At 34.4% G+C, this 288,358-nt stretch overlaps 2 protein-coding genes across 2 annotated transcripts; one reads left to right on the top strand and one right to left on the bottom strand.

The window, feature by feature from the left end:
- Positions 1 to 108,874: 108,874 nt before the first annotated feature.
- On the top strand, positions 108,875 to 190,726 carry ANXA10 (annexin A10). The gene is made up of 12 exons (XM_074231563.1): positions 108,875 to 108,994; positions 112,613 to 112,769; positions 117,950 to 118,044; positions 146,700 to 146,813; positions 150,063 to 150,153; positions 151,579 to 151,658; positions 175,844 to 175,897; positions 176,010 to 176,103; positions 179,265 to 179,360; positions 183,766 to 183,824; positions 188,785 to 188,907; positions 190,658 to 190,726. Exons 1-12 carry the CDS (start codon positions 108,875 to 108,877, stop codon positions 190,724 to 190,726), a joined length of 1,152 nt encoding a protein of 383 aa, XP_074087664.1.
- Positions 190,727 to 197,683: 6,957 nt separating this feature from the next.
- LOC141519164 (putative ATP-dependent RNA helicase DDX60) lies at positions 197,684 to 283,504 on the bottom strand. The gene is given in 45 exon segments (XM_074231562.1): positions 197,684 to 197,801; positions 197,914 to 197,976; positions 198,770 to 198,923; positions 202,263 to 202,403; positions 204,164 to 204,311; positions 205,727 to 205,848; positions 207,568 to 207,712; positions 207,885 to 207,989; positions 209,017 to 209,069; positions 209,072 to 209,216; positions 210,735 to 210,839; positions 210,936 to 210,939; positions 214,791 to 214,834; positions 214,836 to 214,940; positions 217,849 to 217,987; positions 219,069 to 219,227; positions 224,116 to 224,149; positions 224,152 to 224,245; positions 224,392 to 224,502; positions 225,336 to 225,440; positions 225,554 to 225,663; positions 228,325 to 228,464; positions 230,270 to 230,385; positions 234,017 to 234,112; positions 234,991 to 235,110; positions 243,403 to 243,552; positions 245,710 to 245,862; positions 247,386 to 247,549; positions 248,213 to 248,367; positions 248,369 to 248,454; positions 251,612 to 251,732; positions 251,734 to 251,776; positions 254,203 to 254,237; positions 254,239 to 254,307; positions 255,985 to 256,087; positions 256,747 to 256,902; positions 259,952 to 260,090; positions 262,963 to 263,121; positions 264,550 to 264,720; positions 265,351 to 265,470; positions 268,186 to 268,412; positions 268,415 to 268,526; positions 268,924 to 269,113; positions 269,984 to 270,053; positions 283,264 to 283,504. Coding segments are annotated over 45 exon segments (5,340 nt in total).
- Positions 283,505 to 288,358: the final 4,854 nt, after the last annotated feature.

Raw genomic sequence — 288,358 nt, 5'->3', positions numbered from 1 at the left:
ACAAAGTTAATGACATAATTTAGAAGTGGCTAAATAAGTTGTGGAATATGTGTGTATATATATATATATATATATATATATATATATATATATATATATATATATACATATATATATAATGCAATATATTGTAAGAATCCTGCCAGAAATAATGAATGTGACAAATAAAGAGAAGCATGGGGAGATTTATAGATTTATATGAACTGATGTAAGATGAGTATGCAGAACCTGGAAAAAGTATAATGACAATAGCCATAAAAATAGAATAAAACAAGAAAATTATAATTACAATCTGAATTTTTTTAGTTTTTTTTTTTTTTTTGCAGGGCAAAGGGGTTAAGTGGCTTACCCAAGGCCACACACAGCTAGGTAATTATTAAGTGTCTGAGGTCAAATTTGAACTCAGGTAGTCCTGACTCCAAGGCTGGTGCTCTATCCACTGTGCCACCTAGCTGCCCTGTGCTCTGAACTTTTAATCACAAAGTTTGACCCTCAGAAAAGATATGGAAATGCACCTCCCTTTCTCCTTTGCAAAGGTAAAGAGTTATGGCTGAGGAAAACTACACATAATTTCAAACTCTTCTGAATGCTGGATGTTTTTGTTGAACTCTTTTTTTTCAAATCTTTTGTTATAATTGATCACTCTCTGGTAGAGGGGAGGAAAGGGACATGTTTGAAAAATGTAGGTGAAATAAAAACAAAATAAATTTCTTTTTTAATTCATTATTAGCATTATTATAAAAAAATAAGCAACAAACTGTAACAGACCTGGTCATCTTATTCCCTACCTAAGACATCTCGGTGTCTCACCCACTGACTTTGTATGAAATACAAACTCCTCTGCCATTTCAAACCCTTCACAATCTGGCTCCAGCCTGTTTTTGCAGACTAATTACACATTATTTTCCCTAATGTGTTCTGTGATCCAGACAATCTGACTCACTATTTCTTTTATAAAACTTCATCTCCCAATTCCTTGACTTTGCAAAAGTTATTCCTATGCCTGGCACAGTCTCCCTTTCCAAATCTTCCTCTTGAGATCCTAGCTTTCAAGTCATTACAAGGCTCAGCTCAAGTGCTATCTCCAACAAGTAACCTTTTTATATTTCCCAAGTTGTTCTAGCACCACCAAAGTACCAAAGCACTTTTATATTCTCTCATAAGGAACATGTTGTACATGAATGTAGGAGGCATGCTTCTGTCTGCTTTTCAGCATCAGTCTCTGATGCACCCCCAATACAGCTAATAATCCTCTCACTAATCAATTATATTTATGCCACTGCACACACTTATATGATTCTTCTCTTTCACCAAACTGCTTCTTTCTTGTATCCAGATAAACTGTTTCCCATTTATATTGTATTTTTTAGCCTCCCCCAAGTCTAATATCACTTAGACTTATATTACCTAATAATTTCATGTATATTTAATGATTCACTCTCTTGAACAAAAATTATCCAATGATCCTTGTTAAGCAGCAGTCTAATAAATGTTTAGCCACTTCCCTTTTAGCACAATTTTATTAAACTCCTTTGTCCTTTCTAAATGATAAAACTAGATTTTTTTTAGTTCAAAGACTTCCCTTCTTTGGAGACTATTTACTGAGTATTTGTTGAAACTCACCTCTCCTCAACTTCCAGATCACTTGCCAAGTTTCTTGTATATGTACATATTTTTCCTCTCTGACTTTGATTCTTGTTATCATTTACCTGGATTATTATAGCAAAGTGTTAATTGATCTTTCTTCCTCTGTAACATTGCAAAAATCAAGGGGGAATAAAATGAATATTGTTAAGATTAGATTTTAAATTAATGTTCATAGACAGTTGGTGCAGCGGATAGAGCACAGGCCCTAGAGCCAGGAGGCCTGGAGTTCAAATCTAGCCTTAGATACTTAATATTTACTTAGCTGTGTGATCTTCGGCAAGTCACTTAACCCCATTGCCTTGCTAACTAAAAACAAAACAAACAATAAATAAATTAATGTTCATTCAGCATTCAAACCTATTGTAATATAAAATTCACTGTTTATACTCAAGTGTGATAATATATGTAAAACCCTCAAATTTCAGACTTAGATGACTCTATGATACCAAGAATAAAGATCCTTCCCATAGCATTACAGATCTCAATTCACTTTTGCTTTTTCTGTGTCACTGTTAAGCATAAATGTCCCATGAATCTGCTGCTCTCCAGGGAGCATGCAGAGCAATCAATTAGTTCGCACTTTTCTTACATGACCAATTATTCCCAACCTTTTTCTGGTGATTGATTTATTTAATGTTATCTTTTGCTCACTTCCTTTTGTGGAATGAGCTATAGTTTCCCTTTATGAACCTTCCCATTGCCTTTTAGTTACCTGCAGCTTCATTTTTCTTCCCAAAGGGAAAAGATTAGAATCATCAAAAGTTTCCCAAAGGAAATCCAGTCTTGTGTTCAATTCTTGGTTCTGCTAATTGACTATCTTTTTTTGTTTTTGGTTTGTTTGTTTTTTCCTTCATTTTTGAAGAACATCACAATCTCAGGGTGGTTTTATGACAAGTATATGAATTGGATTTGAGTGAGGGGGCTATGCTATGTCACCAACCTCACTTTCTCCTCCAGAGTCAACTGGGTCCAATGGCCAGATGTGAATCAGGATGACTGGAGAGGGCCCTGAATGTGAGACAGAGTTAAGTAACTTATCCAAGGTCACACAGCTAGTACAGATCAAGGGGCTGGGACAACTTTTGAACTCCAAACTCCAAAGTTAGTGCTCTATCCACTGTGTCACCTAATTGTCTGTCCTTAATTTTTATCCAAAACAAAGATACTGGAAAAACCATCTCCTGGGTTGTCCATCCAACTGCATATCATAGTCTAAACAATATGTGTGTTTTATCACCTAGTTTTTCCCATGAGTTAGTATGAATTCTTGGCTCTGTATGGTCATAGTACTTCATAAAGTCAGCAAAATGTCACCTGAAAACTCAAGAATTTGAACTCTTCCTAAATTAAGGAAATTCCTCTTACACTTGGACTTTGCAGGAAATATCTCTATGACAATAACAGATATCTTTGGCTATCATGTCTCTTCATTTTATGTCTTGTATGATATTGCTCCTTCCATAAACACAATGTTTCAGCAAAATTTGACAAGTTGTTCCTCTGACTCAAAAATATTCCAATTTCAAGCATTCCTACCAGCCAAATCCCATTTCTGTAATGTACCCATCTCTACCTATAAGAATTTGTCTTCCTTCAAAACCCATCTTAATCAATACCTCTTCCAATAAGCCTTCTCGGAATTCACCACCACCACCACCACTACTCATGTACCCAACTACTTAGCACTTCCTATCTTCTCAATTTCCCTTGTTTTAAACATATCTGTAAACAAGTTTCGTATTCCTAGTATTATACAAGTTCCTTAAAGAGGGTTTGTCTGTTTCATTTTTGGCTCTGTACCACCAATGATTAACACAAAGTCTTGAAGATAGTTGGTGTTTAATAAATGTTTATTGAATGGAATGAGATGATCTTAATTTTCCTTTCACTTCTAATTATCTGGCTATATGATATTGCCAGAAGAGGATAGGATCTGACTGATAAAGAACCATGAAGGATGCCATAATCCCATGACCCAACCATACCTTCCACATTTTGAATTCCATCAAGCCCTAGGACTTGACTTTATAGTCCCTTTTACACATCTCTAGTTTATTCTATTTCCCATGCCTTGATTAAATTTACTATTCCTAGTAATTCTTATGCTTTTTATCTAAGGAGCTCTTTACACTCCTAAAAATCATTGAGGACCTCTCAAAGAACTTTTTTAAACTTGGGTCATAGGTATCAATATTAAGTATGCTAGAAAAAAATTAAACTTTATATTATTTTGAAATTGGTTTTGATCTTAAAGTGTTTGAGGGAGGGGCAAGTGGTTGCTCAAAGGACCCTAAGCTATGCTTTGTGAACAAATATCTTAACTCTTTTCTTATTCCTATTTTCTAAAAAGAGAATGTACCATCCAATTTTGTAAGGACTATAAAGAAATAGGGTAGAAAATAAAAAGAGAATTAAATCAACGTGACAATGTTACATATATTCTTTGATTTTATTTTGTTTTCAACAGTCAATCCAAGGCTTCGCTTTTCACTTATTTATATAAAACATAGCTTCAGGTTTCTTCATTCTTGAGGCTAACACAATTACAAACTTGGAACCTAATCCAAACATGTCATGTTCTCTTTGAATTATCACACCATCTAGAATTTATTTTGAGAAAAATGTGAATGTGAATAAATGGACCCTAAGATCCAAACTCAATGTAATACATGAATATAGGAAGAAAAGACTTTATTTCAATCTTCATTTTGATAGGTCTGAAGAGCACATAGAAACCCATAAACAGATTGGAAAACACATAAAACATACACACAGTAGCCTGTTTCCCCATGAAAAGGAGTGGAACTTGAGTATGTCAATGGGACAACCCTGGAATTTTGAAGAAACTAGAAACTCTTGTGTCCCACAAAGTACTTTTGGACTGCTGAATATGCTAGACCCTGCATCATCCAAAGTACTTGCACCAACATATATAACATATCAAATTTTTTTGCCACTTTAGGAAGGAATAAAAGGCTGGAATTCAATTAAAAAGAATTTAAATTTAAATTTAAAGAAAATTTAAAAGAAATAATAAGTGTTAAAATTATCTTTATGTGTAATTGGAAAAATTAAAATACTATTAAAACAAAATGCAGTAATCTAGTTTCTGAAGTTTAACTTAATGAGGTTTGATTGAGTTTTTCTCAAAATAATTTTGAATATCAGTGAGCCTGTATTTGAATAATATTTAAAGAATATCTCTGTAGAAATTGTGGATATACTCCCTGGAACATTGCTAAGAGGACAAGAAAAGACAACCTCTGATTGGGTTGCAATGCCCTGAAGATGAATTGGACCTAGGGTTAAATCAGTTGTCACTAAAGGAATCTCCCACTTTTGAGGGATGATAGAGGTCAGTATCAAACAAAGAAACAGTTCTTCTGTTCCCCTCTATAGTGACTTTAATTCTCTTATTGTACAAGAATCTATGAATGTCACAGAGATGAGCCTTATCTATCCCTAAAAAATTATCTTTTAAAGGTTTTTAATCAGTGAGGTCTTAAATATGAAGTTGTCAAAACAGTCCCCAATCTTTAAGTTGCCCAAGAAATTTATCTTTTCTTCTAACAGTCTATATTCTTACTTATATCATATTGCCTAGAAACCCCCTTCCTTCTCTAAATAGCATTCAAAATTTTTGTCCATGAATTGTTTCAATCTGTATGGGTGAAAATCTGTAGCTCCTATGTGTGCTACTCTGAGACACTCACCAGTGCATGATTGCTGCCATCTGCAAGTTTAAAAAAGTCTAATCCCAGACCATGCAATGAGCACAAGGAGTTCCCATGTTCTTCCTTCCCAATGCAGTCATTAGCAGCTTAGGCTGGGGGGGTGGGAGAGACCTAGTATATATATCTACACATTTATATTTAATTCCATATATAGAATCTAATCTTCTTGAATACAGGATTTGTTTCATTTTAATGTGTGGTTCTTAATGGATATCAAACAAGTGCTTGTTAATCAATTGTTTGATATATAGGTTTCTTACTCCAAGCACCATTCTCTCTCAGAATTAACCTTGAAAATAGAGCCAAAAGGATTCTCAAAATGAGCTAAACATGACTATTGCATGACCTCAATCATCCCTCAAAAGTGGGAGATTCCTTTAGTGACAACTGATTTATCCCTAAGTCCAATTCATCTCCAGGGCATTGCAATCCAATCAGAGGTTGTCTTTTGTTGTCCTCTGAGCAATGTTCCAGGGAGTATATCCACAATTTCTACAGAGATATTGTTTAAATATTATTCAAATAAAGGCTCACTGATATTCAAAATTATTTTGAGAAAAACTCAATCAACCCTCATTAAGTTAAACTTCAGAAACTAGAGTTGTCATTTTCTTAATACTTCCTTCCTTCCCTTCCCTTCATTCTTCTTTATATCCTCTCTCCTTTCCTCCCTTCCTTCCTCCCTCCTTTTTCTTTTTCTTTTTCTGTTCTTCTTACTTTCCTTCTTCCCTTTCTTTTTCTTTCCTCCCTCCTTTCTTTCTTTCTATTGCTTCCTTTTTCTTTCCTTCCTTCCTTCCTTCTCTTTCTTTCTTTCTTTTTTCTTTCTTTCTTTCCTTCCTTCCTTAATTCCCTCTTTCTTTCTTACCTTCTTTCTCTCTCTTTCTTTCATTTTTTGGAGCAGAATTAGTTCCAAGGGAATGTAAATAGCAATTGTTTCTGCTTTGGCCCCAAACCCTGAGTGTCTTTCCCCTCCCATATCGATTTTGTTTTGGCCTAGATAAAAGATATCTTTCTTTGCCTCATATCTTTCTTACCTAACCTTAATCATTGAATGGGCATTACCTTGATCACACTGGTCATTCAGTGTCATCTTTAGTAATATTATCTTTATCTGGCCACTGGACCCAGATGGTTACATAAGAGAAAGTGAGGCTGGTGACTTTGCACAGCACCCCTCACTTAAATTCAATTCACTTGCATGTCACGACATCACCTCCCTGATGTTACGGTCTTCTTTGAAAGCAAAAGACAAATAACAATCCCCAATAATCAAGGCTAGGTTATTTCACCACACTTTCTGGAAAAGTCTAATGAAAGTTTCTGGTCCAGATGCATCCTGGAGTCAGAAACATAAGCTGTAAATAACAGAATTCAAGGATGGTATTCTTTAAATTGCTCATTTGAATGACTACCCATCCCATTCCCCTACTCATTCATCTGTTTTATGGCCCTCTGAAAATAAACAATTTGAGAGGAAGACAGCTGAATTGCAAATGCACATAAATGGTAAAATAAAATAAAAATATCAAGGATGATAAACAAGAAGTGGAAATTTTGCCATATCCCTAATCTTCAAGGAAAGTTAAGTGCCACATGTTCACTTGATGAATGTGCATTGTAGTTAAAGTAATCAAAATAATTCAGTGACATCATCAGCCATCTGCACATCCAGTGCCAAGAGATCGGAGCTACCCACAATTACACATTTTAAACTGTAACTTCTGTAAACAAAATATCTTCTGTTTAAAAGAAATTGAGTTCACTTTACAAATTAAATCATTGTTAATACCAATTATCAGTTGCCATAGTAACAGCTGAGCCCTAAGAGGCTATGTTTGTCTTTCTTGGCATGTGCAATCTGCTTCCCAGATGGGGGTATAGTGGATAAAGTTTAGAGTCTAATGCAAAAATATAACTGAATCCAGATATCTTTTCTAGTGGCATTTACATATTTCCATTAAAGTTATATCAAAACACCATTAATTATGCATAAATTGCTTTTTTGTTTTAAATAATTATAATTTTTTGTTTAGTGTTTTATCAGAAAAAAATTCTCAATGTTTGTACTATGGTAATGTTCTTTATAATATGTATTTTTCCTTATCCCTTAAGTAACTATAGAAAGTCAAATGATTTTATTATATATTTAATTTTTAAACTTAGTAGTTGCAGAATTAAAATTAATATCTGCATTTCCATTATACTATTAAAAACATAATTTGAATATTTTTATTTGGGGAATATTCAAGTTTCAGTTAGTACTTATAACAAATTTTCAACTTTCTACTGATTTAATTACCTTGATTCTAAAATGGTCATTTCTTCTTTATAGTAAAATTGTGATTATACAATTTCAAACTCTTCATAAACACTTAAGCACCAAATATAAATAACACACAGAATTATGCAATTCTCTTGAAGTATTTTTCTACAGTTTTAATAACTTCTTATAAATCAATTTAAATGTCTAAAAGCAGATAAAGAAAAAAACATTAGAGGATAAAAATTCTAACTTGTGCAGAAGAAGCAAACATTCAGGTTCTATACCTGGTTACTTGAAGTGTAAAAGAGGGTCAAAAATATTAACATCAAAACAAATATCAAAATATCAAACAAAGAAACAAATGGAAACAATGCTAGGTTACAAACAAAAAAGATCAAGATATGGGGAAACTAAATCAAGAATACAAGGTATCGGAATTGAATGGCCAAGTCAAGTTCAGGGACACATAAGATCTAAGGTAAGGAGCTGCAGACTGTTCTTATTGGGGGATGGGTTTCTGGACAGTATGATTCATGGCTTAAGAGTTCCTGAATGACTTCTGAACCAATAAAGCTGAGGACTCAGGGGACTTTTAAAAGGAAAAGGAAGTTTCCATTTTTCTCCATCCCTCATTAGAATCACATCTCATCTAATACCTGTAAGGACTGCTTCTGAAAGAGAGCCAGCCTTCTCACCAAACAGCTAATCAGAGGAATGCATGTTCAGAAGTCGTGCCCCTGCCCCCCTGCCCCCTTCCCCTCCCCCCCACAGAGCTCATTCAGGGCCCACTGGTTGAGCTTCCCTAGAGGCTTGAACTTAACTTTTCTGAGTCTCAATTTTCTCATTTAGAAAATTAAAAAAAAAAAAAAATATATATATATATATATATATATATATATATATACATGTAGCATTTAGGATCAAATACAGTAATATATAGAAAACATTTGAAAACAATTAAGTGTTAATGAGTATTATTATTATTAGCATTATTATTTCTAGTTTCTCATTTGTTTAGGAATTTCATTTTCCCTTTAACTACATTTTTCTATTGTTCTCAATCTGAATGATATCCTACTTAATAGATTAAACAACAAAATAATAGTTATTTCATCTTCTTCCATCCTTTAACACAATCTGATTCATATCAAACATTGGAATTGTTCCTTCCCTGTTCTCTTTGCCCTCAATATAATTTTTTAAAGATCCCTTTTACTTCCTTTAGGTTTTTTCCTTTTGAAAATTCCAATTCATTATGGACTTTAGTTTTCCTGATGATATTTTTTAACAAATCAGTATGATACTTTTACATCTGTGATCAGTTACTTGACCTTGCTTCCATCCTTTATACATGTCTTTTTAAAAAATCTGAGCTCATCAGAGATAGCTCACTCTGTAGTCATCTGAGTGTCCCTCAGTCCTCCTTGGGAAATGCTGCACCTCAGTTGTCCCTTCCCTCTGACTGGCTTCTTTTGAACAGTATCTTCCTATTGTTATATATTAGTCAGGCATTACATTTCACAAGGTATTGTTAATACTGATGAGATGATTTTCACATGATACCAGAACAAATTTGCTATTCCCTCAGTTTATATGCTATATTCTGAAACTTAGTGCAAATACTCTAAGGCCAGGAGAGTATTTACCAAACTTTCTTTCCAGTGAATTTCTCCTATTCATTTCTAGACACTTTCTCTGTCTTGTTTAATTTGTATGTTACCTGTTATTCTCTACAGTGGTGAATTTAGCAGTTATAACTGAGTGCTTCTCTTCTCTTGTCTACTGGATTTTCAGTTTAAAATTCTCTTTCTCAGATCATCAAGTCTGTAAATATTTGGGGTTTTTTTCAGTTTTTATTTATCACAACCAAACTTGACAATATTACCTTCTTTTATAGCAAACCATAGTGCAACCTTACTAATAAGGTTAGTGCTTTTATATTGTTCTGAATCTGAATGACATCCTGTTTAACAGATTAAACAACAAAATAATAGCTATTTCATCTTCTTCCATTCTTTAACACAATCTGATTCATAACTTTCTCTCTCTCTCTCTCTCTCTCTCTCTCTCTCTCTCTCTCTCTCTCTCTCTCTCCTCTCCTCTCCCTTCCTCTCCCTCTCTCTTTTTTCCTTTATTTCTCTTTCTCCCTCCCTATGTCCCTTCCTTACACTTAGTTGAAACAAATTTGAGCCATCTTTCTTTAACTGAGTGTGTTGCCATTAAATTGTAACATAAAATAATCTTGCCATATATGTAGCATATTGTAGATTTTTTCAAGCACATACAGTTAGAAATTATTAAAGTGATGCTTATGGCCTCCTTTATACAACATAACTAGACAGAATATGAGTCCACATTCTCCAGACTCGAGATCCAATGCCATATTGACTTTGTTGTGCTTTCTTATTGAGGTCACAGACTTATGGACACCTGAGAAAGACCTTAATTTAGAAATGACATGGTAACTTACTGCATCCTGAGCCATTTCCAGTTATCCTGACATTTATCTTGCCATTGGCCATTAATGCCACTAGAGGAAACACTGAGGCTGATGACTGTGTGAAATTCTGCCCCACTCATTTTCTTTTATAGATTGTATTTATTTTGAATTTTACATTTTTCCCCATAATCTTACTTCCCTCCCCTCCACACCCCCCACAGAAGGCAATTTCCCAGTTTTACATTGTTTCCATGGTATACATTGATCCAAATTGAATGTGATGAGAGAGAAATCATATCCTTAAGGAAGAAGCATAAAGTATAAGCGATAGCAAGATCAGACAATAAGATACCAGCCTTTTTTTCCTAAATTAAAGGTAATAGTCCTTGAAATTTGTTCAAACTCCACAATTCTTTCACTGGATACAGATGGCATTCTCCCTTGCAGACAGCCTAAAATTGTCCCTGATTGCTACACTGATGGAATCAACGAGTCCATCAAGGTTGATCATCGCCCCCATATTGCTGTTAGGGAGTACAATGTTTTTCTGGTTCTGATCATCTCACTCAGCATCAGTTCATGCAAATCCCTCCAGGCTTCCCTGAATTCCCATCCCTCCTGGTTTCTAATAGACAAATAATGTTCCAAGACATAAATATGCCACAGTTTTCTAAGCCATTCCCCAGTTGAAGGACATTTAATTGATTTCCAATTCTTTGCCAACACAAACAGGGCTGCTATGAATATTTTTGTACAAGTAATGTTTTTACCCTTTTTCATCATCTCTTCAGGGTATAGAACCAGTAATGGTATTGCTGGATCAAAAGGTATGCAAATGTTTGCTGCCCATTGGGCGTAATTCCAAATTACTCTCCAGAAAGGTTGAATGAGTTCACAGCTCCACCAACAAAAATTGGTGTCCCAGATTTATCTCATCCCTGCCGACATTGATCATTGATCATATTTGGTCAGTCTAAGAGGTGTGAGGTGGTATCTCAGAGAAGTTTTATTTGCATTTCTCTAATAAGAAATGATTTAGAGCAATTTTTTCATATGTCTATGGATGGCTTTGATCTTCTCATCTGTAAATTGCCTTTACATATCCTTTGACCATTTGTCAAGTGGAGAATGGTGTTTTTTTTTAAATTTAACTCAGTTCTCTGTATATCTTAGAAATAAGTCCTTTGTCAGAAATATTAGTTATAAAGATTGTACCCTAGTTTACTACATTTCTTTTGATCTTGGTTACAGTGGTTTTGTCTGTGCAAAAGTTTTTTAATTTAATGTAATCAAAATCATCTACTCTGTTTATACTGATGTTCTCCATCTCTTCCTTAGTCATAAACTGCTTCCTTTTCCATAGATCTGACAGCTAAACTACTCTTTGACCTTCCTGTATCCATTTTGATCTTATCTTGGGTTAGGGTGTGAGGGGTTGATCTAATCCAAGTCTCTTCCATACTAACTTCCAATTTTTCCAACAGTTTTTATCGAAGAGAGATTGTTTTATCCCAATAGTTGGACTCTTTGGGTTTATCAAACAGCAGATTAATATAATTGTCTCCTGCTTTTGCACCTAGTCTATTCCACTGGTCCATCACTCTATTTCTTAGCCAAACCAGACAGTTTTGATGACTGATGCTTTATAATATAATGTCAGATTAGGTAGGGTTAAGCCACCATCTTTTCCACATTTTTTCATTGAATCCCTGGAAATTCTTGACTTTTTATTTGTCCATATGAATTTAATTACAACTTTTTCTAACTCATTAAGGTAACTTTATGGAATGTTGATTGGTAGGGCACTAAACAGGTGGTTTAGTTTTGGTTATATTAGCTTGACCAATCCATGAGCAGTTCATGCTTGCCCAGTTATTTAAATCTGATTTTATTTGTGTGAGATTTGGTTTGTAATTGTTTTCAAAAAATTTCTGAGTCTGCCCTGGCAAATAGACTATCAGTTATTTTATATTGCCTGAGGTTAGATTGAATGGAATTTCTCTTTCTAGCTCTTCCTGCTGTATCTTGCTAGTCATATATAGAAAAGCTGAGAATTTATGAGGGTTTATTTTATATCCTGCAACACTGCTAAAGTTGCTTATTGTTTCCAGTAGTTTTTTGGACGATATCTTGGGATTCTCTAGGTATACCATCATGTCATCTTCAAAGAGTGAGAATTTTGTCTCTTCCTTCCCAATTCTAAATAGTAGTGGTGATAATGGGCATACTTGTTTCACCCCTGATCTTATTAGGAATGCTTCTAGCATCTCCCTATTGGATATAATGCTTCTTAATAGTTTCAGATAGATACTGCTTATTATCCTAAGGAACAGTCCATGTATTCCTACACTCTCTAGTGTTTTTAGTAGGAATGGGTGCTGTATTTTCTCAAAAGTTTTTTCAGCATCTGTTGATATAATCAAATAATTTCTGGTAGGTTTGTTGTTGATATAATTAATTATACTAACAGTTTCCTAATACTGAACTAACCCTGTATTCCTGGGATAAATCTTACTTGGTCAAAATTTATTATCCTTGTGATAACTTCTGTAATCATTTTACTAAGATTTTAATTTTGCACCTATATTCATCAGGGAGATAGGTCTATAATTTTCTTTCTCTGTTTTAACTCTTACTGGTTTAGGTATCAGCATCATATTGATGTTATAGAAAGAGTTAGGCAGAGTTACATCTTCCCCTATTTTTCCAAAGAGTTTTTATAGAATTGGACCCAATTGTAACTTAAATGTTTGGTGAATTAACAATGTTTGGTGAATAAAGTCTCCCTTAAAATGTAAGCGAAGGGGTGGGGCGGAGCCAAGATGGCCACATGAAGGCATTGAGTCTTAGGAACTATCTGATAAAACTCATAAACTAAGGACTCTAACTAAACTTTCCAGAGACAGAACCCACAAAGGGACCCAGTGAGGCAGTTCTCCTACTCAAGGTAACCTAGAAAAGAGCAGAAAGGCTCTGCTCCCTGGGGCCGGAGGGGTGGCCTGCCAGAGCCAAAGAACTTCAGCCTCCCGGAGGCAGCCCCAGGGTGCTGGGAGCCTCAGCTCACAGCAGCGGGGAAGTCACCTGAGCTGCACTCCGGGGAGCACCAGCACAAAGTGGGGGAACAGCAGGGGACCTCTGCCAGAGTAAACACATAGAGCCCAGCCCTCAGGGCACACAGCCAGCAGCCTGGTCTTTTGGCAGCCTAGACCTGGAAACAGAAGCAGGTGGAGCCAGTAAGCAGGAGCCCCCAGGGCATGAGTCCATTGAGCTGAGGGAGGGGAGTGAAGAGAGACTGCAGAGCTCTGTCCTCTGCCCCTGTTACAGGACTCTGGAGCTCTGACCACATTCAGATCCTGATCACAGTCTAGACCCTTCCCAATAGAACAGCAGGGCCCCTGCCACCTCAGCCCCATGGCAGAGGGGGGCGCTTATGGTCATTCACAGACCAGGAGGGAGGACAGAGCCTCACATACTGAGACCCTTGTTGGAGTGTCCCAAAAGCTCAGGAAGCACCCCTAGGCCCAGGCTGGGAAAATGAGCAAGCAGAGAAACAAGAGGAAGACCATTGAGAAATATTTTGCAAATGAGCCCAAGAAGGATCAAAATACTCAGGCTGAAGATGAGGAAGCACAAGGTCCTGCATCTAAAGACTCCAAGAAAAACAGAAATTGGGCTCAGGCTATGATAGAGCTCAAAAAAGACTTTGAAAATCAAATGAGGGAGTTGGAAGAAAAACTGGGAAAAGAAAGGAGAGAGATACAGGAAAAACATGAAAATAAAGTCAGCAGCTTAGTCAAGGAAATCCAAAAAAATGCTGAAGAAAATAGCATGCTAAAAAACAGCTTAGGTCAAATGGATAAAACAGTTCAAAAACTTATTGAGGAGAAGAATGCTTTAAAAAGCAAAATTGGCCAGATGGAAATAGACATAAGAAAACTCTCTGAGGAGAACAAATCCTTCAGACAGAATAGAATTCAGGGAGATTGATGAATTTACCAGAAATCAGGAATCAATACTTCAAAACCAAAAAAAATGAAAAATTAGAAGAAAATGTGAAATATTTCATTGAAAAAACAACTGATATGGAAAACAGACTTAGGAAAGATAATTTGAAAATTATTGGAATACCTGAAAGTCATGATCAGGAAAAGAGCCTTGACATCATTTTCAAAGAATTACTACAGGAAAATTGTCCTGATATTCTAGAAGCAGAGGGCAAAATAGAAATGGAGAGAATCCACCAATCCCCCAGAGAAAGAGATCCTAAAAAACCAACCCCCAGGAATATTATAGCCAAGTTCCAGAACTCCCAAGTCAAAGAGAAAATATTACAAGCAGCCAGAAGGACACAGTTCAAATATCGTGGAGCTGCAGTCAGGATCACACAGGACTTAGCAGTAGCTACATTGGAAGCTCGTAGGGCTTGGAATACAATATACCGGAAGGCAAAAGAGCTTAGAATGCAGCCAAGAATGAACTACCCAGCAAGGTTGAATGTCCTCTTCCAGGGAAAAAGATGGACTTTCAATGAACCAGGGGAATTTCAATGGTTCCTTTTGGAATGGCCAGAGCTGAACAGAAGGTTTGATCTTCAGATGCAGGACTCAGGTGACGCATGGAGATTGGAGGAGAGGGGGGAACTATTAGGGACTTAATGAGGATAAACTGCATGTATAGAAAAATGATACTGATAATATTCATATGAACTATGTCAGTTAATAGAACAGGTAGAGGGAGCTTTTATAGTTGAAGCACAGGAGAAAGCTGAAGTCAAAGATAAAATATGGTGTAAAAATGGAGTCAATAAGAAAAAAAGGGAAATGGAATGGGAGAAAGAAAAAGGAGAGGGGGAATAGTCCAAGCTATTTCACGTAATAAATTTTTTTTTTATTACAATGAGCTATTGCAATGATATGGAAGGGGGGAGGCAAGGGGCAATGAGGGAATCTTTGCTCTCATCAGAGATGGCTAGGAGAGGAAACAGCAAATATACTCAATGGGGTATAGACAACTGGAGTAAGAAGGAGGGGGTAGCAGGGGGAAGGGGTGGGGATGTGAATAAAGGAGGAGAGGATGGACCATGGGGGGACAGTGGTCAGATATAACACATTTTCTTTTTTTACTTCTTCCAAGGGGCTGGGATTGGATGACCTGCTCAGGACCATGGGGCCAGGTGGATGCTGGGCCTCAGGAGTGGTATGGGGGCTCAGAGCTTCTTGGCACCAGGACCAGGGATCTGTCTGCTGCGCCACTCAGTGACCCTACAGCAGAGTCAGAGTGAAAGGAGAGAGAAAATATAGTACATGGTAGTGGAGAAATAAGAAAGGAGGGAGTTGCAATCAGCAATGGCAACGTTGGAAAAATATGGAAGTAACTTTTGTGATGGACTTATTATAAAGCATGTGATCTACTCACAACAGAGTTGATGGTGTTGGAACATAGATTGTCAAATTTATTGGCACAGAGTTGGGCAAAATGGAAGAATTCCAAAAATTTCTGATGAAAAGGCCAGAGCTAAATAGAAAATTTGGACATCAAACAAGAAGTTCAAGAGACATATGAAAAGGTTTTAAAAAAAGAAGGGGTAAAGAAAAAAAACTGCTATCCAATAAGTTGAAACTGGCTATATCCCAGCATGGAGAAAAGAGTCTCATAACTCTTAGAATTGTGACTCTATCAGAGAGAATATACTTAGTTAGAAATGATGGACACTCATGACTTATCCATGAGAATGCTAACCAATGGGATGAAACTGGCTATATCCCTACTTGTGATAAAAACTCTAATAACTTTCAAGATTTGTAACTCATTAGAGAGAATATACTTAACTAGAAGTGACGGATACTCAGAATTTTCTATGACTCAGATAGAGTGATTTGAAAACACTTCCTCCTTAAAAAGGGGTACAGGAAAGAGATGGGAGGAGGGAGGGGACTGAATGGGGTAAATCCCATTACATTAAGAGATACAAAACACCCATGGTAATAGAAGGGAAGAAGGGAGATAAGATGAGAAACACCTGAATCTTCCTCTCATCAGACTTGGCTTAAAGTTAACCTATACACACACACACACACACACACACACACACACACACACACACACACACACACTTAGTTTACTTAAAAAAATCTTACCTTTCATAACTTTCAAGTATTAAAAGGAGAAAAGGGGAGGGGAGATGGAGCTAGGGAGGGGGAGAAAAAGGGAAAACTAAGAGAAGAAAGGGAAGGTAAAAGGGAAAAATGGAAAGGGGAACGAAAGGGGAGGGGAAGATTTAGGAGGGCAAACACACTGAAGGGGGTGGTACTCAGAAACAAAATATTGGGGAATACAGATAAAGGGAGAAAAGCAGAAAAATACAAACAGAGGGAAGATACCAAGAAGGGCAAGAAAAAGTTAGCAATTATAACATTGAATGTGAATGGGAGGAACTCTCCCTTAAAATGTAAGTGAATAGCAGACTGGATTAAAAACTAGAATCCTACAATATGCTGCTTAAAAGAAACTCATTTGAAACAGAGAGATACATATAGAGTAAAGGTAAAAGGTTAGAGCAAAATATATTTTGCTTCAGCTGAAGTGGAAAAAGCAGGCATAGCAATCCTTATCTCAGACAAAGCAGACAAAGCAGCTGCAAAAATAGATAGACTTAAAGGAGATAAGAAAGAAAACTCTATCCTCCTAAAAGGTACCATAGACAATAAAGTGATTTCAATACTGAATATATATATACATATATATACACCCAATGGGATAGCATTCAAATTCTTAGAGGAGAAGCTGAAAGAACTAAAGGAAGACATAAACTGCAAAACTCTACTAGTGTGATACCTCAACTTCCTGCTCTCAGATTTAGATAAATTGAATCATAAAATAAATAAGAAAGAAGTTAAGGAAGTAAATAGATTTTTAGAAAACCTAGATATGATAGACTTATGGAGGAAATTGAATGGGAATAGAAAGAATTATACTTTTTCTCTGCAGTACATGGCACTTATACAAAAACTGACCATGTACTAGGGCATAAAATACTAATAATAAATTGTAGACAGGAAGAAATAGTGAATACATCTTTCTCGGATCATAATGCAATAAAAATGATATGTAATACTGGGTCAGGGAGTATAGACCTAGAATTAATCATAACCTCATTTTTAAAGAATGTGTGGATCAAACAACAAATTTTAGAATAATTAATTATTTTATTCCTAGATAATGACAATAATAAAACAACATACCAGAACATATGGGATTCACTTAAAGTAGCTGTCAGGGGATATATTATATCTTTAAATGCTTGCATGAACAAATTAGAGAAAGAGGAAACCAATGAACTAAATATGAAATTAAAACATTAGAGAAAAAAAACAAATTAAAACCCCCAATTAATTACCAAATTAGAAATTCTAAAAATTAAGGGGGGAAATTAATAAAATCAAAATAAAAAACCTATTGAATTAATATTTAAAACCAAGAGTTGGGTTAATGAAGAAACCCAACAAAATTGGTAGACCTCTGGTCAATTTGATTACAAAAAAGAAAGAAGAAAACCAAATTGCTAGTATCATAAATGAAAAAGGTGAACTCACCACCAATGAGAAGGAAATTAAAGTAATAATTTGGGATTATTTTGCCCAACTCTGTGCCAATAAATTTGACAATCTATGTGAAATGGACAAATATTTACAAAATTATAAGTTGCCGAGTTTAAATGAAGATGAGATTAAATACCCAAATAACCCTATCTCAGAAAAAGAAATTCAACAAGCCATTATTGAACTCCCTAAGAAAAAATCTCCAGGGCCTGATGGATTCACAAATATATTTTGCTCCAATGATTTACCTTTACTCTATATGTATCTCTCTGCAGCAAATGAGTTTCTTGTAAACAGCATATTGTAGGATTCTGGCTTTTAATCCAATCTTTTGTTTGTCCATCTTTTCTTTTGAAAGAGAAGGTTCAGCTTTGCCAGATAGTGAACTCTTGGCTGCATTCCAAGCTCCCTTGCTCTTCATTATATATCATTCCAGTCCCTTAGATCCCTTAATGTTGATGCAGCCAGGTCCTGCATAATTCTTACTGTGGATCCTTGGTATATAAATTGGTTCTTGCTGCTTGCAGGATTTTCTCTTTTATCTGATAGTTCTGGAATTTTGCTACAATATTCCTTGGTGTTTTCATTTTAGGAACCTTTTCCAGAGGGGAGCAATGTATTCTTTTAATAACTATTTTGCTCACTGGTTCCATGATATCAGGGCATTTTTCCATCACTAAATCCTGTAATGTTAAATCTAGATTTTTTTTTCTCTTCAATGTTTTTCAGGAAGACCTATAATTCACAAGCTGGTCCTCCTCTATCTATTCTCAAGGTCAGTTGTTTTGCTTATGAGGTATTTTACATTTACTTCTATTTTTTCTGTTTTTTGGTTTTGTTTAACAGGCTCTCGCTGTCTCATGAAGTCATTAATTTCCACAGACTCCATTTTTTTAAAGCAGAGTTTTTTTTTTCATTTACCATTTGCAACTCCTTTTCCAAATTGGTCAATTCTATTCTTGAAAGAACTTTCCATTTGACCAATTGAGGTTTTGAGAGAATTATTTTCTGTTTGCATTTGCCCAATTGAGGAACTGAGAGAATTATTCTCATTTTGTATTTGTCCAATTAAGGATCTGAGAGAATTATTCTCATTTTGAATTGGTCTAATTGTATTTTCTTGATTTGTTTTGTTGTTGCAAGGTGTTAATCTTCTCTTGGGTTTCTTTTCCCAAATTTTCCAATTGATTTTAAACTCCTTCCTTATTTCTTCAAGGAAGTCTTTCTGTTCTGGAGACCAGATCATATTCTCCTCAGAGGTTCTGGGTCTCTGAATTAGAGTCTTTTACTTCCAAGAATTTTTCTATGGACCCTCCTTTCCACTGACCTTTCTTCATCTAAATAAGACCTTAAGTTGGGGAGGAGCTGGTTCACAGAGATTTGATGTTTGGATCCCTGGAGGCTTTATTCACTGAGTATAATATCTGCAGGGGATTTGCTCACTGCGTGTAATATCTCCAGATGTCCAGTAGGGGGTGTTGGTTACTTTTTGTTGAGTGTCTGTGACCTTGATTGAGGCCCTCTCCTTTGCCCTGGAGGGAGTGATACTTTTAATCAATAGTGGGTTATACCCTGAGGTGAGGTGATAACTCTCCTTATTGTTAGCTGAGGTGGTTCTGCTGCTCACAAACCTGCACCTGAGGCAGAGGTAGTCTGTCCTTGTTCTGGGAAGAGGCTTCAGCTGAAATAGGGGCTGTGGACTCTGAGTTCCTCCTGACGAGAGGAGCCCAGGGATGATGCCTGTAGCTCTCCCGCACCAGAACTCTCCTTCTAGCTCTGTGCCCAAGCTCCTGAGGGTCAGTGCCAACACCAATGCCTCTGCTCCCTAGTAGATCCAAGCCCCTGGGGTTGATCATCCCCAAGTCCCATAAAGCAGGTTCAGTTCTGGGTCCTCGGGCTCCCAGGCTCCAGCCCCACTTAATCATGCTAATCCAACACTAATCTAGGCTCCCAGGCTCTCCCTGGTCAGTGCTCCCTGGAGAGTCCTCTGTGCCAGACTCACCCATGATTGTGGAAGACAAATCCTGAGGGAGATGTTCTTTCTCCTGGCTTTTCTTTCTGGGTTTTTTTTTAAGATTTTTGCAAGGCAGACAGGGTTAAGTGGCTTGCCCAAAGCCACACAGTTAGGTAATTATTAAATGTCTGAGGCTGGACTTGAACTCAGTTACTCCTGACTCCAGGGCCAGTGTTCTATCCACTGTGTCACCTAGCTGCCCTCTGGGTTTTGTTGATTAGATTTCTGTTAAGAGGTTTGTTTCATATCATATATAGGGAAAAATCAGGGGATTTTAGAACTGTGCTTGTCTTCTCACTGCCATCTTGGCTGGAAGTAGCCCCACTCATTTTCAATTCATGTTCAAGTCAAGCCATGACCCTCACTGGTATTCTTTGGAAATGAAGGTCAAACAACAACAACAACAACAACAACAACTGAACTAGTAGAACTTATAAAAAAATCACTTTTAAATTGATATCTCCTTATCTTATTTTCTAACATTGTCTTGGCTATTTATTCTTTTCTTGTCCCAAGTCTCTCCTTTCATTTGGAAATAATGATGAAAAAAATACCCCTTAAAATCCTTGTTTTTAGTGCTTAGCTCTTCCCAACATCCCAACCCTTGGTGATTTTTTTTCTAACTTTCTTCTGGTGCTTTATTTTTAAACCCTATGAATGAATTATTCACAGTAGTCAATGGTAAACAGGTGTGAAAACCAGCATGATATAGTGAATAGAGAACTGACCTCACAGTCAGGAAGGTCTGGGTTCAAGTGATTATCAGTCATCCTTCTATTATGATGTACTACCATCCATTAGCTCACTCTTGATCTTACCTAAGTTATATTTTATTCTCCTTGAATTGGGAAAATTAGATATTCTTGATGAAATTTAGATAAATCTTAGTTTCATCACCAATGCATTTTCTTTCATTAGGTGATTTGGTTTGCCTAGGTACTCTTCAACATTGTTGAGGGGAAAGCATTCTAAAATTAGAGTCAGTTAAAATAAAGATCAAGCTCTGTCAGATTTCTTCTAGCTGTATGACCCTGGGCAAAACCTCTTTAGACCTCAGTTTGCTCAAAGCATTGTGCTGAAGCTCTAATGAGGGTATGTAAAGTGCTTTGTAAACCTTGACGATCTATACAAATATCTTAATGAAACCTCTCCTAATTCTTTCCAAAAGAGACATATTAAGACTATATGAAAATTCAGATCTCAAAGGTAGCTTCAAAGGATATTATTGAACTAGTCAATTAAAGATTCAAACTATAAAGTTGGGAAGGGAAGCCAAAGTAGAGGTTGTGAACTAGAAGAACTGGTGGTAGAGGATCACTTTCCATTTCTGACTCCCGCATGCAAACTGTCTCCTTGAATAGTATCTTTAATACCCTGAAGTTTTAGATATTGTTCCCTGAAGTTTGTCTAGGTTAGTTGTGAGAACCAGTATTCTCTAATCCTTTTCACAAACATTTAAACCTGTAATATCATAAATTAAGCTTAAAAGAAATTGTTAAAATGTCAATGTAAAAAAAAAGTATGAAAGTGATGAAAGCAAGGTGTGACTAATAGGTATTTTTTTCTGCAAACCCTTCTGATACCGCACTATAGATCGCATTTCTAACTGCTTCCCTCTAGATCAGAAATGTAAAACAATTGCACACCAGCTCTATTTGGCTCAGTGTAATATTCCCAAGAATGACATAACCAAATTAAAATATAGTAGGAAAATACTTTATAAAATAAATAAAAACACAGTAAAATAGACTACACACACACACACACACACACACACACACACACACACACACACACACATATATATATATATATATATACATATATATGATTTTCTAATTCAACATGTACAGTTAGCTAGGAAGTACAGTGGATGGAGCATTGGGTCTACAGTCAGGAAGACCTAAATTCAAAACCAGACTTATACACTTAGAAGCTATATCACCCAGGACAAACCATTTAGTCCTGTTTGCTTCCATATCCTCCTCTATAAAATAAACTGGAGAAGGAAAAGACAAATGCCTCTAATTCCTTTGCCAAGAAAGTCTCAAATAAAGTGATGTAAAAATCACACATTACTGAAAGAACCAAACAATAACAAAAGTCAATATTCAACCATCAGTAAATATAATTTTCATTAAGCAGGGCCCCATTTCTATCTGACACCATTGCTCTACATTATGGTAAATTTCTATTGAATATTTTGTAATATCTTAACTGAAAGAATTGTACACTTATGATAGAGTTATATTCCCATGTATAAATACTTCCAAGCATCACTAGCAGCATCTAGTCTCTTTGAACAAGACATCCAAAGCTTTAATTCTTTTTTATTTAGTTTTTGCAAGGCAAATGGAGTTAAGTGGCTTGCCCAAGGCCACACAGCTAGGTACCTATTAAGTGATTGAGGCTGGATTTGATCTCACCTTCTCCTGACTCCAGGGCCGGTGCTCTATCCACACCCCCTAGCTGACTCAATATTTTAATTCTTAAGCAATGAGATGAACCATTACTAGCCAAGGGCAGCTAAATGGATAAGTGGATAGTATGCCATTTTCTTGAATTTCAATCTGGTCTCAGACACTTACAAGTGGACAAGTCATTTATCCCTGTTTGCTTCAATTTCCTCATCTATAAAATTATATGGAGGAGGAGATAGCAAACTACTCCAGTATCTTTGCCAAGAACTCCAAATGGGGTCACAAAAAGTCAGACATGAATGAAAAAAAACAATTCAAGTTCACGATTTAAAATTGCAAGTTGCATTTAGATGAGTTTGTCATTTTTGTTTTAAACTTTGATGATTACTAAATACTCTTTGAAAAAAGCAAGGAAAAAAATTGAGAATTAGAAAATTCTTTGTGAATGTTCCTTTTGACAATTTTGTCATTTCTGTTGGATGACAGAAATATACTCTTTAAAGATATAAGAATGTTCTAATCTTGATATGAAAATATGGATAAGGTTGCCAAAAAAAGATTCAAAACAAGTTAAAGGAACAGCATGGGATCCATAAAGTGTCATCTGAATTCCCCCCTTTATATTTCCCAGACCATAAAGTTTTGTTTCATCCATTAACTTTTTCTTCAGTTTTGCATTTTTTTATCTTATTTATTATTTATTTTATCTTATTTATCTTATTTATTATTTGACTCACAAGCAGAGATTTCTCGTGGCTGAAAAAAGATGCTTTGAAGGATAGTCTACAGCCAAAGTCCTAAATTGCAAACACAATTGTAAACCATGCTTTGCTTATTTTCTAAACTGGTTCATGCATAAATGAAATATTTTGTAATATAAATAGGGCTGACCCAAGAATTCAGCAACCTGCATCTGACTTTGCCACTAACTCACTATGTCAACTTGAGCAAATCATTTACTTTCCTAGGTTCTCAATTTCCTCTTCTATAAAAGGAAGGGGAAAAACAAGCATTCATTAGGTATTTATTTATTATATAAGCTTGCAATATGTTAAGCGTTTTATAAATGTTATCTAGTTTGATCCACACAACCACACAAAGAGAAAGGTGGTCTTATTTTCTCTATTTTTACAGTTGAGAAAACTGAAACAAACAAAAGAACTTTTCCAAGTAAATGTCCAAGGCAGGATTTAAACTCAGATCTTTCTGACTGCAAGACCACAATATTTTACTCTGTACCTCCTAGGTGCCTCAATATTTTCTGGAACTAGTAGTCTAAATCAGTGAGAAACTTCTGACAAAATAAGGGTCTCATAGGAAGCCTTAAGCAAGGACATTAGCAGATAAGAGAAGTATGTCAAGGAAAAAGCTAAGCCTAGAAGTTATTTTAAAGTGTTAGCTAGAGGCAGATTTGTCATAGGACTATAAAATGAATGCCCCTAATGCTTCTTGCTTCTCTTGACATCCTGTTGCTATATGCTCTTTTTCCAGGACCAAAAGAAAAGTTTGGTGATAACAAGAAAGGATCCAATAGATTTATATGGACAAATTTGGTGAACTAACTATGATTTCAATTTTGCAAATATATACATATATGTACATGTATATATATATATATATATATATATGTGTGTGTGTGTGTGTGTGTGTGTGTATGTTTGTGTATGTGTAGATGTTTAATTTTATATATTTATATACATACACATATTTATATTTATATTTATATTTATATTTATATACATACATATATGGTTGTTGTCCTTCATTCTCAAAGAGGATCAAAATGACATTATTATGTTGGGGTCAAGTAACAAGGCTCTACCACAGGTTGGGCACATGGAGATGGTCTCTAAATTTGTGCATCTTATGTTTCTTTTGAGCTACTTCAATTATGCTTTGCTCATAAAGTAAATGATATGGATACATCTTGCTGAGAAGTCTTGTACCAGTGTCTCCCATGTCTCACAATCAATTCCAAAGTTCTTCAAAGAGTTCTTGACAGTGTTCTTGCAAAAGTTTTCTTCTGTGAGTGTGAGCACTTCTCTTCTTTCAGTCTCTGTAAAATGGTCTTTTAGACAAATATAGAATTGCTATTTGAATAACATGGTCAGTTGATCAGAATTGTGCTGACTTCAGCAGATTATCATTGCCCAGCTGTTAAAAAGGAGAAAGGACCTCAGTGTCTGGTATCTTAGGTTGCCAGGTGATCTGCAGAATCTCCTTAAGACAATTCAAATGTAAGTGATTCACTTTCCTGGCATGACACTAGTACATCCTGATTTCACAAGTATATCACAAAGAGCTCAATATGGTAGTTCTATAGACCTTGAGTTTGGTAGACAATCTAATACCTCTTTTCTTTCACACTCTCCTTCAGTTTTCCAAACACTGATCTTGCTCTGGCAATGTGTGCATCAACTTCATTATCTATGTGTGCATCCCTAAAACGTATACTGCAAAGGTAAATAAGTTTATCCACAGCATTCAAAATTTCTCCATTTGTTATAACCAATAGTTACATATATAAATGATATTGTGCTGACTGTTGGAAAACTCCTATTTTCTTGGAGTTAATTGTCAAGCCAAAATTAGCAGAAGCACTAGAGAATCAATCTATATAATATATAATATATATTATATAAATATATATTATATTTAATATTATGTATAATATATATTTATTCATAATTTATAAATATATTCATCAGAGGATGAATTTGAATGCACAACCATCTGTAAAAATTGTCATATACTAATGCCTCCTCCACTTTAAGCTGGTCTTTGTAACTTTTATTTTAGCAATTAGAACACATTTTAATAACTATTTAGAGATATTGAAGTTGTTGGTATGGAAAGTTAGGAATTTCAAGAATCATTTAATTCCACAGTGAAACTGGATCAGTCATATTGGTCCAGGAGAGGGAAATAGGATACTCCTTTTTCTGCACTGTCACTTTCAGATTCCCTTTATTTTCTTCAACCTAGCATTGTTTCTTCCTTTTTTTAAAATTTTTTTTAAATTTATTTTTTATTCTCATTTTGTACAAATGTTTTTTTACATTAATAAAATATTCTTGTTTACAAGTAAACAAAATACCCCTCCCCCCATGAATATAGATGGACTTGCTTGGGTGAAAAAAGTAAAGGGGAGAGAAAAAAAATTAAAATTAAAAAAAATAATAGTAATAATTGTAGGTATGGCCAGGTGGCGCAATGGACAAAGCACCAGCCCTGGAGCCACAACCACCTGAATGCATATCCAGCCTCCTAACCCAACAATCACTCAGCCATGTGACATGCAAGCCATCTGATCCCCACTGCCCTGCAAAAACCAAAAAGAAGAAAAAAAAAGACCCAAAATAAAATAAAATAGTAATAATAGTAGGGGTGGCTGGGTGGCAGACAGAGCATTGGCCCTTGAGCCAGGAGCACCTGGGTCTGAATCTGGCCCCAGACACCCAAAGATCACCCTGCTATGTGGCCCCAGGCAGGCCACCCAGCCCCACTTGCCCTGCACCCTCCCCCAAATAATAATAACAAAAAATGTGCTTCAGTCTTTGTTCCAACACCAACAACTCTGATGTGGGTGGATCACATTCTTTATGATAAGGCCATCACAAAAGTTACTTCCATATTTTTCCAACTTTGCGATTGCTGATCACAACTCCCTCCTTTCTTATTTCTCCACTACCATGTACTATATTTTCTCTTGCTCCTTTCAATCTGACTCTGCTGTAGGATCACTGAGTGGTGCAGCAGACAGATCCCTGGTCCTGGGGCCAAGAAGCCTTGAGCCCCCATACCACCCCTTAGGCCCAGAATCCACCTGGCCCTATGGTCCTGGGCAGGCCTTCCAATCCCAGCCCCTTGCAAGAAGTAAAAAAGAAAATGTGTTATATCTGAACACTCTCCCCCATGGTCCATCCTCTCCTCCTTTATTCACATCCCCACCCCTTCGCCCCTGCTCCCCCCTCCTTCTTACTCCAGATGTTTATACCCCATTGAGTATATTTGCTGTTTCCTCTCCTAGCCATCTCTGATGAGAGCAAAGGTTCCCTCATTCCCCCCCTGCCTTCCCCCTTCCATATCATTGCAATAGATCATTGTATTAAAAAAAATCTTATTATATGAAATATCTTAGCCTATTTCCCCTCTCCTTTTTCTTTCTCCCATTCCATTTCCCTTTTTTTTCTATTGACTCCATTTTTATACCATATTTTATCTTCAAATTCAGCTTTCTCCTGTGCTTCAACTATAAAAGCTCCCTCTACCTGCTCTATTCACTGAGAAGGTTCATATGAATATTATCAGTATCATTTTTCTATACATGCATCCTCATTAAATCCCTCATATTTCCCTCCTCTCCTCCAATCTCCATGCTTCACCTGAGTCCTGTATCTGAAGATCAAACTTTCTGTTCAGCTCTGGCCATTCCAAAAGGAACATTTGAAATTCCCTTGGTTCATTGAAAGTCCATCTTTTTCCCTGGAAGAGGACATTCAGCCTTGCTGGGTATTTCATTCTTGGCTGCATTCTAAGCACTTTTGCCTTCCGGTATATTGTATTCCAAGCCCTACGAGCTTGCAATGTAGCTGCTGCTAAGTCCTGTGTGATCCTGACTGCAGCTCCAAGATATTTGAACTGCGTCCTTCTGGCTGCTTGTAATATCTTCTCTTTGACTTGGGAGTTCTGGAACTTGGCTATAATATTTGTAGGGGTTGGTGTTTTGGGATCTCTTTTTCGGGGGGGTCGGTGGATTCTCTCCATTTCTGTTTTGCCCTCTGCTTCTAGAATATCAGGGCAATTTTCCTGTAGTAATTCTTTGAAAATGATGTCAAGGCTCTTTTCCTGATCATCACTTTCAGGTATTCCAATAATTGTTAAATTATCTTTCCTAAGTCTGTTTTCCATATCAGTTGTTTTTTCAATGAGATATTTCACATTTTCTTCTAATTTTTCATTTTTTTGGTTTTGAAGTATTGATTCCTGATTTCTGGTAAATTCATCAATCTCCCTGAATTCTATTCTTTGTCTGAAGGATTTGTTCTCCTCAGAGAGTTTTCTTATCTCTTTTTCCATCTGGCCAATTTTGCTTTTTAAAGCATTCTTCTCATCAATAACTTTTTGAACTGTTTTAACCATTTGACCTAAGCTGGTTTTTAGCATGCTATTTTCTTCAGCATTTTTTTGGATTTCCTTGACTAAGCTGCTGACTTCATTTTCATGTTTTTCCTGCATCTCTCTCCTTTCTTTTCCCAGTTTTTCTTCCAACTCCCTCATTTGATTTTCAAAGTCTTTTTTGAGCTCTGTCATAGCCTGAGCCCAATTTCTGTTTTTCTTGGAGTCTTTAGATGCAGGAGCTTGTGCTTCCTCATCTTCAGCCTGAGTATTTTGATCCTTCTTGTGCTCATTTGCAAAATATTTCTCGATAGTCTTCCTCTTATTTCTCTGATTGCTCATTTTCCTAGCCCGGGCCTGGTTTTGGGGTGCTTCCTGAGCTTTTGTGACACTCCCACAAGGGTCTCAGTGTGTGAGGCTCTGTCCTCCCTCCTGACCTGTGAATGACCATAAGCGCCCCCCTCTGCCAGGAGCCAAGCTGGGGGGGGGGGCCCTGTTGTTCTATGGGGGGGCCTAGACTGGGATCAGGATCTGAATGTGGTCAGAGCCCCAGAGTCCTTTTCCCCAGGCAGAGGACCCAGCTCACAGTCTCTCTTCACTCCCCTCCCTCAGCTCAATGGACTCATGCCCTGGAAGATCCTTTTTAGGGCTCCGCCTGCTTCTATTTCTGGGTCTGGGCTGCCAAAAGACCAAGCTGCTCACTATGTGCCCTGAGGGCTGGGCTCCAAGTGCTCGCTCTGGCAGAGATCCCCCGCTGTTCCCCCACTTTGTGCCTGGTGCTCCCCAAGGTACAGTTCAGGAGACTCCCCCGCTGCTGTGAGCCACGGCTCCCAGTGCCCTGGGGCTGCCTCCAGGAGGCTGATGTTCTTTCACTCTGGCAGGCCACCCCTCTGGAGGGCCGCCCCTCCGACCCGGGGAGCAGAGCCTTTCCGCTCTTTTCCAGGTTACCTTGAGTAGGAGAATTGCCTCTCTGTGTCCCTTTGTGGGTTCTGTCTCTGGAAAGTCTAGTCAGAGTCCTTAGCTTATGAGTTTTATCAGAGAAATCCTAAGAGCTGATCCCATCTTGTCGCCATCTTGGCTCTGCCACCTTTTTGTAACTTTTTTTTTAAGTTAAATGAATTCTTTCCAAGGATTCTCTTATATGTCTGATAATCTGTACATCTTTGGCAAAATCACCTAGAATTACAAGTTTCTTCTCTTTTTACACATTGAGTGCCAACGACTCTGGATGCAATGGGATGACGTTGCCATCTTCATTTTCTTTTTTTTTAGGTTTTTTACAAGGCAATGAGGTTACGTGACTTGTTGAAGGTCACACAGTAGGTAATTATTAAGTGTCTGAATCCAGATTTAAGCTCAGGTCCTCCTGACTCCAGGGCCAATGCTCTCTTCACTGTGCCACTTAGCTGCCACATCTTCAGTTTCTAACCTAACTTTAAGAACTGCACAATGCTTAAGTTATTTTCATTTATTCATTCTATGATGGGAAGTTTCCACATGTTTAGTTTAGACCCCTCCTTACTCACCAACAGGTTTAAAGTCTTACTTTACCATTAATCTGGTTTGGTCCATCTGCTGAAATGGTTTACTAGGATGTGGCCACTGCACATGCTACAGTTTCTTAGAGCCACAGGTAAAAGTTGGGTGATCATTTGGACACCAATATAGAAAATAGTTCTGAAAAGAACTTGACAAAATTCATATTTATAAACAAACACATAATTGTGTATTGTGGTTGAAATTTATACATACACACACACACACACACACACACACACATATACACATATATATATATATATATATATATACACACACATACAAAATAAATGCATAAATATGCATGCATACATAAATTATTTATGGGAAAATACACGAAGTAGTAACAAATTTAAATGGCTTATAAAAATAGAAGTTGTACATTCTGTATATTTTCTATAGTCAGAATGTATCTAACTTTCACTGGTGCTTTTGTTGACTGATTCTTTTGTTTTCAAATTAATGATAATTATTTTTTGTCCTTTTGCCTGTGATTTACTATACCACATAACAGAAAATTGCTGCATTTTCCATATGGATTTATTCCATTCAAATATCAGAAATATTACTCTCCAGAAATAGAATATTCCCACTCCTGGGTAAGTTTGTCTGCAAAAATCTACACAGTCAGTGTCCAGAAATCGGAGAGGCCATTGAAAATAAACAGAATATATATTCTGTTTTTTATTTTAGGTTTTTGCAAGTCAAACAGGGTTAAGTGGCTTGCCCAAGGCCACACAGCTAGGTATTTATTAAGTGACTGAGACTGGATTTGAACCCAGGTACTCCTGACTCCAAGGCCAGTGCTTTATCCACTACGCCACCTAGCCACCCCTACATACATATTCTTTTAAGCACATATCAACTCAAAGGGAAAATTGTTCTGCTCCCTTTTTTCATATTTTGTCTGCAAATCAAGATTTCAAAGCTTAAATCCTGTAAGTTGTACAAGTATTAGTGGTTTATCTGATTTATAAAAATTTAGGAAACTTCTGGCCAAGATGGTGGAGAGAAGACAGCCACTGTGCTAAGGTCTCCTGATCTTCCCTCATATATTACCTCTTAATGGAAATTCAATTCACAAAACCCAGAAAAAGAAGCTAGGAGAAGAACATCTAACTCAAGGTCAGTCTTAGGGGATTGTGGTAGAGCTGGGGACAGAAAACAGAGAGTCAGCCAGGGGTGATAGACTGAGATTGGGGCTAATTTAGGATCAGTCATGGAGGCTTTGACTGTAGGACAGACAGTCTGGGGTGCTCTGGCAGGATGGGAGGGTAAGTAGTTCCAGCGTGGAGAGTTGCAGATCTGCTGACCTCCTCTGGTCTAGAGAAACTCCATACTTTCACTTCACCAGAGTCAGCAGAGTCCTCTTCCCAGAACAAATAGAGTAACAGCACCGACCCCCCCCCCCCCAGGCTCAGGCATGGGTAGAACTCCCTCAGCTGAATAGGGAGAGTAATTACCTTGCCCCAGGGCACAGACCACATTGTTCATGTATAAATATATCCAGCAGCACCACCCAAACCCCTCCAGGTCAAGGGAAATGGCATCAAATCAAGTTAAGAGACACTCCAGAGAAAGCAATCACCAAGCCTTACTGGCTGGCCTCCTTGGAGTTATTAAACTCAGTGAGTAAAGCATCTTGGGATTTCAATACCAAACTTGTGTGAACCAGACCCTCCCCCAGCAAAAGATCTCAGGAAAAGGAAGAAAGGCCAGTAGAAAGGGGTGTCCATAGGAAAATACCTTGAAGGTAAAGACCCTAATTCAGAGAGATCTAGAAACTCTGAGGAGAATATAATTAGGTCTTGAGCCCAGAAAGACTTCCTTGAAGAAATCTGGAAGTTTAAAAATCAACTGAGATTGACTTCCTGTCAGGATGGTGTAGAGAAAACAGTGCAGTTCTAAAGTCTTCTGATCTTTGCCCATCTACCATATGGAACAAACCTCTTAAAAAAAATCTGACCCACAAAACCCAGAAATAAAAGCCAGGAGAAAAAACATCTACCTCAGGATTTGTCTACTGCAGCTTTGGGTGAGTTCGGCTGGGTGAGTCCCAGTGCAGAGGGCAGATAAGCCCCTGATAAGCCAGATTAGTGGCTGAATTGGAGCCAGGGAGTCTGAGGGCCTGAGAGATGCAACTACTGGATCAGCAATGGGGCTAGACCACAGGGGCTTGAGTCAACTAGGGAGCAGAGGCACTGGTGTTGGTGCTGACCCTCTGGAGTTTGCCGACAGGGCTGTAGGGAGAGTTCTAGTACAGGAGAGCTGCAGACACCATAACCGGGCTCCTCAGTTCTGAGGAACTCTGAGTCCCCACATCCATTGCAGCTATGGCCCCTTCCCAGAACAAACAATTGCAGGTTACTTCTGCCTCAGGCACAGGTGTGTGAGCACAAGAACCAGCCCAGCTGACAATAGAGAGAGGAATGACCTCACCCCAGGGTAAAGCCTACTATTGATTGAAGGCAAAAGGATTCAATAGCTTCAACTTCTCCCTTCAAGCTAAGGGAGAAGGCCTCAATCAACATCACAGACATGACAGAGAAAGCAACCAGCACCTCCGACTGGCCAGCCAGAGAAATTGCACTGAGTGAGTAAAGCCTCTAGCAATCCCAACACCAAACCCCTGTGAACCAGTCCCTCCCCAACTCAAGGACTTAGCAAAATGAAGAAGGGTCAACAGAAAGGTGGATCCATAGAAAAATTCTTGGAAGGAAAATATCCTAACTCAGAGAGACCTAGAAGCCCTGAGGAGAATTTGATTTGGTCTCCAGCACAAAAAGATTTCCTTAAAGAAATAAGGAAGGAGGTTAAAAATCAACTGGAAAATTTAGAAGAGACTATTAATACCTTGCAACAAGAAAACAAATCTTTAGAGCAGCTAGGTGGCTCAGTGGATAAAGCACCAGCCCTGGAGTCAGGAGTACCTGAGTTAAAATCTGGTCTCAGACACTTAGTAATTACCTAGCTGTGTGGCCTTGGGCAAGCCACTTAACCCGATTGGCCTCGCAAAAAAAAAAAAACCCTAAAAAAAAGAAAACAAATCTTTGAAAATACAATTGGATAAATATAAAATGATAATAAATCTCTCCAATCCTCAATTGGGCAAATGCAAAAAGAAAATAATTCTCTCAAAACCTCAATTGCCCAAATGGAAAGCTCTTTCAAAAGTAGAACTGACCAACTGGAAAAGGAGATGCAAAAGGTTAAAGAAGAAAAATTCCTCCTTAAAAAATGAATGGAGTCTGCAGAAACTAATGACTTCATGAGACAGCAAGAGACTGTCAAACATAATTAAAAATTAGAAAAAAAATAGAAGAAGATGGGCAGAGCCAAGATGGTGACATGAAGTGTTCGAGTCTTAGGAGCTCTATGATAAAAACTCATAAACTAAGGACTCTAACTAAACTTTCGAGAGACAGAACCCACAAAGGGAACCAGTGAGGCAGTTCTCCTACTCAAGGTAACCTGGAAAAGATCAGAAAGGCTCTGCTCCCCGGGGTCGGGGTCGGAGGGGCAGCTGGCAGGAGGGGTGGCTTGCCAGAGTGAAAGAACTTCAGCCTCCCTGAGGCAGCCCCAGGGTGCTGGAAGACGCAGCTCACAGCAGTGGGGGAGTCCCCTGAGCTGCACCCTGGGGAGCACCTGGCACAAAGTGGGGGAATAGCGAGGGACCTCTGCCAGAGTGAGCACATGGAGCCCAGCCCTCAGGTCTCACAGTGAGGAGCTTGGTCTTTCCCCAGACCTGATCCAGGAAACAGAAGCAGGCCAAGCCTGTAAGCAGGAGCCTCCAGAGCATGAGCCCATTGAGCTGAGAGAGGGGAGTGAAGAGAGACTGCAGAGTTCTTCTGTCCTCTGCCTCTGGAACAGAACTCTGGGGCTCTGACTACATTCAGATCCTGATCCCAGTCTAGGCCCCTCCCATAGAACAGCAGCGCCGCCCCCCCCACCTCAGCCCCTTAGCAGATGGGGGGGGTACATATGGTCATTCACAGACCGGGTGGGAGGGCAGAGCCTCACACACTGAGACCCTTGTTGGAGGGCCCCATAAGCTCAGGAAGCACCCCAAAACCAGGTCCAGGCTGGGAAAATGAGCAAGCAGAGAAATAAGAGGAAGACTATTGAGAAATATTTTGCAAATGAGCCCAAAAAGGATCAAAATACTCAGGCTGAAGATGAGGAAGCACAAGCTCCTGCATCTCAAGACACCAAGAAAAACAGAAATTGGGCTCAGGCTATGACAGAGCTCAAAAATGACTTTGAAAATCAAATGAGGGAGTTGGAAGAAAAACTGGGAAAAGAAAGGAGAGAGATGCAGGAAAAACATGAAAATGAAGTCAGCAGCTTAGTCAAGGAAATCCAAAAAACTGATGAAGAAAATAGCATGTTAAAAACCAGCTTAGGTCAAATGGTTAAAACAGTTCAAAAAGTTATTGAGGAGAAGAATGCTTTAAAAAGCAAAATTGGCCAGATGGAAAAAGAGATAAGAAAACTCTCTGAGGAGAACAAATCCTTCAGACAAAGAATAGAATTCAGGGAGATTGATGAATTTACCAGAAATCAGGAATCAATACTTCAAAACCAAAAAAATGAAAAATTAGAAGAAAATGTGAAATATCTCATTGAAAAAACAACTGATATGGAAAACAGACTTAGGAAAGATAATTTAACAATTATTGGAATACCTGAAAGTGATGATCAGGAAAAGAGCCTTGACATCATTTTCAAAGAATTACTACAGGAAAATTGCCCTGTGATATTCTAGAAGCAGAGGGCAAAACAGAAATGGAGAGAATCCACCGATCCCCCTGAAAAAGAGATCCCAAAACACCAACCCCTACAAATATTATAGCCAAGTTCCAGAACTCCCAAGTCAAAGAGAAGATATTACAAGCAGCCAGAAGGACGCAGTTCAAATATCATTGAGCTGCAGTCAGGATCACACAGGACTTAGCAGCAACTTCATTGGAAGCTCGTAGGGCTTGGAATACAATATACCGGAAGGCAAAAGAGCTTAGAATGCAGCCAAGAATGAACTACCCAGCAAGGCTGAATGTCCTCTTCCAGGGAAAAAGATGGACTTTCAATGAACCAAGGGAATTTCAAATGTTCCTTTTGGAATGGCCAGAGCTGAACAGAAGGTTTGATCTTCAGATACAGGACTCAGGTGAAGCATGGAGATTGGAGGAGAGGGGGGAAATATGAGGGACTTAATGAGGAAGAACTGCATGTATAGACAAATGACACTGATAATATTCATATGAACCTTCTCAGTTAATAGAGCAGGTAGAGGGAGCTTTTATAGTTGAAGTACAGGAGAAAGCTGAATTTGAAGATAAAATTTGGTATAAAAATGGAGTCAATAGAAAAAAAGGGAAATGGAATGGGAGAAAGAAAAAGGAGAGGGGGAATAGGCCAAGATATTTCATATAATAAAATTTTTTTTAATACAATGATCTATTGCAATGATATGGAAGGGGGAAGGCAGGGGGGAATGAGGGAACCTTTGCTCTCATCAGAGATGGCTAGGAGAGGAAACAGCGAATATACTCAATGGGGTATAGACATCTGGAGTAAGAAGGAGGGGGGGAGCAGGGGGGAAGGGATGGGGATGTGAATAAAGGAGGAGAGGATGGACCATGGTGGGAGAGTGGTCAGATATAACACATTCTCTTTTTTACTTCTTGCAAGGGGCTGGGATTGGAAGGCCTGCCCAGGACCATAGGGCCAGGTGGATTCTGGGCCTAAGGGGTGGTATGGGGGCTCAGGGCCTCTTGGCCCCAGGACCAGGGATTTGTCTGCTGCACCACTCAGCAACCCTACAGCAGAGTCAGAGTGAAAGGAGAGAGAGAAAATATAGTACATGGTAGTGGAGAAATAAGAAAGAAGGGAGTTGCGATCCGCAATGGCAACATTGGAAAAATATGGAAGTAACTTTTGTGATGGACTTAATCATAAAGAATTTGATCCACCCATGACAGAGTTGTTGGTGTTGGAACAAAGACTGAAGAACATTTTTTGTTATTTTTATTTGCGGGAGGGTACAGGGCAAGTGGGGCTGGGTGGCCTGCCTGTGGTAACAAAGCAGGGTGATCTTTGGGTGTCTGGGGCTGGATTTGGACCCAGGTGCTCCTGGCTCAAGGGCCAATGCTCTGTCTGCCACCCAGCCACCCCTACTATTATTACTATTTTATTTTATTTTGGGTCTTTTTTTTTCTTCTTTTAAGATTTTGCAGGGTGGTAGGGATCGGGTGGCTTGCCTGTCACATGGCTGGGTGATTGTTGGGTCTACAGGGCTGGATGTGGGCTCGGGTGCTCGTGGCTCCAGGGCTGGTGCTTCGTCCATTGTGCCACCTGGCCATACCTACAATTTTTACTATTATTTTTTATTTTAATTTTTTTCTCTCCCCTTTCCTTTTTTTTGCCCAAGGAAGTCTATCTATATTCATGGGGGAGGGGTAATTTGTTTACTTGTAAACAAGAATATTTTATTAATTTAAAAAAATTTTTACAAAATGAGAATAAAAAATTAATTTAAAAAAAAGAAGAAAATTTAAAATACCACATCAGCAAACCCACTGAAGTCGAGAATAGGTCGAGGATGGGCAACTTGAGAATTATTAGAATTCCTGAAAACATTGAAGAGAAAAAAAGCCTGGACTTCATATTACAGGATCTAGTGATGGAAAATTGCCCTGATATCATGGCACCAGAGGGCAAAGTAGTTATTGAAAGAATACATCGATCCCCTCCACTAAAAAGATCCTAAAATGAAAACACCAAGGAATGTTGTGGCCAAATTCCAGAACTATCAGATAAAAGAGAAAATCCTGCAAACAGCCAGAAAGAAACAATTTAAGTATCAAGGAGCGACAGTAAGGATTATGCAGGACCTGGCTGCATCAACATTAAGGGATCCAAGGACTTGGAATGAGATATTTCGAAGAGCAAGGGAACATGTAATGCAGCCAAGAATCCACTATCCTGCAAAGCTGAGCCTTCTCTTCCAGGGAAAAAGATGGACATTTAAGGAAATGGAAAAATTCCAAAAATTCCCTGATGAAAAGACCAGAGCTAAATAGAAAATTTGGACATCAAACAGGAAGTTCAAGAAACACAAGAAAAGGTTAAAAAAGGGGGGGGGGGGTGGCAGTAAAAGGAAAAAAAAAGACAACTGCTATCCAATAAGTTGAAGCTGGCTATATCCCAGCCTGGGGGAAAAGATTCTCATAAATCTTGAGAATTGTAACTCTAAAAGAGAGAATATAGCTAGCCAGAAGTGATGCACATTCATGACCTATCCATGAGACTGCTATCCAATGCAATGTAACTGGCTTCAACCCCACTTGGGAGAAAGTCTCTAATAACTTTCAAGAATTTTAACTCTATTAGATAGAATGTATTTATCCAGAAGCAATGGATACTCAGAATTTTCTATGGCTCAGATAGAATGACCTAAAAAAAACTACCTCCTTAAAAAGGGGGACAGGAAGGAGATGGGAGGAGGGAGGGGATTGAATGGGGTAAATCTCATTACACTATGAGATACAAAATATTATGGTAATAGAGGAGAATAAGAGAGGAGAAGAGGAATACCGGAATCTTCTCATCAGACGTGGCTTAAAGTCAACTTATACATACATAGTTAACTTAAAAAACATCTAACCTTTCAAGTATTAAAAGGGGGAAAGGGGAGTAAGGATGGAGAAAGGGAGGGGGAAAGGGGAAAAATAAAACTAACTAAAGGAAGGGAAGGGAAAAGGGGAAAAGGGAAAGAGTAAAGAAGGGGGAGGGGTGATACAGGAGGGCAAACACACTGAAGGGGGGATATTAAACAAAATACTGGGGAATATAAGATAAAGGGAGAAAAGGAGAAAATACAAACCGAGGGAAGATCACATGGAGGGCAATAAAGAATTAGTAAGCATAAATCTGAATGTGAATGGAATGAACTCTAGCTTAAAACATAAGCGAATAGCAGAGTCAATTAAAAAATCAGAATCCTACAATATGCTGCTTACAAGAAACTCATTTGAAGCAGAGAAATACATACAGAGTAAAGGTAAAAGGTTGGGGTAAAATATATGTTGATGCAGATAAAGGGAAAAAAGCAGTGGCAGTAATCCTTATCTCAGACAAAGCAGCTGCAAAAAATAGAAACATTAAAAGAGATAAGGAAGGAAACTATATCCTCCTAAAAGGTACCATAGACAATAAAGTTATTTCAATACTAACTATGTATGCACTCAATGGGATGGCATCTAAATTCTTAGAGGAGAACCTGAAAGAATTACAGGAAGACATTGACAGCAAAACTCTACTAGTGTGAGACCTCAAACTCCCACTCTCAGATCTAGATAAATTGAATCATAAAACAAACAAGAAAGAACTTAAGGAGGTAAATAGATTGTTAGAAAAACTAGATATTAGAGACTTGTGGAGGAAATTGAATGGGGATAGAAAGGAATATACCTTTTTCTCTGCAGTACATGGAACTTATACAAAAATTGAAGATGTACTAGGCCATAAAAACCTAATGATCAACTGCAGAAAGGCAGAAATAGCAAATAAATCTTTCTCAGATCACAATGCAATAAAAGTCATATGCAATATTAGGTCAAGGAGATATAGACCCAGAACCAATTGGAAACTGAATAAGCTTATTTTAAAGAATGAGTGGACCAAAAAAAAAATTATAGAAAGAGTTAACCATTTTATCCTAGAAAAATGAAAACAATGAAACAACATACCAAAACCTATGAGATTCACTCAAAGCAGATTTCAGAGGATATATTATATATTTAAATGCTTAGATGAATAAATTAGAGAAAGAGGAAACCAAAGAACTAAACATGCAGCTAAAAAAATTAGAGAAAGAACAAATTAAAAATCCGCAATTAAATACCAAATTAGAAATTCTAAAAATTAACAGAGAAATTAATAAAACCGAAAGCAAAAAAAAGTAGTGAATTAATAAATAAACCCAAAAGTTGGTTTTATGAAAAAAAACAATAAAATTAATAAACCTCTGGTCAATTTAATTAAAAAAAGAAAGAAGAAAACCAAATTGCTAGTATCATAAATGAAAAAGGCGAACTCACCACCAATGAGGAGAAATTAAAGCAATAATTCGAAAATTATTTTGCCCAACTCTATGCCAATAAATTTGATAATCTAAGTGAAATGGATAAATGTTTAAAAAAATACAAGTTTCCCAGGTTAAAGAAGAGCAGATTAAATACCTAAACAACCCTCATCCATCATTGAACTCCCTAAGAAAAAAATCTCTAGGGCCTGATGGATTCATAAGTGGATTCTACCAAACATTTAAGGAACAATCTGTTCCAATTCTATAAAAACTATTGGGAAAAATAAGGAAAGATGGAACCCTGCCTCTTTCTATGAAATCAATATGGTGATGATATCTAAACCAGGATGAGTTATAACAGAGAAATAAAATTATAGACCTATCTCCCAAATGACTATTGAAGCAAAAATCTTAAATAAAATCTGATGAAAACAATTACAAAAAGTTATCACTGGGATAATACATTATGATCAAGTAGGATTTATCCCAGAAATGCAGGGTTTGTTCAATATTAATAAAACTATTATTATACTCAATTATATCAACAACAAACCTATCAGAAATTATATGATCATATCAAGAGATGCTGAAAAAGCTTTTGACAAAAATACAGCATCCATTCCTACTAAAAAAAAAAAACACTAGAGACTATAGGAATAAATGGTTTTTTCCTCAGAATAACAAGCAGCATCTATATAAAATGAACAACAAACATGATATGCAAAGGGGATAAGCTAGAGGCATTCCCAATAAAATCAGGGTGAAACAATGATGCCCATTATCACTACTAGTATTCAATATTGTATTAGAAATGTTAGCTTCAGCAATAAGAGAAGGAAAAAAAATTGAAGGAATTAGAATTGGGAAGGAAGAGACAAAACTCTCACTCTTTGTAGATGACATGATGTTATAACTAGAGAATCACAATAGGTCATCTAAAAAAATACTAGAAATAATTAGCAACTCTATCAACGTTGCAGGATATAAAATAAACTCTCGTAAATCCTCAACATTTCTGTATATGACTAGCAATATATAGCAGAAAGAATTAGAAAGTAAAATCCCATGGGTAGCTAGGTGGCACAGTGGATAGAGAACCAACCCTGGAGTCAGGAGTACCTGAGTTCAAATCCAACTTCAGACACTTAACAATTACCTAGCTGTGTGACCTTGGGCAAGCCACTTAACCCCATTTGCCTTGCAAAAATCTAAAAAAAAAAAAAAAGAAAGAAAAAAAGAAAGAAAGTAAAATCCCATTCAAAGTAACCTTAGACATATAAAATACCTGGAAGTCCATTTGCCATGTTAGACACAAAAACACTTCTCACAAAAGTAAAATTAGATTTAAATAACTGGGAAAACAACAACTGCTCATGGATAGGTCAAGATAATATAATAAAAATGACAATTCTACCAACACTACTTGTTTAGTATCCTACCAATCAAATCCAAAGATATTTACTTCAATGAGTTAGAAAAAATTGTAAGCAAATTCTTATGGAGAAATAAAAAGTCAAGAATTTCCAGGGCTTTAATTAAAATAAAAAGTTTTTTAAAATGTGTTTTAGCCTTATCAGATATAAAATTATATTTTAAAGCATCAGTCATCAAAACTCTCTGTTACTGGCTAAGAAATTGAGTGGTGGACCAGTGGAATAGACTAGGTGCAATAGCAGGAGACGATTATAGTAATCTGCTGTTTGATAAACCCAAAGATTCCAGCTATTGGGATAAAAACTTGCTCTTCAATTAAAACTGTTGGGAAAATTGGAAATTAGTATGGAAGAAACTTGGATTAGATCAACACCCCACACGCTATACCAAGATAAGATCAAAATGGATACAGGATTTAGACATAAAAAAAACAATATTATAAGCAAAGTAGAAGATCAAGGAGTAGTATACCTGTCAGATCTATGGAAAGGGGAGCACTTTCTGACCAAGAAAGAGATGGAGAACATCATTAAAAACAAACTAGATGATTTTGATTACATTAAATTACAAAGCTTTTGCACAGACAAAACCATTGTAATCAAGATCAAAAGAAATGTAGTAAATTGGGAAACAATCTTTACAACTAATGATTCTGACAAAGGACTCATTTCTAAAATATACAGAGAACTAAGTCATATTTATAAAAAAAAAAAACATTCCCCAATTGACAAATGGTCAAAGGATATGAAAGGCTATTTACAGATGAGTAGATCAAAGCAATCCATAATCATATGAAAAATTGCTCTAAATCATTAATTATTAAAGAAATGCAAATCAAAGCTTCTCTGAGGTACTACCTCACACCTCTCAGGCTGGCCAATATGACCAGAAAGGATAATGATCATTATTGGAAGGGGTGTGGGTAATCTGGAACACCATTTCACTGTTGGTGGAGCTGTGAACTCATCCAATCTTTCTGGAGGGAAATTTGCAACTATGCCCAAAGGGCAACAAAAATGAGCATACCCTTTGATCCAACAATACCACTACTGGGTCTATATCCTGAAGAGATGATGAAAATGATAAAAACATCACTTGTACAAAAATATTCATAGCAGCCCTGTGTGTGGTGGCAAAGATTTGGAAATCAAGTAAATGTCCTTCAATTGGGGAATGGCTTAGCAAACTGTGGTATATGTATGTCATGGAACACTATTGTTCTGTTAGAAACAAGAAGGGATGGGAATTCAGGGAAGCCTGGAGTGATTTGCATGAACTGATGCTGAATGAGATGAGTAGAACCAGAAAAACACTGTACACTCTATCAGCAACATGAGGGTGTTGTTCAACCTTGATGGACATGCTCATTCCATCAGTGCAACAACCAGGGACAATTTTGGGCTGTTTGCAATGGAGAATACCATCTGTATCCAGATAAAGAGCCATGGAGTTTGAACAAATTTCAAGGACTATTCCCTTTAATTTAGAAAAAAAAAACAGACATCTTATTGTCTGATCTTATCTCTTATACTTTTTATTTCTTCCTTTCTCATTCAATTTGGATCAATGTACAACATGGAAACAAAATAAAGACTGACAGATTGCTTTCTGTGGGGTGGGAAGGGAAGTAAGATTGGGAGAAATATTGTAAAAACTCAAAACTCAAATAAAATCTTTTTAAAAATCAATTGAAATATTTTGGAGAGAATATTAACAGCTTGTAACAAGACAATAAGTCTTTGGAAAATACAATTGGACAAATACAAAAAGAATATAATTCCTCTCAAAACCTCAATTGGTCAAATTGAAAACTCGTACAAAAATAGAATTTGCCAATTAGAAAAGGAGTTGCAAAAGGTAAATGAAGAAATTTCTTTTCTTAAAAAAAAGAATGAAATCTGTGGAAGCTAATGACTTCATGAGTCAACAAGAATCTGTTAAACAAAAACAAAAAATAAAAAAATAGAAGAAAATGTAAAATACCTCATTGGAAAAGCCACTGACATCGAGAATACAATGAGGAGAGACAACCTAAGAATCACAGGGCTTCCTGAAAATATTGAAGAGAAACTAAAAGCCTGGACTTAATATTATAGGATTTAGTGATGGAAAATTTCCATGATATCATGGAACCAGAGGGCAAAATAGTTACTGAAAGAATATACCAATCCAGGGCAGCTAGGTGGCGTAGTGGATAAATCACTGGCCTTGGAGTCAGGAGTACCTGAGTTCAAATCCAGTCTCAGACACTTAATAAATACCTAGCTGTGTGGCCTTGTGCAAGCCACTTAACCCCATTTGCCTTGCAAAAAAACTTAAAAAAAAAAGAATACATCAATCCCCTCAGGAGAGGGATGCCAAAATGAAATCACCAAGGAATATTGTGGCAAAATTCTAGAACTTTCAGTTAAAAAGGGAAACCTGTAAGCAGCCAGAAAGAAACAATTTAGATACCAAGGAGTCATGGTAGAGATTACACAGGACCTGGTTGCATCAACATTAAGGGATTGAAGGACCTGTTATGCAATATTCCATAAAGCTAGGGAGCTTGGAATATAGCCATGGACTCACTACCTGCAAAACTGAACCTTCTCTTCCAGGGGAAAAAGATGGACATTTAATAAATTTGAAGACTCCCAACTTTTCCTGATGAAAAGACCTGAGCTTAATAGAAAATATGGACTTCAAACAGGAGACCCAAGAGACTCACGTAAAAAAGTTTTAAAAAAAGAGTAAAGAAAAAAACTACTAACCATTAAGATGAAACTGGCTATATCCCTACCTGGCAGAAAGACTCTAATAATAATCAAGAATTGTAACTCTGTTAGAGAGAACATTCTTAGAAGGGACAGATGCTCATGACTTTTCTGTGACTCAAAATGATTTAAAAAAATACCTACTTAAAAAGGGAGACAGTAAAGAGACAGCAGGATGGAGGAGATTGAATAGGGGTAAATCTCATTACATTAAGATGTACAAAGAACCTATTGCAAGAGGGGAAAGAAGGAAGGAGGCAAGAATTGCCTGAATCTTACTCTCATCAGATTTGGCTTAAAGTTAACATTGATTCACTCAGTTAAGAAGTTCTGCAGAAAGGCAGAAGAAATAGTGAATACATCTTCCTCAGATCATAATGCAATAAGTTTTCTTACCTTTCAAGTATTAAAAAGGAAAAGGTGAGGGGGGAGGAAAAGGAGAACTAACAAAAGTAAGAAAAGGAAGAAGGGGGAAAAGGAAAAGGGAAAGGGGAGGGGATTGGAAATAGGATGGCAAACACTGAAGGTGGTGGTATTCAGAAACAAAATACTGGGGAATATTGACAATGTGTGAAAAAAGGGGGAAAATACAAACAGGGAAGATAGAAAGGAGGGCAATAAAATTATTATAAATTTGAATATGAATGGGATGAACTATCCCTTAAAACATAAGCAAATAGCATAATGGATTAAAAAACAGAATCCTACAATATGCTTACAAGAAACTCATTTGAAACAGAGATTCATGCAGAGTAAAAGTAAAAGGTTGAAGCAGAACATATTCTGCTTCAGAAAAAGGTAAAAAAGCAGGGGTAGTAATCATTATGTCAGACAAAGCAGCTGAAAAAATAGATATCGTTAAAAGAGATAAGGAAGGAAACTATATCCTCCAATAAAGCAATTTCAATACTGAATATGTAAGCACCCAATGGTATAGCATCTAAATTCTTAGAGGAGAAGTTGAAGAAGTTAGAGGAAAACATAGACAGCAAAACTCTACTGGTGGGAGACCTCAATCTCCCACTCTCAGATTTAGATAAATCTAATCAAAAAATAAACAAGAAGGAAGTTAAGGAGGTAAATAGAATATTTGAAAATGTAGATATGATAGAGCTATGAAGGAACCTGAATAGGGATAGAAAGGAATATACTTTTTTTCCTGCAGTATATGGCATTTACACAAAACTGACCATGTACTAGGACATAAGAGCCTAATGATCAATTGCAGAAAGGCAGAAATAGTGAATACATCTTCCTAACATCATAATGCAATAAAAATCATATGTAATGCTGGAACAGGGAGATATAGACACAAAACTTATTGGACACTAAATAACAACTCCTTTTAAAAATGAGTGAATCAAGCAACAAATTATAGAAAGAATTAATTATTTCATCCTAGACAATGACAATAATGAAACAATACACCAAAACTTATGGGATACAGCCAAGGCACAAGTCAGGGGATATATTATATCATTAAATACTTGCCTAAATAAATTAAAGAAAGAGGAAATCAATGAACTAATTATGGAATTAAACAATTAGAGAAAGAAAAAATAACAACCCCCCCAATTAAATACCAAATTAGAAATTCTAAAAATTAAAGGAGAAATTAATAAAATTGAAAGCAAAAAAAAAACTATTGAACTAATAAAGCAAACCAAGAGCTGGTTCAATGAAAAAAAAAAAACAATAAAACTGAAAAATCTCTGGTCAATTTGATTTAAAAAAAGAAAGAAGAAAACTAAATTTCTAGTATCATAAATTAAAAAGGTAAGCTCACCACCAATGAGGAGGAAATTAAAGTAATAATTCAGAATTATTTTGTCCAAATCTATGCCAATAAATTTGACAATCTCAGTGAAATGGAGAAATATTTACAAAAATATAAGTTGCCCAGATTCAATTAATCTCAGGGAAAAAAAATCTCAACAAGCCATTAATGAACTCCCTAAGAAAAAAATCGCTAGGGTCAGTTGGTTTCACAAGAGAATTCTATCAAGCATTTAAGGATCACTTGGTTCCAATTCTATATAAACTCTTTGGAAAAATAGCAGAAAACAGAACTCTGCCTAACTCTTTCTATGACACCAATATAGCTTATACCTAAACCAGGAAGAGTTAAAACAGAGAAAGAAAATTATAGAACTATCTCCCTGATGAATATTGATGCAAAAATCTTAAATGAAATCTTAGCAAAATGAATACAACAAGTTATCACTAAGATAATACATTATGATCAAGTAGGATTTATCCCAGAAATGCAGGGTTGGTTCAATATTAGGAAAACTGTATATCCATAACAAGCATATCAGAAATTATATGATTATATAAATAGAAGCTGAAAAAGCTTTTGACAAAAATACAGCATCCATTCCTTCTAAAAAAAACACTAGAGAGTGTAGGAATAAATGGTTTTTTCCTTATAATAACAAGCAGTATCTATATGAAATTAACAAATATTATATGCAATGGGGATAGGCTAGAGGCATTTCCAATAAGATCAGGGTGAAACAATGATGCCCATTATCACCACTAGCATTCAATATTGTATTAGAAATGTTAACTTCAGCAATAAGAGAAGAAAAAAATTGAAGGAATTAGAATTGCAAAGGAAGAGACAAAACTCTCACTCTTTGTAGATGGCATGATGTTATAACTAGAGAATCACAATAAATCATCTAAAAAACTACTAGAAATAATTAGCAACTTTATCAAAGTTGCAGGATATAAAATAAACTCTCATAAATCCTCAACATTTCTATATATGACTAGCAAGATATAGCAGAAAGAATTAGAAAGTAAAATCCCATTCAAAGTAACCTCAGACAATATAAAATACCTGGAAGTCCATTTGCCATGGCAGACACAAAAACACTTCTCACACAAGTAAAATTAGATTTAAATAACTGGGAAAACAACAACTGCTCATGGATAGGTCAAGCTAATATAATAAAAATGACAATTCCACCAACACTACTTGTTTAGTATCCTACCAATCAAAATTCCAAAGATCTTTACTTTAATGAGTTAGAAAAAATTGTAAGCAAATTCTTATGGAGAAATAAAAAGTCAAGAATTTCCAGGGCTTTAATTAAAATAATTTAAAAATGTGTTTTAGCCTTATCAGATATAAAATTATATTTTAAAGCATCAGTCATCAAAACTCTCTGTTATTGGCTAAGAAATTGAGTGGTGGACCAGTGGAATAGACTAGGTGCAATAGCAGGAGACGATTATTGTAATCTGCTGTTTGATAAACCCAAAGATTCCAGCTATTTGGATAAAAACTGTTTGGAAAATTGGAAGTTAGTATGGAAGAGACTTGGATTAGACCAACACCTCACACCCTATACCAAGATAAGATCAAAATGGATACAGGATTTAAACATTAAAAAAACAATATTATAAGCAAAGTAGAAGATCAAGGAGTAGTATTCCTGTCAGATCTATGGAAAAGGGAGCAGTTTATGGCCAAGAAAGAGATGGAGAACATCATTAAAAACAAACTAAATGATTTTGATTACATTAAATAACAGAGCTTTTGCACAGACAAAACCACTGTAACCAAGATCAAAAGAAATGTAGTAAATTGGGAAACAATCTTTACAACTAATGATTCTGACAAAGGTCTCATTTCTAAAATATACAAAGAACTGAGTCATATTAAAAAAAAAAAAACAATTCTCCAATTGACAAATGGTCAAAGGATATGCAAAGGCAATTTACAGATGAGAAAATTAAAGTGATCCATAATCATAAGAAAAATTTCTCTAAATTACTACTTATTAGAGAAATGCAAATTAAAGCATCTCTGAAGTACCACCTCACACCTCTCAAACTGGCCAATATAACCAAAATGGACAATGATCAATGTTGGAAGGGATATAGGAAATCTGGGACACTAATACATTGTTGATAAAGCTGTGAACTCATCCAGTCTATCTGGAGAGCAATTTGGAATTATGTCCAAAGGGCAACAAAAATGTGCATATCTTTTGATTCAGCAATACCACTCCTAGGTCTATACCCTGAAGAGATCATGAAAAAGGATAAAAACATCACTTGTGCAAAAATACTCATAGCAGCCCTGTTTGTGGTGACAAAGAATTGGAAATTAAGTGAATGTACTTCAATTGAGGAATGGTTTAAAAAACTGTGGTAAATGTATATCAATGTAACACTATTGCTCTATTTGAAACCAGGAGGAATGGAAATTAAGGGAAGCATGGAATGTTTTGCATGAACTGATATGGAGTAAGATGAGCAGAACCAGAAAAATATTGTACACCTTAACAGCCACATGGAGTGATGATCAACTTTGATACACTTGCTCATTCCATCAGTGTAACAATCATGGACAATTTTGAGGTATCTGGAATGAAGAATACTATCTGTATCCATAGAAAGAATTGTGGAATTTGAACAAAGACTACACTCTATCATCTTCAATTTTAAGGAAAAAACCCATTATCTTATTATGTAATCTTACTATCTCTTATTCTTAATGTTTCTTCTTTAAGGATATGATTTCTCTCTCATCACATTCAACTCAGATCAATGTATGCCATGGAAACAATGTAAAACCTAACAGACTACCTTCTGTGGGGGTGGAGGGGAGGGAAGCAAGAATAGGGGAAAAGTTGTAAATCTCAAAATAAATAAAATCTTTCTTTAAAAAAAATAAATCTAGGGCAACCTAACATGGTTGCATTATACATATCTATCTTCCACTTGGTTTCAAATTGACTTAAATAGCTCTAGGTATTTTCCTCCTACACCTAGAAAATCATATATAAAATAACATCTGTACCAACAAAAGTAGCTTTAAGGCTTTGGAAGTAAAAGTTGACAATGAATGTCACGAAATCACACTATCTCAGAGTTGGAAGGGACTTTATAAGTTGTCTAGTTCAACTACTACCTGACTAATAACCCTTTATAGCAGAATAAAATGCCATCTCTGCTTGAATATCTCACCTCAGGGGAGATTTACTCCCTCTTTAGACAGCCCATTCTACCTTGAGTAAATTTTGTTTATGATATGTTTTCCTTTTATATCTTTCCCAAATATACCTTTGAACTTTGGCCCATTGTTTCTTATTCTTCTCCTATATGTAAGAATTTTGAGAACAGGAACTCTTTTATTTTCATTCTTTTATCCTTAGTTCAGTGTCTTAAATGTAACAATCCTTTAATAAATATTAGTTGGTAGCTTGCCTCCTTGATCTCTAACTAAAAAATTAAATCTAAACCCAAACCCTCTGCTACCATGAGGGTCCTTCAAAGATTTGAAGGCAGATGACAAATCCTCATCTTCAATTTCATCGCAACTCTTCAGACTATATATCTTCAGTTCCTTTAAATGTCAATAATTTTTTTCACCAACTTGTCTATTCCTCTTTTGTAGTCTCCAGTTAATCAATATCCTTCTTAAAACTTGGCACCTAGAATTAAACATGATAAGCTAGATTTACTTTGATCAAAGTAGACTGGAAAACATCATCTTCTTTACCATTCTGCATATTATGTCTCTATTTTTGCACCCTATTATTTGAGTGGTAGTGTTCAAATTTATAATTCATGTTGGTTGTATTCCATTAAAGCTACTAGATTTTTCTCACAAAAACTATTATCCCAGAATGTCTACCCAGAGTCATAATCCATTGGGTTGTTTTTGATGATGGAGAGAATTAGCAGCAAAATAGATAAAACAGGAGATAAGATATAGTCCTCAGAATAATGATGCCCTGGACAAAACACTCATTAAATTACCTTTGCTAGATCTCAAACTTTCACCTCAAAAGCAAATTTTAATATTCTCCAGGTCTCACATTGCCTAAAATCACCCTGAGACAAAACTATCATTAGGAAATGTCTACAGGAGTTAAGACACCATGCTTTGAGCAAGATCACTAAATCAAAAAAATCTGATTATCATATATAATAATGTTACATATATCATATACATATGAATCTGATTATTACAAATAATCAGAGGGAAGAAATATATAGTGTTCAATTTTACTCAGTGGTTTCTAGCTTATTTAGTCATTTGATAAGAAACAATTATCTACACAGAAGTTGACATTAAATGAGGTGGCAGAGTAGGAAGTCTTAGGTCATCCTTTGGGATCCAAGAACTTGGCACAAGAATCTGGATAGAGAAAAAAATTAAAACTTTATTTTCACTAAACTCCAACAGGAAATTACCCTCTCTTTCAAGTATGAATAAGGGCAATAAAATTATTTTGAGTAGTTCATAGGCTTCACAAGACTACCAAAGGGGGATTAAGATTATTTGTTTCAGGAGATAGGTATATCTATGGATAGGTAAAATGTAAAATGACAGTGTAAGTCCTTAGAAATCAAAGATGATTACATCATCTTCATATTCTCTGTACCTTGAACAAATAGTAGGCACTTCACAAATACTGATGAATTGAGTGGATTATTCATTTTTTTCATAATTCTCCATGTTGGAAATGTTGCTATTGAATTATTTTAGAAAAGTAGAAATGTATAAGTGCTGAAAAGTACAGAGGTTAAAATGATTGTTTTTCATATATCTTCCTGTTTACTTCTCATGCTGGGTCTCTAAGACTTGGACTAGAATCATAGCATCTTAGCATTGGCTGTACTCTTGCAGAGCATCAGGGGTAACCTATAAGATTCAAAAAATCCCTCTTCTCAATTCCTGGACCTTAAGTATCTAACAGATGGATTTTTATCATTTTTCCTCTGTTTCCCATGATGAAAAAAATAATAAAAAAGTAATGTTTATAAGGATTATGTATTTTGAAAATAAGGAGGAATTTGTCCCTTACACAAATTTGCAAGTTATTTTTTAACCATGTGGTGCTTTCAAATCTAAATTATCTTTCCTTGATATCTTTTGATTTTGCCTAAGATATTATTTAGCAGCCTATTTCAAAATGAAATATTTAAAATATAGGTCACAATTTCCAGAAGAGTCCATATCCTCCTGTAAATCATTTTAATCTCAAAAAGTTCTCTTTACTGCTGCCTACTTTTTCTATAATAATGCAATATAGCTCAGTGTATTGTTTCTTATAATCTTCATCTTTCCCTTTTTGATTTGAGAATGGACAATTATATAGTCAGACCACAACTGCACTTCCAGCATGAAAAGACTGGATCAAGTGTGAACAAACAATATGTTCATAAGGTAGATAAAATTTCAATTTGTGAAACACTTAGCACAGTGCCTATCACATTCTAGGTGCTTAATTAATGTTTATTTCCTCCTTTGCCTTTGGGGTGGGTGTGGGAGGAGGAAGTACAGTAAATTAAAAATTCATGATTTCCAAAACAACAAGCTCCAGAAATATCTGAGACTCATAAAGTAATTTAGGTATAAGACACAAAGAATTAGGTTTGTCCTTCAAATGAAATACCAGGAAGCTCTAATTTGGTAGACTTACTTTTTGGTTAAAGGACAAAAAAGAAATTCCTGAAAATTGCAAAGGAAATTTTTCCAGATACCAGAAGAAAAAACCAGGACAGACATTCACAGGAAAGGAGTAGATCAGTTCTTCATATGTGAAGAAGTAAGAGAACTAATTAACAATTGCATGACTCTAAAGTTAAGATACTGGGAATGAAGAGTAATAATTTCATTCTTTTTCTATTTTTTTCTTCCCAACATTCTGACTCAAAATCTAGAAATTGAAACTATCTAAAATATCCTGTTATATTACTGTGAATGCTTAATATTTTTATAACAGAATTTTAAAGTTGGAAGGGACCAAGGAGCCATCTTGTCCAACCCATGATAATTCTTTGAAATTAGTAAAAGTATTATTTACAGAATTCCTCCTTTTTCCTGAGTTAGGTAAGAAAAGGAAGGGCAGGGCAGGGCAGAGCTGGCCAAGACTAGGCAGTGTCGGGCTTGCATTAATATCCCCATTTAATAGGGGATCAGAGATATTTGAAATAATTTACCTTGCATATGATTCACAGATAACATGGCCAAGAAATGGTAAAATAAGGGGCGGCTAGATGCTGTAGTGGATAAAGCACTGGCTTGGAGTCAGGAGTACCTGGGTTCAAATCCGGTCCCAGACACTTAATAATTACCTAGCTGTGTGGCCTTGGGCAAGCCACTTAACCCCGTTTGCCTTACAAAACCTAAAAAACAAAAAGAAAGAAATGGAAAAATAATGAGAACCCTAGCCTTGTGACTCTCATTTGAACTTATTGCACCACATATCTCTGAAAACAAAGTAAGGTCTTTTACTAGTATTCACTATATACTTAAATGTTTTATACTTGAAGATATTGGGATCATATCTACCCATCTAGAAAACTATCAACTTCAAGAATACAATGTCCAAATGTGACCAGAAATTATAAAGATAAATGTGGGAAGGGATGTGGGAAATCTAGGACACTAATGCATTGTTGGTGGAGCTGTGAATTGATCCAAACTTTCTAGAAAGCAATTTGGATTTATGGCCAAAGGGCAATAAAAATGTGCATACCCTTTGATCCAGCAATATCACTACTGGGTCTATAACCTGAAGAGATCATGAAAAAGGGTAAAAACATCACTTGTACAAAAATATTCATAACAGCTTTGTTTATATAGAAAAAACTGCAAATGAGGGGATGCCCATAAATCAGGAATAGCTGAACAAAGTGTAGTATATGTATGTGATAGAACACTGTTGTTCTATTAGAAATCATGAGGGATGTGACTTCAGAAAAGCCTGGTTAGACTTGCATGAATTGATGCAGAGTGAGAAGAGCAGAACAAGAAGAACATCATACACCTTAATAACAATATGGGGTGATGACAAACCCTGATGGGCTTCCTCACTCCATCATTGTAATAATCAGTGACAATTTTAGAGGATCTGTGATGGAGAATGTGATCTGTATCCAGAGAAGGAACTGTGGAGTTTGAACAGAGACAATAAGTATTAAATAATTTTGCTATCTCTAATATTTTCTTTCTTTTGAATCTGTTTTTTCTCTCAACACATTCAACTTGGATCTATGCATTTCATAGAAGCAAATGTAAAGACTAAATTGGAGTGCCTTCTGTTGGGGTAAGGGGGCAGGGAAGGGAAGAGAGAGAGGGAGAAAACAATTTGTAAAATTCAAAACCTTGCCAAAATAATGATTGGTGGAAACTATCATATGTAATTGGAAAATAAAATATTTGTATAATTTTTTTAAAAAGTATGCAATGGCCAACAACTAATCATATTATGGTAGCACAGTATCCTTGATCTCCCTGTTCCCACAAGCATTTGTAATAACAACTTATCAAACTAATAAAAATAGCTGACATTTGCATCATGTTTTAAGGTTTTTAAAGTTCCTGAAGATTAACAACTCAGAACAGAAACAACAGAACAATATACACATTAACAACAATTTGTGAGACAGTCTACCTTGATGGAAACAGCTCCTCTCAGCAGTTCAGAGAGCTAGGACCACCCTATTAGACTGGCTATGGGCAATGCTATCCTCATCAAGAGGAAGAAAAAAAGAACAAAAATTCTTCAGAATGTGATGAACACTATAATCATTTCTTTTTTTAAAATCTCTTCTGTATTTCTTTCTCTTAATACTAATTCTTCGTACCAAAAATGACTAATCTGTAAACATATTTAACACAAATATGTATGTACAATATTAACCTGACTTGTTCACTGCTGAAGGGAAGGGTTTGGGAAAGGAGGGTAGAAGGAAATTTTGTACATGGGAAGAATACATAGGAAGAATAACAACTCAGCCAGTAATAGAAACGTTAATGTACTTTTTGTAGGAAAGGAAATTATAATTCAGAGAGTTTAATTGTCTGCACCAGGGTCACATAATTAATTAGGATCAGAACTTACACTTTGCATCTTTGCTACAAAATTCATGACATCTCAACCAATAATTTTGGTATAAACTTTTATTTCCAGCAAATCCCCATAACCCTGACAGGACAGGACAGGACAGTCTTTAACAGATTATCTTCCTTAAATATTCTTTATATTCTTATTAATCATTTTTTGTAAAAGGATGATTTTATATATCTAAAATTATGAGTAGTTATATTTACCAAGTTTTACTAATGGGATTATGGTATCTCAAAAATGGCAAGTAGAAGGTATTTCTAGAAATTTTAGAAAGTTATCTGATCAAATCTTCTATTCTATAGATGAAGATACTGAATGCCAAATAAGTCATTTGACTTTCCTAAAGATACAGAGATGAAAAGTACAAGAGACAGAACTTAAAAGTAGTTCATCTGTCAATCTGTCATCCTACATTGCTTCCCTATAATATTGAAATCCCTTCCTTAAAACAAAAAAAAAAAATCTTTTATCCCAATTACTGTTTTCCTTCACTGTTCCACATTTCACTCTGTGCTTCCTTAGCTTTTTAAGCTTAAGAATTCTTTAGCCTCTTTCTCACCCTTCCTAGAGAAAGGTGAAAGGAAAATTCCAGAAGTCCAGTTTATTCTTCTAATGTTCAGACATGGTAGAAAGCTATTAATAGGACACTCCTTGAAAGTTCATGAAGTAGACAAGTAATCTTGTAAAGCAAACAAAAATCTTACCTGACTTGTCACCTAGATAGTATTAACTGATATGATTTAAGATTAACAATTTTATTCTAAAGTCCAAATATTTCAAAGTAAGAGCCATTTCAAATTAAGAAACACAAATGCATATGGAATGCATTTTATAATCAGACATAAGTTCTGAGCAGACAATGATTCTGACAAGTGGCCATTCTAAGGTTTCTGACTCCATATTTAAGTCATGACCAATAATCAGTAGTACCAGATTATTGTTATCAGTCATGATAGAAGAATTAATTACATCCTTATACCAATCTAGTCCATGAACCCACATAATTATATACCTCTGGCATAGGAACTAAATTATTCTATATTCAATTTTATCTGAGTACTCAATCCTAAAGGCTGTCTACATCAGCAATTAACAGTGCACTTTACAATTTACAAAGATAGAATCCTTATTATTACCATCTGTAGTGCTCCAAAAAATTCAATTTCATTATAAATTCCTCACCAAGAGTCATTATTCACTGCCCATTACCCAGAGCTCACAAGCTATTTTAGTTTCCTTACTTCTCAAAAGGTAGCTTCCTGACAAACAGAGGCAGAAGGTCCATGGTCAATCACCATTATAATAGAAGATTCTTATTTTTATATAAATTTTGTCATAGATTTTTATCTGGAATAGACCTATTCTACCTGAATCACTTTATAAATGAGGAAATTAAGGCCAGAGAGATTAAACAACTTGATTAATGACAAACACAAACACTCTTGTACACACATATGCACACAAAGTAAGGGGCTATGCACACAAAGTAAGGGGCAAGGAAGAGAATTGTAACTAGATGTCTAACTCCAAAACCATTGGTATGCTGACTCTGTAATCTCAAACTACTTACTCCAAGATTATATCATTAGTGAAGTGAAGAGTATGATGAGAAAGTTCCTTAGGTTTATAGAATATAGGAGATTCCTTTTACATTTACATCTAGATAACTTTACAAAATATTCCATTGTCATCCTGTATCTTAGTTTCCCTTTTAAGACTAAATTGCAAAGCAGATGTCAATTTGCATTGGTAAAAGAGGTTTCTTTACTAGGAGTTCCCTCTTTTCATAAAACCATGTGTTTAGGCCAATGGATGAAACATACCTGAAGATGCTTTGACTTCTAGTATAAGAAATGAAGACTTTTACATAATAAAATTAGAAGTTGAAGATGACATCTAAACTCCCTTCAATTCTTGAACAATGATCCTATAATTCTGTACCACTTTCTCATTATACCCCAAACTGCTGCTGTTGTGTGAAAGCCCAGTGGGTTCTGGGGAGTTAATCTTTCCTGCTTTTTCCTCAAGCTTAAGTCAATTTTAGGTTCAAAGAATTAGAGTATATTAAATAGCTAACTGACTGGCCCTACTAACTAGTAGAAATCTCCCTAATCTCAGTGAGTTCATAATGTGATGGAATGAGCCATGAAAAGGGAATCAAAAGACCTAGATCTAAAACTGAGTTCAGTTGCTTACTGTTTGTCTGATCTTGTACACATTACATCTCCTCTTTGGACCTTCTTGATCTAAATCTTATGAACTAAGTTCACATAGTTTGATAGCCATGCATCTTTCTCATGTTCTAACCTATATCATGAATGCTTTGTTATACCCAGGGTACACTATGGGCCCCTTTAGAAGTTAGCAGTTTGCTTAACCCAGTGTTAAGATAAGGTACCATACTCTTGGTCACTCAGTACCTGGTCTTTTCCTGGGACTCCACCCATTTAACCACAAGTGATAAGCAAAATGACAATGAATGCAATGTATTTTTTAAAAAGTAAAGCATGCAGTATGCATATTGTTATGACTAATAACCACTATTCAAGGAAGATTATTTATTAGTAATTGACATACAATAGAAATAACTACTGAAATATTCATTCAAAAAAAAGAAATATCCATTCATTAATAACTACTAAAATATTCAGTAGATACCAAAGCAGCCTTTTGTATATTTCATTGGCAAGGACCTGTGAATTTATTAACTCCCAGTGAAGAAATCCCTTCTAATAGTGGAAATTATGACCTTTTCTGAAACTTATGGTCTCAGTGGGTACCCTGAAAAACTGAGAGGTTAAGTGATTTGCCAACAAATGTTAAAGGCAAAAGTTAAACACAGTTTGATTTTATGAAGTCTAAGGCTAGACTCTCCATCTACTATGATAAACTTTTCTAATTTTACCTGTTGTAAATAATCAATTTGTCAACTTGCATGTGCTGGATTTTTAAAAAATGTTTCATTGACGTTTTTAATATCATTATCTTGATATCCTTTTTCCATTTCATTATAGTCCTCTCTAATTATGAAGTACAATAAAATGAGGGGGAGGGGGGAGGGAGAAGAAAGACACATTGACTGAGTGGCTGTATATACTTCATTTTATAATAATGTTTGTCCTTCATTTTCAAAGAAGACCACATTATCAGGGAGGTGATACCATAACAAGTATATGAATTGGATTTCAGTGGGGGTGGGGCAGGCTGTGCTAAATCACCAGATTCACTTTCTCTTGCAGAGCTATCTGGTCCAGTGGCCAGCTACAAAACTCAGGACAATTGGAGATGGTCCTGGATGTGGAGCAAATGGAATGAAATGACTTGCCCAAGGTCACATAGCTAGTTAGAGTCAAGTGTCTGAGGCTGGATTTGAACTCCCATCCTCTTGAATCCAAGGCCAATGCTCTATCCTGTAGTGGAGTACCTAACCTCCCTATACACTCATCATTCTATCCCTAGAGTAAAATTTGATCATTTCATTGATCTTAGTTATGCTGGCTCCTACATTGCTTCATTCTATATTGGATCATACAATGCATCAAATTTTTTTTTTTTCCCGAATGCCTCATAATCATTTGTTATAGTACTATTTTGTTACATGACATCCATACATTACAATTTGTTCTACCACTCCCAAATCAAAAGGCATTTATTCTTTCTATTGGTTTGCTGCCATGTCAAGAGTGCTGTTTTAAGTATTTTTATAAATTTGGAACTATGATCTTTTCTTTACTTTTTAATTTTTTTATCCCAATTACATGCAAAAGCAAATTTCAGCATTTACCTCTAAAACCTTGAATTCCAAATTCTCTCCCTTTCTCCCACCCTACTCACCACATTGAAAAAGCAAGTTACTTAGTGTAAGTCAAAAAATGTGTAGCCAAGAAATACATTACTACAAGGGTCATGTTGTAAAAGTAAACATATTCCCTCTCCTCAAAAAAAGAGAAACCTCAAGAAAAATAAAGTTCACTTCACTCTCTATTCAGACACTATCAGTTCTTTCTTTGGATGGATAGCATTCTTTATGATAAATTTATCAGAGAAATTGCTTCAATATTTTTTCCCACAGTTGCTATTGCTAGCTGTATTTCCCTCCAATATATTCAATGCTCACCCCAATTTATTCTATTCTCTCCTTTCACCCTATCCTTCCTCAAAAAGTGTGTTGTATCTGATTACCCTCTCCCCCAATCTTCCCTCTCTTCTATCACCTACATACCCCATGCCCTCTCCCTGACCCCTTTCTTCCATCCCTTTCCTCTCCTATTTTCCTCTAGTGTAAGATAGATTTTTATAGCCAATCAAATGTGTATGTTATTTCCTCTGTGAGCCACTTCTGAAAAGAGTAAAGGCTCACTTACTCCCCCTCACCTTCCCTCTCTTCTACTCCAATGCAAAAGTTTTTCTTTGCCTCTTTTATGTAAAATAATTTACCCCATTCTACCTCTCCTTTTCCTTTCTCATTCCTTAACTCCATCTTTAATTTATTATACCTTCATATTCAGCTCCCTCCTGTTCTTTGACTATATTTGCTCCTAACTGCCCTAATATATGAGTTGGTTCATATGAGTTATCAATATCATCTTCCCATGCAGGAATACACACAATTCAACATCATTAAAACTCTCACAATTTGCCCTTTCTATCCACCCTCTCTCTATGCTTCACCTGAGTCGAGTCATATGCTTGAAGATCAAACTTTCTGTTCAGCCCCGGTTGTTTCAACAGGAAAATTTGAAAGTTCCCTATTTCATTGAATATCCATCTTTTCTCCTGAAGGAGGATATTCAGTTTTGCTGGGTAGTTGGTTCCTGGTTATATTCCAAGCTCGTTTGCCTTCTGGAATATCAGATTCCAAACCCTATAAGCCCTTAATGTAGAAGTTGCTAAATCTTGCTTTATCCTGACTGTAACAACACAATATTTGAATTGTTTCTTTCTGACTGCTTGTAATATTTATTCCTTGACTGAAATTTGGCTATATTATTCCTGGCAGTTTTCATTTGGGGATCTCTTTCAGGAGGTGATTGGTAAATTCTTTCAATTTCTATTTTACCCTCTGCTTCTAGGATATCAGAGCAATTTTCCTGAAGAATTTCTTGAAAATGAAGTCTAGAATCTTTTTTGTTCATGACTTTCAAGCAGTCTAATACTTTTAAAATTATCTTTTCTGGATCTGTTTTCCAAATTACTTGCTTTTCCAATGAGATATTTCACATTTTCTTCTAGTTTTTCATTCTTTAGGTTTTGTCTTATTCATCTTCCCTTAGCTCCATTTTACATTTTAAGGAATTTTTTTTCTTCAGAGAGCTTTTATATCTCCTCTTCTGTCTATCCAATTCTGCTTTTTTTCAAAGCATTCATCTCCTCAATGGCCTTTTGGACTGATTTTTCCACTTGATCCAAACTAGTTTTTAATATGCTATTTTCTTCAGTATTTTTTGATACGTCCTTCATGAAACTGCTTTCTTTGTTTTCATGATTTTCCTTCATCACTCTTGTATCTCTCCCCAATTTTTCCTCTACCTCCCCTTACATGATTTTCAAAATCATTTTTAAACTCTTCCATAGTCTGAGACAAATTCATATTTTTCTTGGAGACTTTGGATACAGAAACTTTGACCTTGTTATTTTCTGAGTATATTTTAATCCTCCACAGGACTAAAGCAATTGTCTATGGTCAGATTTTTTTCCTTCTGTTGTTTACTCATTTCTCCAGTCTATGACTTGATTTTAATTCTTTGTTAAGGTGGTGGAGGACCAGGGTGGAGGAAACACTGCTCCAAACTTTTGTAGCTGTTTTCAGGGATATCTCCCAGGGTCCCAAACTCTTCCAATGTCTTATGGGAGGCTTTCCCTACCCTTCTGGTCTGTGGATGACCATAAGCACAGTCCTCTACCCTGGAACTGTGAGGAAGGTCCCTGTTCCCATGTGGCAGTAAAGCTCCTTTTCCAGAGACTGGGACCCAGCCTGCAACCCAGATCTGAGCATGGGTAAAGCCACAGAGTCCTGCCTCAGGGACACAAAGAGACCTCTACAATCTCCCCCAATCCCATTACCAATGCCATTTACCATCAGTGAGCTAAGTACTCTGGAAGCTGCTGCAGGTGGTTCCCTGCCAACTGAACCCTGCCTCCCTCCACCTGCTACTGGCTCTCCAGCTGGGACTGTGCTGAAACCTGTGATGGACTGGGTTCCCCTTAACTCTGATGTGGCAGAGTTTTCCTGATGACCTTCCAAGTTGTCCTTGGTAATTCTTGAACCAAAAGGTCTGGAAACCACCACTTCTACCATAGACCCAGGCACCCCATGGTCTGCTCCCTGATGGCTGGAGACAGTTTGCTCGGACACAACTGGTCTGCACTGTGGGTCTTTCTAACCCCAATTTAACAGAACCTTCCTATGGATCTTCCAAGTTGTCCTGGGTTGGAAAATTGGTGCACTCAAACTTTTTTGTAGGTTCTACTACTCTAGAATTTTGTTAGAGTTATTAATTAAAATTGTTTAGAGTGGTCTGGGGGAGAGCTTGTGAGAGTTCCTACCTTTACTCTGCCATCTTGGTTCTGTCCCTGAAACTCTGACCTTTTTGAGATATATGCCTACCAACTATATTGTGTTCCTTTTCTAATATGGTTAAAAGATGATTTTCAGAAAAGGAGGATATACCTGATTTTTATTATTTCTATTTAGTTTGGAAAAATGCATGTGAGCAAGAGTCTTGTCAGCTCCATTATATTTCATCTTTTCTCTGTCCCTAAAACTTGAAATATGGATTTTGATTATTTTTTCTTATAGACTCTTTTGGTAATCTGGTGAAACACTGATCTCTTCTCAAAATAATATTTTAGATAAATAAAATACTTAAAAATATAAAGGGAACTAATTACATTAAATATGTTATCAGATTTTTTAAATAAAGAAAGAAAAGAAAAAGGGGGGAGGCTCAAGGAGGGGATTATAGAAGAGGAGAGGAAAATCATTCTTATTGCTGGTACAGGGTTGTGCCATACATTTCACTTTAGCAAAATTGATCTCCAAGTCAAGGTACTGATGACTGAATGTTCCAGGATACTGCAGAGAACCAGGAAGGTAATATAGTAGTATATTGTGAATGGTAGGAGTCTAATTTGTTATTAAAAGGTTATTACTTGCAAAAAAATCAATATGCCAATGACCTCTCATCTCACAGGATAATAAGATCATAGACCTAGAGCTAGAAATGACCACCAAGGCTATCTGGTTCAACCCCCTCTTTTTTTGCCGATGAGGAAAGATAGGACCTAATAGGTTAAGTGATTTACCCAAGACTATATGCCAATGGGTTTATTTTCCTCTGAATTCAAAGACCAAGTGACTTGTCCTTGGTTACATAGGAATTAGGTATTAGTGATTGAGTTTTTGAAAGTGGTGACTTATTAACTATGTGAAATTTATTAAGGTATTTAATCTCTCTGTCCTTAAGCAGTTTCCTTCTCTGCAAAATGAAAAAGTAGGACTATATGACCAGATATGATTATAAATATGTATATATATATATATATATATAATATATATATGACAGTATGACTTTATTTTCAGCTCTAGATCTATGATCCCCTGATCTTAGACCTTCCTGAATTCTAGTGAAGGACCCTATCTATAATATGGAAGTAATACAGTACTCACTAACCTAATAATGAGAATTTGTAGGTTCAGTGAAAATTTGGCACCAAAAAAATTATGATTTTGGAAAACAACTCTTTCGACCCCTCTTATTAGAAGGTGGAATGAGCAATAGAGGACAAATAGTCTTAGAGACCAGGAGACAGAAAAAAATCTGTTCTATTTTCCAAATTTAGAAAAATTTTATAATGATTTTCAGACTGTGTCCATATACAATGTGACCTGGATAACTACAGTATATCTGGATCATTCTAACTGAAACACACAATATTGAAATGAAAATAACTAATGGGGTCAAAGGAATATTTGGGTGTTGTGTGACACATATATATGAGTCAATGAGTCTTGTTCTTAATATACATTCAGCTCTTTCTAGAAATTTTTTTTGTCATTCTTAACAACTAGCAGTAGAGATAAATGCCAAGTAACCTACCTGTGTATTAACTCTCTCTTCTGATGCTTATTAACTGTTATCCTTAAAAAAAATCATTTAAGCTCTGTCTTGCCTTAACAACTCCAGGATTTCTCCACTAAGAAAGATAGTGTATTCTGCCTTGAGGGAGAAAATTGCCACTCTGAGAGCTCCCTATACTCACTAAATCACTGATTTTTCATGTAATGGGCTATGTTAAGATGTATATATATATATATATATATATATATATATATATATATATATATATATGTATGTATAAAGATGAAATAACTAAATGGACATTTAAAACACTGCCCCCAAAGAATTGTATATTGAGGAGATACTCATCAATTGGGGAATAGCTGAACAAGTAGCAGTATGATTGTGATGGAATTCTTTAAGAAATGATGAACAAGATGGTTTCAGAAAAAAAGTGGGAAGAGCAATAGAACTGATGAAAAGTGAAGGAGAGAACTGAGAAAGCATTGTGCTCAGTAACTGAAATGTTATAGTGATCAACTGTGAAACACTTGGATATTTAGATCAACACAGTGCCTCAAGACAACCCCAGAGAACCTAAGGTGACAAATGTTATATCCCTCCAGAGAGAGAACTGATGAACTCTAGTACAAATTGGAGCATATTTTTCAACCATAGTTTTGTTTTCCTCTCTTCTCTACATTCCTAATGCATTACATGATTTCACATGTTTAATTGATGTCACAATTGATGCCAATGGGTATAGGAGTATCTGGAGGAAGGAAGAAAACTTAGAACTTGAAATGTTAAAAAAAATTAAAAACAATTGAAAACCATTGAAAAAAATGAAATAATTTCAAGCAATAAAATAAAATAAAATACTGCTACCATGCCTCCCCAAAAGATGCATTTGTTTCTTCTTGTTACATGGGAAATGATCTTATGAGTTTATCAGAAATTTGAGTATTTATAAGTATTTTCTTTAGAGGTTATTCTCATATTATTAATTCACTTGTTCTTCTAAGGCATTTCCAAGTAGTCTTTAAAATCTCTACACTATGTCATAGCTTTACAGGTTTACTTAATACATTATTAGAAATACAATTATTTTTAGTGGTAGAGGGTATCCACTATCAAATGTGTGTTCTATTGGAAAAAATAGGTTCAAGATATAGTACATACACACATGTGTGTATTTATTACTTCATCTATGTATATTATATGTAAACATATATCTCTCTATATAAATATGTGTGTATGTATACATACATATATAGCTGAACTGTTCTCCGATAGAAATTGGTCAGTCCTAGAACTCTTTAGCACTGTGTGTGATATAGCATCAATTCAATTAATTTCTATCACTGGCTTTCTGCTAGTTTGTATTTCACTCTGATACTAACTTCAGAAGGATACAGTGAGTGAGAAGTTATCTTTTTACCCAGAAAGTTAGTTTGCCATGATGCAATGATTAGAAAGTCTCTCCTTATAAGAGTAAGTTTATAACTATTTAATCATATCCAAAGTTATAAAAGATATGACTTAGTCAAGGAATTGAAAAATAGATATGTATAATTGATATTTGATATTAACTGACTTCATTTAGAACTGAATTATAAGAAATTTTTTTACATAACTACCTATTATAGGACTGAAAATTCCTTGTAACCATCAATAATTCCTTGTTTGTGACCTGGATTTCCCTCAAACAATTTTGCAGTTTATTTTCCAGATTCCTTGAAAGAAGTATAAAGTTCTGAGGCACCACATCTTAACTTAAATCCCCAAGATTCCTTGAATGATGAGCCTAATTCTTCATTCTTCTCATATAAAAAGTCAATTGTTCATCAAAATCATTTAACCAGGCACATACAAGTTATTAGTTATAGCCTCTATGATTCTTTTTTTTTTTTTTTGGTTTTTGTAAAACAATGGGGTCAAGTGACTTGCCCAAAATCACACAGCTAAGAACTTATTAAGTGTCTGAAGCTGGATTTGGTCCTCCTGACTCTAGGATTCTATCCACTGTACCACCTAGCTTGCCCTCAACCTCTGTGATTCTTTATTTAATTTTGTATAGACTAAGAGCAATGATTTGACTAATAGAAATGGTAATAGCAGGAATTACAACATCAATAATAACTACCAATTTTGAAGTATGCTAATATTCATAAAGCACTTTAATATGATATTTCATTTGTTCTGTACAACAGCCCTGTGGGGTAGGTGCTATTATTGTTCCAACTTCACAGATAAAGAAAATGAGTATCAGAGAGGTTTAGTGACCTGACCAAGGTCACAAAACCAGTAAGTGGCTGGGGCAGGATTTTAACTCACCTCTACCTTACTCTAAGTCCAGGACTCCAAAAACAAATTTGTCCCAACCAAAAGAAAATTGAGACTAGGGGGGAAAAAAGGAAAATTATAGTATCAATTTGAAAGAGTTTCATATCACCTCCTAACCCTTCAAAATAAAAGAAGAAAAGGGAGGAAGGAAATAATCATTTAAATAGTATCTAATATGTACCATTCACTGTTCTAGTGACTTTTCAAAAATTATATCATTAGATTCTCACCAAAAACCTGTAAGGTAGATGAAAATATTATTGCCCTTTTATGGTTATGACTTGCTTTTACTTAGCAAATGCCTGAGGCCAGATTTACTTCAGACTTATCACTCTAGTGCCATTAGCTGCCACCAGCAAAGATTTATCACTGTCATCAGTTAGATGTTCACCCTAGCCAAGTCTTTTCATAGGGCACATTTTTGTAAGCTAGGTACATTTTCTGACAAATCAATCCCTCTACTCCAGCTTTGCCTGAACTACCATAATAAACTCTAAAAGGTTTTCCTTACTTCAAATTCCTCTTTTTTCCCAATCTATCTTTTCCTGAACTGTCAAAGTAAATACTCCAGCAACAATTCTTACCATGTTATTTCTTGGTTCATATACATTTAATGGTTTCTTATAATTTCTGGAGTAAAAGGTAAACTTTTTAAGGCCTGTTAAAGTCCTTCTACAGTAAAATAACAAAACAGGTGTTTGAAATGATCTTGTATAAAGAGACTATGTAGATATTTTTAATATCTAATGTGAAATGGAATTTTAATGGCTCTAGTTGTATGATTATGATTATGTTCATAAGCTCTCAAAAAGTAGGTACCCTGTATTTTTAAATAATTCCTAAAAATGTTTTTACAAATGACAACCATCAATAAACATAAATTAAATAAATAAAAATACAGTATAAAGATTAAAATCTCGTGACATTCTTAAATTCAGTAAATAAAAGATTGGATCTAAGTAAATGAACAGACTACAAATTAAAAATATAGTTGTTCCATGTCCAACTGACTGACATTCCACTATGTTTGGTGTTTTTTTCTTTGATACATAACAATTATTGTCACCAGTTGTAGAATACAAAATTTTGTTTCTTCTAATATTCCTTTACTTTACTTTAAATAGGAATCTAAACTTTTCTTTGTATATTTTTCATTTATATCTATGGTACCACAATGTTCCATTACTTCATTATCCGGTAATTCCAATAATGATTCACCTCTTGTCAGATTCATAGTTTGATCTCAGATTTTTTACTATTACAAATAATTATTTTTGAAAAGCTATAAAAATTTTTACATAGGTAGATTTTCCCTTCCACTTGATTATATTTTGCAGGCAAAGTTTTTATAGTGAATTGTTTTTTGGTCAAAATGTAAAATCAACCGGGTATTGGGGACAAATCTGGAATCCCATTTATAAGGGAGGTTGAGATTGGTGGATCTCTTGAGCAAGGAGGAGGTCATAATGAAACTAGGCTAAACAAATCTTGTGCTTGCACTAATTTCAGCAATATAATTAGTGATAATTAATATCCTGGAGGGGGCAGTCCATCAACTTGCCTAAAATGGGATGAACCTAAGGTTGGTCAAAGTAAGAAAGTGAGCAGGTCAAAGTACTGTGCTGAACAGTAGTGGGTTTGGGACTATGAATACTCACTTCTTTTCCAATCTCAACAAAATGTCTTGCATAAAAGATGTTTAGTCTTTGAAAATAAGGGGATAGGGAAGGTAGATAATAATCTGTTCTTTGACTAATCATATATTCAAATTTGTTCTTTAATTTGTTTGCATATGTACACCATTTCAAAAGTCATGAAATAAAATGTTTGTTACTATGGACCTTTAGCAATATTCTTAATTTTCTATATTCTTTTGGATTTTAGTTTTATATAATGTGGCATTTTTGTCCTCACATGTATATCTTGATTCTTAGAAAATTAAAACACACTGTCATGAAGTTTTTTTTTATTTTTAATATTCTCCTTTGAAAATTATCTCCATATATTTGACCATTGTTGCATTGAAGAAAACTTACTAGTATTATGATTATGAATCTGTTACATTGGGGCAACTTTAGTGGATAGAGTGCTGGGCCTGAATTCAGGAAGGCTCATCTTCCTTAGGTCAAAACTATTTTCAGACACTTCCTAGCTATGTGACTTGATCCTCTTTGCCTTAATTCCTGATTTATAAAATTAGATGGAGAAGGAAATGGTAACTACTCTAGTATCTCTTCCAAGAAAACCCCAAATGAGGTAAATAAGAGTTGAACACTACCAAAACTGACTAGAAAAATAGTTCCTTTGAGTTTCTGAATGACCATTTTATTTTATATGTTTATTATAGATATTTTCTCAATCTTTTTTTCTTTTAGAGGTATTGCTTTTTCAAGTGGAAAATAATTTTCTCTATATATAATCTAACTTTAATTTCATCTATAATTGTATTTGTTTAATTGATAAAAAGATCATTTTCTCCCCAGTTAAACAAATGTAGCATTCCTTTTCTTCAAGTTTTAAATTGAAATTCTTATTCTTATCTTCTTTATCTTTAAAACTCTTAGGGTTATTTCTTTAATCTATCAAAGAGAACATGTAACCCTTTTATTCATGTTTTCATAAATAATCAAAAATTAATAGAATCATGCTAAACAAAGTTTGATTAACCTATTAATAATTATGCCTTTTTTCAGGAAATAATCAAAGGAAAGTTCCTAAAATTAGCAAAGATAAGTTGTGATATAAATTAAAGGAAAAGTCATATATAATGATATAATAAAATATACATAATATATTATATAATATGAAATATATAATAATAATAATATATAATAATAATATAATAAAACTTTGTTTACCATGGCTTTGCTAATTAACATATCTGAAAAAATATGCAATCCATTCTGTCTTACTAATCTTCCATCTGTCTGCCATGAGAGAAATGTGGTTTATGACTTATTCTCCAGGATCATTATTGTTTTTCAATTATTCTGTATTTGCCTTCCTTTGAGTGATCTTTCAATTTATGTAGTAGTCACTGGACCATGTTGTTCATTTGGTTCTATTTCATTCTGAATTGCTTCATATAAAACCTCTCATATTTCTCTCAGTCCTTCATGTTCTTCATCTCTTCTTCTATGCTATTTCCTTAGCTATTTTACTTCTCAGAAGCATTTCTCTGTATCCAGAGAAAGAACTTCAGAGTTTAAGCAAAGGCCAAAGGTTATTACCTTTAATTTAGAAAAGAAAGTTATCTTTTTATGTAATTTTACTATCTCTTATACTTTATTTTTCCTCCTTGGGGATATGATTTCTCTCTCATCACATTCAACTTAGATCAATGAATACCATAGAAATAATGTAAAGAGTAACAGACTACCTTCTGTGGTGATGGAGGGGAGGGAAGCAAGATTAGGGGAGAAATTGGAAAACTTAAAAATAAATAAAATCTTTCTTGAATGACAAAAATGTGTTTCAACTTTTATTGGGGGAGATTAAGGAGCATTTGGGGAGTCTCACTTTTTCAGGCTCTGTTGCTTCCTTATTAATTAGAAAATCATTTGCCTTATCTTTTTACCTTATTTTGTGCTTTAGTAAATATTTATGAGAATTGTACTATTATATATATATATATATATATATATGTGTGTGTGTGTTCATAGACACAAAGAAGAGTTTAACTTCTCTAGCACTGCAATGTTTAAATTTCTTCCCAAAATTCATTGAAGATTAGAGGATACTTTTCTTTACTTTCATAATCTCTATTTTCAATATTTCATTGAGTCCAACTTCTAAAGAAATATCTGAAACTTATTCCAGCAAGGTGAAATTTGTTTTAATTTAATGCAAACAATTGGTATGCTGAAATCTCATTTTTAAGGAACTGAAGAGAATAATTTGATGTTAACTCCCTATTTAACTTTACCTTTAAGTAAGCTTCCCTTTTATAAGGATATAGCTATCTGTTGGAAAAATAATTAAACTGAGTTATTGTTCTTCATAGCTTCTATTGATGCAAAAGTAGGGAGGTCAGTATGATTTCTTATTTAACATGGACTTGAGGATTTGATGGAGTTTATGTCTAAATAACAGTCAGCCTCCAATGCACATTGCAGCCTTTTAGGCACATAGTTGATTTCTGTCTTGTATCCTGTGTTGTTTTACATTCAAAACTGCTCTTGATGTCAATATTAATTTTCCTCTTCAATACACATGATAAGATGTGACTATTTGGGATGCTGAATAATCCACTCCAAACCAAAGAGCATTTATAAAGTGTCTTATATGAATGAAAACGCATTTATTAAATATTTAATATATGCCAAGCAATGGAATATTGGGGATACATTTGCAAGTCATGTCCTGAAGGAACTTACATTTTAAAAGGAGAGGCAACATGATTATGGTATTCCTGGTCATTTGGACTGAGAAGTCAAGGAGAACAGTGAACAGAGGATTAAATGACATCATTGTAAGACTGAATTTGATCACAGTACTCAAAGATGGAGTTGGAAAAGGGTAAGGAGTCCATTGAGATATATGGGAAGTATGGCATCACAAAAATATGATCTGAATATGCATGCTGAGCCTGAGAGTACTCAAAATGAAATTAAATACTTACCAATCAAAGCCCAGGTCACATGGGGAAACAGTAAATTCTAGAAGGTAGTGAAGAATAGTAAAGAGATAGTATAGTATGGAGATGCTTGCATAGTAGAATGGAGGTGCTTAACATGAAACATTCTTCTGGGCATTAGAGATACAAAAATTTGAATAACAATTGCTGCATTCAAAGAATTTATATTATGCTAAAAGGCTGTAACACATAAATTAATAATAATAATAATAATAATAATAATAATAATAATAATAATAATGTTAGAAACAATAATGATGTTTTTGGCATTTTAAAGTTTTCAAAGTCCTTTACAAACAAACAGATTTTCTCCCCACAACCTTGAGAGGTAGGATTTACTATTTTCAAACTTTTATCAATAAGGAAACTAAGGCAGAGAGATATTACATGAATTAACTGAAGTCACAAAGCTCTTAAGTTTCTGAAGCTGAATTTGAACACAGTTTTTTTCCTGTTTTTAACTTCAGAGCTCTATCCATTGCATCACCTATCTACCTGTGCATATTGTGGGACAGAGAAAGAGGGAGTTAGGAAGCAAATACAAGAAAAATGAAAGAAAGAGAAAATGCTAAACCTAGAGAGAGGCAGAACAGAAAATGTAAGAGGTATCATTTCTCTAGAACTTTAAAGTGACTTGGATACTTTAAAAGATAGACATGAGGAGACAGTATATTTCAGGTGTAAGACACAGTTGGTGATGCCAGGATAGAATTCATCAGTTAAGAAAGTTTGGCTAAAAAAGAAAAAGAAAAAAATAAGGGCATCTAGGTTGTACAGTGTATAGAGCACCAACCCTGGAATGAAGAAGGCCTGAGTTTAAATCTGGCCTTAGACAAATATTAGCTGTGGGACACTAGGCAGTCACTTAACCAGGAAGGAAGGAAGGAAAGAAGGAAGGAAGGAAGAAAGGAAGGAAGGAAGGAAGGAAGGAAGGAAGGAAGGAGGGAGGGAGGGAGGGAGGGAGGGAGGGAAGGAAGGAAGGAAGGAAGGGAGGGAGGGAGGGAGGGAGGGAGGGAGGGAGGAAACTGATTAGATATGGAAAATATGGGAGAATAAAAGATAAACAAAGATAAACAGCAGAATTGTGGTCTTTTTTCAAAAAGAAAGAATTTTGGAGGAGTAGGATGGGGAATATGAAGATAATGAGAAGAAAAAGACATCTTAATAGAAGTAGGGATATCTAACAGGCAGATGTTAAGATGATTTCAAGACAGACATTAGAGATAAATATATAATTCTGAAAGTCATGTGTATTAGTGATAATAATTGAGCCCATTATACTTTGCTTTGATATCCTTCCTACTTGCTCTTCCAGCAAGGCATCATTAGCAAATAAAGGATTTACACATCATTTCATCTTATAGTCTACAAATTAACAAGTATTTTAACTGGGATATTTTGAAATTATGTGCTTTGTAGAGTTCAAATGTTGAGTATTTTAAGGCAGAGGGTAAATCATTAACCTATTGTTTAGTCATCTAACTTTGACTAAAGCATCATTCTTCAGAGGATTTTGCTTCTTTCTTTGACTGGTTACCTCAATTTTCTTGAATCAATATGCATCTGGGTGTGAAATCAATGGAACTATTTGTTTGGGGCAGTAATTCCATCTACTGGTTTATGATTAATGGAATAGTATAAATATTGCAACTGGGGACATACTGTACCAGGACTTTATTTTTTACCACAAAGACTAATTTGAATGGCAGAATCATTTAAATTTGATTGGTTATTCTAGCCTGCCAGTTCCTCTTAACACCAATGTTACCAGTGAAGTAAGTTCTTGCTACAGCAAGTGATCATTTTCCTTCTAGCTAATTCTCTGATCTAGACAGAAGTTCACCTCCAACATCAAAATGTTTTCTGGGGACTATGTGAGTATAATTGCATAGCATAGACATTTTATATATTATATTACTTTTACCAAAGTATATATAAGATGATATATTGTTATTGTATATAATATATATGATAAAGTATAATTATGTGGTATACATATTTGTGAAATATTCTAAATATTTTTGAGACTTGAGTCACTGACTCAGTGAATAAATGATAAAAACATGGCCTCCATTTTGAATTTCAATAGGAAAATATTATTTAATTATAATTTTTCAGTTCTCAATTGCAGTGTAATTGTGATTCTTTTGCTTATATATAATAGAAAACAAACTGAATTTGGAACCTGAGGACTAATGTTCAAACTCAGTTCTGCTATGCTTATCTAGACTTGAGTTTTCTCATAAAAAGTGTATCAAATTAATAATTATTTACAGGGCATCTAAAAAAGTAGGTGGGATAAGTGATTTCTAAGATTCCTTCTAATTTTAATTGTCCTGAAACCCTAGAGTTGGAAGAGACAACCAGTCCAATCTTTGTACCTACTCTAAAACTATAAATTCAATAGGTTAATATATATTAACCAGAAGAGAATTTTATTGAATCCTAAACCTGTTTTAAAGTTTAGATACGGCCCAATGAGGATTATGAGGACAAATCCAATATTCCTAATTTTTAATAGAATATTACATTGACTAGAATTATTATGAAAGAATGCATACATTTGAAATAAGGCTGCTATTTTCTGCATTGTTGTTGTGTAGTAAATGTACACAATTTTGGATATGATCATTAAAATATCTGAAAAAAACTAAGACTATTTGCCCACAAACAATTGAAAATTGTTTGATTAATTTCATCACTACAATAAATTTGAACCTCTTTACTTGGCTCAAATATATATAATCATAAATTTTTCAATCTAAAAGTGGACACACATACATTTAAAAAGCCATTAAAATAATTAGTCAATGACTAACATTTACTCCATGGATTTATATTGACAGCATGCTTTCCCCTTACACTCTCCCATTTTAACCTCAAAACAATTCCATGAGATGAGTACTGAAAGCATTGGTTTACTCATTTTGCAGATGAAGAAACTGAGAATCAGAGATTTAAAGGCAATCCTCTAAAGACTTAGCCTGGAAGAGTCAGAAACAGAATTTGAATGCAAGTCTTCCTAAAAAAAATCATTTAACCATGCTACTTCCATATGTATTTGACCTAATTTGTAATAAATTTTGATGTTCACCAAAAAAAGCTAGCCTTTAAAGAATGAATTTTTGGAGGGAGCAAGATTTTTCTAATATTACTATGACAATAGATTTTTAAACAATTTTTGCAAAAAGTTTCTTTTACTACACAATTGAGACATCTCAATTCACTTAGAAAATATTGCTCTCTATAGAATTTTCTTGATCAATTTCAATTCTCCAGTCAAATTGACATTAAATGTAGGTCTATAATAATCTGATTTTCCACTAGTGTCAGTTTAGGAAACTTGAATCCATTTTTTTGCTTCACATTCTGAGATAAGCATTGAATTTTTCATTACCACTTTGTTAATTCTATGGTCATTACATTTCACTAGAAAGCAAAAGAGAGGATTAGATCATTTGAGCCAGCTTGGGAATTGATTCAATTTGAAGGAGGATATGGGGTTTTTTTCCCCTTATCTCTGACTAATCAAGCCTAATTATTTGGGAATAATTCATACTGCATATTCGATACTGCATAGTATCTGATTAATATTAGCATGCCAAATTATCAAAAGAATCCTTCAGATAATTTTGAAACTGCATCCCAATGATAATTAAAAAGGGATCATACTAACAGAATCCATCAGTATAATTCATGGACTAATAGATTTTAAACTAGATGGTCCTTTTGAAGCCATTCAATCAAATTCTTTTTTTTTGTAAAAAACAAAATTAAAACCTAGAAGGTGAGCTCACACACTTACTTAGTGGGGACAGCTAGGTGACAAACAGGCTAGAGTCAAAAAGAAAGACCTGAACTCAAATCTGATCTTATGAGACCCTAGGTAAGTCACACCTCTGTTTACCTCATTTGTAAATTGGAAATCATAATAGTATCTTACTTCCAGCATTGGAATAAAATAAAATATTAATTATAAAATATTCAGTACAGCATCTGGCACATACTAAGCACTATATAAAAGTTATTATTATTATCATTATTATTAGTGATAAAGCTGGAACTGAAACCAAACTTCCCTAATTTCTATTTCAATCTTTAGACGAAGGTTTTCTTGTCTTTCTAAAGCAAATCCCACCAATATAGAAAACTATATCAAATTAACTCACGTCTATCTTTCTACTGCACACATTTGAAGTCAGTATTTAAAAGTTTAAAAGGAGATGATAATAGTTATAAATGAGCAGGGACCATATTTTTGCCTTTATTTTTCCAGAACTTATCATATAGTAAATTCTTAATAACAGCATATAGATGAACTGACTAGATAACTAATGGATAATAATTATAATCTAGTACAATGTTAGCTTGATATTTGTGTGTCACTTTATAAAAATAAAAATTCAGATAATGCTCAAACTTAGTTCCAATGTAGTAACAAACAAGAGTTTTTGAAATGGAATCAATCAGTGTTTCATTTGTTAATATTTATATAAAGCTTTTTATATATTACCTATTCAACTGGCTTTCTCCACTTAAAATATACAAGACCTCAGTAAAGATTTATAACCATGCATCTAAGATATTATTGATACTGGTACTCCCTCCACTGATAAAGGTCATCCTGTACAATTTTTGTCTATATCATCTTATAAATTCCTCATTTAATCTAGAAAAATTTAACCACAGATGGCATATAATAATTCAAGTCCTTTTCCTCAGTCTAGGAAACTGGTCAGCTGTTCACAGTATAGTGGTGATAAGGTATAGAAGATCCCCATAGCAGACTCAGTGAAAATATTATGTCACATATGTATTTTCAGCAAGCTAAATTTGGAGATTTTTTTGGTATTCTATAGTATATCTGTGTTTATATGACTATTACACATACATATCATTCTTGGCATATAGTAGGAACTTCATAAATGTTCATTCATATCTATCTTTCCATCAATCTAACTTTCTTTAATTTGACCTAACTCCCAGACCTTATGTCTTCAACCAGCCTTTCCTGACTCTGAGACAAGGTCTCTTTACCTACCAGTCTGTCTTTCAATCCCCACCCCACCAGAAACCCTAAGATAATAAATACTCTAAGATAAAAATTCTTAACTTTAGTGTTCATGAGTCCCCATCATGTTTTTAATAGATTTGGGGTCTGTGAACTTGAATGGGAAAAAATCATTTTTATTTCAATATTATTGGTATATTTTGTAATTTGTTCAATTTTATTTCTTGTATTTGGAAACATTACTCTTAGAAAGGTTCTATAGGCTTTCTCTGGTTGCAATAAAGAGTCCAAGACACAAGAGAAGTTAAGAAGCCCTTCTCTCAGATTAACAGCAGAACAGATACTATCTGCATCCATAGAAGTTGTTGACTTAAAATTCCCTCTATTTTTGAAATCAGAGGTCTGAAAAATATAAAAGCAGATATATACATACATACACATATATACATATATATGCATGTATTTTTAGTGAAGTATGAACAATAGAAAAAAAATTCACGCAGTAAATACAAACTACCCTAAAGCATTTTATCTAGGATTGAATATTCCCTTCAGTAGAGCTTATGGAAAATAGTCAATTCATAAAGGAAGGCAGCACATTGCTTGCTTTTAGAAACATATTTTTTTAAGGGAGAGGGGGAATCATTCCCATAGAAACTGTTCTGACCACAAAATCTGACTTTGATTGTTTATCAGCACTATGACTTACTGAACAAATATTATTAAAAGGTTATTCACACTCCATATCGCCTTTATAATCACAAGACCACAATGCTTGAACTTTACACACCTTGTTTCAATAAAAGTTGTGAATCAGACTCATTATAGCTTCAACCTTTCCTGAGGTTACTGTTGAACTTCTTAAGCCATAAACAGAAGAATTCATAAAGTTGCAACTTTTTGTTTCCTGGCCTGATTTACATGCTTACAATTAGTATTTTTTTTTTTAAAGAAAATTGGCAGCAATCATCTCAAGATGTAGGGGAAAAATATGGATAGGATATAGGTCAGTTTTTGCAACCAAAGTAAGTACTGAGAATAAGACTGATGGAATAACAAATATGGAAAGGGAGCCATTTCTCTAATTTAAAGATAAAATTTGAGAAGCAAAAAGAACGACTCTTTATGTGTCCCTTGAATATACATACTCTACCTGACTGGGCATAAGCCATATTAATTCCTTAAAGAGGTAAATCTCAATCAATCAACAAAGACTTATTGATCACCCATCTGAGAGTGAATTATAAAATCTATATAAATACAAATCATTTTATTAATAGTACTAGCAATATTTTTTTAAATAAGTGAATCATTAGGTTTTTTGTTTGTTTGTTTGTTTTGCAAGGCAAATGGGGTTTAGTGGCTTGCCCAAGGCCACACAGCTAGGTAATTATTAAGTGTCTGAGACTGGATTTAAAGCCAGGTACTCCTGACTCCAGGGCTGGTGGACCATTAGGTTTAAAGCTGAAACAAATCAAAAAAAAAAAAAAATCCCACAATGCTTGTCTAAGGATACATATTAGATAGCTGAATGTTGTGTGTGATTATTAACATTTAATAAAGTATCTTTATGTTAAGTCTAAATATCTACAGATATCTTCTAAGTGCTTCCTCTCTAATTTTATTGAATTACTATATTTATTCTTATCTTACAGTAAAAGCTTAATGGGTGCCTACTATAAGCCCAATAAATAGACTGTGTACATGTGATGGAGAGGAGAAGAAGGAATGTAAAACATTGAAGACAAAGACGTGGTCTCTAACTTTTAGGAATTTAGAATTTAGTCAAAAATGTACCTAGGAATTCTGATATCTAGAATACAGGCATCTGAAGCAAAGAATGAGTGGCTATCCTGACATTAATCAGTATAAATAAGTAATGCATGGAGAGGAAGAAATTAGTGATTCCAGGGGTGCCCCTTTGAGGGATTAAGTAATCACTCTGGTGACAGGAAATCACCATAAGAGATGGCGGCAGCAGATGATCTTGAGAGTGGAAATTGCAGCTGAGGGGGAAAATGCCTTTAAGAACCCTTCTTCTTGGGTGGATAGAGCCCTGGAGTCAGGAGTACCTGAGTTCAAATCAGACCTCAGACACTTAATAATTACCTGCCTGTGTGACCTTGGGCAAGCCACTTAACTCCATTTGCCTTGCAAAAACCTAAAAAGAACCCTTCTTCTTCCCATCTTGTTAACTTTGTTATAGTTCTGACTCTAAGGACATTCTTTTGTTTTGTTTTTGTTTTTTGTTTATGCAAGGCAATGGGATTAAGTGACTTGCCCAAGGCCACACAGCTAAGTAATTATTAAGTGTCTGAGGTGGATTTGAACTCAGGTACTCCTGACTCCAGGGCCAGTGCTCTATCCATTGAGCCACCTAGCTGACCCTCTAAGGACATTCTTAAAAGGAAGAGTTATGTAATAGTGTCAAGGAGGTACAGGATTGTTTAAGAAACAGAATGGCTTAACTAAAGACAATCTATGAGAATTCAGAGTAGAGGAAGATTAATATGACTCTTGTGGTTCTAAAAGACTTTAGAGAACATGAGAAATTCATGTTAATTTCCAAAGAATTAATAGAATTAATAAAGACATGGAACACAGAAGTGATAATATTCTAAGAAGGTAAACAATATTGGTAAGTATTAAAGTTAAGTAAACAACTTCATTAAAAAGAAAGACTGAGAGTTGAGATAAAAATGGGTAGGATGAGGCTAGATTATGAACAAGGTGAATACCAAACTTTATCCTGGAGTACAATAGAGTCAAACTCAAATAGAAGCATACTCTCTGGACATTTATTGACTTAGAAAACCAAATATTAACAAGTGCTATGTTTTATCTATTTTGTCATATTTTTATTTTTTGTAAGGCTTTCCTAGTTACATTCAATCAGGCAGCCCTCAAAAGTGTTGTGGGTCATGTGGGCATATGATGACAGTTTTAACAGCTTTAAAAACCATTGGAAGGTATTTGATAAAAGGGACTCATAATAAAAGTGAAATTTTAGGATTTATATTTAATCATTTTTGTGCGGAAGGAACCCAGACCTGTGATCCCATTGACATAAGGAACTATCACTAAGGAAAGTCCTTCTCCCAATGCAGCTTAGTACCTACTATATAACCTAAAGTTTTGGAGAGTTGCCTAGTTGAGGGTGGGGGGCAGGGAGAGGGGGGACTGCCATGCTGCAAATTGGCAAGTTGTTATCTTCTTTGTGCAAAGCACAAAGCACAATTATCTTCTTTGTGCAAAGCACCAATGTAAGTGCTATGGAGACAAAGAAAGACAAAAAGGTAATCCCTGTCCTAAAGGATACAGAGACAGGGAGACAGAGAGAGAGAGAAAGAGAGAGAGGGGTTTGAGGAAAGGGAGGAAGATTGGGACAGAGGATAGACAGACAGAAACAGAAACAGAGAGAGAAGCAGGGAGAGAGAGTAGAATAAGGGAATTCTGGAGAGAAGTCATGATGTCCAGAGATATGCCACCAGATAGCAAATGATATTAGGTGTCTTGCAGAGATTGCACAGTTAGAAGGTATAGGATGCAGAATTTGAAGCCATATTTTCTTTATTCAGAAGCTAACACTTTATCTGCTATGCGATGCTGTCTCTCAAATAATTATATTTATTTATCACCAGAAAAGTACATTTAAATATTCTGACATCAATGGCAACTCCTAATACATGTGTGTATATAAATAGTGTGTTTATGTATGTGTTTACACACACATACACACATATATGTATATGTGGTTTGACAACATGTATATATGTAAGATATTGACAGTCATATAAAATACATGTATGTTTATATAATAGAATGGAGACAAAGAAGGGAGAGCCCTTGGTAGATGTTTACATATTCTAGGCATAATACAATCATTGAAGCTTGTACTAGAATTGTAGGATTTGAGATAAAAAAGAAGGTACAAATAATGCTATAGTATTAAGAAAACTAAATTTGGGGTCAGATGACCTGAGTTAAAATTGGTCACTTACTACCTGTTTGATCTTAGAAAAAATCAATCTCAGTTTCCTAATCTTTAAAATGAGGATATAGGACTAGATGATGTACTTTCCAGGTTTAAAGCTATTATCCCATAGTTCCTTGCTCAGGACTGTGTTCAGTGGAATATGCTATTAAGAGAAAAAAGAAGTATAAGGCATATTCCCTGCCCTCAAAAAGCTTAAAATGTGTTAACAAGAATTACCAATATGAAAACATTAGGAAATAAATAAAGTGCTAAACTAAACCCATTAAGAATTCAGAAAAATAGGAGGAAAGAAGGAAGGAAGGAAGGAAGGAAGGAAGGAAGGAAGGAAGGAAGGAAGGAAGGAAGGAAGGAAGGAAAAAGAAAGGAAGGAAAGAAGGAAGAAAGGAAGAAATAAGGAGGAGGAGGAAGAGTCAACATAGCCTAAAAGACCAAGGAATTTTTTCAGAGAAAGGATTTAAACTTGGTCTTGGCAGATAGATAGTATTGGATGAATATGTCCTTAGCAGTGGCATTTTGGTTATCTGAAAGAATTCATTTGCCTTTCTAATGACAATAATATAAAGGAAAACAGCACCAAAAAAGGCCCAGAATTTAGATCAATGCAATGAATACTTCAAATTGATTCCACAGAAGTGGTGATGAAATATATTTCCTTCCTTTAGAAAGAAGTATTCAAAACTATAGTTATATGCAAATGTCAGCAAATATGGACTATTTGTATATTTTGCTTAAGGGAAAAAAGGCATTTTTATGTACTTAATATTTATTTTGCACTTGAAGTGCATTGAAATGCACTAAATTGAATCGCATTCCCCTACTAGATCTACAGTTATTGCTCTTGTATTTAAAAACTTCTATAGTACCATTGGATTGTATTTTCATATTCTATGATGTAAGACAAGGTACAAAATTTGTTGCCAGGCTTTTTATTTACTACATCAGACTTCATGTTACAACCTCTTGTTGTTTGCTAAGTAACATTATCAAAATTATATACTTGTGAATACATTCTTACTTAAGTAATTATAGAATTATTTATGTGCTTCAGATAATCTGGTAATTATGCTCAAAGGAACCACAGAAAAAATTTAAAACAGACCCTGACAAACACCTTAGATGTTACATAAAAGTAATTGCATGCAGTTTCTGCCCAAGGTGATGGCGCTCAGTATGTTGTTGTTATGGATAAAGTGGAAATCAACCTCACTCCCAAATGACTTCGAGTGACTTCTTTTCTTCCTCATTTTAGCCCAAATTGATAGAAGATAATTTGGAATAAGCAGTAGAGTTTCTAGATTTATTTCATCACCTTTGTCACCTAATTGCAGCAGCTATTAAATGTTGGGGGATTTTTGTTTGTAGAGAGGAAAGAAGAGGGGGAGGGGAGGGAAGCTAGTTTTACTACCTACATGTAGAAACTATCATATTTCAACAAGTCTGAATCTTATTTAGATGAATCAGTCAATCAATAAACATTTATTAAGGATCTCTTCAGTTCCAGGCTATGCTAAGTGATGGAAAAATCTTCTCACTGAGCACAGAACATAAAAGATTCTATACTATGGTCAGATGTCTTGACACAAGTAAGTTTTTCTGCGTCCAGTATTCTCTTTTGCTCTGTGAGGTCTTGCCTTCACATTAGGACACTGAAACTGATTTTTTCCTCTGGAGTGAAAAAATTCTGTTGTGATAGTAGGGAGATAATCTATCAGTAACTAGCCACTTATTTGAATCTCAGAAATCTCTTGGATGTCTAATTTTGTGTCCCTCAAGACACCTGCCAAGGACAATCTTGTGCAGTAGAGACATTGTGCAGTAGAGTCCTCCATCCTCCGCTGGTTCTCAGTTCTTTGGGAAGTGTTTGAAGGGAGTTATGTATAGGTCTGATCATAATTGTCCTTATAGGAGCCCTAGTTGGTACTTCCAAATGAGATGACAACACTTCTCAAAGCATTAAAGACATTCTCAATTTTCCAGCATAGAGGAGAATGGTCTAGAAACTGAATAGTAGCATAAAACACAAACATGATGTAGTGGAGCCAGTAATTCACATGCTTATCACTGTCAAATCCTAAATCCTTGGGGTACAAGACTTTTTATACCTCCTAGAATATGGATTGTAGCATGACCAACCATTAACTCCTTCGTACCTCTACACATGTAAGCGTTCTCACAGCAAAGAAGAATTTGTAAGGAGATCAAATATCCTCTCTGAGGTAGAATGGAGTAGTTGAATAATACATGTATCACCAATTACAAATGAGCTAGCTAGTCTTGCAATCTATGTGCATATTCATTGGAGTTCAGGGTTATGATAATGTTTTGAATCTCACTTAAGACTTGTAATATTCTTGTAATGAATGAACCAAGTTCTTGCATTTTGCGTTGATATATGTGGCCATCTGCATGAGTAGTGAAGAGAGAAACAGATTTAGCAACATAGGACCTGAATGTAAATCCTCATTCTGCCCTCCCTTCTGTTCTGACCTTGGACAAGTCACAATCTCTGGACCTCAATATCCTCATGTATAAAATTTGAGCAATGAACCAAATGGCCACTAAGGTTCTTTCCAGACTGAAATCAAGGTTCCTATCTTAGCAAGACAGGCCAGAGATGATATTTCACCATCCAGTCTTCATGGGTTATGGGCCATCATCATGCCACAATGATATATATATATATATATATATATATATATATATCAATGACATGTGTGTGTGTGTGTGTGTGTGTGTGTGTGTGTGTGTAATGCAATTCAAAGAACCCTCAACCTTAACTTAAAGGATTTGAGTTCAAGTCCTTGCTAGAAAACCTTAGTGATCTTATCGAAGTCACTTAAATTCTATGAACTTTATTTCCTCATCTGTAAAATAATAGGCTTGAGCTGGCTAGCTTTTAAGTTCTTTCCTAGCTCTAAATCCATCTATATAAAAGAGAGCTTTTAGTTTTTTTCTTATAAACCTGCAATTCAAAAGAAACCTCCTCCTGAAGAAGCTAACTCTTCTTTTTTTTTTTATAGATCTTCTTTGTTTAAGAAAGTTTTGTTTTTTTCTCACATTGAGTCAAAACAACAAAGCTATTGCCATGTTCCAAGCACTGTCATAAGTGCTGGAAATACAATTACATGCAAGAGGAAAGACAGTTTCTTCCCTCAGTGAGATTCCATGTTAATTTGGAGACACAATATATAAAAGTAAGCCAAAAACTATGCATATTGATAAGAGGGAAGAGGAAGAAAAGGAATCCTGGGACTCAGTCAAATGAAACCTACCTCTTTATGAATTCCACTTAGCTCCTAGGTCTTGTCACTGGCATCAAAAGGAACAATCCCTCTTCTACATAACAATTCTTCAAAAAGTTTAAAGGTTATTAATTCTAGCCAGTACCCTTTATTCCAGATGTAACAGGATCTTTTATTTATGGTTTTATGGCTGTAAATATTTAACAACTGATTCTCTGAAGAAAGTAAAAAGAATGCACAACCAACTTTTCAATTTAATCTGCATAATTCATATTTTCTCCATAATTTTCTTAAGACTAGGAAATCAACTGGACAATAAACCAAGACCCGATTTGCAGTATTTTCCTAAGTAAATTTCCATAGTAAAATATTTTGACTAAAAATTTTGTGGGTTTCCGTCTTTTATTTATTTATTCTAATTTTTCTTTAATTCATTTACACATTACTAAAATATTCTTGTTGTAAGAGTAAACATAATATCCCCTCCCTACCACAAAAATATAAAACTTCATGAGAAATAAAGTGAAAGAAAGAGAAAAAAATGTTTCAGTCTGTGTTCTGATACCATCAACTCTATCTCATATAGATCACAGCCTTTATCATAAGTCCATCATAGAAGTTACTTTCACATTTTTCCACAGTTGCTGTTGCTGAATGTAATTCCCTCTATCCATTCCTTCCCACTACCATCTATTATATTTTCTTTCTCCTTTCACTCTGGCCCTCTTCTAAAATGTCCTGTGGGGCAGCTGAGTGGCACAGTGGACAGAGCACTAGTCCTGAGGCCAAGAGGCTCCAAGCCTACATCCCACCCCAGAGACCCAGCAACCACCAGGCCCCATGGTCCCAGACAGGCCACTCAATCCCATCACCTTGCAAAAAGTAAAAAAGAAAATGTGGTCTATGTGACTATACCTCTCCTATGATCAATTCTCTCCTCTATTATCCATATCCCCCCCTCCCCCTGTCCCCCTTCTCTCCTTTTTCTTCTAGATGTCTATACCCTATTAATTTTGTATGCTGTTTCCTCTCTCTGAGCATTTCCAATGAGAATGAAGGCTCCCTCATTCCCCCTTGCCTTCCCTCCTTCCATACCATTGCAAATGTTATTTCTTGACTCTTTTACATGAAATATCTTAGCTTATTCTACCTCTCCTTTCTCTTTCTCCCAGTACATTTTGCTTTCACCCACTGACTCCATTTTTACAATATATTATATCTCAAAATTCAACTCTCTCCTGTACCTCATCTATAAAGTTTCCTTCTACCTGCTCTATTAAATGAGAAGATTCATATGAGTATTATCAGTATCATCTTTCCATGCAAGAATACACACAGTTAATTATCATTAAGTCCCTCATAATTTACCCTTCCTCATCCACTCTCTCTATGCTTCACCAGAGTCCTGTATTGAAGATAAAACTTTCTGTTCAGCTCTGGTTGTTTTAATAGACCATTCAATAGGAACATTTCAAATTCCTGTTTCATTGAAAGAGGATGTTCAGTTTTTTGGGGTAGTTGATTCTCGGTTGCATTCCAAGTTCTTCTGGTTTCTGGAATATTATATTCCAAGTTCTATGAGGCCTTAATGTACCTGCTGCTAAGTCCTGTGTAATCCTGACTGGAGTTCCATGATATTTAAATTGTGTCTGTCTGGCTGCTTGTCATATTTTCTCTTTGTCTTGGGAGTTCTGGAACTTGGCTATAATATTCCTGGGTTTTTTTTTTTTGGATCTCTTTCCAAAGGAGATTGGTGGATTCTCTCAATTTCTATTTTACCCTCTTCTAGGATATCTGGACAATTTTCCTGTAGAAATTCTTTAAAAAGGAGTTCAAGGCTCTTGTCCTGATCATGATTTTCAGGTAGCCCAATAATTTTTAAATATCTCTCCTGCATTTGTTTTCCAGATCAGTTGTTTTTTCAATGACATATTTCACATTTTCTTCTAGTTTTTCATTCTTTTGGTGTTGAATTATTGTATCTTGATTTCTTGCAAAGTCATCAACTTCCTTTAGCTCTATTCTACATTTGAAAGATTTGTTTTCCTTAGAGAGCTTTCTTATCTCCTTTTCCATCTGGCCAATTCTGCTTTGTAAAGCATTCTTCCCCTCATTAACCTTTTGAATTGTTTTACCCATTTGACCAAAAACTGGTTTTTAATGTGTTATTTTCTTCAGCAATTTTTTGGATCACCTTGACTAAGCTGCTGATTTCGTTTTCATGTTTATCCTGCATCTCTCTCTCATTTCTCTTCCCAATTTTTTCCTCTACCTCCCTTACTTGATTTTCAAAGTCTTTTTTGAGCTCTGTCATAGCCTGAGATCAACTTCTATATTTCTTGGAGTCTTTAGATGCAGAAGCTTGAACTTTCTCATCTTCAGAATGTGTGTTTTGATCCTCCATGGGACCAAAGTCATTGTCTATGATCAGGTTTCTTTTTTTGCTGTTTACTCATTTCCCCAGCCTGTGCCTGGTTTGGGGGTACTTCCTGATCTTTTGAGTATTATTAGGACACCCCCACAAGGACCTCAGTTCTTTCAAGGTCTTATGAGAGACTCTCACTGCTCTCCTGGTCTGTGAATGATCACAAGCATGCCCCTCTGCCCTGGGGCTGTGAGGAAGATTCCTGCTCTATGGAGGCCCCAGATAGCAATCGGGTCTGAATGTGGTCAAAGCACAAGAGTCCTGTCCCAGGGAGAGAGGACAGACCTCGGTAGTCTCCCTCTACTCCCTTACCTTCCGTGGGCTGGGCACTCAGGGAGCAGCTGCTGGGTGGCTCTTGCTGGGTGACTCCAAAGACCTGCTTCTGTTTCCTGAGATCTGAGCTCTGCTGAGGGTAGTGGTCATGCTGAGGAGGGGCATACTGGTTTGGGATTCATGCTCTCTCTGGCAGAGATCTCCCTGCTAATCTTCCAAGTTGTGCTTGGTGCTCCCTGGGGTGCAGGTCAGGAAACTGTTTCTGCTGCCAGGAACTGGGGCTCCCAGAGACCCAGGCTGAGGGGGCTGTTCCTGGAAGGCTGAAGCTTTTTCCCTCCAGCGTGCTGCCATCCCCTCCAATCACGTAGAACAGAGCCTTCTCACTATTTTCCAGGTTACCTTGCACTGGAGAATTGTTAATCTGTTTCTGTCTACATTCGGGAATTTTGCTAGGCCTGAGATTGACACCTATATCTAGCCCAGAAACATCCTTTTTGGATCCTGATTATCACACAATACATAAGGTATACCTCCTAAATTTAGATCATGTGCGCATCCATGCAAAGCATCTATGTAGCCAATTAAAATATGAAACAGCACAATGTAAAGGACAGAAGACTGAACTTCTTTACTAGAGACTTTCTTCCAAATTGTTATCAATCCACCAATCATAAAATTTTGAGTTTGATGATTCAGATTGTTCAAAATCACTTGAATTGCACCAGGTCACATCTCTCTATCTTATTCACAAAGGTTTTGTCAAATGATTTGTAAAAAATCAAGGTATTAATCTGAAACATTTCCCTGAGTTGCCAGTCAAAAAGATATAAGGTTAATCAGAAATGTTGTCAAGGAGGCCAAACTGTTTTTAATGATCATCCCTTGCTATTTTAAATTCTTATAAACTATACCTTTAATGGTACAGTCTTAAAATGGGGAAGGGAACAGGCTTGTATTTCTTTACCTCCAAAGATTGTGTTCTATACTTCCCAATCAGGAATCATTCTCTTTTAAAGCAAAAAAAATCAGTAAATTGAGTAGTTTTGTTTTATCTATCATATCAGCATCAAATCTCTCTTGAGTGATGCTATATCTCTTTTTTATTTCCCTTTTGTCCCAAAACTTGCTTTAAAAAAAGCTTTATTTGAGGGCCTCAAGATTCCTTCTCAAGAAATTCACTTTAAGCTTTGAGTTCCATAAACTGTTCCTTAAAAAAAATACCATGCTTTATTATTTAAAAAACATGCTTTATTATCCCTCAATAGTCAATCATTGATTCCACTACCAGTTCTTTTCCATCTTCTATAGATGTTTTTTATAAATCTTTATAAATAAATATAAATTTTAATAAAATTTTATAAAGCTTTATAAAGCTTTATAAATAAATTATTTGAGTTCCCTGTGCATCCAAAATGTTCTCTTTACAGTGTTCTTTCCTCTTTATCTTTGTTTGTATCTTTCCTTTTTTTTAAATTGAACATTCTCATGGGCTGACTCAGTTTCCAAGTCTTATTTCTCTTACCAAGAAATTATATTGTGCATCTGTTGCTTCTCTCTACCTACATAGCCATGAATGTTTTTTTCCCAACTTCACCACTTTCCACATAAATTATTGCAGTAGCCTCCTAACAATCTTCTCTGCAATATACTCTGACCTACCCTCTGCAGTACTGAAATGATTTTCTTAAAGTAAGATCGACCATGTCACTCCTCTGCTCAATAAACTTAGTTGACTTCCTACAATGTCTATAGTTAAATGTAGAATTTAAAGTCCTTCATAGCCTTGCTTCACCTGGCCTTTTCAGCCTTATTATAGTAAATCCCCTTCATGAACTCTAGAAAATATCTGTTTCTCACATGGACCTACTTCCTATTTCCATGCCTTAAAAAAACAATGTTTCCTGTGCCTAGAATTCACTTCCTCCTTAGCTTATTTCTTACAAACCTAATGCCTCTCTCAGCTCAAGAACATTCTACATGATCTTTCTAGTCAGCTGCTGATGCCTTCCTCCTCTAAATTATCTTGTATTTATTTTATACTGAGTGTGTGTGTGTGTATGTGATCACTGTCATATATTGTAAGCTCCTTGAACGCTGAGGCTATTTAATTGTCGTCTTTGTGTTGCCAGTGGCTGACCATAGGTACTTAATAAATATTGATTGACTGAATGACTGACAATGGTTTCTTCTATAGAATCGTAGGCTATAAAATCCGTCCTATCAACACAGGTCCAAAGCTTGGGCAGTTGCTAGTACCCTTTCTCTGCATTATGGATGTAATACTGTTTTCCCTGTTCTACTAAGATTATTTGATGCAGGAGTTTTACTATACCATGAAGTAACTATAAAATGGATCTGTATAATATCATTGATCTGGTTTCATACATCTGTTAACTGTTGAATACAGGATTTTCATAAAGTAAGGTACCCTTGGGAAATTGGCATCTACCTTTTAAATAGTGTAAATATTTTAGTTTTATTCAGTCATTGAGAAAGTTACCTAAAATATTTTACTTACTTTGTCTTCCTCACCAGATTACCTTCAGTACATATTTTTCCCCCAAAGGTGAAATCTAGTTAAAATTGATTTAAATCAGGTAAGATAAATAAAAGTGCTGCTTTTGGTAAATTATGAACAGATGCCCACTTGATATCTATAAATAAAGGATCATGAATAAAATAAGGTTCACCCATGTTAATAATTCTCCTTCTCCATGACCTTTGAAAATTACCAAGATGAAAATGCATAAAGACATAGTTAAGCATAATTCACATCTGAATTTACCCAAAGAAACCTGGCATAGAGGAAAGAGAGATGAATTTGTAATGACAGGACCTGAATTTGAATCTAGTCTTTTCACCACCTGTATGTCATTGAAGTTAACTTCCTTAGGTCTCAGTTCCTACATCTACAAAATGAAGGGGTTATACTAGATGGTCCCTTCCTACTTTAGATCTATGATGCACCCTAGAATGAAAGTTAGAGAAAGTATTCACTGAGAACAGTAAGTCAATTTAACCAAGATAGGATTGAACTCAGAGTGCCCAACTCATATTTGAGCCACATAGTTTTGTGATTGTGGTCTAAGAATAATCTACCATCAATTGGAACCATTTATCTCTAGGGATTATCAAAATGTCTTAATTCCACATTTGTTTTCCCCTACAACCCACTCCCAAAGAATTTGGAGGTAGAAAGGACCTTAAAGATCACCTAATCCACCTACCTTATTTAACAAATCAGAAAAATAAGGGGAAATAATTTGCCTAATAACATGTTACAGATAGGTGCAGAGTTTAGAATCCTGACTATTTCCAACTCCAAATTTAATATTCTTAGTTGATAGGGACATAGATATTTCTAATTGATAACATTTTATTCTCATTGGTCACTAGTCAACAAACATTTATTAAATGCCTACATTGAGCAAAGAATTATACAAAGGGCTGGAAAAATTAATAAGAAAAAGAAAGACACTCCCTGTTATCAAAATGCATATAATCTAATGGGAAAAGACAATTTAAAAAAAAAGCTAAAAAGGCAAGGAGGTCCCCAAAGAACAGCTTATGGAAAAGATAATTAAATGGAAAATTCAAAGCCCTCTTTAAAAGAAGGCTTTAAGAAAGGCTTAAGTGTCTCTGATTAGAAGGGAGAGGCAGGTGAGGAAGCCAAGTAGTTGTTGAGTATCAAAGCTTTACCAGTCTCCATGATGATGGTCATTCAGATTATTAATTTAATTATAAAATTCTTAGGGGTAAAGCAGAGCAACTGACTGCAGTCTTACAATATGCAAAGAAAAAGGAGATGTGGCCTCAGAGTAAGGAAGAAGTTGCAAATCCCACTTATGAAACAAAGTGCTTATGTAACCCTCAGCAAGTCACTTAACCTACTATTACCCTCAAATAACTCTTGAAAATCATAAGTCATTGCCCTGATAGAAGTAGTTCCTTAGATGAACTAGCTCCCTATACTGATGGAATCAAATGTCTAGTTTTAAAAATGCGACTAAGTTAAATCCATCAAATACCTTGATCACCATTGACCATGAAAACTTTGATCATAGGGAAATAGCATTAAAGTGAACCAACATTTATTAAATACCTACTAAGCAGGGTACTGAGGCTACAGTGATGAAGACCACTGCAGTCTTAACCCTATGATTCCATTTTGTGAAATTGCTTAAGCTTTGAGAGAGGTTGCTTAATGACCTATTTCAAAGAAAGCCGATGAAGGTAAATTTTATCTGCTGAATTTGTGGAATCACCCTTCATCTAAGGACAACAACATCGTTTTGCTGGAGTAAATTTAATAACTCCATGAAATGCAATATTTCACACATGAAATGTCAGCATAATGGAGAGTAAGTGTGAAATTCAAAACTGCACATTATACTTTGAGTATGAACATCATTCCAGTCATGTATAGAATTTACTTCTTTTACCACTTTCCTGATAGGAGCTATTACATATTTCATCACCTCTCTAACTAGCTCTCTTGTCTGTGAGTTTCAGGTCCTTTATATTAGGACAAATGACAAAATAATATTTTTTGTAGTGTGTGCAATATGGAACACATAACCAGTCAAAACAAATAAAGGTCTTAAACCAATCAATCTAGAAAGAATGTATCCTCACAATAAAGTAAGATGCCAATACAACTGGTACAGTTAACTTCCTTAGATTGCTTCTAGGAGAGAGGTTAGAGCCCTGAATTTAGAATCAAATGAAGATAGTTACAATCCCAGATTTATCCATTTGACCTTGGGCAAATGCTTTAAACTCTATAAAACTTGGTATTCTTATCTGTAAAATGGGATTCAATGTCTGTGCAGCCTATTTGAGAATATTTTGGGAAAATTTTCTTGCAAATTGTGTGACACTATAAAATATCATATATAACACTATATTGCATTGTTACAGTTGAATATTCAATATTCAAATATGCCTTGGAAATCCTTATATGAAAAATAAAAGCAATTTATTCAAAAGAATAATATAGATTTTTCCCAATCTGAAGATTTGAATTTCAGAGATAGGCTCATGATTCTGACTGAGGCCCTGATAGTCTCAAAATTAGTTTATTGTCTTGTGTTATCTTGTAACTGTAGAAGATCAAGACACTCTTAAGATCTATAGCTGATCAAGAAAATATAAAAAGTGACTTGTTTTTCTACATCGAAATTTATGGTAACTGATCATAAATAACTTATCTAATTAGAAGCCCCAGAATTTCAAGCTAATGAAGTTCAATTAAATTTGATATAAATAAATCCATCAACAGTTGTCTATATAAGTAATATTCACTTTAGGATACCTCTGAGTTCTACTATTAGAAAGAAAATGTTCTACTGAAAAGTCAATTTATTATTTGATGATCTGCATTTATTAAGTAGTTTGTATGTAGAATTAATCAGAATTGTAAAACAAATTCTTAACATCCAGGTTCTGAACAGTGGATGATGCACTTGTGATTTCCGGATGATAGCAACTAACAAAGATGAAAGTGAAAGAAGAGCCAAAGAGAAGGAAATATGAGAGAGAGAGAGAGAGAGAGAGAGAGAGAGAGAGAGAGAGAGAGAGTGAGAGAGAGAATCACAAAGACAGGGATAGAGAGACAGAGAGTCAGGAGGGAGGAAGAAAGGGAGGGGAAGAAAGAGTTCCATTTAAGTTGTGATGGAGAAAGTGTGGCATTTTTAGTTTCTTAAAATATGGATGTGGGGCGGCTAGATGGTGCAGGGGCTGCTAGGTGGCACAGTGAATAGAGCACCGGCCTTGTAGTCAGGAGTACCTGGGTTCAAATCCGACCTCAGACAATTAATAATTGCATAGTCACTTAACTCCATTGCCTTGCAAAATCTAAAAAAAAAATTAAAAAATGGATGTGACAGGGAAAAGGAATCACAGCAATAAAAACAATAAAATAGCATCTGTGATATAATAAAATACACAAAAGACAGTCAAAAATATTCAGAAGACACAGAGAAACAAGGTAATCTTGTTATAATCATGTTAAATTTAATATGTATTTTTTATAAAAGTCACCTGTAACAGAAATCATTTAAAATCTTTTCTCTTCTTTTTTGTACATGATTGTTGATACCTTTAGGGCCTGGTCATGATTCTATGTACCCAAGGAACAGACTAGTAAATCTTGGAAGAATTCTCAATTGGTTACCAATTAAAATATAATATTTTATGGGGAGGACTAGGAAGAGTCACTAATAAGCAAGCACATCGAAAGTTTTCAGGGTGGCTAGGTGGCACCGTGGATAGAGCACCAACCCTAGAGTCAGAAGTACTTGAGTTTAAATCAGGCCTCAGACACTTAATAATTACCTAGCTGTGTGGCCTTGGGAAAGCCACTTAACCCGATTGCCTAGCAAAAAACTAAATAAAAAAAATAAAAAAAGAAAGTTTTCAATGTTTGTTTTTTTAGAAAATGCTTAAGTATATGTATATATAATCACAAAACATAATGAAGGAAAACATTTACTATGTAAGTTCTTCCCTCACTCCCTTTCCATTGCCCTAGCTTAACTTTAATGTTTTTACACTAGGAGGAGGGCTAGAGAGAAGAGCAGTTCTCTAACTTGCCCCTCTCCTGAAAAATCAAATTCAAAGTGTCCCATAGTTTTCAAACCCAATTCCAATGTCTGTGATCATAATTTGATTTCATTATCACTTGCTATATATAACCTAGACAGTCTGTCTCTTTGCTTGTCCCTATGTTTTAAATATTTGTAACACTATATCATTCTCTCCTGAAACTTTGCCATCTATGTCTCAGCCATGCTGTACATGTTCAGCATTTCATATTTCTCCTATTACAATCCTTTAGACTCTCCTATTATTGTTCTTTTGTCCCCCAGATGGCATCATATTTTCCTCCTTTCACTAGAATTGTATAAAGTAGGTTTAGCTGCATACCACTATCCATCACTCACACTAACCCCTTGGGCAGACTCTCCCACTCTCTTTTCTTCCATACTTACTTCCTTTCGATAATCTAGTTTTCCAGCAGTTTTCTCTGTCATTTCTTTTCAGAACTGCTATTTTCCAAAGATACATCTTGCCTTTTTCCAGGTACATTCTCACCTTACTATCTTTCTACCAAATTTATAAATCCACTGAGCTACTTATATTCTTCCATGTGCCTTGATACATGTAATAGTTGATTTAATTAATTCAAGGGATTTTTACCATGTCCTCTAGGTCATTAATGAGGGGAATAAATAAATTCGAATTATTAACAATGGGTAGGCTCCTCACTAAACAGTCCTACCATCTCCTGAAGTTCCATTTGTTTGCTCAAGAGGTTGCCATTTAACTAGCTATTCGAGGTACTGTGTCCTCTAACTTGCAATCAACAACAATCAAACAACCCTTATATCTCAGTCAGTTCCAGTTTCCAGTCAGATTTTACGTGCTTGATTTACTGTATTCTATTTTAAAATCATGTTAGTGCTTGTCCAGTCATTAATTTGATCAGTTCTACCAAGTGGAAAGCCATGTAATCTTTTTTAAGCCTACATGACATCATATGGTAAACATTTGTTAACAGTTAAATGACATTCAGGTTTAATGCCTATCAGCCACAACTTTATTTTTCCTTCCCTGACTGTTTTAGCTATTATTGGATTCCCTTAGATGGAATTTGCGTACACCCAGGGAATGGAGAAATAGACCAAAACAAGAAAAATCTATTCTTCTCAGCAACTAATTGATATCAATCCTATATACCTGTCAACAGAGACTGAGGACCAAGTTTTATTAGTGTAATTACTGGCACACACAAGAAAGACTGTGTCTAACTGAAAATAGCCCTATACAATTTTCCCCTAAATTTTCTGAGCTTTAAAATTTAAAAAAAATACTCAGGTTTTTAACTTTTTAAGAAAAAATGTTAAATCTTCATATAAACTGCGCCTTTACAGTTTAAGTTAAATATAAAAATCTCATTCTGAAACAAGAAATAGTTTTGGAACACACAAGGGATTTCATGACCTCCTCCCAACCCCCAACCCCTACAAATAACTAAACTCCCTCCCCATCTCTCAAAAATTAAATTGGGATTCTGAAACTCAGGCTTATAAAATGTGATTAGAAACTTTAATAGACTCAGAGGTCAATGCCGTTTGACTGGATTGAAAGCAGAGCCACACAGCCCCTTAAGCAGTTAAAGATGAAGCTAATGAATGAGCAGAGGAGCTCTGGAAGCTAGTCATTACTTGGGGTTATTATTTTGCTTTGGTTTGGTTTGGTTTGGTTTGGTTTGGTCTGGTTTGGTTTGGTTTGGTTCAGATTTGGGATTTCACTACTTTAGGTTATTCCCTAGTTCAGAAATTCTTCTATGATTGCCACTCAATACCTGATCTGCAGCTTATGGTTTAGAAAGTTGCATAGGATATTTAAGGGGTTGAAACTTTCCCAGTGTCATGGAGCAATATTTCTCAATGACTGGACTTGAACCTAGGTCTTACTGACTCCCTATCCAGTATATTCTGCTGCCTTTTCCTTCTTATTTTCATTGCATAGACGTAATATTTTCTTGATTTTTTGCCCAAATTAGTTCACCACTCTAGAATGTCATTGCTTTGAGACTGGCTTTTTTTCTTTTGCTTGTTGTAATCTATTTAGCAAATTCTCTAGCTGAATTTGAGTCAAGTTGCCTGCATCTTCTTTAATCATTAATTCAAACACTTTTTATTATAGCCATAATTGATAAGTGTCATTTGCTTACACTGAAAGTACTAATGATTTTCCCTCTTTTTTTGCCTTTTGAAGAAATTATATTAATATTTTAAAATATAAAAAATTTTAAACCAAATTAATTTTATCCTTGAAATAATAACTTAAAAAGAAAAACACCTCTTCTACCCAGATTGTCATTTCTGAAAACAATTTTGAGAATTTTCAGAACACAATAGTTTCTGTAAGTCAACCAGAATGTGTTTGAGGTATCATGCTAAGTATCAGTCTCAAGACTTCAAGATCACATTTTTTTGGACCTAATATTTTATGTATTTTCCAAACTGACAAAATGAATGCCAAATCAATTTTTGTCCATTTGAAATGACCAAAAGATGCTCTTAATTAAAAAGATTTGTCACCCTTAAAACATTTACTAATAATAGTATTAGAATGTATATAGTGCTTGAAGGTTTACAAAATGCTTTACAAATATCTCATTTGATCTTCATGACAAACCTGGAATAAATGCTACTATTTTCATTTTTTAATTTAATTTTATTTAAGGCAATTGGGTTAAACGACTTCCCCAAGATAACACTGTTAGGTAATTAATAAGTGTCTGAGGTCTGGTTTGAACTCAGGTCCGCCTGATTCCATAGCATTCCACTGTGCCCCTTAGCTGCCCCAGGAGTACTATTATTTTCCCCATTTTGTAGATGAAACTTAGGCAGCAGAGGTTAAGTAATTTGCCCAAGGTCACACAACTAGTATCTGAGGTCAGATATGAAGTCAGGTCTTCCTGTCCAATGTTCTATCCATGGGCTATCTGGCAGCCTCCCATTTGAATGTTCAGACTAAACCTGTAAAAGATTAGTAGAATCAGCATTAGTAGAAAGTGTACCCTCTCAAGGAGAATACTTTTAAGAACAGCATCATTTGATTCATAAAATTACCCTCATTTCTTTGAACATCATTAGAATGTGGGCATAGCCTTTCAAGAAGATTGCTTTAGCTGTAACAATTCCATTTAAATATGTCTTGAAATACCTGCTTTAAAAAAAGTTATAATAATTAATTTTGAGGCACACTTTTAAATCTTTGCTTTTCCAGAATAATTTGAAGTTTCTCATAGTCATGAATAATTTTTATACATCTTTTAAACATCTTATAATTCTAACATTGTCACAATTCAAAAATATTCCAACAGCATACAATTTGGAACAATTCAATTAAAAATATATTTATTAATCATATATTTTTATGAAAGTGATGCCACAGATACTAAGGACAACAAAGAATAGTCCCTACCTTTAAGGAGCTTATAGTCTGCTGATGGAAAAACAATTTATATACAAATAATAATGATAGAATAATTCAAACATGATATATTATTTTTTTATTTTTGTTTAATATGTATTCTCACTTTGTACAAATGATTTTTTTTACATTAGTAAAATATTCTTGTTTAAGAGTAAATGAAACACCCCCCCCCATAAATATAGACTTGCTTGAGCAATAAAGTAAAGAGGAGAGAACAAAAATTAAAATTAAAAAAAAATAATAGTAATAATTGTAGGTATGGCCAGGTGGCGCAATGGACGGAGCACCAGCCCTGGAGCCATGAGCACCCAAGCCCACATCTGGACCCGTACACCCAACAATCACCTAGCCGTGTGACATGCGAGCCACCCGATCCCCACTTCCCTGCAAAAACCATAAAAAAAAAGAAAAAAAAGAACCAAAATAAAATAAAATAATAATAATAGTAGGGGTGGCTGGGTGGTAGACAGAGCATTGGCCCTTGAGCCAGGAGCACCTGGGTCCAAATCCAGCCTCAGACACCCAAAGATCACCCTGCTATGTGGCCCCAGGCAGGCCACCCAGCCCCATTTGCCCTGCACCCCCCAAAAATAATAATAATAATAATAATAAATGTGCTTGAGTCTTTGTTCCAACACCAACAACTCTGTTGTGGGTAGATCACATTCTTTATGATAAGTCCATGGCAAAAGTTACTTCCATATTTTTCCACCGTTGCCATTGCTGATCGCAACTCCCTCCTTTCTTATTTCTCCACTACCATGTACTATATTTTATCTCTCCTTTCACTGACTCTGCTGTAGGGTATCTGCATGGCACAGAAGACAGATCCCTGGCCATGGGACCAAGAGGCCGCGAGCCCCCATACCACCCCTTAGGCCCAGCATCCACCTGGCCCTGTGGTCCCAGACAGGCCATCCAATCCCAGCCCCTTGAAAGAAGTAAAAAAGAAAATGTGTTATATCTGACCACTCTCCCCTCATGCTCCATCCTTTCCTCCATCACTCACATCCGCCCCCTTCCCCTGTCCCCCCTCCTTCTAACTCCAGATACCTATACACCATGGAGAATATATGCTGTTTCCTCTCCTAGCCACCTCTGATGAGAGAAAAGATTCCCTCATTCCCCCTTGCCTTCCCCACTTCCATATCATTGCAATAGCTCATTGTAATAAAGAAAAATCTTATTATATGAAATATCTTGGCCTATTCCCCATCTCCTTTTTCTTTCTCCCATTACATTTCCCTTTTTTTTTATTGAATCCATTTTTACACCATATTTTATCTTCAAATTCAGCTTTCTCCTGTGCTTCAACTATAAAAGCTTCCTCTACCTGCTCTATTAACTGAGAAGGTTCATATGAGTATTATCAGTGTCATTTTTTTATACAGGAATACATGCAGTTCATCATCATTAAGTCCCTCATATTTTCCCCTTCTCCTCCAATCTCTATACTTCACCAAAGTCTTGTATCTGAAGATCAAACCTTCTGTTCAGTTCTGGCCATTCCAACAGGAACATTTGAAATTTCCCTGGTTCACTGAAAGTCTATCTTTTTCCCTGGAAGAGGACATTCAGCCTTGCTGGGTAGTTCATTCTTGGCTGCATTCTAAGCTCTTTTGCCTTTTGGTATATTATATTCCAAACCCTATGAGCTTCCAATGTAGTTGCTGCTAAGTCCTGTGTGATCCTGACTGTAGCTCCACGGTATCAACTGTGTCCTTCTGGCTGCTTGTAATAATTTCTCTTTGACTTGGGAGTTCTGGAACTTGGCTATAATATTCCTGGGGGTTGGGTTTTGGGGATCTCTTTCTTGGGGGTGATCGGTGGATTCTCTCCATTTCTATTTTGCCCTCTCCTTCTAGAATATCAGGGCAGTTTTCCTGTAGTAATTCTTTGAAAATGATGTCAAGGCTCTTTTCCTGATCATGACTTTCAGGTATTCCAATAATTTTTAAATTATCTTTCTTAAGTCTGTTTTCCATATCTGTGGTTTTTTTCAATGAGATATTTCATATTTTCTTCTAATTTTTCATTTTTTGGGTTTTTTGAAGTATTGATTCCTGATTTCTACAAATTCATCAATCTCCCTGAATTCTATTCTTTGTCTGAAGGATTTGTTCTCTTCAGAGTTTTCTTATCTCTTTTTCCATCTGACCAATTTTGCTTTTTAAAGCATTCTTCTCCTCAATAACTTTTTGAACTGTTTTTATCCATTTAACCTAAGCTGGTTTTTAGCATGCTATTTTCTTCAGCATTTTTTTGGATTTCCTTGACTAAGCTGCTGACTTCATTTTCATGTTTTTCCTGCATCTCTCTCCTTTCTTTTCCCAGTTTTTCTTCCAACTCCCTCATTTGATTTTCAAAGTCTTTTTTGAGCTCTGTCATAGCCTGAGCCCAATTTCTGTTTTTCTTGGAGTCTTTAGATGCAGGAGCTTGTGCTTCCTCATCTTCAGACTGAATATTTTGATCCTTCTTGGGCTCATTTGAAAAATATTTCTCAATGGTGTTCTTCTTTTTTCTCTGCTTGCTTATTTTCCCAGCTTGAGCCTGTTTTGGGGCATGCTTCCTGAGCTTTTGGGACACTCCCACAGGGGTCTCAGTGTGTGAGGCTCTGTCCTCCCTCCTGGTCTGTGAATGACCATATGAGCCCCCCTCTGCCACGGGGCTGAGGTGGGGGGACCCTGCTGTTCTATTGGGGGGGGGGCCCTAGACTGCGATCAGGATCTGAATGTGGTCAGAGCCCCAGAGTCCTGTTCCGGGGGCAGAGGACAGAGCTTGGCAGTCTCTCTCTCTTCATTCCCCTCCCTAGGTTCAATGGGCTTATGCCCTGGGGGCTCCTGCTTACTGGCTCCACCTGCTTCTGTTCCTGGAACTAGGCTGAGCTGGCCTTGCTGCTTGCTGTTTGCCTCGAGGGCTGGGCTCCTCCTGCTTGCTTGCTCTGGCAGAGGTCCCCCCCTTGCCACTGTTCCCCCAATTTGTGCCCGATGCTCCCGGGGTGTAGCTCAGGAGACTCCCCGGCTGCCTGCTCTTTTCCAGGTTACCTTGAGTAGCAGAATTGCCACACCGGGTCCCTCTGTGGATTCTGTCTCTTGAAAATTTAGTTAGAGTGCTTAGCTTATGAGTTTTATGAGAGAGTGCCTAAGAGACGATCCATTCTTGTCGCCATCTTGGTGACAAGGATAAACTGAAAATATGTAAGATAAAAGTTCTTTGGTGGGGAAGAAGCAATAAAGGAGTCTTTGAGATCAATGCATCAGCAGTTCAACAAAACAGTCAAAAACCTCAAATGAACTTAGGTCTCATTGAGGCAGTGTAATGTGATTACAGAGTGATGTGAAAATCTAAATCTTATTGGACTTTCTTATCCTATTCTAAGCAGATCTTATTGTCTCCTCAACTGAGAACCACTGGTTTTGCAGGGCACTAATAACTGATTAACATGTCCAAAGCAGGGATGACTTGATGATGAAGAGACTGGAGATTACAATGGACAAGAATCTGTCCATTGAAAGAACTAAAGATATTTAGTACAGAGCTGAAAAGACCAAAAGGGACATAAGAGTACTTTTGAAGAAGTAGAAGGATTCTCTCTGATATTGAAAAGTAATTAGATTTTTCTACCTGTCCCTCAGTGGGAGAATTTCCATTGAAGCAATGGGCACAAGTTCCAGAGAAGATCATTTCAATTTGATATAAGGAGAAAACTTCATATTAATTAAAGCTGTGCAACAGTATAGTTATATTACAAGGTAGCATGTTCCCCATCACTGGTGGTCTTCAAGGAACAGCTAGAACACTGTCAGGAATTCAGTCTTACATTTTATTTTTTAGAGGCAGTAAGATGGTTCAGTGGATAGAGCAACAGTATGAAGTCAGGAAGACCTGAGTTCAAATGTGACCTCAGCAACCTGCCTGTGTGACCCTGGGCAAGTCACTTAACCTCAGTTTCCTCCTCTGTAAAATGGATATAATAATGCATTCACTTCCTGGGGCTGTTGTGAGAATCAAATAAGATAATAATTGTAAAACACTTAATATCAATGTCTGGCACATAGAAAATGCTTTATGTTAACTATTATTGTCATTGGGCTCCGACCCCCTTTGATAATTTGGTGAATCCTGTGGGCTCCTCAAAATAAAGTTTTTAAATTCAATAAGATGTATAGAATTACAAAGAAAACAATTTATATTAAATATGATTATTAAAACATTTTTAAAAGTTCACATACTCTAGATGAAAAGACTTCAGTGGAGAAAGGGACTTCTACTAAAGTATATGTTAGATTGGATGACCTCTGGGAATCCTTTATAACTCTTATAATTCTGAGATTCTGGGATGTAAAGATTGGCCCATATCCTGTATCTAACTGGTAAAATTCCAGGCCATATCCTCAATCATTTGGTGCTCTAACTCACTGAGCTTCAGTGAAAACATCAAGCAAAGCAGAGTCAATGATCTGTTTCTAAAGCAGCTACAACCAAATGTTTTCAATTTGGGGGGAGGACTTTGCAGGCTCTTATTCATTCTGATTTATGAGGGTCCTAAGAAATCTTTCGGAATAATCCATAGAAGGAACCACTGCAAGGGGATTGCTATCTCAGATTTTGCTGGATTTAGATGATGAGACCAGTGTTATGTTTTTCCCCCCTAATAATTTATCCTGATTGATGAGGCATTGTTACCTGGATTATTCAGTTGAATGTTTCATTCACTGAGGGCATTTAAAATCTTATAGTATATCTTTTAGACCATAAAGGACCACTTTCTTAGATCCTATTCTGAAGAAATAAATTTCAGAGAAATGTATTTGAAGGAAGAAGTTATCATTTAAATAGAAAAAGAAACTACTGCATTTCTTAAAAGAAATATTTTAACAGAGTAAAAATCGATTGTTATTTATGATCTTTTCTTTCCTAATATCTAATTCCCCAGGGGGAAAGAATAATTTCAAGAGAATTATAATTCTTCATGGCACCATATTTTCCTTCATGTTTTATGAATTTTCAATTATACTAAAGAACATTTGTCCAAACAAGGATGGCACTTAAGGATGATCAACTGTTTGGATAAACATTTTGTCTGTTGTGTTCATTTTTCAAATTTAGTCATAGCTAGACATAGGCATATGATAAAGCTTAGGAGGCAGGGAAAGGCAGATGGTAAGACCTAGTAGTCTTCAAAGTCAATAGGATGAATAGCTTTGGTGACTCCCATGTCATACAAGACAGAATCATCAAGTAGCTATGACTGGGATCTGGGCAGGAGAGAAAAGAGGAGGGAGGCAAGGAGTGGGAAGGGATATCAAATAAAATATTGCATACTAATTTCATTAGTCCTCCTCATTCTCTACCTGTCTGCTATATTTGGCAGTGTTGGCCTTCCTTCCCACTTGAATACTCTACCTTCTCTAAGTTTTTGTGATATTACTCTCACTCATTTTCTCCCTATCTTTCTGACCACTCCTCAGCACTTTTGCTGGCTATCATCCATATTATAATCCATAACTCTGGGTCTTCATCAGGATTCTGTTTTATACCTTATTCTTCCTTTAAACTCTAAGTAAACTCATTAATCCCATGGATTTAACTATTATCTTTATGCAAGTTATAGATATAGATATGTTGAGGATAGATGATAGAGATGGATAGAAAACATAGATCATAGATACAGATAATATGGGGATATATATGTATATTTGCATATATATATATATATATATATATATATATATATATATATATATATCTGAGTATCTATGTATATGTATTTATACAGTCCAGGCTCTCTCTTCATTTCAGACTCACATTACCAGTTGTTCCTTGAATATTTGCAAATATATGTACCAAAGATATCTCAAATGCAACATGTTCAGAACTTAACTACCATCCCCTCACTCAAAAACACATGCAAAAAAACCCCTCTCCTCTTAAAAACTTCTCTATTTCTTTCATCCTTTTAGTCTTTCAAGCTGACCAATCTTTGGCATTATTCCAGACTTCTTCCTTTCTCTCATTTCAAATAACTGATAAGTTGTTAAATCTCCTACTTCTACCTCTATAATATCTCTTGCATTCAATCCCTTTTCTCCATTCATGGTAATTGATGCCCTCATCATCTCCTACCTGAAAATCTTCTAAAGGTCTCCCAGACTCAAGTTTCTCACCATGCCAGTCATTCTACGTATTCCTACCAAAATTAATTTCCTAAAGCATAATCATGTGAATCCTCTAGTCAAAAACTCCAGGGATTTTCCATCTTTTCTAAGACAAACAATAAACTTTTCCTTTTAGTCTATAAAACCCCTCGGAGTTTGTCCATGACTGATCTTTGCAGTCTTGATGTTTATTATTATTCTTCACAATCTAGTAAAATCTTCTCTTGTGGTTCTTCACAGACCATATTACATCTCTCATATCTATGACTTTTGGCTGTTCCACAAACCTGAAATGCAAACCCTTCTCATTTATGTCACATAAAGTCTCTGTCTTCTTTTAAGACATAATTTAATCACTGTCTTTTGCATGGCTTTTCCTGATCCCACAACTGCTTATGCCCTCCCTCCAAAACTACATGATATTTAACCCCTATGTATTTAATTATATTTATTCCTTCATTGTTGTTCTAAATACTTACTTTACTTCTGATATATACATTTCTGTATGTCAATTTTGTATATATATATATACATATATGTATCTATGTATTTTATGTGTATATGTATGTATTTTAATGTAAAAGCTTCTTATGAATAGAGATAATTTCATTTGTTTTTAAATGCCCAGTATTAGTATAGGGTCTAGCACATAGTAGGTATTTAATAAGTGCTTATTGATTAGCTAGCTTATTTAACGGCTCATTTTGACTACAGATAATGAATGAAATAAGATGCATTCTGCAGTCAGTCAATAAATGATAGCAAATGTTTGACTCAAGGTTAAGTTCTGGAGATAAGAAAAAAGACAAAAGACAATACCTACTTTCAAGAAATTGATAGTTCACAGAACAAAATGTGATACAAACAATTATGTTCAGACTATATATATATATATATATATATATATATATATAATAAATTTAAGATAATCAATAAAGGGAGGATGCTACCATTAAGGGAGATCGTTGAGGATTTGTCCTTGGAGATGTAATTTTAGGTGGGATTGGAAAAAAATCAGGGAACAATAGAAAGGACAGAAAGAATTCTAGGCATTAGGAGCAACCAGTTAGAGTGACCAGATTCTAGAGATGGAATGTCTTGAGAAACAAGGAGGCAGTGGACTTGATTGAAAGTTAAGCTATAGAAAAGTTAGAAAGGTTAGAGAGGATTAAGTTTAAAAAAGAGGTTTAGAAAAACAATATCAATATAGGATAGAATAGTTAGGAAAAGCTTCATAGTGAAACTTGGACTTGATCTATGACTTAAAAGAAGTGTAGGATATGCATTAATAGAGAAAAAAGAATAATGTTGGATAAAAAACCATAAACTTTTTTAGACCCAAGGAAAACAAAGAATCAATATACAATAATATCCTCATTTGTAGAATGAATTGAATAACTTCTAAGGTTCCTTTAATTTTTATGTCAAAAATCCACATAATAATAAATATCTATATAGTTCTTAAAAGATTGTAAAGTACTATAGATGTATGTGTGCTTTAGTATACATTTATAAGTGTATGTATACATAATATGAATATATTTAAGAAATACACATGTGTATGTTCTCATTTGAACCTCAAGACAACTCTAAAAGGTCAATATTACAGGCATTAATGTTCTCATTCGACAAAAAAAAGAAACTGATGCTCAGAAATTTGTGACCCATCCATGGACTCTTATGAACCAAATGCTACAGCTGCAATTCAAATTTGGGGTTGTTGACCCCAAGTGTAGCATACTATCCACTATACCATTCTCAACAATTTTTTTTAACTAAATCTTAAGGGATTAAAAAAAATCACACAACAACCCAACTAGTCACTTAGTATCTTAGGCACATTAAAAGTTTCAGAGGAAGGAAGTTTATCAAATAGTTCTTTGAGGAGAATTTCTATAAAGAAATGGGCACAGTATGAGAAGGCATGACTGGTTATGAATTAAAACAATCAAGGGAAATATCTACATCCATGAGGTGGTTTCACTGTTCTACTGAAGTAAGACATTATAACAACCAATAGGTTCAGTTAAATAATTAGTTAACTCTGTGACTTATTTTGTCAAATTATTTGTTGGAATAAACTATAATTTTGCTTTTTAAAAATCACAAAATAAAAATCCTAATTAAAGAATTGATTTTGTAAATTCAATAAGCAGATAGTTTGACTTTAGCTGTCACATAATCATTGGCACAGGATATAGAATCCATGTAATAACCTGATAAACTCTGAAGGCCAGCTGCTGAATATAACATAAAATATATGTTTCATTGACTTAAAGTTAATTTTTCTAGAGTAGATATATTCCCATTTACACAATGCTGTTATGTAGTCATTAGAGACTTATTGTTTTAGAAATACTAAAGATCATGTCAGCATGTTTAATGATGTTGCCACCATTATATCTTCCAAATAAACAATAGTGCAATGCATCGACAAAGTAATAACACACTCAACTGATGATGTGTAGCTACAAAACAAGAAATAGTCTTAAATAGGACTATAGTCTGGATATCTTAGAGACCTAGAGGTTGGGACAAAGTAATCTACAGAGAAAATTAATTTTTCTTTGTCAGGTAAAGCCATGGAAGGAAGGAAGGAAGGAAGGAAGGAAGGAAGGAAGGAAGGAAGGAAGGAAGGAAGGAAAGAAGGAAGGAGGGAAGGAAGGAATGCAAAGATAGTTTTCAAAATTTATCCTTTTACCAGGTTTTGAATTTTCTACCACCCTCCTATGGCAGCAAACAATTGTTTATTTATTTTCATCTATTTGCACATGTATATTTATGTTACAAAATTTCCTTCTACCCTCCCTTCCCACCCCACCCCCCCTCAGCGATGAACAGTCAGATTAGTATTGAACATACCTATTTTGGGTAAGCATATTTACAGATTAGTTATTTTTGTTATGAGGAATTACAATTAAGGGAAATAAATACATAAGAGATAATTTTTATAAAATGTTCATCAGATTCTTTAGGGCTGGTTTTTGTGTGTTTGTTTTGATTTGATTTTCTTCCTCTGGATGGGGATAACATTGTCCATAGACAGTCTAATACAGTTGTCCTAGCTCTCTGAACTCCTGACAGGAACTGCTTCCATCAAAATTGGTTATTTCACAAAGTTGTTGTTGATGTGTACATTATTCTCGTGGTTCTACTCCCTTCACTCAGCATCAGATGCCATAAGTCATTCCTTGTTTCTCTAGAGTCTGACCATTTATGGTTTCTTAAAGAACAATAGTATTCCATAGTATTTATGTAATACCATAATTGTTTAGCCATTCCCCAAATGATGGACATCCCCCTCAATTTTCAATTCTTTGCCACTACAAAAAGAGTTGCTTTGAATATTTTGGAACATGTGGGAATTTCTCCCTTTTTAAAAAATTTTCTTCTGGATATAGTCCTAGAATTGGAATTGCTGGGACAAAGGGTATGTACATTTTTGTTACTCTTAAGGCATAGTTCCATATCACTCTCCAGAAAGATCAGATCCTTTCAAAACTCCACCAGGAATGAATCAATGTACCAAACCTCCCACAACCTTTCCAATATTGATCATCTTACCTTTTTCTTATCTTGGCCAATCTGTTGTTTTAATTTGCATTTCTCTAACCAATAGTAATTTGGAGCATTTTTTCATGTGATTATATATAGCTTTAATGTCTTCATTTGAAAACCATCTTTTCATATCCTTTAACCATTTATCAATTGGGGAATAACTTGTGACCCTATAAATTTGGTGCAGTTCTCTATTTTAGAAATGAGACCTTTATCAGAACTCCTGGTTGTGAAGATTGTTTCTCAGCTTTCTGCTTTCCTGTTAATTTTGGCATCATTGATTTTATTAGTAGAAATAATTTAATATAGTCAGTCATTCATTTTCTATTTTATAATCTGCTTTAATTCTTGTTGGATCATCAATTTATCCCTTTTCCATAGATCAGATAGAGCATTTCTTGGTCTATTAATTTATCTATAGTATCACTCTTTATGTCTAAATCCTGTACCTGTGTTGACCTATTTTTGGTATGGGGTCTTCTATGACTCATTTTTTGCTATACTATTTTCCAGTTTTCCCCACAATTTTTGTCAATTATTGAGTTCTTATCCCAGAAGCTGATGTCTTTGGGTTTATCAAATAGTAGATTGTTATAGTCATTTCCTGCAGTTTCTTTTGAACCTATCCTAATCCATTACTCTATTTCTTCACCAGTGCCAGGAAGTTCTGATGACTGCCACTTTATGGTATAGTGTAGTATAGTATAGTATAGTATAGTATAGTATAGTATAGTATAGTATAGTATAGTATAGTATAGTATAGTGTTAGATCTAGTAGAGCTAGATCTAATTCAATAAAGTAGTTATCTAGTAGTTTGATTGGTATGGAACTGAAGGCAGAATTGTCATTTTTATTATATTAACTCGACCTAACCATGAGCATTTGACAATTTTTCCAACTACTTAGCTCTGACTTTATTTGGTTGAGAAGTGCTTCATAATTGTGTTTGTACAGTTTATGGGTTTGTCTTGAAGGTAGATTCCCAAGTATTTAATACTGTCTATAGTTATTTTAAATGGAATTTCTCTATGTCTTGCTCTTGGGCTTTGTTGTTTATATATAGAGAGAAATACCAATTATTAATGTGGAATTATTTTACATCCTGCTACTTTGCTGAATTTGTTAATCATTTCAAAGAGTGATTTTCTCAGGTTCTCCAAGTATACTATCATATTATTTGCAGAGAGTGAAAGTTTTGCTTCCTCAATGCCAATTCTGATTCCTTCAATTTCTTTTTCTTCTCTTATTGCTACATCTAGATTTTCAAATACTATGTTGAATAGTAATGGTGGACATCCTTGTTTCAACCCCTGATTGGAAAGCAATTTGATATAGGCTGTTTTTGTTCAATTGTTTTTAATATATTTCCATATTAGTTATGTTGTGAAAGAAAAAATTCAATCTAAGTGGGGAAAACCCTGAGAAGGAAAGGAAAAAAACATAAAAGAAGTTTTTAAAAGTGAACAATGTTATGATTTGCTCTGCATTCAGAATCCATAGTTTCTTCCCTGAATGTGGATGGCATTTTCCTTAATCTCTCAGGATTGTTCTTGATCACTGAACTGCTGGGAAAAGTTACTTCTATTATCTCACAATGTCACTTTTACTGTGTATAGTGCTCCCCTGGCTCTACTTACTTCAATCAACATCAGTTCATGTAAGTTTTTCCAGGTTTTTCTGAAGTCAAGCTGCTCATAATTTCTTACAGAAAAAATAGTACTCCATAACTTTCATGTACCATAGCTTGTTCAGACATTTCCCCAATTGATGGTTATTATAAGGAATATTTCAGGAAATTTTACAAATACATCTATTAGTTAGCCTTAACTTTACAATTCCTTTCTTCTGCATTATACCTTTTAATTAAATCCATTTCTACTTTTTTTTTGCTTTGTCTGAGATCAGGATTGCTACCTTTTTTATTTTGTTTCAACTGAAGAATAACATATTATGCTCTGGTCTTTTACCTTTATCCTGTGTGTATCTCTCAGCTTCAAATGTCTTTCTTTTAAACAGCATATATTGTAGGATTCTGGTTTTTAATTCTGCTTCTGTTTCATGGAAGAGTTTATCCAATTCATGTTTACAATTAAGATGACTAATTCTGTATTTCACCCTATCCAATCTTTTCTCTCTTAATACTTTTCTCCTTCTTTTCTTCTTATCCCTCCTCACCAATATTTTACTTCTAAATGCTGCATCTCTCAAACTGTCTTCCCTTTAATCAGTCCTCTTCCCTTTTCTTCTCCCGTTTACTTTTTTTAACTTTTACTTTTAGGTAAAGTTTACTTTAACTTTTTTAAAGTTAAAACTTTAACCTTACCTTTACTTTTGCTTATCCCTTACTTTTTATAAGCCCCATCTCCTTTCTTTCTCATTCCCCCTACTTCCCTGTCTTATACCCACACCCTGTCAAAGAATATTCCTTTCACTTGTCATCATAGAAGTATAGCTCTCAAGAGTCATTAGAATCCTTAAACCATAATCAATTTAAAATCATACACTCTTTTCAAGAACAATCCCTCCAACTGTCCCAATACTAATACAACAGTCAAGACCTAAGAGTTTGATCACATTATACCCTCTGCCTAAATATGTTCCTTTCAATTATTCTAAGAAAAATGCATTCCCTTCTCTTTTCTGATTACCTTTTTTTAATGGCATCTCTTGACTCTTGTATTTGGAGATCAAATTTTTCTGTTCCATTCTTATCTTTTTACCAGGTAGGTTTGAAAGTCCTTTATTTTATTTAAAAGTCATCTTTTCCACTGAAAGAATATGCTGAAATTTGCAGGGCAGTTGATTCTTGGATGTAATCCAAGCTCTCTTCACCCTCTGGAATTTCATATTCCATACCCCCCCCCCCCCCAATACCTTTAATGTCGAAGCTCATAAGTCCTGTGTAATACTGACTGTGGTTCCCTGGTATTTAAATTATTTCTTTTTTGGCTGCTTGAAGCATTTTCTTCTTTAGCTGAGAATTCTGAAATTTGGCTATAATATTCCTTGGAGTTTTTTGGGGGGGATTTCTAGGAGTGATCAATGGATTCTTTCAAGGACCATTTCATCTTCTTGTTCTAGGATATTAGAGTAATTTTCCAAGGTAATTTCCTGAATGATATTGTCCAGGCTCTTTCTCTGATTATGACCTTCAATTAGGCCAATAATTAGTAAATTATCTCTCTTGGATCTATTTCCAGGTCAGTATTTTTCCTAAGAGGTGCTTTACATTTTCTTCTATTTTTTCAGTATTTTTGGCTTTGTTCGATGAAATCTTGGTGTCTCACAGAGTCATTCATTTTCATTTGGTCAGTTCTAGATTTTAAAGTTTTATTTTCTTCAGTTAGCTTTTTTGTTTTGTTTTGTTTTACAACTTGGTTAATTTTATTTTCTAGGAGTCACTTTTACTTTTTAAATTATTTTTGATTTTTCAAAATTCTCCTTCATCACTCTTACTTCTTTTCTCCATTTTTTTCTATTTTCTCTCTTTTCTTTGGTTTTTAAAATCCTTATTGAGTTCTTCCAAGAGGCTTTTTGGAATTGAGATCAGTTCATCAAGCCCTTAGAGGCATTTTATCACTTTCCTCTTCTAAGATGGTATTTTTATCACCCCTTTCAGAATAACTGTCAATGGTTACTGCATTTTGGTTTATTTTTTTGTTCATTTTGTCACTTGAGCTCTGTTCCTGTGTATAATCCCAAGTTGTTTGTTTGTTTGTTTGTTTGTTTGTTTTGTTTTTCTGGGTCAGGCAGGGTTCTGGTCCCTGAATTTCTGCTCTGGCATTTCAGATGCTCCAGTATTTCAAGTGCTTCAGTATTTCAGGTGCTGTGTTTCCAATTTGCCCTCTGCACTAGGGTATCCCAAGGCCACACCAGCTTTCCAGGGCTCAGAATCTTGCTCTCAGAGCTGGAGTTGGGATCCTCACTACCTGCAGAGCTGCCTTGGAACATTAGCTGTGCTATGGCTAAAAGACTCTCCCTGGCTTCCCAGCTCTCACCTACTTTGGCTATTCTCCACTTTTATCTACTGGACAAACTTCTTCCTGAAGTTCCTCCAAGATATCTCACTGAAATGTTGTTTCACTGCTTTTTGTTTGCTTTTGATGGGTTCTATTGCTTTAGGATGTGTTTAGTTGGATTCATTCAAAAATATTTTGGGAAAAATTCTGAGAGGTTCCTAGTTTCACAAAAAATCATCTTGCCCCCCCCCCACCATGTAATTCTACTAGACCTATTTGACTTCTGAACTTCTTGTTAACATCATTTCTTTTTCTGGATATAGCTAAAATTGATTAAATATAAGTTAAATAAAAGTCTAGTCCAATCTTTTAACTGCTGAAGCCTCATATAATGTGACAACATAATGAATTTGAGAACCCATCTGAAACTATGAAGTGATAAGAGAACAAAAAAGTAGCAATGAACCCCAGAAATTCTCATGTCTATTTTCTATTAAACCATCAGAAAAATAATATGCAAATATGGGTCCAGCTCAAGAAATCTCACAATTTGATACCATTTCTCCTTTCAAACTACCCCACCAAAACAAACTGTTGGCTATTCCCCTTCTCTGTTTCCCCTATACATACCCCTTGCTGCCCCACCCCCCAGATTTGGGGTTGCACAGTTCTATTCTACTAGATTATTTCCGCACTGCCTATCACCACAAACACCCTCAACCCTTTTTATCAACTAAAATTCAATCCATCTTAAAGGTCTAATTCAAATATTACCCTATTCAAGAAACCTTCCTGACCGACTTATTTGATACTAACTTAAGAAGGAAAGTGAATTCCCTTGTTTTTCTTTTAGGAGACAGTTCTTATATAATTGAAAAGACAATAGATTTAAAAGCACAAAACCTGATTTATATTATTGACCTATGTCTTATGTAACAACGAATGTGACTTTGGGTAGGTCATGGATCTAAGCTTCCCCATTTGTAAAATTGGAATTTTATCTAAACTATCTATGTGACAAGAATTTTATTTGAGGAATCATACAAGGAATCATACAATCATACAAGAATTTTTTTGAAAAGTGCTATGCAAACTATTAGATCACTATTAATATTTCATGATATTATACTTTATCTTACTTCCTAAATCCTGCTTCCAATATATGAGTGTAATTAATGAGAAAATTGGAAATGATACAGTGATAAAAAAAGAGTACTATAGAAGGCAATGAAACCAATTGATTATAAATATATATATATATATATATGCACGTGTGTAATATTATTTATTTTTAAATACACATATTTGTAAGTGCCCATATTATATGTGTTTATATATAAGTATATATGTGTGTATGATTCTTTGCTCAACCATCTTATGAAGTAGACAATAAAAATATTAAAACATTCTCAATTTACAAATTAAGAACACTAAGGCATGGGGAAATTAAATGACTTTTTGCAAAAATAGTATCGGAGACAGGATTCAAACCATCTTCTCTTTACTTTGAGAATATTGCTCTTACTCTCCCTTCCCACACTGACTTTCCACTAAGCTTCATTCTCATCTTATTAAGATGAAAGATCTCAACTTCCAGATTTTCTGTGGTGGTAATTTTGATTATTATGGCTGTTGTCATATCTCTGACTTCACGGGACATATTCATATTTTATTTGTGGTTCTTATTGTCACATAAAATCATTTTAATCATTTAAAAATCAGCATGTTAACTATATGACAGTATGATGACCATATTGTTGTGACTTTATATACTGGCCAACAACAACAGAAAAATTATAATCCTGGTAAAACAGAATCATAATTAGAACTCTTCCATCTAGGGTATGAACATAGATTCTATAATGACTATACCAACCTGTCAGAATCACACAACAGCTAGACTATCAGAAAGGCTTCTAAAGCCTCAAATTGCTTGACATGCCAGTGATCCTTTGTGAGTGAGCACCAGCTGAATTTGGAGATGCCTTGGAGCTTCCAGAAACCAAATAGATCAAGGGTAATCTTGAGTAGCAGCTGCAGACTCAAACTTTCCTTGGGACTTTCAAAGCATCCTGTCTTATTGTGCCATTAGAAGTCTTCTCCCTTAAGCCCCTACTATCTGCCCAAAATCCTCCAGAAACTATTTTATCTCTTCTTTCACTCTATTCCTGCCTGAATAGCTGAGAACTCTTTCCTTCTCTATTGCCTTGCAGGATCATCTCTCCCCTACAAGCTTTTTTTTTTTTTTCTCAGTGAGAAACACTTTGTAATCCATGGTAGCACAATGTGTCAATGAATGTTCCTCTTGATGAGCCCAGGTGTCTTTTTAACAAGAGTAAGGAGAAGTTAGAAAATAATTTAATGACAGAGAAGCTTCAAGGGATGAGAGCAGAGTGGAACAGTGAGAGAGCTTATCTGGGTGGCAAAAAGGTCTCTGAATTTTCTCTCTCTCATATACACATTCACACACACACAAACACACACACACACACACACACACACACACACACACAGACAAACTTTTACATTCGTTGTGCCTTAATTGTCTTTAGTATATGCCACTTGCAAATACAGTCAAAGAAATGAGGAACATGTTGTAGACACAGAGAACTGTGGCACATGGATAGCAGATTACCACAAAGAGTTGGAAGTGTGGACCAGACAGGAAGGAAGTATGTCTTGCTAAATTTTTATCAGCTGGGTGAAAGCCCAGTCATCTCATGCTGCTCAAGGATCTGGTAAGAAAGCACTGTTATACAAGAGTAAAGGCTATTAGTCGGAAGATAGAACCCTTCCAGCTTTGCTAACAAACAGCTTTAAGATGCATTTTTAACAAATAATAAACCCTTTAGGCTCTCTACCTCCTAATTTTCAAAATAAGAAATTTGTGAATATCCATTCATAAAATCAACAGAAATAAAAATGAAATGACCCTTTAATATAATCCAGTCCCCTCATTTTACAAAAAAAAAAAAAGAAATTAATGAACAAGTTATAAGTAGCAGAGCTGGGTCTTCAAATTTCAGGTCCATTAGATAATTTCCTGAGTTCATTCCAGCTCAAATATCATTTTTTTTATAAATCCTTTCTGACACTTCTCTTTTACTCCTCTTCCATATCTAGTGTCATTCTCAAATTCAAAGAAGCTTTCAGATAACTTTTAATATCCAAATTTATCTAAATTGTTAGTTAACGTATACCAAATTCTCAAATCATTGGCAACTTCTACTTTGCTGGAATATGACAAATTGACCCATTACCAAAAATGACAAAGTTAAGAACTAAAACAATCCTTGGAAACTTGAAAATGACAGATCCAGGACACATTTGCAAGATGAGGTGCAATGAAATGCAACTTGACAGGACAGATATTGCAATAAATTCGGTATCAGGATAACTTAAGAAATCCTTCCTAAAATGTATTTGCTGCATGACCATGAATAACTGACTTAAATTCTTGGTGGCCCAGTTGCATCAACTGTGAAATGAAGGAGTTGGACTAAATAACTTTAAAGGATCTTTCCAGCTCTAAATCTATGATTGAATAATCCTATGAACTTTTCCCCAAACAATCATGAGAACAGTAGTACTTTCAGATGTTGATACATAATACCTGACTCTAGCCACCGAGATTAGGTTTAATGACTTTTAAGAATGAATGATAAATTACTTATTAAATCCTATGAAATGTTAGGTCCCAAATTAAGTGCTAGGTATAAAAATATGTTTAAGCAAGAAAACTATGGATGATCCCTACAAGTTTACATTCTAACAGGAAACACAAAATAAAAGGGGAACTAGATGAGGAATGGATAGAATAATTGTTGCTAGTTTTTTGTGGAAATGGTCAGGATAGGACTTGTAGTACTGGTTCCAAGAAGAACCTCTGAAATCTAACTTCCCTAAAATCTACCACAGATGAAGAAACTTATAGCTTTTCTTTTAATATCACCCAATAAAACACAATTGTCGAGGGTTGCATATAGAATTTAATGTTTATTTAAGACCACAATATAAGCTGTATTACCAATGAATATAATATTAAATGTGATGCAGGTCACATGAATGGACTTTAAGGGCTGCATGTGGCCATGGTCTGTGGGTTGTACCTGAGTGGAAGATCTAGTGAGATGAGGATGAGGAAGTTAGAAAATAAAGCTGGGAGTATAAATGGCATGTATAAAAATAAAGAAATCATCTTTCTCTTTAATGTCAATAGAATTAACTCACTCAAGTCACCAATATATTATTTATCAACACCTTTTAGAATACAATTATTCCTTCCACAACCCAGGGAGTAATGGTCATGGCACCACCATGATCTGAAAAATTCATGTTAAAATGTTTTATCTCTCCCTTCAGACCAAAGGCCAAAATTATGTATAAATTTGTGGCATTAAAAGATAAGGTATGCTGATATTATCTAATACTATATAGATATTTTAAAAATTTCTGAGTTTCTAAACTTTTCCTTTCTCATCTGCTGGCCTTTGTGTGTTGTCTGTTGTTTCTGCAAAACTCCTAAAATATTCTCATTTAATTACTTATGCCAACCTTGAAATATCAAAACTTCAATGGGGAAAACTGAGATATGGACAAGATTACTGTAGAGACTATGTTTTTGCATTTCTTTGTATTCCTGGTGCTTAGTGTAGTGCCTAGAAATTCAGAAGCACCTATTAAATAACCATTAAATGATTAGAGATCACTGGTCATATCAGCCTTACATTTTGTTTATGGACCTAAGTTTCCTGTAGGAAGACATATAAAGCAATGTGGTATGGGAAGAAATGCATTTGAAGTCATAGGACTGGGACTCAAATCCCTATTTTGCCATTTGATACCTTTGTTACCTTGAAGACTCTTTCCACTCAAGTTTTCAGTTTTCGCTTCTGTAAAATGAGAAGGTTAAATTAGAAAATCTCTAAGTGAACTCTCAGTCTAAAGCTGAACTCATTTTAAACCCCCCCCACAAAAAATATAAATAAATAAAATCAGTCTTATTCTAAATCTTCCTATTTTAGTCAGAGGTGGCACTATCTTTCTAGTCATCCAGATTCTGAACCTGACTGCCATCAATTTTCACTCTTCTATCCATCTGGTTAATAAATTTTATCTCTACACTATTTCTCATACACAATCCCCTTTTTACTTTTGTAGTCACTGAACTATTTCAAACCATTTGTCATCTCTCATGAGGATGATTACTATATCTCCCTAATTAGTTTTTCTACCTTAAGTCTTTTCCCACCCCAGGCCATCTTCCATAGTTAACAGAGTGACTATTTTCTCTAAGTACACATTTCCTCAGCTTCCTATTGTCAATTGAATTGAATATAACTCCTCTGTTTAAGTTTGAAAGTCCTTCAAAGTCTGCCCTAACCTCCTTTTCCAACCTTATCAATCATTCCTCCCCTTTTCCTATGCTACAACATAGTCAAACTGGATTTGCTTTACACATATATACAGCATCTCCCTTTTGCAATGGCCCTTCTGCATAACTAGAATTCACTCCCTATTCACCTCAGTCTCTTGAACTTCCTTATTTCCCTCAGAACTCTACTTAAGCACCAGAGCAGCTAGGCAGTACAGTGGATAGAGGTATTGTCTTCAGAGTTAGGGGGATAGGAGTTCAAATTAAGACTCAGATACTACTTCAACTCTAACTAACTGTGTGACCTTGAGCAAATCACTTAATCCTGATTGCCACTCATCCAGGGCCATCTCCAGTCATCTTGATTCACATCTGGCCACTGGACCCAGATGACTCTGAAGGAGAAAATAAAGCTGGTGACTTAGATCAGTCCCTCCTCACTCAGATTCAATTCATATGCTTGTCATAGTGTCACCTCCCTAAAGTCTTGATCTTCTTCGAAATTGAACAACAAAAAAAAAAGTTTAGGGTAAATTGGAGGATTTTCAAGAGCAGGAGCATGCTGCCTCTCATCTTTGTGTCTTCTCAAGGTTCTGTGTTCTTGATATTGACAGATTGCCTAACATCCAGTTACTTCATCATTATCATTAACATCTTCACCACCACCACTTCGAGAATGAAAAACAAAAAACAAAATCAAAAAAGAACACTTCAGCACCACTTTGCATATGAAGTCCCTATTTCTAACTTCTAATACCTACCCTCCCACAAATTTTTTACCATGTATTTATATCATTAAGATTCTAGATGTTCTTATTAATGCAACCTTTGCCTCTTTTAATAAAACATCAGTTCCTTAGGACATAAACTATTGAATTTTTATCTTCGTATATCCAGTACCTTTAGGTGTTTAATAAATGATTGTTGACTGATATAAACTCTTAATTTTTCAGCACCTTTCTGAAATAATGGACTGTGTCAACCAAATACCTTTTTCAAAAGGTTCACCATTTTAGTGTTACCCTAAAATGTCATTTAAAAATTTATGAAAAAGTCTTGGTATTCTTTTGATTCTGGTGAGCTTCACCTGAACATGTCTAAAACCTAAATGTTTCTGCCTTTCTTTCTTTAAAGTGGCAGAATTGTCATGCCACTTGAGCTAGAGACTCCTATAATCCACTCCCGTACACTGTCAGCCATTTTAGATTCCCCTAATCCACTTAAGCAATTCCAATTTTCCTAAATGATTTTAGTAGCATACAATTATTTTGAAGGAAGCCCTATTTATTCATGTAAAAGGCACAATTGGTCCTATAGATAAATTTCAGGTTATCGAAGTCCTTCTAAAAAAGGAAAGAAAATAGCAGTTTAAATCCAATACTTCTCATAATTTCCCAACATTTCCTGTGACATTGCACCATAGAGTAGGGATGTTTTAGTTAGTGGATCTCAGGATATTGGAATCTGGAAACTATCTTTGTCTTTTATGCAGTCAGGCAACAAACTTAGCAGCCTAGTCCAAACATGAAAGGAACATATGTCACTATACTTTCATAATCTAGTCAAATATATTCACTTTGCAGTTATTGATGCACATGGAAAATTCTATCCTTTGGACTTCTCTTAAAGCTTGTCTTACTAAAGTACTTGGTAGATAGCCTTGAAGACAGTAAAGATGAGCTCTCTGGTTTCTCTTCCATCCAGGCACAGGGAACCATCTTTCCAGCTCCAAATTTCAATCCTGTCATGGATGCTCAAATGATAGGAGGAGCTCTTCAAGGATTTGGTAAGTTTTCTCTATTGACTTTTGCCTTTTAATTTCAATATTATTTTTTTAAAATTTAAGTATCTTTAAAAGTGAAACAGTGTAAACACTTGCCAAAAAATAAAAAACCTAGAGGGTAAATCAGGAAAGACACATGGAGAAGAGGTTAGATAAGGGCAAAAAGAAAAGAGAGTTTGACATTGACTGAGGATAAAAAGCAAGGGAGTAGGCAACAGAGAATATATATAGTCCACAGGATAATCAAGTTTTGAAAGTTTTTTAAAGATCATGTTGGCAGTTAAGTTGTACTGCACATGGAGTACAGGACCTGCATCAGGAAGACTCGTCTTCTGGCATCAGATACTTCCTAACGGTATGACTCTGGACAAGTTACTTAATGCTGTTTACCTCAGTTTCCTCATCTACAAAATGAACTGGAGAAGGAAAAGGCAACCACTCTAATATCTTTGTCAATAAATCCCCAAATGGTCACAAAAAGTAAGATACAACTAAACAACAACTTAATCTTCATGTTCTTCATGCTTCAGTATTTTTACAGATAAAGAAACTGAGATCCATAGAGGCTTGTTTAATATAATCCAAGGAGAATTCAAACCTAAGTCCTCTGATTTTTAGATCCAGTAATCTTTCTAGTATATTAGTCTGGCTCAGAATTGTAAAAGATAGCATTTGGGAGAGGTGCTGGCTCCATGATTCATGCTATATGGAATTCTAAAATGAGAAAACTCCTTCCATCAGAGCAGAGGAGCACCTCTTTTGAAAGATATGGATTCTGAATCTTTTTTATGTCTTAGAACTCTTTGAAAGTCTGGTAAAATTTATGAACCCTTCTAAGTAAAAAAGTTCTCAAATAATTGAAGGACATGCAAAATTTCAGTTAAAGGTTAGTGAAAATAAAGATGTATTTTTCTTCCAATTCAAATTCATCGTTCCCTGAAATCACTGCATGAAGCCCCTAAGGGGGAAGAGCAAGTCTAAGGTTAAGAATTTCTAACTCAGAGAAGCACTGAAGAGTTAAAATGCCTTGCTGAGGGTCATAAAGCAAGTATGTATTAATCAGGACCTTAATACAAATCCTCCAGTCATTTCTCTATCTACTGCACAATACTATCTTTGTAAAATAGATGGTTAAAAAGGAGACCATGCAAAAAAGAATTTTTAAGAAAGAAGATGTCTTCTAAGAACGGATATAAATTTTAAACAAAGTATTTTTACACCCCTATGTGCTTGCTCCTTTAAATGGATCCAGTTTTTTGATGGGGTCTCTTGGTAAAACTGTGATAATCAATAACCTTAAAAGAAACATTTGTTTAAAAAAACTACAAAAGCTTTCCCAAGAAAGCAAGTTTCATCTCTTTTAAAGAAAAAGTGGCCCTTAGGAAGAAGTCAATTTTCGCTGTCTCTGTCTTACTTCAGAAAGTGACAACAAAGATGACTTTAATTGTGCCCTCTAAAAAACAATCTATCTTAGAAATTTGCAAAGCTTTTGTGTCTTTCAAAATATCTATCATTAGAAAAATTATAAAGACAAAATGACAAAAAAATATAGATTAACTTTCCCTCCCTCAGGAATCCAGTAGTTTCAGTCTATAGGTCAGATAAATCTATTTTTCTCAGTGAAGCAATTTCCCCACTTTACCAGTTTCCAGTCTTCCCAATATTGAGGTAGGGGGTCAGAATATGGATTCTTTTTGACTGCCATCCTCATTCGCTTCTCCTTGAACTTTTGAGAATGTATGTCCCAGCTTCTGTCTTTAATCTTCTGATAATTGCTTCAGTTTGAATACTGAAAATGAGCTGTGCCAGAAGGATGAATAAATGACAAATCTAGATATGGGGAGAGGGAATTAAGTATTTGTTAATAAAGTGTATTTGCATTCAGCAAAAGTAATTCAATTAGCAACTTAGATTTCCCCTTTTTAAAAAAAATTTGAACCAACTGAACCAACTAAGATGAACTTTTACACATACAAAGCAAAATAGATAAAAAAGATCATTTATGTATTTTCTACAGACATTCATTCTATTTGCTATTTATGCATATAAAAATGCTTAATTGACTTTCTTTTTGCAACTTTTGTTTTTGTTTTAGATCCAGTAATTATGATTATGATAACCCTATTACCTCATCCTAATGTCTTCCCTCCCAAACTCCAAGAAAGAAAAATAAAACTTTTGTATCAGATAGGAATAGGCAAGTAAAACAGGCCCCCACAGTGGCCACTTCCAAGCATATACATATTCTGCATCATCAATCTATTCCTTCACTGTTAGGAAGTAGATTGCATAATCAGTCCTTTAAAATCATGAAAGGTGTTTGTAAAACTCAGAGGTCTTTAGATTTTCAAAGCTGATTTTGTTTTCTTTATAATGGTCTCATTATTGTATAAAATGTTCTCCATGTTCACTTTATTTTACCCTCCAGCAATTTATACAAGTCTTTCCAGGACCATTAGAATCAGTTTTCATTGGTTGACACCAGCAATTGACAGAACTGAGACCTGACATCTGGTTTTGAGACCATTCTCAAACATCCTTTCCACTGTATCATGCACTCAACTTTCTAATACTAAAAAAAGTAAATTAGGGTTAAATATGAATTTAAAATATTATATATATATTTAAGTAACTTATTTATGTTTAAGGATTCACCCAACTAGACTCTATGAAAATATTTAGTTTAAAGCAAATCTAGAAAGATTACAATGGCAGTTTAATCAGTGCACCTTTGCCATATAAACTCAACCTCTGTTACAAATTTAAATTCCTAATCTCTTCTCATTAAATAAAGCACTTTACACTAGATTTCCTTTTCGATTATCCTTGAGATGTCACACAAACTACACTGATATGTGTTTGAAAGGAAATTTCCAGGGAATATTGGTCTTTAGAAGGTTTCTCTGAGAGATTGATGGTTTCCACATTTTAAAATGATGTGGACTTAGAGAAACTCTAAGTCCAGAGGCATGACTCAGATTGATTAAAATGTTAGCCAACAGGTCTTGATCAATTATTCTTCACAGGGTAACAAGCAATACAATTAAATTGTACTCTGACAAAAGGCAAAACAGGGTTAAAGGAGAGGGGAAATAACATATTAATAAGCTAGAAATATCTGTTAGCTTAAAGATGACCCTAACCACTCCTACATAAGACCCTGTGATAATCTATAGTTATATGAATGATGATAGTAATGGAAATGGCAGTGCAGAGGGGGAGAATTTGATGGGGAATGGAAACCGCATGAAGAACATTAGAAGCAATTGAGTATGTTTAGTCTACGGAAGAGAGGATTTAGCTGGGGATAAAATACATCTCTTCAAATTTTTGAAGGTCTTTCATATCAGAAAAGGAGTATAATTGTTCTATACGGCCTTAGATTTCAGAGCTTACTACTGACAACCTTATAGAGTTTGGCCCTAATAAAGAATTAAATTAGCAAGTGTTAATCTCCAGAGTTTTCCCTAATAAGAAACAACAGAATTAGACCAATTTGTGTTAGCCTCCAGAGTTTGGTCTCAAGAAAGAACAAATGGAATTAGGTTAACATATATGTTTATTGTTCTCTAAGTTTGCTATTATGCATGCATGGGAGTACAATTAGAAGATGAGTACCAAAGTGAGATTTTGAAACCCATATTTATAGGAAATACACAATGATTTATAAAATCTAAGGCAAGATCCAATGAAATTCAATATTCTATCCTAAAAATGTCATAGCATGTATGATATTTCCTTCCCTGATTCATGACATGACTGTTTAGAATTACATTTGGGAATGCCTCCTTCTGACTCAGGATAATTATGTATTTAGACTTCCATCAAACATGAGAATATTCCTCCCCTCCATAATCTGTGCCATCCTATGACTGTTGATACAAGAGGGGGAAATTTATATTTATTATTAGAGAGATAGGAAAAGCTAAGAATATATATATATATACATATATATATATATATATTTCATGACTACTGAGGGTAAACAACTACATACTAGTATTGGAGAAACCAATTTATCTATCATTGCTCCCTAAAAATGCTTAATTCATCTGATGTTTGTCCTTTGTTCTCAAAGAAGATCATGACATCAAGGAGGTGATGCCATGTCAAGCAAGTGATTTAGATTGAAGGAGGAGAGGCTGTACTAAGTTACCAGCCTCATTTTTTCCTCTGGAATCATCAGGGTCCAGTGGCCAGATATGAATCAGGAGGACTGGAGATGATCCTGGATGTGATACAATCAGGGTTAAGTGACTTGTCCAAGGTCAAACAGCTATTAAGTGTTAAGTGTCTGAGATGACATTTGAACTCAGGTCCTCCTGACTCTAAGATTGGTTCTCTATCTTCTGTACCACCTAGCTGCTCAAAATGATTTTAACAAAAAACAATAATTTACTATTCCTCAAGTATAAAAAAAAATCCTTCTTGAAAATTTCAGAATGAGTGTTTATTAAAATGAGTGGTTAAAGATAAATATGAAATTGTTCTCTAAACCTGATTTTAATATAATGCATCTATAGAGTGGGGACAAATTTGAGGGACACTGAATACTGAAATAGCCAGAGAAGTCGAGGGAAAATACTACAAAAAGGGAAAGCTTGGTATTGCTAGGGACATACCAACTACTGAACGATTTTACTTATAACTGGCTTAAGGAAACACATAAACATGTAGGCAATGGAAAAGCCACCCTTTTTAAGGGAAAGATCCCAGCAGGAGAAAAATTACTGAAATAATAAACAGAGGTATTTCATTTTATCTTATTTTAATGAATTCCTTCATTATCTTTTTTTTTAAGGTTTTTGCAAAGCAAATTGGGTTAAGTGGCTTGCCCATGGCCACACAGCTAGGTAATTATTAAGTGTCTGAGGTCAGATTTGAACTCAGGTACTCCTGACTCCAGGGTCATGCTCTATCCACTGAACAACATAGCTGCTCCCCTTCATTATCTTCTTGTGAATACAAGTTCAAAGTTAAATTTTTTCCTTTTTTAAAGGAAATGTGAAAATTAGTTTTTACAAATTATTCATTTTTGCAAAGTTCCAAAAAGCTTACATTTATATATGGAGAGAGACAGAGACAGAGACAGAGAGAGAGAGAGAGAGAGAGAGAGAGAGAGAGAGAGAGAGAGAGAGAGAGAAATCATCTTAATCTTGGAATTTTTTTGCTTTTTTTTTTAGACTGCAACAAAGACATGTTGATTGATATTTTAACTCAGCGCTGTAATGCACAAAGGATTATGATAGCAGAGGCATATCAGAGCATGTATGGAAAGGTATGAATTCTATCTTTGTCCTTTCATGTCTCTTGCTACCAAACCTATCAGTTTGTCATGATTTACTTTCACGCAGATTTCTGGAGTATGCAAATAAGAGTTGATAACAAGAGTTTTTCCTATCACATGAATCCTGATGATCCCTGAAATGTTAATCATCCAGGATCCATTTGAAATCATTCATAGTGAAAAAAACCCTTTACTTAATTACAAGGAAAAAAAGCTGTATTATAGTGGGAGACTTTTTCAATGTCTCCACCATATAGAAGCTTCCTCAGTACTCTCAACAATACAATTCATGTTAACAAAACTTTATTAAGTAACAGCTATAAATATCAATCTGTTTTAGGTAATGAGGAATGCTTTCTCACAGAAAAATTCCTTTTATTTTGATACCTACATAGTTAAAGTTGATCCAATTATATTAAAAATATTTCACTAGAAATATAAATTTATAGAGTTTAAGGGAAAGTGTAAAATAGCAGTTGTAATCATCAGGGTGAGAAATAATGATTTTTTGCTCTAATACTGTCCCCTTCCCTGCCATTCTCACTATGTTCTCAATCAGAGTCAATAACCTTCCTGACTTTCTTCTTATGGAATAGTATTATTAAAAATCTTTAAGAAGTAAAGTTATTCATCTGCACCTTAAAATTGCTTAAGATATGAGTATTATCAAAAACATTTTAATGCAATCAAAATCAAAGCTCAAAATATCCCTCATCAAATAGCCTATCTTGTAATTATTTAAGCCAATAATTCAGAATAGAAGCTTGTCAAGTCAAAAAGTCCTGGAAGATATACAATGCTTTGCAATCCTTAGAGTTATGTATTAAATCCTATTTTCATTATTAATACCATTATTACTGTATATATTATTAAAATTCCTTGTCAAGTCAATTAGAATATATTGAACAACCACTATTTACAAGAAACTATGATAACTGCTGGGCATGCAAAGAAAGATAAAAGATAGTCCCTGTTCTCAAGAAGTTCATAATCTGATGGTTGGAAATATGACAGTGTTTACACACAAACAAAATATGTACAGGGATAAATTAGAGATAATCAATGGAAATAAGTCATTAACATTAAAGAGGATCTATAAAGAAGGCAGCATTGTAATAAGTCAAGGAAGGAAGCCAGGAAAGCTAGGAGATGAAAACCAGGATGAAGAAAAGTCGAGACATGGAGGGTAGCCCTTGGAAATACCCATAGTCAGATACAGAACATATTGGGATGGTAGGAAAAATGAAGATCTGAAAGTATAGGAGTGAGGCAGGTTAAAAAGGTCTTAAAAAACAAACACAGCTTTTTTCTATGTGATCCTGGAGGTAATAAGAAGCTTCAAAGAATTTATCAAATAGGGAGGAGTGACATGGTCAAATCTATTCTTTAGAAAGATTAATTCAATTACTGAGTCAGAATGGGTTGGTCAATAAGGTCAAATGCTTCAAAGAGTTTGAGGAGGATAAGAATTGAAATTAGAATGTCTAAATTCATGGGTAGTAAAATAGACTATGAGCACTGGAGGTAAGGTAAGTTTTCTTAAGACTGTGATAGATGCTAGGCAATCTCAGAGAACACATACAATTTGCAATATACATAAAATTTACCAGGTGTCCTAAGAAGTCTTTGAGCTGTTTTAAGTGGGAATGTAAATATGTGCAACTTGTTTGCTATTTTAGAAACTGTTCATGATCTGAAGCTGATAAAATTAAAGGGTAGTCACCCTCTAACTGCTTTATCTTTAATGACTAGTTTTCTTTTCCTAACCAAGTCCATAACACATCTCTTTTTTCTTTATGTACTCAACCTTTTTGCAATTTACATTCATTTCCTTGGCCCCAACCATCACTGTCAAATCTTTCAGTTCATCCTTGGCCTCTTTTCCAAGGTCAAGATGAATGAGGTGCTCAACCATCTCAGATGCTTTCAAAAGATAAAAGATGAGAATTCAAAAATCAACAATGAGTTTTGGGTAGTAAAGTTACTGATAAATTGGAAAGTAGTGTGGGGGTTCTTCCAGGTTGCAGGGATAGAAAGACATGACTAAGTGGTAAAGACGTGAAAACTAGACTACAGAGCATTTTGGAGCTCTTATGATTGACATGTTCTGACCTCATAATTATGAAATCATTCTGGATCTTCTACTTAAGTACAACACTATTGATTTTATAGTGAAATCAGCATAGTATCAAGATTGCCTTAGGAATTTTGTTAGTACAGGACTCTTTTGTCAATCAGATACATTTTGCTAAGAAGAGATCAAGTTTCAACAATACAGCAAACTGTTTTCTTATCTAAAGTTCTGGGATCTGTCATTAGCATAATGCCCAGGAATGAACACTTATTTTGAGATAAGGGATGAAAGTCTGAATCTATAATTTTGTTGTTGCAGGGAACACCTGGGTAAGTAAACTCCAACTGAATGAAGGTTGCTAGGTCTTGGAAAGTTACCTAAAATACTGAAATGTTAGCAGCTTGGTTGCTTGGTAGACAGAGCACTAGACCTGGAATAAGGAAGAACTGAATGAAAATCTGGTCTCATTATGTACTGTGTGCCCCTGGGCAAGTCACTTAACCATTATTTTCCTTGATTCCTCAGGAAAGAATTAGCAAACCATCATTCCTGTTTCTTTGCACAAGGAGGGAATTTGTATGCTGTAGGTTCACAGGGTTACCAAGAATCAGACAACTAAATCACAGAAATGTTAAATAATCTGAATAGGGTCACAAGGGAAGTATTTGTCAGAGGCAGGACTTAAACTCAAAAGTTTCTGGCATCAAAGTCATCTCTCTATTTACTTTTTTATGCTCCCCCTCAATATTGCTCTATGTTAAAACAGGTAGCTGGCTAAGTTGACAGAGTGCTGGACCTGGAATCAAAAACTCTGATTCTAACTTCAAAATTACTAGCTATGTCACTTTGTGCAGGATATTTAGCCTTTATTTGACTCAGTATCCTCATATGTAAATTGGAAGTGGTAATCACATCTATCCTTCCCCAGAGTTTTGAGGATAAAATGAGAAAATAATTGCGTTTTGCAAACTTTAAATTGGTATAGAAATGTTAGGTATTATTCTCCCATTTAACTGTGAGTTCCTTCAGAGTGGAGACTATACACACAAAAACCAAGTGAAGAATGTCTAATGTCCACATTGCAATTTGCATGTATAAGTATAAATTTTATGTGACAGGAAATATTATATAGCAAAACATTGTTTTGGGTTCAAAACATAACAGAAGGAAAATAGACTGGACTGATAGGAGGAAATTAAGAAGTAATTTTAATGCACTAAGGCTTTCTCATAGAAGCAATGTTATAAATGGTGATTGAGTATAACTTAAATATTATTAGTGTATTATCTACTTTAAACACCATATCAAGTAAAGACAGTTTACTGGGATTCATTTGGGAGCTTAATCATTTAAAATTCTTTTTAATTCAGAAGCATATTCCTTTATAAAAACTACACATAATATTTCTTATGTGTTGCAATACCTCCAATTAGACAAAAAGTAATAACCTTGATAATTGTTTTTCTCTGAAAATACACTTTTTTCTAGTTCATTCTCTTGTTTTTCAAAGTCAGATAATTCATATTAAAATAAATAAAAAAACTTAAAAATTAATATAAATTTCACAATGCATATAAAATCTCTATAGGGTATGTACCTTGTTAAATTGTAAGGTAAACCTCCCATAACATTTTAAATCTTATGTTTGAAGAAATAATAGCCTTTGTTAGGTGTAGTTTAAAAACTATTTTGAATAGTCCTTCATTTATTAAAAATAATACTGTCTTCTAATAGAAATAGAAAAGATTTAATATACCTTTTGCTCTGAATTTTCACTTCAACATATTGCTAATTAAATACAAGTTACCTTTGGTCTATAGGAAATAAATGAAACTTTTTTTTGTTTTTATTCATGGTCCATTGCTAGTTCCATTGTAGTAGCAGTCTGAATCTTGCATTGGGTTCATTCATTCATTCATTTTAACAAATATTTAAATACCCAGAACCAAATAAATGCAAAGAATTGGAGATAGAAAGATTAAAAAAATGACAGCTCCTACCCCAAGGAACTGTCATCCATGAGAGAGGTGTGCCATTTTGTTAAGATAGCTTAATAAAAACTATTTTAATCACTTTGGACTAAGTATTCTAGAGCCATTTATAACAATTTGGGGTTCTCATGTCAAGATATTAATGTAAATCTCTGTTCCTGGTATTTTCTAGGAATAGCACAAGGAAATAATGTGCACAAATGGCTTGAACCACTTTTTTGGTGTTCTTTGCTAGGGAAATATCTCAGAGATTCCTGGGAAGATTGGCCTGGGTTTGGATCCAAGAGTGATTAAAATGTCTGGGAGTAGAACCATGGTAAATGGGCTATTTCCAGAATGGTATCGATGGCCAGAACCACCCTGGACGGACTGAGAAGTCCTTCATGTAGGAGAGCTAGCCCAAAGGAGAGGCCAGAGAATGATAGGGTGCCCCAAAGGAGGGGGATTTGTGTTCCCTCTCCAGGAATTTCCCCAAAATATTAAAGGAGGAAGGCTGTCTCCAGGCTTGGGGGACAAGGAAGCCACATGGCTGCTAGTTGGAAGCTAAGGAGGCCAGATGGAAGGAAGCTGATTGGATCCAGTTCTGTCTTTTGGAATGTGAGCACTGGATTCTCTGTATAAAAAAGTCAAGAATGTGGATTTCTCTCTTGGTAACTGCAGACAGCTGATACGGGGTGGGTGGGGGGAGACTCTGACTGATACTGTATTTTGGAATAAGATGCATTTATCAGTTATGTGATATTCTTTTGTAGCTGCAAAGAGAATATATTTGCAATATTTAGTTATCTATTGTGAATGTGTTATTTAAATACTGTATTGTTAAAACCTAGGATTAATGTGTGATTGCTTTGAAGGACGATAAGGGAAATATCAAAAAGTATGACCCTTTCTGGGATAGATCTGTGGGTTCATGAGTAATGAAATAATGGCAGGATTACTTTGTTCAATCTAGTAATTTGTGTGTTACTCCTATTGCCATTCTGTTATAATGAAATTAATAATGCATATTGGAAATTTAAATCCACCTATGATATTCTAATGGTTTTAAAGAATTCTGAAAAGTAATTCATATGTTAGGGGGCAGCTAGATGGCACATGTATAGAGCACAGCCCTGTCATCAAGAGGAACTGAGTTCAAATTGGGCCTCAGACACTTAATGATTACCTAGCCCTATGATCTTGGGCAAGTCACTTAACCCCAATTGCCTTGCCAAAACAAAAATAACATTGTGTAAGTTGAGGATGGCTAGTAGTTAAACAAATTTATGTATAAAAGTTTCTAGTTATATAAGTGAATTGGGAATATTTTGTATACATATATATTCCAAAGCTGTGTTGCTGTTTGTTTGCTCTGAAGTAAAAGCACTATGTAATTTAAAAAACAAAAACAAGATAATTTGAGATTTTTCTGTGCAATCCCCTGGACAAAGATGTTTATTTGTTATAAAATGCAACAGACTAGAAGAAGGTTTCTCTAGCCAAGGGGGATGTGATACCATATCATTATATAGAGATGGAGTAGATATGATTTCAGACAAAGGGATCTCTCTAGTAATAGGTAGGAGATGAGGCCTGTAGGGTCAGTCATAATTAGAATACCTGGTTTTAGGCAAAGACCCATGAAGGACACTCAGAGCTTTAGGTAGGGGTTTCATTAATTGGATCTCCATTAAGACTATAATTGAAATTTAGTGAATTGTATTCACTGGAAGTTCTAACTAGGTAAAACAACTATTTTAGATCACAGGACTTTTAATCAATTTTCTCTTATGTCAGATACCAGGATGGTCAACAAAAGGAAATATTAATGGGTAAATGTCATGTTCTTGGAGCCAAGGAAGCCAATGGGCTAAAGATGTCAGGTGACAGGGATGTGCAGCCGAAGGGGTGGCTTCTCAGTATGCCTGAGGTTGGATCCCTTTGATTTGATTTCCCCACAATGACATTTGGATAATGTCTCACCTGGAAGAATAAATCTGGCCTAAGACATTTGACTTACCCACATGACCTCTGCCTGAATACTGACATTCAATACTTATATCTGCAGAGAAATTTTCCTTTAATATCCTGGATCTTTATAGTTACCAAGCAAACCAGAAAAAATAAGTTTAACATGAATTGGATCTAATAGCCAAAGAGAGGTTAGGTGTCTGGCTCTGACACCTGCTATCAGCTCCATGTTAAGATGGGAATTAAATTTCCTTGATTTTTTTAGAGGGTATATTTAGGTAAGAAGAATGGGAAATTCTTAGGATAATTACAGTTCCAAGGTCCAGTTTAAGGAAAGGAATGTAAGTTAGATAAGTATACCAGGAAAAGGAAAATATGGGAATAGTTTGAAAAAAATTCATTTTGATTAAGGATATTTGAGTCATTATTGTAATGAGAGTAAAGGTTAAAATTGTTTTATTTTAAATCAGATGCTGGGTACTCTTTGAACAAAGATGACTGTTGAATTGTATGTTACAAGCTTGAGTCAATGTGATAATGCTCATTGGGAGTTTGCTCATGTAGTAAAACACTAATGGAAGTTTATTGTTTTAAATGTGAAGTATGTAAGGCAATATGGCAATAAGGCAAAATGTAAATTGTAATAAGCTCCAGAATCTCATTGTTTTGTGATAGAAACATAGGTTTTGTACTGACAAAGATGTTAAGCAGTTTCTTTACCAGAAGACAAGGTCTCAACTAGTCACCAGATTTGTAGAGAACTTTTTGGAACAGATTCAGAACCTGTAGAAGCACATTGGATACCTCCAAGGGAGAAGAGAAGAGAATAGAGGAGAGACACTGGACCAGTTCTTCACCACCATCTGTCACCTATGTGTACATTGTTTATCTGTAGCTTCCCCTTGACTTTGTAAGTGTGTGACACCCCTACTTATGCCCTTCTCCTTATGGAAAGGAGGAGGGAAGGCAGGGTGAAAATGTTCTCCATTGAGAGAGAAAGAAGATTATTGGGTGGCATGATTATATCTACATGAGTCTGTATATCCTATATGCAGAGAGTCCTGTCTCTGATATCTCTGACTTAGACAATGGGATATTAGTAAACGTGGGAGGAGAATCTTTTAGTGCTGGACTTTTAACTATTGGACTTGGTGGTAGTTCGCAGCAGTTTGAGAACTGGACTTGGGTGACAGTACCTCTGGGTCCAGCCTAGATTCTTAGTTCCTGGTCAGAGGTGCACTGAGACATAAGGATTCTGATGCAGAGGAGAGAAACACCAGTGGCATATGACTGAGTCAGTTCAAGGTGACTGTTGTTTACACCAGTCTGGCCAGGATATTTTCCTGGTTAGTAGCAAATGTCTGGGCATGTCGAGAAGCAGGGTACATATATTATGGACTGTACAACCTAGAGATTAGGTAGCCTCAGACACATGTGAGATTAATGATGATACCTAGATCCCTTGTAAAGATGCACAAACTGGGGCATTTGTTAAGGGAAACTGTGGTTATGAGTTAGTATGGACTTGCAAGGAAAGTGCTGAAGTTGTCATCTGCAAGAAAAATAATTCAAGGAACATTACTAGTGGCACAAAATCAGGAATTTATGTTGATCAATTTTGGAGGCAGGAAGACCTTTCTAAAGACAATGGTATTAAAACTTGCCAGTGGAAGGAAGTACAGCAACCTATTATCATGATGGTTATATGGCCTATTTAAGAGGGCCCCTTGGAAGTAAGGAGGAACAGTATTATCCATTTGTTGAAATTATATTCCTGTAAAACCAACTAGCACTAGAGAAACATTATTGCATTTGTAGGACTACTGTCTACACCCAAAAGAGTTGGTCAGGGAGTTGTTATCTAGACTTAAGGGCCTACTACCTGGGCACAAGATGGGAGTTGGGGTTATAGAACCCAATTTATATCCTTATTAGATCCTAAGCTGTAGTGGAAAAATTACCAATTATACAGCTAGGGCCTCGACTTGCTGCCTGACCAAGCCACGCTAACAAAAGAATCAATCGTTCAACATAGATTGGTATTGGACTACTTGTTGGCTGAAGAAAGAGGAGTCTGTGGTAAATTGAACTTATCAAGTAGTTGTCTAAAGATAACCAGGGATATCAGAAAGTTGGCACATGTTCCAATCCAAACTTGGACAAGCCCCTTTAGTATCTCTTGGATGAATGGGTTTACTGGTTCATGGTGGAAACAGTTGCTGGGTATCTTACTATTGACCCTAAGTGTGATAATCCTATTACCTGTGTATGTCTCCTTTGTATGATCCAGTTTATAACTCAAATAGTACAAAATTCTATGAGCAAATTAGGACTGGTGTATAGCTCTAATGAAGAGGTAAAAATATTGATAGAAAAAGTCAACAGTGCTATTGAGGACCAGAATTATGAATTAATATGAGGAAGACACTGTTGATGAAGTGTGAGGACTAAGTTTTTATTAAGAAGAAAAAGGGGGAGCTGTGAGTAATAAAGGGCATTGTTGGTCTTCACAGGGTATGGAGGGAACCCCTTTGAAATCCATTACAAAGAGGGAATGGTCCCAGCCAGTCACAAAACTGGGAGAGTTCTCCTAATCCCATTCTAAAAATGACAAACTAGATTAGAAGAAACTAGTCCTTAACTGGTCAAGAGTAACCTACAGTCTTAACTTTCCCCTTTGCACATGCTCAAAGCTATCTATCTGTTCTTTCTCATTAGCATAATGAGCAGGGTGGGTAAATATATAGGAATCAATATATCAATTAGATTTGTGACCTCAGGCTATGGTTGGCATGAAGGAGCAGGAACAAAATCTTTCAAAATGCATAAAAGAGCTTGTATGTTGGGATTTCCCTGCCCCCCTCTCCCACCATGAGAGAGGTAAGCCATTTTGTTAAAATATCTTAATAAAACCATTTTAATCTCTCTGGGAAAAAAAAAGACTAGTGACATGTAGGTCTCCATTTCACAATCCTTTGATTACTTCAAGACTCCTAGGTAAATTTTCCATCTTAGAAGTGATCATTATCCACAACAAAGACAATTCACATATCATTAACAGGAACTGAAATAAATAAAAAACACTAATGTCACACCACAGCATTCCCTGACATAGACCACATCTTTTCCCCTTAAGAAACACTTTTTAAAATTTGAGAATGGGGGTCTAGAGGAATATCTTACTAAAGCTTATTTCCATGCTATTCTAACTGAGGAAATAAATAATAATTGCTCAATCTATAAGTATTTATTAAATATCTATTGTGTACCAGACACAGAGCTGATTCTAGGAATGCAAGAACAAAAGGAGTTCATATTCTAGTGGAAGAGACAAATATGAATTTATGTATGTGTATATACACACAAAGCTATGCACACACACATACATATATATATATGAAGTTTATGTATAATGTAGAAAAGTTAATAAAAACAAATGTATATATATATGTACATTTATTGCATATAAGTAAAATAACATCAGAATCTGAAATATACATGAAAAAATTACTGAATTTAATTGTAATCCTGGAAATTCATCAGGTAGTATAGCCAAAAAAAAAAAAATGGCCATCATCTCCAGCACTGACCTAACATAAACTAATTGCCATGATTAAAAGAGCAGAATAACTTCAAATTTTTAAGCTTCTCCATGAAAGAGTCATTCTCCATAGCCATAATATTCAATTCATTAATATCAACTATTATAATTATTTAATGCAATTAACATAAACTAAGCACCTACTATGCACCAGTCTCTATGCTAGATATTGAGCATACAGAGACAAAAAGAGACCCTGTTCTCAAGGAGCTTACATTCCTCTAAAGAATATCTTATGACAAATAGAATGATTCATTTAGAGAAAAATAAAGTTTTGCCAAAAGCAACAATAAAAATATATCCAAAAAAGGAAATAAGTAAATTGAGGAGAAAACTTTTTTTTGGCAAGGCAATGGGGTTAAGTGGCTTGCCCAAGGCCACACAGCTAGGTAATTATTAAGTGTCTGAGACTGGATTTGAACTCAGGTACTCCTGACTCCAGGGCCGGTGCTCTATCCACTGTGCCACCTAGAGGCCCCAGAGAAAACTTTTTAACAAAATTCTGATATCTAAAAATCTACTTGGAATTGCTCAATTTTTTTCAATTTTTTCAACCTACTATCAAAGGATAAGTGACTAGAGGATATGACTAATAAATTCTCAAAAGAAAAATAATCAAAATCTTACTAACAAATTGTTTCAATTTTCTAATGTTCAAAGAAGTGTAATTAAATCTATTAGAGACTTTAAACCTATTGAATTGAATATACTATGAAATGAAAAAAAAATTCATCCTTTGGTGAGTCTCTAGAAAAGTGGATGCACACTTTTGGAGATGTAATGATTGATTATGATCTTTTTTGGAAAGCAATATATACTGTGGAGTAGTAGATTTTGTGCTGGACTTGGAGTCAGAATTTTAAATTCCACCTCAGATACTTAATCAATAGCTCAAGAGCTCTGGGCAAGTAATAAAATCTCTCTGCCTTAGTTTCCTCATCTGTAAAATGAAGAAATTGAACTCAGTGTCTTCTGCGGTCCCTCACACTCTATAGGTTTGATCTTATGATCCTATGACAGTATATAATAACAACATTTTTAAAATAATTTTTGATCTCATTGTGATATTATTAAATATTTTGAACTCATAATATTATGATTAAAAGAGGAAAGACAATCTTTCTATGCACACATATTGACAATAGTATTTGTTCCTAGAGCAAATTATCAAATATTGTATTACAAGAAATAGGAAGATGAAGAAATATAGTAAGGGGGCGGCTAGGTGGCACAGTGGATAGAGCACCGGCCCTGGAGTCAGGAGTACCTGGGTTCAAATCCGGACTCAGACACTTAATAATTACCTAGCTGTGCGGCCTTGGGCAAGCCATTTAACTCCATTTGCCTTGCAAAAACCTAAAAAAAAATATAGTAAGATATAAAATGATATTAAATAGAACAAGAAAAATCAGAATAATATATATTTTAATTAAGCTCTACAAACTATATCATACCAATAAAAACAAGTAAAATTATAAAAAAACAAAAAAATCAAAAGGGAAATGGTAATGAATAAGTTTGTGATTATTGCAAGATTTTATTTAATTCTGTATATTTACATAGTCTCCTTTGTTTATGATAATATTTAGAAAGAATTTTTTAAATAACCCTTTTCAGTATCACAAACTTATCAAAGATATTGCCTATGTTCTTTTATATTATGAACTGAGCAGCTGTCAATAAAAAATTTAATATACAAGAGAAAAGGATTTTATATAAAACCTATGAATTTCTATCATGAACAAATTTTTGTGTGCATATCCAAAATATAATAATAAAATTGTATGGTTTGTGTTCCCTTCTGAAGTAAAAATATATATGTGTGTGTGTGTGTGTGTGTGTGTGTGTGTGTGTGTGTGTGTGTATGAAGATATCTTGATCAATTATTAATATATGAGAACCACAGTCAATTTTCATGGTCTTGTATTTGAATTCATGGTTATTTATGAGGTTCACAGTAAATACTGCAATACACAGAGGCATCCTCTCCTGAAGCCTTTTGGAAATGATTTAACTCACAGATTTCACTAACTTCTAGCAGCAGTTAATCAAGATTACCTGAAGTCAAGTGATGCAAATTACTTTAATAGCTCATGGGCTTAATTCTATTGGCTTGTGAATCTCATAGTCTCTCAATAGAACAAATCTGTTCTTTTAAAAGAACAAATATTTAGAATCACAGAATCCCTAAGAATAGAAAGAGACCAACTAGTACAACCATAGTTGAAAAAATCCATGGTTCATTCTCCAGCAAATGACCATTCAGTTTTTGGTTAAAGATATCCAATGAAGGGGAACCCACCAACCTTTGACAAAGCCCATTTTATCATTAGATAGCTGTAATTGATAGAATGTTTTCCCTGACATAAGACCTAGATTTTGCCTGTCTAATTTATTTAATATGTTTTAACTCTTATCTGAATGCTTAATTCTCAACGCAGTGTTTTGCACATAGTAAATGCTCAATAAATGCTTTATTAATCCATTTCTTCATTCTTATAAAATTGTCTGGTTTAGTAAAGAGTGTATTGATTTGTCAAAAGTCAACTAGCCAGTTTTCCTAGTGAAATTTAAACTCTGATCTTCCTTGCTCTGAAGCCAAAGCTCTTTTCACTCCTTTCTACTCCCTCTCTGATATTGTCAGTGACAATTAAAAAAGCTAATTTGATCATTAGACATGTTCCTTTTCATTATTTCATTATGAACTCCATAATCTTGTAATCTAAAAAATTCCCCCAGTCAGCAGTGTGGTGACAGATTCTACACCATGATCAGTAATATCTTCATTGATTGCAAATAAATAAAAAATAGCAAACATGGTGACTACTTACTAATCTAACTAATCTACTAATCTAACAAGAAGAGGACTCAACATTTTATCTGGGCCCCAATACCAGTCAAAAGAAAAAGAGGAATTATGCACTAAGGTTACAGAACCTTTAATGAGGAGGGGAGGTTATAAAGGCAATAGCAATAGAAGTTTAAAAGAGGGAACTAAGACATAGTATTTTGGAAGTTTCTATTCTACAAAGAATATAAAGATAGAATAATTGAGTATGTATACCATAAATGAAAGAATAAAATTAAGCAATCAAATTTTTCAATAGGATATACAAGATTGGAAGAGAATTTAGGAAGAAAACAAGGTAAAGAAATCCTCTTTAGATAAGTGTGCAGGAAAAAAATCTTTAAAAACTAAGAAACAAAATAAGGTAGAGGGTAGGAGAATGTTGTTTTAATTAACTATTTAACTAGAAAAGTGAAAGGAGAGAGAAAGGAGAAAGAATTAGTATTTAAATAAAACAAAATCAATAAGCAAGCTTCCAAAACTAGGGAAAAGGGAATAAGCATTTACTAAGCACCTACCATATCCTAGGCATCATGCTAAACACTTTAATCTCATTTGATCTACCCAACCACCTTGGGAGAGAGGTTCTATTATTATCCCCATTTTACAATTGAGAAAATTGAGGTAGACAGATATAAAATGACTTGCCCAGGATCATACAGTTGATAGGCATCTAAGGCTGGTTTATAGTGCTAGTAATAAATAAATAAATAAAAATGTGATTTAATAACTTCATAATTTCACAAAATACCTGGAGTTTCTCCAGTGAAACTATGTTGGTGAGTTACCTTAATGTGACATAAGTTCAGTTGTCAGAATCAATCCTTCAGGTACAAATCAATGATAATGTTGAAAGCTATCTTTAGATGTAATTGGGAGAAATATAATTTAAATTTTTAAAAGATTCTTTTTAGGATGTTGAGTCCCCCATTATGTTGGTTTAAAAAATTAATAAACCTCAGCTCAGAAACATGAGGAATCAGTTTCGTGATATCAAAATATTTAATATGCAAAAAAAGAAAAAAGAAAAGAAAATACTGGTAATACTGAAATCTCAAGATGGAATAAAAATTCATTTGCTTGTAAGATGGTTCAAGAGCGACTATAGACGGCATGATCTTGTCCAGACTTTGCAAAAATAACCCATCCTCTCTATCAGAAAAGATATATTGTGGATGGAAAGAAAAACCCAAAGATCAGGGGAATGAGACTTTCATAAAATAGTCCTTGGTTTCTGTAAGCCTCTCCAATTACTCTCATGGACTGGCACCAATCTACTTTTAATTTATGAGTAATAAGCTCAAATTATACTCTAGATGTTTTAAGGATAAAAAAGAACAGCATCTATGAAAACTTAGTGAACTCCAGAAGTGATAATGTATATAAATGTTGATGTGAAATGTTTTGTGATTCTTATAATTAGTCAATATTTAAGGCTGCTGTGTAAAACCTTTATTCCTTCTCTGGGCAAGGGATAATGTGGCAATATAAAAATAAAAGTTAAAATAATTTTAATTCATAAATATACTTAGCTTGGCTTTTGTAAGAATGTCAAATTGGTCACGAAAGGAAGGAAAAAAATAAAGATTTTTGTGAATAAGAAGAACTCAGGTGATTCCTAATAAGTTGGTTGCAATGTACATAGAGTCTAAAATGCCTTCTTTCAATTATATCATGAGACAATTAGAAAAACACACTTAATAATGACAATTTAGTTTCTTATTTCCCAGCACTTCTCACCATTAATCCTGTTTCACATTGCAGGGGGTAATTTTTAATTAGTCTTCATTTTGACTATTAATCCATTTTCCCACTGGCATGGTGTCAGTACTGAAATGTCTTAATGAATTAATTTCTTTTCCATTTGTGATTTAGTGGTTGTCAGATGTAGCTAATGTGCATTCAGTGAAGATTACTAATTGTTTCTTGACCATAAAATTCCTTTTTTTGCAAAATTTCTAAGGCTTCTTTCTTATTGCTCTTCTATCTACCATGTTAATTATATTCAGTATCCTGTGGATACCTTCAATTATTTTTTTTCTCCTCCAGGGAATCAGACATTTATTGAAACTGAGTTGTTGTTAAGTTTATAAGTTTATCTCCATTTGCTGCTATCTCTCTTAGAAATGAAACTTCCCTAATTCACAATCAAGCTTGTAATACAAATTGTTCTTGAGTTATTTCTAATTCATATCTTGTAAGCTATTAAACTTGCAGCCCTGATACTAGGACTCTAAGGGGTCAGGACAAGGATCTCGACCATGCCATAAAAAAAAATGGCTAAAGTATTATGCAAGGTGAGAATCTTGTCAAGGGTGAGGTAATAGCATGTGTGTGTGGGGGGGGGGTTGAATTTACTGTGAATCCTAAAGGCAGAGTTGAGTCAATAGGCCATTTAGGATAAAATAGATAAGATTTGGAGTTAAAGACCAAAGTCTCAAGACAAGCAAGAAAATATTTTGTGACACAATTTGTTCAATAAAGAATAGATAGTAATTAGAAATAGTACCCCAGTCAGATGCTAGTGAGCAAATTCACAGAACAATTTGATTGGTTCTCTTGGAGCAAAGACTGCTATGGCCTTTGTTAGGTAGCATCCTTGGTGTGATTGGATTAGGATCAGGAAATGTGAGCCACTTCCTGTCTTAAAGAAGGTTGTACAGACTTTTGGGACTGTATGAGAGATGTTTGTCCTCTTATGGTCTCTAAGTGGGTACTTTACTTCAAAGATTACATGATCATTCTTAGTGAGTGGAGTGATAGGAAAATGGATCACTTCTCTCTTAGTATCCCCAAATGGGGACTTATCTTCACTATAACTACTATACCTAGTTCAACATTCTTTCCTGTGACCCAACCATTAGAATCCTGTGCCTATGGCCTGGACCCTCAAAGCTATTATAAGCCAATGCAACCATCCACCTTGGTAAATTTCTTACAACAACATCTGAAATAACTCTGCTACCTTGCTTCAAAATTTCCTTTCAATAATAGATCATTTAACATCTCTTATAGGAAACTTTTTCCAGTCTTCCTGCTTATTAGTGTTTTTTTCATATCTGATATCATTTCTTATTTCCTTATATATCCTTTGTATTTACTTAACTCATATACAAGTTGTATATAGGCTAGTGCTTCCTTGAAGGGCTAATATAGTACTTAGAATATAGGAGATACTTTTAAACTTTTGTGAATAAAATTAAATTCATAAAACATGATTTATAATTGTTGCCTATGTTAATAGGAAGATAATTTCAATCCCAAGCATTATGACACGGTGAACAGATAGTCAGTTTTAGAATCAAGATGATCTGGATTCCAATCCTTCCTCTGACAAGTGCTGGCTGCATGACCCTGGGCAAATCACTAAATCTCTCAATGCTCTAAGGAATTCTCTAAGCTTTGGAGAATATGGACTGATCTGTACTGGTAAAGGGAATTTCCTTAGTGTGAATTCCCTCATCTCTTTTGGCCTTCCTTAACACCTCAGCTAAAATCCCACCTTCTAGTGAAAACTTTGTCCAATCCCTGTTAATTCTAGCTTCTTTGTTCTTTGATTATTATCTTTTTATCCTGCATATAATTTATTTGCACTTAATTGTTTGCATGTTAGATTAAATTGCTTTGAACTGTTTTCTTTTTTTGTTTTATTTTTGTTTGTTTTTGCAAGGCCATGGGGTCAAGTGACTTGCCCATGGTCACTCAGCTAGGTAAGTGTTAAGTGCCTGAGGTCAGATTTGAACTCAGGTTGTCCTGATTCCTGGGCTACTTCTTTATCCACTGTGCCACCTAACTGTACCTCTTTGAATTATCTCCTGCCTTTTTTCTTTTCCTCAGAAATTAACTGTGCCTAACAAATAGTTGGTGTTTAATATTGTTTATTGACTAACTACACTAATAAAATTCATTGCCCTAGTCCAAAGGGGAAATCTTAGCAGGATGACCAAAGATATCAAATATGCTGAGATCAAAGGTGAAATTATCAGCTGATAAAGAAGGTTCCTTCACAATTTCAGATAAACCTAAAATAATAGCAATAATTCATATTACTATAATACCATAAGATTTTTCATAGTGATTTTCTTTACTAGAAACTGCAACAGGGCTTAAACTTTTCAGTCTCAGAACCCTTTTATGGTCTTAAAATTATTGAGAATATAAAGAAGGTTTTTTGTTCATAAGAGTTTATCTATTAATATTTAATACAATAAAACATAAAATATCTTGGGTTTTTGTATAAAAATAGTTTCAATATCATATACCCCTGAAAGAGTCTCCTCTAAGATCCCTAGACACTTTGAAAAGCATTAGATTAGATTGAGTTGACCTAAAAAGAGAAGGACTTGGTTCCCATCTCTTACAACCCTCTGCAACCCTGAGTACTTCCCTTAACCTCTCAGTGTTCCAGGTGACAACCTTCATTAATTTGTCCTTAATAAAGAATTAAGCTATATGTTTGGTCTTAAGAAGAACAAAGTTAGGTCAACAAATAGCTTGACTATTTCTCTAAGTATTCAGCCTAAAAGCTTATGCATGTGGAACCATATAGGAACTGGACCCCAAAGTAGATTTTGGGGACATATATTTATAGGAATAAGACAAAGGACCATAAAATTATTGGCAGCCGCCAATGAAAATACAAATTCTTTCATAAAGATGTCATAGAATAAATTATGATTTCCTTCCCCATTTCAAGTTGTTTGCTTCATTTCAGACTGTCAGGGATAAGGCAAGGAATAAAGTCTCCTCCTGACTCAGGGTATCCATGCCTTATCAGATGTTACAAACATAGAGCATAGGAATCTTTCTCCCCTTCCAGGACTATTGATATAGTGGGGGAATTTATAGTTGTCATTAGAAAAATATAACCAGACAAGCTTCTTGTTTTCCAAGGAGGAAACTGATATTTTCACAATGGGGTTGGCATCTCTACATTCAGATTTATAATTGTTCTTACAGGAAAAGAAGCAGACAAAAATGTAAACTTTGCCATAGGTAATTCTCTAAGATTATGAATTGAAGAGATGCCAACTTACATTTGGAGAGGGAAGAATTCCTCTGGGAATTCCCTAAACCAGTGAATTCAAAAATTCATTCCAAACCCTCTCTGTTCCTAATTTCCCTGAAGTAAGCAGAACAATTTGTTATCCTCATTTTACAGATTAAAAAAACTGAGTTCAAGAGAGGTTTTGGTGGAGGTGGTTGATTATTAAATGTCAGAGATGGGATTTGAACCCATGTTGTTTCCTCACTCCAAGTTTGTCCTCTTTCTTTCCATTCCACTTCTCTAAAAAAAATTCTTCTCCCTAAAGTGAAGAAACCACTGTCCCCATACATATATTATAAGGAGTCCTATAAGAAAAAAAATTAATGGCTATCTAAAGAAGCCAAGTTCAAATAGTCTACAGGTTACTAAGTGATTATTTTTAAATATTCTGATATACCTACAAAATTGTCTTGTCCTGGGACTATCCATGACCCAGAGATGGTCATCTAACAACATCTGTGGTCAGTCAAAAATTACTGTTGTGAGAACTTGAATTTAATTTATTTTAAGAATTCCTTTGTGAATGGAGATTAAGCATTAAGTAAATTTTATTAAAGTTGGTCAAAAAAGAAAAGGGCAAATCTTCAAAAACATTTATTATACATCTGTTATTTTCAGTGAATAGACTAAAGGGGAGTAGGGAGATTGGAGGAAAAAAAGAAGGTATAAATCTTCAGCCTAAAAAGGACCTTCCTAGGGTAGCTTTGCATCAAATATTGATTGCCAACACCTTCTCAACCTCCTCTCCCCTCTGTTTGGACCGCTGCATGACGGAGAACCAAACTCCTCCGAATGCCTTTCTTTAGAGAGGATTTTCAATTCCCTCTGCTTGGCTTTTGCTTCTCTGCCTAATTTTAATTCCACATGGAACAAGATATTCCCCAGAAAGTATCATCTAAACTCCTGATCCCTTCACTCTACTTTCCTGTCTCCTTTTGTGTGTTGCATCCTCCATTATGTTATATGTTCTTTGAGGACAGGGACTGTCTTTTTATTCTTTGTATCATCACAGCTTAGTGCAATGTCTGATACATAGTAGGGACTTATATTTATTTGACTGGATAAGAGGAATAAATTGGAAACATTAATAAAGCTATAGTGAGTGTAAAAAAAACCCCCAAACCTCTCCTACTCCAAATAGTAACAACAAATGCTTACCTGCTCAAAACGAATTCATAGAGGAGCTTGAAAAAAGGCTTTTTAAAATCATGTAAGAGAAATTAAGGAAAACCTAAAAAAGAAAATAAGAACAATCCAAGAAAAACAAGAAGATTATGAAAAGAAAGTAAGTAAACCAATTGAAAAAGGAGATTCAGAAACTTAAAATGACTTTTTGAAAATTAGAATTGGACAAGGGAAATTTTTGTGAGAAAAACAACTTTGATTTAGAGATAAGACCAAGAAGAGAAAATCAGAATAACAGAACTACCTAAAAGCTATGATCTATAAAGAATCTTGATACAATAATAGAAAAACTTGTCCTGAAGTGTTAGAAGAAGAGTGGAAAGTAGAAAAAAAGAAAAAAAATCACTAATTACCACCTAGGAAGAAAACTAACAGGAATACCATCGATAAATTTCAAAACCTCCAGCTTAAGGAATAAAGGACACCAAGAAAGAAAAGAAAAGAATTTAAATATGGCAGAGCCACAATTAGAATTACACAAGATCTAGCAGTGGCTAATTTAAAAGACTACAGATCTTGGAACAATACACATGGAAGAGTAAAAGAACTGGGATTATAGGCGAAAATATCATACCTAGAAAAGTTAATAAGAATCCTGAACAAAAAAAAATGGACATTCAATGAGTTGACAGACTCTCAGAATTTTGATGTAAAATGATGGAACTTGGAAAATTTGACAAGCAATAATCAATATAACTATAAGATAAACTTCAAAGACTAATTACAAGGGACTCAAAAGGACAAATTGTTTACTATCTGTGGAAATGTAAATCATTTGTACAAGATTGTTATTAGTGATTGGGTAGTTTAGAAGGAAAGATTGAGGTAGAGTTGAGAAGCATGGGATTCTTTTTTTTATTTATTTTTTTATCCTCATTTTGTACAAATTGTTTTTACATTAATAAAATATATTTCTTTACAAGTAAACAAATTACCCCTCCCCCCATGAATATAGATAGACTTGCTTGGTCGAAAAAGTAAAGGGGAGAGAAAAAAATTAAAATTAAAAAAATAATAGTAATAATTGTAGGTATGGCCAGGTGGTGCAATGGACAAAGCACCAGCCCTGGAGCCATGAGCACCCGAGTCCATATGCAGCCTTGTAAACCCAACAATCACCCAGCCATGTGACATGCAAGCCACCCGATCCCCACTGCCCTACAAAAACCAAAAAGAAGAAAAAAAAAACCCAACCCAAAATAAAATAAAATAGTAATAATAGTAGGGGTGGCTGGGTGGCAGACAGAGCATTGGCCCTTGAGCCAGGAGCACCTGGGTTCGAATCTGATCCCAGACACCCAAAGATCACCCTGCTATGTGGCCCCAGGCAGGCCACCCAGCCCCACTTGCCCTGCACCCTCCCCCAAATAATAACAAAAGATGTGCTTCAGTCTTTGTTCCAATACCATCAACTCTGTCCTGGGTGGATCACATTCTTTATGATAAGTCCATTACAAAAGTTACTTCCATATTTTTCCAAGGTTGCCATTGCTGATCACAACTCCCTCCTTTCTTATTTCTCCACTACCATGTACTATATTTTCTTTCTCCTTTCACTCTGACTCTGCTGTAGTGTCGCTGAGTGGCGCAGCAGACAGATCCCTGGTCCTTGGGCCAAGAAGCCCTGAGCCCCCATACCACCCCTTAGGCCCAGAATCCACCTGGCCCTATGGTCCTGGGCAGGCCATCAAATGCCAGCCCCTCGCAAGAAGTAAAAAAGAAAATGTGTTATATCTGAACACTCTCCGCCCATGGTCTATCCTCTCCTCCTTTATTCACATCCCCACCCCTTCCCCCTGTTCCCCCTCCTTCTTACTCCAGTTGTCTATACCCCATTGAGTATATTTGCTGTTTCCTTTCCTAGCCATCTCTGATGAGAGCAAAGATTCCCTCATTGCCCCTTGCCTCCCCCCTTCCATATCATTGCAATAGCTCATTGTAATAAAAAAAACTCTTATTATGTGAAATAGCTTGGACTATTCCCTCTCTCCTTTTTCTTTCTCCCATTCCATTTCCCTTTTTTTCTTATTGACTCCATTTTTACACCATATTTTATCTTCAACTTCAGCTTTCTCCTGTGCTTCAACTATAAAAGCTCCCTTTACCTGCTCTATTAACTGACATGGTTCATATGAATATTATCAGTATCATTTTTATATACATGCAGTTCATCCTCATTAAGTCCCTAATAGTTTCCCCCTCTCCTCCAATCTCCATGCTTCACCTGAGTCCTGCATCTGAAGAACAAACCTTCTGTTCAGCTCTGGCCATTCCAAAAGGAACCTTTCAAATTCCCCTGGTTCATTGAAAGTCCATCTTTTTCCCTGGAAGAGGACATTCAGCCTTGCTGGGTAGTTCATTCTTGGCTGCATTCTAAGCTCTTTTGCCTTCCGGTATATTGTATTCCAAGCCCTACAAGCTTCCAATGTAGCTGCTGCTAGGTCCTGTGTGATCCTGACTGCAGCTCCACGATATTTGAACTGTGTCCTTCTGGCTGCTTGTAATATTTTCTCTTTGACTTGGGAGTTCTGGAACTTGGCTATAATATTCCTGGGGGTTGGTTTTTGGGATCTCTTTCTCGGGGGGATCGGTGGATTCTTTCCATTTCTATTTTACCCTCTGCTTCTAGAATATCAGGGCAATTTTCCTGTAGTAATTCTTTGAAAATGATGTCAAGGCTCTTTTCCTGATCATGACTTTCAGGTATTCCAATAATTTTCAAATTATCTTTCCTAAGTCTGTTTTCCATATCAGTTGTTTTTTCAATGAAATATTTCACATTTTCTTCTAATTTTTCATTTTTTTGGTTTTGAAGTATTGATTCCTGATTTCTGGTAAATTCATCAATCTCCCTGAATTCTATTCTTTGTCTGAAGGATTTGTTCTCCTCAGAGAGTTTTCTTATCTCTTTTTCCATCTGGCCAATTTTGCTTTTTAAAGCATTCTTCTCCTCAATAACTTTTTGAACTGTTTTATCCATTTGACCTAAGCTGGTTTTTAGCATGCTATTTTTTCTTCAGCATTTTTTTGGATTTCCTTGACTCAGCTGCTGACTTCATTTTCATGTTTTTCCTGCATCTCTCTCCTTTCTTTTCCCAGTTTTTCTTCCAACTCCCTCATTTGATTTTCAAAGTCTTTTTTTGAGCTCTGGCATAGCCTGAGCCCAATTTCTGTTTTTCTTGGAGTCTTTAGATGCAGGAGCTTGTGCTTCCTCATCTTCAGACTGAGTATTTTGATCCTTCTTGGGCTCATTTGCAAAATATTTCTCAATGGTCTTCCTCTTGTTTCTTTGCTTGTTCATTTTCCCAGCCTAAGCCTGTTTTTTAGGGTGCTTCCTGAGCTTTTGGGACACTCCCACAGGGGTCTCAGTGTGTGAGGCTCTGTCCTTCCTCCTGGTCTGTGAATGACCATAAGCGCCCCACTCTGGGGGGGCCCCTGTTGTTCTATGGGGGGGCCTAGACTGTGATTAGGATCTGAATATGGTCAGAGCCCGAGAGTCCTGTTGCAGGGGCAGAGGATAGAGCTCTGCAGTCTCTCTTCACTCCCCTCCCTCAGCTCAATGGGCTCATGCCCTGGGGGCTCCTGCTTACTGGCTCTGCCTGCTTCTGTTTCCTGGTCTGGGCTGCTGAAAGACCAAGCTGCTGGCTGTGTGCCCTGAGGGCTGGGCTCCACGTGCTTGTTCTGGCAGAGGTCCCCCACTGTTCCCCCACTTTGTGCTGGTGCTCCCCAAGGTGCAGCTAAGGAGATTCTCCCACTGCTGTGAGCCAGGGCTCCCAGTGCCCTGGGGCTGCCTCTGGGAGGTTGAAGTTCTTTTGCTCTGGCTGGCCACCCCTCCTACCCCAGGGAGCAGAGCCTTTCTGCTCTTTTCCAGGTTACCTTGAGTAGGAGAACTGCCTCACTGGGTCCCTTTGTGGGTTCTGTCTCTCGAAAGTTTAGTTAAAGTCCTTAGTTTATGAGTTTTTATCAGAGAGTTCCTAACTCGATCCCTTCATGTCTCCATTTTGGCTCCACCCCCTCCAAAGCATGGGATTCTTAAAAGTAAAATGGTATAGAAAAGATTAAAAAAGAATTCTCATACAAAAGAGCTGTGAGAGGAAGAATTGATACAGAAGAATTAGATGGGGAAGGACAGCTGATAGTTCTGGAAATCTCTCATCAGGTATGAGCTAAAGAGAGAATAATGCATATGTGTATATATATATATATATATATATATGGAGAAAGATAGAGAGAGAGAGACTGTGTGTGTGTTTGTGTGTGTGTGTGTGTGTGTGTGTGTGTGTGTGTGAGAGAGAGAGAGAGAGAGAGAGAGAGAGAGAGTAAAAGTTTTCTAAATTCAAAAAGAAATAAGAGGGGCTTTTAATGCTGATCTACTCATTGAAAACCATTGAAATTTCAGACAAATCAACTGACAGCACAGCACTATACCTCAGTTTTTTGACCTATGAAATAAATAACTTATAGTCAATAAGGATCTTTCTAGTCCTAATTCCATTTGATTTTAGATGAACTCTAAGGTCCCTCCTAGCTCTAAATTTGTTTTTAATTCTATTGTAATAAAGATATTTTTCTTAAAAAAAAGTACCAGTAGATCACTGATCCAGATGCAAAAGAAAACTCAAAAACCATTCAGTTGAATCCTCTTCTTTTACAAAACAAAACAAAACAAAACAAAACAAAACAAAACAAAACAAAACAAAACAAAACAAAACAAACAAAAATCAAGAGATTTGTCCAAGGTCATACAGGTAGCAAGCATTTTAACTAAGACTATAGGATCTTTGATAAGGAACTGAAAGGGACCCTAGAGACTGATATCTCCAAATACTTCATTCTGAATATAGAGGAATTGAAATACAGGGAGGCAAAGTGACTTATTCAATAATCATATAGCTAGTAGGTGTCTCAAATGGAATTTGAACTCAGGTCTTTCTGTCTTCAAATCTAGCCCTCTCTGACTAGCTCTTATTGCCAAGTCTAGATCCCCCAATTCCAGAACCAGAGATTTTTCCATGGTATGACATGACCAAGTTGTGTGCTATATTTCCTATGTATCTGTCTGTGGTTTATGCAAAACTCTGAAGAAGTAGTTGACTCTTTCTGATCTGCATTCAAGTTTGCACAGGTTTTGTTAATTTTGAAAAACAACTTTTATTTAATCTTATAGTCCCCTGACAGCCTCCCTTTTCATTCTCCTCTTCATTACCATATTTCTTTTTTGTTTGTTTGCAAGGCAGAGGAGTTAAGTGACTTGCCCAACATCACACAGATCTGTAATTCTTGAGGGTCTGAGGCTGGATTTGAACTCAGGTCCTCTTGACTCCCGGACTGACACTCTATCCACTGCTCCATCTAGCTATCCCCTTTATTACCATATTTCATAGATAAATAATGTATACATTTTCCTCCATTTTCTCAATATTCATTCCTCCCTTAATCCATTGTAATCTGACTTTTATTCCCAGGACTTGAGTGAAACTGCTTTCCTATTAATAGCAGCATTTCTTTAAATTTTTCAAAATGCTACCTGAATTTCTCCATGAAATCTGTGATAGACTTGTGTCTTCTTCCCACTTCATTTTAGAAGGCCACACTCATAAAATGAACATCACAAATTAAACTGACAAATTTGCTTTAGAATAGGAATTTTTAGCCTTTTTGAGTGTCATAGATGCTCCCCCAAGCCTATAGACTTTTTTTCACAATAATACTTTTAAAAGTATAAAAAGAAACCAACTATGTTGACATATCATTTTTGAAATCTTGTTTAAAAAATTAAAAACCCCACTACAGAAAACATTAATGACTACAAAGAAGAATATTGCATTGAAAATCAGAACAGCAAAATAAAGAATAAATGTTTGTAAAGAGGTAGAAGCTGAGAATTGCTGTTCATGAACAGTCAGAGAAGTACTAGGTTGGAAGTCTTATTTCAGAAATTTACTTAGCTGAGTGACCATTTGAGGTTATTTAACATGTCAGTGTCCCTAATAACTTTAACATAAAAATATTTAGAGTACATAAACAAAATCCATGCATTGGTAAAAGGAGGTATCCTCACAGGGAGTTCCCTGAGGCTTGCCCAGTCTCCCCCAGTTAATAAATATTTGAGATCAGATTAGAATTCATATCTTCCTGATTCCAGATCTAATGCTTTGTCTACAAGATCACCTAACTTCCTCTGCTTTTCCTATTACCTTCCTTTAGCGTTACTTTATTCTGTTTTTACAAAGGTCTCTTCTAGTTTTGCACTCTACTTAGTTATACATGTTACATAGCTGTTACATAAAATTACAAGGGACTCAAAGCACATAAATAACTCTCATAATTCTAACTCTTTTGACCTCAGTATCAGCAAAACTTAATAGGCATTCAGTCTAGCATTCAAAACCCTCCACAAACCACTCTCAGTTCTCTACTTCTCCAATTCTGTATGCCATTACTTTCCCACACAAGATTTCCTATCTATCTAAACTGGTCACCTTAGTCTCTTGCCTTTACAAAGATGCTTTCCTTTTAATTTACTCCAACTGAACCCTGTTAATTTTGAAAAACAACCTTTATTGTATCTAATACTATGGTCCCCTGACACTCTCCTTTTTGATTCTCTCTTCATTACTATATTTCATAAGTAAATAATGTACACATTTTTGGAATGTCCTCCTCATCTCTAATCTCTGTTTCTGAAAATCATTCCCAACTTCCAGGGTTCAACTACAATGTCTCTTCCCCCATTTTTCTTTTTTTTTAATGGTTTTTTTCTTTTATTTATTTTTTCCAATTACAAGCAAAAAATAGCTTCCAACACTCAAAGAATGCATTTTTCTGACACATTCAGCTCATGCTCTTTTCTGAAATCATAATCATAGGAAATCAGAATGGGGAAGGATCTCAAAGTACCACTGAATACAAACTAAATCAGCATAAAGATCATCTCTGAAATATGTCAGACAAGTAAACATCCAATTTTTTGCTCTAAGTATCCTGTCAGATGGAACCAATAAATTCACTAGAAAGACCCTCCCTCTTGAGAGGAGTATTAATTGAAAGAAAATTGGGCTTTCTTTTCTTTATTTTAAACATAAATCTTATTTTTTGTGTCTTTCCTTAGTTCTTCTCCCAGGGACCCAATAGAAGTCTAATTCTCTTCTATAACATTTCAGAGAAGCATAGACAGTATTTTATTTCCCCTTGCTCAAGCCTTCTATGTAATACAATCTCCTCCTACTTTAATTGATTCTTATTTGGTAAGAGCTACAGGGTTTTCACTATTATGTTTGAACTTTTCTTCATATTCCTGAGTGGATGAATGAGCCTCCTCAAATGTGTTGTCCAGAACTTACACAATACTGTAGGTAAGGAATCTGATAGATAGGACTAGCTACCACCTCTCTAGTCCTACACATCATGCCTTTCATAATGTAGGCTAAGTTTGCAATTACTTTCTGAGTTGTCATAACCAAACTTTTGACTAGCATATAAATTCTAAGCCATAGAAGTACTCAGTTGTTTGTTTTTTTTCAGAAAAAATTTTCATCTAGTCACATCTCCTCAATCTTCTATAACGTCTGTCTACCATTTATTTAGCATCTGATAATGTACCAAAGTAATATTTAAAGTAAAAATAAACTCAAATGTGTATTTATTTTTTAATATTAATATTCCATCATTCCATGGGAACATACCATATTTTTTTCACTTTGAAAATTCACTCCTTAGGGCAGAGAGCATGATTTCTTTTGTTCTTCCTTTCATCTTTTTATTCGCTCCCCAAACATTTGTTAAGAACCACTGTTATACATAATATTATTAAAGGTTCTCTATTATGCCCTAGATATACAAATAAAAAATCAAATTTAGCCCCTATCAACAAGAATCTCATATCACATTTGAAAGTGTAAGGTTCTTGATTTTTATGATTAACTTTAGTACTTCTGTAGCCCCAATTTCTCCATCTTTTGTAGTTTTCAATGTTTAGTGAGTTGTGGATGTTTTATTGTAGTTTATTATCTTGATTCTTTCAGTCTCTAGTTGCTGATATAGTCCAATTCCTAAGACATTTTGATAGTCTAGCAGGACTATGAAATGTCTGACTAGTGGGCCATATAAGGCCCACAGAATCATGTGGTCTGGCACTACCTTAGCAACCACAAGTGGAACTTGAAATTCAATAATTCTAGGAGCTTTTTAAGGGTGTGTTAATTAAATGTTTGACTATATATATATATATATATATATATATAACTAATTTTTAAGCTGATAATTTTGTATGGCCCATGATGATGTTATAAATATCCAAATGATTCTTGGTAGAAAAAAAGGTTATCCATACCTAGCCTAAACAGACAACTGGACAGAAACCCTGAAGTAGCAATAGTTCAGGAAAATATAAGCCATGTGGTCCTCATATCTGTGGTGATCAGGTAGCAGATAAATGGCTTTTTACTTAAAATTAAATAAAAAAGCATTACAATAGTTTTACCTATTTTATGATTATGATTAGTTGTTTTCTTAAAGCTTTTTTGCCTTTCTGTATCACTAAGATATCTTAATATAATATATTGGATACATTAAAGAGGACATAATATTATCTATCTATACATTTTGACTAATCTTTGAATCATATGTAAAATTGATTTAAAAACCTTTTATTCTAGAAGTCTTAATAATAGTTAAACATACAGCAAAAAGGTAATGTGTATATATCTATACTGCATATGTTATATAGATGCATATTTTATATATGCATATTACATGTGTTATACATGTTATTTATGTATAATATATGTTATATATGTTTCTGTTATTAATATACTTTAAAAGATTGAGAATGAAAAGTCTTTTTATATTTTTTTGTAATTTGGCAAACATTGATTTTTTAAAAATCCTCATGTTTTAGCAAAGAAAACCCAGCATGCTAAGTTTTAGAAAAAAAATAATTATTTCTACTTTCCATGCTCTTTTATACATTACAATAATAATGTAGTAATGACTTTCAGAAATGCCTAAAAGATTATTTTTTCAGAAACAGTCACAAAAGATAACATAAGCTTTTGGGCAATAGAAGAATCAGCTCCTTCCTGCTAAGGGCCATTATTATCACAATGGAAAATTTTTTTTCTTGTTGAGGAATAATGTTTCCTAAAGCCCCCACCAGGCAATCAAGGATACAAGGAGAGCAATCATGTAAGGAAACCTAAGTAAAGTGTACTTAAGTTTTCAATTGCTATTCATATTTACAGTGAGACAAAGGCTGTGTGTTGGGAAGGGGGTAGATAGAGGAGGGTACAATAGTATCCTGTTCATAGTGCTGCGTATGCTGTGAGATATTGTGTTCATGGGGAAATGGGATAAATTCATTTTGCAGGAATTTTGGAAATTTTCAATCTAACAGAATCCAATAATTTATTTGTTCCCAAATCATTCCTGTTTTTTCAACAGGATGACACCTGCCTTGTAGAAAAATTCAAGATGAGGTACTATTTCAGGCTGTAAAATTCATTCCTCATTATTCCATGACTTATACTGGTACAGATAAGTTTACAGATTTTTGATCTAATGCAGAGGAGCATGCTACAGTGGAAAGAATTTTATTTTAGAGACAGAGGACCCATTTTAAATCCTGTGTTGGACATATGACACTTTAACTTCTTTGGATCTCAGTTTCCTCATCTGTTAAATGAGTGAGTTAGACTAATTACTTTCTCAAGTCATTTGTAGCTCTAATTCTGTGTACTAATGAACCTAAGATCCATGGTCAATAAATGTTTATTAGCAATTTTTACTGCAATTCACTATCTAAGGGATTTCCTTAATAGTCTGAGAAATAAAGTAACTCCCCTAGAGTCACACAGTGTCTTGAACCTAAATGCTCTGAACCCCTCAAGTTATGACTCCTGTGATGTAGACATACCTAGCATATGGATTTACCATTTTGTTTTCCTCTGTAGGATTTGATTGCAGACTTGAAGGAGAATCTTTCGGGACATTTTAAGGATGTTATGGTTGGTCTGATGTATCCACCACCATCTTATGATGCTCATGAGCTCTGGCATGCCATGAAGGTATTTCTCTAATCCCCAAACTCTGGGAACTACCCATAGATAACTGTTTGCCTATAATTAAATTTATTTCTCTTGCTCTCTGACATTTAACAGGACCCTAAATGAGCCATTTATGAAAAACGAGAAATACATTGTGCAGTTTGATTTATGCTTGTTGTCATATTAAGAAGGGCAAAAGTAATATTTTGCTTTTAAAAACAATTGATAATCCCTTTAGCATATTAAGTACAAATAGAAAACAGAATCAGAAATGAAATGTTTCTGCCATGTTTTCTATTTATTTTGATAAGACCTTAAGTTTCTTCTTGATGAAATAATATTCTTTCCCTTGTATCTGAATTTTCATTTTGAAGAATCAAGGTGTTTGTTTTTTAAAAGAAAGCCATTTCTTAGAAATGAAATAATTATAGATTCTATTAAAGTTTTTTGTTGTTGCAATTGTTTGGAGATTGTGCATTCCTGCTTATTTTTAAATCTTATACTCAAACACCTGCCAAGACTTCTGAAATCTTTCCAAAATTTGTTGGCAGAAGAAATAATCACAGACTGTGAACAGAGGGCATGTGGGGCAAGACCAGTTGGTAGTTAACACTGGGGGCCAAAATAAACATCATTAAAATCCTCTCTACATTTGGAACTACTTTATGTTTTATTAAATACTTATTAATTCTTTTTACCTCAGTGATTTGGATAAGACCTACAAATTACAACTAGAATCAAAACTTGATCAGTCAACTCAAATCATACCATTGATTTATAATAAATCTTTTTATCACAATTGCAATCAATCAATCAATAAACATTTGATACCTATTACATGACAGGCAATGACTCATAACTGGGGAATTTTTTTAAAAAAGCAAAAAACAGTCCCTGCCATCACGCATTCACAGTTTAATGGACTGTGATTCTGAGAAATGAATTCAAAGAAACAGAAAGTATTGATAAATTGTTCCTTAAAAAATTGGATAGTTAAAACAGAAAGTCAAGGGTGTTGATTAGATACTGAGATAAGATGCCTTGCATTCAAATCTGTTTCTCATACTATTAAAAATTGTAACTGGGTGAATCAAAGGGCTTATTCTTTTTTAATTATATTAATGAAAAGAATGAATTTCCCACAAAAGAAACTGAGATACTCCAATAATCATATTTCTAAAATACTTTCAAAAACTTTTAAATCTAACTGAGAACTAATACAGAAACATTCATATATACAGTAAATACATAAAATCAGAATCCTTTCATTTTAAAGGGGGAGAAACCTTAATATTTTGATAAATTTTAAAGTATATAAATATGATCATCATCATTACTATTATTATTATCATTGATAATAATAGATTAGGGGCACAGTGTGAGTAGTTCTAATGTTTGACATCCACTCCTAAAGACCTTAGTTATAGTTCTGAATAATTTTTTAAAAAGTTCATTTATTCAAATTTCAACTGCAAAGATGAAAAGACCTTTTATAGAAAATATTGATGTTCAAATCAATTTTATTTTAAGATGAACTAGCTAGACCTCAGCAATATCATGGAAAGGAAATAACTCACTTGGGGACTAGAAAACCCTTTATCTTAAGATCCAGCAAACCACAAAAGAATTTAAAGTTTATAATTTCCTCGAAAGGATTAAACCCTTCACTTGGTTCAAGGAGCATTATTCCTTTTTCTTTGATATATACACCTGCAGAGGGTCTAGACTAGAATTAACCTGGTTCAATTAATCCCTGGACCCAAAATACCAGCACAATCAGATCCTAGTTTCCATAAGTGTCACTCACTGTTCAATTGTAGGTTGATTCTTTACTACAAAAGCAGATTGAGTTTGAACTCTGTGCTGTGTTTCATATATTACACTGGGACTCCACTTGCTCAAATGTTTAAAAAAATAGAAGATGATTAGGTTAGACAACTACTACAACACTTCAGTGTACAGCAATAACAAGCTTAAAATATAATTAGAAAATATTTAATACGATAATCAAAAATACAATGTCATAGATAATATCAGAAACACCCATTTCTATCTGAGTTGGCCATGATAATCTCTGATGCTGCCCCTTACCTCTCTGAATCCTATAATTCTATAAGTTTCTAGGTTTTTGTATTGTTTTCTGATCCAATAAACTTCCTTTTTTAAAATTTCATTTTGGTTATCTGAGAAATTATGGTAATCCAAGTAAGAAGGAAAGAAAAAGCAAACTAATAAAAATTAAAATGTTTCTGTCACCAGAGTCAATCAACAAATCCTTTGTAAAGAATCAATTCCAGTCATTATGATAGGTCCATATAAGGGAGAGATAGTATATTTTCTGATTTCTCATGCTAATCATTGATTCATCAATAAAATAATCTATGCTCTATCAAAGTAAGAATACACTGTAAGCTCATTGAGATAGTCAGGTGTTGCAGTAAAGTGTGGAACTTAAGATCAGAAGGTGAATGTGAATCATATCTCAGACACTTACTAGCTGAATGACCTGAGGTGGGCAAGCTATTTAAGCTCTCTGGTACTCATTCTTCACCTATATGACAAAGAGATTGGGCTTAATTACTTTAAATCCTTTCTAATTTTAAATTTTTTATCCTATAGCTATTCCATTTTTATTGAATGTTTCATTGATTGATTTTTTGCTTTGAATACTCAGCATCCAGTATAGTGACTTTCATATGACAGCTGACTGATCTGAATAAGTGCTTGTAGACTTGAGAAACTGAATTTAATTGGGGCAGCTTAGGTGGCCCTGGAGTCAGGAAGGCCCAAGTTCAAACTTGATCTCATACACTTAATACTTATTTAGCCATGTGACCTTGGGCAAGTCAGTTAACCCCATTGCCTTGCCAAAAAAAAAAAAAAAAAAACACCTAAAAGAATAAAATGAATCTAATTGAATCTACCCATAGTCAGAGAAATATACGCAATCTTAGACATCACCAGACATAGGATCAGAAGCTACTTAGTCTCTCTTTCTTAAGAAGTTGATTGTCAAAATACTATCCCTAAAAATCAAATTTATTCAGTTTACTAATATTGATTTACCTTATTTTCCATACCACTTATGTCTTACAGAATTTTTGTCTCAATGATCTTAGTATCTGCCTCTCCCGTTATGGGTCAAGAATTTTTGTAATATAGCTGGAATGATAAATATTTATCATTCCATTCTATTTAAATTCCTTCTGAACTACTAATCCACAGTGTATGTCTCTTTATCTCTTTTGTTTTGTTTGTTTTTTGTTCTAGGGAGCAGGCACAGAAGAGAATTGTCTCATTGATATATTAGCATCCAGAACAAATGGAGAAATTTTCCAGATGAAAGAAGCATACTATCTGCGTAAGGCTTAGAATTAATATACATAGAATTTCAGGACATATCAGTCTTTGCTGCAAATAAAGAAAGTAAAAACTCCAGTTTAGGTCAAGTCAATAAGAAAGTATTAAACACCTACTATGAACTAAGTGCATGGAGTATTCCAATGGAAATATACTATTCCTTATAGTGTCATTGAAAGAAAATTAAATAAATTAGTCAATGTCAATGTATGGTTACATACAAATCTGAACTGGTTCCATAGAGAAGCAGATTAAATGAAAAATTTCCTGGGAACTGCCTTATAGGCAAATTCTTCCAAAATCAGGATACTTTCCAGTTTCTGATATCCTGAGGCAGTTTATTCTAAGGAGACAGAATAGTATAGGGGATTTGGAGGTAATTGATCTGAGTCTAAATTCTGACTCTGCTACTGACATCCTGTGGCCATGAGCAAGTTATTTTACCTTTTAAGTCTCATTTGAGTCATTTGCAAAATAGTTACACTAGATAACATCCAAGATCCCTTCAAATTTAAATCAATGATCAATATAATTAGATCAACTATTATCTCACCAGTTTGTGTTCACATGATACTCAAAGGCAAAAGGGATAGATTCTATAAAAACAAAATAGAGGGAAATTAAGCAATTTACCTAGTGAAATCTACAATGATATACAACCAATAAAAATAATTCATATCAATGAAATGCTTTTCCTTTTTATATCTTTAGTAATTATCTTCAAAATTGCCTCAACTCATCATTTTACACCATCTAAATATCATCTCAATTCACCCAAAGATTAGATTTTCTACAAACTTCCAATGAAGAAATATGAGCTATTTTTATTTTCAATAAATTTGAATGCCATGGAATCTGCTCTATCAACCTTGATCTGAAACTAAATGTCAAGAGACATTCAAGGAACAATAACTAAATAGTCATTGTGTGTGTAGCTATATAGATAGATGTGTGTGTGTGTATATAGGTATGTGTACACATACACATATTTGTATGTATATATGCATATTTATGCATATATATGTATGTGTGTCTGTAATTTCTCACTTAGAAAACTGAAATTACAATAAAACATTACAAGCATTTACTGGGAAGTAATTTGACTTTCCCTATAAGTCAAAAATCTGCATTCCTTTTAAGTCTAAAATAAGTCCTTATAAAATATGTCTTAATGGTGTTTATTAGTCCTTGTGAAATTATTATGAGTGAGCAAGAAAAGGCAACTGATAGTTTCTTTGCTGTGATGTTTAATGATAACTTCTAAGAAGCAGGTGTTAAAAGACAGGTAAATGTCAATAGCCAGGATTTACTTCCTGAGCTTTGAACCTACTGCTTCTAGAGAATTATCTTTAGAGTATTCCAAGCACATCATCTGTGTAGGCCTATAATAAATCATTCCTTTTAACAGAGGCTTTTTCTTCCCTAGAATACAATAGTGACCTTCAGCAAGACATTTACTCAGAGACTTCTGGACACTTCAGAGACACACTTATGAATCTGGTACAGGTACTGTAATCCCAAGTCCAAACATGAAATACACTGTTCAGAAATATGAGTACTAGTTAAACCTTTTGCACAATTAAAAGAGAAAACAATGGTTTCTAACCTGCTATTCAATATTCAATCACATTCATAGAAATTGTTAGGTATAGAGAGTAAAATAATTTCCTAAAAGGGTTAAGAGATTTGAAATTAATTCTCTGTATAGTTCTTATTATTTTCAACTATCAAAACATTTTTTAAATTAATAATGTCAGTGGAAATTCTTGATTAAACATTGATATAAACATCTATAGTGTAAACAATGGATAGAGCTCTAGACCTGGAATCAGGAGGACCTGTGTTTAAATCTGGCCTGGGAATGCTTATTAACTGTTTGGTATTGGCAAATTCCTAGATAGTCATTGTGTGTGTATAGATATATAGATATATGTGTATGTAGGTATGTATATACATACACATATTTGTATGTATGCCTTAGCTTCTTTACCTTTGAAAAAAGTGAGTAATATTAATATCTACTTACGAAAATTAGTGTGAGGATAAAATGAGACAATATTTGTAAAAATGCTTTGCAAACCTTAAAGTACTATGTAAATTCTAACAATTATTATTATAGTTTCTTCTAAAATTTTGCATCTCATTACTTTCAACAAATAAAAAAATCTTCATACTTTTAAGCACTCCTTCTAAGTCCTCAATGGCATTTTGGAATAAAAACCTGTCTTTAGTCTTCTTTACTTTTTTCTTTTCTTCTTTCTTTCCTTCCTTTCTTTTTTGAATAGGACTATCTATCAGATCAGAGGTATGCTATAGACAGCTTTAAGCAAAGTATCTGACCACATCTTTCATGCTATTTTGGGGGCCTGGTGGAAAGATAAACACTTGATAGTAGTTCACTAGGTGAATTTGAACTTATCACCAACCTAGAAGCTGATACTGAATCATTGATTATACATTGGGACCAGTTATCTTCCTAATGTAACTATCACATCTTTCTATCATGTCAACAAAAGCAGAATGAAAGGTTTTATTCAAAGCTTACTTCTTCTTGGTGGTTTTTTTCCTGACTTCCAATTATAGATACAGAAGCAATTTTCCTTCTTCTAATTGGGTTTTTAATAATCAAATCAAACTGATATATCCCATCATCTTGTCACATTACAAAGTAAAAGAAATGAAACATATAATCTACAAATTCAGAAGGAATAATCTTTAATCAATCTAGGAAAAATAATTTCTTTGAAAGAGGGACATTATTAGGAAAAGGAAAGAGGCTGCTCTAGAAATTTATTTCACAAATTAAGTCAAGGTTCTGCTGTAATTGTCAGAATTTTTTTAACTAAATTCATGAATCTGCTTGTATAAAGAACTCCCAAAGAGAAATTTTTCTGTCACCAATGCAGATTGGCTTATTCAACAATTTATGCTCTTAAAGAGCTGCCTGTTATACTTTGGGGTTCAATGATTTGTTGATGATCATAAAACAGCATTGATAAATATTTGTTCCTTAAAACAAACAGTTATGACTTATAATATATCAAGTAGATTTGGATTAAGAGAAACTAGGTTCCAATCATTGCTTCACTACTTAATGTCTGTAAGGCTTCATTATTGAGACTCTATTTTTGTATCTATAAAATGGAGTTAGATAAGGTGGTACTTAAAATTCCTTCCATCTCTATATCCTATAAAATACCATATCACTTCAACAAACTCTTATTAAACACCTGGCACATACAATTACTTGCATATTCTGGGATCTGAGGAAATAGGGAAGACATGAGAAAAATATGTGGAGAAAGGAAAAGATGAGACATGCTCAGGGAATAGCAGGTGGTTCTGTTTGTTATGGAGGGATTTAAATATTTTAAAAAAACAGGATCAGAGCCAGATTCTTAAGGTCTTTGAGTGCTAAGGGAAAAAGAAAGGAGGGAAGGAGAAAGAAGAAAGAGTGAAGGAGAAAGAGAGTCTTTTTGTGATGTTACAAATAGGGAATGGGAAAGAGAAAAGAAATCACCAAAAAAATCCATAGTAAAAGCTATAGAATTGTGTAGAAGAATTGGGAAAAAGTACTCTCATAATAAACCAAGAGAGGAAAGAATATCAAGGAATAGAGTAGAGTCAATAGTGTCAAATACCCCAGAGTAGAAAAGGAATATTAGAATTGAGAAGAACAAAGAAAAAGAGGCAATGTAAAGAAGTAGAAAAGCTATTAGATTTGATTTCAGTGAATCTGGGATTAAATTCTACTATTATTTATTATATATGTGGCATATTGTTATATTAATCATATATATCATGTTTTTATATTATTCATATATTTCATTAATCATAATCAAACATATCATATTAATCATATGTTGTATATATCATATAACTACATAAAATAACTGTTATATCCTAATTATATTATATATTATTATGTTGTATATATTATGTAATATAATGAATACTTTATAATAAAATGATAATATATGTTATTTAATATGTGACTATGTAACTAGCTATTTCTATATTAATTACTTTATCAATATTTTCTATATTAGTTATATTTAATTATTATTATATTGAATATAATCATATGTGACTTGTGACCTTGGCCAGATCACTTCACTCTCATAGGCCTTGGTTTCTTTATTTATAAAATAGGAGAATGAAGTTGAATTAGATGGTCTCCTTCCACTCTTTTTTTTTTTAGGTTTTTCGCAAGGCAAATGGGGTTAAGTGGCTTCCCCAAGGCCACACAGCTATCCTTCCACTCTTAATACTATGATCCTAAAAAAAAACTTAAAAAAACAGGTGGCTAGGTGGCACAGTGTATCGATAAAGCACTGGCCCTGGAGTCAGGAGTACCTGGGTTCAAATCTGGTCTCAGACACTTGATAATTACCTAGCTGTGTGGCCTTGGGCAAACCACTTAACCCCATTTGCCTTGCAAAAAAAAACTTAAAAAAATACTATGATCCTATATGAATGGCTGATTATTTGAAAATAAAGTTTCACTTGATTAATAAGGTAGAGATTAGGCTACAAAGAATTAAAGAGTAATAAGAGGATGAAGCACCAATCCTTAAAATCTGGTAATGGAAGGAGTGAGATGATAGCAATTTGACAGGCATAGCAGATTGAAGAGAAGTATTAGGTTTTGGTTTTTTGGTTTGTTTTATGGATTCATGATAGGGGAAATCTAAATGTGTTTGATACTAGAGGAGAAAGGGGTAATGCGTCAGATACTAGTAAAGATTCAGGAGAGAGTGGAATTGATAAAGTAAAGTCAAAGAGGAAAGAAAAAGTAATAGCATAAAGGATTTAAGGGGAGGATTTGTCTTTAGCAATATCTACCCTTTTCTCTACATTGATACTGAAGGAGATATTGAATGAATGAGAAGATTCTAAATATGGAGGCAGAGTTAAATGAAATCTTGCTGTTTGGCGACTTCAATTTTCTTAAGAAAATAGGATGTGAGATATCATGCAGCAGTGAAAATCTAATTGAGTTTAAATGGAATAAATTAGTAGCAGATACCAATCAAATAGGTTTCATGACTTTTTTCTTAGCAGCACTTGTCTGAGCAAGGATAGAAATGGATAAAATAGCTTTTGGCATTTTTATTGGGGCAAAACCATGAAAGGTAGAAGAATAGATCTGAAATTCAGAATACAAAGCTCTGTTGAAATTTTTTTCTTAGAGTAGAAGAGATGATCCAAATGAAGGTGGAATAGAATGATGGATTAAACAAAATAAAAGAAGTTGTGGGATTAAAAGTCCACAACAAAAGTTAAATACAGTAGTAATAGACATGGGTAAAAGATGGTAAGGGAAGACTGTATTTTGAAAGGGAAATTTAAAGGGAAAGATAATGGAGTTAAAATAAGTGGAAGGGTCAAAGGCATGACATCCCTCTACTCAATCCTTTAACAGTATAGTGAAACAAACTCTTCCCCTGAAGACTGAAAACTTGTTTATTTGCTCTTCTGAAAATTACTACTTACATAAATTCAGTCAAGTCCCTTATATTCTCAAGTACTTAATTTTTCTCATCTACATATTTGAATAGAAAGTTTCTGAGGTTGTTCACTGCTCTAGAACTATAATCCTGATGTGCCCTGTAAATGACCAATCCTTTAAGCAATTAGTTTTGTGCACGATAATTGTTTTAAAACTGGAAATCCAGAAATAGTGACTCCATTAAACATAATATTCAGTGATGAGATGATAAGTTCCCCAGACATTCTATATAAATGGAGGTTAATTGGATGTTGGTTTCTCTTGACTTGAATGTGGGAAGTTAAAACCATTTAACTGTAAGCAATATCCCTAGACCAAATGGTATTTTTCCCTCAAATTCTATTTTTGCTCTCCTTACGTCAATTAAATATGCACTAAATTGAAAACTATGATACCAAAAATTAAGGGAAAAATTTTTACATTGGAGAGAAGGAAGATCACTCCGGGTTATTTGTACTTTCACTGAGGCTGGTTTATGTGCTGAGAAATGAGCAAGCAATATGAGTCAATAACAGTAACTTGGAGTAAGAAATCAGGACAAAACATTATTTTTTCTCTTAGAAAAATCTATTACAAATTTAAAGTACAGATTGTTATCCTTCCATTTTCCATTTTTCTCATTTGACAGAGATTCCCATTTGGATACTCACAGACATTTCAATGCAAGTCCCTCTGATGTATGAATGTTATGACTAAAAACTTCATACTTTGCTTGACACAAATTCTGGAGAACACAATTAAGGTGGGAATTAGCATATTTGCTAGACAGGAAAAGCAAACTAATTATTCTAACACTTGCCAAGCAATACTGACTTTTAATTCTTTCTTTCATTTTTATGGCAGAGTAATTGTCAACCAAGGATAAATAACCTTTTAAAAATGTACTGCTGAAGTAACCAATTATTAAATTCCTCATGAGATTGAGGAGAATCTCGTGATTGGGCTGATTGGAATCTTTCAAGCATCATTAATGTTGGAAAGAAAAAAAATCTTACTACCTAATTATAATGCAGTGCTTCCAAATCAGATCTTGTTATTTTATAGACAAGTATGGGGTTTTTTGGAACTATGTGTAAAGTTAGTGGAACTTTTCATTCTGTATTTTTCAAACTGTATTCTGGGTTTGAATCTAGGAAGCTTAATTATCAAGGATATTAAACCCAATTTTTTAAAAAGACAGATACTTCACAGATTTACTTAAAATTGCTTAGGAGGAAGGTAGAAAAAAACTATTTAAAGTTACAAATAGAAATCAGGGTCCTAAATCAATCAGGACATTACTAAAGAACAATCAAAATTTCAGGTGATCAAATGGGTAATATAGAGATTGATCATAGGGGCAAGAAGTATGCTGCAGTGTTATCAAGTATGTGCTAGAAATAGTGAGCAAATATATGTCATTCAGAATTCATACAAAGTGTTCACCATACTTCCTTTGAAGTAATATCCTTCCTTTCCTTGATTTAAGCATGTCACTTAATCTCCCTAGGTCTTGAATTCCTCATCTGTAAAATTATAGAATTGGATCCAGTGATCTCTGAGTTTCCTTACAGCTCTAGGATTATGATTCAATTCTAAGATATGATGCAATTCCAAACTTAAGAAAGGAGAAAGATCAAACAAGAAAAAATTTGGAGTAATAGGCAATCCAAATCCTATGGTGGTACTAATGAGATGATGAAGATAAAAAGCAAGCCTTTAATAAATTTGATGCCATTGAGAAAGGATATAGGAGATGATATGGATAAAACCTAGAGGAAATGGAGTATAGTACTTCACTGGACCCAAATTCAAAAAGACTGGGTTCACATGCCACCTCTGACACTTACTTTCTGTATGACCATAGAACAAGCACTTAACTTTCAAATCCTCAAGCAATTGTCTATGAAGTTTTCTAATGATTGGCAAAACCATTTGTTAGAGACAGGTCTCCTCAATAATGAAATGATATATAGAATAGAATAGAATAGAATAGAATAGAATAGAATAGAATAGAATAGAATAGAATAGAATAGAATAGAATAGAATAGAATAGAATAGAATAGAATAGCATAGCATAGCATAGCATAGCATAAGATGAGGAGGCACAAAATAAAAAAAGAATGGTTTGCATGAAAGATGGGAGTATCTTCTCTGATGATGTCATGAATCTTCTCTAAAGCAACAAATTATACATAATTTCATGGAATATGGATATGGCTTTTTCTCAAATAAGCTCAACATCAAGTGATAGCCTAACTTTTCTATCAGTCAGAAAACTGCATGTCTTTTCCTATCCCACAGTGCCAATAAAAAGTCATATGTATATTAAATAAATGATGAATGTCTAAGATAAATAGAATAGCAAGGCCTGAGACAATGTTCTTGGTTGACTAGCATCATATCCAATAGGAGTGGGTCTTTTTAAAATTTTATTTATTTTTTTTTAATTTATAGAATAAAACAATCCATTTCATAGCACAGAATATTTTTTAAAAGGGGGATTGCACAGGAAACAACAAATCTGCTTTGTACAACTTGTTGTTTCTCTCTACAAATCCATACAGCTAAATGGTGCAATGGATTGAGCACTGGATTGGGTATCAGGAACATGAGTTCAACTCCAACCTCATTAATTGTATGAGTCAGAGCAAATCATTTCATCTCCATTTGCTTCAACTTTATCATCAGTAAAATGCACTTACCTCCCAAGATTACTGACGGTATCAAATGACATAATATGTGCAAAATGTTTTACAAACTTTTAAAATTGTTAAATAAATGCCAGCTATAATCATTATTATCATCCTGTTTGACAATCATCTTTTGTTTCCTCAACATTCAGCTAAATATATTATCCACTGACTGATAAACTATGAAATGTCCACAAGAGGAGAAATTAAATCTGATCTCTCCCAACTACATTTTCTGAAAGTTCCTGGATAAACAAAATGCATTCAAGTCGGAATTAAGCTTTTAAATATACTTCAGCTCTCAATGAATTCATAGTCCATCCATGCCTTCTCATCCTGAGGGATCATTTCACAACTTTTTAAAAAAAAACTCTAAAGGTTGGAGACATTTGTCTTATTCTTCAAACATTTCATGTATTACAGTGAAGCACTTGGACTGACCAAAGATTGTCTTTCATTTTTTCTGTTTGACCACCAGTTAATCTCTTAATTTTCTGATAAACCACTTATTGAGAAGAAAATATACAAGAGTGAAGCAACCACTATCACTCAAGCCAGAAACCTTGGTTCATATCCTACCACTTCAGTTAAATATACTTAGAACCTTGAGTCATTTCCTCTGACTTCATTTTTATTATCTATAAAATGGAAGCACTGGACTCATGGAGATCTGAGAATCCTTTCAGCTTAAACTATAATCATATGCCCTATATAGGTTTTCTTATTACTTCTTAAAAGTCAATTATTCTTGGCTCACTAGATTTAGTTTTCAGTTATCATCTCTATAATATTTACTATAATCTATTATCATAGGAAAACACAAGGTTCTCATGTTTGGGTTTGGTTTTTTTATATTTAATTTTTATACTGCTTCATTAGTTTAGTTGTCTTTATGCTTCAGTTTAATTCAATCAAATTCTCCTAAGGCAACTGAAAGTCATTTAGTGAATTGGATAGAATAAAAAAAAAAGATGGTTCTTTGGTGCCCTTGCAAAACTAATTCAGCTCTAATGGATATGCAGATTATCCACTAAAAGTTGAAGGTCAGCATTTGATCATTTTTTAAAAATCTTTGGTATTTTACTTGAAAGGAGGGAAAGAAGGAAGGAAAGAAGGGAAAGGGAGAGACAAAGAGCAAGTAGGAGAAAAAAGGAAAGAATTAGGAGAGATTTTTTTAAAAAATCATAATTTACAATGACAAATTTTTTCTTAGTTCAAGAAATGTTTTCCTAAAACCAGTGATAAGCAAACTTAGTTTCAGTGATGCTTCTTTCTTGGCAAGTAATGATTTTCCAAAAATTATAAGCAATTTTACTGTGCTTATGCCTTAATAATGTCATCAACACTTGTGACAATTAAACCTCTCATTTTTCCCATTGTTGATATCTGAAATCCTATATAAAATGTTGCACCTTAATTTCAGTTTTCCTCAAATTCAAATACTATATCTTTGAAGTATTACAATCTAGTTTGGATCAAAATGTTTTTTGTTCAACTATTATCATTATGATTTCATTTGAAGTTATGAGTATTAAGTCCTTTATTAAAGGAAATTAGAAGTCATTTCATTTAGTTTAACATCTGAGTTTAAAACATTTCTATCTAAAATATAAAACATATGATTTAGCTTACATATTACAAAGAGCTTAGATTATCCATTATTGACTCTTTCATTAGACAAACATTTCTGAATCCACTACTATGTACAATGCACTGTAATTTGTGAACTGACCTGCAGATTTCCTAATACTTTCTCCACTATACTAGCTTATAAATAAGCTCTTTTCTAACCATCAAATCAAATCTTATTCATTTTTGGTCAGGTGAACCATTTATCAAATTTCATCAATGCTTCATGTGTAAGAAAGGAGTCAGAGTACTTTTATAGTGCAGAGTAATTTTATAGCTGAACTGTTTTTCAATATGAATTGAGCATTTGGGATAATATGCATTGTAGGAGGTAGATAAGGAAAGAAAGAAGAAATCCACTGTCTTTATTCTTATTCACACTGAAGTTTACCTTCTGAGACCATATATATGATAGCTATATTACTATTTCCCAAAGTGAAGAGTGAAACCTCTGGTGAGTTGAAGTGAAACGTGCACATTTGAAACATGCACCCAAGCACCTGCTACTGCCTTGAGAATGAGCCTAGCCGCGGGCTTACCTCTCTCCGAGGTCTTCGGGTGCACTCCGGCTTCCGCCCTGGGGGATGGGAAGGAAGTTCACAGCCACACACGAGCCTGGTTTACAACAGCAGCATCTTTATTCATGAACAGCAGAAAATGGCCCCCCGAACTTTTGCACAGCGCTCTTTTATCCAGTAACCCTTTCTTCCCGGGGTACATGCTCCTCCCAAGTTCCAACCCATGGGCGGAGCCACATCCTGTTAGCGAAGCCGTCCCAGTACCCTATAAGATACCTTACAAGGCAGGTTCAGACTTCCAGGGGTCTCACGGCCCAGGTCATAAGACCTTCATGGGTGGCCCCGGTCCAGAGCTTCCCCTTACAATTCCCCCTTTTCGTTAACAACAGGGGGGGTAAAAGGTGACAAAGGAAAAAGGTCTCCTTTGAATCGTTCCAGGGTTATCTTAAGAAAGGACAAAAGGCATAGGGTCAGTCCAAGATAGAGCTTTCAGCCATGGTGGAGAGGGGATGAAAGCCCAATACTTTTGATCAGTAACCATCATTCCAATTGTCGCGCCTAAGTTGGCGAACAGCATCGTCAAACCCAATGTCATTTCAGTCCTTTTTCTGCACACCTGTAGCCTCCTTTCTCGTCTCAGTCTTGCTCGTTTCAGTCCTCTCTGTCCTCTCCTTGTCTTTCTGCGCCGTAGTGACTTCTCGGACCCATTTGATTGGCACCCAGACTTCTTCTCCATCTGGTCCATCTTCGGGCTGTATGGATAGAAAACCCTGTCCTCTGAATCGTACTATTCCAGGGCCATGCCAAACACCCTCATGATCTTTCCAGTACACTTTTGTGCCTGGAATACATATAGTAGGGGTGTGTGAGATTTTTGCCATATCTGTGCCCTGAGACTGTGGATGAGTAAAAAAGACCATGGCAGGAACCAAACCCTCCTCAGAAATGGATAAAAAATTATGGGTATAGAGGGCTTGTGCCAGGCGTGCCTGCAGAGAATTCTTTATGCCCGGGGAAATTCCCCCTTTTTGTTTTTCAAGAAGGGTCTTTATAGACCTGTTGGCACGTTCTACTATGGCTTGGCCAGTAGGATTATAGGGAATACCAGTGATATGTCTTATAGAAAATTCAGAGCAAAACTGTGTAAAGGCATGTGATTTATAGGCTGGACCATTATCAGTTTTTATAGATTCGGGAACCCCGAAAGAGGAAAAACAAGTAAGAAGATGGATAATAACTGACCTCACTGTCTCCTTAGGTTGGACAGTGGCCATAATGAATTTGGAGTATGTGTCCACACATACATGTATCAAATATCTAGTATAGTGGGTTACATCCATTTGCCAGAGTGCATTAGGGTAGGCACCCCTGGGGTTAACAGCCATTTCCTTAGGTTTGGGAAAAAAAGGGACACAGGCAGAGCATCTTTTTACTATAGCTCTGGCCTGCTCTCGAGAAAGGCCAAAGAGATGTCTTAAAGATCTGGCAGATAAGTGGTATTTAGAATGTGCCATAGAGGCTTCCTTCTGCAACGGGCAAAGTAAAGCTTTGTCAACGACGTCATTTCCTGCAAAAATAGGACCAGAGGAGGACACATGTGAACGGACATGAAGAACATAGACAGGAGAGGTCCTTTGCAGTAGTAAGGTCTGAACTTTGTAGAGCAGAGGGGAAATAGCAGAAGAGCGAAGATTGAGCTGAGCTTCAGGAAGATTGTGAAGAGAAATAGCACAGTAGAGGCTATCCGTGATAAGATTAAAGGGTTCATGTTGTAATAGTTGTAGAGCAAAGATTATAGCTTGAAGTTCATTTTTCTGAGCAGAAGAATATTCAGTTGGGAAAACTTTCAAGATTTTTATGGAAGGAACATAGACAGCTGCCCGGTTCTTTTTTGTAGCATCAGTAAAAACATTAGGGCCTTCCACAGGGGACAGAGCAATAACAGATGGGGGACGTGACAGTGGAAGTAAAGTCCATCCCCGAAGGGGAGGTGGTAAAGGAAGCGAAACAACAAAACAAAGGCAGAGTAGAGAAGCCCACTCGGGGATTTCTTCTGAAAACGAGCGTAAAGAAAGCTCCGAAGCAGCAAGATTTAGAACAGGATACCGACCATACAAGAGTAAGGAACGTTCTGCAATAGAGAGGAAAAAGTTGGCTAGCATTTTCCATTTATTTGGTAAAATGCGTTTTTGTTTCTCAGGATAGAGCCACTCCAACACCCCATGCATTTGGTATAGACAGCCAATCGGGGTATCATCCATTAAAATGGTGGCATATATGGGCTCTTTTGGATCCTGTAGAACCACAACCGATGTAATTTTTTCTAAAATACTATCCATCTGTTTTTTGGCCAAAGGAGTCAAACTCCTAGGGGAATTCAGTGATGAGTCCCCTCTCAAGATATCATAAAGAGGATGCATCTGGGAATCTGGAATAGGAATTACTGAGCGCATCCATTGTATAGCTCCTATTAATTTTTGAAAATCATTTAAGGTTTTCAGTCCCTTTAAATTTATTTTTGGAGAAACACGGGTGACAATGTTTCCCTCTAATATATGCCCTAGGTAATTGTACGGTTGTGTAAGTTGAATTTTTTCTGGCGCCACCTGTAGTCCGTAGAGCTGTAGAGCATCAGTAACCCTTTGTAATATTTGCAATGTTTGTTGGCGTTGGGGAGCAGCTATAAGTACATCATCCATATAATGTATGATTGTAACCTGTGGCTCTGAATCTCTTATAGGTTTTAAAATATTATGGACATATTGTTGGCACAAGGTGGGGCTATTAGCCATCCCCTGGGGAAGGACACAAAATTGGTATCTTTCAAAGGGTTCTTGGAGATTTCTAGAAGGGACTGAAAAAGCAAATTTATCTCTATCTGAAGGATGGACAGGTATGCTATAAAAACAATCTTTTATATCAATCACAGCCAGGTGAGAATCCTTCGGTATGGCTGTGGGGCTGGGCAGTCCTGGTTGTAAAGGACCCATAAGTACCATAGCTTCATTGACTTTTCTAAGATCAATGAGCATCCTCCATTTGCCTGTTTTCTTTTTTATAACAAATAAAGGTGAATTATAAGGACTTAAAGAGGGTTCTATTCTCTTAGACTGAAGTAATTCTGCTACTATATCTTTTAAAGCAGTGAGCTTCTCAGGCGTTAAGGGCCATTGATCAACCCACACAGGGGTTTCTGTTTTCCATTGGATAGGGGGACAGCTCACTTGTTCAATGACCCCAACAAGTTTAAATGTTCAGGGGTGGTCACATGCAAATTTAGTGCTGAAATGAGGTCTCTTCCCCATAGTGCATAGGACAATCCTGTAATTTGCAACGGTTTAAAAAGTCCTGAATGTCCTAGACAAAACCACTGTAGATATCTTGCAGATCGCAGGGCACCTTGGCTGCCTCCCACCCCCAAAATTGTTATTGGATCTGCTAGAGTCGGCCAATCACCCCATTGATCTATATTGATACAAGAATTATCTGCCCCTGTATCTATCATTCCCACGACCTTTTTTCCCTGTACCATTACTTCTAACATAGGTCTTGCCAACTCTATCTTTGTACACCAATTGATATTTACTTCATGCCCGCCTTGTAATCTTGTCCCCTTGGCTATAGGTTTCCCTGGGTCAATCGGAATTGGGATATTATGTAAGTTTGAAACAAGAATAGTCTTCTTATTAGCCAGAATAACTTGAGAAGGGACATTTAGGAGGTGGTTAGTTTCCAAACCAGTTACCAATCTATCATAAGGTTGTCCCTCTATTTCTATTTCCTTATGAGAGTACGGTTCTGTGAGAAGGGTTGTGTGACTACTAGGGTATATAAAGGCCATTGAGTCTTGCTTTATTTGTTTCACTGTGTTACTAGTATCTTGCAATAGGGTTTGAGAGTCCTGGTTCCCAGTACCTTGTGCCCTGTGCCTCGTGCCCTGGTCCTCTATTGTGTTTGTTGTGCGGGGCCTCTCTTGTGAAAAGGGAGGCCCCTCCCCCCGTTTCCCTGAAGGGTCCCCTTCTTTGCTCGGCAATCTTTCGCAATATGTCCCACCTTGCCACAGTAAAAACATCTAATAGGCCTTTTCACTTTGCATTGTCCTTTGAAATGCCCAAGTTGGCCACATTGAAAACATCTTTTTTGAGTAACTACCATAACACTCTTCACTGTGTTAGCCAATTCAGCAATGGCACTTTGTGAAGTGTTAGCCGTGTTGGCCAATTCAGCAATAGCACCTTGCATAGCTTGTACAGGATCATTGATGGGGGCATCTATCAATTTATCCAATATTTGATCTATAGTCGCATCCTTTCCTAAATTCCCAATAAGTTGCTGATATGCGGGCCTTAATCCCTCTCTAACCAATTGAGTAGTAAGCATTTCAGCCCCCGGTCCTGTGCCCATGGTTCTTTTTACTGTTTCAATGACCCTGCTTAAGAAATCTGCAGGGTTCTCGTTTGGCCTTTGTTTCAAATTTGAAAACTTTTCCCTCATTTTCCCCGGAGGATCCAGGCGAGACAAGGCCTGTGACCATATATATGTAACAGCATCCCTAAGAGGTTTGTCATAATTTATTTGCTGGTCAGGGTTAGAAAAAGGACCTTCACCCATGGCCAGATCAAAATTGCGCTGTTCCTGCCCAGGGACGTGCATTCCCTTCAGATATTTTTCACACTCCCTACGAACAAGTACTACATATGTAACATACTGTCCGGGGGATAAGACTGCAGACATAATTTCCTTCCAATCATTTGGAGTCCAAGGAGTAGTCATGGTAGCATTAGTAATTAACTGCCTAACATAAGGAGAAGCAGGACCATACTCATTAACAGCTCTCTTTATCTCTTTAATCAGTAGGAATGGTAGTGGTTTGTGTTCAGCTATTTCATTCCCTTGGGGGTCATAGCTAATCTCCAAGGGACATAAAACTGGCGGAAAGCCCCACTCTTCCAAATCTGGTCTCTCTCCTTCTTCAACTGCTACTCTAAGGCTCTTTTTCAAAACACTCTCAGGTTCTGTCATAGTTGGCTTCATAGAAAACGTTAGTTTCTGAGTACTCTTAGGTTCTGTCTTAACTGGTTTCGCGGAAAATGTCAGATAAGTTCTCCCTTTCGAAGAGGTGCCTGAACCAAGGGGAGTTGGATGAAAAAGGGAATTAGAAGTAGGGAGAGGCGCATCCCTTATCTGTAAAGAAGTAGAAGTTCTCACTGGAGCAATAATATTTTCGCTCACTAGATGGCGCTCCGACCCTAAGTTTACATTCTTTAATTGGGTCTCCGCCTCTTTCTCCGACCTTGAGTTTACATTCTTTAATTGGGTCTCTGCCTCTTTCTCCGACCTTGAGTTTACATTCTTTAATTGGGTCTCTGCCTCTTTGTACTCCCTGTGCCATGATCCCACTTCCTCCCCCAGGTTTTTCCCACGGGAACGCAACTGTTCCCCATGCAGTCTCGAGCCCCCACTATGGGCCATATCCTCCCTGAAAACTGTTTTAGATTTTTCAAAACAGGCTATCTCTTCTCTGGGAGTTCTCTCACTGTCCTGAGTCCGCTGCAACTCCTTCCAGGGGTATAACTGAGTCTCTTTCTCTTCTACCTCTTCATAACTACACTCAGATTGATCATCTCTTTCTGACCCACACAAGGAAGGTCCTACCTGGCATGAGCATGGCACTTTCACCTTTATTTCTTCTGGTTCTTCTAACAATGTGCTAATGACCTTATAGAATTTAAAGTCCATGGGGGTAACAAATTCAGGTTCAGCCTGGTGATATGAGCTCATTTGCTGTCCTACTACCCTCCAACCTTTGCCATCAATTCCCGAATGTTCCACCCACGGGGAAATAACAAATAACTTTTCCACAAATTCCTTGCATTGCCTTAGGTGGGGTTTTAACCCATTCTTTTTACATAATTTATACAGTTTGCAAGCTAAAACTCCCTTTTCTTCAGGCTCCACCACCGGAAGACTAATATTCTTCCCCATCTTGAATATATATTCAAGACTGTGTGTGGCTCCTCTTAACTAGACCAGCTAGCTAAGGTCGGCTACGACTCAGATTCTCCTCAGCATGCAGTGCTTTCGTGTCCCTGTGCGGGCGCCATGTGAAACGTGCACATTTGAAATGTGCACCCAAGCACCTGCTACTGCCTTGAGAATGAGCCTAGCCGCGGGCTTACCTCTCTCCGAGGTCTTCGGGTGCACTCCGGCTTCCGCCCTGGGGGATGGGAAGGAAGTTCACAGCCACACACGAGCCTGGTTTACAACAGCAGCATCTTTATTCATGAACAGCAGAAAATGGCCCCCCGAACTTTTGCACAGCGCTCTTTTATCCAGTAACCCTTTCTTCCCGGGGTACATGCTCCTCCCAAGTTCCAACCCATGGGCGGAGCCACATCCTGTTAGCGAAGCCGTCCCAGTACCCTATAAGATACCTTACAAGGCAGGTTCAGACTTCCAGGGGTCTCACGGCCCAGGTCATAAGACCTTCATGGGTGGCCCCGGTCCAGAGCTTCCCCTTACATTGAAGGACTTCTAACTATATTTCTGGTGGTAGGAATGGGGTATACAAATCTGTCTCACTGGGTAACTTGGGGTTTTATTTGATTAGTCACTTTGCATTAACCTTTGTTTACCTCTCCTTTGTTATCTCCCTCTGGATTATTAGCTTTGAGTCCTGGTTGTATAACTATATGTTAAGATTTTCTAGTCTTTTGATTCATCATGGACTTGCCTGTGGGGTGATCTCATAGGATATGTTAGACTGGCATGGCCTTGGAAAAAAAATTTTCTTAAAGAGAATGAGACCCTTTCAGAAATATTTCAAGAAAATTGCCAAATATGTAAAAAAACTTGATGGGCAGATTTCTGCATCCAGGGAAGCAGAAGGGAGGAAATTCAAGAGAGAGAGAGAAAGATAGAGAGAGAGCTGTGATTCATTTTAGGTGATGAAATCACCAGACTCTCTGACTCAGAAGGGTAAGAAAAGACAAACTTTGATTTCCGGTGGCTTAGGTTACTACAAAAAATTCACAAGATAGGTTCTTTGGAGAAACAGCAAAATAGTGATTTTCAGCATTTCTGTGAGCTAAAGGGAAAGAGAGACTAGAGGGCAGGCTATGCTTAGCAGAAGCTGAAGAAAAGACAGGCTAAAGTGAAGGCAGCAAACCACTGATTCTTAATAAGAGAAAGAATAGCCACATGGGGAAACATGCTTAGGTACTTTAATAAAATAAAGTAAGTTTATAAGAGGATTGCAAGTTTAACAAAAAAGAGACAAAGTGCAAACTGGTCTTGGGGGAGAATAACAAAAACAGTTAAAGGAAAAAGGGAGAATCATGAGATAGTGGTTGGGGTTAGATCAACAAAGATCCAACCATATGGAGCTAAGACCACATGGGTTCAACAGCATGGAGTTTTATCACATGGATCCAGCAAGGAGAAAAGAAGGGTTAGTTAAGTCACACAGGAAAAAAGAGGGAGATTCAAAGGATCAGGCCCTCTTTAAATACACTTCTATGGTAAGAGGAATGGGGGGTGGCATTTGAGGAATGATTAACAACTGCTATAGGATTGGAGTCTACTACTCAGACTCCATGGACAGAATTTAATTAACAACTTGTATGAGGTAGCATTTACTGTATATGTGTAGTGCTGCTGAGCCTGCTCCAAGGACATGAGCACCTATTGTTCTTAGGATTAAAGACATAGAGATACCTAGAGAAGGTGTCTATAAGAAAACTATTTTCTAAAGTCCTTTCCAGCCATAACAATTCACATAGCAATTTTGTCACTATTGTAATTCCCTCTCTTCTCCTGCCCCTGCCTATCATCCTTTTCCTGCATGGACATTTTCCTGCAAAATCTCTGAATCTTGTCATTTCAATCTCTTGATGTTTGTGTCATATTATTTTCCTTGGTTGTAGTGAAATCTTTCTTTGGTTATATGGAACATAAGGGTCATTGAAGTCCTAAAGGGTTCATGGAATGGAAACATTAAGAATGATTGTCACATATATTAAGAGAGAAGTTCAAAATATAAAGTGGGGTAATGTTCTGAGACAGGGCAATGACCTTCCACTATAGCATGACAACACAGAACAACATCTTTGGTAAATGAATGCCAGTCAGCAAGCAGTCTCATAACTCTCCCTCACTTCTTATATCAAGGCATATCTACAAGAAAATTAATTGTCTGTCAACTAATGAAAAATTAGCCACTTAAGGACTAATTAATCAACAAGTGTAAATCACATTGAAGATGAAAAATTTTATTAGAGAAAAGGAAGGCAGAAAGGATCTAACAGACCACCTACCCCATCAGCTGGAGTTTCCAGTTCTTCTTTGCAAAAATACTTTAACAATCTTTGTTCTAATGTTTCTAAGGACACTATTTCCATGATCCTTTAATAATCACCAGTGGAAAGTTTGATCTTTCCTGGGCACGACCTCATCAGTGCTTCCCTTTTACTGTTTCTCCTGACCCCAACCCAACCTCCCTACTTCTATATATAATTATTATGACATTTATATCAATTAAAGCATCACCTACTGCTAGTTTAGGCTGTCCACATTTATCATTCACTCTGTGCCTTTGCTTCTGTGGACCCAATCCAATGGTACAAAGCTCATTTTTAATATTTTCTCATCTGCCATTCTCTGGATTCTATTGATCTGCTGGATGCCCATGGTATTGCTTGGCAGTTAGGTATAATGTTAAGAAAAAGAGAAGAAAGAGAAACATGTCTCTACAAAAACTATTACTTGGCTTAAAATATGTTTCATCCTCAAAGACTCCTAGGGAATCCTGTTAAAGGACCAATGAAATGATATATAACAGTGCTTTGACAAATCAACATAATGAGGAGTAAACTATTGAAGCAATTCTCCATCTTTATCTAGGCAATAGGTCAATTAGGTAACATCCTATTAGGCTATAATAGCATTTATATAGTACTTCAAGACTTACTAAGTGCATATATTCTTCAAATCCACTCCGTGGTGAGGTAAGTACTGTGGCTATTATTTCCTTTTTTTTTAATTTTTGGGAAGGAAGTAAGTTTTTAAACCTAAGATTTCTTTAGTGTAGGTCAGATCAGCAATTCAGCTGTAACTTAGGGTCTTATAGAACTTACTGAGGCACTAAGTTAATAGGATTGTAGATCTAGAAGGAATCTAGTACAACTCACTCATTTTTCAGATAAGGAAACTGAGGTCCAGTGAGTGTGACTGGCTTATAACAGTAGTAAACTGACTCATGTATGTCAGTGAAAATATAAATGTGTTATCCATATTTTCAACTTTTACGGTATGAGCTGTATTTTTTACCTATGCTTTATGTCTCCCCTAGTGGTTAGCATAATGCTCTGCACACAGCAGGCATACAATAAATGTCAAGACTAATTCCTAGACTGGTACCCTTGGTTCCATCTCTTCAAGGAGTTTTCTCCATTGATTCTACCTCTTTCTTCTTCCTTCTTTTCTTCTTCCTTTTTCTTCTTTCTTCTTTTTCATTTTTACTTTTTAAATCCACCCCCCACCAGCTACATGCAAAAGCACATTTCAATATTTACTTCCAAAACCCAGAGTTCCAAATTCTCTTCCTTCTTCCCACCCTACTTTCCCCCATAGACTAAGTTACTTAGCATAGGTTAAAAATGGGTAACCATGAAAAACATTACTATAATAGTCATGTTATAAAATTAAATGTAACCTCTCCCTGACACAGAAAGAGAAATCTCAAGAAAAATAAAATGAGAAAAAAAAATGCTTCCTTCTGTATTCAGACAACATTAACTCTGTGTTTGGATCGATAGTATTCTTTATCATAAGACCATCAGTGAAATTGCTTCACATTTCTTCCCACTAGCTAGCTGTATTTCCCTCCATCCTATTCCCCCAACCCCTTTTATTCTAATCTCTCTCCTTTCATCCTGTCCTTCCTCAAAAGCATGCCGCATCTGACTGGGTGGCATGACCTTCCCTCTATTTTGTCACCTACAACATCCTCTCCTCTTCCCCTGTCCCCTTTCTCCCATCCCTTTTCTCTGCTATTTTCCTATAGGGTAAGATATATTTTATACACCCAATTGAATGTGTATGTTATTTCCTCTCTGGGGCACTTCCAATGAGAATGAAGGCTCACTCATTCCCCCTCACTTTCCCCCCTCTTCTACACTATTGCAAAAGCTTTTTCTTGCCTCTTTTATGTGAAATAACTTGCCCCATTCTACCTCTCCTTTCCCTTTCTCCCAATACATTTCATTTTTTCCCCATTAACTCCATCTTTTTAATATCTTAAACCTTCAAATTCAAACTCCATCCTATGCCATGTCTATATATGCTCTTTCTAACTGCTCTAATAAATGAGAAGGTTCTTATGAGTAATCAGTATCATCATGCCATGAAGGAATACAAGCAGTTCATAATCATTAAGTCCATTATGATTTGCTCTTCCCATCCATCCTTTCTATGCTTCACCTGAGTCCTATACTTGAAGACCATATTTTCTGTTCAACTCTGGTTGTTTCACCAGGAAAGTATTTCATTAAATATCTATTTTCCCCTAAAAGAGTATGTTCAGTTTTGCTGGGTTAGTGATTCTTGGTTGTAATCCAAGCACTTTTGACTTCTGGAATATCATATTCTAAGCCCTATGAGTCCTTAAAGTAGAAACTACTAAATCTTGTTTTATCCTGACTGTAGATCCATGATAGTTTATTTGTTTCTTTCTGATTGCTTGTAATATTTTCTCCTTGACTTGTGAGTTCTAAAATTTGAGCATAAAATTCCTGGCAGTTTTCATTTTAATATCTCATTCAGGAAGTGATCAATAGATTCTATCAATTTCTATTTTACCCTCTGTTTCTAGAATATCAAGGCAGTTTTCCTGAATTTTTTCTTGAAAAATGAAGCCTAAGATTTTTTTTTTGGTCATGACTTTCAAGTAGTTCAATAATTTTTAAATTATCTCTCCTGGATCTGTTTTCCAGGTAAGTTTTTTTTTAATGTGATATTTCACATTTTCTTCTAAATTTCCATTCTTTTGATTTTATTTCTTGATTTTTCAAAAATTAGCTCCATACTATATTTTAAGTAATTATTTCCTTTAGAGAGCTTTTATATCTCCTTTCCAGCTGGGCAATTTTGCTTTTTAAGGCTTTCATCTCCTCATCGACCTAGCTGCACAGCTAGGTAATTATTAAGTGTCTGGGGTCAGATTTAAACTCAGGTATTCCTGACTCCCCAGGGCTGGTGCTCTATCCACTATACCACCTAGCCACCCTTCAGTAGTTTTAATACCTCCTCCATCAAGCTGCTGACTTTGTTTTCATGATTTTCCCTCATCCCTCTCATTTCTCTTCCCAATTTTTCCTCCACCTCCATTTCTTAATTTTCAAAATCTTTTTTGAGCTCTTCTAGAACCTGAGATCAATTCATATTTTTCTTGGAGGCTTTTCGATTAAGAAGTTTTGACTTTGTTATGTTCTGAGTGTGTATTTTGATCCTCCATAGGACTAAAGTAATTGTCTATGGTTAATTTTTTTTACATGTTGTTTGCTCATTTCCCCAAACTATGATATGATTTTAATTCTTTGTTAAGGTGGGGTAATGCTTCCAGGGTACAGAATACATTGCCCTAAGCTTTTGGGGGTTTTGCAGCTATTTTTCAGGGATACCTCCTTCCTCAGGAATCCACAAGTTCTCCATTCCCCCAAGGTCTTATGAGAGACTCTGACTGCTTTCCTGGCTTGTGCTCTGGTCTGTGGATGACCACAAATATTCCCCTCTTCCCTGGAAGTGTGAGGAGGGCCCCTAATCTTCTGCAGGCAGTAAGCTCTGTTGTGCTTCTGCTTCTCATTGTGGGACTGTGGCCCCAGACTTTGACCTGGGTCTGAATATGAGCAAAACAGCAGACTCCTACCTCAGGGATAGTAGAGAGACCTCTGCAATATCCCCAGAGCTCCTTATCATCCATGGGCTGAACACTCTGGGAGCAGCTGCCAGGTGGTTCTCTGCTGGGTGGTTCCCTAGACCTGCTGCTAGTGGGGAGGGACAAAGGGGGAGTGGTCAGGTCTGCACTTAGGTCTGCACTAGACTGGGCTCCCCTCTCAGTTTCTCTACTAACCTTCCAAGTAGCCCTTCAGCCACTGCTTGCACAGTCCCAGTTTTCCTGAGGGACTCAGGTGCCCTATGGACTGTTCCTGAATGACTGGAGCCCTTTCTCTCTGGCACTGCCAGGCTGCACGGCAGCCCCTTTCTAACTCTGGTGCAACAGACATTTTCTGCAGATCTTCCAAGTTGTCTTTGGCTGGAAAATTGTTTCACCAGTTTTTTTGTGGGTTCTGTCACTCTAGAATTTAATTAGTGTCATTATTTAACAGTATTTGAAGTGTGGTCTAGGGAAGAGTTTCTGGGAATTCATGCCTTTACTCTGCCATCTTGACACCCCTTCTTCTTTTTCTTTCTTCTACTTTTTTCTTTTCCTTCCCTCATCATTGTGGTCTCTCTCTCCTCTTGGGATGCCATATTCTTACATGTGTGTGCTCTGTCCATAGGAATTGGGGGGCTAGATGTTTTAATTATTGTTTCATTTATAACTTTCATTTTTTTAAAGCAGGGAGGTTTTTGATACTTTGCAGTTTTCAGGCATGATTCCTTTAAATATGATTCAGAAAATATATTTTTTATGATTAGAACCACATACACTTCTTTTGTAAAAAAATACATTTTCTTAAAAAAACGCATTGTTTTTTAAATGGTGCTGTTTGACTTTAAATGGAGCTACTTGACTTTGAACCCAAATCACTCTGGCTTTTATAGAATAGCCAATAGTAACTCCCAGTCTGAATCTCTGAAGCTCATTGTTTAAATTTCTATGTGTAAAAAAATAGCAATTGTTTTCTCTTCTGCTCTGAAGGTCTTCCCTTTTCAAATTAAAATTTTTAATGATAATTGAGCCATCTTTTGTCTCAATTTTTACTTAGGTCTTAGACACTGAATAGAAGATACCTCATATAAACTAAACCCTGGGAAAGACCTTAACTTTGAAAGACCAAGCATTGTGGGGCCATCAATGTCATATGGACTTTTGCCTTGACACCAAACTTTGATGACTCTAGAAGAAAGAGTGAGGCTGACAAATTTGAGTAGCTCTGATTCACTTAAATCCAATTCATGAGCAAGTCAAAACATCAGTCTCATGACATCATTGGTCCACTTTGAAAAGGAAGCTTGAATAACAACCATTATGTTTAACTATCTTTATTCTTTGAAAAACCTTCCCTTGATCTGGCCAGTACCTTTAGCTATTATCCTCTATCTTGCCCCAGCCTTCTCACTGTTGAATTCCTAACTACAGAAATAACTCTCCGCCTCTATTTTGTCATAACCACTAACTCCTCAAGTCATTTCATTCTGACTTCAAACTCCATCATTTTACTATAACTTCTGTAAAAGGTCACTAGCCACTTCTTAATAATAAATTTAATGACTTTTTCTCAGTCCTCATTCACCTTGACCTTTTGGAAGAATTTGACACTCAGAGAGCATTGGATATGTATATTCTTTTCCCTTGACTTCCATGACCAGAAATGATTCAATTCAGCAAGTATATCCCTAACATCTATTATGTCAGACACTATGCTAAATTCTGGTTCTAAAAATGAAAGCAAAATACTACCAACCCTTAAGAAAATTGGGGCAGTAGAAATAAAGGAATAATAGAAATATAGATAAACGAATATAATATATATTCAATGTAAACAATACATAGCTGGAGAAAGTGGAAGGAAGAGCACTTGAAACTGGAAAAATCAGGAAAGTTGGAACTTCAGCTAAGCAGTAGCATGATCTAAAAATATCAAGAGGTGGTGATGTTAATAATTATGAATTATCAGAAGCAAAGGCTGTTAAATCTTGTTAAATGCTTTGTTCCTGAGATATAAATTGACCCCATTGTTTCATTGTTTAATACAAAATTTGTATCCTGTCTCTTCATTTCCACCTCCCCTACCCCCCCCCCAGTCTTCAACTCTCTACCAGGGTCAAGTCACATAAGGGCAGGGGGGTGGGAGGGGAGGGATAGATTTCCTCCTTATCTCACTTTTCCATAAATGCTGGCATGACCAAAATGACATATTGAACTTAGAAGTCACACACCCCTTGGGACAGGAAGGACCAGTACATAGATTGCCTTTGGAAGATACCTGACCCAAGATGTAAAACCACTCCCCAAGGGCTACCCCTTGCCCAGCCTACTACAGAAGAGTATTGAATAGGAAGTGCTGGCCTTTCTGGGCCTTCCTCTTTTTGATTCTATCTTCTGATCCTGCAGTATGTCTCCATCTCTCTCTTTCTTTCCTAGGCCATGTGCTCCTAAGCTAGAACCTGGTGGTTTACCATGGGTCCCCATGCCACGTGGCTGGGGCTCTCTCTGTCTCTCTCTCTCTGTCTGTCTCTGTCTCTGTCTCTGTCTCTCTCTCTCTCTCTCTCTCTCTCTCTCTCCTCTCTCCTCTCTCCTCTCTCATTCTCACTCACCTGCCTCTCATCAAAACTTCACCTAGCCTTTCCTTAAAGTGTTTACTGCTTTTCTAGGAGTTTTAACTACTATCTTTGTAAAAATTTGCTATAATAAAATCCTGAGCAGTTTTAACATCCTAGAGAATGTGCAAGTTCCTTTACTTTTCAGTGGCCCCCAAATTCCTTTACTTATCTGGTGACCCCAAAAGTCCCAGCAGGAACAGTGGGAATGAGGAAAAAGAGTTTTCCAGTATGGAGGACAGCCTATACAAAGATACAAAGTAGGACATGGATTGCTGTCTTTGGACAAGTCTCAGACATCTAGTTTGGCTAGAACATAGAGGGGGGCAATATTTCATCAGTCTAAAAAAGTAGCTTGAACTCAGATTATAAGATCAATTTGATGAACTGACATTTTATCATATAAGCAGAAGGGAGCCAGTAAAAATTTTGAATAAATGAGTAACATTATCAGATCTGTACTTTAAAAATATCCCTCTCTCACAGTCCTGGCAGAGTTTTTTTTTGTTTTGTTTTGTTTTGTTTTGTTTTGTTTGCAAGGCAATGGGGTTAAGTGGCTTGCCCAAGACCATACAGATAGGTAATTATTAAGTGTTTGAGGTCAGGTTGGAACTCAGGTACTCCTGACTCCAAGACCAGTGATCTATCCACTGTGCCACCTAGCTGCCCCCTGGCAGAGTTTTAATAGCAATTACCAATGCTTCTAATATTTCAAAAAATCCCATAAATACTCAAGAGGGCTACTTCAGTCATTTAATTTATCACACCTATAGGTAGAACAACAGCAAAAAGGAACAAACAATGTGTTTCTCTTTATAGGGAACCAGGGAGGAAGGTTACACCAATCCTGCTATGGTTGCCCAGGATGCAATGGTAAGTTTAGTCAAGTAGTCAAAAAGTAAAAATTTCAACCAATTCCTTGGGGATATCTTTCCTTGTATTTTGAGATTGCTCTGATGATTCTTTCTGGCCTCTCATGTTCCAGGTTCTGTGGGAAGCTTGTCAACAAAAGACAGGAGAACATAAAACTATGCTACAAATGATTCTCTGCAACAAGAGCTACCAGCAATTGTGGATGGGTAATTATTAATCATTTTTATTTCTGCCTCCTTATCTAAGTGTGTAATAAAAGACAAGTAGCTAACGGAAAAGACAGGAAAATATGAACTGAAAAGCAGAGAAAGGATAGTCACCACTTAACCCTGAGGCAATAAATCATTTTAATTTATTTGTATGTAGCAAGCCTTATTTTCCAGCTCCAGGAAGTAAGTTGTTTCATGTAAGTGAATATTACAAATAACTGAAACTAAACTCTCTATTCAAAGCTAAACTCAACTTCTAGAACTGTGTATCTAGTTCCTGATACATAGTAGATAATTGAGAAATATTTATTGATTAGATTACTCTGATTGATAAAATACTAAAAAAATTTGATTAAAAGCTTTACCATTTGAAAGTTTAACTATGAAACAACCTATGAACTTTTTTGGCCCCAAATTTTCATGAACTGGTGGGCATTCTTCTGCTGGAGAACCTCATTTTATACAAATCTAGGATGGTGCTCAGAGACAAGTCATATAGACCATCCCCTACCCCATAGGCAATTTCTTCCCAAGGTGTTAAGATACGCCAGAGTTTAGTTTTGTATTTTTTCCTCACCTCCTTCCCTCAAGCATAGTCTTTGAGAAGCCAGATATTACATCACAATATCATAAATACTATCTTCCCAAAAGAATCACAAAGTTGTAAATATATTGAATATTTTTTTTTTAAAAATCATCTTCCAAATTAAAATTTATTCTACCTTGATAGATCGGAAAAGATTGGTTATAGATCTGAAAGCCTTGGCATAATTAACTACACATATTCAATTAGATCATTTACTAGTTAGGAGTTAAGGCCAATACCAAAGTGCTAGTAGCAAAAAGTTAATTTATAATTAAGAAGAATTTAAGACCCAATATTCAAACAAGTTTGTTCTTAAAATGGGAAATGGAGAAAGGCGAAGTACATTGACCTTAATAACCACCACTTTCTACTAAAGTTTAGCCAGTAAAAAAGCATTTACCATTATGAGTAGGGCAAAAGAGCCCAGAAACTGCTTTTACTGAAAAATCCTTGACCTCCTTACTGAATAAAAGCAAATTTGAAGTGAAGGAAGTGCCTGTTTAAAATACAAATATTTACAAAACATTAAGATGGCAGATTAAAATTTGTACTTCATAGAACAGCAAAAAAGAAAAATTCTGCAGAATATTTGAGTCTTAAGAATATTCATACATGAAAACAATAGATCCAATATTAGAAAATAGAATAAGGTCCATATTTTAGCTTATTATCAATAATGAGAAAACTATCACATTGAGAATATAACACATGAATCCCTCTACCTCTACCATATGATATATGACAGGAGAAGCTAGGTGTTGCAATACACAGAGCACTGACCTTGGAGTCAGGAGGATGGGAGTTCAAATCCAGCCTCAGACACTTGACACTCTAGCTATGTGACCTTAGGCAAGTCACTTAACTCTGATTTCCTTGCATCTGGGACCATCTCCAGTCATCCTGATTCATATCTGACCACTGGATCCAGATGGCTTTAAAGGAGAAAGTGAGTCAAATCCAATTCATGGGCTTGTTGTGGCATCATCTCCCTGATATCATGGTCTTCTTCAAGAATGAAGGACAAACAGCATCGTATATAACAAAACAGAAATGACATAAGAAGTTCATTGAGAAGACTGGATGAACCAGATGAAATATGGACAGAGGAAATTTGAATTAAAAGTGACATAATATTGAAAAATCAAGGAATCACTTTACAAATTAATCTCAGGAAGGGGAAGATTTTAAAAGAACTATATTTACCTAGAAGTCTACTTTCTCTTTTAAAAAAATCTTTATGAGAATAATTGATATATATATTTATATAAAGAATATGCTTGATAAAAATGTGAAGGACTCAAATTTTGACATCTTTTACAGTAAAAACTAGAGAATACAAGATGCTGCTTCATTAGATATTTCCTAATAAGAAAATTATTCAGAAAAGTAAAATACCTCATGGATATGTTAGGATTTTCAACAAGGCATATCTCATGGATATTTTAGAGAAAAATAAATTTTATTTTGATAAAAGGATGCTGCTCAATGTTCCTCTGGTTATTATTGCCAAGTTAGACATAAAACTGGAAAACATATAGTACACTCTTCAAATACATTCTCCATTTTTGAACAGAATATCCAACCAAGGTCCAATGGAAAGGAATTCTTCATAGGCTGTGAGGTCCTAGAGATGCTTCCAAGTGTAAACAATGTTGCAGTACTAACATCAAGATCCAAAATATTACAGAGCCTATTTAATGATAAATCATTTAAAAGCAACAGAAAAAGAGAGGAAAAAATCAAATTAGGATGATGACAAATAGTTTGGTAGACAATTATTATATTAGTGAAATATTATACCAGTGCATATTTCTCAAAAGTCACAACAAATAAATAATGAGAAGAATCCAGGAATGAATAGGACAAATAGAGATCTGACAAGATTGTATTTAAAATTATGCTAATCTTTTTCACAATTTCAAGAAACTCCCTAACCTAAGAATTCACTTTTTCATAATTGACTCAAATGTTCTCCCAGTGAAGCTATATGATTCCTAATCTTAGAATACCACAGTCTCCAAAGAATTATATTTGTAGTTGACCCATCTTCCTTATCACTGGAACTGTCCAAAAATGAAAAGGACTATTTCAGTGGTGTTCTTAGTAAAGATTGGAATCACAATGGACTCAATTAGACAGTATCATGCTAATCAGTGTGTTACAAGAATGAGGGATAACAACAGATAGACAGCTCTGCTACTTTCTCTGGTGGTACACACAAAAAGTGAAATTACCTAGAAGTCTCCAGCACAAAAGGAATTCATTATTGAGATCTATGGAGAATACAAGCAAGTACTATGTAGAATAACAAGACATAAAGGATTGATATCAACACTAATGAGGGGAAGATGTATTCATGAGAGTTTGCAACAAAGTTAATATTTTTTAAAAATTGGAGATTCTTTTAGGGGAAATATATATCACCAAAACTTATTCAACCAATATTCATTTTAATATGCTTAGTCTTTGCAAAGTATATATATATATGTATGTATGTATATACATACATACATATATATATGTATGTATGTATATACATACATATATATATAAATTGTAAAACTTTTTGAAGTTTTTCAGGAATTTCAAAATATTTCTGGACAAGACATAGTAGATGCCATTAATGAATGTTATGATGGATACTTTCAGGAACTACTTGTGGCAATAGGTAAGTGAAAAATATTTAGGTATATGTACAACTTTCAAAATTCCCATGAAATAAAGTTTTTTGTTATTTCAATAAAGTGCGGACATATATTTATGGAAGGAAATGCATCTGATTTTCTAAAAGGCCTATAATTTTAAGTAGCACAAACATGTTAACCATTTAAAGAAGTATAATAATTATAGGCTTTCATAATGAGAATTTTTTTTGCCCATTTTGTTCAACCCACATGCTTGAACCTACATACTCATAAAAAAAGAAAAATTATCAATTTTTCTGTCTGCCTTCAAAAAGCAGAACTTGGAACAATGAAAGAAAGATACAGAAACATATTTCTACTCCATATAAATAGAAATTTGCTAATAATTAAGGCTGTCCCATAGTAAATAAACTCCTTCAAGATGTAAAAGATAGAAGAATTCAATCAGAGATGGATGACTAAAATGTGACCAAGATATTATAAAAGGTCTACCTATCCAAGTACAAGTCTGACTGAATATGGAGCACTGAACTTGGAATCATGAGAACTGAGTTCAAATTCTGACCCTACCAATCACTTCTTGGATGATATTAGACAAATTACTTCACCACTATGGACCACAATTTCCCCATTTATAAAGTGAAGGGGTTAGATTAGATAACCTCAAGAGTACCTTCCAGCTCTAACTTTTTAATGCTTAGGATAAATGTCTGCTGAGGTCACAGTCAACTCTGAAATTTTGTGGTTATTTGTAACAATATTTTGTGGTTCTTTGTAATAGGATATACAATATTAGCTTCATGATCTCAAACAATGTACTTAGCTCAATTTTTTGGAAGATAAATACTAACCACTGAAATATCTCTCATTAATAAGTGTGCACACTACCCTATTCAACTTATTTTCTTATTCAAGTAATTAATTCAAGGACAGAAAGATGTTTTCTAAAAATGAGCTCCTCCAGCTAAGCTAAAAGTCTTCTTTCAGCTCCTCTCTTAAAAACTTTTGTCTTTATCCTAGGAAATTCTGTGGAAATAAAAAGGGGGGGGGTCATCAAACCATCCCTAGCAATGTGTCAAATAGCCTACTTAGAAAAAGCAAAATATTCATTACCCTGTCCCAATGAACATAACTACACCATTCAAGAAGCTCAAAAGTAAAGCAATTGCAGGGGTGGCATTTAAAGAAATACAAAATGAACTAATGCATGCTTGAATTACTTTGAGATTTGCCTCATATTTATAGTGGTGAGATCAAGATGTCCAAATAATTTGAAGTATGGTTGAAAGATTATCAAAATGCAATTAGTAGGTATATTGTGGACATACTTCATATTTTTTTGATAATTGAGTCATAAAATGTATTATAGAAATGAATAGATGATATTTTAAATTAAATATACATATATGTAATAAATTAAAATGTACTTTGCTGTGAGTAGAATGGCATAGTTATAGATTGTTAATGGGTCAAAGAGTCCAGGCCCCTCATTTTACATGTTAAAACACTCCAGTTCAATGATCAGTTTCATATAGCTGGATAGATAGCATGAATGATAGAGTAAGAATCCAGGGCTACCAATTCCAAAGGTAATCCTTTTTCTCTATATAATACTTCCAAGAAAACAAGAAAACATTTCTAAATCCAGTTTCAAAGAACCCGAGAATGCCAGAAACCTGACTAGAGTTAGAATAGGAGATGTCCCGGGAGGATAAAATTTATGTTTTTTATATTTGTTGCTTTCACTTTGAGTATTTATATATCAGTCATTGACAAGTAAGATAAATAAGATAAATTGAGACTTGATAGACAATTCAATTGATTGTCTGGACTTAGGAAAGTGAAAATTAAACATTAATATTGCAGATTAAAACTAAAAATGTGTCCTATATTCTTTTTTTGCTGAAAAGACTACTGTTAAACATTTACCAGATATCTCTGAGAAAGGAAGAGTAGAACAAAGATTAAATTTGGTATCAAGAGAGACCTGAATTCAAGATTCAGCTCTAACAGTTGATAGTTATATGATCTTAAGTCATTAAGCCTCATTTCTTCATCTATAAAATGAGGATAATTATGCTTTTAATGACTGCCTTACATAATTGTCCAGAGAAAAGCACTTTGTGAAACATAAAATTCAGTATGAGAAATAATATGGCAAAATGAAGAGATGGCAAATTTTACATGTGGAAAAAAACTTGACTTCAGGTCTTATCCCTACCACATACAAAGGGTATGACCAAGGCAAGTCACTTACACTCTCAGAGCCCCAGTCAGATCTTTAAGAATATAAATTTCAGATGAATAGAAAATTTGAATTATTGGAGGGAATTTTCCATACTGGAAGTTTATCACTCTCATGAACTCATAACTGGGATTGAAGAGGGCGAATGACTAAGAAGTTTTACTCTAGCCATGGAACATAAAGTCAGCACAAATGATCTTAAATATTAAAGTCGTTTTCATTTGTAAGAGAAAAAAATAGAAAATGAGAATAGAAATGTTCATTATGTCGCCATACTTGAAGTACTATGCAGCACATAGTCTTGTTACCAGGTATATCAGCACATTTTCATGGGCACACGCATACAAATATACACATAAACACACAAACATCCATGTACACACACACACACAATTACATTGCAATACCCATAAATCTGTGTAACTTAATGAATATTAAGATTGTTCTAATCTTATGCAGCCTAATATGATAGTTTTATTTTCCCTCTCCCTCCCCCCCCTTGTCCGAAAGGTAATTAAGGCAAAATGGAAAGAGTTTATTGTCCCACAATATTATTGAATTCAACCTTTAGGGGAAAGAATAGCAGAAGCACAATACTTTTTTTTCCCATTTTTCCAAGCATGCAAATATTCGATAGCAATATCACAGCATGGCACAATTCTAGAAATTAAATAAAAGTTAGAAATAATCTAATCCTAGGCTCTCATTTTGTTGTTGAAGAAACAGAGGTCTCAAGAGAGTCTTGGTCATTTGTCTCCTTGCCATTCCTCCTACAAAACATTGCATCTTCAATCTCTGCTTCTACATTATGTATACTCCATATGTAGAATGCTCTTCCTCCCCACATCTACCCCTCTTAGAATTCCTAGCTACTTTCAAGACTAAGTTCATATGGCTCCTAGGTACCTTCCCCTTTCAAATTACCTTCCATTTATTCTATCTATAGCTTTTACACACCAAAAATTTATATGTTGCTTCAAATGAGATATTTGTACAGTAGCTGTTGATGTTTAATAAGTTTTTGTTTCCTCCCCTTCCCCTATTATAATGTAAGCACCTTGAGGATAAATCTTATTTTTGCCTTTGATTATATCCCCAGGGTGTAAACCATGCCTAGCACAGGGAAAATACTTAATAAATATGTGTCAACTGACTGACTCATTTAGCTATTAACATGGCGGAGTTAGAATTTAACTGCAAGTCCTCTGAAAATAAATCCAATTCATCATTATCTGGTCCTTATATTCTAAATTTGCTTACTATCAAAGTCCAATGAACTTTTGCTTCTTGGAGGAATTCAATGAATGGTCAGTTCATCAGTGATCCAGAAGAGGAAAATATCCTGAGAATAATAATAATCGCTGATATTTACATAACCCTTTACACAGATTATCTCATTTAAACCTTATACAAAATTTGTGAGATACATTCTATAAGTATAATGTTTTGGGGGCTAGATTTGTGATTTTATTGGTTTGGGATCTCCAGGATGAGGTAATTCTCTCAAACTATGTGAATTTGCATTCTCTCTGCCACTTGAAATCTCAGAGGATTCACTGGGGCAATAACCCACAAGCATTTGTCAAAAGCATACTTTAATTGAAGACTTCCTGATTCTAAGACTAACTTCCTATTCACTTTGCCAGATGAACTGATTAAGGTGAGACAAGCCCAGAATTGACTGGAATGTGAGGCAGAGATCTGAATATGTACAGAGGCCATTACAGTGTGTATTTTTAAGTTCATTTCTGTTGCAGCGGTGACCCCTTGTGTCTGCTCAGTTTCATTTTGATTTACACAATTCTTGCCTTTCTAGAGCCAAAAGAAAGCCTGCAAAGTTAAATGAGGGTTATTTTAGGAATGAGAAGAGAAAGGGGAATCTTAGTTGTCTTCCAATTCTAACCATTCTATATATGGAACTTTAAGTGCAATTTTTGGAAGAGAAACTCAATGGGGTTATTACCAGTGGGCACTGATTCTCTTAGTTTGACCACCTGTCTAAGCTTCCTTAAAATTTGCAATACAAACATCTTCAAAGAACATCACTCATCTGTACTCTCCAATGATAAGCAGCCTCAATTATCCTTATCCTTCAATCATAAATTGACTGTCCACTCATCAGAAATGTAGATTCAGGTATCTTTTCACAAATCTCAAAGCATTTCCTCTTTTGTGTCCCATAGTTCTCTGTGTCCGGGACAAACCTGCCTATTTTGCTTATAGACTGTACAGTGCAATTCATGTAAGTATTTTCTCTATGTATTTAAATATTTTTCTACATGAACCATGCCTACATTTCTAAAGAACTAACTAGAGATTTTCCTTAATTAAAATAATATTCAGCTGTTATAGATCATCTATGGAATCATCTCAATTTCAAAAGATCATAAAACCCAATCCCCAAAGAACTTCTTGATCCTATAAAAATGTCAAATTTGATTAAAAAAATCTTTCTCATGTTTTACATCTGTTTACAATATCAGATTGCACAGGTAGTATTTTCTGAGGATTATATTCCCCCCACAGATATTTTAAAGCTAAATTACAGCCTTAGGTCTACAGCTACTTCCTCGATTTTGATGATCCACATCTACAAATCAAAGTTAAAATGAAGGAATGTTGCTAGTGTTCAGTCATATCTAACTTTATGTGACTCCATGGACATGTCCATTTGATTTTCTGCTAACACTTCTGGAGGTGGTTTGCCATTTCCTTCTCCAGTGTGTCCCCATTTTACAGATGAGGAACAAGGAAATAGGGGTTAAGTGACTTGTCCAGGGTCATAAAGCTAAATGTTTGAGGTCTGCTGGTTTGAGCTCAGATCTTCCTTTCCATCTGATACTATCCACTTTATCCTTTATCAGCATTATCCACTGTATCACCTAGCTGTCCCATAAAAGAATATACTACATTGAAAATTGATAAGGAATACGTAGTCATCAACCAATGCAGTCTTGGGTGTTCACTAACATATTCACTTCAAAGTAATATTGCTCTTCTGGATATCTTCAAAATACTGAACATAATGAGAATTCTCTTGATAAATGTGAAGCTTACTTCATTTCTGAAATAAGTTTTCCTCTCCTTTCTACATAATCACATGCTAATTTACTCTCATCTTAATGAAATTAATAGCTAGCATTTATGTAGCACTTTCAAGTTTACAATGTGCTTTATAAATATGATCTCATTTTATCTTTATAAAAAATCTTGGATGGGGCACCTAGGTGGTAAAGTGGATAGAGCACTGGCCCTGAAATCAGGAGTTCAAATTTGACTTCATACACTTAATAATGCCTTACTGTGTAACCTTGGGTATGTCACTTAACCCCATTGCCTTAAATAAATAAAATTTTTAAAAAGTCTAGGATATAAGTGTAATTATTATCCCCATTTTACAGATGAGGAAATTGAGATAAAAACAGCTTAAGTCATCCATCCAAGATCACATATCTAATAAGCTAGGATCAATTTGAACTAAGCTCTTTCTGACTTCAGATTCAATGCTCTACTAAATGACCTAATTAGCTGACTGCTATAGCAAAGCCTCAGAAAACGTTATTGCTTTTCTAAAGTTATCAAATTAAATTCAAAATTTTTGAAATTGTTGAATTAGATGGGATTATATTGCTCATGGTTTAAATAGTATCTGATCAGTGAAACAGTAAAACAAGGCTTTTTAATGACAATAAAGCTTTTAAATGCAAGTGGAAATGCTGCACTCCATTCTATTTTTTATTGTTACAGTACAGGTGTCACAGACTCAAGAACAAGAAAAATATGAAAACCAAATCTATTAGTGTTCTCAAAAGATTAAACCTTTCATTGAAATGGAAGTCATTTTTCACAAACCATCAGCTCTTCCTAAGTAATTATTACACTTTTAGCATGCCCATCTATCTTGAGAATCATTTTTTTAATGCTAACATAATGAACATTATTTCTGTACAGAACACATTGTCAGATAATAGCATCCAACTTGGAATTAGAAGATCTGGTTTCAAATTGCCTATAACATTAAGCAAGTAGTTTAACCTGTCTGAACTTTAGGCTCCTCACTTGTCAAATTAGAAAAATAATACTCCTACCTAATAGTAAAGGAGGTTCAATGGATAAGAGAATCAAGAAGACCTCAGTTCAAATCCAGCATCAGACACTACTTACTAGCTGCATGATCCTGGGCAAGTCACTTAATTTCTGTATACCTCAGTTTCTTCATCTGAGAGAATGATAGTATTTCCTCCCAGATTAAAAGAGATTAAAAGAAGAAAATGTCCATGTGATGATACAGTAAAAGCATTTTAAAAGACTAAAAAGGTACATAAAAGTTATTATATTGCCACAAAACAGATACTTCCTCTCACCTAAAGAACTGAAATAGTTCCATATTTGTGCTTTAATTAGAATAATGAGAATAAAAGACAATATAGCAAAGTAATAATAATAATATTTAGCATTTATATAGCATTTTAAAATTTACAAACCACCTGATAAAAATTATCTTGTTTTATCTTGACAACAACCCTATGAGCTAAGTACCATCATCATCATTTCCTTTTTAAAGATGAGCAAACTAAAACAGAATGACATTAAATGAATTTTCATTCTAAGTACCAAACTAGCCAGGTACTTGTAGATAGACAACTAACCAGAAAGACCTGGATCAAATTTTATCTTTGACAAATATTAGCTGTGTGATCCTGAATTCATTACCACAATAATAATAATAACTCAAATTTATGATACTCCTTAAGATTTGCAAATTAATTTAAATATGTAAAACACACTTTTCCCACCATTCCCTCTGTCATAGTACATATTCCAATCCCTAATCTTAAATATAAGACAATGTACCATTAGGGACCTTACTCAAGGTAATACAGCTAATAATCGTAAGGATTTGAACAAGATTCTTCACTCTAATTCTGGTGCTTTTTCCCCCAATAATTCACTGTCTTTAGACAGTAGCTCAGAAGATCAGAGTTCAAATCCAGCCTCAGATCTTTCTGAATCTAGGAAAGACATTTAACCATTGTCTGCCTCAGTTTCCTCATCTATAATATGAGATAATAGACCTTCCAAGATTTGAGGATCAAATGAATTAATATTTAAAAGGTATTCAGCCCAGTAATAAAAGGTCCCAGTGCCTTCCCAAAGCAAAGTCTATTTGTTCTGAATTTAGAGATTATCAGGAGATGATACTTGGTTAGTGAATAATATGTCCATTCTCTTGATCCATTCACAGAACAAGCTATTGCAGCTAAATAAAACTTCATTTGTTGATGGGGATGGGAAGATCATCATGGCATTTTCCCTAACTCCATCCATACCTCTTTGGGGAGTTAAATTGAGTGTAATTTTGCATGGTGGGCCAGAAAGTAGTGTGTATGCTTCAAAAACTGTGAATGTTTGTGAGTCTGGATGAATAATGTGCTGAGATTGAATGAAATAGTTGATAGAACACTGACATTGGAGTCATAGATTCAGGTCACATGAATTACACTAGCTGTAGGACTATGAGCAAATCACCTAGTCCCCCAACTTCATACTGCAAGTTACAAGCAAGGCTGGAATCTGCACTGGGGAAGGGAGTCTCCTCAATAAGAATGTCATATATTATTGAAATCTCAAGACCTGATGAGAGATAAAAAACAGAGATACACAAGGAGACAGTCAGAGAGAAACAGAGAGAGATAGAAAGACAGAGTGAGAGACAAAGAGACAAAGAAAGAAAGACAGAAAGAAAAACAGAGAAAATAGAGATGGAGAAGGTAAGAGAAAGGAGAAAGAAAAAGACAGAAAAAGAGAAAGGAGAAAATCAGACATTCAAAGAAGAAGATACAGAGACTGAGAGAGAGAGAGAGAGACAGAGAGAGACAGAGAGACAGAGAGACAGAGACAGACAGAGACAGAAACAGAGAGACAGAGAAGAGGAGAGAGGAAGAGAGAAAAACAAGTAAGACAGTGTGAGTGGAAAGAGGAGAGGAGTGAGGAAAAAGTGAGAGAAACAAACATAGAGGAGAAAAAAAGGAAAGAGAAGAAAAGAAGGAAGAGGAAAATGGGGGGGGGGGTAGAAGAGTAGAGTTTTCAGTGAGTCTGGATGAAGAAAGAAAATTTTATACCAGTATTTTGACCTGAGATAGAATAAATGCCTAACTTGAATAGCTCTGCTCAGTTGAATTAAATTTTTTTAAGATTATGGTTATTTTGCATTTTTTCCATTTCTAATCCTGCATCTCCTGCATCTAGCACAAGGTCTGGCATATTATATAACTGGTTAATAAATAAAGTGCTTTTTTCACTAAGTAGAAAAACAAAAACATTTTTGAAATGACACATATTGCTATGGGATTAAATAAAATATACCAGAAAATTTCAACAATGACTTGAGACTCTAAATGGGAAAAGTTTAGAAAATGGAATCTCCTTCATTTTCCTAAAACACACACAATTGATTAATAAGAATATCACTAGAATTTACGGATCCCCAAAATGAGATTAGCCACTTAGACCACTAGATGTCAGCAATGCCTTTTTTAAATTACAGTTAGGAACCATGCTATTCTGACCTTTTTATTCCATATAAGGAAAGGGATAGAGACTGGAATTGAAATTTCATGGCTCTTCTGTCAATGCAAGTTGACACCTTACCTGCAATGTTTATAAAAATTGCCTAGAATATGCGGAGTGCGGTAGTGGGAGTTAGTGGGGTTGGAGGAGGTGGGGTGGAGCATTTTAAAGGTATCATAAGATCCTAATCAACCTGGAAGTTGTCTTCTTCCTGACTCCAAGACCTGCTCTCAGTTGTTCATGAAAGCACCCTATCATTTCTGTCTTGGACATTAATTGTACTTAGGTTGGCTTTGCCTGAAATCTCTACCCATTAGATTCACTACCCTTTGCAATATCACCTAGGAGTTTTCAAGTTAATCCCTGTTGCACAGAGATTTGCTAATTTAGTCTGGTAGAAAATCTTTCCTTCCACTGTACCTCTAATTCTTTCTTTCTTTCTTTCTCAGAATATCTTTATTTTATTTCTCTTCTTTCTTCAGACATTATTTCAAAACAAAAATCCCCTCCATCACCAAGTAGGATTTCCAAGGTCTGGTTTTTTAACAAGATAATTTTTTTCATTCAAGTTCATTGGGGGAAAAAGTACAAAACAAAATCTGATGCTTTCCCATTTTCTCCTTTTCTTTTAGGAATTTGGTTTCCACAACAAAACCATTATCAGGATTTTAATTGCCCGAAGTGAAATAGACCTAATGAATATAAGAAAAAGATACAAAGAAAGATATGGAAGATCTCTGTTTCATGATATCAAAGTAAGTCTCTTGCCTTTTTACTGGACTTTGTGGTTTGGTCAAATTTCTGATGGGCTAAAACCTATATAATAAGATATCACAAATTAAATATGTTTCAATTGGAATTCATTATGTTTCCTTATAAAACTTGTCCAAATTTCCCAACTCAGTTACTACCTCCTCTTTGAACTCTTTTCTAAGGAGAAGAAAACCTAGTACAGGGTAACAATAATACATTTGTTGTCCCAAGACCCAAATTCAAATCCCAGCTCTCACCTCTGTGAATATAAGCAAGTTACTTAACCTTCCTCAATCTCATTTTCTACCCCTGTAAAAAGATGTGATTTATTTATCTGTACTTCAAAGTCCTTCCAGTTTTTAAGCTATATGTCCCATGTTTTTTGTTTCTCCTTTAATCCTAAAATTATCTTTTATTTATCTTTGTAGAAACTATATTCTCTCTATAGTAGATTGTAAATTCCCCAAGGTCAGGGAATTTTGTTTTGTTTTCACATTTTCAATCCTAGCAAAGTATCTTATGCACAGTGGGCATTCAATAAATATGTGTTTAATTGAATTATTAGACTATTTTATGTTTGAATTAACATACAAAAAAATTCCATCCTGTCTGAACTGTTGTAAAATGAGATTATTTTCTTAGCAATCTTATCTTCTGCTAAAAAAAAATACTGTACCCACACATGTGTGCGCTTTTTCCTACATGAGCCTACCTTATGTTCTCAGTACAGGACCTTCTCTCTCTAGTCTCTGTACCTTTGTATATACACCCCTAGAATATTTTTTTTTCTCACTTCAGGCTTAGGAACCAAGCCTCAGACCAAATGTACTAAATCTTTGCTAAATCCCCTAATTGTTATTCCCTCTTCAGACTTCCTGTAATTGATTAATTTATTGTGATTGTACATGCAAACATATATATGTATATACATAAATTATATATATGTATAAATTTCTCTATACATATGTTGTTCTTTTCTCACTTACTTAGAATGCAAACTTCTTTAAGTTAATAGTTTTGCTTTGTCTTGGTAAACTCAGAAATTAGTCTGGTGGGAACTTAATAAATACTTATTAAATTGAACTGAATATCAGCTATTATGTTGACTTTCCTGCTAGGAATTAAATATTCTGACATATTCCTTAGTTAGTGAAACCAGTTCTGAGTCATTCAGTGTATTCAAAAACCTATTAGCCATGCATTAATACCTGTATACAGCTAATATTGCTGTGCATTTAGAAGTAGTTGGTTAAGATGGCATTAGCTTAAGAGAGAAAATACTAATATAACCACTTTATAATGAAACATTTTCATAATTATATTTATGAATGCACCTGGGGGGAGTAGGGGAAGGATCTTAATTGTGTTCAGAACTACTTTTCCGGCCCAACTAAAGTACATGATAAATAGCAAACATTGTACAGAGAGCTGTGGGTTTGGGAAGTGAGAAAAGATAGTTTCTTGCTCCAATCAACAAGAGTTATCACTTAATTTAAGTATTTATAAAATCATTAAATTCATGATTTCATGATTTTACTATATATATATAATATATATATATATACATATACATATATATCTTTATAATAATTTTCTTTGGGGCTATTTTACACATTTATACATTGAAGATTTTTATAGAAAACTTCAGTATACTGAAACCTCTCCTGATCTTATCTTTGAAAAATAAAGAAATAATGCTTTTTGGAATATTGCCACATTTTTCTCCCATAAACATTCTATTTTTTGTTTCAGAATTTTGCCTCAGGACATTATGAAAAAGCTTTACTTGCCATCTGTGCTGGTGATGTTGAAGACTATTAAGAGAAAAAGATGAATTTGGGGGACTACATCCCTTTCATTGAAGGAGATCTCTAAATGCTTATATTTCTTCACCATTGTAAGGTGTAAATTATTCCTGAAATGTAGCTGGAAAAATTACATGGTCCTACCTTAAATTGCCTTTATTTCTTTTTTTGAGTTGAACAGAAAATATGTATTTGTCAAGGTACATATTTATTTCATTAAAGGAGTCTTTTCTAAATATGGTACTTTACTAAATTAGGAATCATGTAACAATAAAAAATTATAAGATTTAAATGCATTTATTTAAACTTATTTTATGCACACTAAATTAGTGACCAGGAAGGATGTTTGGAATAAAACCAAAATGGGGTTTCAGGACTACATCAGGGAGTATGGTCCTATATCTTTACCCTCTAACGTTTTTATACAGGAAAAATCTTTTTATATAGGAAAAACCTTTAATATCCAAAGGGAACTTAAATGGGAAAAGAAGTTTAAAAAACTACCTTAAGTTCAAAGATGTATGGACTATCTGATTGACTATTCATGTTCTCTATCAGATATATACACACATATATGTATATACATAAAACAATATACATGTAACAATCATATACATGCACACATTCACAGTTATGTGTGTGAATTGTGTGTGACCATGTGTGTCTACATGCATGCAACATATATGCATGTATAATTAGATTTGAGGGATTTATTGTAGTATGATTGCCTAAGTCACTGCTTATAAACCTTGTTTCACAAAACATAGAATGACAACCTATATCTCTGGGCTAGGATCGACTCCCTGAAACCACATATTTTTCCTTATGTAACCACTAGGAGGAAGTATCTATCAAGACTGACTGCATAGATGAGCCGTAAGACCTCCCAATCTCTGGAATCTAGCTTTTTGTTTTCAGAAACATGCCTTTCTCTTTGCACATGATAACATCAAGAAAGCATTGGAATAGATGTTCTCTGTGGGAAATATGGATATAAACTCCTTTTCATACCATGATTTTTTTCCACTCTAAACTTTGTTGTTTTAACTTCAAGGACAGTAGTTTCATAACAATATTTCATAATGATCAAAATGATTCTCATTACATTGTTGAATACTACATCTCTTCACCTTGAGGTACAATTTCATAAATTTCTGGGATTGAAAAATTCATCAAAAAATTTATTTAGATTGATACTCAAATAATGAGAGAGAGAGACAGAGAGATTTGTTTATGTTTGTATGTATTTATGAATACATGTATGTAGCAACAGATGAGTGTGTAATCTAATACATATATACTTGAGTATTAAAAGAACTCAAAAGAGATGTAATGTAATATATAATAACATAGAGAAATGTCAGAAAATAAATTATATTTATTTTTAAAATGAATTACAATAAATAAATCAACAAGTTCAATCTACATATAAATATTTCATTTAAACAGCAAAGATTAGCCATTAATTATATAAATAATAGTATAGAGTAATGCCCAGGATTTTATACTATGTAATACAAGTTGCTTTAGCTTAGAAATTGTTATATAATTTAAAACATGTACAAAAAAAGACATTTTTATGAAAGACAAAATTTTTTCTCATCTGTTTTGATTTTATTCCTTTAATTTCATTATTATTGCCATAGAACTAGTCCTTGAAGTTGCTTAGATGCTTCTTTTCTCACTGTAGGTGGGAATTATATATGGATGTTACTTATTTGTTACAATCTACCAGTAAGAACTTAAATTCCTCCTACTAAGCACCAATTCTCCCATAATTTAATAACTATGATGACTATTCAATTAAGCCCAGAGGTGTGAAGTGTGCAATGATGGTTCAACTATATTATTTCAACATACACATAATTAAACAGAACATGTCAATACAGGTGAACTTCCTCTTACCAAAGTTAAATTTCATTAAATAATACAATAGCTCAACAATAAACAAAAAGTGAAATGACATATAGGATATGACATATATGTACCTGACATACAGTGATGTAATAGATGCTTAAATTAATTTACTTGCCTTGGAAAAGAATATCTAGTATATAATTACTATCAAGTTAAAGCTTAGACCCTGAGAAAGAAAAAGAGAAAACATCTTTCATTGTAAAGATATACTATAGACCAAGTACCTTAAAATATATCATTTTTATAACATACTCTCAGTTGGATGTAGAAATGCATTTTACCATACAGTAAAGTAGAAGGGGAAAGGAATGAGATAAAGTGGGAGAGAGCTATTAATAGAAGGGAGAGGGGGAAGTAAAAGTCAAAAGCAAAATGCTTTTGAGAAAGGACAGTGTGAAGGGAAAGAGTAGGATAAATGGGAGAAGTAGGCTGGAGGGAAATAGCAATCATAACTGTGAAAAAATTTTTCATCAAGTTTCTCTAATAAAGTTTCTCAAATATAAATATATATATATATATATATATATATATATATACAATTTCCTCTCAAAAAATAAAACTGGATCTTATATTAATCTTTACTCCAAAGGACACATTATGGCTTATTTTCAGGAATTTCTTATTTTTTTTAATGTACAACAATCTGCATTTATTCATGTACAAAAAAATCTACATTTATTCAAATACTCATGTCATCTTCTTCCAAAATCATCATAACTGTTCAAACCCTGGATTACAACTTGGATTTCTTGAGATTTTATTTCCACTCATCTAAGTTGACCCCAATCTCTCATGTACAACAATAGAACTCTCCTTAAATGAACATTTCTTGTCCACATAGCTGGCTCAAGTGCATTGTCAACAATAGTCAGTGATTTTATCCCATAAATTCTTCACCCAAGTCACAACCTCTTGCAGGCTAGGCTTCATAAGTTTCCATTCTGATTTCTCTTCCTTTTGTTTTCGGTGTAGTCATTGATCTATTTTTCTTCATATCAGGAAGTTCTTTATGTCTTTAGTACAGTGAATGCTGGCTCACTAGCAGACCACTTTGGCCACCTCACAAAACAAGTAGCAGCATTAAATCAACCCACATACTTTTAACTACTTGAATGCACTAGGCTTTGGGGGGTTTAAGAACATAAATGCTTGAAAAATGTTGTCTTATCTTTTTTTGCCCTAACTGCTGCTTAGAGTGGGACTTTCTTTCCATTCAGAAGTTAACAAGTGTGAACATTATTTCACACTGTGTCTGTTTTGAGTTCATTTGTTTATATAAACATTTACCTCTGGTTCAAACTCACCAACTTAGGTATTTATGATACTTAATTATAATTTTTATTCTCATTTATTTTAAGTATTAATTTCAATATTATTATTTCTATTTAATTATAAATTAATATTATTATTTTATAATTCAATATGTCCATCAAGTGCTGCAATGGACATACTAAAAGAATCCATCTGCCTGATGATCTTAATTGGGGCTTATTTTGGGGGTAGGACTTATATTACAATTTTATTATTATAGTACTGAAAAAAAATATTAGGTTTATTTTCTGAGAAATACAGTATATGCACCAAATGCTATAGCATCCAAATTTCAAGAGCAAAAGCTAAATGAATTACAGGTGAAAATAGATAGCAAAACTCTTAATGGGGGAACTTCAATCTTCTACTGTCAGAACTAGATAAATATAAGCAAAAAATCAAAAAGAAAGAAGTAGATGAATACAATCTTAGATAAATTGAATATGATTGCTATCTAGAGATAACTGAATGGCAACAGGAAGAAATACAACTTTTGCATTGACATATGGCACCTTGACAAATATTGACCATATATTAGGACATAAAATCTTTAAAGATAAATTCATAAAAGCAAAAAACATTAATTGCATTTTCATCAGGCAATGCAATAAAATATATTTAATATGGTACAATGGAAACATTTAAAAATTAACTGGAGAATGGGTAACCAAACCTTAAGGAATGAATTGGTTAAAGAACAAGTCATAGAAACAGTAAATAATGTTATTAAAACTATTGATAATAATGAAACATAGTGAGACAAATCTATGAGATACAGTAAAAGCAATAATAAGAGAAAATTTTATATTTCTAAATGCTTACATCACTAAAAAGAAGAAGGAAAGATCAATAGAGACTGCAATTTAAAAAAATAGTAGAAAGGAAACCCAAGTTTTTAAAAATCCTTTTTGAAAAGTCAAACAAATTAAAGGAGAGATAGATAAAATTTATGTAATTGGATATAATAAAAACCATTGAATTAATAAATAAAACTAGAGCTTTGTTTTATGAAAAAACATAAATTAGATAAACCAAATCACATTTAAAATAACCATAGACAGCATAAAGTACCCAGAAGTATACCTGCCAGAATAAGAACAAGAACTGTCTTTATGAGTCTACATAATTATAAAACATTTTTTGATAAAAACACAAACTCAGATTTAAATAACTGAAGAAATATTAATTGTTCTTGAGTGACCAGAGTCAATGTAATAAAAATGACATTTCTACCTAAACTTGTCTACATGCTCAATTCTATCCCAATTAAATTACCAAAGAATTATTTTATTGACTTAAAAATAATAAAATTCATCTGGAAGAATGAAAATAGAAATATCAAAGGAATTAATGGAAAAATATAATGAATAGGGATTTAGAAATACCATCTAGCAATGAACTGTATTATAAGGTGGTATTATCAAAACTATCTGGTACTGGCTAAGAAACACAAGTTGTATTAGTGAAATAATGTAAATATATAATAGACAATGATAAAATTATTATAGCAAGCTTGTATTTGACAAATGTAAAAATTTATGCTCATGGAATAAAGATTCACTTTTTGGTCAAAATTGTTGGAAAAACTAGAAAGAAGTCTGGCAGAAATTGTGAATAGACTAATATTTTATACCATTTACGAAAATCAAAATCGAAAAAATGACCTAGACATAAAGGAAGCTATCATAAATAAATTTTAAAAAACATGGAACATATTACTATCAGATTTGTAGATAGAAGAATTTGAGTTAACAAGTACAGCATTGTGAGATATAAAATGAATACTTTTTATCACATTAAGTTAAAAAGGGTTTTTATACACATAAAGTCAATGAATCCCAGATTAGAAGGAAAATAAAAGGGGGGGGAATGATAGATAGTTTGTCAAATTTATGGGAATATGAATTATTCTGAATTGATAAATAAACAAAGCATACAATGCCAAAGTTTACCCATAATGGTAGAAAGTTATCAAAAGGAATAAACTCTAAATATTTTGAGCTACTAGTAAATAAAGATAGAGAATAGAAGAGAGAGAATTCTCTTCTACAAAGATTACTCATCTTGATCATCACCAACTTGGCAACTAACTTATTTCTTACCTAACTTCTTCCAGACTGAGGAAATATGCAATTTTTAATAATAGTGGGATAGTTATGTAATTGTATTTTTTTAATTTGGTTTTGTTTTGGGGGATGGAAAAAGTTGAAAGGAGGGATTATACACACTCACAGGAGGGAGAATTAACTGAAGACTTTGTGGGGAACAGATCTTGAAAAGCATAAGAATCAATGTGGTTTTGACAAAATACATCAAGATTTTATTTTAATACTTTAATTGATTAGTAAGAGTTTTTTATTTAAATTTAGCAGATGGGATTTAAGGAACCTTGCAACAAATAGCAAATCACAATAGATAAGGCTCAAGGAAGAGATAAATAGATAGATAGATAGATAGATAGATAGATAGATAGATAGATAGAGAGAGAGATAGATAGAGCGATAGATAGAGAGATAGAGAGATAATGATATTTGTCATTCATTTTTGAAGAAGAGCACAACATCAAGGAGGTGATGCCAAGACAAGCACATGAATTGGCTTAGAGTGAAGGGGTGCCAGCCTAAGTCACCAACCTCATTTTCTCCTCCAGAACTATCTGGGATAAAATTTATATAATTGGATATAATAAAGCCGTTGAAGTAATAAATAAAGCAAGAACTTTGCTTTTATGAAAAAACAAAAAATAGATAAACCAAATCACATTTAAAATAAGCACAGACAGCATATAAATCAGGACAACTGGAGATGGCCCTGGATGGGAGGCAATCAGGGTTAACTGATTTGCCCAAAGTCATGCAATTAGTAAGTGGCAAGTGTCTAAGGCCAGACTCAAACTTCCGTTCTTCTGAATACAAGGTCAGTGCTCTATCCATTGCTCTATGCACTTGATATCTATCCTTTGATAGATATATGGAAAGAAAGATAGGGGGGAGAGAGAGGGAGAGAGAGAGAGAGAGAGAGAGAGAGAGAGAGAGAGAGAGAGAGAGAGAGAGAGAGAGAGAGAGATTGAGAGATGGGTAGGTAGGTGTGCTGGAGCCAGCTCAAACTGGTTCTCTGAACTGATTGCTAAATTTTCAGTGTGAGCATTTATACCTAAGAAATTAGCAAAAAAAACCCTTCATATCAGGGCTTAATTTATCATTTCATTAGTTGTTTGACCTCAAGCAATAGAAAATATATTAAAGCAGATTGGATTTTAATATACTTTGTGCATACGTGTTCATTTGTTTCTTTGGTTTATTCTCTAGATAGCTTGTGATTACAGGCAGACTTCAGGATAGACAGAGAAGTAGGGAGAAAAAGGGAGAGTATGAAAGAGACAGAGACAGACAAAGAGACATGAATTTGGGACACAGAAAATAAGACTTGCTAATACTTAATGTCTGAGGAAACATTTGAATTCAAGTCTTGCTAAGTCTGAACTGAGATTCTCTCTTCTATTCCACAACTGTCTCTTTATAGATATATATTTTGAAAGGAAACTATTTTAAATAAAAAATAATGACTGTCATTTTAGGACATGCAAGTGTTTTGTTCTAGATAAGATTTTCAGATAGAAGGCAATCATTCTCAGCAAATCTTTTGAGAATTTATATATGTACATATATTTATACAAGTAATTCTCCAACTAAGAATCATTTAAAAGTTAGTACAATTTCTATGCAATCCATGATCACTTTAACTTTTATGGCTTCATCTGCGTTCTTTTTTTACAGAATTTGTTTGTATATGCTTCACTAAGTTGTCCAAAAGCCAACACAACATCATCTTGCTCATCGTCACACAATTCCCCTAATGAACTCCTGTAGAAGTTCAAGTTGCTTTTATTAGTTTTCATTTAAAACTATTAGTAACAAAATTAGTTTTTAAGGGTCTTTTTTTAAGGTCCTCTAAATGCATAAGTTCTTATTATACCTTATTACTTTAATAAGAAGAATGAAATCTTTGATAATGGCAAAGGCTTCTCCATGATTCAGCCTACAGGGCATGAAACAAAAGAGAATAAAATAACAAAATAGATTTTGTGACAAGCTTCTAACTTACTACAAGCAAGCAAAAAATGTGGTGCTACTCCTATTTACTGATCAAGAATAAAACATGTCCATAAGGATCCTGAGTGACCTTCACCATACCACTTTTTATTGGATCAGTCTCAAAGTCTTACATAGCTGACATTCGGGGAGATTTGGGAAGAATCCTGGCTCCTGCATCTCTCTTTACTGTCTCTTCATTATTTACTAGATTATTTCTAATTCCAGTCCTCTGAGTCAGGCTACCTCCTTTTCTTTTGAAATGCATCAGATCTTGGATTTTGATCTCTAAAGGCACTTAGAAGACATCAAGTCCAACCTTTTCACTTTATTGATGAGAAAACTGAAGTCTGCTAAATAACCTGTCCAGAGTCACAGATCCACAGTCTGATGGGGGAGTATGAAAACATATTTTCTTATTTCTTGCTTATTTTAAATCTAGCATTTAATATTTTATTCTAGGCTATCTCTCAGCATAATTGCATTTGAGATACCTAATAATACACATACTATTTGAATATGATAATATCATACTTATAATATCTTTAATTATAAAATTTAATTATAAAATTATGGATTTATAGCTGTAAGGACTTTCAGCAACCATATACTTCAAACTTGTTTATATTATATATGAAGAAACCATATGATGACTTAAAATGCTCTTTATACTATAACATTTCACTGTGTAACAAATGCTCAATTTATGGGTTTTTTTTCAAAAAAGAAAAAAGTCATACCAATTATCTTTTGACAATGCTACCATAGAGCCATGTTTGTAGAAATCAAATGCATAAGCATTCAGATGACGTCTCCTTCCATCTCTGTCACATTTCTTCAACCAAAGATAAGGAACATTGTCAGCTTGCACATCAATTGTGCGTAATGCAATCTGTGAAAATATGGATATTTTAAATTTCTCCAGTTGTCCTTTGGATCTGTGCCTAACCTTGTTATCTTGGTCTAATTTCATTCATCTCTGTCTATCAGAAATATTTATATTCAATTTTTATTTAAAGAATATAACTTAACATCCAAGATATTTCATAGAATCTTTGTCATAAAATACATGCTAATTATTGAACAATGAAAGAGCATTAAAGAAACTTAAAACTAATTTTGAATACATTAATGCTTTACTCAATATTTATGAATATTTTAAAGCTAACAAAACTAAAAACTTACAAGGATCAACATTTGAATAACTAAGAGAAGCATAACAGCAGAAGCCAGAATTTTAAAAGAGAACATGCAGAATCATAGAATAGAATAAATAGTTCTATAAATTTTATAAAACCACTAAGGCCACAGAATTTGGAGAGGTCTTATTCACAGTTAAAAATCATTTTTTTCTTCCTGTCTCTATCCATCTGCCTCTTTGTTCAACTCTTCTATCATCAGACATAGAAAAGACAACAAATCTTCTACAAGAAATCCTAGATTTTGCTACCTGAAAAAAAAAGCTTAAAGATTATGTTATCTGAATTCATTTTGTAAACTGAGATCAAAGAGGCTAAATTATTTGTTAGCAGTCACACAGCTAACTAATAATGGAAAGGAGTCAAGAATCAACATTCTAACTCTCATTTTGGTGATCTTTCTACTATATAATATCAGAGTCCTTATTTCTATAAAAAGGGAAGACAGGGCTTAGTAAATCTTGCCAGTACCCCTTGCCATCAATTATCCTAGCAAGTCATACTCCATAGATTGATTCCACCCCTTCAATATTTCTCACAACTGCCCTCATTTCTATTTAAACCATAATGAACCAAGTCAAGAATCTCATCACCTCTGGCTCAGAATTTTGTAAGAGCTTCATCTTCTAACTGGTCACCAGCCCTCTCATCTTTCTTTTCTCCAATCCTTCTATGTAGCAATCAAGCTGAAATTCTTAAAGTTCATGTTTGACCCTATGTTTCATTACTCTGCTCAACAAATTTCACTGTCTTGTTACTGCCTTTAGGATAAAATTTAATTTTTTTAAATCCCTTCACTGATCTTGGTGTCTATTTTCAGGTCAATCACATATTATGCTTCCTGATGTCCTCTAGATCTTCAGTCAAATTGGCATTCCCTATATGTGAAATATCATGTCTGTGCCTTTTTATTTGGTAGCCCTCATCTCTGGAATGTTCTTCCTCCTTAATCTTAGCTCCCACAAAAGCTCAGTCCAAGTGCCCCTTTTCTTTTATGGTGACCTTAACTGCTCCTAATGATTCAGTTAACATCTCTGCATCTTAGATCTGTAGGCTTTATCTTAAAATTGCTTGTCTCCTCTCTCTCTCTCTCTCTCTCTCTCTCTCTCTCTCTCTCTCTCTCTCTCTCTCTCTCTCCCCTTTCTGTAGTTGACCTCAACAGCTACAATGAATTCAGTTACCATTTCTACATGGATTTATATATCTAAACCAGGTTTTTCTTCTGAACTGCTGGTCCACCTCATCAATCAATTATTGCACATTTCAAATTGAATTTCCCATAGGCATCTCATATATTCAAACCAAAACTCATTATATTCCCTTTGTTCCTTCTCCCCTCAACTTCAGTTTAACCACTCTTATTTCAGCCTTCTCTACTTCTTAGAGTACCAACAACTTGCTTGTAATGCAAATTTACAACCTCGAAATTATTTCTCTCCTCCACCCCATTACATCCAATCAGTTGCCAAATCTTAATAATTCTATCTCCATAGCATCTCTCCTCTCTATACATTTTCTTCTTTCACATGCCTACATTCTAGTTCAAGTCCTTAGCCTGAAGATTAGTTTCATCATTTTTTCACCCAGGAATTAAATATTTCTTCTCTAAACTTTCACTCATGCTCTACACAGCTATTAAGAGATGCAACTAAATCACATCTCTCTTATTCACAATGCTCTACATATTAAAACATACATTAAATGCCTACTATGTGCAAAGCACTTGGCTAAGTGCTCTTTGAACTTACATTCTTACCAAGGAGAAAGCATACACATATATTGGTTTGTATATAAAAAAGTGACTCTAGAAGGGAGGCAGTATCTTAGGAAGGGTTTGGGGAACAAAGGCCAAATTCAAATTGATTCATTGTAGAATTTATTATAGAATATTTGTTTTCTGTCTGATGATACAAAGAACAGTTAAGCAAAGAGTCTAGATAGATGGAGAGAGGAAGATTGGTTTTTGTGGACTGACAACTTTGCAGAGTAAAGGAGGGTGACAACTCAACAATATCTATGTGGCACACCAGGGAAGAATCACAGGAATAGGGAAGTTAGAGAAGAATGGTAGACTTAGAAGGATGAGTAATAAGTTCGATTTTGGAGATGTCAAGTTTGAGACAACTATGAAATTTTCAAGTGGAGAAGCCACAAAGTCAATTAGAGAGATAAATCTGGAACTCAGAGAGAAGACTTCTTTCTCCCATCTTTACTGTTAACTATTTTACCTACCTACTTTTAAGACCCTAGAAACTCTAACTTCTGTAAAGTATCACCTAATACAACTTCATACTGATCACTACCATTTTAATTAACATTTTATACTTGTTTTCTTTCCTTCTCAATCAATAACTTATTTTATATTTTTGTCAAAAGGAAGTAGTCTTAGATCATTAGTTGAATCTCCTCAAAAAACGGCATGTTTACAAAATAAAATGGTGTCATATATCATATTTTTTCCATATTCCACACTTTTCTTGTAAAACAATATAACTCTATCTTGTTCATGAATTATTTTGCCTGAATAGGTCATTTTCCAATTAAAATTCAAGGTCCTTACTTATAGAGATTATTTTTCATCATTTTAATCCATAACATAATAAAAATAAAATAGTAGACACAGAATACATAAATAGGTTGATGAAGTCTTCCATCTTTTCTTGGGGGTGAAATGACATATATATATATATATATATATATATATATATATATATATATATATATGTATATGTATATGTATATATACATATATATGTATACACACACACATATATATATATATATATATATATATATACAGATATATATATATATATGGCATTACAACAATACATAAGGAGAATCAAATTTTCCATTGAGTTAAATGCAATTATTTCTTTTCAGGAAAAAATGATACATGAAAGCATTTTTAAAATTCTGATCCCATGGCTATTATAAATTTCAAAGGGCTACATGATCATCATTATCATTGTGATCATCTTAAGGAATTTCTCAGAAATAAATGAGAAAGAAAGAGTTGAAATAATACATATATCATTTACCACATCAATATTAAATAGATCTTTGTCTGTTTTTTCAGACAGGCAAGCAAATGGTGAGACAGCAGTTCTATCCTCACTCCCAGGCATCAAATGGGATACCAGTTCAGAATCTCCACATTCTTCACCTGAAAAATCTAATTAAAATGAAATGTGAAATGGTTCAATATTGTTATCAAATGAAATTTAATAAAATATTATGTTATTTCTCATAAAACTTCATTGTAAGATAATTAATTTTTCTATTAATAAAGAAAACTATCTGGAAGCATCATTACCTAGTTATCAGATACAGAATTGAAAAGCACATTAGAGATAATCTGATCCAACACATTCATCTTAAAGATAATGAATCTCATGCCTAAAAAGTCCAAATGATATTCCCAAGATAAAGGGCATAAAGGGTAAAATTCAAAAGCAGTTTCTCTGCCTTCAAATCTACTGTCCTTTTCACTCAACAATAATTAAAGGTAGTATGCTTAAATTAGTTTTCATTTGTTTTATATTACCTATATAGACAAATATACATATCTTACTTAAGAAGAGCCTATTAGTCTAAATTTTGTTCTGTTGAGTCAAACACTTTTTGGAAAAACTCTGTGAAAGTGTGGATAAAAACAGGTTGTTAAGGCTGTAAAGGAAGAAATAAGCTCAGAATTCTGAGGTGATGATGCAAGAGATCTTCATTTTCAAGGAAATATTTAAAAAAGAGGGAACAGGAAAGACAAGGAGAGGTTGTGAAGATATTAAACTCTATTCCTCCACCTTTAGAAGGTCTTTAGATGGCCAAGGAATGACAGAGATTGGAGTACTTTTTCAAAGTCAGAAAGCTGAAAACTAAAAAATAGGAAGGAACTTAGAGAAGCCTTTTGCAAATATTTGGTGGAAGACAGATACCAAACTCAAAAAAGAAAATAGGTTGATCAAAAATCTGATAGTTCTTTGATGCGTTGTAATCCTATAAGCTCATAACCTAAGGAAATTAATAGACCCTTCTCATGTAAGATGTCATATTCACAAATCCACATTTATAAATAACTATCATCTTCATACATCTTGGTTCCATCAACTGCCATTCTTTGATAATTATTTTATAAGAGTAATTTATGGTATCTTATAATTGATATTTAATAAATGCTTAATGAAAGTGTGCATAAGATTACTTATTTTTCTTTACTTTAATATTTAAATGACTTAATACTGATAAAAATTAAGGTAAAAAAACTTAACCAGATAAAAGTATTACATATATATATATATATATATATATATATATATATATACATATATGTCTATATGTGTCTATGTGTCTGTGTGAAAACAGGAGTCAAAGGAAATTATTTTCCTGTAAATGTTTATACAGAGTTTTGATGATGCACGGAAATCTCTTTATATAACCATTAACCATGCTGTGGAAATTGATATACAAGTCCCTCTAGGATTCCATACAAAAGAAATGAGCTACTCAAATCCCATATAAAAAGACATTCTTTCTTAAAAGAATGATCCAAAGGAGAAACTTGAAGGAAAGAGTTTTGTTAATAATAATAGCTAACATGTAAATAGAAATTTAAGATTTTTAAGTCCTGTTACATTTGCTATTTCATTTGATCCTCACAACAATCCTGGAAGATGGGTGCCATTTTTATACTGAAAAATGAGGAAAATAAAGATGCAGGAGAGTGAGTGACCTACCCAGGCTCATTCAAACTCAGGTATTCCCAAACCCATGTCTAAAGCATTTTCTACAAGTATATCTACTTAGAAATATTTTTTCCTTTGTTTTCTGAAACTGAATTATGTCCCAATATGAATTTTCATCAACAAAAATATATTAAATTTGTTTTTTATTTCCTTTGAATTCTCAACTAGGATAATCTACAGTCACAAGACTTACTAATTTCTGACAGAGGAAGTTGGTATTCTTTGTTCATGTCTGCCAGCTTCGAAACCATAAGGAGGAAAGAACCAAAATCATTCTCAATTTTGTTATTATATTCTTCTACTGCAGCAACAAAGTCTTTGGGGAGATCCTCTAAAATAACCTAGAAATATTGAGGGAAAAGACAACAGCTAGTTTTTATAAAGCATTTTTAAATTTTACAAAGGACTTCACTTCTCATTTGATTCTCACAAAACTGTCCTAGGAGATTAATTCTACTAATTATCCCCATTTTACAGATAAGGAAACTGAGGAGGTATCTGAAGTTGAATTTGAATTTAGATCTTTCTGACTCCAGACTCATAACTCTCTTGGCACTCCAACAGCTAAAGTGTCTCTGAAAGATACTCCCCAAGCCATAAGAGTTGATCCCCAGATCCCTGAGGAGAGTAGCTTTGTCTGTGAGTTCAAATTCAGTCAGTATGAGTGGGGAGCATAGTCCCACAGCTACAGCTGGTCAAATTATGTCAATCTCAAAGAATCTATTACTGGAGTCAAAATATTTGATTTTCCATCTTAACTCCAGCAAGTCACTTAATCTCTAACCTTTAGTTTCATTTTTTGAAAACAAAGAGTTCAAACTAGATGGATTAAGAACCCTTCAAGTTTTATATATACATATATATGTGTGTGTGTATAAACACACACACACATATATACATATACAAGCCTATGAAAGTTCTACTGGAAAACTTATCCAATGAAAGCTTTTTCTGACTCAGCTCATCTATTAACACTTTTTTCAATAGTGTCTGATTTTTATGCAAATTTTAGGCAGTGGAAAGAATTGTTCATCTGGGGCTATCCTAATATAATTTAGTCATCATATATCCATATGGTGGAGGAAGTCTATTGCAGTGGGAAGGGAACACACATATTAAGTACCTACTGTGTACAGGGATTATGTTAACACAATCTTTAGAGGTATTCTCACATTTGATCCTCTCATTAAATCTTTAAGATAATTGGATGATATTATGACCCTCATTTTACAGCTGGGACAGACACATGTTAAATGACTTGCCCTGGGCCACAAAGCTAGGAAATATCTGAAGTTGGATTAGAACTCAGATCTTCCTGACTTTACTTCTAACCCTCTATCCATGAACCACCTCTCTACTCAGTGGCACAGTGGCTCAGTAGTTCAAATATTCAAAAAAAAAAAAGATCTGAAAAGGGGGAAAAAAAGAAGTAATAATGGTATGTCATTTAAGTCCAACTTTCCTCCACAGGATTCAAAGAATTTTGTGCTCATTTTCAAATTCTCTGTACAAAAGTAAGTATGGGTCATGTTTTCATTTAATGTGTCTTTGCACATTTTGGGAAATGATTTGTAGCTCTATATTTATAATTTTAAAATTACCCTATCATAATAAAACAAAATGTTCCCATACATGGAATTTATTATTATCATAGGATCTTTTAGGACATATTTTTAAATGCTATTACCCAGAGTTACACAATGAGAAATGCAACATGATGATAGACTGAAATAATCCAATTTGATTTTCTGATTACCTTTGATAGAGAAAAAGTTTTCTTATATCTTTCTACACAGGAAGGCAGGTATCTTCTTCCAAAAAGATTTGCTAGTACAAGTACTAAAGTTTCCATTACATCTTCTGAAAATACTTTTGGACCTGTTCAAAACATAAAGTGTACTTAAAAACTCAGAAAAGACTTAGTGATTTCCCCAGCACAGTGACCTCCCAGAATGAGAAATCTCTCCATATCTCCATCAACATGCTTTAACCTGTCTCTCTAATCTCTAGATAATTGCTAGGCAGGTGCCTTGGGAACACAGATTTGAAGTGAATTGACAAAAGAATACTGCCAGAAATCTTTACAGCATGCATCTGAACCCTGATCATCCAAATTCCACAGCTAGCCCTTATATTCATATAGCCTCTATAACTAGTAGAAAACTATTTTAAAGCTTCAACATACAAAATTCTAGAAAACATTTTGCTTATTGATTTTGTTTTTTTTAATCGAGAGCAATGTTTTCTTTCCTGGAGAGTGGTCCCTATAAGGAGACACCCTCTTCCCATGCAGATAGGCAAATGGCAAATATCAAATGCATTCTATCAAACTCTTCCAATGCATGTGTTCAAAATATTAAGGTTAAGATGAATTTAAAAGTTTTATGAGTTAAAGAATATACTTTGCCAGATGACTACTTACTGAATTTTAATACTTTCATAGTGAGTCATATATCTCTCAATAGACCTAAAAATAATTCATGTGACTTGTCATAATGTTTTGTTTTGTTTTTTTCTTGCAATAATAAAACCAAAGAACAGATCCCAATTCATTAAACTCATTAAGTTATGGTATTTTGTAGTTAATATTAAAACTTTGATCAATTCAACTCAAAGCTTTATTTTTTCTTTTTTTCTCCTAACTTTCTAGATGATCTTGTAGAAATTTCATTCTTAATTTAACTTTCAACAACTAGAAATACTTGACCATGTTATATACATATGAATCTTTTGATGACCTAATCAAAATTATAAATCTAATTTATTATTTTTATAAACTGCATTTGCACACAAACCTTAATTCTGAAAAATGTTTTTGTAAACTTTGTCTCCTACAGTGACTCTATGACATATGCAGGGAAGAAACAGGACAATTTAATGACAGCATTAGAGGCCTTAGACTCAGAAGAAAAGAAAGTTGAGGCCAATTTCTGTAACTTTCTAAAGACTACTGAAATGGCAAGGTTCCAAAAATGATAGACTGTAGGGCAAAAGTATAGATTTTGTTTTTAAAGATAAACCTGCTCCTTATAGTTTTTTTTTAGGTTTCTTTTTTTGCAAGGCAGATGGCATTAAGTGGCTTGCCCAAGGCCACACAGCTAGGTAATTATTAAGTGTCTAAGATCAGATTTGAACCCAGGTACTCCTGACTCCAGGGCCGGTGCTTTTATCCACTGCGCCACCTAGCTGCCCCATCCTTATAGTTTTAATAAGACTGATGTCAGTGGCCTCATATAGACATATGTTTGTGATTTTATAAAAAAAAAAAATCTACTCAAGAACACTGGGATTGGGAGACCAAAAGAACTGGATTCAAGTCCCAGCCTTTCCACTTACTACCTATATGGCCTCAAGTAATGACTTATGCTCTTTGATCTTAATTTCTTCATCTATAAAGTATAGGGTACAAGGACGTGGATTGGATAATTTCTAAGATCCCCCAAAATCTAAATCTATGATAGAAATGAAACTGATAGTTATAAAATATTGCAAATGCTTTACTATGAGAGAAATTACAATCCTTTGAGAGAAATAAAGGTTATTTGCTTCAAAAGGTGAGCAATAGAGGAAAGATGGCATTAGAAAGTATTAGCTTACCCTTCTGATTCATTGGCTGACATAATTTATGAAATAATCCTTTTTCAAGAAAGCTGACCAAAACAAAGTTTGAAGGTTCATAGTAGTGCAAATGGACCACAAGTCCAGAAAATCCCCTGGGAATACATTCCTGATCCAGATAGCCCTAGAAATTGTATTTTATAAATTCAATTTGGACTTGTAATAAAAACTGCTAAAAGAAGTTTGATATCTCAAATAACACCTTGAAAGTAATATTAATATAAGATAATTTTGGTTCTTTTTTAGAACTAATTTTTTTGACCAACTTATTTAATTAGGATGAGATTATATCCTACCTCTCTGAACAGAAACTGCAAAGAAAAAATGACATATACTTTCAGCATTTGTTTCACCTTTGGTTGATCAAAGGACATCATTGAATGTTGCAATACAGATAATGCCTAGGTAAAGTTAAAAATAAAGAAAAAAATATTCGTTTTTTAAAAATATAATGCACAAAAACATTTGCATTCTTTCATCAATGATCATAAAACTATGTATCAAATAGAAGTAAAAGCATAATGATTTATAGACTGGTCAGTATAATGATCAATAACAATTGCAGAGGACTGATGATATTACCCACCTCTTATCAGAGAGTTGATGGTTAAGGGGAATAGAATGAAACATATATTTCTGAGACATGACCAATTTGTTTTACTTGCTTCTGCATATTTGTTTCAAGGTTTTTGTTTTTATTTTTAGTTATTTTTGTTTTTTTTCAGTGAGAGAGGGATAGAAAGGTGAAAAATCAAATCTATTTCATTGAAAAACATTAACCCAAAAATTCATAATAAGTTATGTCAAGGAAAATGAAATGTGAATAGAAAATAATACAAATGTTAAATATTACAAGAGGAAAGAATGATATATTGAAATACAAAATAAAGAATTTATCTTGACTATAATTATATTCAATTTTAATTTTTGTCTCAACTTACTAGAATTTATTCAATGAAAATTTATTTTAGATATATAGATACATATTACATAGTGTATATTTGAATATAAATATACACATATACATAATTATGCTATAGCTAGCTTAATAGCATATCTTTTTTTCTTTTATCACTGTGAATTCCAAAAGGGGGAAATTTTTCCACATCCTAAAATTGCTTATAGTTTAAGTTCATATTTTTTGAATAGGTCAGAGAAATAAACAATCATATAATGGTCATTGAACTCAATTTACTCATATTTTGAAATATATACATGTACACACACACAGACACACACACAGACACACACACACACACACACACACACACATATATATATCAAATACTGCTCTAAATCTATTTATATCACTACATGGATGGCAACTCACTTTACTGTCTGGCTTTAAAAATGCAGTTCTAATTATATAAACCCTAGTGAGTGATCAGATTTATGACTAAAAAACAAAATTAACATGGAAATTTTTACCTTTGCTTTAGCATCCTCCTTATCATTGGCTTTGGTTACCAAAAGAAGGAGCTCAAGACCAGAGAAATGCTCAGAGGGAACTGGCGTCTTAATCATGGAACATTGGATTTTAAAAGCCTCTGAACTTTAGGCAATGGAACATCATAGAAGAATACATTTCCTAAAAGATCCTCACCACGTCTTCCAGCCCGACCAGACATCTAAAAGGGGTATTCATGAAATATTTAAATATTATGTAAGCTAGATTTTGGCACCACATGTTGATAAGTTGCTAAAATTATTGCAAATTTTATCTGCAAAAGGCAGCATGCTATAATGGTTATTGTGTTCAGAGTAAAAAAAGACTTGGGCTTAACCATACCTTATGGTTCCATTCTCTTAATCACAATTTATAAATTAGCAATCCAAAAAGTTTTTAAAGTAAAAGTGAAACTAATAGATATTTGTCTATAAATACAAATAAAATGTCACTTCCCAGTTAAAGTACTTTGTACATTAAAAAACTGATATAAATTCAGATGGCAACGATGCATGACCAAATGTAAATATACTGTTATATGAAGAAAAAGCATTTTAAAAAAAATTTAAGTTATCAATAATTTGGTACTGATGTTTTCATAGAATCCAACAAATATACCTATTTAGGCATTGAATATTTATAGGATAATCTCTCATTTTGGAGACCCTAGGCTTTAAAATCTTTTTTGGATTGCTAATTTATAAATTACTACTAAGAAAATGGAACCACAAGGTGATTGTTATGGTTAAATATGGGATAAGCACACCCAGTTAAAGAATAGAGTGGTGAAATAAGAAGGGCAATATAAAAAAAATATAATTTGGGGAGGTAACAGAATTGAGATCACTTTGGCACCATGAACCCATAGGAGCTGGAGGAGCACTTGGGGGCAGGAGTTTGAGGTTTTCATTCTCTAAGACTATGACATCAGGGAGGTGATGCCATGACAAGCACATGAGTTGTAATTGAGTGAGGGGCTGCTGTACTAAGTCACCAACCTCACTTTCTTCTCCAGAGTTATCTGGATCCAGTGGCCAGACATGAATCAGAATGTGAGGCAATCAGGTTAAGGGACTTACCCAAGGTCACATGGCTAGCAAAAAAAAAACAGATGAACATTTATCTGAGACACTATAGGGTTCATTCATTAATGTATCTACATCATCCCAGAGTTATAAATAACATCTTTTGTTCTGATGCTCTTACTGCAAATGTTTGGAGTTTATCTGAGACATAAATCATGGGCACTTAGCAGAAGCTAGATTTCCTTATAATAAGGTCTAATTGACTTTCTTGATTTAGCCCATCTTTTAATTGGTTTATGAGGCATTTTGCAAGTAACCATTATGCTTCTTTAATTTATGGCTCTGTCTATAAGTGACTTCTAGGTTCTCCTTTAAAACTTTATTTTATTTATGAAATAACTAATATAGCTTTATAGTGACTACATATAGACTTATTTACTATGCTAATTAGAAAAGGTAGTGATGAGGGAACCAGAACAAGATGCAATTTTTTTTCTTTTCTTGCTGCAGACAGTACTTTTTTAAGGTTCCCTAACCGTTCAAGAAAAAAAAAGATTGAGATATTCATGATTTAAAGTATCAAAATCTTTAAAGATATCCATATTATGATCATATAGCATCCTTATTGATAATTCCAGAATGTATATAGGGAGGAAGCACAAGATTAAAGATACCTGTCTAAAATTTAAGGCATCCAGAAAGACAGAATCTTCTGTGAAGACAACAGATTTGCAAGGCATATTGATTCCCAGGGCAAGAGATCCAGTAGCTGTTACCACCTATAGAAAAATGAAATAAACACTTGCAAAAATAAATATGACATCATTTTCATTAGCTTTTCTCTATGCCTGGAATTCTCTCTTTTATCATTTTACTTTCCTAATTAAGCCTCAACTAAAATCCCCATATCCCCACATTTCCCTCTATTGAAGAGCTCCATTTATTCTGTTTACAGTTTATTTGCATGTAATCTGCATAGTGTTGCACCATTAGATTGTGAATTCTTTGAGACTGGAACTATTTTTTCTTCTTTCTATATTCAGTTCTTAGCATTGTTTGTTACACATAGTAAAGCTCAATAAATGTTTATTGACTGTTTATAAATATATACATTCCTTATGAAAAGCTCTATTCTGATGCTCCAGAGAGCAAGGAAAGTGGCTGTTGGCTCTTGGAGCATATGTTTATGAAATGCAAAGTTTGCCAGTTTCTGACAAACTAGAAACACACCAGGCAAAAGCCACTCAATATATTGTGTTTTGTTTCTCTGAGATTCAGTCTCTGCAACTGAAAAAAGTTTATCACTAAAGAGTCAAACAAAAAGGAATAAATGTTTTTGAACATTGCAATTCATGAAGATAATATACTAAAACAAAGGATGATTGGCATCTGGATCCATGAAAAAAATGAGTACCCAGTCCAATAGAATACTGTATCCATAAAGTATAAAGTAATGTCTAAATGTGTTTACATACACACATATGCATACATGCACAAACACACACAGAGATATACACATATGCATTGTCTATCAGAATAAAAAATAAAATTCATCATTGACAAGCCATATGAATGACATAGGACAAGGATACTTTATATTCATTAAGATTTTCTTTTGAAATAAATTTTATGTTTCATCTATTTGTAACTCTCTTTCTTTATATATATATATACTTTCATTCAAGCAATTTATTTGCCATCCCAATTTTGATACCATGTAAATAACATTAATCAATAATCATTAATCAATTAATCATTAATCAATTTTGAAATAGCCCAAATGAAAATTGGACCAAGTTTTTAATTAGGCATTAAACAATTACGTGTTGTATGAAAGACTGTACAATATTGCAAAGGAAAGAATCCCAAGAATTAAAATTTACCTCTCAAAAAGTGAATATTTGGGTTGGCTAGGTGCCACAGTGGATAGAGCACCAGCCCTGGAGTCAGGAGTACCTGAGTTCAAATCCAGCCTCAGATAATAATACCTAGCTGTGTGGCCTTGGGCAAGCTACTTAACACCATTTGCCTTGCAAAAAAAAAAAACCTTAAAAAATGAATAATTTATATATGTGCATAGTCTTTATAATTATAATTTATACAGGTACATAATTGACTGAAACTTTAAAAATGGATTTATTATATTATTCCTAAAATAACATCTCTTCTACTGTCTTAGAAATTACATATATGTATAGAGTCATGAGGATCTGAGTTCAAAATCAATCTCAGATACTTGACATTTATGAGTTGTGTGACCCTAGGTAAGTCACTGAACCCTGATTTCTGTGCATCTAGGACCATTTCCACTTGTCATGATTCTCATCTGGCCACAGAACTCAGATGACTCTGGAGGATGCTGGTGACTTAGCACAGCATCCCCTCACTCAAATCCAATTCCTGTACTTGTCATGGCATCAACTCCCTGATAGCATGTTCTTCTTGAGAACGAAGGACAAACATCATCATCATCATATTATACTATACTATATTATATGCTATCTGCATTATACTAAATAGCTTGCAGAAATTCCTACTCTTATGCTTCAATGCGACTTCAAGACAAATCAGAGTTCTTTAAGGCTATTCCATTAGAGCAAACATTTAGTCAAGATCTAATTTTTGCATCCAGTGACTGACACATAGTTGGTTTTAATAAATGTTTATTTACTTGTATTGATTAGTTAATTATAAATTATTCTGGCTTCATAATCAAATAAATCTTCATTTTGTCCAAGGACTGATTACATAATGCATATCCCCTTAAATATTATTTTAGAAAGATTTCTTGGCTTGCTTCCCATTGTAAAGGACTCTTCATTTTCCACTTTTGTGGCTTTGCATAGACTCATGCCCCTCATGCCTGAATTATTCTACCTGCCTCATGACTTCCTTTTAAAATCCCTAGTTCCCTGCAAAATTCTATTTAAGCTCTCTCTGATGCTTTCCTATACTCTTTCTTATATCCCTAGTTTTGGTGTTCTCATGTGATAAATTTCTTTCTATTTTTGTAGTGCATATTTTGTATTGACTTATTAATGTGTATGTTATTATTTCCCTCCTGTTAAATATAAGAGTCTTTAGGGGAGAGACTATTTTATTTTATTATATTCCCAGGACCAAGGATATAAAGGACCTGATATAAAAAAATTATTAATTAATAGATCCATGTTCATAGTATTATAGATTTAGAAGTATAAGGTGTTATAAAGATCATTCAATCCACTCTTCTTATTTTATATATAAGAAATTTGAAACACAGTAAGGTTTATACAGTTAGTGAGTATTTGAAGTAGAATTTCAATTCCAAATTTCAAATTCAGGGCTTTGTCCACTAAAGCAGGGATTATTTATTTTTTCAGTTTTTATCTTTGTATTTCAAGAATCTAATATAGTATTTGGATTATGAAATGCTAGTTAAATTTAATTGAATTGATTTATTTATGGTCGAGTGGAAAATTTGTGGAGGCAAGCATAATCTAGAATTCTTAGGATCAAAAAAGTTTTTGCTTAATTCTCCTTTGTCCCAGTACTTCAGAGAGTGAGATAAGGAACAACTCTTCCTAAAGAGAGTGATCGGACAAGAATTATTCTCCAATGTCTAGAAGACAGAAAGTGTGCAAGAATCAAAAAGAGTATTTTTACATTGGAGTATGGATAGGATACAAAAGAAAGGAAGAGTAGCAAAAGTACAGAAATCATAATCAAGAAGTTATATAAAAATAAAGAAAAAGATGACCTAATCTGATAATAAAAATAAAAGGATGGTAGATGGACAATCAATTTTCTCCAATTCTATCCTTGAAATATCAAAAGACAATCTCTAAGACAGTCTAACAAATTGACTGGAACTTCTGGGGTGAACTTTTGGGAGGAAATGAATGACAACAGTAAAGAAGAGGCTGGTATGGACAGATTGAAATTTCACTGTTGGAGGAGAACTGACAAATCAGTGAGATCACAGATCTGTATAACATAAATAAATGATATAAAGTAGGTGGTATACAATACATTCCATAAGTATTTCCATATTTACAGAGTTCTGAAAAAGAAGCTGGAGATGCAAGTATCTAAAGACTGATAATGATATTTAAATAACATTTGACTTATAATCAACAGTGACAACCAAAGAAAGAATCCTCCATGGTTTTTCACAAAGGAAAAGGAATGTCATCCTATCCCTGGAAATAGGAGTAAAACTACAGTCTCTCCTCTGAAGCATTTGCAAGACTTCAGTAACAAGTGCAAAAGAAACAGGGAAGAGAAAACTAGGGAATTTGCACTAATAATATTGTGACATTTTTCCCAGTATACTATTATCAAAGTTCCTTAAAACATAGCTCAGAGATGGCATCTAAATCTTTTTTTCTGGATCTCATTATACAGAAGTCAGAGTAGAGTTGAGGAGAAAAATTTTAAACTCAATACTACCTTTTTCACAGAGACTAGGAGAAGAGAGAGAATTTTCTCTTTCCTCTTCCACTTTTCCTAAATTCAATGGGAAGAATGAAATCATTGGGGAAATCATTTATTCATTTAGTGCTCAAGGAAAGATCAGGAATCAAGCTGTATTGGTAAAGGAAATTTCATCTCAAGAACTTCTCTACACTGATAACAACTAAAATCAGAATAAATGTCTGAGAAAGAGAAAAAAGAGAAGGGAAGGAAAAAGGAAAGAATGGAAGGCAAGGGAAGGAGATGGTTTTGGGGGTAATGGGAAGAAAATTCACCTATGCCCCATCCTGAAAAGCATCTCTACAATTTGTCTTTTTTTAATATTCCGTTGAACCATGATGATATCCAATACCATAATAGGCCAATGCTTTCACTTTAGCCTTATTTCTTGAATATCTAATTCTATGGAATATTTTCTCTAGAGTCTGAAAAGATAGAATAAAAATTTATACTGAATTCTTTAATTTAAACCATTCTTCAAACATCCATTAAGTGTCTGTTAAGAAATTTATCTTGTTAATAATTCTCAAACTTTGTAGAAAAATTATGCAGGATTTTACATTATTCTGCTATATTAAAATGGAAGAATAAGATGGAGAAAATGAATGCATATAGTACATATCACAGTAGAAAACACTTTTTTTTTAATTTGGCAAAGACAAGATAATTGAATAGTGTTTTAAGGTTGCAATATTTTTATATTTGCTATTCCATTTTACCCTCACAAACTTTTGAGATTAGTGTTATTATTCTCATTTTGCATATAAGGAAAGTAATTCTTAGAGCACTGAATGATTTTTCAGTATCATAAAGCTAGTGAGAGTCTGAAGTAGGATTTGAACTCAGGTCTTCTTGACTCTAAGGATTTGATCTATTCTCCCCCTGTCCTTTCAATATAAGGTATTTTCCTCTTTAATTTACAATGGTATGTTAAGGAGAGAAAGTGGCACCAGGTACCAGGGAGAGTATTTTATTATCAGAGCATATTATTTCTGTGTGCTGATTCTATACTAGTCAACAGTAGCCATCAGGTTCAAATAGATTATACATTGTTTAATTTAGAGTGATCACATCTTTCTCTCTTGGCTCAGAGGAATAAAAGTTAGCTCTTCCTTTGCTGTGCATTTCAATCTCTCTTTCCTGTTCCAGACCAGATGAATCCTCTTTTGCCTCTGATCTCTCCCGTTACATTGGTTCTTTTCCCTCAACCTAAAGCAAACTTGCCTTTGCTTTCCTAAGGTACCAGAGCATCTCATTGTTTTTATGTCATACATTGAAAAAGAATAATCTAATCTTGCTGCCTTCACTTTCTCAACTCTCCCCTCTTCCTCAGTCCTCTGCAATTTGGTCTACATCCTTGCTTCTCTACCGAAAGTGCTTTTGAAAATTCCTGAAGACAAAAGAAATCCCCTTTGATGTCTCTGTTGTACTAGAACAGTGGTACAACAGTGGTAGTGACCACTACCACTTTCTTAACAATATCACTCTCTTGACTTCCTTAATACTGAACGCTCTTTTTCTCTAGCTCTTTGACCACTCCATTAGCATCTTTCTAAATCTTTTTTTTCTTTTCTTTCTTCCTAAACATAGGTATTTCATAAAACTCTGTTCTCAGAAGTTCTTATTTGCTTCTGGAGCTATCCATTCACCTGTCTTCTCTCCTAAACCAACATTTCTCATAGTTGACTAGGTTAAAATGGCTTAAGCTGATAGATGGTTCACCAGGCTTTTGGCTTCAACATGTCCCAGACCAAACTATTTATCTTCTTCCCGCCAAAAAAATCCTCTTTATGACTTCCCTCTTCTGTCAATGGCATCATCATCTTCTCACTTCATTAGACCAGAAGCCTAGGAGTTATCTTTTTTCTTTTTGGTATTTCAACATTTTTATTTATTTTTTCATCTATATGCATGTGTATATTTTTAAGTTACAAAATTTCCTTCCACCCTCCCTTCCCAGTCCCCTCCCTTCAGCAGAAAACAGTCAGGTTCACATTATACATCCATATTTCAATAAATATGATTACAGGTTAGTAATTTTCAGTATGAGGAATTGGAATTAAGGAAAGAGATAAGAGATAATTTTTATAAAGTGCTCATCAGATTCTGAAGGGAATTTTTTGTTGTTTTATTTTGTTTTTCTTCCTCTGACTGGGGATAACATTTTCCATAGCTGGTCTAATATGGCTGTCCTAGCTCTCTGAACTACTGAGATGAGTTGTTTTCATCAAGGTTGATCTAAAAGTGCTCTTTTAAAAAAAATTATTTGTTTAAGGTAATGGGGTTAAAGTGATTTTCCCAAGATCAAACAGCTAAGCAATTATTAAGTGTCTGAGGCTGGATTTGAACTCAGGTTCTCCTGACTCTTGGGCCAGTGCTCTATCCACTCTGCCATCTAGCTGCCCCTGATCTAGGAGTGATCTTAACCTCCCAAATATCTTTCCATTTTTACTCCCCCTCTTTAACTCTTCCCTAATTTAAGTTCTCATTATCTCTCCTTGAGCTGTTGCAATTACTTCAAACAAGTCTCCATAACTCTAATTTCTTTTCTCCTTCAATCCAACTAAAACAATGATACCATATTGACCTTGCCAAAGCAGGGCTCTGATCATGTGAATGTAGTGCTTTAAAACCGCCATGACTGTAGCACTTAATCTACTTAATGTGTCACTGAAGACCCTCCAAATTTTTACCATGGTAATCCTTTCTAACTTGGATCCCCTTCATTTGTCCTAATTCAGTCAAAATGGACTTTTTTATCCTCTATGAATCTTCATGAATTTTGTTTCAACTTTTTCTCCTACTGGTCTCTCTTTGAAATACCTTTTCCCAAATCCCTATCCAGCCTATGTGAAACTTTTGTATCTTTTTTATAAATGTCTCTTTAGCCATCAAATTTCCTTTAATGTCCAGTCAAAAGCAAATATTCCATGTCCAATTCTCCCAAAGAGCACTTTCCTTGCAAATTTCCTGTCATATGTATCATACTCTTCTCTGTACTATTCCAATTTATACATAGCTTATCTCTCCCCAAATAATTAAATTACTTGAGAGAAGAAATTGTCTTATTCATCTTTGTATCTCTCATGAACTCTTCTTACCATATTGCCCAGTGCAGAGTAGTCATTCAATTAAAAACTTAAAGAATTTACTGAATAAGAAAATATAACTAAAAGAATGCAAAAGCATCTATTAAGTGCTTAAATACTGTACTAAAATCAAAAGTCTTTCTCACAAGGATTTCCCACTCTACTTGGTGGGAAGAACACAAGTCTATAACTTTAAAAAGAGAAAAGTTATACTAAAAGTTATACTAATTTATACTGTACTTACCTCATGATCCTTTGAATTGTAATCCAAATAAGAAAATTCAGCAGGAACTTCAATAAGCTTTCTGATTTTTTTCTTTATTTCTTCTTTTTGAGCAAGGTAAAGAGTAATTTTCTCAATTTTAATCCTTGAATATTTTTTCCTTAAAACTAAATAAAAGATATAATGAAGCAGATTTCACACATAGCATAATTCAATTCAACTAGCATTTACTGAATACTTAATTTGTGCAGGCACTTTATAGGCACTGTACAAAAATAAAATCATTCCTGCTCTCATGTAGATTACATCCTATGAGGGAAATATAAAGGACAGAGGGCATGAGGAAAACTTAATTAATGGTTAGGCTAATTCACAGTTCCATTATTTATGGGAATTTTTTGTTCTCTATATATCTATATATTGTGAGAGTTTGGTTTTTCATTTTTTCTTCCTCATTGGGGTGGGAATGGGAGAGGGGAAATAAATGCAATAAATGATTCAAAATTTTATTTTTGGAGAAAAAAGAGAAGAAAAATATTCATGTTAACTGGAATTGACTCTAAATATTGCCTTAAAGGGGTTGACAGCAGTCTTCAAGTGAAGGCTATAGGACCGTTTCTTGTGGATCTAGTAGACAGGAATATGACCACCATAAATTACCTTAGACAACTTTCAATACACTGCTAATTCTGTAATTTTATGATTCAGTAAATTTTGATTTAGAATGTATATATTTTTAGCTGTTGAAGGACCTTTTATCAACAAAAGCAGGGTTTTAAACTTTTGAATGGTTCTACCTAAGAAACCCAAAGGGATTCCATAAGTATTTTTAAATCTTCTCTTTTAAATGCCCTACTAAGCTATATATAATTTTATGACTTGTTTAAAAGCAGAAATTATATTCAAGGTTTTTTTAGTACTCTCATTGTGCCCATTTCATAGAAATCATTAAATAATTTCTTCATTCTGGCAACAGCAAAATGGAAGAATAAAAAGGAAGGAAATGTACAAGGAGCAAGGAGAATTGGAGTGGATTCTAGTTCTACTATTGAATGACATGTCATTGGACAGGGCCTCAAGAATATTGTTTATCAGATGAAAAACTGAAATAATCTCTTAAATTCCTTCATCTATGGTCTTCCATAAACTCTATAACACAAGACTCAATAACTCAAGGCATTTGAAATCCAAGAGTTATTTCATTTCTTCTCATTCAAAATTTACATGAAAATTATACTCACGCTGTAATATTTGCCCTTAAAGATCTTCTTGTGTTCCACAGTACCCTTCTCAATTTTTTTATCTCTCTTTTAGTATTTACATTTTGGCATATTTTTTGCTTGGTTCTCACGTTCTGAAGTACACAAGTAGCTGAGTTTTCTACCCTGTGAATGTTGAATCTAGATGGAGTAGAAAGGATATTTTGATATAACTCCATATCTAAAGGAGGACAATAAACTTGTATATTAGGCTATATTAGATATTGATTTATTGATATATACATGTCTAATGGAGTCAGTCAATAAATCTTTAATAAGCTTCTATAATATGACGGTTGCTATGCTAAGCAATGAGGGATACAAAAATAGGTAAAAAATAGTCCTTGTTCTTAGGTGCTTACATTCTAATGAAAAGATAATAAAAAGCAACTATTTCTATGTATGTATGCATGAGGATAGTTGTAAACATATGTCTATGATGAAATGGAGAAATTAATAGGAAAGATACAATAATTAAGAGAGTTTAGGAAAGATTTCTAATCAAAAATTGGGTTTTAGTTGGGCCCTGAAGGAAATCCAAGTCAGAATGCAGATATATAAGGAGGGGGAGCAATCTCATCATAAAGGATGGCAAGAAAAAATGCCCAGAGCCAAGAGAGGGAGTATTGTTCTGGAACAACAAGAAGCAATGGTTAGGGAATAAGAGATAAGAAGATTGGAAAGGAGAGTTATGAAGGCCTGTGAATGCAAGATAGAGGGTTTTTTTTGCCTTGTTTTGTTTTGCTTTTAAATTTGATCCTAGAGGCCATAGGGAGACACTTGAGTTTATTCAGTAGGAGCTTTGAGGAGTGATACCGTCAGAGTTGCATTTAAGAAAAATCACTTTGGCAGGATGGAGGGGATAATAGACTAGAGAGACACTCATAGCAGGCAGAATTACCAGTAGTCTATTGTTGTGATCCAATTGTGAGGTGAAAAGGATCATTCAGGGAGGGTGACAGTATAAGAAGGGGGAATGTTTAAGTTATATTACAAAGATGAAATCCATAGGTCTTGACAGCATATTGGATATGTATTGGGAACAGGGGAAGGTGAGTTGCCAGGGGGAGAGACAGTGAGAAGTCAAGGAATACATCTAGGATCCTTGGGGACTGTGAGGATGATAGTATCCTCGACAGTAATTTGGAAAAAGGTGGGGTATCAGTAGAAAGAAAATTATTTCAATTTTGAATATATTGAGGTGTCTATTGGACATCCAGTTCAAGATCTGAAAAGCAGTTTAGGATGTGCAACTGGAGGTTAACAGAAAAATTAAGAGAAGATAAATAATTTGAGAATCATTAGCACAGAGATGAGAATTAAGTCCATAGGAGCTAACGAGATTACCAAGTGAAATAGTATAGAAAGAGAAGAGAATAAGGCTTAGGAGAGAAGCCTATAGGACACTCACAGTTAGTGAGTATGATCATCAAAAGGGACTGAGAAGGAGTGGTCTGATAAGTAGGAAAAGAACCAGGATTGTTCTTCCAGCGTGAGACCACTGTGCATGCTAAATATTCTTGGAGCGACAGGTGAGAACTGAATGAATCAGATGGATATCAAAGGAAGATGAGCAGCACTGAGAAGGCTTTGACAAGCCCTCACCCCACAGGTGCTAGTAGTCCTCCCTGAACATCCATCAAATGTTAAAAGAGTGATGTAAAATGTTTGAAAACTATTTATCTTGAAGTATCACAGATAATAGTAATAATTTTCTGTGAATTGATATAGTAAAGACCCCTTAAAATATCCTCATCTGTGAAATACAGTCTTAAGATCTTACTGACCCTGCTAATAGATTAAAGTGATTAAGCTTGACAAAAGTGTGAGTATATTGCAATATATGGGCAATTGGACAAATATTTATTACTTTTAGATTTCAAGATCTAGTCTCATACCCAGAATATACTTAGATAATATAATTTTATTTGAGAACTAGAAATTGCAAAGAAGAGAGATTCAATTCATATCTTGACCTATTATACCTCACTTTCCTAAGAGTAATTTAATTTCTTAGTATATTATAAATAAAATTAGATAAGCAGTGTAGTACACCCACCTCTGTTTGCAGAGTACTTAAAACAGTGCCTTTCCCAAACCAAATATCAAGCACTATTTAAATGTTGACCACTGTGATTACTTCCTTTTCAGTGTTTCATCCTAGTCAATTATATACTAGGGTTTAGATGTGACTACTATAAATTAACTGTTTCCTTATATCCTATAATTTAAGAATCACTGTATTAGATCCCTCTCTGTCTCTGTCTAACTCTGTCTCTCTGTCTCTCTGTCTCTCTCTCTCTCTCTCTCTCTCTCTCTCTCTCTCTCTCTCTCTCTCTGTTTCTTCCTTCCTTCTCCCCCCCCCCCGTGCTCCCTGGATTCTACAGCTCTCTGTAGACACACAGAGAAAATTCTCAAGCACTTCAGTTCAAAGAAGTAGGGTCTCTCAGAGAGACAGAGAGAGAGATATCAAACTCCCTAGAGTCTTTTGACTAGGTCAAAAGTTCTAATACTCTACCAACCTCCATCTAGAATATTAGAGTAAGAAATTTTAGCAACAATGGCTTATAATATTAAATCCAGTATCCTTTCTGTTGACCTAACAATAACATTTGTGAAATTAAACTAATGGAGTCTTACATGCATTTTCTAGTAATGTTAGTGTCGGATTCATTTGTCTCATTTACAGTGAGATATATCTTCCCATTAGACTCTGTCACCACTGTTTCTCAGCCTAAAGGGATAGGTAGTAATATCCAAATATATGTTAGCTTTTTGCCAGTTGTACCCTTAATGAAATGTTGTTTTCATCAATCTCTCTCCAAATTCTAAGGATTGAAAGTATAGAAACCACTCGTGATAGAGTGAATGATTTTCTATATATAATAATTTGGAAATTATTTGATTAAATTGATGTTACCTGACTGGTTATATCTTTTTCATGTTTTAAATGCATGTTTATATTGTAGAACTTGATAACCTCAATACTGTTAGAAATTACTTCTGTTATAATTTGAACAATTAGATTATACATTTAGCTGTTAAAAAGTTCTTTGAAAGCTGATAAATATTTCATTAGGTGTAGACTATATCATTAGGATTGTAAAAGATCTCAGGTTGATTTATCTGAAATTTTTTGAGTCATGATCTGGGCAAGGTTATATTAGCTCTCTTAGTGATATTTATTATAAGATTATATAAAGAGTAAACCTGAAATATGAAACATGTATGGTATAAGAAATATAATATATATGTATATATATATGGTTTAAGAAATATACATATGGTAGAAGATTCTATAATGCTTTAGTCTGGGAATGATACAGAGGTTGGAAACTTGTCAACTTCTAGAATTTGAAGAATTACTTTTACACCTAATTAGTTTTACAAGATTGCTTACATTAAAAAAGTTTCACCCTCATTTATTTAGTTGTAATGAAGTCACATCACAACTTAGTAGAAAAGACTCCAAACAATCTTCCAGAAATTTATTCTCAAAAAGATATGATTAGTGACATTTTGTTATTTAAGTTTAAATCTTGTGTAACTGTAATTGATATTGCTCTGAGTTTGATTTCAGGTATGGCTATCAGAAATGTCATTGAGTTAATGACCTACAATGTAGTCAGTCTAATGAGAGAGAACTCCATACTGGAGTAGTTTACCCTCTTTTTACAGATGAGGAACTGAGGTAAACAGTGTTAAGCAACTTATCCAGGTTCCCATAGCTTGAAGCCAGCTTTGAACTCAAGATGTCTTTTTGACACCAGGTCTAACACTATGCCCACTTCATCACCTAATTATCCCATTATTTACTTTGAAGGGTTATTTAAAAACAATGTGTTAACATAAAAACATGTGTTAATAATATCTATACCATTTGAACATAGTTAATAACTGAGTATATTTTTATCATAAATGTCAGGTGTTACCTGATTATGTATGTATATATATATATATATATATATGTGTGTGTGTGTGTGTGTGTGTATGTTTATATATGTGTGTGTAAAATTTGGAATTAATTAGCATATTTACACATCTCATTCTAAATCTTTCAGCTATAGCTAGAATAAAGTGAGCATCTGTTAGATAAATTCATTTGTGTAGCCATTGAATCTAGACATAGAAGTTACCTGCTTGCAAGTGTTATTACCCAATTTTTTCACTCTCCTAATAGGAGGATTAAAAGTACAATTTTTTTGAGAAAGCACCAAGATCAGATGATTACGTATATATATTATTCAAAAGGGATATACCAAATTTGTCTATATCTAATAAAAAGTTCTAAAAATTGGGTCTAATATTTTATATTTAAAATTGTATTGATCACCTTATGGACAAACCAACAAACCAAGCAGTTTAAAGTGGTTAATTAGGTTCTGATTTCTCAGTTATTATTTAAATTTCTTAAAAAATATCTATATAACAATTTGCTAATACATAACAGGATAATAAAACTAAAAGCTTCCTCCTTTGTGGAACTTGATTACAAAGTGAAGAATGAAATGAACACCAGTCTTAAGAAGCTAAATGATAGAGAAATCAATGTCAATTTAGACAAAGTACTCTTAATCTTTGCTTACATATCTACTTTTTGACATAGGTAAATAATAACCAGAAGGTCTCTCTCTTCATGAATCATATTCTCATAGATATTTCTTAAGCTTCTTCCATCACTCAGTTTTGGGAAGTGTCCATAGTACATAATGAGTTCAGATAAAAATAGAAATAGCAGGCTTAATTGGATTAAAGCCATGAGTTTTGAGCTCTTTTTCATGACATGACCTAGTAATTGTCAAAGCAATATTTAAGTGGCTGTACTAACTATAAATAGTGAGATTAGTTTTTTCTTTCCATCTCTTAGATAACTCTAATATAAAGCCTGATCACAAATGTTAAAAAAAATTTTGAACAAAACTACTTGTGTTTCTACAAATGATATTATTTCCTTCTTTATTCATAATTTAAAGGACTTTAAATATATATATATATATAAAAGAGTTTAATAAATAAGTTATTATAATACTTACAAAAAAATATTGCAGGCAGTTTATTCATTTTTTTAGTATCTCAACAAAGTCTGCAAACTTAGATCGCTTTTGTCTTTCTGTACCTTCAAAGGTTTGAGGCTTAAGATAGTTCAATAACTGATTCACCTAAACAAAGTCATTGTAAATAAATACATAGATTATAGAATGTCAGTATTTTGTTGGGAAATTTTCCCCTAAATCTGAAACATGTGATCAGGTTTCTGTAATAATCTCATTTTATTTATAACACAATTTTCAGTAAGTTTAGTTACCTTTTCTCTGTCTAAATGAATCCAATTTATTATTTCTTCCTACTTTTTTGCATCTGTCTTAGTGATTACAACTTTGTTTTTAAAATAGGTGAATTCTTCAGGTTCAAAATCCTTGAAATTGGAAAGTTAAATACAAACTGGCCTTATTATTAATTCTTTAAAAGCATTGTGCCCCTACAATTTACAATATAAATCCATCAATTAGCTAAAATCCCTCAATAACCACCAGCTAATTGGTATGTTGTCCTTTTTGTTGACAATTCTGTTGTCAACTTAATGACTTAAGTAGCAATTATGACTAGAGTTAAAAGCATATTGTCTAAGAATAATAATCAGTTTTAGTGTGAGAAGATAAATGGGCCAACTAGTCATTTTATCAAGTTAAACAACTTTCTAATTTGCTGATCATTGCTTCCTTTCACATCTAATAATCTGAATGCATCAAATTCACTTGACCTCTGGAGGTTTATACCATCTTGGGAATTTAACCATCTCACCTCTGGAACATAACTCTAGGTTCTAATCTGTCATTACTGTTGTATTGTTGTGACACCCATTTCTAGCCAACCCCAGTCAATGCTTTATATTCCTCCCTAGTCTTTCCTGTCATCTGGACATCCGTGCACAGCATCCACCAGCAGCATTCCCCTGCTCTAGAACTACAGTAAAATCCAAAGTGCCATTGCTATTAGAAAGATTATGTCTGTAAATTCCCCTTTAGCTGTACTAGCCAACCCTCTAATTTTTCAAACCAAAACATCTCTCTTAGGTCACCATTTCTCTATGTATGACATAACCCTATTAAGATATGTTTTTTTTAAAAGGTCAGGACTCTTTTAATTTTGTATTTGTATACCCATTTCATAGTCTAATACTGTAAAATAGTAATGCTTAATAAATTCTTTTTCATTTCTTCATTCTCTAGCTGCATGCTACATATGTACCTGTGCTCTAGGCCATTCCTGCCAAATTTGCCTCATTGCATCATAGAGCTGTATGCTTTCTCTGGGAGAAAATCCTAGATCTGAAGGGATTCCAAAGTTCTCTATCTAAAAACAAGTTTTAAAAAACAGCATTAGTATACATTATATAGATTCATAGAAACAGATTTAAATATAACATTTATGTAGTACATCATTTTTACAAAGTCATTTTCACTTACGTGATTAACTGTTAGTGCAGCAAATGGGTGATAGTGGCTTATGACAAAGTCATCATTCTTTAGAGAACAAACATACTTTTCTAGATCATTGTATCTTTCCTTATACAGTACTGTAAATTTAAGAAACAAATTATGAATAAGACAATCTAATTTTCATAAGAATGATTATAACATTTCTGTTAACAATCATTGATGAACCTAGATATCCAATAGGTACACATGAATTTAATAAATATTTGATTCTTTCTTCTCTCTCTTGTAATCTTTGAATAATTTCATGTTTTAATGATCTTGTCTTTATGAATATTCAGATTCTTACTCTTTTGTGATTTAACATTCTTTAAAGGTAGATATGACTGGGGGCAGCTAGGTGGAGCCCTGGAGCCAGAAGGACCTGAGTTCAAATCCAACCTCAGACACTTAATAATCACCTAGCTGTGTGACCTTGGGCAAGTCACTTAACCCCCATTGCCTTGCCCCCCCAAAAAAGTAGATATGACTGAAGAATTCATCATCAATGGTGACCCTCATGATGAATCTCTCCTAACTGGTCCTGGTCTAAGTGATTCATGTGTTAAATCACTTTTAGTTGAAGTTTTTCCAGGTTGTTAGTACCTACCAGAATTTAAAATCCATTGTCATTCTGAAAGAGTCATCTCTATAAGATATGGTATCAAAGTAGGGCTTAAGTTGATAATATTTTACATTTGTATCATAATTTAAGGTCCACAAAGTCCCTGGTACCTAATTACCCTCTGAATTGGGTAGTCCCAGAATTATTATCTCCATTTCACAGGAGAGGAAACTGAGGCTCAGAGAGGTTAGATGACTTTACAAGGATCATATAGATAGAAAATATCAGAGCAGGATCATTTTGTTCATCACAAATTTTTTTCCTTCTATGATTCAGACTGTTTTCTTAGATATGTAGTTGCCAAGAAAAACAAGTTAACACCATTTTAGGAACAACTTAAAACAATTTTTTGTGGCAATGAAGGTGGTTGAACAACATTGAGTCCAATGTCCTTATCAACCTAGAAACTCAGAATTTAAAGTCAGAAGGCTTCTTAGTGATCATCTAGTCCAACACTTTCTTTTTTTCAGATAGAAAAACAAAGGCCTAAAGATATGACTTGCCCAATATCATACAACTTAAATTAACACATAAAATTTGAACTCTGGTACTTGGACTCCAAATACAGTATCTTCTCTATTATTTAATTTATGATATGATTTCTGTAATGTTAGAAAAAAGCAAAAAATTGTGACAAAAAGGCATGAATTATTTGTTTAGACATAATTTGAAACACCTAGGAAATAAGTTGTTTTCTTAATGAATGAGGGACCAAGAGAAAGAGAAATGGAATATTTAAAAGGAAATAATGTAAAGTTAATATAGGACCAGAAAGCCTTGAGGATAAACTATTCTACCTGAAACCATGACACTTTATGTAAAATGCACCTATATCTGAATGACAATCTGAAGATATTAAGTGTCTAGTTATAATTTATTACTTATTAACATATCCTGTTTTTTTCAAATTTTTCAACATTTTTACTTAGAGTTATAAGTTCCAATTTCTTATCTGTTTCTGCCTCCCTGAGATGGTATGCAATAAGATATAAGTTATAAATGTGCAATTATGTAAGACATTTCCATATTATTCATTTTGTACAAGAACACTTGAATAAAAGGAAAAATGAAAGAAAGAAAGTGAAAAACAGTATGCTTCAATTTGTAGCCAGTCTATATCAATTCTTTCTCTTGAGGTTTTTTCTGAAAGTGTCCTATTCTTTATTTCTTATAGTACAGTTACTATTCCATAGCAATCATATGCTTCAGCTTGCTTAGCCTTTCCCCAATTGATGGGCATCCTTTTGATTTCCAATTCTTTATTTTTTAGGTTTTTTCAAGGCAAATGGGATTAAGTGGCTTGCCCAAGGCCACACTGATAGGTAATTATAAGTGTCTGAGACCGGATTTGAACCCAGGTACTCCTGACTCCAGGGCCGGTGCTTTATCCACTGCGCCACCTAGCTGCCCCAATTTCCAATTCTTAACCTCTGCAAAAATCTACTATCAATATTTTTATATTAATAGGTCTTTTCCCCTTTTTTTGGATGTCTTTGGAATATAGACCTAGTAGTGGTATCAGTAGATCAAATGGTATGCCCAAAATTGGTAAGCTATTGGGCAAATGGTTGGATCAGTTCACAACCCCATCAGCAGTGTTTGAATGTACCACTTTTATTTTATCAGAGGCTTTTTCTATAGCTATTGAGACAATCATATGATGGTGATGCTATTGATTTCATCAAATATGTTCAAAGTCTTATTAATATTGAACTGGCACTACATTCCTAGTTTAAAACTCATCTGGTCAAAGTATATAATCCTGTGATATATATATATATATATATATATATATATATATATATATATATAGTAATCTCTTTCCTAGTGTGGTATGTAATATTTTTGCATCAATATTAATTAGAGAAATTGTTATGTAAATTTCTTTCTCTATTTTGATGCTTCCTGATTTGGGTACTAACACCGTATTTGTGTCATAAAAGGAATTTGGTATGGTACATTCAACTCCTTTTCAAAATAAATTCTATGTCTTTGGGATTAATTTGCTACCATATTTTCATCTAATTAGAAGTATTTCTCCTCATGTCCTAGAACTGTATCAGTCTCCAGAGAAGGGTTGGAGTCAAAGTGGATAGAAGAAATCATCAAATAAAAATCTCTGTATTTTGTGCCATACCTAGTCTAACTCTATGTGATTCCTTTTCAGTCCTTGGAAAGTTTTGCTTCTTTGTACTTTTCAAGGTGTTTTTAGAAGAGGGAGAATTTTCTGTTGTACTCTCAAAATTCTTCCAGTATCTTTTCACTAATGCTAACCACCTGTTCATAAAAAGGCAGAAAAAATATTGTGTTATAGGAGGGAAATGCCATATTGGTAAGAAAATGTCATGGTAATTGCTGTTAGGAAGAATTACAGTTTGTTAAAATTTGTTTAGCATTAGGTTCTAAGAATTAAGAAGCTTATTTTTACTTTATTGTTATAAGTGTGCTCATTAATCAAGATCAGACATGCATAGATGCAGACAAAATGGACATAACTGCAATCTTCAAATTGTGTCTTCATCAACATGATGATATCGTGGAGTTTAACAGTTTATTTCTGGAGATCATGGTGAATTTCAGTGATTTAATCTTTTGCTTCTGTGAGAACCTGTTGCAAATGTGAATTTGTACACCCAGGTATTGCACTCTTGTTTATGGGCTATGCTTTATGTGTAATGCTTTCTACAATAAATGAGAATATCCAAAATACAAATTCTCCTAGTTAAGACTCCTAAGAATCACAAATAATAAACTACAAACAAGAGAATAACTAATAAGAAAGGAAGCAATCATTCCAAACACTGATGAAAAGAAGTCACTGGTTGTTCATTGCCACTTTCTAGCTAACATTTCCATGTTGAGTATTCCTACTATTGCATATTGAGATAAAGAAGAAAGGGAATAATCATTTATTAAACACCTATTATGAGCCAAGCACTGTGCTAAGCATTTATAGATATTATCTGTTTTGATCCTCACTAATTCTAGGTGGCAAATGTTTTATCATGCTTATTTTATAGTTGAGACAACTTAGATAAGCTGAAGTTAAATGAGTTGCTCCAGGGTCACATAGCTATCTAGGTCTGGATATGAATATAGGGTAGCTAGCAGGGCACCGAGGTGGTATATTGTATGTAGTGCTGTGCCACAGAGTTTGGAAGACCTAAAATAAAATCTCACCTCAGACAATACCTTTGCATCCTTAGGTAAGTCACTTAATACCATTTACTTCCATTTCCTCAGCTGTAAAATGAGCAGGTGTTGAAGGCCAGCCCCTAGAAATTATTTATACATATGTTTGGTGACCTTTGTCACCAGAGATACACATGTATTCTTGCTCATTAAATGGATTTGTTGGATCAGCAGTGAACCTTGACCTAAGATATCTGTTGTGCCAAAGGTGTTTGAGAAGCTTTCTGATAAGGAAGTTTACAGATTTCAATGGATAAATATTGTAAATTTTATCAGGGAAGCTATGTAGCTGGGTTTCATCTGACCTGTCATGTCTGAGATAAGTTTTGTTATAAAAGTCTGAGTATTTGAGAATAAAGGTTAAGAGATTGTTTCACGACTCTAAGTGTTGGTGCTTTCTTGACATCGAGGTTCCTGGGATATTTCCTTCAACCTGGCTCTTAAATAAATGCCAGACCCACATCTGAGTTATAGCGGACAATAAACTGGAAATGGAAAGGGAAAACCACTCCAGTGTCTTTACCAAGAAAACCCCAAATGGAATCTGGAAAAGATAGACACAACTGGAATAGCTGAACTTAAGTCTTCTTGACTCCAGATCCAATGCTCTGTTCACTGTTTAGTAGAGAAGGGAAAGGAAGGGATCTTTTTAACTGTTTTGTCTTTCAAGATGAATGAAATATAAATATCAACTGCTCATATGTTTCTTTATTTTTACTGAAATACCCAAATAAATCTATGGTCTTCTAAAGATAGTGATCTCTTCCAGAAATGTACACATTCCTTCTATTTTTCACTGCCTAACCTCTATCACTGTTGTACCCAGGCATCCAATTGTACTTTTTTTCTATGTAAATTTAAAATCTTGCAAATAGTAAATTTTGACTCACTCTGTGAGATATTCAGGATTACTGATGGTTGCAGAAAGGACCAAAAAGGGACATCGGATCATAACCAGGAGATGTTCCCAAACTTCTGCTCCAATTTCTCCCCCAAGACAATGGACCTAGAAAAGGGGAAAAACAAACTCAATTTTCAAACTTTTAGAACTTTTCAAACCATTGTTATTTTAAACTATTTAATGTTAGTAATATTAAATTACTTCATAATAAGATAATCAGAGAAACCAACATCTCATAATCCCTTATCTTTCTACACCTCCACCACTTGTCTTTCTGATACTGAAGTAGGAATATGAATTGATGTTTACACAATATACTATCTGAAATAGAAAAGCCTGAGATACAAATTTTCTGAGTATGATGAATTATTAGTAAAGTTAGCATTTGCAATCAAATCAGACTCCTCAAAATTCAGAGATGTGAAGTAGCGATCTACAGAACCTATGTGTGTGTGTGTATAAAATTGTTCTGTACACATTTCTGTCAAAGTAAGATTGCCTTAGAAAGTTCGCTTTGCAGCTGTAACTACAAACTTTTAAAGAGACAAATAGATTGGCTAATAGTTTTTTCAAGTACTAAAAAGAACTTACATCAGGGAGTTCAAAAAAAAAGAGTAACCAACTTTGATAAGAGGGACCTAATCTTTAGTTTTAAAATAAAAGAGGGGCAACTAGGTGGTGCAGTAGATAGAGCACCAGCTCTGGAGTCAGGAGTCCTTGAGTTCAAATAGAGCCTCAGACACTTAATAATTACCTAGCTGTGTGACCTTGGGCCAGCCACATAATCCCATTGCCATAAATAAACAAACAAATAAACAGAAACTTATCCACTAAGACTGGAACTTAACCCTTAGAAAGAGTTTTATAATATTTAACTTAATTCTATGCTTATTTTAGTCCTTTAGTCCTTTATTCCTAAGTTATCTATCAATAAATAATTACCTCTAATAGGATGTGATTAATTGATTAGTTTATTCATGCTTGATTTTTATAATCTTGATTATACACTTTGCCCATTTATTCATATGATCTCTTACTAAACTCTTTTGGCAGTTTGCATAATACAAAGAAAACAAGTTCAAAATGTATTCTTCAAGTATGGCTAGACCTGCAACAGTTGATCAGTTCCAGAACTGGGGGAAGCTGTCATATCAGAAAAAGTAGCTTTCCCTGTGCTACAAATTCCTTCTTGGCCACAGAGTTTTTGAGTGAATTGAGAATTGAGAACACCTGGGAGTGTCATAATAAAAGCTCAATGGGTTGGAGGTTGTGAAATAATCCAACCATTCTGTAGAGCAATATAGAACTATGCCCAAGGAGCAATAAAATTGATCATACCCTTTGACCCAATCAAACCAATACTATGCCTATATCCAGAAGAAATCATAAAAATTGGGAAAGTCCCACATGTTCCAAAATAGTTATAGCAGCTCTTTTTTGCAGTGACAAAGAATTGTGAATTGAGGGTTGTCCATCAACTGGGGAATGACTGAACAAGTTATGGTATATAAATATTATGGAGTACTATTGTTCTATAAGAAACCATGAATGGTCAGACTGTAGAAAAATATGGAAAGAATTACATGAAATGATGCTGAGCAAAGGGAACAGAACCCAGAGAACATTATGCACATTAACAAAAACACTGTGAATTGGTCATTTTTATTAGATGCAGTTTCTCTCAGCAATTCAAAGAGCTGTACAACTCTGGGAGACTTGTTAGGGGCAATACCATCCACATCCAGAAGGGGGAAAAACACAGAATCTGAATGAGCACTATGTTCACTTTTTTAAAAATTTCCCTTATGCTTTTCCTTCCTATCTCATGATTTTTCTTTCTTTCCCTTTAGTCCTAATTCCTCATACACAAAATGATTAAGATGTAAAGATGTTAAATGCAAATGTATGTGTACAAGGTCCACTAGACTGTCTGCTACTGGGGAGAGGGGAGGATGGAAGAATATTGTGCAAAATAAATATGCAAGTGGATGAATGTTGAAAAATGTTCATAACATGCAATTGGAGAATTAAAATAAAATATCAATCAAAAGCAAAAATCCTAAATAAATAAATGAAAGCTCAGTGGTCTGGAGTAGCTCAATCTTAACTTGTGAAAGATAATGAGGGTAAAAGTCATGCCTTTGATAGGAGAGGACAGACCACAAAATGTTGCCATGCTTCAGGAATCATGCCAGTTGTAGTCTCATGGTCTCTGTCACCATGTTGTCAGATATTCTAATTACATCTCTAAGTAGCATAAAGGATCACCATTCTCAAATCTCAAATCAAATGAACTATCATGAACTCTCTTAACCACCAAAACCTAAAGCCAAGAATTTATGATCAAGTGTCATAATAGTGGTAGTTGGTTTTATAAATTCTTTTATCAAATTAATATGTATGTGAGCAAAGAGAGAGGGATCTATAAAGAAATAGGAGTAAAAAATATGGAGGAAAATGAAAGTTCCGTCCATTTATGACAAAAATAGAAGGAAATTCTGCATTTAAGTTTCCCAGACAGAATATTTGAGGAATCATTACAACTGCCATCCAATGAGGCCAGACAAATCAGAATTTTTATTCAGATAACATCAATTGATATGAGATAAATTAACTCTTTTGAATAATATATATTACTATTTTATTCCTGGAATCAGTTCCTGAAATGGATTCATGAATTTGCTAAAGAGGAAAGTAGAGATAGAAGGGAAAAGAAAGTTTTAGTTTCACCAAAGGAGCTAATTCTATTAAAAGTTATAGGAAAGTTGTGAATAGTTAGACAGTTTTAATAAATTCCTGGCACATGATAGAGTTTTTTTATGAAATGGAATCTTCTCTTCATCCTTGACCAGTCACTAAATCTCACTGGGTCTCTATTTTCTCATCCATAAAGTGAAGGGGTTAAAGAACATGACTTTCCTTCCAGTTCTAGTTCTATTATTTTATTTTATGTCCTCTTAATTTAACAGAATAAGAAAAGAATAGATGAGGAAATAACTGTGATGGTGAAAATGAGGCATTCATTTTTACGTTAAACAGAAATGCAGGGACAGCTAAGTGGTGCAGTGGATAGAGCACTGATCCTAGAATTAGAAGGATCTGAGTTAAAATCTGGCCTCAGATACTTGATACTTACTACCTGTTTGATATTGGTTAAGTCATTTATCCCCATTGCCCCACCCAAAAACAAAAAAAATAAACAAAAGAGAAATGCAACTTATAATTCAGTTCCAATGAAAAATGTTTCAACCTTTCATTGAATGATGTACAGTCAACAGAAATTTTTTGAGCAGTGTGTAAGAAATAGTTTGGAATTGTAAAAAAAAATTAAGAAAAAATAAAAAATGAAGACATGTTCTCTACCTTTAAAGATTAGTTTCACATGGGAAAAAAAGGATGTATTTTTAAAAATTCTAAAACTTACTTAAAAACTTGAATAAAAATAATTTTAAACAATGAATCAATGGAAAATAAATGATGAACTAGTGAAAGTTTTGGGATCAAAAAAGAGCAGATTCCATAAAATTAGTTGAGACCATTTGAGAATCACAAATAGGTTCTTTAAACAGAAACTCAAAAAATTTAAAAAATGAATTGATGGTAGAATTTTAATTCATTTAAAATATTTAGACAGGTTTAAAAAATGTTTTTACCCACTGATACATTAAAAAAGAGCATATATATTAGAAATTAATCCATACATTAATTATAATATTAAAAATAGAAAATTATTTACCTCATCAAATATGACATATCTAATTCTTTTAACCCATGTTTGGCAAGGAGGAGATAACAAAAGGATTTCTAAACATTGAGGTACAGTCACAAGTATCTGGGAAAAAAAATCACATTTGAGAATTATTTAATAATGGAACAAAACTCAACCCTCAGTACTTACACATGAAATATGGGGAAAAAAAAGGTATTTGGTTTTAACATTCTAATATTCAAATAATTAATCATTAAATTTTCTTTCCTTTACTGGCTCAGCACCTGGACAAGCAACAGAAACAGGGAAATAAGGCCATGTGGAACTTGAGAGAACTGGTAGAAATGGCAAAGGATAAAGACTTGCCATTGATCCATTTATTTTCATGTTTCTTAGTTAAACCAAGCAATAGCTATTCATATATAAAAAAAATTCAATTTTTATTAGAGATCTTTAGGTTGAAGCTGAGATATTCTATGGAATATCATATTATTTGATTTTTTAAAAGTTATGTTTACTCAATTTTTAAAAGAACCAAAGAAAGATCATCCTTCTTGGAATCTACAAAATAATTTGGTATAGTAGTCAAAATATTTTATCATTTTTATCAGTAAAAGTAGATTATAATAAAATAATCATAACATAACTATTTCAGTAAAATAAATTAGTAATAATAATGGGAATGCAACTTTTCTATAATATTTAGTAAAAATGTTTTACTACAAAACAGATAAAACAATAACTTTAAAATCAGTCAAAAAATTACTCAATAATGAAGAAAATTTAAACTATTTTTATGGAAGGCATGGTCTTTTGGTTTTACTTTGTACTTGTGATAGAATTAATATGTCTACCTGTAAACAGAAATTCCCAAAGTTTACAAATGTATACTTTTTATTAAACTTATCTGAAATTATATGCAAGAAGCATTTTCATCCTATTCATACTTCAAGGTTATCCATGTTGAATGTCAACATGAATCCATGTAACATATTAAGTACCTGAGAATTCATGACATCATGACGGTAATCCCATGTGAAAACACAACACATAGAACCACCTTTGGGCTTTGTTTTGTTAACTAGAGTGTAGATAGACCCCACTACTTGATTTACAAGAGTCTTGAAATAATAGATAACAGAATGATATTCATAGGATTTTAATTACAGTGTAAATTTGAATTCAATGAAATACTGTCTAATTTAACATGTTTTGCTGTGACTAAGATAAGTAGAAGTTAAGTTATTTGCCTAGGATCATACTATTATTGATAGTAAAGACAAAAAAATCCTAAGTATTACTGGTTTCAAGACTAGATATCAACCATGTAGAATTAAACATGTGGGATAAGAAAAGAGGTGAAGGTACCAGTATGTTTGAAATTTTGTTCATTATATTCTTCATAAACCTTTTCTTAATTGAGAGTAATTATAAACATAGAGCACATCAAGCTTATTGATGTCAAAGATAGATGAGAAACTGGGATTAGGTGAGGGGACTCCAGGCTAATAATTACATCTAAGTGCTGGGAATATTCAAAAGTGAGAAAACCTTTCCCCCTCAAGATTATTTGACACAATCTCAAGGTGGAGACTCTTGTCACCAACACACGTCATCAAATCATCTGTCATTCAAATTCTTAGACACACTAAGTGATCCTCCCCAAACCACATAATCAGGATATGTTAGAAGCAAACCCTAAAACCATATCTCCCTGATGCAAAAACTGGTCCTCATACTACTTTTCTTCATACAAATTCAGGGACTTCTGACCAAGATAGCAAAGAGGAACTAGGATTTCTATTAATAATTCCTGGGTTTCCCTCAGAACAGACATTAATCAAGCCTCTTTTCAGATTTTGGGATAACAGAACCCACAAAAGATAAGACTGAAACATCTTCCAGAAAGCACCTGTCACAGAAGAATATGGGGAAGCCCAGAGCAGAGAACAGAAACCCAGCACAGGGGCAGCACATGAGAAATGGGAGCTAATCTAAGATTCAGTTTGGGGAAGAGGTTTTGGATTCAGGACTTGGTTGTGCAGTGGGCAACTCCAGTACAGTGGAGAAAACTCCAGAACGGGTGCCCAGGATTTACATTCACCCCACACAGGTCTGGTCTGGATAGTTTGACCCTGACAGTGAGCCTCTGGCTTTCCTAGCCAAGAGGAAGGCCTGGTCTCCTGTTGTAAACAGCCTGGAAATAGCCCCAAATGTTGCTACATTTCCCAATAGACCAGGGTTGCTGGGACTTCCCCAGTGTTTATAGTCTATCCATAGAGAGATCCCCTTGCATTTCCAGCCTGTCCACCTAGTCCAGTACAGGACTATTTGTAGACAACCCAGAGATGCCCCCAGTGTAAGGAATGCATGGTTGACATCCCCAGAACAGATAGCCCAGAGGGAGAAAACCTCAGGCTTCCCTAATCAGTCAGTCCCTAGGTGTTCCTAAAATCAACAGCCCAGGGCAGTAAACAAGCTTCTAGGCTTCTCAACACTGAAGGATTGCCAGAAATCCTCTTCATTGACATAGATAACAATCTCAAAATGAAAAATGAATAAGAACAATTACAGAAAAACAGGATCCATTGAAGGGGTGCTACATAAGAAGCTATGGAGGAGGATATTAATTGGTTTCTAGTTCAGAGAGACATCTTAGAAGAGTTCAGAAAGGATTTTAAAACTCAAATGGAAAAATTAGAAAATGAAATGAAAGAGAAAATAAACATCTTGCAAGAAAAAGTAACAGAAAAAAACCCAAATCCTTTAAAAATACAATTGGGCAACAAGTAAAAGATAATAACTCTTTTAAAAATAGAATTGACCAAAAGCAAAATGAAGAAAATACTATCTTGAGAAATAGAATAGGACTAATGGAGACTAAGGATTTCATGAGAAACCAAGAATGTGCTAAACAAAATTAAAAAATGGACAAATGAAAAAATTGGAAAATACCACATTAGTAAAACAACTGATCTAGAAAATAGATGTGGGAGAGATAATATAAGAATAATTAGACTCCTTGAAAATCACGACCAAAAAAAAAAAGATCCTGGATTTCATTCTTCAGGAACTCTTCAAGCAGAACTGTCTCAATGTCCTGAAACTAGAAAGCAAAGTAGTCATTGAAAGAAGACACAGATCATCTCCTGAAAGGGAGCTCAAAATGAAAATGCCAAGGAATATTGTAGCCATACTTCAGATTTATCAGATCAAGGAGAAAATCCTGCAAGCATCCAGAAGAAAGCAATTCAAATTTGAAGGAACTACAGTCAAGATGACACAGGACCTGGCTGTATCAACATTAAAGGATCAAATGGTCTGAGATATATTCCAAAGGTCAATGGAGCTTTGATTACTGCAAAGAATCAATGACCCAGCAAAATTGAACATACACTTTCAGGGGAAAAGATGTATGTTTAACAAAATAGATGACTTTCAAACTTTCCTGATGAAAATGCCAAGGCTAAACAAAAAATCTGATCTTTAAACAGGAGCCTCAAGATATACATGAAATGGTAAACAAGAGGAAAAAAAACAATACTGCTATTCAATAAGATTAAATTGTTTCAATTCCAATCTGGGAGAAAGATTCTTGTGATTTGAGATGTACTGGTAGGGGGCAGCAATATGCCTCTCTCAGAATTAGATAAATCTAACCATAAAATAAACAAGATAAAAGTTAAAGAAGGTGAATTCAATATTAGAAAAGTTAGATATGATAGACCTCTGGAGAAAATTAAATGGGGATAGAAAGGAAAATATAATTTTTCCTGAAGAACATAGCCCCTGCCCCAAAATTGACCAAGTATTAAGGATATAATCATATAAAGGTAGGAATAATAAAAACATTCTTTCTTTCTAGATCATGATGTGATAAGAATCACATGCAAAAAATGTCTAGGTAGACCAAAATTAATTGAAAATAAATAACCTAATTTTAAATAATGAATGGATCAAACAACAAATCATGAAAATAATTAGTAACTTCATTCAAGACAATGATAATAAGGAGACAACAGAGCAAAACTTGTGGGATAAATAATCAAAACATTTTTTAGGAAAAATACTATATTTCTAAATGTATACATGAATAAAATAGAGAAAAAGGAGATCAATGAATTTGACCTTCAACTAAAAGAGTTAGAAAAAGAATAAATTAAAAAATTCTAATTAAATACCAAATTAGAAATTTTGAAAATCAAAGAAGAAATTGTGAAAATCAAAAATAAGAAAACTATTTACATAAATAAAACTGAGTTGGCATAATGAAGAAAACACAATAAAATAGATAAACCTTTGGCTAATTTAAATAAAAAAAAGAAAACAAAATTACCAGTATCAACAATGAAAAAAGTGAATTCACCACCAATGAGGAGGAAATTAAAGTAATAATTCAGAACTATTTTGCCCAAATCTATGTCAATAAATTTGACAATCTAAGTGAAATGGATTAATAGTTACAAAAATATAAACTGCTCAGTTTAAAAGGAGAGGAAACTAAATACTTAATAACCCCATCTCAGAAAAAGAAGTTGAATAAACAATCAATGAACTACCCAAGAAATGATCTTCAGGGCAAGAGGGATTCACATGTGAACTCTACCAAGCATTCAGGGAATAGTTTCAATTCTATATAAACTATTTGAAAAAATAGGTGAAGAAATTCTGCACAGTTTTTTATATTACACCAATATGGTGCAGATACCTAAAAAAAGGCAGAGTAAAAACAGAGAAAGGAAGTAATTGAATAATTTCCTTAATGAGTGATTGCAAAAATTTTAAATAAAACACTAGAAAAGTGATTACGGCAAGTTATCATTTGGAAAATACATTATGATCAAGTAAGATGTATACCAGGAATTCAGGGCTGGTTCAATATTGGAAAAACTATCAGTACAATTGACTATATCAATAACAAGCCTAACAGAAATCATATGATTATTTAAATAGATGCTGAAAAAGCTTTTGACAAAATACAACACCCATTCGTCTATCTAAAACCCTAATAAGCATTATATGTAATGCAGAGAAGCCAGAAGCATTTGCAATAAGATTGGGGTGATGATTAATTTTAGCAATACTGTCTTTTAGCTTTCCCAGCAATTCTTATCAAAAAATGAGTTGTTCTCCCAGAACATAGAATCTTTGAATTAACCAAACAGATTACTATAGTCATTTTCTGCTATATCTTTTGTACCTACTCTATTCCACTGATATACCACTCTATTTCTTAGCCAGTACCAAATAGTTTTGATGATAAATGTTTCATATTGTAATTTTTTATCTAATTTGGCTATGCCTCCTTCTATTATCATTTCTATTCAATATAGAATTAGAAATGTCAGCCTTTGCAAAAAGAAATGGAAGGAATTAGAATAGGTAATGAAAACACAAAATTCTCACTCTTTGTAGAAGATATGATGGTATATTTAGAGAACCCTAGAAAATCATCTAAAAACTACTTGAAACAATTAGCAACTTTATCAAAGTCTCAGGATATAAAGTAAATCCACATAAATCATCAATATTTCTATATATTATACAGAGGCAAGAGAGAGATAGTCCAAAGTAACTCTAGACAAAATTTTGGGGAGTATACCGAAGTAGACTCAGAAACCATATGAAAACAACTATGAAACATAACTCATACAAATAAAATCAAATCTAAATAACTGGGCAAATGTCAATTGCTCATGGGTAGGCCAAGTTAATATAAAAAATGATGATTCTACCTAAATTAAATTACTTATTCATTATCATTCCAATCAAAATTCCAAAATAATTATTTAATTGAATTTGAAAAAATAGAGTAGCTAAATACATATAGAGGAAAAAAACGTAAAGAATATTAAGGGAATTAATTTAAAAAATGCAAAGGAAGGAGGCCTAATAATATTAGATATAACATTGTATTATAAAGCATGTCATTAAAACTATTTGGTACTGGCTAAGAAATAGAATGGTAGATCAGTGGAATAGACTAGATACAAAAGAAATAGCAATAAATGACTATAGTAATCTGCTGTTCAATTAACTCAAAGGTTCAATGTTCTTGGAGAGCAACTTACTTTTTAATAAAAATTGGTGGTAAAAATAAAAGATAGTATCACAAAAATAAGGCATAGGTCAACATCTCACACCCTATATAATTGAAAGGGCTACAGGATTAAGACATAAAAGATGATATCATAAACCAATTAGGTTAATAAGAAATAGTTTACTTGTCAGATATATAGAAAGAGGAGTGATTTATGACCCACAAAGAGATAGAGAACATTTTAAAAGACAAAATGGATAATTTTGATAACATTAAATTGAAAAGCTTTTGCCAAACAAAGCCAATGCAACCAAGATTGGGAAACAATTTTTACAATTAGTTTTCTGGCAAAGGACTCATTTCTAAAATATATAGAGAATAATAAAACAAGACATTCTCTAAATATAGATAATCAAAGGATACAGAAAGGCAATTTTCAGATGAAGAAATTAAAGATACATATAGTCATATAAAAAATGCCCTAAATCACTATTGATTAGGAAAATTCAAATTAAAACAACTCTGAAGTACCACCTCACACCTATCAGATTGATCAAAATGAATTAAAAAGGAAAATGATCGATTATGGAGGGAATGCGGGAAAACTAGGACACAAATACATTATTGGGAATTATGAACTGAACTCTCCTTTCTGGAGAACAATTTGGAATTGTGCTCACAGAGCAATGAAACTGTGCTATCCTTTGATCCAGCAAACCATCACTAGACTTGTATCCCAAAGAGATCACAAAAAAGATTAAAAAGCATGCATGTACAAAAAATATTCACAGCAGCTATTTTTATTATGGCAAAAGATTGGAAATTGAGAGGATGCCCATCAACTGGGGAGTGGCTGAACAAATTGTGGTTTATGAATGTGATGTAACAATACTGTTCTATAAGAAATAATGACAGACAAGACTTCAGTAAAGCCTGAAAAGACTTACATGAACTGATACTAAGTGAAATGAGCAGAAGCAGAGTAACATTATACACACTAATAACAATACTGGGTGATGATCAACTGTTGTGGACTTATATTTTCAGCAGTAAAATAATCAAAGATAAATCTAAATGATGTGATGAAAAATAATGTTCATATCCAGAAAAGAAATTGTGGAGTTTAAATGCAGACCAAAACTTTCATCTTCAGTTTTTTAAAAATTGTCTTATGTATTATGTCATTTTTTGGTCTCTAATTTTTTTTTCTGTTAGGATTGATTCTTCTTTCACATGGTTAATATTGATCTATGTTTAACATAGTTGCTCATGTAGAGCCAATATTAGATTGTTTTCTGTCAGGGGGACAAGGGGAAAGAAGGGAGGAAGGGAGAAAGGAAGAAAAATGGAAAACCCAACCTTGCAAGAAAATTGGTTGGTGAAAACTACCATTGCATATAGTTGGAAAAATAAATAAATTAAAATATTTTAATTAAAAGAAAAGTGAGATAACCTTTGCCCTCAAGGTTATTTTGCATATTCTCAATGCACATTCTCTTCACCAATAAAAATTCATAAAATCATCTGCAACAAAAATTCTTAGAGACATTGACTGATCTTCCTAAGATCAAATGATCAGGATATGTTAGGGGAAAATCCTGAAACCACATCTACCTGATGCAAAGCTGACCCTCACACTATTTTTCTCCAGAAATGATAAAAAAAAATACAAATTCAGGAGGTTCTGGTCATGATGGCAGAGACAGGACAAAAAGTTTCTTAAGCTCTCTTGGTTTTCCCTCAGAAATGAGATTAATCAAGCCTCTTATCAGATTTTGCAGTGACAGAACCCACAAAAAAATACAGAAGAACATTTTCCTGTTAGGTCTATCATAGGGAGCATTAGTGTATATGTGAAGCTTAAGAAGAGGCTATAAATTGGTTTCCAGCACAGAAAGACTTCTTCGAAGAACTCAAAAAAGGATTTTAAAAATCATATGGAAAAATTGCTGGGACTCCATGAGATACCAAGAAGCAGTTAAAATTTTTAAAAAATGAAAAAATAGGAGAAAATGTAAAATATCACATAGAAAATAGATCCAAGAGAGATAATTTAAGGATTATTAAACTACCTGAAGGCCGTGATTAAAAAAGAGCCTGAACAGCATTCTTTTAGAAATCATCAAGGAAAACTACCCTGATATCCTGGATACAGAGAGCAAAAATAGTGATTAAAAGAATTCTGAAAGGGATTTCAAAATGAAAATGTCAAGGAATATGATAGTTAATCCCAGAATTATCAAAGCAAGGAGAAAATCCTACAAGTATCCAGAAAGAAGCAATTCAAACATGAAGAAGATGAGTCAGAATTACATAGGACCTGACTGCATCAACATTAAATGATTGAAGGACCTGGAAAATGATATTCTGGATGTCAAGGGAGTTTTGATTACAACCAAGAATCAAGTACCCAGCAAAACTGAGCATACTCTTTCAGAGGGAAAAGATATAGATTGAACAAAATAGGCGACTTTCAAACTTTCCTGATGAAAAGATCAGAGTTGTACAGAAAATTTGCTCTTAAACAGGAGTCTCAAGAGATGCATGAAGATAAATAAGGAAAAAGAAAAAGATGGCTATTCAAAAAAATTAAGCTGTTTACATCCCTACCTGGGAGAAAGAAACTTGAGAATTATAAATCTATTAGAGGGAGTATATTTAGGCTGAAAGTATGGACATAAGTTGATTTTGAGGGGATGATCTTTCAAAAATTAAGACATTAAAAGGGGGATTGTAATGAGATTGGAGAAAGAGGAAGTCAGAATGGGGTAAATTACATTACATGAAGAGGCATAAAGATCAATTACACTAGAGAGGAAAGAAGGGAGGGTTTGAGAAACTATTTGAATCTTACTTTCATTGGATTTGACTCATATTTGATTGAGTTTAAAAATTTATCTCACCCTTCAGGTATTAGGAGGGAAAAGGGAAAGGGGGAGGAAAAAGGTGGGTAGGTGACTAATAAAAGGGGAGACAGATTGAGGGAGGTGAAGAAGCAAATCACTGGTGAGATAGGATAGGGTAAAGAGGAAAAAAAGTAAAATGCAGGGTAGATAGCAAGGAAGATAATGACTCTACAGGTCAATCATACATTTCACATTCTTGTCTTTACTGAAATTTTCATCAGATCAGAGTCTTCAAAACAAGATAAGTGTTTAGGAAATGTATTAAGTGGTTCCCCAGAGTCAATGTACCTCTTCAAATATCTACATTTCTCTGGGTCAATGGAAGGGGGAAGAGGATAAAAGTAAAGAGGTTTAGGCAGTAGAAAAAAAAGTAAAAGGAAATCAGAGAGCTAAGGGCAATAAAAATTGTTCTGGAGAAAAACTGGGTAGGCTTAAATCCAAACAAAAAAAAATGATACCGACCATACCTTTGTAGGTGAAACATATACAACCACCCCTTCATCACTGGTTTTTAAGATTTTCTCCATGCAGTAATAGGAGACATATGTTTTGCCTGATGAGGTTGGAGCAACAATCATAGCTGACTCATTATTATCTACAACATCAAGAAGCTCCTACTAAAGGAAAAACAATTTATATATTTCATGTTGAAAACACATTCTATGTATAAGTTCTATTTAAAATTTGGCTTTCTAAAAAAATTTAATTCTGCACTTTTAATTTCAATAATTCCATGGACTAATTGCTATTTTGCCCAGCACAGACAGACATTTAAGGTTATACAAATATATGGGGATTATATAGTATGATTCCCTGAAAACTCACTCTTTCAAGTTCTTCTCAGCTGATATCAACTCTGGCTCAAATTCCAACCCCAACACACAAATAATTTCATAAACACTTTTATTAGAGCCAAAAATAAATCCCATGAAGAGATCGCATTATTTGAATTGGCATGGCACAGGGTTGGAACTAGTTATCTTATTTTATATAACTATAGTTCAAATGGTGTGAATTTGAAAACATGCGATCATTTTAGAGGATTCAATATTCTCACTACTCAGGACTTAGTTATATTGCAGAAGACCTTTGGAGGCAGTGGGGAAACCACAGACTGGTTAATGTGGAACTGGATACTTCTGATATTAATTTCAGTTGTTTACTATTATTACCAGTATGAGATTAATAATCTCAACCAGGAAAAGGAACAGAACAAAATAACTCGATTCTTTCTGTCATTTTTCTTAGAGAGGGTGATTTGATTATTGAAATTATTTGTTCCAGAAACACAAGTATACATATATTGATTTTATCACTTCCTAACTTAATAAGTTAATTTTGATAATTTTCAAACTTTACAAGTCTCTTAAGAAAATGGTTTGAGTTCAACAACAATGCCAAAAAAATCAGTTCATTATTCATTGTATAATGACTTGCCCTTGATTAGATATTATTCACCGTTGGATTTACATTTCTAACATATATCATTAAATAGCCCACATCAGGCCAAAAGTACAAAACAACTTTCATTCGACTTAATAAAAAAATGGGAAGATACTTTTTAAACAATGTTAGCATTTTGTTATAGTCAACTTGATTTTCTGGAAAATGCTGCCTCTCTTGATCGTCTTTAATCAACCAACAAGCATTATAATTGTGTGTAACAGAATAAATAATAAGGGATTATTAAAACAAAGCATATAATAGCAATAAAAAATGAGTGCTTACCAAAGTTATCAACTCATTTAACTTAACTTTGGTTTAGTTCATTATGGGGGTAACTTTTTCATTGTAAAACAGTGAAAGAAATCATGTATTCTTTTTAAGAGGGTCTACAGTCAATCTAGTCAAAAAATAATTCATGTGCTCCTCAAAATTAAAAGATTCAAAAAAAGTCTTCTCCAATTGATACAGATTAATACCCTCCCAAAAAAGAAATAAACAGAGAAAGGTAAGAAAACAATGACCAAATATCTGGGAGGAAAAAAATAGACAAAATCCAAGTTAATATTATATACAGATTTCACCCCAAAGTACATAATTCCTTCTTTTCTTCAGAGAAATGAAGAATGATCCATTTACTCATATTCCAGTATTGGAACAATCAATATGTTGGTTTTGTTTCCCTGGTCTTTCTTTTTAATGCATGAAGATTCAATTCTTCTAAAAGGGAAAATGGAAAGAAAAATAGTGGAAATATATGCCAAAATTATTTTATTGTACAAAAAGGCATTAATTAATAAAATAGATTTTTAAAAGTAATCTATGAATTTACTGCCAACCAATACCCAAGTGATCAAACAGTACATCAATCAGATATTAGAAAGGAATATGAAAATAAAAAAAAATCTGTCAAATATGTTCAACTTTTAAGAAACAATCATTAAAGTGATGAAATTTATTCAGGACACCAACTGGAAAAGAAACCAAAAGCAAATGATCAGTTCTGTGTGACCATTAGTCTGATTTATATTGACAAAACAAATTCCTATATCAACCATGCTCAAAAACAAAAACAAATGCCTGTTAATTAAAACAAAAAATATAAAAAGAATAAGCCTCCAAAAAAGATTCATGTCTGATTATTTCAGTTGACCATTTTTATACGTTCAAACTTTTTGCATTTGGCATTTTACTGGTATATCATCTTTCCTGCCATTATATTGCATTTTTAAAGTAGTCTATTTCCAATCTAAATATAGTGCCATGTGATCTTTCTCCATTACTACCAATGAGATCCTACAATGTAGGCTTCAGAACTTTTTAACAATTACCTGCCATGTATCTGGTATAAAATGATGCACTCTGGGATCTGGATCACTTCTTTCTTCTTGGAATAAATAATGACCCATATAGCTTACCTGAAACTGAGCTGCTCCCATCTGAACTGAATACTTGGAAATGTCCTTACTATCCAAATTTTTTACCTATAATTATTAAAAACTGTTTTAAGTTTCTTCATATATTTTACAGAGATAAAATTACCTTGTCTAAAAATTTTACAATAGTTTTGTACTACTTTCATGCAGAATAAAGATCAATTTTATATATATATATATATATATATATATATATATATATATATATTTGTCTCAGTAAGTAGTTACCTAGTTGATTTAGAAATCTATAGTTTTAAAATCAGTGTTTCATTGCAAAAAAAAAAGAAACTATGAATGTTTTCTGCCATTTTGTTTTGCTAATGATACAATATTCCATACTACAAGTACTTTTACCAATTTCATAAATAGAATTTTGTGTAGTTTTGTAAGTAGTGATGGTAGAGTTTCAGACTTGTGTATTCATTTGAGTAAGGAACATTTATTGTGAAAATTGTCTTCACTTTAACCAATATAATTGAGCAACTTCTCCATAAGTGATTCTCCATAAATCTATCTCTTATACACTGATTTTTCCAAGTAACAATGAAAATTTAAATGACTTGCCCAAAATCAAGCAATCAATATATATTAAAAATAGAACTTTAACCCAGAGTCTCTTGACTTAAAGACCATGCTACATTACTAGTATTCTTAACAGATTACATATGGAGATATGTATATACATATATATATATATGCATGTGAAATCAAAATACAGATTATTTATTACAAGTATATAAAGTATTATATACATACATATATATATATATATATATATATATATATATATATATATATATATATATATATATATATATATAGTTTCCAGGTCACATATGGTTATAAAAATTTATATTTGAGTATAGATAGCTAGTGGCATAATGAGTAGAGTGCTGAGTCAGGAAGATCTGAGTTCAAACCTAGTCTCATTCATATTAGCTGTCAGACCCCATGCAAGACACTTAAGTTCTAGTTGCCTCAATTTCCTCAACTGAAAAATAGAGATCATAATAGCACTTCCCTCATAATATTGATATGAGGGACAAATGAGATAATAATATATGTAGAAAATACTTGACACAGTGCCTGGAACATAATGGGCATAATATAAATGTTCATTCCTTTTTTCCTCCCTTCTCTTACATTTCTCAACAAAGAGGAAACCACCTTTACTAAAGCAGATAAACATCTGCTCCACAAATTTGCCAGAGGCACACAGTCTGTAATGCATTCAAGGTGAAATTTGAGCTCTGGTCTTACTAGCTCTTGGTTCAATCAATTTCATCTTGAAAATACATGTACTATACCACATTGTAAACATTTCAATGATTAATTTTAGGTGTTTAAAGACAAACATGTTCAATCTTCAAGACTAAAACTTCTAAATTTAACTGCAGAAAAGACAAAATGAAATCATTTAGATATTTTTGTTGTTGCAGTTTTATTGTTGTTATCAGCAATTTATTAGTCCTAATTATGCATGGAGGAACTTCCATCTGCAAATGGAGGATGGACCTGCCCTGAGCTTCTAACAAATGATTAGAAACATTGGATTATGCTCTAATTTTTACCTGGCTACAGGAAGAATCTGCCAAGTTGTCAAATCCAAGGTATTTTAGACATTTAGCTAATTTTTCCCGGTGTGTCTTCGATTTGAGTTGTGGATATTTTTCATGGATTATGTGGATTCTTTTCATCACCAGAGCAGCAATACTCAAATCCCTGGGTTTCTCTTCTGTTGAATGAATTTCAATTTTATTGAGAAAGAACTTGAGTTATCTATAGTATTCAAATCAGGCAGAACAAGCAGAAAGCTTAAAATCTAACCTTTTCCATATTTGCTTTAACATCTGGTTTAAATATATAATTTCTGTTCAAAAAACATTTTGATCCCACCAACTATCCTATTATCAATGTGTTCCAATTCATAACTCTTAAGATCCTATATCAATTATGATATATGGCATATTAATAATTATGATAAGTACTATAATTGTAGTTATCATTTATTTAGCACTTTACAGCAATAACTATGATAACACTGAGGTTTTCTAGGTAAGGGCATGAAAATTGAAATTCTTATCCATATTTAAATATTGACTATGATGATTCTAGCTGATGTTTAATTGAATTTGAGTAACAAATTCTCCTTTATTTTAGATACATTAAAAATTCTACCATAATTACAGAAATTCCAGGGTTTGTCATTTATGTTGGTATTAGCAAGCAGCTATAATTTTATAGTTAAACTCAACAAGCAGTAATTTTTTCACTCAAAATTCAAAAGGAGATTTTTATACAAGTATATAGTGGGAACAGTTGAGAATGTGGTCAGTAACATTTAATTGCTTCTTATCTAACTTTTTATTCTAAGGATCAAAATTACGAATTCACTTACCTTGATTTAAGCAATGCTCTTTCCATGACTTAAAACAAGCCTCCATTCCTACCATTTCAGCCATAAACTTTACAGATTTACTCACACAAGTCCTGAGAAAATCATCTAGGATTTTAATTCCATTATTGAAATTTTCTTTAATTTCACTTTCAATAGACATTCCATCTATCCTGTTCTTTTTGTTCTATTTCTGCTTGTCTTCTCTTTTTGTTTTCTTCAATGATGTTATGTGCATTACTCTTCTAGAAAATAAGTAAACACAGAAGTAAGTTTCATTTGATCAAATTTTTCACAAGTCAAAAAAATGCATATCACTTCGAAGCAAATTTGACATTTGGAGAGTCCACATTAGCTCTTAGCTCTTTCAGTTCATTAACTTTTCATACCAAATGAATCAATATATGAAATACTTCATGGAGTCAATGAATTGAATGCAAACAACTGTGTCTTATTTTCACAGATAATTTAGGAAACCTCCCCACCTCACACCCTCCCTCCATCAGGTATTATTCTCTCAGAGAAAAGAATGCTTGGTACCAGACACACAAAAGATCTGGTGACTCCAAATCAAGTCAACCCCCCCCCGTCCCTCATAGTATCACAGGTAAATCAATCAATAAATATTTAATAATTCTTAAAAATCGTGTCCAAAATAGAACTCATTACCTTTTCTCCTAAACTGCCCACCCTCTGAGCTTCTCTATTTCTATGAAGGGCATTATCATCATCCTATTCCTCAGACTCATAGTCTAGAAATTATACTAATTTCATCATTATTTCTCACCACCACCTTTCATCTTTACAACTTTCAAATATGTCCCTTATTTCCTCTGACACTGCCATTCCTCTAGTATAGTCTTCTCATCACTTCATATCTGTATTATTATAATAGCATAGGCCTGCTTGCCTCAAATCTCTTCCCAATCCAATCTATGTGTCATTCAACCAGGAAAGCTATTTTTCCAAAGCCTAGATTCAATCATGACACATCAATAATATGACACTCAATAAACTCCATTGGTTCCTTATTGCCTCCAGGATTGAATATAAAATGCCTCCTGTCTGGCCTTCAAAGTTCTTCATAATTTGTTCCTCCTTCCTTTCCAGTCTTCTTACACTTTAATCCTTGACTTATTCTCTTTGATCCATAAACACTGATCTTCTCACTGGAACAGGACACTCCAACTCTTGGAGCCAGGCTGTCTTTCTTATCTGGAACACTGAATTCTCTGCTCTCATTTATGACGACCCCCCCCCCCCCGGGCTTTAAATTCTAAGTAAAACTCCATGGCCTCCAAGATACCTTTCCTAACTCTATTTATTTCAGTGCCTTCCTTTGGTTAATGATTTTCCATTTATTCTATATAAAACTTAATATATAGATATAGATATAGATATAGATATAGATATAGATATAGATATAGATATAGATATAGATATAGATATAGATATAGATATAGATATAGATATAATCACCTAGAATGCACACCAGCTGTTGAAGTGATCAGGAAAACTTTCATATAGAAGATGATGACTGAGATAATTCTTAAAAGAAGAAGAAGGAACTTATGAGGTAGTGATAGGAAGAGTCCATTCTAGGAATGAAGTACAACAAATATACAGAAATGAGAATTGGAGAAACTTGTGAGAAACAGAGGCTGCATTATAGAGATTATATAAACAGTTTGGGATCAATGTATAATAAAAAGGTAATTTGAAGTCATCTTCTGAATGATTTTAAGAGATGGTCAGAGAAGTTTCTATTTTATTCTAGGAGCAATAAGAAGTCCCTGATAATGATGGACTAGAAGAATGACATGATCAGGTCTTTGATCACAGTATTGAGAGTCAACTTGAATAGTGAGAGACCTGAAGCAAAGAGGCCAATTAATAAATCTAACTGAAATAAGGCAATATGTGAATAATTGTGAATTAGTAAAGATAGAGGATAAAAGAAATATAGCAAAACAGAAACAGTAAAATTTGACTAATGTGTGGAATTATGAGATTAAGAGATATATAATAAGGCATCAAATATTGTACTTAAGTTTAAACTAGAGTTACTAGGAAGATACTGGTATTTTTGACAGAAATAGTAAAGTTTAGAGGTGAGAGGGTTTCAGAAAGGAAGTTCAAAACAGAGTCAAAGATTTTTCTGGATATCCAAATTGAAATGTCCTAAAGGCAATTGTTTTTTTTTTTTGCAAGGCAAATGGGGTTAAGTAGCTTGCCCAAGGCCACACAGCTAGGCAATTACTAAGTGTCTGAGACCAGATTTGAACCCAGGTACTCCTGACTCCAAGGCCAGTGCTTTATCCACTACCTGAGTCACCTAGCCGCCCCTAAAGGCAATTGTAACTGATGATCAGGATGTGTTTGTGTGTATGTGTGTGTGTGTGTGTGTGTGTGTGTGTTATGTCTTTAGGCAGCTAGGTGATACAATAGTTAGGGCACTAAACCTGGAGTCAGGAAGACTTGAGTCCAAATCTGGTCTCAGATATTCCTAATTTTATGACCCTAGGCAAAGTCACTTAATCATCTTTACCTAAGTTTTCTCATCTGTAAAATGAATTGGAGAAAGAAAAAAACAAGGCACTCTAGTATCTTTGCCAATCAAACATCAAATGGGGTCACAAAGCATTGGTCTAAAACTGAAATGACTACACAACTACATTGAGTGTATACCTTTACACAGAAACACAAATGTGTGTATATTTTTATACATACCTCCATGAATGTTAACTTTCAGAGAAATGATAGAATATAGATAGGTGATATTAAGGATCCAGGATCCTAAGGGTACATCTAGATTTAAATGTTTCCTGTGACTGATAAACCAAGAAAGGAAACTGAGGAGTATCAAACAGATAGTAAATAACTAGTACTCAGTCCCATAGATTTAGAACTATAAGAGATCTCAGAAATCATGAAAGAATCTAAAGTCAAGAGAAATAATCAGTTAGGAAGTAAATATTAAGGACTATCTTTTAGGTACTATTCAGTTAGTGAAAATGCAAAGTGATTTTCAAACAGTATAGCTATGACCATGTCACACATAGACACACACATACTCAATAAACTCCAATGACTTCCTATTACCTCCAGAATCAAATATAAAATCTGAGAACCATGGGGAAGTTTTATACAAAATTAAACTTGCCCAGAAGAATTAACAAATTGCAATAAAGATTCAAAATAGGTAGCTAAGGTTAGCAAGGTAAATATGGTCCTGTTATTCAAAGAAAGATACACCTCCTCAAAGTCTTTTCTTCATTCTTTTGCAAACACAAAACTATAAATAGATGAAAAAGACTAATGTATTTTAATATGAGTGAGCATCTTCTACCAAATTAGATTAGGAATGATGTTCAGTAGGTTTAATTATGCTAATCAATTTACCTTTGATTTTATTTTCTTTGGTTGAGAAGTATTTGTTGGAGGTAGTGGGGTCACTTCTTTTACAATCCTCATTGAATTGTGTCTTCCATGCAAAGATTCTCCAAAATATTGATAAAAACTAGAGTTTCTGTACCTTCCTTAGTTCATCACAATCTCTGGATCCAGCTACAATGAATAAATTATTTTTAAAATGTTTAAATAATAGCTCTTTTGGACAAGTTTATAATGTCTCTCCCAAAAAGAACTTTATTACCAAAGTGCAGACCTCCTAGGCATTCCCTATGACTATATTACCAAGAACTATGGGTACAACAAAACATTAAGTACCACTTACCTATACCTTCACTTTGGAAGTAGATACACTGAAATCTCTATGAGAATCCTCCAGGACACAAACAAGCTAGAATTATTTGACTCAGGTTCCATGGTCATCTTTGAGGTAGCATTCTAGGATCAATGAGTCACTAATCTTTAGAATACCTTAAATTGGATGAAGCCATTCTTTGAAGTTATTTATTTATTTTTAGGTTTTTTTGCAAGGCAATGGGGTTAAGTGGCTTGCCCAAGGCCACACAGCTAGGTAATTAAGTGTCTGAGGTCAGATTTGAACTCAGGTACTCCTAACTCCAGGGCTAGTGCTCTATCCATTGCACCCCATTCTTTGAAGTTCTAAAAGATCTATCTCCTCCCTACCCTCACCTTAGGTAGATCTCAGGAACATCAGCCCAATTCTCCCAGAAGAGATCTGTCCATCTGAGGGTTTCATAAGCCTAAACCAGAGCCTTTAGAGAAGTCATATGACTGAATGTGTCCTATACAATCACTCTGGTCCTATAGAGTAGACCTTAGGAGGCCCAGAAGTTCAAAACCCAATTTTAAGACATAAGAGGCCACCATGATGCACCATCCTACCCCATAGTTGTATTAGAACATATGGGAGTTCAGTACACTGGAATGGGAAAATCCAAAAAGGTGCCAACATTTTACATAACCTTTAAAATAGGAGGAAAATGTTTTTCCTGTCCTTTCTAAGTTAAAATAAATTAAGATGATGCAAAAGAAAGATATGCTGAGCATAAGTTATCATTAAGAAACAGTATGGTATGAAAGATAGTGCTAAGCTCAGAGCAGGAATATCTGGGTTCAAATTCACCTGTTAATGATGTATGAACTATTGCTTAAATAACAAGTGGGTACTTATTTATTTTTAGACTTAATAATAATTCACATTTATAGACTATTCTCAAATCTGTAAAGCACTTTCTTCACAATAATTCTATGATGTAAGGAATGAAAGTGCTGGGTTCTGAGAAGCTGTGATATAGAAATAACCACAGTTGACTTTTATATTGTACATTGCATTTTATTATTTTTAATTTATGTAATTTATTTAAATTAATTTAATAATTATTTAATAATTGTATTTTGTGAGCCTCACAATATTCTTATACAGTAAATGATCAATCAGTTAACTGACTTACTTGGAGTCACACAACTATTCTATTAAACCTAGTGGTTCCTGGTTCCTAATCTATCCTGTGATTCACCACACTTCCCTGCCTTTTTATATTTCCCAGGATCACAGTTATGATAGCCAAATCTTGAGTATTAACATGTACTAAACAATGCAAGGCAGAACACTGAGTCTAAGCAAAATTCACATTTCACAGTCCCTTTTAATGGAGAGCCCAACTTCAACAACCTGATCAGTTCAGGTGTGATTGGGGGACTAACTGAAGTACTCATAAGACATTGAAGAGTTCATTTAAAAAAGAGGTTTAGTAACTCTAATATAGTGAAAATAAACAAAAAATAGTATTTGTGTGTAGTTTTTATAAATCTTTCCCCTCTATCTCACCCCTCTCAGTATAGAACCAGGTCCAATCATCACAGCAAGGTATAGGGTCACAATAATCTTTAGACATCAACTAACTCAGAGGGACTCTGACAATATATGAATAGGAAATTTTATGCCCCTCAATATATAGGAAGCGGCATTGGGGAGGTATCATTTAGGATTTAGAAGTGGTTTTGTCTATCCTGAGAGAAAAATGGAAAGGACCCTGTGACTATTGTTCCTATCACAGTCGCATTTTCTCTATGAACTTCAAGACTAAGAAATAGAAGAAGCAATGTTGTAATAATAGCCTAGATCTCTCTCTCTCTCTCTCTCTCTCTCTCTCTCTCTCTCTCTCTCTCTCTCTCTCTCTCTGTGTGTGTGTGTGTGTGTGTGTGTGTTTTAAGGCTTGAAAACTTTCTATAATGATGAAGCAGAGTTTTTCACACTGAAATACAAAAAAAAAAAAAACTGGTGCTTTACATAGTAATGGGTTTTCAAGAGAAAGAATCTATAAATTATTACATTAACATTTGGTTGCAGAAAACCTAGTCAGACCTCTTGGAGAATGTGATTTGGGTTATTTTGTTTTAGTTATGTTGTGCTTTTCCATGCATGACTCCGATAATCTCAGTCTGCCCATGCAAATTACACTTTTTTGTCAACCATTTAGGGCTTATATAGTAACAGTGGAAGTATTTACTAAGCATCTAATTTTAACAAATATTTTAAATTGCTACTAAATTATTTTTACCATTATTGCTGAACCTGGAGTTTTCATAATTATCCAATAGAATGCCAATGTATTTTTTCATCAAATTTTTTCTTCTTGATAATAGACGTAATAGCTGGATCATCACTGGAAAAAAAGGGATTATATTGGACTCATGATTTAACTATATAATAATAATGACCAAACTATATATAGCACTTCAAGATTTTCGAAGCACTTTATAAATGCTAATAAATTGTATCTGCACAACTCTGGGAGATAGGTGCTATGATTACCCCCATTTTAGAAATGTGGAAATTGAAACTGTGGAGATTTGCTAATAGTCATACAGCTAGTAAGTATCTGAGGTCAGTTTTTGAAATCAGGATTTACTGACTACAGGGTCAATTTTCTAAATACTCTACTTCCAAACTGTGTGTGTGTGTCTATGTATGCACACATGCACATTGACATATATATGTAACTGTATATAGATTATGTATATCTACCCATATACATATGCATGTATCTACATGTATAGACATTGGCATATAGGTCATGTTGTTATGTATTTGAAATGACAGTCACAAATATATTCAAAAGATTTTAATTTACAATTCCAATACCATCATATATGATTTCAACTATCTCTACTATGGATGTTTCTCCTGAAGAAATATTCACAAATAACTTGTTATTCATCAATTTAGACTTCACAGTTTAAAAAATTCCAACAATTAGTGATAATCCAAATGACTACTAATTAGACATTGCATAGTAGGGATTGTTTTTCAGTTGAACTAAATGATAACTGAAGATGTTTTTACTTCTAGAATTCTGTGATTCATCATCAAGCATTTCATTTTTTCATATATATATATACACTACACCACTACACCAACCAAGAACAGTAAGAAGACACAGAAGGATCAGGGCTATAAAATTTTCTTATGTCATAGAACAAATCAGGAAAAATTTTTATATAATATATATATATATATGTATATATATACATATATATATATATATATATATATATATATATATATATGCCAAAGAACAAAGAAGGATATGTCTTAGGTATCTGAAGAGATAAAATAAAGAAGAAGCAAAGGCTGGGAAAAAGCCTAAAATTGGGGAACTTGGAACTCGGTGTACTTTTTTTCATAAAAATATAACTAATAAAGAATTTAGTATAAATTCAAAGCTAATTTTCCAGTTTCCAATAATAGTATTTTGTTGCAGAAAAAGCTTAAGGCATGTGACAGTAAGTCTTGGGAACATTATATCTTAGATTCAGAGCAAAAAAGGAAGTCATATTTTGCTTCTCTAGCCCTTTTATTTTACAACTGAGGTTGAGAGAGGATACATGTTTGGCTTAATGTAAGCCAGATAGTAAATCTTACATGCATATACATGTATATGTACACATATAATATGATATATGAGGATATATGATTTATCACATTATGCAACCCTAAAGTGTTTCATTCATATGCATGTAAATATGTTTGTATATAATATGTATGTGTATATACACATATAGACATAAATGTCATTATTGCATGGAGGTATTCCTGGCTTCTTGAAATCTCTGGAAGGTCCTAGTTGATAAGGCTTTGTGTACTCACTAGGGTAACCCACAGTGGGATGCATTTTTCAGACAGAGAAACAAATTTATTTAGTTAGCAATATAATATTTAATATATGCATAGCATATGTATATTTATTAATAACCAGTCAATACAAACATATGCATGAATATATATATATATATGTATAAAACATGCAAGAATCACAATAAATACCCCCAACTTGAGGTACCTGCTTAGAAAAGGTAGGTCTCCTAAAATGTCTCCAGCATAATCTTCCACAAATTGAGATTTCAATGGAACAAGGCCCAATTTAGGGATCTCATGTTTATATACTTGAAAAAAATTGGGAAACGAAGTTGATGTTATCAAAGACTACAATAACATAGAAAGAACAAAAAAAAAAAGAAACTTCTGTATGTAATTCCAAAGTTCAAGTTTAGCTCCATGGGAGAACTGATGAAACATAGTTACTTCCCTTCATTGTAGTCATGAGGGACTATGGTACAGAATGCTATACATCCTATTAGACATGGTTAGATAGTTTTAGATAGTTTTGTTGACCTGTTTTTCCCTCTCTTAAGAAAAAGTAAATCTTTGTTACAAGAGAAAACTTGTTGAGTAAAAAATAAAGAAGGTAGAGGTTCAGAAATGAATTGATATAAAACAAAAGGCATCAATAAAGATAAGATAAAATTTAAAAGATAAATATATATTTATAACTGTGTTTTGAGAAAACATATAGATAATCCAAGAACTTGAATAACAAAATAGATATAACTAGCTGAAAAGAGAAAGGTTTCTGGTGGGTCCAAAGGCAAACTGTTTGAAGTAATCATCTTTGCTCATTTAAAAAAAAAGGATGAGAAAAGGAAATCCAGATTTGGTGTTATTGCCTTAGAATAAATTTCCCAAGCCTAGATAAGAACTTTAATTGAGCCGATGGCAAATTCTTTCTGATTAAGTGAGATTTGACTTTTTATAAAGTTATCACCTCTAGATGATGTTTGTTTCTGTGTAAGAAAATGTTGAGAAGTTCTTCTCACAGGAATAGATCTTCCAAAATCATAGCCTTTTGACAGGTTTAATACTGTATTCCACATTTTCTCATATTCTTGTGTGATTTTATCACCCACTTCAAGATGTAATCCTGCAAAAGAAAGAAAAATAGTTCACATTTGAATAAAATAGTAATTTTAAATACTTTTGAGACCTAGAGATAATACCTATAACTTTATTCATAAATTGAAAATACATATATTTAGACACTGCCATCTAAATTTTCTTTTTAAATCTTCAACTTCTATATAAAAGTCAAAGATCTGGTTATTCATATATAGCATGACACCAGAATTCCTGTAATTTTTGTTTGTAGCTTTTTTATTTTACATTTGACACTTGAAAATTCTGATTCAAGAAAACAGAATATCTTTAAAATTTATTATAATAAATCCTAAGGCCATTTCTAAAAATGAATTCATATTCCAGTTATGGAAGTGAACTTTGAAAGATCTACTAGAAATTAATATACTAAAGCTCAGTAGATCGAAAAAAAGAGGGAAAGGTATATTCTCAATATAAGAATCTTTCATTAAAAAGTGACCCTACCTATAATTTTCGAAACTAATAAGTAAAAATTTCAACCACAAGCCATGATCATGAGTTTGCACAGCAAAGAACACAACCTCTTTTTAGATTTGGGACTCCACACGGTGCAGTAGAAGGAGAAACTGGCTCTGGAGTTGGAGGATCTAGATTCAAGTTTTACCTCCTATGCTTATTACCTATGTCCTTGATCAATCAGTTTAACCCCACTGGTTGTTAGTATCCTCAACTATAAAGTGAAATCACTGAACTAGGTTGTTTCTGATCTCCCTTCTTCCTCTGTATCAGAGGCAACTAGATAGCACAGATAGAGTACTAGACTTGGAGGCAGAAAGACCTGATTTCAAATCCGACCTTAGACACTAGCTGAATGACCCTATGCAAGTCATTTAAACTTTGCTTGCCTCAGTTTCCTCAACTATAAGATGTGAATCAAAATAGCACCTAACTCACAGAGTTTTATAAGGATCAAATAATATATTTGTAAAGTATTTAGCATAGTGCCTGGAACATACATAATAAGTGCTTAGTAAATGCCCAATCCCTTCCCTAGATAGACTTTCCTTGAAACTCTTTCCAATCAGAAATTGTATATAAGGGAGACTGATGAAAATGATTTGGTGAAAGCATGGTTTATGAACCTTTAGTAAGAGTGGTAGATATAACTGGATGCAATAATATGGATGTGATATGATATTATATATAGTATGTTGTAATGTGAATGTAATGTGATATGATACAATATGACAGTACTCAACATAAAATAATAAAAGTATAATTAGATAGTGACACTAGTGGATACAATAGCCATAGTGCTACATTGCTACACTTTAAGATACTAACTGGACAAGGTACTTTGTCAAATGCATGCTATATGGGGGATTTATGGAAAGGAATGCATTGAATGGATTGAATAAGATTTGAAGTCATGGAATAGTTTCCAGCTTTTTTGATTGAGAAAGTACTCACACTGATAAGATTTGTAAGAAGTAGTAAAGTACTGTCTCCAGGTCTGTAAGGAGAAAATGTTTGCCCTCTCTAGCCACAAATGTGAATATTTATAGCTTTTCATGAACCAGAACCCTGGTTCATTGAAAAGTGCTCCCAAGCTCTTATGATTTCCTGTAAATCATTCCTATTCCTAATGTTGACTTCAATGAATAATATAACAATTGGTACATAAAGGCACAACAAATGTGAGTTAAATGATAAATCTTGGAAAGGAAACATATATATATATATATATATATATATATTTATGTATATATATACATATATACATATATTTGTATGTATGTACAAATTATTAAAGATTGTTTCACTTGACCTTCTAAAATGAATGTTGCTGTGGTTGTTGATTATTGGTTATTGCTGTCATTTTTCAGTTGTCTTCAATTCTCCATGATCCCATTTGGGATTTTCTTGACAAAGATACTGGAGTGGCTATCCATTCCCTTCTCTGGCACATTTTATAAAGGAGGAACTGAGGCAAAAAGGGTTAAGTAATTTGTCCAGGGTCACACAGTTGGCAAGTACCTGAGACTAGATTAAAACTTACTAAGATAAGTCTTCCTGACTCCATGTTCAAAACACTCTATCCACTGTATCACCTAGGGGTCCTTCTAAGATGCAAGTTTTCCCTTTAATAATTAATAGATTATAAGATATTTTGCCCAACCCACTAATTTTACAGATTAAAAATAACTTAGAAAGGTTAAGTGATCAAACAGGCAGGTAGTAAGGACCCGAGGCTGAGCTGAAGATGCTCCTATGACTTTAAAACCAGTGCTCTTTCATTTTTCCACAATTCCTCCTCTCTGTGGGAATCCAATCTTTGTTCCTAGTATTGCTGTAATATGAGATGCCCCAAGCATCTTTTGTCAGATTTTAAATTGAAGAGCAAGTACTGATTTGCATTGTAGCAAAAGTTTCCTTACTAAAAATTATAGGTTCGGTAAAGAAGGGGGACAGAGGGGATGGCACTTAGAGTCTTTGTGAAAGTAATTTGGAAAGGAAATTAAATACCTGGTTTCTTAGGAAAACTGTTTTTATGGTGAAAGGAATCTTCTAATGATTACTTATACAATAACTACAATATGGTCTATTTTCATTGAAGAAATTAAAAGAGAGCAAACAGTATCCCAGTTGGACCAAGGACTTGCATGTGATTTCCATTATCTAGCCATTTTGACTCAATTGTAATTTAGAGTTGCCTGTAGCTCAGAGAGGTTAAGTAACATCCCCATGGTCACACAACTATTTAAATATCAGAGAGGAAATTTGAACCTAGATCTTGCCGACTCCAGGTTCAACTCTTCATCCACTTGCATTAGGTTGCATCTCTACTGGTCTATGTAATTTAGTAATTTCTTCAATTGATATTTTCTCACTACTTACAATAGATCTTTAATGTGATTTTGAACAAATCATTTAAACCTATTTTCAGTTTCCTCATGTGAGAAATTAAGGTAGTTTGATTAAGATAGCTTTTAAGTTATCATCCAAATCTAAATCCACCTCAATGATCCTACAATCTATGAAATATAAAAACTATAAAAATTGGATCTTAACTCTATAATAATGAGAAAAAATACCTGTGCGATTTTCAACTTCATAGTAGTATGCAATATTTTTCCACAAGAGATTATCTGTCAAGTCAGGCAGGAAGGTGAAATCTACTTTCCACTCATTTGTAGTTATTTCTTTTAAAATGAAAAATTCACATCTTTTCAACTAGAAAAAAAAATTTAATTGTGTTGGTGATACCAGAATGAAATGTGCAATAAAGCTACACAACTACTAGATTTTAGTTTACTATTTCCCAATGGGGACATTTGAGGTCAATAGAACAGTGATTCTCATATTCTGAGACCTAGACCCTGGAAGGACAATAGATCATATAATGATTACATAAATCTATATTTGAATTCATAGCAAGTAATTGTACTTTCTGTAGACTAGACATGTCTCATTTGGTGCTACTATTATTATAAATAAATTATATACATATATGCAAATATGTGTATTTGTGTATATGTAAGGATTTACAGATAAGTATGTGTATATTCATAAACATATTTATAAATATGGGACAGGCTGACAAAACAGTTATAAGATCAACTTCAGTGTCAGAGTGAAATGAATTCAAGCCCACCTCAGACTTTCATTTGGGAAAATTATTTAACCTTTCATTAACCCCAGATAGTTCTCTAAAACTATAATTGTTGCTTTGCTTTATTAGAGAGAGTTTCAACACCTGGAATTCTCTATGTTGATGATCTCACAAGTATGAGCTAAAAATAAAATTAAATCACTTTAAAACATCTTCATAACTTCTTTCTGCTTTGTGTTTCTCAAAGCAATATGAATGGTGTAAGTATGATCATGTGGGAATCTAAGGAATTCAGACTTAAAAAAAATCCTCACATTTGGAACAATTAAAGCCATCTTGGACTATCTTCTTTTGAGTCACTTTCTTGATGTTTTTTTCAGCTGCAAGACTGAAGTAGTCAGATCATCTGCCCGAACCAAAAGACTGTGTGGTATTTACTTAAATTATCATGTACCTAGTAGACTAATATAGAAAATAAACTTTCTTCCTACACAGGTCTATCTGCAGTCACAATGCAAACATCAGAATGCTATCTCATAAAGGTCAAAGACAGACTGCTCTTATCACAGATGTTCACTGAAAATGTTTTAAAGAGTATGAGTTAAGAGATCAGAATATGTGGGATCATTGATTTAGAGCTAGAAAGAAATTCAGATATCAACAGGTCCAAAAGCTTCATTTAACAACTGAGGAAATTGAGGTTCAGAGAGTCCAGATGACTTTCCCAGGGTCCCAAAAGCAGTAAGTTGCTGCACCCAGAATACTCTGACTCCAAGTTCAGTCTTTAATGATTCATATTTTTCCACTACTCTAGAATTATGATTGTTACTGATTCTCAGTAGTCCTAAGACCCTAGAGAAATGCACCACAGTGGGATTTTTTTTAAAAACATATACGAAGATAATAATAGTGGTGTTCACTGCTTTGCCCCTAGAAAGCTGCTTTCATAAATAACAAAACTTTAAGGGAAAGCAACACCTTGATTATAACAGTAAGGGGAAAAAATGATTTATAACTTTTAATTTTTCCTTCCTCAGTTCAAAAAAGTATCTACCAAAATACAAATATTTTTAAAACATGTATTAATAACAAATTATAATAACCAAAATGTAATAACTCAAATTCAGTAATTACTCAAAAACAATGCTTAAAAGTTTACAAAGGAGTTTCTTCAGGATGAGAATGATTTAAAATTAATATATAAATGTATATATATATATATATATGTGTGTGTGTGTGTGTGTGTGTATATATATATATATATATATATATATATATATATATATATATATAATAGATGCTTCCAAAGTAATTAAGCAAGCTTAAGAAGTTCTTAGGTATTTTAAATATTGCAATTAAGATCTTATTTAAAGTATAAATTTTATTTTGACTTGATAGGATAAAAGATTTGTTAAGAACAAAGCTAATTTCAGAGCAAAGATGAATGATCAAAAAACTTAATTTAAACAGTTCACAATAATACTTTAATATATTTATTACACAATATATTTATGTTCTGAATGTATATTTATACACACACATATTGTGTTTGCTACATAATATTTAAATTTAACATAAAGATAATATATAAGGTTTTTATTAATTCATAGTACTTCTAATATAGATATTATGCATAAATATGTTTTAAAATAATAATATAATATAGTTAATATAATGATATGTATTCTATATAAGGTAATGAGATAATATAATATATTAGTATAGGATTTCATATGTGTATACATAATATATAAATATAAAAGTAGAAGCAGCAATGCAAAGTAAAGAAGATCTAGAATTTATATAGTACTTTATGATTTGAAAATCAATGGGTTATTTTATTTGACACTATCAACCTGAAAATGTAAGTGCTAATGCTATTTCCATTTTACAGAGAAGGAGATTGAGGCACAATTAAGTAACTTGCCCAGCAAGAATCTGAAAGAAGATTCAAACTAAAAGTCTTCCTTATTCAAGGTTCAGAATTCTGTGCACTGAACCATCTAGCCTAGATATAGATAGATAGATAGTCTCTAAGGAAGAATGGCTTTGATTCTCATATGATGCATACTGACTCTAAAGAGCAGTCCTTCCAAATTTGGAGAAGTCCATTTCTAAACAATCAGTCTCTTTGATTCCAGGTCCATCACTCTCTTCACTGTGTAACTTAGTTGCCTATATTGTCCATTTCTAACAATGAAAGAAACTAAAAGAATTGTCCAGGATTAATGCTAGCATGAAGAGAAATCATTAAATTTACATTAAACATGAAAACATTATAAAACTACATTTAATGAAGATGAAGTCATTTCAAGGATTAACATAATTCAAATTACTGAGAAAACCAAAAATATGAACAACCAATTCTCAAAGAAAATTGAAAACTACCATTTGAAAAAAATCTCCCAAATTAAAAAATAAGTAAAATTAATGCAAATCAAGAATTGGCATAAATACCATTTGAATTATGAGCTGAAACCAAGTATTACTTACCAGTCTTAAAAATGGTGAAAGTTTCTTTTCCCAATGGCAATGGATGATCCTACTCTTAACTCGTTGAAAAAGAGGCAAAAGTTGGAGGAAAGCCACACTCAAACAGAGCATTCTGCAAAGGTCAGCAGCTTCCTGAAATGTTAAGGCTTCAGTATAGCCCTACAAAAGCACGAACACCAGGATCTATGCTGCATACAAGTTAAAACATCCCCACTATATATATTTTTTCCTCTTCTATTTTCCTACTTTCTTGCATGGAGGAGAGGAATCAAGGGAAAGTTTTCTTAGGATTAGGCAAACAAAGGTTTCTTACAATCAGTTGAAAGAGAAAAGTCAGTGAAGAAGAAAATGACATATGAGGGATTAGGGATACATGAGCGAACAATCATATAGTTTTATTGAGAAATATGTTATTATTTGTCTACATTTAGAAGGAAGGAAAAAAGTGATTGATGAGACAAAGAAATTTTATGGAAAAGAGGAAAAAGTTTTTAGGAAGTTCACATCAGAAGTCTTACTATAGAAGAAGAGTTACATTGTCACTTGAATTGTTGAAAAAAAAGATTGGTTGGGAACTCAGAGAGAGATTAAAAGCTGTAGAATAGTATAATTGTACAAAAGAAGGAGTTTTATACAAACTAAAGTGTCTAATTGAGACTTTACTCCATATATGGAGCTGTTATGGAGATTAATAAGATAGTAGACAGGAAGTATCTTTATAGACCTCAAAGTACCATATAGCTTCTATATAATTAACTATTAAGTGACAGACAATGGGATGCAAGTAAGATACGAACCCAAGGGACTTAAGAGGAACAAGAGCAGAAGGAATGACTTTAACCAAAGAAAAAGGAAAAGGGAAATTGTGTTGGTGGTTTGAAGGTGTTTGGACTAGTGAAGAAACTTGACATTGGACTTTGGGAAGAGAAACTTAGAAAAATTTGAAGGAGAAAAATCCCCAACTAGAAATCCTGGTCCACATTCTATTTCCTGGTCCTATGAAAGAAAGTTGGAGAAGAGTAGGGCTGAGAAGGATTAAAGTGAATGTAAAGCTTGTCACCCTGATCATAAAGGACAATAACTATTCTTAATCTCACAATGCAAGTAGGAAAGCATAGATGGGCTCAGGCAGCATCAATGTTGAGAGAATTTATGTTACTAGTGAAGTCACCACAAATCCCTATATAGTTTGCTACTACCCCAAAACAACCCATAACCCCTTATAACTTCTCCATTCATTTGCCTACCCTAGATAATTACCACCATCAAAGTTCAGATGGTAAAATGGGTTACAGAGCAACTCCATATAAATTCTCATAGCTTCTTATCACCTGGTGGAAGTTCTGGATATTATGTGGAGAGCTACTCTAAGATATTTCATAAATATGCAACATTATGAAATAAGGCATGAATTATTAAAAATATTTTAAATATTTTTAAAATATTATGTTTCATAAAGGTTTTAAAGAATCAATAGGTCTCAGACACTTAATAATTACCTAGCTGTGTGGCTTTGGGCAAGCCACTTAACCCCATTTGCCTTGCAAAAAAAAACCTAAAAAAAAAAAGAATCAATAGAAATCCTACCTGTGTGTTCTCTTGTTCTGTGCCTTCCCCCAGTTTCCCAGTTATTTCTCTACTATCTAGCATGTTTTTATAAGTTTTTAAAACCACAGAACAGGAAAGACAGCAGATAATTCTTCTGATACCAGCTCCTTCTGGCCACATATTCCTGAGAATAGACATTGTCTGATGGACCTAAAATTTTTTAAAAAGTAATAAGAACAACAAGGAAAAAAGGTTCAATTCCAAATTGAAAGTATATCAAAATCTGATTAAAAAAAACATTTGTACTTTATTTTATCCCAACATTCTTTGCTATTAGCAATAAAAACTAACCTGAAATAGAAGATGAAAGAATGGACCTCAGAGTTAGGAAAACCTGGATTTAAACTTCACCTCTGATGCATACATGTCATGTGATCTTGAGAAAATTATTTAAACTCTTAGTGCTCCCAAACAACTCTAAGCTTCTAAATCCTATAGCAGGAGCTTATTTGCTTTGGTAGAAGCATTTTAATCGACAGGATTTTCCTCCAATAATAAACCACATGTTCAGGCCCAATAATAATAATAATTATTATTATTATTGTTATTATTATTATACTCATTAGTTCTGTGATACTGGACAAGTCTCTTAAAAATATTTACTCAATTTCTCCATTTGTAAAACTTTGATTATAATAGCACCTATTTCACAAGGTTGTTGTGAGGTTCAAATGAAATATTTGTAAAGCCCTTAATATAATGCTTGGCACAAAGAAGGCTCTATTTAAATGCTAGCAATTATTATAAATACAAAGCTTCTAAAGAAATATACAGTATTACCTCTTTTTCCATGTTTCCCAAATTCAGCTTCACATATTTGTACAAAAGCAATTCTGTAGTTTGAGAAACTTCAAAACTCTTAATGATGGCCTTATAAGCCTGATATAATTCATTCTTATGGTAAAAAAAAAACAAGCAAAAAATAAATAAGTTCATGGTCTAGGTCAATTAAAGTTATACCATCTCTAACTAAATACTATTTCTTAAGTATGATGTAAGATTTTGCATTATATGACTTTAAGTTCAAATTTCCAATTCGTTGAAACAGACTAAAGATAGTTAATACCTTAATCTAAATTGCCTGACTTCATTTTATAAACAGACTTCCTTTTGCAAAGTATTTCAGGAGGATTAGGGTTGTTAGTCAGATTGCTCCAACACATCAGGGATCAGTTTGCCCAAGTGATTTCTCCCTTCACTGTTTCAGATTGCAATTTCTCTACAACTTAGAAGAATGCCTTCAAGAATTGTTGAGAGTAAAAAAAGTCATTATTCTGTGTTTATACCCCTGATGTTCCTCTAATAAAAATTATGTTAGTCCATTGAAAGAGGAATCAAAAGTCATCACTGGACTCTTAAATCTTACTAGCATAGGAGAATCCCTCTGTTGGCATAATCTTTGAGAACCCGAGGCCATTTCCACAACGTGATGATGCTTTAGAAAAGAGCTATAATGAGGAAGAAGGAAGAGAGCCAGATTACTGCAATAAAATAGTATGTTTTTGTGAACTGGTGAAAAGTAGTTTGCTTAATAGGACTTCTTCCCACAGGATGTTTTATGCTTTGGTATTCAACATCTTGCTTTCCCCTCCCTTTTCCAATCTTCTTACATCATAGACCCTCTCCCTACTTACTCTATAACTTAGTGATACTGGTCCACTATATTTTTCTCCCATAAGACACTTCAACTGACCATTTAGACTGACTGCCCCCATGCATGGAATGCTCTAGTTTGTCGCCCTGGACTCTTGGTTTCTCTGACTTTCTTCAAGTCCCAGATAAAATCCCATCTTCATAAGAAGCCTTTCCTGACTTCCCTCCCCCCCACCTTAATTCCAGTGTCTAGTTCCTCTTGACTATTTCCATTTCATCCTTTATAAAGTTTTTCTTACATAGATATTTACATGTTGTCCCCATTATTAGACTGAATGCCCTGAAAACAAAAACACTCTTTTTTAAAACCATTCTTTGTATCCCCCAGAACAACTCAGCACAGTATCCAGCAGATAATAGGAACTAAATAAAATTTGTTAACCCAGAGAATGGGCATTGCTCCTCTCCCCACCAACTTGCTTACTGTGGCCTGGTTAAAGTGTGCTACATCCCTGTCCCACATTCCTGATTCCTTAGCAGGGAATTGGTAATTAATAATAGATAATGCAGATAATACCAGTTTTTCAGTGGTCCAGATTTCCATACCTCTTCCCATTGATGATGATGAGCCATATTTTAATAGTGTCCCATCAGATTTTTTGCCTAAAAGCATTATTTGAGTCCTGAATAGCTGAGGGGGGTGACAGGGAGTGTGGGTGGGGTGAGAAAGGTTTAGTTTGGAATATATATATATATATATATATATATATATATATATATATAGAGAGAGAGAGAGAGAGAGAGAGAGAGAGAGAGAGTTTGATATTGAACCATCAGTCTGCTCATGGAGCTAGAAGCTCTAAATGCTGCAGATCTGACATCTTCATTGTTGACATTTAGATCCTTTATCAGGAAAAATTTTAATAATTTTAGCTTCTAATTAAAATTAATGTCAATCTTTCAGATTTCAGTTTCATAATGAGAAATAATGGTGATGTCAAAGAGAAATAGAATGGGGCAACGTAGTCATGCCCAGAGGAAATGCAAGTATATGGAAATACTAGCAAAGGAAACCATTATATATGTCTTCTTCCAAAAGAAGCTGTCTGGCTAAAGTGGATAAACTTAGAGGTACAAAAGTGAGGGTCATAATACCTATCAGGCAGTCATTTGAAAATGAGAAGAGAAAAAGGAAAATCTATTTTCCTATCCACAGAGTTTTGGTATTCCACAAAATATTAATATAGAAAAAGGAATTCTAACTTTAAAAAAAACCAAAAAGAGAAAACTCTGCAGTAAGATGACAATGGCAAATGGGTTTCTCTGAAGTCTATGGCTCAGTTTTCTCATCTGTAAAATAGGGATAATGATACCAGTACTAGCTACCTTAAAGAATTGCTGAAAGATAGCATAGAGTGAATTTAAATAGCAAGTGTTTTTTTAAAAACTACAAATGACTACATAACTATATAATGCTTACTTTTATTACAGTCCACGATGTGTTTGAAATACACATGCATAAAGAGACATACACACATATATGTATATGCATGTGAGTATTTACCTAATTAGTCAAAATTCAGTGATCTTTTGGTTTTTGCTAAACTACTGTTTTCTTCTTTCTTTCCTTTATTTATTACAAAGAATGGCTCTCTAGGAAGGGAAAGATGGGGAATATATTTGAAAATGAAAGTGATGCCAAAACAAAAGATAATAATAACATTCAAAGTTTTTTTTCTAAATCACCTAATGAAGATTATTAATAATGTTACTAAACTCACTAATATGATTTTTTAAGTCTTCATCAATCTCTAAGGATTTTAAAAACATAACAAACAAATGAGTTTCTGAGTCTTTTTTCTATAATATTCAGCATTTTTCATTTCAATTCATTTCAGCAAATATTTAAAATCTACTCTAAAATTGAAAATGTAAGCCATTTAGAGCAGCATTCCCTTTTACACATGTTGAATTTAATTAAAGCTATTGGTTTTCTTTAAGTGACTCACATAATAAACTTACCTTTTCAAAAAATTCCCTGTGAGTATATAGACTCTGGGTTTGGTAGCCAAAAATTCTGAAGACATTTGTTTCCTGTCCTGAAGCAAGAACCACATTGATTTTCTCCTGAAGAGCATGAATTATAAATATGTTTAAAAAGTCAGTTTGTCGAGCTGTTATTCCTTCATCTGAGACAATTAGGAAGTATGGGTAACTTTCTTTAAGAAAAATTTCCCAATCTGGAGAAGACAACTGGAAAATTCAGTATGAATGGGAACTTGCGTGTTGTGCTCTAGATGCTGTATCAATGCAGTGCAGAGACTGAGTAGTTCAGGATAATTAAAATACATATTTTCTCCATCCTATACAAAAATTTGAAGAGTTAGTATAGCACAGGAGAGATGGGACCAGTACGCTTTTGATTAGAGACTGAGGCTTCTATTTGAAAAACTAAAGTTAATACATGATGAAATCAAGACTGGTTGTGCATTTTTACAAATCATCTAGAAATATTACTTCCTTCTAGAATTATAAACTGTCTCCCATACCTGGAAGATATTCCTCCTCAACTCTTCCTATTGACCTCCCTATCTTCCTTTCAAGTCCCCATTAAAAGCCTTTCTTTGACTAGAGGCTTTCTTTCCCCAACTCTGCTTCAGGGCCTTTCCTCCATCAGTACTTCATATTTATTCTAATTTATTGCTTGTTTTGTATATCTTGTGCTTATCATCAATCCACAAACTGAAAAAAAATTGTTACCTTGAAAAAAACAATTTCATATCTGGCTTCCTTTTGATTGAAGTTGTGCAGAAACTGTTCCACTAGATAGAAGAAGTGAAGATTTTGTCCTTTCCTTAATGTCTTATTCCACATGCAAGTGATAAATAATGAATCTCCATCAATCAAAAAAAATTCATATTCAACAAAATCCTTAAGTAAGCTGACATACCTGAACAAATACATAAATTATATAAATGCATCTGACAAAAAGTTAAAATGAAAATGATAGCAAAAGTCAAAAGATTTCTTCATTTCTTTCCCAATTTGTATCAAATAATGTGTCATAGAACCACATTAATAGTTAAATAGTTATCTTAATTGTATGCCTGTTGTCTCCTTATTAGATTGGGAATCCCATGAAAACAGCAACTATTTCTTGCCTTTTCCTTTGTATCTCCAGCATTTAACACAATGTCTGACTTACAAAAGATACCTCATACTGAAGTATTTACAAGCACTTAAATTATTGAACTTAACTATGAAATAAGTTACTTCTAGAATCCAAATATAATTGCATAAAATAAGCATATCTATTTATTCATAACAATAATCAAAGATAAAGGTTATATTTAACAATTATAAGAGTATACATGAGCCCATTCATTATTCTGTTAATTATTCCAAATGAAGCCTTCCCTCAAACTTAAATAAAAATATTTACAAGGCATAAATTAGGTTGTAAAATATTTGCTTTCTTTGGACAAGATTTATAAAGTTAGAATGATTTGGAACACTAATGGATTATTATGAGATGAAATGAATTTTTATTCTGAGGTAGGTCTTACACTGCTTTAAAGATGATTGAAAAATAACCCTGTATTATTGCTACTTTTCAAACATTTCCATGATTTCTTCTGCATTTCTAAGATAATGTCAAATTCTGTTTCGTGTCAGAGATACAAAAATGTTCACCTTCTCTCCAAATAGTTGTACCTGAAGAATTCTTGTCAGGCAGGGCATCATAACTTCTAAAACAAATGTAGAAAGGTTTTCTGGAAGGGATTCATGTATTTATTTTAATGAATTCTACCATACTTACTGAGATTTTGTGAGATTATTCCAAATAAAGATAGACAGCTTCCTCAGAAATTCCTTATATTCTGTTAATCCTAAAAAAAGGGACATTATATATATATATATATATATATATATATATATATATTCAATTTTAAAACAGCAACATAAAGCTAATGACTATCTTCAAATGTTAAATAAAAGTAATATATAGTTTTTGTATATTGCTTTAAGTTTTATTTATTTGACCTTCACAGCAACCCTCTATGCTAAGTACTATTAATACCCTTATTTTACAGATGAGCATACTGAGATATTGAGAAGTTAAATTATATACTTGGGGTCACACAACTACAAAGTGGTTAATGCAGCATTTGAACTCAGATCTTCTATCCTTCTAGCCTAGAGAGCTACCCATTTTCTACTTGGTTTCCCCTATGCTATTGCAGAGCCTCCCTGTACAAAATGATAAAGTCAACAAGCATTTCTTAAGAACATATTGTACACCAGTCACCATACTATGCACTCTGTAATAGTCTATTCTATGCTAGGGTCCTTTATGTATCTGCTCCTTAGAAAAAGAAAAAAAGTAAATACATTGTATGGGAAATCTTGCAACTAAGAATTTTTTTATGTGGTTTACTCTTTTTTAGAAAAAGTTATAATTGAGATAAGCAAAGATCAAATCTTGTCCCACACAATTATAATGATTTCATGAAATTTTTCAGTATCCAGAAAATATGGAATGATCTCTCTCTCTCTCTCTCTCTCTCTCTCTCTCTCTCTCTCTCTCTCTCAATATATATATGTGTGTGTGTGTACATGTATATACACATATGTTTTCACATGTGCATGTGTGTACATGGAGTATTTGCAAAGATGTGTTTGTTATATGTTTTGGTACACATGTAATATTGTATGTATGTATATGTGTATGAAGTGTATATACTCATACAAACATATAAAGAAAAATAGTATCCCAGAAACTTGAAAATGTGCCACATTTACCAGTCAGAGGGTTGATAAAAGTACTTCTCTTTTAAACATTCTTAATTCTTAAGTAATTCATAGCTGATAAAAACATGTCCATAACTTCATAAATGAAATACTTCAATATTTCTGGGGACTGGGGTTCTCTCAGCATTGGAGGTGGAGAGTGATTCCTCTTTCCAATAATGATAATCACAAGACCTATGTTACTTAAAATAAGGATAAAATGTCTTATTTTTTAACATTATCTGAATCTAGCCTTTTGAGGCTAAATATTGTTTAACTCAGGATACATAGGTCATTCTGACCCCAGAAAACCTACAGGAGAGTCAGAGATTGCTACAAGGAATTGTTTGGACAATCCCACTCTATCCCATCCCAGGTCTTGTGATGGAATATCATCCAGTGCATGTGTTTGGATCTTACCCAGTCTTTATAGAATGTTTAAAACTTGTTTGCTGTTATGTATCTCAAACAATTCACATGCTTTCCCTGGAAATTGAAGGTCTTATTTGAACTCCATATAATACAAAATACACAAAGGCTGAGAGAGAGTTAGTCATGTTATTTTTTTTTCCTTTCCCACTCCCCCTCTTCCAAGTGACTTATGAAAATCATTTCTATAATTTTTTTTACGTTTGGATTTTGTTCTCAACCAACAGTAGATAGTCTATGTGAGTTTTTTTGCATAAATATGAATATTTGCAAGCATATGTGCCAAAGAAATCATAAATACTCCTTGATTGATAGTCTATATGAGTTTCTATGCTCAAAAATGTGATCTAAAATTAACATAGAAATCATTTTAAAATCCTATGATCTGTTTTTTTTTAATTCAGCTAAAGCACCTCTACTTACACAAGACTTTTCTTTATCCCTGACCTCCCTCCAGAAATTACAATTAATTAAACTCATTTAAAACAGGGGGGAGGGCAGCTAGGTGGCGCAGTGTATAGAGCACTGGCCTTGGAGTCAGTACTACCTGAGTTCAAATCCGGCCTCAGACACTTAATAATTACCTAGCTGTGTGGCCTTGAGCAAGACACTTAACCCCATTGCCTTGCAAAATCTAAAAAAAAAAAAAAAAAAAAAAAAAACTGGGGGAGGGGGGAATGTGAGAACAAAGGAATACAGTCTGAAGAATGTAAAAAGAGATGATAGACTGATGAGAATGATCAGAGTTACAAGACTATGATAGTTCTTCAATTCATTAGTCTAATGGTTTTATAATTTAAAATTTTTTAAACTTAAAAATTGATAAATAATTAAGTTACTTAGAAACTGGGTTTGATTAAATAAATTCCATTGACTTCTTAAGGGAAATTTGGTGAGTTGTTATCAAAGTGGTAGGTGAATCACCAAGAGCCAGGGGCTCTGACTTAAGCCACTGATGTTTTCATGGGACACAAGAGAGACAGAAATTGAGTCAGGTATTATTAAGAGACTGATAAAACTGATAAAAGAGGAAAATAATAGCTGAAAGTTGCAGGAAGCTAGTCAAATGAGGAAAATTAATATTAATGCTTTATCATTTGATTACTAATACAAATCTGGAATATTCCATTTTCTGTCAAAACCTTCATCTTTTAGTTTAACTTAAAGAGAGGTCTCCTCAAACTGGTTGAGGAATATAATTACTCCCATCTAAACTTACTTTTTGTCTACCTATCTGTGCAGTGACCTTGTCCACCCTGTAAAAATGGGCTGAAGAAGAAAATGGCAAACCACTCTAGCATCTTTTCTAAGAAAATTCCATATGGTATCCTGAAGAGCCAGATAAGACTGAAAGAAGACTGAACAACAATAGAAACAAGGACATGTTCCTCTGTACTTTTCCCTTCATCACCATTTGGAAAGATCAGTCTAAAAAAGAGAGAGAGAGAGAGAGACCAAGCCAGTAAAAACCTGATTGAGATGGCTTGTGCTTTTCTAATCAATATTGCTAGAGACAAGTGTCTCTTATGGAGCAACTGACAATCCAAATGATTTTCATTTTCGGGTTATCCCAATGATGTACTGTTGTCTTTGGTTACACTGAGAGGTCAATGTCATCAATTTATTGCATAGTGCTATTCTATCTAACATGTTGACTAATCATACCCAGAACTTTGTCACTGAGAATTTCGTTTGTGATACAGAGCTATTTGTAGAGATTAGAATAAGGAAAATAGATGACCAGAAGACTTTGGATGGTACTTCCTGACTAACTGAATAAAGTCTGAAGTCCTAACTATTATTTTTCAAGACAACTCAGAACTTAAAGAATATGATGCTTCTTAGAAGGGCCTATTTTCTTTATCTGTCCTCTTAGATTTAAGGGGGACCAGAGGAAAAAGGAAAAGAAAAACAGATATCAAAATTGCTTTGCCTGGCAGAAAAAGCAATGTATGCTTGTTTTGCCCAGAAACCTGAGCTATATGCTATGAGTTGTGTTCTGATTAGTCAATGCAGAATCCTAATGAATAAATAAATAAATAACTGTCTGAGCTGGTTTAGGTAGACCAAATTCTATACTTCTCTCATAAAAAAAAAAATTAAAAAAGCTACTATCACAATTGAGAGACAACAGTCTCATATAGCCTTTCTAAAAGATGATTTTAAGTTAGAGCTTGTATATATAAAAAAAGAATCTTCCTAGTTGGAGATCAGTGAGAATCAGCCAATGGCAGTATCAGAGAAGTAACTTTATGTAGCACAGATGTCCCTAAATAGATCAATATCTAGAATGCAATCCATTAGAAATGACAAGCAGAATGATTTCAGAAAAACCTTGGAAGACCTATATAAATTGATCCATAATGAAGTGAACAGAAGCACTACAATATTGCTCACAGAAAAGAACAATATTGTTCAAAGAAGACTTATGAGTGACTTAATTGTTCTCAGCCAAGCAATAACAGACAATCCTAAAAGACTAATGAAGAAGCAACTACCTCCAGAGGAAGAACTGATTTTGAGTAAATAATTTTACAGACTGAAGGATTCAATTTTTCACATTCTTTCATTTTTTTCTGCTATAAAATGACTAATATGAAATGTTTCACATAATTGCACATGTATAACTGATATCTGATTGGGAAAGAGGAGGGGAAGGAAAGAGGGGATATAAAATTTAGAACACAAAACTGGAATAAAAATATTATTAAAATTGGAAAAATAGAAAATTAAGAGCTTATTCAAGATGGACAATTGGGCTTACAAATACAGACATGGGGAGTGAAGGTAATTGTCATATTTATCAATGTGTCTTTATTACAAAGATTTTTTTCTTTTAAAGTGAGGGAAAACAAAAAAAAGTAAATGTTGGTTTATTTATAAAATAACATCTCCCCCAAAAAAGTTGCAGTCCAGATATTACCCAAAGCATGTGAATTTTTCCCACTTGTACACCCTGCTAGGTTACACTAAGTGTGATTTCATTCACAATCACAGCATTAAGGGAAAATATGACCTAGGTTTATGCATCGATTGTGTTGTATTTCATTGTATCTATTTGTATACATATATATGTGTGTGTGTGTGTGTGTGTGTGTATACCTATGATATTGTTGTTTCTTTTACTTAATGTTTTGTAAATGGTTGTGTTTATGATTTGTTACATAATTGTCAGTGGATGATATAGAAATACATGAATAGGGGTTCATGATCTAAACTTACTTTTTGTAAGTAGAGGTAATTTATTGTCCCTCAACAAGTGATGTCATTGAAAGAATTTTAGTGTAACCATGTAGTTTTTTTGTTGTTGTTGAATAATTTATTATATATTTGTCCTCTGATTGCATGCAAAGATAGTTTTCAGCATTCATTCTTTTGTATACCTTTGAGTCCAAATTTTTATACAACCTTCCCTTCCCTTCCTTCTCCCTATAACAGCAAACGATTTGATATAGGTTCTCTACATACAATCATGTTGAACTTAAGGAGCCAATTTTATTGAAATATAATTGTTGAACTATGTTTTTTGCTATTTTTTTATTTTTAATTAAAGATATTATTTGAGTTTTACAATTTTCTCCCAATCTTCCTTCCCTCCCCCCCCACCCCACAGATACCATTCTGTCAGTCTTTACTTTGTTTCCATGTTGTACCTTGCTCCAAATTGGGTGTGATGAGAGAGAAATCATATCCTGAAAGAGAACAGAATTCTCAGAGGTGACCAGATCAGACAATAAAATATCTGGGTTTTTTTTCCAAATTAAAGGTAATAGTCCTTGTCCTTTGTTCAAACTCCACAGCTCCTTATCTGGATACAGATGGTACTCTCCTTTGCAGACAGCCCAAACTTGTTCCCAATTGTTGCACTGATGGAATGAGCAAGTCCTTCAAGGTTGAACATCACTTCGATGTTGCTGTTAGGGTGTACAGTGTTTTTCTGGTTCTGCTCATCTCATTCAACATCAGTTCATGCAAATCCCTCCAGGTTTCCTTGAAATCCCCGTCCCTCCTGGTTTCTAATAGAACAATAGTGTTCCATGACATACATATACCACAGTTTGCTAAGCCATTTCCCCAATTGAAGGACATTTACTGGATATCCAATTCTTTGCCACCACAAACAGGGCTGCTATAAATATTTTTGTACAAGTAATGTTTTTACCCTTTTTCCTCATCTCTTCAGAGTATAGACCCAGTAGTGGTATTGCTGGGTCAAAGGGTATGCACATTTTTGTTGCCCTTTGGGCATAGTTCCAAATAGCTCTCCAGAAGGGTTGGATGAGTTCACAGCTCCATCAACAGTGTATTAGTGTCCCAGATTTCTCACATCCCTTCCAACAATGATCATTATCCTTCCTGGTCATACTGGCCAATCTGAGAGGTGTGAACTGGTACCTCAGAGAAGCTTTAATTTGTATTTCTCTAATAATTAATGATTTAGAGCATTTTTTCATATGGCTATGGATTGCTTTGATTTCCTCATCTGTAAATTGCCTTTGCATATCCTTTGACCATTTGTCAATTGGGGAATGGCTTTTTGTTTTAAAAATATGACTCAGTTCTCTGTATATTTTAGAAATGAGTCCTTTGTCAGAATCATTAATTGTAAAGATTGTTTCCCAATTTACTACTTTTCTTTTGATCTTGATTACATTGGTTTTATCTGTGCAAAAGCTTTTTAATTTAATGTAATCAAAATCATCTAATTGGTTTTTAGTGATGTTCTCCAACTCTTCCTTAGTCATAAACTGTTCCCCTTTCCATAGATCTGACAGGTAGACTAGTCCTTGATCTTCTAATTTGCTTATAGTATTGTTTTTTATGTCTATGTCCTGTAACCATTTGGATCTTATCTTGGTAAAGGGTGTGAGGTGTTGGTCTAATCTAAGTTTCTTCCATACTAACTTCCAATTATCCCAGCAGTTTTTATCAAAGAGGGAGTTTTTATCCCAGTGGCCAGACTCTTTGAGTTTATCAAACAGCACATAACTATACTCCTCTCCTGCTTTTACACCTAGTCTATTCCATTGGTCCACCACTTTATTTCTTAGCCAATACCAAACAGTTTTGATGATTGATGCTTTATAATATAATTTTAGAGCGGGTAGTGCTAAGCCACCTTCGTTTGCATTTTTTTTTCATTAAGCTCCTGGCAATTCTTGACATTTTATTTCTCCATATGAATTTACTTACAATTTTTTCTAACTCATTAAAGTAATTTTTTGGAATTTTGATTGGTAGGGCACTAAACAGATAGTTTAGTTTTGATAGAATTGTCATTTTTATTATATTAGCTCTACCTATCTATGAGCAGTTGATATTTGCCCAGTTATTTAAATCTGATTTAATTTGTGTGAGAAGTGTTTTATACTTGTTTTCAAAAAGATTCTGAGTCAGTCTTGGCAAATAGACTCCCAAATATTTTACACTGTCTGAGGTTACTTTGAATGGGATTTCTCTTTCTAGCTCTTCCTGCTGTTTCTTGCTAGACATATATAGAAAAGTTGAGGATTTATGGGGGTTTATTTTATAACCTGCAACTTTGCTAAAATTGCTAATTGTTTCCAGTAGTTTTTTAGATGATTTCTTGGGATTCTCTAGGTAGACCATCATGTCATCTGCAAAGAGTGAGAGTTTTGTCTCTTCCTTCCCAATTCTAATTCCTTTAATTTCTTTTCCTTCTCTAATTGCTGATGCTAACATTTCTAATACAATATTGAATAGTAGTGGTGATAATGGGCACCCTTGTTTGACCCCTGATCTTATTGGGAATGCCTCTAGCCTCTCCCAATTGAATATAATGCTTGTGGATGGTTTGAGATAGATACTGCTAATTATTTTAAGGAACAGTCCATTTATTCCTACACTCTCTAGTATTTTTAATTGGTATGGATGCTGTATTTTGTCAAAAGCTTTTTCAGCATCTATTGATATGATCATATGATTTCTGATGAGGTTTGTTATTGATATAATTGAGTATACTAACAGTTTTCCTAAAATTGAACCAACCCTGCATTCCTGGAATAAATCCTACTTGATCATAATGTATTATCCTAGTGATGACTTGTTGTAGTCATTTTGCTAAGATTTTATTTAGGATTTTTGCATCTATATTCATCAGGGAAATAGGTCTATAATTTTCGTGCTCTGTTTTAACACTTCCTGGGTTAGGTAACAGTACCATATTGGTTTCATAGAAAGAGTTAGGCAGAGTTCCATCTTTCCCTATTTTTCCAAAGAGTTTATATAGGATTGGAACCAATTGTTCCTTAAATGTTTGGTAGAATTCACTTGTGAATCCATCAGGCCCTGGAGGTTTTTTTTTAGGGAGTTCAATAATGGCTTGTTGAATTTCTTTTTTCTGAGATAGGGTTGTTTAGGTATTTAATCTCTTCTTCATTTAACCTGAGCAACTTATATTTTTGTAAATATTCATCCATTTCACTTAGATTATCAAATTCCTTGGCATAGAGTTGGGCAAAATAATTTCAAATTATTACTTTAATTTCCTCCTCATTGGTGGTGAATTCACCTTTTTTATTTGTAATACTAGCAATTTGGTTTTCTTCTTTCTTTTTTTTAATAAAATTGACCAGAGGTTTATCAATTTTATTGGTTTTTTTCATAATACCAACTTTTGGTTTTATTTATTAATTCAATATTTATTTTTGCTTTCAATTTTATTAATTTCTCCTTTGATTTTTAAAATTTCTAATTTGGTATTTGATTGGGGATTTTCATTTGTTTTTTCTCTAATTTTTTTAGTTGTATGTTTAGTTCATTGATTTCTTCTTTCTCCAATTTATTCATATAAGCATTTAGAGCTATAATATATCCCCTGAGAGTTGCTTTGAATGAATCCCATAGGTTTTGGTATGTTGTTTCATTATTATCATTATCTAGTATAAAATGGTTAATTCTTTCTATAATTTGTTTTTTGGCCCACTCATTTTTTAAAATGAGGTTATTCAGTTTCCAATTTGCTCTGGGTCTATATCTCCTTGGCCCAGTATTGCATATGACTTTTATTGCATTGTGATCTGAGAAAGATGTATTCACTATTTCTGCCTTTCTGCAGTTGATCATTAGGTTTTTATGTCCTAGTACATGGTCAATTTTTGTATAAGTTCCATGTACTGCAGAGAAAAAGGTATATTCCTTTCTATCCCCATTCAGTTTCCTCCATAAGTCTACCATATCTAATTTTTCTAATAATTTATTTACCTCCCTAATTTCTTTCTTGTTTTTTTTTTATGGTTTGATTTATCCAGATCTGATAGTGGGAGGTTGAGGTCTCCTACTAGTAGAGTTTTGCTGTCTATGTCTTCCTGTAATTCTTTCAGCTTCTCCTCTAAGAATTTGGGTGCTGTCCCCCTGGGTGCATATACATTCAATACTGAAATGACTTTATTGTCTATGGTACCTTTTAGGAGGATAAAGTTTCCTTCCTTATCTCTTTTAATGCTATCTATTTTTGCTGCTGCTTTGAGATAAGGATTGCTACCCCTGCTCTTTTTACTTCAGCTGAAGCAAAATATATTTTGCTCCAACCTTTTACCTTTACTGTATATATATCTCTCTGCTTCAAATAAGTTTCTTGTAAGAAGCATATTGTAGGATTCTGGTTTTTAGTCCACTCTGCTATTTGCTTATGTTTTATTCAAGGTTATGATTACTAATTCTTTATCGCCTCTGTGCTATCTTCCCTCTGTTTGTATTTTCCCCTCTTCCCCCCCTTTTATCCATATTCCCCAGTATTTTGTTTTTGAATACCACCCCCTTCAGTATGTTTGTCCTCCTATATCACACCCTCCCCTTTCTTTCCCCTTTTTCCCTTTCCCTTCCCTTACTTTTGTTATTTCCCCCTTATTTCCCCCACTCCCCTTCCCTTTCTCCTTCCCCCCTCCCCTTTTCCCCTTTTAATACTTGAAAGGTTATCTGTTTTATAAGTTAATTGAGTATGTGTAGGTTGACTTTAAGCCAAGTCTGATGAGAAGAAGATTCAGGTGTTTCTCCTCTGCTCCCTTCTTCCGCTCTATTACCATAGGTTATTTTGTGCCTCTTAGTGTAATGAGATTTGTCCCATTCAATCCCCTCCCTCCTCCCGTCTCTTTCCTGTCCCCCTTTTTAGGGAGGTAGTGTATTTTTTAAATCATTCTATCTAGGTAATAGAAAATTCTGAGGTCTGTCCCTTCTAGTTCAGTATATTCTATTGGATAGAGTCAAAATTCCTGAGAGTTATTAGAGTCTTTCTCCCAAGTGGGGTTAAAGCCAGTTACATCTCATTAGATAGCAGTCTGATGGATAGGTCATGGATGTCCATCATTTTTGGCTAGGTGTATTCTGTCTGTTAGAGTTACATTTCTCAGGATTTATGAGAGTCTCCCCCCCCCACCATGCTGGAATATAGCCAATTTCAACTTACTGGATTGCATTTTTTCCTTTTACCCCCCCCCCTTTTTGTACCTTTTCATGTGTCTCTTGAACCTCCTGTTGGATATCCAAATTTTCTTTTTAGCTCTGGTCTTTTCATCAGAAATTTTTGGAACTCTTCCATTTCACTAAATGTCCATCTTTTTTCCCTGGAAGAGAAGGCTCATCTTTGCAGGAAAGTAGATTCTTGGCTGCATTCCAAGCTCCCGTGTTCTTTGAAATATCTCGTTCCAGGCCATTTGATCCCTTAAAGTTGATGCAGCCATGTCCTGTGTGATCCTTACTGTGGCTCCTTGATATTTAAATTGTTTCTTTCTGGCTGCTTGCAGGATTTTCTCTTTTATCTGATAGTTCTGCAGTTTGGCCACAACATTCCTTGGTGTTTTCATTTTAGGATCTTTTTCTGGTGGGGATCGATGTACTCTTTCAATAACTACTTTGCCCTCCGATTCCATGATATCAGGGCAGTTTTCCATCACTAGATCCTGTAATATTAAGTCCAGGCTTTTTTTCTCTTCAATGTTTTCTGGAAGTCCCATAATTTTCAGGTTGCCCCTCCTCGATCTGTTCTCGAGGTCAATAGTTTTGCTGATGAGGTATTTTACATTTGCTTCTATTTTTTCTATTTTTTGATTTTGTTTAACTGACTCTTGCTGTCTCATGGAGTCATTCATTTCTGTAGAAGCTGTTCTTTTTTGAGGGGAGGAGTTTTCTTCATTAACCTTTTGCAACTCCTTTTCCAATTGGTCAATTCTACTTTTGAAAGAGCTTTCCATTTGACCAATTGAGGTTTTGAGAGAATTAATTTCTTTTTGCATTTGCTCATTTGAGGATCTGAGAGATTTATTCTTTTTTTGTGTTTGTTCAATTGTACTTTCTAAGGTTTTGTTTTCTTGTTGCAAGGTATTAATTGTCTCTCCCAAATTTTTAAGCTCCTTCCTTATTTCTTCAAGGAAGTCTTTCTGTGCTGGAGACCAGATTGTATTCTCCTCAGAGGTTCCAGGTCTCTCTGAGTTGGGGTCTTTCCCTTCCAGGAATTTTTCTATGGATCCACCTTTCTGCTGACCCATCTTCATTATGCTAAGACCTTGAGTTGGGAGGGCTGGTTCACCTGGGCTTGGGATCGCTAAAGGCTTTTCTGAGTGCAGTTTCTCTGGCTGGCCAGGAGGAGGTGCTGGTTGCCCTCTCTGGGGTGTCTGTGACCTTGGTTGGGAAGCCTTCTCCCTTTCTCCAAAGGGAGGAGTTGGAACTATTGAATTTTTTTTTGCCTTCAATCAATGGTGGGCTTTACCCTGGCCTGAGGTCGTTCCTCAGCTGGGCTGGTTCTTCTGCTCACACACCTGGGCCTGAGGCAGAATTAGTTTGCATTTGTTTGGGAGGAGGCCTCTGTGCAATGGAGGTGTGGGCTCAGAGTTTCTCAGACCTGAGGAGCCCAGGGATGGTGTCCACAGCTTTCCTGCACCAGACCTCTCCCCGCAGCCCCTTCCCCAAGCTCCAGGGGTACAGCACCAACACCAGCACCTCTGCTTCCCCGCGGACCCAAGCCCACCTCGTACAGCCCCACCGCTGATCCAGCAGGTCCAGCTCTCGGGCCCTCAGCCCCCTGGTTCTAATTCAGCTGTCAATCCGGCTGATCCCGGGCTGATCTTCCCTCGGAGCCCAGACTCACCTGCCAGTACTCAGCCAAAGCTGCTGTGAGAGACTAATCCTGAGGTAGATTTTCCTCTCCTGGTTTTTCTTTCTGGGTTTCCTGGTTCAGAATTCTTTTAAGAGGTTTGTTTCATGTGATAGATGGGGAAGAGATCAGGAGACTTTAGAACTGTGCCTGTCTTCTCTCCGCCATCTTGGCCCGGAAGCCAACCATGTAGTTTTTATCTGTCTTCGGTAATTTAGATCTGAGTGTGAAAGTTGATTAGAATGAGCTAATCTAAAGAGTGAGTAAATATTCACTTTCCCAGCTGGAAGGCTTGAGACCTCTATAAAAACATGGGTATTCAAGAAAAACCTGTAACTAATGAAGAGAGTGTTTGAATAATTGTCAAATGTAGAAAGAATTTGAATTGTGGCAAAAGTATGAAAAGTAGATAGGGAATAATGGCAAATGTAGGAATATATCACAAACTGTATGTAGGAATATAATATGGTACCGTTTTGAAATTTCAACTGTAATAAGATGTGATAAATAAGATAAAAATTGAAAAATTCTTAACTTAATTCCATTCTGCAAAGGATGAAAGAAATGATTAGGATAAAAATGTTATTTTATATCTCATTCTAGTCATTAAAGGAAAATTGGTATGTGAAGAAAAAGAAATGTAACATCTGGAGTAAGTGAGCATTCCATCATAGGATTAATAAAAAAGAGGACAGCTAAGCTTGAGAAGAAACATATCCAAGATTTGGGGTTTTTAATGAGGTTTTAAATGAAGTTTTTAATGTATTCATATAATTGTTAACATCTCAAAGTCTAAAACAGTGCTATGGGAAACAAGAAGGAGAGATCACTTTCAGTTAGAAGAGTCAAGTAAGACTTTGAAGGAGAAGTTGTGACCTGAATTAGGTCTAAAAGGTGATTCAAAAAGACACGAATATCCCAGGACAGTAATTTATAAGTTGAGAAAAGCATAATTAAGGATTCAGGATAGAGTGAGGAGAGAAGTATATCCCTTATACATATGAAATTCTAAAATCTGATTTCCCTCATCAAATATAAAGAAGTACATAATCTTCAAATATAAATGGAAATGAGGCACTGAATAATGACATGACTTCCTTTTTTATCTTATTTTTATTAATAACTTGTGTTGTATATCACCTTCCTTTCCAAAAACTTTCTCTCTCTTCCTCTACCCATTGAATCATCTCATATCAAAATTAGTAAAAGGGGAATAAAAAGACATTAAATAGTTTTTTAAAGAGACACCATTAATTTAATATGCTACATTGCTCTAAAATAATGCTTCACCTCTGCAAATATCAACCCTGGTTTTGCAGTACTCCCAGAATGTTTTTAATTATCTAAAAATGCATCATGAAATTTGAGATAACAATGATTTTTTTAGGCATGTAACAATATTTTTGGTGGAAATTGTTGGAAATAGGAGTCGTCATGAAATCAAATAATTATCTAAAATATTTTGGTGTTAATCTCTAAAATATTTTGAAAATATACTCTTCCTTACTAAAGTAGTGTTCTCTCCTTTGTATCTTGTTTAGATTGGCTCATGCCAAACTGCTCTCACAGTGTCAGATCTAAGTTCCCAAAGATAGATCAAAACTACATGGTTACACTAAAATTCTTTCAATGATCTCTCTTGTTGAGGGAGAATAAATTACCTCTACTTACAAAAGTAAGTTTAGGTCATAATCCCCCATTGATGTAGTTCTATTGAATCTTATTATAATTTTCCAGATTTTGTAAAATATAAATTATATTGAGTTTCTTACCTTTGGTTTGTAATTTCTGATTGCTAGGACCATTTTCCTTCAGATTTTTTTTGTCATTTTCAAATGCATGTGACAAGTCTCTGTGAGTCTTTCCATCTGAAATGTCACTATAATTTTTAATATCATCTTCTTCTGATTCATCAAATGATGAGAAACTATCTGTTTCCTCATTAGTATCATTGTCTTCACTGGTATCACTCTCAGTGTCAGTGGTGCTTGAGTTGTAGTCTACAGAAGCCATGACCTACAAAAAAAATGCTGCTTATTGCCACAGAATGATTGATGATTGCTGATGCCATAGTGTTATAAAGTTACATATTTTCATATCATTCATCTAAATTCTTAATTATTGCAGTGCTCCCTAAATAAATAAGAAATATAAGAACTTTTATTAAAGTATGAATTCAATATAGATTCTCAAAGAGAATGATGATTTGGAACATAGCTGAAACAGACAGAAGAGTTGATCACTAGATGACTTTATAGAATTCACCTGATAAGCAGTTATGCTACATATACCTTCTCTGTAACACAAGGGAATTTCACTTTATTGCTTCTCCACTAGATTGATAGCAATTCATAAATGAAGCAAGGCAGGTGAGGAGAAGAAGAGAAGATTCTAGGAATCATAATGAAATTAATGTGCTAGTTGATCTATAGATCATAGAATCTTTAAATTACAAGGGACCTCAGATATCTTTTGGCCTTCCATTGAATCCTTAGCATGTAATCATCTACAACAGAAGTGTCAAACACCTGGCCAATGAGTAAAATGTCACACAGCCAGAACCAGATTAAAGTGTAATCAGGAAATATTTAACAAAATGATAAAGATACAATAAAATATAAATAAAGCTAATATGTAATTTTTCTAAATCAATGTGCAGTCAATAAGTATTTTTATATAAAATCCAGTGACCTTCATTTCTATTTGAGTTTACAGTACTGTTATAAAACATGTAGGAGTCCAGTGATGGAGGTGTTTCTTTATATTTTGAGGCAGTTTTTATATGTCCTCCCCCACCTTTATTGAGCCCCAAAATGTTTCCCTATATTTCCTACCCATTGTTGCTAGCTAGATCATAGAACTACAGGATTTAGAACCAGAAGGTTGCTACATTATTGTTTAATTTAATCCTCTTGACTATCAATCTGTTATTTGTGTTTCTGCATATTCTCTTTCTCCTATTATAAAACAAATCTTAGACTACTTTCTTGCAGTTTAGTGTGTGGAGAGTTAGCAAATAAAATACAAAGATGCCAGATCAGGGCAACTAATCACAGTGTGAGTAGATAAAAAAGAGATTTAGATTTCAACCCAGAAGTAACCTTACAGACCATCAGGTCCAAACCTCTGATTTTATAGAAACAGAACTAAAGAAGTCAAATGACTTGTCCAGCATCACACCACTACAATCACAATTAGGACTTGGAGAAACATCTTCCTGATTGCAAAATCATCATTCTATATCATCATCTACTAAATCATGCTACTTTTGGATGAGGGTAACCCCTACTAAACTAAAAGTATTTTTGAATTCAAAAATGTATATAAGAGACAACTAAGTGTCGCCATGGAGTCAGGAGGACCTGAGCTCAAGCCCAGCCTCAGATATTTAGTAATTACCTAGCTGTGTGACCTTGGGCAAATCACTTAACCCATTGATGTGCAAAAACCAAATAAATAAATAAATAAAAGGAAAAAGTTATATAAAGTCCACTTAGATTTATACCAACAAAGCAAAATCAGTTCAACAATAGACAAAAGCCATGTTAATAATAAAAACAAGAAGGGGGCAAAGCCAAGATGGTGGGTGACAAGAACGGATCCTGTCTTAGGCGCTCTCTCATAAAACTCATAAGCTAAGGACTCTAACTAAATTTTCAAGAGACAGAACCCACAGAGGAACCCAGTGAGGCAGTTCTCTTACTCAAGGTAACCTGGAAAAGAGCAGAAAGGCTCTGCTCCCCAGGGTTGGAGGGGCAGCCCACCCAAGGGGTGGCCTTCCAGAGCAAAAGAACTTCAGCCTCCTGGAGGTATCCCCAGGGCGCTGGGAGCCCTCGGCTCACAGCAGCAGGGGAGTCTCCTGAGCTACACCCCGGGGAGCACTGGGCACAAAGTGGGGGAACAGCAGGGGACCTCTGCCAGAGTGAGCATGTGAAACCCAGCCCTCAGGGCACATAGTGAGCAACTTGGTCTTTAGGCAGCCCAGATACTGGAACAGGAGCAAGTGGAGCCTGAGCCAGTAAGCAAGAGCCCCCAGGGCATGAGCCCATTGAACCTAGGAAGGGGAGTGAAGAAAGACAGAGACTGCCAAGCTCTGTCCTCTGCCCCTGGAACAGGACTCTGGGGCTCTGACCACATTCAGATCCTGTTCGCAGTCTAGGCCCCCCGCACACCTCAGTGCTATGGCAGAGGGGGGTGCCCCTCCACAGACCAGGAGGGAGGACATAGCCTCACACACTGAGACCCTTGTGGGAATGTCCCAAAAGCTCAGGAAGCACCCCAAAACCAGGCTCATGCTGGGAAAATGAGCAAGCAGAGAAATAAGAGAAACACCATTGAGAAATATTTTGCATATGAGCCCAAGAAGGATCAAAATACTCAGTCCTCATACTAAGGAAAATAATGCTCAGACTGCTGGAAAACTTTTCAACCCTCATGACACTTAAAATCCAGGAAGAGATAACAATTCGTCATATAGTATTATGATAGTCTCTGAGGAGAAATTGGACAACTTAATATTGTGCAACCCTCATAGAAAGTTCACAAAAGATGTTAATGATTTCCCTTATCCTTTGTTTTTAGATAAATCTCTCCCCCCCTCTCAGTTCTAGATAGTCATCTTGGATGACCTCTGCGAATAGGTTTAAAGTAAATCCTAGAGAATAAAATATCTAACCCATATTTTCTGTCATTTTGTTTTAATCCATGATCTTTAAATAGTTTAATTTTAGGATTAAGTAGATAAAGAGAAGATAACAAAGATAATGAGAAGATAATGCAATAAAAATCTGATTTGATTTTGAACACCTTTTTTCTGACTTTAGGGTTGTAGCTCAGGAGACTCCCCTGCTGCTGTGAGCCAGGGCTCCCAGCTCCCTGGGGCTGCCTCGAGGAGGCTGAAGTTCTTTTGCTCTGGAAGGCCACCCCTTGGGCGGGCTGCCCTTCCAACCCTGGGGAGCAGAGCCTTTCTGCTCTTTTCCAGGTTACCTTGAGTAGGAGAACTGCCTCACTGGGTTCCTCTGTGGATTCTGTCTCTCGAAAATTTAGTTAGAGTCCTTAGCTTATGAGTTTTATGAGAGAGCGCCTAAGACAGGATCTGTTCTTGTCGCCATCTTGGCTTTGCCCCCTTCTTGTTTTTATTATTAACATGGCATTTGTCTATTGTTGAACTGATTTTGCTTTGTTGGTATAAATCTAAGCTGACTTTATATAACTTTTTTCTTTTATTCATTTAATTTATTTATTTGGTTTTTTGCACATCAATGGGTTAAGTGATTTGCCCAAGGTCACACAGCTAGGCCTGAGTCCTAAACTTGGAGATCAAACATTTTCCTAAGCTCAGTCATTTCAACAGGAAAGTTTGAAATTCCTCTATTTTATTGAAGGTCCATCTTTTCTCCTGGAAGAGGATGTTTAGTTTTACTGGGTAATTGATTCTCAGTTGCAATCCAAGCACTTTTGCTTTCCAGAACACCATATTCCAAGTCCTAGGAGCCCTCAATGTAGACACTGTTAAGTCCTGTGTAAACATGACTGCAGTACCACAATATTTGAATTGTTTCTTTCTGGCTGCTTGTAATATTTTCTCTTTGACTTGGGAGTTCTGGAATTTGACTATAATATTCCTGGGAGTTATTTTTTGGGGATCTCTTTCAGAGGTGATCAGTAGATTCCCTCAATTTTTATTTTATCCTCTGCTTCTAGGATATCAGGGCAATTTTCCTGTAGATATTCTTTAAAAATGAAGTCAAAACTTTTTTCCTGATCATGACTCTCAGGTAGTCCAATAATTTTTAAATTATCTCTTTCAGATCTATTTTCCAGGTCAGTTGTTCTTCCAGTGAGATATTTCACATTTTATTCGAGTTTTTCATTCTTTTGGTTTTGTTTAATTGTTTCTTGATTCCTCACAAAGTCATCAGCTTCCCTTATTTCCATTCTACATTTGAAGAAATTATTTTCTTCAGAGAGTTTTCTTATGTCTTCTTCCATTTGACCATTTCTGCTTTTTAGGCATTCTTCTCATCATTAACTCTTTGGACTAATTTTTCCTTTTGCCTTAAACTGGTTTTTATCATGCTATTTTCTTTGACATTTTTGGGTAATTCTTTCACCAGGCTTCTGTCTTAGTTTTCATGATTTTCTCTCTCACTTCTCTTCCCAGTTTCTCTTCTACCTACCTTACTTGATTTTAAAAATCTGTTTTTTTGAGCTCTTCCATAGTCTGAGACCAGTTCCTATTTTTCTTGGAGTCTTTGGATACAGAAGCTTTAAGTTTCATCTTCTGAGTGTGTGTTTTGATTCTCCATGGGACCAAAGTAATTATCTATGGTCAGTTCTTTTTTTGCCTGTTTACTCATTTTCCCTTTCAATGTCCTAGTTTTGAGGTTCTTACTAGTCTTTGGAGTGTTATTGGGTCACCCCCATAAGGACCTCAGTTTCTTCAATGTCTTATGAGAGGCTCTAGCTGCTCTCCTGGCCTATGCTCTGATCTATGGATGACCACAAGCACTCCCCTCTTCACTGGAGCTGTGGAAAGGGCTCCTACTCTGCTATGGCAATAGGGGGCCCCAGCCTGTGACCAGGGTCTGAAAATGAACAAAATACAAGAGTCATGTCCCAGGAATAGTGGAGAGACCTAGACAGTATCCATCCACCCCCTAACCTTTCATGGGTTGAGCACTCTGGAAGCAGTTGCCAGGTGGTTCCCTACTACGCAGCTTGGCATGCCTGCTTCTGTTTCTTGGATCTAGGACTGTGCTGGCCTGTGCTCTAAGCTCACTCTGGCAGAGTTTTCCCACTGATCTTCTGAGTTGTGCTCGGTGATCTCTGGGTTGGGAGATCTGGAAACCTCCTCTGCTTCCATGA

The sequence above is a fragment of the Macrotis lagotis genome, chromosome 3 (assembly GCF_037893015.1).
Source record: "Macrotis lagotis isolate mMagLag1 chromosome 3, bilby.v1.9.chrom.fasta, whole genome shotgun sequence".
In the NCBI taxonomy this organism is placed as follows: domain Eukaryota; kingdom Metazoa; phylum Chordata; class Mammalia; order Peramelemorphia; family Peramelidae; genus Macrotis; species Macrotis lagotis.
This window is presented reverse-complemented; position numbering and strand designations above follow the sequence as displayed.

Coding starts and splice junctions, on each gene's coding strand:
- ANXA10 (XM_074231563.1), top strand. CDS start 108,875: ATGACAAAGTTAAGAACTAAAACAATCCTTGGAAACTTGAAAATGACA. Junction 146,814..150,062: donor AGCTCTGGCATGCCATGAAG/GTATTTCTCTAA, acceptor TTTTTGTTCTAG/GGAGCAGGCACAGAAGAGAA. Junction 175,898..176,009: donor TGGTTGCCCAGGATGCAATG/GTAAGTTTAGTC, acceptor CTCATGTTCCAG/GTTCTGTGGGAAGCTTGTCA.